This window comes from Siphateles boraxobius, unplaced genomic scaffold (genome assembly GCF_051911475.1).
Source record: "Siphateles boraxobius isolate OS27281-9 unplaced genomic scaffold, OSU_SipBor_1 25, whole genome shotgun sequence".
In the NCBI taxonomy this organism is placed as follows: Eukaryota; Metazoa; Chordata; class Actinopteri; order Cypriniformes; family Leuciscidae; genus Siphateles; species Siphateles boraxobius.
The window spans coordinates 13,085,935-13,374,292 of NW_027508866.1; the positions used below are offsets into that span (position 1 = coordinate 13,085,935).

At 40.0% G+C, this 288,358-nt stretch overlaps 3 protein-coding genes across 5 annotated transcripts; 2 read left to right on the forward strand and 1 right to left on the reverse strand.

Moving 5' to 3' along the window:
• Positions 1 to 2,709: 2,709 nt before the first annotated feature.
• On the forward strand, positions 2,710 to 29,117 carry pitpnab (phosphatidylinositol transfer protein, alpha b). Its single transcript, XM_077242737.1, has 12 exons — positions 2,710 to 2,885; positions 10,426 to 10,456; positions 17,223 to 17,368; positions 20,922 to 21,013; positions 22,485 to 22,492; positions 22,782 to 22,856; positions 22,956 to 23,039; positions 23,113 to 23,190; positions 23,323 to 23,433; positions 24,556 to 24,678; positions 25,299 to 25,383; positions 26,423 to 29,117. The coding sequence occupies exons 1-11, from the start codon at positions 2,869 to 2,871 to the stop codon at positions 25,344 to 25,346; spliced, it is 813 nt and encodes a 270-aa protein (XP_077098852.1). The 5' UTR covers positions 2,710 to 2,868; the 3' UTR covers positions 25,347 to 25,383; positions 26,423 to 29,117.
• A 1,408-nt stretch (positions 29,118 to 30,525) lies between these two features.
• inpp5kb (inositol polyphosphate-5-phosphatase Kb) lies at positions 30,526 to 47,493 on the forward strand. Of its 3 annotated transcripts, XM_077242000.1 has the most exons (14): positions 30,526 to 30,601; positions 31,794 to 31,848; positions 34,313 to 34,417; positions 35,116 to 35,224; positions 35,725 to 35,841; positions 36,392 to 36,567; positions 36,660 to 36,771; positions 37,259 to 37,368; positions 37,527 to 37,553; positions 38,563 to 38,770; positions 38,949 to 39,086; positions 45,060 to 45,143; positions 46,119 to 46,220; positions 46,308 to 47,475. In XM_077242000.1, the coding sequence occupies exons 2-14, from the start codon at positions 31,802 to 31,804 to the stop codon at positions 46,365 to 46,367; spliced, it is 1,395 nt and encodes a 464-aa protein (XP_077098115.1). In that variant the 5' UTR covers positions 30,526 to 30,601; positions 31,794 to 31,801; the 3' UTR covers positions 46,368 to 47,475. The 3 variants fall into 3 exon arrangements, with proteins under 3 accessions (XP_077098115.1, XP_077098113.1, XP_077098114.1); XM_077241998.1 differs by lacking the exons at positions 30,526 to 30,601; positions 31,794 to 31,848 and adding an exon at positions 32,845 to 33,522; XM_077241999.1 differs by lacking the exons at positions 30,526 to 30,601; positions 31,794 to 31,848; positions 37,527 to 37,553 and adding an exon at positions 32,846 to 33,522 and having other exon boundaries at positions 46,308 to 47,493.
• Positions 47,494 to 52,602: 5,109 nt separating this feature from the next.
• Positions 52,603 to 211,728, reverse strand: gbe1a (glucan (1,4-alpha-), branching enzyme 1a). Its single transcript, XM_077242774.1, has 16 exons — positions 211,553 to 211,728; positions 188,497 to 188,666; positions 176,590 to 176,705; positions 170,336 to 170,461; positions 168,282 to 168,417; positions 157,941 to 158,031; positions 154,605 to 154,814; positions 124,734 to 124,849; positions 123,999 to 124,126; positions 120,373 to 120,471; positions 104,367 to 104,477; positions 104,028 to 104,199; positions 92,926 to 93,110; positions 92,157 to 92,287; positions 77,871 to 77,988; positions 52,603 to 52,902 (listed from the first exon to the last, which is right to left on the reverse strand). Exons 1-16 carry the CDS (start codon positions 211,690 to 211,692, stop codon positions 52,840 to 52,842), a joined length of 2,112 nt encoding a protein of 703 aa, XP_077098889.1. The 5' UTR covers positions 211,693 to 211,728; the 3' UTR covers positions 52,603 to 52,839.
• Between the last annotated feature and the right edge of the window lie 76,630 nt (positions 211,729 to 288,358).

A 288,358-nucleotide genomic window follows, 5' to 3' on the forward strand; every position in this document is an offset into this window, starting at 1 on the left:
CCACAGCATGCCTGGACTTTGCTGCCGTACCATGGGTGCATCCTCCGTGAGAGATACAAGACCGGTATGTCGAGCAGGTGGCGCTCATCAGTAATCACGCCACTGGCCTCGTGCCGCTCTCTCACGGCCCTCAGCCTCGTCCTGCTCGCCACAATAGTATAATACATTTTATCGTAACGTACTATATATATTTAGCTAAGACATACCGAAAGGTTTAATTTGGTACCAAGAAAGATATGTCTGGGAGATACAAAAGTAGAGATACAATCTTATGCTTGAATATAAGCGCTTAGAGTTCAACTAACCCAACTCATAACTAGGCTAATATGAGGTGGGAAACATACATGCACACAGGAATATATCATATACATTTTTGGAATTACTTATAATATGAGTTAAATGGAAAGAGTGTTTGTGTATGTGTGTTGAAGTGTCTCTCAGAGGTCCATCTGTGCCACCTGGCCTTCTTGTCTGGCATGGGAGGGGAGTTGATTAAGATCTTTTTGAAGCTCACGAAGGAGTTTGGAAGAATTTTTTTTGTTTAACCTCTACCATGCCACTAAAGTGTCAATGGAGCAATTTGATCCAGACTCATTGGCGTAGTCCTGTGATTTACATGAATGAGTTTAGTAGGTTAAAAGCTTTCTGAAGCTTAGAATGAATAAGTCATCGTGATTTCGTCCAGACGCTACATTAAATTTAACATATTTAAGCATTGAAGGTTTGTGTAATATTCTGAGTTAGCATTTGACTGTTTTTATTTATTTTAAGCAATACTGAATCTGTTATTTGCAAATGAGATGACTAGTACCCCTCCTTGAACTGCCACCTCATAAACTCCCTTATGATAGACTTAAAAACGAGGACTGTGACGTCGCCCGGCATGGCGCAGCCGGGGCCCTACCCTGGAGCCAGGCCTGGGGTTGGGGCTTGTATGCGAGCGCCTGGTGGCCGGGCCTCCCCACATGGGCCTCAATCCATAGTCGGGATCACCTCCACGCACGGCTTGGGCTCTGGAACCACACTCCTTGAGAAAGGATGGACTCTTTACCACTCTGGAGTTGCCCATGGTGAGAGGCGGCGGGCTGGTGTGGGTGTGCTTATAGCCCCTCAGCTTAGGTCTCTCACTGTTGTTTGTGCCTACGGGCCGAACGGCAGTGCAGAGTACTCGGCCCTCTTGGAATACTCCGACTAGGGACTCAGTCGTTCTACTGGGGGACTTCAACGCCCACGTGGGCAGTGACACCTGGAGGGGCGTGATTGGGAGGAACGACCCCCTGATCTGAACTCGAGCGGTGTTCTGTTATTGGACTTCTGTGCTAGTAACAGCTTGTCCATAACGAACACCATGCTGTAAGGAACTAACTGAGTAATTAAATAACGTGTCTGGGTTAGACAGGTCAATTTAGCTCAAAAGGAATTATTAATTTATTCATAGGGAATCACTTAAACGAATCACTTAAACGGCTCGCAAATGACTTGTCCAGCGTTCATTTGAACTGGCGTTCCGGGCACATCGGGGCCCCGGGGAAGACCTAGGACACGCTGGAGGGATTATGTCTCCCGGCTGGCCTGGGAACACCTTGGTGTCCCCCCGGAAGAGCTGGAGGAAGTGTCTGGGGAGAGGGAAGTCTGGGCATCTCTGCTTAGACTGCTGCCCCCGCAGCCCGGCCCCAGATAAGCGGAAGAAGATGATGATGAGATGACGAGTAAAAGCCATATAAAAATTTCCATAAAAGCAAAATAAAACTACAACTATAATCTTATAGTTGTAGTTTGACTAGATAAAACCAAATAAAGAAACTAAATAACTAAATAAATAAAAAAGCACCTTGCAAACAAAAAGAAATAAAACAACCTTGCAGGGAACCAGAGAGAAAATAAATAAAATATTAATTAGCAAGTAGTAAAAACAAACAAACAGATTAGTGATAGTAAGTAATATAGATTTTTTTAGTGGGCTACAATGAGCAATTATTTAATGCAAATAATTTATTTGTATTATTTGAATACAATATTTTTCTCAAATCCTATAAATGAGTCTAAATTAATGAATAAATAAAATTACATAGCTGCCGTTATCCCTTTATCATCATATTTGGGCGTCCTTAAAGGGATAGAACACAAACAAACACTCTCAAAAAAACGGTCCCTAGAATAAAGGCATCAAAAGGTTTGCTGAAACTCTAAGTATGACATTAAACAAGAATGATGATCTGACTCCTAATTAAAATTATAAATCATTATCTTAAAATGCTCAATAAGGATTACTAGTCCACTGCAGAAAACAAATAGCCTACTCTGGATCAGGTTTTGAAAGATATAAATAAACAGTGTGAACGGGAGACATGTGCTTTGAGAAATGTTTCGGTGGATGGCAAATCAGAACTACATGAAAATAATCGGATGGTGGGATCTGTCTCCAGATGTGCTATAAATAGACTGCACCAGTTATCGTTACATAATTTGTGACAGATTGTAATTTGACTGGTATACAGACAGCTATGCGACCACCCATCACAAAAGCGACCACTTCAAAGTCAGACCATCAGTCAACGGTCGTCCCAGTTATAAAATAATAATAATAAAAAAAAAATAATATTTACATTGAAGCTGACCACGATTTACTCCCTCCTCTAGGACGACATCACTCCTATGTCACGGCATCAGGGGTTGTCGTTAACGCCCCCCTCGGCCTGATCAGGAAGTGAATCTTTGGGAAATAGAAAAACGGTCCCTAGAATGACATAGAAGCGGGTGAGGTGGGGTAGACCGAGACACAGGGACTAACGGAGGACTCGACACCGATTTGGATTCATCCAGGTGCAAAACGACGTAATCGCTGAAAGGCATAAAGCACCGGAGAAAATGCTCATAAAAGAATTGTAAGTGCAGCGTTATTTTTGATCTGATATGAGAGCATCCTCTGTCTGTTCATGCAGCGCAGGTACCAGAGGCCATGGCGACATTGTAAACTTGACTTTCTGACAGTTCACATTTAAAGCCATTGATGGTAATTATTTTTCAGGCATTTATTATACAAATGGTTTTGGTGATATTTATCATTTTACCTAGGCCTACAGTACACTTTATATGTGTTTAAAACGTGTCTGTGATGCTTTAGCTGGTGCAATTAAAACGTTTTCCCTCGATAATAATGATAATTAATCAATTAAACGTTTTTAAGAAGATTTTTGGAACAAATATCTAATCGAGTGAGTTTAATTGTTTCTTCATTGTGTTATTGATACGCTCGTGAAGGTGAAACGGACCGAATTGAGCACACCGCGTTCCGATATTAAATGGCGCCTGTGTATTTATACTAATACTTTCAGATATATCCCGTTCATTTATCACCATGTGGCAATGCGATAGGCCTATGCTATATTCACATTTTCAGAACAACTGAATCCGTTCACCTTGCGCATGTTTCATTGAACCGCTAACTAACTCCAACTTGATTACTGTTACTCCAAACCTCCCCCGTCATTCACCTTTGAAATATGAATAACCTTTACCTGCCCAAACAGAAGCCACCGTCAGAAAGGTCACTGAACCATATGAGGCTCTCTATTCATCTCAAAACTGTGCAGTGCGTATGATATCACATATTTTCCGATGTACCTGGTGAAGAAAAAAAAAAATCAACATGGTCTGTCTGTTGGTTTTAGATGGGTTTTGGTAGTGTGTGAATTGTTCAATAACTTTAAAATAATTTCTGTCAGTAATAAAAAAGGCTTTGTTTTGGCGCCCCTATCGTCAAATTATCGTAAAGACGATTTCAACAAACTAGCGATGTTGTTATTCATTTATGCGATGTAAAACGATGTAATAAAGTGTAAAACATGACAGTAATTTTGTTATGCCGATTTTTACATAGCGAGCGACCAGCTGTTGCTATGGTTACTCGCGCAAAGCTGAATTCTGTTCGCATGCGTTTACTGTAGCACATTCTGAGTAAACTTCTATGGTTACTGTGTAAACGCTGGGAGTTGTTGACCAGTTAACACAAGCAAACCCCTTTTTCCTCTCACCAGGGAATGCTACGTTTTAAAATTAATTGAAAAAGGAAATGGTTTTAAAGCAGACTAAACGCAGTGGACATCAGGTTTCTCCTAATGTTTGTCCTTCTGAAATACCTCTTTCTCTTAAATTCCACTGTCGAGGTGTTCTTTCGTGCCGGAACGCGCACACACACGTCTTCGGGATGACTCAGACACGACCTGAATCCCTACAACGCGACGCATGTAACAAGGACGCGACGCTGTATTATTATCATCTGTCATACATACACCGGCATCTCTCTGACGTCACTTTCAACCACGTCATGGAGGTTTTGAGAAATAGAGAGGGCTCCGTAGAGAACGAGATGTCCGTTCTATAAAAGAAAAAGCAGCATATGCAGCTTGGTTTAAAGAATCATGAAATATAGTTTATATTTTCATATTTTGGAACTAGCCTACCGCAATAACAACCAAATAATAACAATTGGCTCGTTTATTAGGAGGAGCCAGTTTTCTTGGCTCTAAAGTGGATGCTTGTACTGTACACCTCAGGTCCCTCAGGGTTTGCTGTCCATGGTACTTCATGCTTCCAATAATGCACTAAAAATAACTTTCAAAACTAAAAATACCCTCAGGTGAAGAATTAAACCACAGAAATTGGAATGTGGTTTGAGTTTCAGTTTTGATCAGTTGTATTTAATGCAGATTACTGTCATATTTAAAATTCAAGCTTCATTATTACACATGCACCTTTTATGACCTCATATTTGAGAGATTCATGGAATATTTGTTGTTTTAAATCAACAGTCGCGATAGTCTTGTTCTTTTTTATTGTGACATTTATCCAAATGAAACGTCTTTTCGTATGAGAAGTAAGGCAGGAGTTTTGATTATTGTCATTTGCTATTGCCGTGGTGTCATGTGAGTGACAGGTTGTCCCACCCTCATGCCAGTAAACACGTCATCGGAGAAGAGAAGAGATGTTGCCTAAAGAAGTTATTTTGATTAAAGATTATGTGGTCACATGGGCACATTTAAAAAAACAAATAAAGAATGATGTACACAGATAAATCATTTATAATAAATACATCAATATTCCATAAAAAAACAAGACTTGCTTATTTCATGGTGACTTAAAAAATAATTTGTCACACCACACTAAATTACACTAGTGAAGGTAAAAATGGTGATAAACTTAAAACAATTATAGGACATGAGATAACGTTATAAATGATCCATGGACATATTATACATCAGCTACCTACATTTAAGGATTTTTGTGCTTTTATTAGACATTAGTAGTTTGTGTAGGCTATGTGAGCTAAAACAGTGACCTCTTGTTCTGTGTGATCCACTTTGCCTCCAGGATCCAGACACAATGTCTGCTGGGTCTACTGATCTTATCTGCCATAAAATACTTTTTTAGTCACTCATGCCTTAACGTCATGGCAATTTTACAGATTATATGGGCGTTTCTATGATCACTTCTGGCCTCTGGAATTTTTGAAAATAAACTCTCTTAAAACACTTTTCACTATCGCACTATAGTTGAATTAGTCTCACTAACAACATCCAATATATACATTCATCACACTTAGCCTAACTCTGTCATCTCGACATTTTCTTTCCTGAAAATTTCTTACTAAAGGTCATTTTATAGCTTTTATGTACCCTAAATACACACAATTAAATAATATTTTTACACTTTTGACTTTATTCAACAAAATTAAAGCTTGACCTGAAATTATGTTTAATAAAAAATAAAATAATTGTTTTAATAAATGATTTTTTTCTGATGATCTTATTCACGCATCATGTCTTATTTCATTTCAAGTTCTTTATTGACACTGAAAACGGAAGAAACTTTACTAGTGGAAAAGTGGTTGGTTGTGGTAAATGATGCCATAACTGCGAGATAGTTGTAATTTGTGTAAAAATAATATTTTTCTCACAATAAATATCAAAAAGTTTTATGATAGTTTAACTTTAGATGATCAGTTTTAATTTAATTATTTAAGTTTAGATGATCATAGTTTTAATGCAATTATTCATATTTTCATAATGGATTTCCATGGTTTAAGAGTGAACATTTAAGACAAGTGTGACATAAAATGTATAAAACGCATTAGAAAAGTTCCAAAATATATTACGGAAAAAATTTACCTTCATAAAGGAAAAACATCATATATAAAATATCACATTATTATATCCTCATCTCTGGCTGAATGCAGTTTATTTGAGCTATATAGTAAAGTAGAGAAGCTGACCTTTTCTCTGAATATTGAATTTCAGAATCTATTTGTAAACTTGATTGTCTTGTTACTGAAACAATAAGTAAAGCCTGTCTTATACAGCGAAATGCAGCCATGCAGGCAAAGGCATTTATAATGCAGAAAGTAGCCAGGGTGTCATCGAGTACATGAGACACCGAATCCACCATGGTGACCGATAGTCCCTGTTCGGGACACAGGCAACGCTCCGGAGGGCAAGGTGACTCCTGCTATTAGCAGATGCTAACAGAAAACAGTAAAACACACCTGTGTGACCAAAGCGTTTGATAAATGCTGAGTTTATGAAGCATCTGATATATGGTCAGGACAAACTTCGCTCAAGTACAAAGGATTAGCCTATATAAAGAAAAATCAACCTGTTCATAATCAATATTTTTGACTTGTTTCCCAATAAAAATATCAAAATCATCAACCATATATTCTCATCAACGTATGAATTTCTAGCCAAAGATCTTGTTGTACATGTCACCATGAAATACAAATATTGTGATTTAAGTGATTTAACCGTGCAGAGTGTGCACATCATTATTAATTTTAATTCATGTGGCCTCATAATCTTTAATCAAAATAACTTCCCGTCCCTCTTGAGGCAACGTCTCTTCTCTTCTCTGATGAAGTGTTAACTGGCGCGAGGGCTGGACAACCTGTCACTCATATGACATCACAGCAATAGAGTGCTTCACATATGGTTTTTTAAGAAGTCTTTGTTAAGATCATGAATTGAGAAATCAAATTTTCCTTGATCTTTTGACATATAAGAGGTCATTGTACTGTAAAAATATCCTGTAAGTTTCAACTTACTCAGACCAAAAACAGCTTTTATCGAAACCAAGCCTAGAAAATTACTCGTTTCCATGTGAGTAGTGTGGGGAAAGACCGCATCTGCAGAACAAGATCAATGCCTACCTCTACATCATTGCCTCTTTAGCCCCACCCACCAACTCATGCATGTCATGTAGCTAGTACTGCCTTCACTTGCTATCGGAATTATCGTAAATACGAATTTCCTAGTTAAAAAATGGACATTTCAAGTCATGTTTACCACTGGGAAGCTCTGGGAAAATTTTGATACCCAAGTTCCCGAGTTGGGCGTTCCCTAAACTTTAAACATGGCGGAGGGGAGAACGATTGTCGCTGTGACTGGTTTTCTTTATTCGTTTTTTCCACAAAAGCTACTTCGCCTTGTCTTGTCGTTAAAGTAGTGTCAGTAAGACACTGTTCGTTTGTTCGCTTCATTTTACTGCAAATTCATTTTTATACAAGGCACAGTTCGACGCAGGCTTTTCAGAGAGAAAAGATGATGCAGTGCCAACTACATTGGATCCGACTGTAATGTCGCAACACACAAGTGTGAGTAACAGTGTTTTTACCATGTGTCACTATTGCTTTGGCTGATACAGGTCATTTGATATGTACTGAGTATTTAAACTGTAGCGCCACAGTCAACCTGTGAATAGTTTGATTTGCTGTTCTTCCCTTTGCTTCGGCATTTATGGGGTTAATGCAAATGACAGTGTAGGCATCTATCGTTTTTCACTTTATCAAAAAGGATAATAGTCTATAAGAACGACAGTGTGAAAAACAATTGTACATTCATTCATAATTCCATTTACACGAAACACTGTAAGTCATCTTTTGTCAATTATAAATGTGGTAACTCCAAGTACTTACTTTAATACACGGGTTTCTGTGCAGACACTCTTTACATCTATTCTAGCAGAAGCAGAGATGACACGGAGCTGTTGTGCTGTAAACTAACCTAAATGCATAGGGTATGTCAGGTTTTTATGATTCGATTTATGATTTAAATTTCATTTAGAGACATGATGACAAACATTATAACTTAGCTTACTAGTCAACTATCTAACATTTTACATAATGTTATATTAATATGCAAATGAAACACAAACAAACAGATCCAACTCTGAAATTGCAGTTTATTATTGAGTCAACAAGAATTTACAAACAATGCAAAATCTACGTTAATTCCAATGTTCTTTCACAGAACTCGGCCTGACATATAGCGGTCTTGCCTCTTGGATGCACACGCATCTGGTATTGTTTGTATACAAGAAACCTGTGTATATGCAAAACTGTTTCCCAGTCATAGCAGTGGGCGTTTACTTCCAAGTCTTGAATGTGGCACACCCATCAAAACAGAGTGTTCGAAAGAGAGGTTCAAAAACAGGATAAAAAAATAGCTTATTACTTCTAAATTAGGATGTTTTTTATGTAAAAATCTTGATAGCAATATAAGTGGATATCAGAGAATATTCTATTTTTTTTTAAAAATTGCAGTAACATGACACCTTTAAAGCGTAAGAACCAATTCATCCTGCAATCATAACTTTGCAAACTTTGATTCGAAGGTACAAGACTGTGTGCTTAACAGCTTTGGTGAGCGAAGGAACTACAATCCCATGAAGCATCGAGAATAGCATAATCAAATAAAAAATGATGGAGAAATATAAAACTATTCATTTAAAAATGTATATATATATATATATATATATATATATATATATATATATACACATATTTTAAGAAATATGTACAAACAAATATTTCATTTTTGAGAGCGTAGGGAGATTACATCATTCGTAGTGAATAATGGCGGAGCTTAAGACCTCTTTTGGCATGTTTTGCTTGTAGTGAGACTCTGGTAGAATTTTCTGTACAGAATCATGGGTAATATAGTTTGTCACCTCATATTCTGATGTTAAACATGATAATTTTAAAATAAGTTGAAATAAACAGAGCAGTTCCACTAGGGTCCTCACACCATTGGTGCTCGGGCCCTAATAATGCAGCCCGACGGCTTTAACAAAAGCATATATGCCTACTACCATTGATTAACAACCTTGTAGCTCACCGTTGGGTTGTCTTGAAAGGTTTATAGCTAGGTTATCGTTAAAAATCAATTTCCTTATGGAAAATTAATGGTGTTTTCATTTCAGCAACCCGACTGTTGCACCCTATAGCAAACCACAGCGATCCAACGATCCAGTAAATTTCCGATAGACTAAATCAAGTCCCTCCTACATTTTTCCCTTCTTGTTCAAAAAGCCGATCCATTCACATATGTGTCACAATAGAAAAAGACTATCACAAGTTCCGTTTCATGCCGACTTTAAAGGTAAACCTGGTCCTTGACCTCCTAACAAGCTCATGCTTCATGTCAGAGTATGCCTCATAAGTCTGATGTAGACAGTCCTGAGGTGTGTGCGTTCATGTCATAAGGCAAATAATGAGAGAGCTGTGCTGGAATGGAGCGCAGTAGTGGTATTGTCTTACTCCTGAGAAGTATTGATTATATATGCAAGCTGCACAAAGTTTGGTATGCTGCCAACTACCATCCAGAAACAGTACACAGATATTGGAGATTCTCTTAGGTTTGCTAATATGAACAGATTCATTTTGTATTATGATACGTTAGGCCACAATATATAACATTTGTTGAAGAGACAAAACATACATACATGTACATTTCTTGTCTATTACCACCCACTGCTACTTATACCAACAGCGGAAATAAGCCCAGTTAAAAAAATAGCCAAATATGGGGGAGAGCGTTGCTATAGTGTGACGATATTGTATATAGGTATCACTTCAAAGTCAATACCAAATTAAAACTAGTTAGCACATTATTTGTTATTGAAATGGTTTAATGACAATATGGTTATGGTTACACTTAAGATAGTTACATAAAAAATTGCTTTGAAACGAGGGTATATAACACAATTGAGATTTTTCTAAACACTGTTTTCTACTGTGCATTGAAAATTATTCTGATCTTTATTGGTGACCAAATCAACTAAATCGAGTCAAAATAGCAAATTATATATACAGTATATATACTGTATATATGTGTGTGTATATGTATAGGTAATATTTTTCACAATATCACTGTTTTTGCTGTTTTAAAAGCTTTCAAAAACATTAAAAGAAATCTTACCAACCCCAATATATATGGGGATGTTGCATATAGTAGTTCTATTTTAAGGAATTGTCAAAATAATGGCAGAATTAAAAACCGTCCTATAAATTTCTAGAAATGTTTTAGAAATGTAACCACATGATAAAGCAAACATGCTCATTATTGTTTAATTGTTTTTCTTTCTCTTTTGCAGTCGAGTGATCCTACCGATTTCTGTGGAGGAGGTAAGTGCAAATTTAGTGTGTGTGTGTGTGTGTGTTTTTGTGTAGCATGCTGTGAACGCTGGTAATGACACTGATCTCAAACATTGTTTTGGTATGTGTGTGCGGTATCAATCGCTGATTTGCATGTGTTGAGTTCGGATGACTCAGTCTTAGCTCGTTTTGACAGCAGAAGTCACGATGTAGTTTTGTGATGCTCTCCATGTGCACTAAGCCACAGATCACAGTCGTTCAGTCACTTATGAGTCATTTATCTCAGCAAGAGGATGAATCTTACTTGTCTCATGCTGTTCGATACCATACAGCCCGTGCAGAACCACTAATGCATCACTTCTCTTAGTGTGTGCCAGCATTAATAACTGTGCTTTTGGCCTAGTCAGCAATTCTCACACTTTGCTTCCTCTCTGTCTCTCATTCTTTCCTCTGCCCAATTCAGACTTAGCATTCCCTGTCTCCCAGTCTCCTCATTTCCCATGATCCTCTAGTGTGTCATTCTATTCAGTGATCTGGTCGTGAATATCTAATGAGTTACCTGATACCAACTCCTTTTGCCTCTCTCTCTCTCTCTCTCTCTCTCTCTCTCTCTCTCTCTCTCTCTCTCTCTCTCTCTCTCTCTCTCTCTCTCAGCTTTTCTCCTCGTCTAGCCTCATGCACATTTGTGATCTGTAAAAAAATAAAATTCAGATTTCACTTTTATGTTTGGGTTGGCAAAAGAAATGCCAACCGCCAAGAGTGGTGGAGGTTTGATGTCATGACCTGGAAGTCTAATTCACCGCAGGTTCTTTTAAGATTTTCATGTGGGGTTTTCTAGTATTTCTATTTATAAGTAAAATAAAGACGTCAAAGTCTAGTCAAATTATGTTTACCACAGGCTTAATTTTACACATAAAATCTATTATAAAACCACATAGGAAAATCTCGAAAGTACCAGCGGCAAATTAGTCTTCCTAGTTCTGATGTCATACCTGCACCACTCTATTATCAGTTATTTTGTACATAAAAGGTGCAGCATGTAATTTTTGCACCACAAATGGCACCAATGAAAATTGCAGTCTGCTTTAGTGCTGGGCGGTTACACCAAAAATTTATATCACGTTTTTTTTTCAAAATTATGCCGGTTTTCCGGTTTATGACGTTTTTTTTTCATGCATAATCAGGTGTTCAAAGCATTTTCTACTGGTTGAGAGATGAATTACTGGAGTAAATTGACTTAGAATGGTCTATTTTACTGTAATTAGTGAATATTGTAGAATAGAATTGAGCCCAGTATAACCTAAAATTGTTATTTCTTAACGTTCGAATAACGTTCTTATAACCAGGAAATAACGTTAATACAACGTTTATATAACAGGAGAATTGTACGTTCTAATGACGTTTGAATGATGTTCTTATAACCAAGCAAGAACGTTAATACAACGTTTTGAATAAAGTTCTTATAACCAAGAAATAACGTTAATACAACGTCTAAAAAACTGGACATTTTGAATGTCCCTAGAACCTTCTGAAATAACGTTAACGTTTTTATAACTTGATGGGAACGTTATGAAAACGTTCTTATAACCTAAAATTGTTAGCTGGGGAAGAGGAGAGATTCGCGATTGCACTGAACACGTTTTAAGTGCAGGATCCTCTGAGCGAGCCCAGAGAAAATAGACCTATTTTAACAAGAGCAGCGTGTATCTGAGAGTGCGGTACATTATATTCCGCGCGCGAGCAGAGAGATTCGCGCTCACGCATTATATTAATGTACTTTTGCGCTAGAACAATGCGCTGAGCATCCATCGTCCATGTAACGTAACAGAGCACTGCTGTTTGTTTACCCTCACTCGTTGCTGCTTAGAAGTGCAACATTGCAAAGGGTCCGTCTGAAACAGTGTCGCGCAGCGTAACGTTCGTTCCGAACGTTGTGTAATTAAATACACCGGTATAGCGGTTTATTCAAAATCAATATCGTGACGAAAATATTAACCGTTTTTCGGTTTGAACCGGTTTACCGCCCAACACTAGTCTGTTTGTCTGAATAATGGATGACGGGAGTGTGGATGATGGAGATCACTGTTTTGGCATGTTTTGCTAATATTACACACTGCACCTTTAAGATCCAGTCAGATGATTAATCAAAGCACCTCAACTGCTTTTAGACTACCTGACTCCAGCTGTTTATGTCTCTTTAAATCATTTCCTAGTAATCTACTGGTATCTTTGGACCTAAATGTGCAGGTGGGATCTGTCCTGGAGGAAAAAACCTTTCTCTGGGCTGGATTAAGCAAATTAAAGGGCTGCTTCAACCTTGTGAGGCCCCTCTTTTCATCTGCTCTGTTTTTTTTATACCTCAGCATATTCCTAAAAAAAAGTACTGTCAGCCAAGATCCATTTAGATTATAGTATAATTAGTTCTGTCACATAAAATATGTCTAGGACAAGACATTTTAATATAAGTCCTGTCAAGTCAGAGCCTCCTCCTAGCACCCAGTGGGAGTTTAAAAGGTTAAAAAAGACTTTTGCATTGCATTGATTTCATTAAGACGGTCACAGCACAATTAAATGGATGTTGAGCAGATTGGATTCAAATTGAGTTGAATGAACCGAAGGTGGGTGAACATATCTAGCTTCACTCTTTAATCATCATTTTAATTGATCAGTCTATTTTCAGTCAGAGTAATGACTGGTTATTGTTGAAATACGTAGCATAAAGGGATATCAGCTAAATATGACTGGCTGCTTAAGTGCCCCTTTCCTAGAAAATTATCCTTAAAGGGAAAGTTCACCCAAAGTTTTTTATTCTGTCATTAATTACTCACCCTCATATTATTCTGAATCCGTAAGACTTTTGTTCATCTTCAAAACACAACTGAATGAAATCGGATCTATTTCTGTCCCTCCGTTGACAGCTACGCAACTACCACTTTGATTCTTCCAAAAGTTCATAAAAATATAATAAAACTACTAATCCATGTGAATTAAGCAGTTTAGTCTAACTTTTCTGAAGAGACACGATCACTTTATATGATGAACAGATTGAATTTTAGGCTTTTATTCACATATAAACTTTGATCAGCGAACATAAACAGAAGCTCAACTGAACTTGCTTGACGCGCGAGAAAACAAACCTCATGTGGAAGCTCAAACGTGCAGCGTAACACATGAGATTGAACCTCATTGGTTCTAGCACATCAAGTGAACATGCTTGAGTTTTCGTTTACCACAACTGCTGTGCTCGTTGCTAAATGTTTATATGTGAATAAAAGCTTAAATTGAATGTGTTCTGCGTATAAAGCAGTCTCTTCAGAAAATTTTGACTAAACCGCTCAATTCATTTATGAACTTTTTAAACTGTCAAAGTGCTAGTTGTGTCGCTATCAATAGTGGAGGATAAATCACTCAGATTTCATTAAAAATCTTCATTTGAATTCCGAAGATAAAAGAAAGTCTTACGGGTTTGGAACGATTTGAGGGTGAGTAAATGATGACAGAATTAAAATGTTTGGCTGAACTGTCCCTTTAAGGATAGTCACTTAATTTATAAACGTTGATCCATAATTCATAGAGGTTTACTTTGTTCTTGCCCAAATGGATATGATCTTGCAAAGTATACATAGTTTGACTGTCACTTCAGTATTTGTAAATTCTGTATAAATTGTGAAATATACTATATAAATAATATAATATATATAAATAGTAAATATAAATAACTAGAAGAATAACAATGTGCAGTAAATGGTAAGCCTATTTACTCAATGTGTTTATTGTTAACCTATTTAACCAATGTGTAAACCTTGCAGATTTAAGTTAAAAATGCCCGCTCTTACATTAACAATATATCATAGATTGAGTAACTTACATTTTTGGACCAATATTGTCAGTGTATTTTAGATAGCCAATGTAACAGTCCAAAATGAAGTCAAAGCAGAAGCGTTGTGTTCCTCAGCAGCACACAGAGTTGTTTTGTCCCTCATAGAATCAATTTTAAAACAAATCAGTTGAGTGAATGATTCAGTGACTTATTTGCTTCTCTCCTAAATGAATCAGCATTTTGAACAAATTGTTTGACTGAACAATTAAAACTCATTAATAAAGACACTCACTTGTTGCCAACTTCTGGCACTACTAACTAAAATAAACAAATAATGTGACTAAAATTACAGTAACCATTTCTTTTATTTATTTCTCTTAAAATATGTTTATTTTTTATTTGTTATGGAGGATTGAAGACATCTAAATGAAAAATATTAGAGAAATAAAGATATTAGAGAATATAAAGTTTCTTAGATTGATTCCACATTTCACAAATCCACATTTCAAGAACAAAGAATCATAATATTATATTAATATGGCCTCTTGCTGCAAATTTAGACCAGAATCAAATTTAGATCATAAAATTAAGAATCACCAATGGTTATTGGTCTTTATGGTTGCGGATACAAATAAACGACAACGACTGGCACATTATTTTGAGCGTTGAGAGCAGCTCTTGTCAGATAAGCTCACATGAATAAAAGCCTTGATCCTTCATCTGCCTTCAGGATCCTTAAAGACATGTTTTATTTGGCGGATGTTGTTTAAAGCAAGAGGGCAAAGTACTATTCCTGGAGTCCATTCATTCATCAGGGAATGATGGATTAAGAAAGCTTACTTGCTTAAGGGGGCAGCTGGGCAGTTTATGCCCCCTTGTGACACTCCCTCATTTCCACTCTTTTTTCCTCTTCCTTGTTTAGAATCATACACACACAAACACCATAAGCTGTCTGTCAGTGTAGGCATGCTGGTGCATGAGACACCATCAGTGGACTATAATCAGGGCTTAACAAGACTTTCTTATAGTCTACACATGCTGTTCATTCAAAAAGATTACAGTTTTATGCAATGTCACTTTAAAAATAGATATATTGCACACAAATACGAAAAATAGCACATCCGCTGCAGAAGAGACCCTGTCGTGTGTGTGTGTTTGTGTGTGTGTGGTCTGCAGAGTGAGTGGGATGATAGTGTGTGATGTAGGTTGGATTTTCATAGAGTGCTGCAAAGTGACGCATACTGCTACTGGCCTCTGATTGGTTGAGAGGAGGAGAGGAGAGACGAAGTCTCTGATTGGCAGAGGAATGATGACACTGCATGTAGAATACCACACTCTACACAGGGAGCATGAAACCTATAAATCTATCTATCTATCTATCTATCTATCTATCTATCTATCTATCTATCTATCTATCTATCTATCTATCTATCTATCTATCTATCTATCTATCTATCTATCTATCTATCTATCTATCTATCTATCTATCTATCTATCTGTGTGTCTGTCTATCTATCATCTGTATGCCTGACTGTCTAAGGAGTGTCACCTCCTTCACCTCCCTCTCTTCTTTTCACCATTTCTCTCCTCTATCTTTCATTCTATAACTGGTATAGGCAGTCTGCTCTGTCTAGTCATTTTCTTTCTCCTGTTCTCTCTCACATATACACTTAGCCTATGTGTGATGGGCGGTGTGTTTAGGGATGAATACCCGCATTTAGACAGTCAGGCTGTTTCTAGGTAAGATTCTGGGTAAGATTCTGAAGGTGTTTTAGGCTGAATCTCTGCTGCTGGCTCAGCTCAGACTCTAAGTGGAGGCTGCGGACATTGAGCATGTGTGACAGGACACTAAATCTCTCAGTTTAACACATCTACCTCACAGTAGACCCATTATACTAAAAAATATAACCCTTTTTGAAGAGTGCGCATGTGTGAATGTGCTCTACCACGTAAGAACGAGCCTATTATTTAATCTGGAAATAGAGCAAAATAACTGAGAAAAATTTGAAATAGTCCTCAGATGCCCTGTCAGCAATTTATAGCAAAACATCTAGCATTTATTTGATCTTAACAGATTCATTAAAAGTAGTTATTACTCCACCACTTTTTCACTTTACTAAACCATAAAAATAGCATAATATGTTTGCATATATTGAGGAAACATGCTAAGTTTACATACTCATTTCTCTGAAAAACCCTTTTACAGCCAGTTATTTTACTTTGAAATTTGTCATTCTTACAGACTGCACCTTTAAGCAGCGAGTCACGTCGTTGTATGGGAAACGCACCCCTGATGAATTCAGTTCAGTGTAGGATTCAAACCGCTTACATGTATTTTTGAACTATTCATTAAGTCATTCGGAGTCATCCGTTCAGGATCTTATCAGACTACACTGGTCGTGCTGGATGGGTTCAACAAAAAGAACCAGTTCTTAAGAGTCATTTGTTCAGGAATTGGACTAAACTGTTCGCTCAGATTGTATGTTAGTTTTTTTGTTGTGCACAAGATGTTTCTTGCAGTTATTTTGCTGTATTTATATTGCATCACATTCAATGCAGACTGCAAACTTGCATTCCCTTATCATTCATCTGTCTCTGTGCTTATTTGCAAAGTCTTTTTGCAGTTTTTACTCGGTATGGTGCTGCATTGCATGTGTGTGTGTATGTGTGTTTATACTCTAACTATATTCTCTACAGGATTATATGTGATTAAGATATGAAAGAGGCCATTGTTCTTTGACCAATCTGTTTATTCAGCATAGATTAACAGAAGATGAGGGAAACACACACACAAAGAGAGAGAGAGAGAGAGAGAGAGAGAGAGAGAGAGAGAGAGAGAGAGAGAGAGAGAGAGAGAGAGAGAGAGAGAGAGAGAGAGAGAGAGACAGGTGAAACTAGGATTAATATACGACAGTGTTCAAATATAACTGAAATATAATTCAGATTGTGGAATGTATGTATTTCTTTGTCTTACAGTATCAGGTCGGGCAGCTGTACTCCGTTGCGGAGGCCAGTAAGAACGAGACAGGTGGAGGAGAGGGTGTGGAGGTGTTGAAGAACGAACCCTACGAGAAAGATGGCGAGAAGGGACAGTACACACACAAAATCTACCACCTGCAGAGGTACTCACACTTACACACACCCAGACACATAAATGTATTAATAAAATGTGCTAGATTACAGTTTTTCTCAGTCGCTTTGGTGCATTTCTTAGATCAAAAGTGCAATTCTTGATACTTCTTGTACACATTCCAAATCATCTAGTCACTTGTGCACATCATTAAAGCAATTTCTTATTCCTTTGAACAAATTGCAATTGCTTTTGTACATATTGCAATTGATAATGTACAAGTGTCAGCTTTTTTCCACATTTTCAATTGCTCATGTCATGTTGATCAAAACATAGTATATGGTTGTCTGTTGAATAATCTTACCCCTAAAAACATCTAAGCATTAGTTCCTTGCATAAGCCATTACATGCAAAATTGTTGAACTATTTGTCATAACTTTCAAGCATAGTTTTACACAATTCTATTAGACCTTTTGTAAAAAAAACGTGAATTGATGAATCGTGCAGGTGAAATTGACTCTCACTCATGAAGGAATGTAAAGTGTTAGTTCAACCAACAATCAACCAGTTGTCTAAATTGCTCAAAGGTGCATCTCATGAATACAGTAATCAATTGGCAAGCATATAGACGGACCACAACTTAGGGGTGTTTCCTGTGTTTCGTTCTAATTTAGTTTTTTTTTCCTTTGTGCCCCTTGTCTTTTTCCTACTGTAAATTATTTAGTTTTTTTCTTTCATAAAGTAGCACTAGTAAAAGATAGGGGGGTAGCGATTCCCTCATGTCACGATTCGATACATATCACGATACTGAACTCACGATACGATATTACTGTATTGCGATACTCCAAGACATTTGATAAAAAAATTAACAAAAAATGAACTGTTGATTAAAATGCTAATTTTGGTAATACATTGTGTGTGTGTAAATGAATAGTGCTGGAAATACAGGACGATAGAGACACCAGAATAGCAATATTCATGATTCTGGAGCTGAAAATACAGAATTATTTTAGATGAATATGCTTGAACTGACTAGATTTATTTAGTAAAATAATGTTGGACACTTTTACTGGTAACATCAGACATTTGGCATTATCAGGATCCACAAATATTCCTCCATTGCAGTATTATACATTATATTCAACATTATATATATATATATATATATATATATATATATATAGTATTTTACGTAATGTAGTACTGACACTACAACTCTTTTTGAATCTTTTTTATTTTGGGTGAACTACACACAATACAGATTGTCACGATCCACGATACATATTGTTGGATTTTTGTATTGCGATATATTGTGACATGATATATTGTTACATCCCTAGTACAGTAAAAGCTGTGAAAAACAAAATCCTGTCCATTCTTTTTCTATCAATAACCCACATACAGTAATATGTAAATAGTACTGTTGAAATTGATAATATGCCATAGAAGTGCAGCCTTGTGCAATTTCAATACAGTAACTGTCATCCAAACTGAAGCCTACTGTAAGTTTACATGAGGTAATACTGTCAAAGTACACAGTTACAATTGACAACATGCCTAAACATTTTGATGACCTTGTTCGTGAACACTGACTCAATGACTTATCATTCTGATGACACTGACATGATCATTGGCATGAATATTTACTTTTGAGAGATGTACTAAGGATTTTTAGTGACGGACTAGCTTTAGAAACATATCTATAATATATTGCAGTTTGTACAAATTGTTCTGAGAAATGCACTTATTATTTTGCACATGTTAGGGATGATGTGAAAAACGCACCAAAGCGACTGAGAAAAACTGTAATGTTAAAATAAAAAAATAATGCACTAAAAAATAGGTTCATCGTTTACACATCCTGGGATTGTTCCAATAAACCAGTATACTGTTACCGGTATGATCTTTCACAAGTTTAGCAAAATATCCTGGTTATTTTGTCATTTTTTGGGGTTAGGTTAGGTGCTCAACTTTACCTCCTAGGGTTGCCTAGTTTCACTAGAGAAATAGCCTAAAAACAAGCCCAAAATAATTAAACAGTTCTGGAAAAACAAGCCTAAAATAAGCAACCCTTGGTTTTGGGTTGTGGGACATGCACACATCACACAGTCTGCATAGGGACTCCCTTTAAAAGGGATTTTGTTCCAGTTTTCTATTATGTTCTGCCAAAAACATGGATCGCTTTTATTCTTTAAACCGTTTCTAGTCCCATTCAAAAACTTCCTTTTACTTTCCTGGTATGTAATTCAAAGACCAAATGACAGATCACAGCACCACTTGCATAAATGAACTGAACTAAAATGATGATTTCATTGTCCCCAAAACTCATGAGACACGTAAACTCCAGGCACTTTATTTTCCCTGGCTAAATAAGATGTAATTTACAAAAATAATATGTATGCATTGATGGCTATCAAGTCATTCCTTACTGTTGCATCAAAAGCAGCTTGTAATGGCATAAACATGCTGAATCATATTACTTCAGATGGCAAAATGGACTGGTAAAAAACAGTCCATTTGTGGGTTCAGTAAATTATGTTTTCACAACAAAGTTTGGGAGGACTTGTTTTTTTTACTGTATATAATATGCACATATTTTATACTATATCTGATTATAAATAAGTGTGACCTAATCTTTAAATGCATGCAGCTCTGGCACGAATAAGAGCACCTTCTCAGTGGAAAATAGCGCAGACTTACATACCTTTGTAATCACTTCGCTTGCTCAAACAATAAAGTAGTCATCAGGGCCGCTGCTGGCTAAATTGATTCCCTAAGCAGAATTGTATTGTTTATAGTTCTGATGTAAACATTGATCTCTAAAGTATCAAAATCACTTTATGAAAGTAACATGACTCTGAATGCAATGCAGAGCACATTACAATAATTTAAATTGTATGACATAAATTGGGTATAGGCTACATTAGTATCAAATCAGAGAGATACGTTGGTGGTGGTCAAATTAATATCAGCGTTAAACACGTTTAATTAATGTCACCCATTAACTTCAGTGGCCAAAAATATAAAGTTTCACATGTTTGTGGACATGCCTGAATGCACGGAATTCATCTTGGGCTTTTTTTCTTTTTCGCCTCTTTTGTCTCTTTCCGGTGTAAGGGGATTTTTTTTTTTTGGAGCAACAGATTTGGTGCCCTACGCAAACTGCATACTCTGCGTATAGGAAGCGGCGATACTTGTAGTCTTACATTTTGTCTTATGAGTGCCAACCATTAACAAGCCCAAATACGCAACTGTATTCTGGAAAGAAGCCCAAAAACACGCGACTGCCAAAATTTATAAGTGAATATAAGTATAAGTGAAAACAAACAAGCCCACAGTTGTTTATAAGCGGACTTGGCAACTCTGGACACTCCCCTTGTCTGTTATTGGTCAGAATAACAGATAGCCCCACCCCAAACACACACCATTGGTTGAGCCACTGTTGCTATATTGATCTGGTTAAATTCCTCAAACAAACAGAGCAATTGGTTGGAGAAAGTATTTGAACAAAAAAGAGACACATTTCACTTTAAATGTGGTATTTGTAAAAAAAAAAAAAATAAAAAAAAAAACTCTACATCTCATTTGCATTTTTGCTTTTTCAGTAAAGTCCCGTCGTTTGTACGAATGCTTGCACCAGCATCAGCGCTGAACATTCATGAGAAAGCTTGGAACGCCTACCCATACTGTCGCACAGGTAACACACTATACACACACACACACACACTCACACACACACACACACACACACACACACACACACACACACACACACACACACACACACACACACACACACACACACACACACACACACACACACACACACACACACACACACACACACACACACACACACACACACACACACACACACACACACAAGCCTACATTTCTTTTCATGTTCTCCTTGTTCCTCTTGCTTTCTTATTATTATGCCTTCCTATCTGTTCTCTCTGTTTCTCGGGCACTGAATAATTCACTGTTTGAGCTGAGAAGGAGTGGGGTTACAGCACAGGAAACTGAGATTATACTGACACATTCCCTTCACATCATTCTCACAGCCACATACATGGCAGACTCCTCATTTGCTGAAGTCTATTCATGAAGATATTTGTAAATCTTGTTGCAGTGCTGCAGTTCTGCTTTTGAATAAACTGTAAAGAGTTGATATGGCAAGTATTGAGTAGTAATACATTTTTTAATAATTTAATAGTATTTCAAATATTGAATAACAAAATTATTTGTCTGATATCTTTTTTTGGCCAGTTGTCCTCTAAATCTGTAAATTGTTAGAAAAAAAAACGTTTTCCAGCCAGCCATCTGTCAATGTCAAGGTGTCTACAGATACAGTAACATTTGTAGTGTGTCAGTAGTATTCAATTAAGCTCCAGCTTCTACATTTCCTTCACAGGAAAGGTTCAAACATCTGTTTCAGGAATCAATATGACATTTCAGAAATATTCACTGCAAAATTTGGCAACCTTAATACCTTGTAAGAATTGGAAATAATACAATAAAGTTGCAATGAAATTGTAGTAGTAAGGGATCTTTTCTTCCATGTTGTGATGTACATCTGAGTGTAAAGTTGAGGAAATCAAGTTCAAATTCAAGATAAAGACATTTTGATAAAGAAAATTTGATGTCAGAAATTTCTAAAAATGAAACATACATGGATGAAATGTTCGCAATAAGATCAATAACATGCATTTATAAGGTCAATTTACATTTAATGCAGACTTTTAGTATTTAGAATTGTCTATTCAAGCCTGCTTTCAAATATAGAATCACAAATAAAAAAAATAAAAAAATACCAAAACTGACATTTTCATCAAAAACAGTTTAAACTTTTTTTTTTTGCATTTAAATGTTATCAATTTCCAGCTGAGTTTAATTGAACAAAGATCATTAATGAGTTGATGTATTGTTTATCACTAATTTATTGATTTATTGTGACTGTGAAACCAACAAATTGATTATGAAAAATTATGGGACCAATCTTGAGCTTTGTTATGGATATTATTTGCAGTGTTTTGCTTCCAGGTTGAATTCATACGAGATTAAATAAAATTAGGAATGGTCTTAAATGAGACTTGCTGTTTTCTTGAACAGAAATGGTCTAATTTATATCATCTTTCTTTTCTAATGCCTATCCTGCATCACTTCAGTAATCACTGTAAGTATGCACTGTTCACAAGTATACACACACTTAAGACTTTTTCTAGTACAACCTGTCATATGACTAAACAAACATGTTAAACATGTAGATGTGTAGACTGAACAAACATGTTAAACATGTAGATGTATAGCACAAGCACATATAAACGCTCACTGTTTGAGTGAAAGACAAGACAGTAACTTGAGCTGCAGTGAAAGGAGAGAGGACTCACGTCAATGCAGTCACTCTAATGTCTGTTGATCAGTTATAGTTTTATCAGTTTGTTCATTGATTATCTCTGTCTTAGAATGAGTATATGAAAGAAAACTTCCTCATCAAGATCGAGACGTGGCACAAACCCGACATGGGACAGCAGGATAATGTAAGTATTGTAATGTATGATGTTTGTGTGAACGCCACAGTTTTGTGTAAAACCTGACACTCATGTTTTCTAACCTGATTGTTGCGTTCATCTGTATAGGTTCACGGTTTAGACCCAGACACCTGGAAGAAGGTAGATGTGGTGTACATAGACATAGCAGACCGGAGTCAGGTGGAGCCAAAGGTGAGCTTCACTTAGATAAAATAGTTACCTTCTCCAGTTACTTTCTAATATGATCAGTGTCATCTCTCTGTAGGACTATAAACCAGAAGAAGACCCCACTAAGTATAAGTCTGTAAAAACTGGAAGAGGGCCGCTTGGTCCGGATTGGAAGGTATCTATAAGCATCCTTAATGACTGTGTACTGGTATAAAATTTGTGTAAATGTGCATGCTTGATCTACGAGTGGGAAGCTTATTAATGGGAAATGTTGTACAAATGCTAAATGGATTTTGGATCTGTGTAGAAAGAACTACCTAAAAAGACAGACTGCCCACACATGTGTGCCTACAAACTGGTTACTGTCAAGTTCAAGTGGTGGGGCCTGCAAAACAAAGTGGAAAACTTTATTCAAAAGGTGAGTGCGTGAGACATCTACATTATGTGATTCATTAACATTAAATTAAAATGTTTAATATTTTCTTTAAATACTTATTTTGGCGCTCTCTTATATTCTTAAGAGTCTTTATATCTTTCATTTCTGTCATATAGGCTTTGTTCAGATAGGCAGAGTTTTTTTTGCTTTATCTTACTTCAAATTTATTTATATTTTAAGTCAAAAACCACACAAAATCTTATGTTTACCAACCTGATCCAAACCAAACCACACAAGCACTACAAATGAAAGTTTTTGGGATCAGTAAGATTTTTGAAATACTTTTATTCTGTAAGAATAGTTATTTAATTGATCGAAAGTGACAGTAAAGATATTTATAATTTGGCAAAATATTTCTAATTCAAATAAATGCTGTACGTTTGAACTTTCTATTCATTAAAAAATATTAAGCAGCATAACTGTTTTCAAGATTGATAATAATAAAATGTAAATGTTTCTTAAGCAGCAAATCATCATATTAGAATGATTTCTAAAGGATCATGTGACAATGAAGACTGGAGTAATGATGCTGAAAATTCAGCTTTGCATCACAGGAATAATTTACATTACTGTATATATGATTTTCGGCATCATTACTCCAGTCTTAAGTGTCACATGATCCCTCCTATATATATATATATATATATATAAAACAAAAAAAGTTATTTTAAACTATAATAATATTTTACAATATTACTGTTAACAGTTTTTTTTTATTTATTTTTTTATCAAATAATACTGAATACTGACCCCAAAGTTTTGAATGTTAATGTATGGGTTAAAATGTTATGGGTTTATGGGTTTTTTGGGCATTTCGGTAAGGATAGTAAAATTCAGAGAGAAAAAAGCCCACCCATTACTTAATTCTTTTCTCCACAATACCATCATGAAACAGTTACCACTTACTTATATACAAGCATGTTCTCCAATTCCTGATAAACTTTTTAACTTTTTAAAATTATTATTATGGAAGTAAAATCAGTTGTGATTGCCATTTAATGTTGACTTTAAATAGGCATTTCATGGCATCTTGTGGACTTCAGCTAGAACTACACAAAATTCACCTTCCAAAATGAACTTTGTACCTCTTTCTTCCTTCAACAGCAAGAGAAGCGATTGTTCACTAATTTCCACCGGCAGCTGTTCTGTTGGATTGATAAATGGATCGAGCTGAACATGGACGACATCCGCAGAATGGAGGAAGACACCAGGAGGCAACTGGATGAGGTCAGATGAGATGCCCTCCAGCAGAATTACATTTACACTGTCTTTGTCCACTATAAAATCATCCGTGATCTCTGTTGCTCAGTTTGAACTAGCCTTTATATGGTAATGATGACATTTTAGCCAGTTACCCTAATGCGCAAATTGCTCTGAGATATTTTTGTTGTAGAATTTAACAGAAGAGGACAGACAATTGAATTAATTTGTTGTGAGATTGAGTTTTTGTTTAGGTTCTGTTGTCACATTCGGCCCGCCACACATTTTCCCACAGTACAAAGACAATAACGTGTAACAAGGCAGATGAATAATTGAATGTAGGTCATAATGAGGTCTAGTCGCTGTGAACAAAAGGGGCAGCAGAATGAAGCAGGTCACAGTTGAGCGCTCTCAGGTGCCGTCCAGGGAATGAGTGACGTCATGTACTGGCGGCATCCCTAGTTTCTCACACTTTAAAGGACTATCCCAGAAATCAGTGTCTCCTCCTCGACTTCCACAAGCGTAAATCGATATGACAAATCATAAAGTCCTTCCTGAATGAAATCTTATGCCCCTTCCTCTTCTGCAAGGAGTAATTCACTTAGTAAGCGAGCAAACATGCATCTTTCTTCATTGCTGTCTTTCAGATGAGAGTGAAGGATCCAGTGAAAGGAATGGTGGCTCTTGAAGACTGAGGCTGCTCTGTGTTTCTGGATGCTGCTGTTCATAAAGGTAATTCACGATCTTTAGCGCCCCCTAACGTCATTTATCTAACACAGCAATTGAGAACTGAAAAATAATGTCATATTTCCTAGTTTATGGACTCAGTAAACTGATATGTTTGCGCTAATATACTATAATACTAACATTAATTATGTAGCAGTTTACATGGTATGTACAGTGTGCACATTTTGTGTATGCCTAGAATACTCCCACAGTGCATTGCACTTGAACTTTCATGCATTGTGATGCATGGACCGGATGTAATTACAGCCACAATCTCTATTTTGACTTATTGTTTGATTGAACAAAAATTAAAATAATTTTTAAAAAGCAAATGTAAGAAAAATGTAAAATGAATGTGTGTATTTTCAAGTTGATAACCGTATGCCGCTTACATGCATTGTGATAAAGGTCATGCTCTCATGTACAACAATGCAACATAGTACTGTTTGAAACAATAATGTTGGAATAATAATATCCCTTTTATTTCTGAACATTTATTTATGATATCTATATACGGTATATGTAAATTATTTTAAACTTACAGTTGTAAAGTTTGGGGTTGAGGTCTCTTATTGTCATTTATTTTATAAAAAAATATGGTAAATAATGTAATATTGTGAAATATTATTACTCTTAAAAATAACTGTTTTCTATTTTAGTATATTTTAAAGTGTCATTTATTCCTGTTATGCAAAGCTGAATTTTCAGCATCATTACTCTAGTCTTCAGTGTCACATGATCCTTCAGAAATCATTCTAATATGCTGATTTGATGCTCAAGAAACATTTATTATTATTATCAATGTTGAAAACAGTTGTTCTGTATAATGTTTTTTTTAAATCAATTTAATGCTTCCTTTTTGAGTAAAAGTATTAATTTCTTGAAATTACAGTTTAAAAGTATTGACTTTAAACGTTTAAACAGTAATACTGGACAGTATTTAGTAAATAGCATATCAGTAACATAACTGTGGTGTTTCACTTTTAAAGTAATTGAATTCTCTTGTTTTCTCTCTCTCTCTCTCCTGTCATTGAATCTCTCTCAGTTTAGGTGGAGACCAGCAGTATCTCTTCCCGCAATCAAATCAAAGAAACTTGTCTTTTTAATCGTAATCAGTCCTTCATCCAGCCCTATTCGGGGCCGTTTGTCCTGAGTATCCTCCATTTCCTCCTTTCAGTCTGACAATGGAGCACATTGACTAGTTAAATAAGCTATTACTTGTCTGGTTCAAAAGTCATGCCCACTTTATGAAGTCTACCTACTTTAAACTAATTACAGGGACGATCAGCAGTTTGTGGTTTATGATGTCAAATCATTATATTTAAATCTGGAGCTCAAAAGAATTGTGTTTTAAGATGAGTTTAATGTTAAACAGATGATATTTGTGTGTGCATATATATATATATATATATATATGTATATTCAGAATATCTATTGGCATTGGAGTTATTGTGACAGGTGTACAAACAGGGTTTTTAAGTGATTATTTTTTTTGCGGACCAAAACGTTTTTTTCTGTTTTGTTTTAATCAAGTAGTGAGTTGTTTTTGTTGCTCTGTTTTAATTTTATCCTACCCACTTTTAAATCTATTTACTAGCTGATCCAAGCTGTAAGTGTGTCTCTTTATAGTATAGTAGCCTACTGTAGTGTACAATCACAGTCCCTTCATCCTGACCCTTATTTGTAACATGCATTGTGGATTCGTCTTGACTGGCAGCTGCTTGGTCACGATAAAGCTTCAGACTGCAAGTACAGTTCATATGTTTACGCAAAACAAATGGTTTATTATAATCAGCTCAGCATTGCTACATCAAAAAGTATCACATTCTTGAAATAAGAAGTTAAAAGTATTGCTGTTTGTTTGTTAACCAGTCAATATTAATGGTTTTCTTTGTCCTCTCTTCTCATGCATAATTGCCTTGTGTGTGATAATGGGCTATTTTGCTCATTATTTTATTAATTAATTAATTAATTTTAATAAAAGAACAGGTGTACAGTAGGCGTAGCTCGCCCTCTCTCAGCTGTTTTTGATTGGTTTACAACATCGGGTTCCGCCCTCTTTAGTCAGTGTAACTCTCTACCGTATTGAAAAGGACTTGAAGAGGTAACGCTAAACCTTGACATCTTTCATAAAAGGTTTATTTATTGAAACCTTATTAATACTATTATAGAAAATGTTACTTTTTCCTGACTATTCTGTCACTACCAGAAGTGGTGCTCAAGGAGGATATTCATAAATGTGTTATTTATTTTCGTCTCACCTTTATTTTTTATTGAAGGATTGATTTTCTTACTTCCCCTTTTATAACTTATCACGAGGATAAAGAGCGTTTATCCATATTAGCAATAATACCTCCTTTCACAAAACCTTCCAATCAACATATAGCCTACATGATGTGAGATAGTGACTTTATGAGTGTATCCACCCCCTCAGAATGTCGCGTCCTAGGACTTTAATACAAATATACTCTCATTTCCATTTGCTCCTAGTTTTATTGATATGGAATTGGCTAAGGAAGTTGAAATGGGTTGCGTATGGGTTTTTAAATCAGTCTTTTCTTAGTAACGTAATGTGTGTATGGATGTATGTGCGTTTGAAGTTCTCAGTGTTTCTTGTTTTCGCGTGAGGGACGTCCAACATGTAACTAAAACAAAAGGTTTACACCCTTGTGTTTCTTTCAGCCAATGCTCAGGACCCATGATGAAAGATCGTCACACCTAAATTCACTCTGACAGAATAAAATTACACCCATAGAATTATGTTGAATTCTTAGGAAGTGAATGCAGGTAAACATTAACCGTCATAATACAACCATCGATACACCTGAACTGTGTTGGTCCTGAGTCTAATCAAAGTGATGTATGGATTTATGTATTGAATTGTATATACTATATAAATAAATGTAGATGAACACATCAAATATATAAAACTATAAATATAGTTCAGACTATCCTGCCAGGCTACAGACTTCCATCAACTCAACCAGAGCTAGCGGATTAGTAATGGCTAGATGTTATCTGGGTGACGTTGCTGTGTTCTCTTTTTTTAAGAGAAATTTGAATAAATTGTGGCATTTTATGCTGGTGTAGGGGATTATAAACTAGATTATAAGTGATTTGAACAATAATAACAGAATCTTCAGATAACCCCACCCATCACTGTTGCTGGCTCCACCCCTCACCTCTACTCTTTGGCAGGATGGTGTCTAAATATGTTTTCATTCATTGATTGTTGTTGTATTTTTGCTGTGAGCTGTAGAAATATCCCACTTTCAAATTACTTTCAAAGTTTACACTGTGAACGAAGCCACGTTTATGACCTTTGTGCTTGAGAAAAGGCCCTTTTTTGAGGGGTTTTGATTGCCATTCTTCTCTCAAGAGATTCGACTGAAACTTGATCAGTCCAAGTTGGTGTTTGAATGACAGGTGGCTTATAAAAGGGAACTATCCACATGAACTGTTCATCAACAGTTGTTACCATTTTGTGAGGCAGATTGTGATAAACGGGACTTTCTCATAGATATGTTATTGTTAGATCTCACAATTTGTTGTCGAAATTAAAACCCAATGATTCTAGAAATATAAAAGAAATACGAATTTGTTTTCTTTCACCTCACCTTGTCATGTTATTTGTTTTTATTTATTTATTTATTTTTCTGTGAATTTGTGCCTTTTGTCATCTTATCTTCCAATAAAACTATATTGGAGATGTGAAAAAATAAATAAACTTTTAAAAAGTAGTGTTTCACTGGTTTACATGTTTTTTAAGTTTTAAGAATACTTCTCAGATAATGTTTTTTTTTTTCAGCTGTTATCCTAGTGGTTAGTGCACGTTCTGAGTCGTGGTTGTTCATATAGGTGACATGAGTTTGAGTCTGGCTTGCAACATTTTCCAATCTTTCCCCCTTCATTTATTCTCCTCATGAAAATAAAACCAATTTCTTCATAATTTCCATAGTAAACATGTCTAGTTATTGTAACCTAACCCATTCAATGACCCCACTCAGGACAAACACATACATAAACAAGGATGGGGGTCACTGAAAACCCTCCCTTCATTCAGTGAAACTTCATTCAGCCTAATCAGGATTTAAACAGATGAAGCCAGATTAAACTAACCCCTGCTTATGAGGCCTTCAGAAATAGGAATGTGTTTGATTCAGACACTTGGATTGCATTTTCACAGTAGTTATATGTGACACGTTTAATTGTTTATTATGTACTGATTAATACTCTACATACCGATATTTGGATTGCATTTTCACAGTTACTATTATATGACATGTTTAATTGTTTAAGAACTGATTAATAGTACTCGATACCGGTAAAAAACAATAAGGTAAGTCGATTAGTTCAGCTTTGAGATAATCAAAGAAAGCAACCTCTGGTCCCTAAGAAGTCCTCATTTAGATCAGATTTGAAAGCTGACTCAATGGCTGTCATGTTTATGACAAATAAATCTTTATAGTCAAGATAATTCTTTCTTTACAGACAAAGAGAGTGTTTAAAACTCATGTATCCCTTACTTAAATCAATGTGGCTGTAACCGTATGGAGTCTAAAAGCAAGTTCATGAATTATTAAATGGTTTATTTTTTATGCTAATATTGCTGTAACTCTTTTAAAGGCCTTTGTGATGTATAACAACAACTCATGATATTAGACTAAAGGTGATGATACGCAGAGCAACTTTTTGAGCAATGTTGCTGGGCAATGTTGCCGTCAACGGGCAACCAGATGAGACACAGGGCCCACGACCGATCTAAATGATCCAGATAGAAATGTATTTCCCATTTTCAATGGGGAGCAACAAGCTGGGATAATAAAAATGGGATAATTTCCCAAGCAACAATCGCTCGGCAAGATTGCTCAGCATCATTGCTCAAAAAGTTCTGTTCATGCAGATAATAGAAAGGGCAAGTATTTTACATTTATGTTGTATAGTCAACAGAGAACCCTCTGTTTTCACCTAATCAAACGGATTGCGATATATAACGCATTGTTTAGACACAGTCGAGTCTTTCATAACTTAGCTAAACCTTTTAGGCTTTTATATGATGAAACAATAAGTAGCTACTGTGGCTTTAAGAGGTTTCTGTGAATTGGTGAGAAAGCGAAGGGGTGTAAACACAAATCCCAAACTCACGTTGTCCTATAGCACCTGTTAAGCACGGAATAGATCATTCAAGACAACTGCAGAATCTGCACAGCACCGAGGCTGAAAGGTATTTTTGATTTTGTTGTTGTTGTTTTTTCTGTGCGCGAGGATGACTGCGATTTTCTTTGGCTTATTTTTAGAGTAAGGCTACTTGGTAAGGACTTTGATTAATTTGGATTTCGTGACGTTATACTTTAGAGGACCTTAGTTTAGTTGTCGTATAGGCTAGCCTACCAAATATTTGAAGTTTATTCGATGTCTGTTTGAATCCTATATCCCACTTATTCATAGTGACAAGCTGTAGGCTATGACAAACAGCAAAATTCGTTGTTACAAAGAATAGATCAAATGGATCAAATAAACAAAAGGGAGAAATTAAATTAGTCTAAGAATTTGTTAAGCTTGACATGTTTTTTTTTGGTTTGTTTTTGAAAAACGACGTTCACGCCACAATAACCATTCAATTATTATTAATACTACCAACGTTACTACTACTAATAATAAAATAATTGTATTTTTAAATGCGCCTTTCATGACATTCAATGAATATAGTCAGATTATCAAGTTAGACAAAGAAAAAGCGCGAGTCAAACAAAAGTAGCTCAATGTCCTTAAAAGTATGTTTTCAGTGCTATCAAACAACATTTCAGTAATCACAAAAGTTATTATCCCACTGCCCACAACTAGTTAGGTAGGCTTAAGGCCACAGTGACAGCACAATAAATCGCGCACACAAGTCATTTTAGCTTGAGGTAACCATAGCAACAGTAGCTACAGCGCTTTCCGTTATGATCTGGATTACAAAAATATAAATGTCATTATTTGTCGCTTTATCATTGGTTTTCATATCACAAATATATGATCAACAGATTTTTGTTTTTTTGAAAAGCCGTTATGCTTGGACGCAACAAAAGACAATTTTCTCAATTCGATCAGCCCTTTTAAATTATTTTTTTTACTTTAAGAACCCACACAAATATAACAAAATCCGTTATTTTTATTTTATTTATAAAAACATAGTCATCATTGAAAATGTGTATTTATGAACTGCTTTTTTTTAAAATGGGGAATATGAGCATCACACTGATCCAATCAGTTAACCTCCAGATTTTTATTTCATCCTTTTAAAAAGCTTTTCAGCTTGAATAAGACAGGATTAACTCTTTTAGATTAGATTAATGTTTGAATTATGTATGCGTGTTTATATGTTGTTGTTTTTGTGTGTGTGTGTGTGTGTGTGTGTGTGTGTGTGTGCACAGATCTGATTATGAGCACACAAAATGTTGGATCCAGAGGTGGACATCAGGCTTTCAGGTAACACCGTCCTTGATCAATGAAATGAACCCCTCTTCACTTCAGAATAACAGAATGAGATGAACGAATTGAGGCAGAGAGACGGACAGGAAGTGAAAGGAGTTCAAAGTGTAAAGTTTGAGATTTAATGTCCATCATTACTGACTGTTTCTTCTTGCATGGAACCAAATTATGAATGTTGGTGTTTCGTTCAAATGTTTCACAACTTGTCACAAGACCAGTTGCTTTGTCCTTATGTGCCTACTCTCTCTCTCTCTCTCTCTCTCTCTCTCTCTCTCTCTCTCTCTCTCTCTCTCTCTCTCTCTCTCTCTCTCTCTCTCTCTCTCTCTCTCTCTCTCTCTCTCTCTCTCTCTCTCTCTCTCTCTCTGCTGAATGCTTCCTTGCCCCTAAGAATTTGCATGTGACTGGATTATAGCAACAAGGTGAAGAGATTATTATTGGTTTGTACTAATTTGGTGCTTAGTACAAATTCCCTGATTTAAACAGGGAAAAACATAAGGTCATCAGATGAGCACAAATTGGCAAAGATTTATGTTGCAACTGAATACTGACTTCATAGAGTCTAAGATAATCTTTTTCTAAACTAAAAAGATAACCACATTTTAAAAGCAGTGTGATAACTGTGTTTATCAGATAATATGGAATGCAATCTCTCACATTGTAGGGGAATTTGTTAATAGGCAAGAAGGTTCATTCAACTCCAAAAGAGTTCAAATTAAACTCCAAGGAAGTAAAATCTCACTCCAGAGTTGACTTAAAATTACAAGTTTGATACCAAAGTTTGTCTTTATGTTCTCACATTTTCAACCGTTGCCCAATATCTTTAGGAAAATTAGTTATCTCAGTTTTTTTCTTGTAGGGTCCAAGAAATATTCACAGCGTTGAGGCCAATACTTAAATAAACCGGATTAGCATCTGTCGACATTCACTTGCGTCGCTCAAGAATTGCAACAATACACACAGTGATTTGGAGATCAGGCCTGCTAGTGATCCTTGCATTTCGTATTCCTGGCCTCATTCACGTGGCTCTCCGCTGCTCCAGATTACAGTTCCTAATCCCAAACACTCTCCAAAACGCATGCTTTTACTCACACTCGTTGATTCAGGATGCATTGAGAACATTTAGCAAAAAGGGTTTCATTTACTGCAACCGCTACTTGATTTCTGAAGGATTTCTGAGGATTTCTGGGTGAAAAGGAGAATGATTTCAGAATGAGAACTGGTTCTGAGAAGAAATTGGAAATGTAAGCCTTGGAACTACAGAATGTGGATTCTGCATCAGCTAAACCTAAACCAGCTCTTGGATATATGGAGTTTCTTGGTCATCTAAAGCTAAGAAAAAACAACCAGTAGGATAGAGAATCAAATAATAAATCAACTCACTTCAGATGAACTCTTGGTTTGCATAAACCAGGCCTCAGACTATCAGTTGTATTGGAAGAATAGCAAAAAGATGTCGGACACATTTGACTTCCCACGTGTGCGCTCTGACAGTATGTCCTCCATGGCATCTCAGTCTACTTCAGCACGGCTGATGCTTCGCCAGCGGCTCGCTCAGTTGCTCACTTGCTTGGAGGATCTCAGCTCCGATGATGAGGCAAACGAGGAAGTGTCCCGTACGCTGGACGAAGCCTTTCACCTATGTGGGCGATACACCAACAGAGAGTCTTTCAGGTGTATTGAGTCATTGACTTTTAGAGTTCATATCTGAGAATGAGTTTTAGATAGACTTCTGTTGGAGGGATAGAAGGTGGATTTTGTCATTTGTAGGTTGTTTGCCAGCAATTTCTCTGAATGTTTATCTTATTTATTTGATCATTTTCCACAAGTTTTTCTCAGATATGCAACTCAGAGTTGATTTCATTCAGTAATTCATTCTTAGGCTGTGTGTAATTTCACTTTTATACATACATTAGCAAACTTATCTAAGCTTCCCTAAGCACCTCGATCCCTTGATTTTGACTGAGGGAGCGAGATACGTACACTTAAGGCAGATCCATTGACAACAATGCAACACGATTGTGACGTCACAGCAGCTCGTGCTTAAACTCTACACAACTCTAGTGTATGATATTGGAGTTATTTTGAAATTTAACCACATAATACTCTTGGCTACCTTAAGCTGATTGTTATAGTTTATTGTATTGATATAATTTTCACTTGTATAATTTTTTATATTTTTTCCAACAGGTCAAGCATACAGGCCTATAGAATGTTGCGTTCAAAAGGGGGAAAAAACCCTGTAAATAATAAATCAGCTCCATTGTGGATTCCAAGTGATCAAGGGTTTAGGCCAGGGCGTTCCATTTAAAGCCATTGTTCTGCCAGTAGTGGGCACTCGTGCAACGTAAGCAATGATGTACATCCCAGTGAACGAGACCGGGGGAAGTTAGCGAGGGAAGGGCATAAAAAAATCGGACCTAAACCCAGCACTTTTCAGTTTCTTTCTTTTTCTATTGTTCAGGCTGCACATGGTCACGTGGAATGTTAGCACAGCAGGGCCACCAGCTGATGTGAGGACATTACTGCAGCTTGACTCACAGCCGGCCACTGACCTCTATGTGATTGGGTGAGTTACTGGCATGTGAATCACATGGTCACATTTATAATAAAAAAAGGTTGTCAATTTTAAATGTTAACTAACTGATATATGCACTACCATTCAACAATGTGGGCTGGTAAGTCTCTTATGCTCACCAAGGCTGCATTTATTTGATATACAGTATAAACAGTAATAAAACATACAGTAAAAATAGTAATATTGTGAAATATTTGAGGTTTTAATAACTGTTTTCTATTTTAATATATTTTGAAATGTAATTTATTCCTGTGATGGCAGAGCTGAATTTTCAGCAGCCAGTACTCCAGTCTTAGTGTCACATGATACATATATGTCATATTTACATTCCATTCTATTTAATCACTAGGCAGATGCTTTTATCCAAAGCGATTTACAAATGAGGACAGCAAAATAAGCAATCAAGCCAACATTATGCAAGTGCTGTTACTAGTCAGTTAGTCTAGCACAGTACTCGTGATGTAACACACACACACACACACACACACACACACACACACACACACACACACACACACACACACACACACACACACACACACACACACACACACACACACACACACACACACACACACACACACGTATATGTATATGTGTATATATTACAGATTACAGTTTCTATGTAATCTATCACATCATATATACAGTGATGTGACATAATATAAGCAGATGTGTTTGTGTTTCAGTCTACAGGAAGTGAATGCCACTCCAGTGCGGTATGTCTCTGATCTCATTGCTGAGGATTCATGGAGCCTCCTCTTCATGGATACTTTGGCACCAATGGGATATATCAAGGTACAGCATAAAAAAATAACTGTGTGTGTGTCTTAGCATTGCAAGCTCAGTTTAGAGAGTGTGGAAGACAGAGAAGTGTTTGAGTGCCCTTACATATGTTTATATGCAGTTACAACTGTTACAATGACAGAAAGACAGAATCAGGATGATCCGTCTCCTCATTTAGCTTGTTAAGCTCCATTGTTCTCTGCAGGCCATGAACACACTAGAGGCATTGTTTCACGCTAGCATATTTGTGTAACTTAAGCACAGATTTGATGTGAGCCCACCCCATTCTGCCTTCAATGACTAATTAGCTCTGATTTTGAAAACTGAATTCCACTTCACCAAAAACACTTTATTTTCTTTCTGCAATGTATCAAGGACATCATTCTCTCCATTCTAAGCTTAAATAGGTTTCCTCGGTTTTGTGGAGGTCAAAGCCGTGTGTGACGTTTGTGTTGAGAAGTGCATTGAAGCTCTGACATATGAGAAGAGCTTTAACTTTTTGCTGTCCTCAGGTGACTTCAGTGAGGATGCAGGGTTTGCTGCTGATATTGTTTGCAAAGCAGGCCCATCTGCCTTTCATCAGAGACATCCAAAGTACATACACCCGCACTGGCCTGTTTGGATACTGGGTACAGTACAGCCTTTACATCCTGACATTTCACAGACACTTTCTGTCATACAATGATTTCCTATTGATTCCTATGATTTTTCTTAAAAACTGATATATCAAAAGTTTGAGGTCGGTAACAAATTTTTTTGTGTGTGTTTTTGAAAGAAGCTCTAATACTCACCATTTATTTGATCAAAAAATATTATGAAATATTATTACAAATTTCAAATTACTGTTTTATATTTGAATATATTTTAAAATATAATTTATTCCTGTGATGGCAAAGCTGAATTTTCAGCACAATTTCTCCAGCCTTCAGTGTCACATGATCCTTAAAATCATCCTTAAAAATCATTCTAATATACTGATTTGCTGCTCATGTAACATTTTTCTTCTTATTAACAATGTTTAAAACTGTTGAATTGTATGTATATATAATATATATTGCGTAAAAAAAAAATCACCTAAACCTATCCTTTTAAATGTATGAATATGCGAGTATGAACAGGGAGTATGTTGTAATAGGCTAATATATAGCTGGACTAATATAGTATTGTTGATTCTTGCAGGGAAATAAGGGTGGTGTTTCTGTGCGTTTCTCGTTTTACGGTCACATGCTGTGTTTTCTGAACTGTCATCTGGCGGCTCATATGAACTACGCCCTGCAACGCATGGATGAGTTTGAGTATATATTGGACACGCAAGATTTCGATATGTACAACACACCGAATGTGCTAGACCACAAGTCAGTGCTAACTTGGATTAAAGTTGCTCATGCATGTTCATGCATCCCAAAACACAACGTGGTACTCATATTGCTGTTGTTTCTTCTCCTAGGGTGGTCTTCTGGTTTGGAGATCTGAACTTCCGAATCGCTGACCATGGTATGCACTTTCTCCGTTCCTCGATCAACAATGGCCGTTTTAACCTGCTGTGGGATAGAGATCAGGTCAGGCAAACACAATCAAAGATAAATGCATGCAAATACACACTTTTCTGAAGTCCACTCTATACCAAAACCCAGTGAGCTGCCTACATAGACAGCATTTTAGGCACCATAGACTCACTCCAGATGTTAAATGTGGTCCTAAACAGTTTTGCATTTCATTCAATTGTTTTTATGTTAACATACACTACACAGAGGTGTTTGACTGTTGGATTTGCATAGCATCATGTCTTGCGTTGTGTTTTTTTCACTGCTCTGCCTCACGTTTTTAGACGCGAAAACATATTCTGTGTGAATTACAGAACTCATGGCTTTGAATTTGGCAGACAAAGTCAAGGGAAATGCTGGTTTTAAATAGGTGCTTAGTATCACGTCATTAGCTTAGCAACTTGCTAATGTCAAATTTTATTAAAAACAAGAGACAAGTGTTAGAAACTGGTAATTTAATATGCATTATTCTATTCTATTCTATACTATTCTATTGTCTTAGTTGACCATGATGAAGAAGAAAGAACCTATCCTTCAGGAGTTTGAAGAGGGACCATTGCGCTTTAAACCAACGTATAAATTTGACCGTTTCTCTGAGACTTACGATACAAGGTATCACTTACACACTACACATCATTAACATAAAACAAACACACTATTTTCAATGCATGACAGCAGAAACAGTGTCAGATCTCCATTTCATGAGATCTGATAAGCAAGTCTAATGTGTTTTCTTAGAAGAAAAACATGATCATTCTTTCTCCACACAGAGCACCGAAGACATGGTTTGGCTTTACGTAAGATTTGATAAGCAAAATTTTTGTTTTTTGCACGACCCCTATTTCTACCTTAACCTATAACCCAAAATCCCTCTCACATCACATCCCCGTAAAACACTGCACTTCTCTTACTCAACATTCAATCCTCACGTACTCTCCCCTCATGTTTCAGTAAGCATTTCATGTCCATGCAAATGTAATGTGATGGGTGTTTACTTTTTCAGCACAGATAATTCCCTCATTTAAGCTCTGAAATATGTTTGGAAATTTATGTTTTGCTGTGTCTGTAATGGAAGCAGAGGTAGTTTTTTTTTCAAGATTACTAGTCAAGGTGTGAAAGAAGTGAAATGTAGGAAATCATATACACCAACGACTCTATCGGTTCAATGTCCACCCAGCCCTTCCTACAGACTCATCTCATTTAACACATGACCACATATCCATGTCAGTGTGTCATTGGGCTTCTAAAAGCTTCCATCACTGTGTAGAACGCATGTTTCGCTCTGAAATGCTGGTGTTTGATGCATTTGCATGTTTCATATTGTAGAATTAGATCACAGCATATCAGTCACATGTCTGCATGTGCACAACTGCAGCACACTGCAAGGACACACTATATCCCAACTGTTCAACAATGACGATAATAAAAAATGTTTAAAAAACTTAGCATATTAGAATAATTTCTGAAGGATTGTGTGACACTTATAATTGAAGTAATGGCTGCTGATAATTCAGCTTTGCCATCACAGGAATAAAATAGTGTATATGTATATAAAATGTACATTTTAAAATATAAACAAGTATTTTAAATTCTAATAATATTTCAAAATATTACATTTATACTGGATTTTTGATAAAAATAAACTATAATAAAGTTAAGTTCTCCAAGACTACAAGCTCACTCTGCATTTACATTAATATTAGTTTTTTTTTAATAATAGTAGTATTTACATTCCCTCTCTCTCTCTCTCTCTCTCTCTCTCTCTCTCTCTCTTTTTTTTTTTTTTTTGCATGGGTCAATGATTAGTGGTAAAAAGCGGAAGCCTGCCTGGACGGATCGTATCTTGTGGAGGATAAAACCAAAAGCTGCAGAGACAGAGGATGAGAATAGTTCGACAACATCATCAGTTGACGATGATGAGTATCCTGTCAAGGTGATGCAGGACATGTACACCTCTGATGTCTCATACGGGGTCAGTGACCACAAACCCGTCATTGGGACCTTCAATCTAGAGGTATGATTTATGTATTTCCTGAATATTTAACCAATAAGATGACAATAGGCTTCACTGAATCAAATTGAAGTAAACAAGCTTATAGTAATCATTAATAATAATAATATTATCTAATTTTCAGTGCACATGACATTTAGTCCAAAAATATAATGTATCTCTTTTTGATCTCATCATGCAGATGAGGAAAAAGTTGGAGACGCCTCTAGTCACACTGACAGTGGACGGACACTGGAGTGCAGATGAAGATGCCACATTCACCTACACCATCCTGGAAAACTTTGAATCCTCAACCTGGGACTGGATCGGGCTGTACAAGGTGAGAGAGAGAGAGAGAGAGAGAGAGAGAGAGAGAGAGAGAGAGAGAGAGAGAGAGAGAGAGAGAGAGAGAGAGAGAGAGAGAGAGAGAGAGAGAATTTGAATTTGAATGCTCTTTATTACAAATCTACATAAAACAATTCACAAGGTATAAATTAAACAGAGAATAAACTTACAGTAAATGTGTAAAAAATAATTCATCTTCAATCATAGAACACAAAGCTCCTTTACTACACCATTTCAGTTCAAATGTAATAAGATCATCCATAGATTTATAAAAATTAAAATCAATCAACACTCTAGACTTTATAAGATTTGGAAACAACACAGTAACATTATGTCCAGGCCTCTGTTCAATCATGTTTTTTCTGCTTGAAAAGATAGCAAGTTTAGCTTGACCCAAAATAAAATTTACTAATTGGCAATCAATCCGTCTTTTCTGTACATATTTTGCACCCAAAACAAATATTTCCTTAGAAAAAGTTTCATTAAAAGCATCAAAAAGATTTCTTAATACACCAAATAAGGGCTTTAATCTACAGCACTCCATAAAAGCATGAAAAACAGTCTCTCTTTTAAAACAAAAAGGACATTCAGAGCTCACCTCAGGATTTAAAACAGAAATAAAAGCATTGACAGCTATTGCCCATGGAGAACTCTCCATTGTATATCACCTACTCTCTTTTGTAACGGTGGCTTATACAAGACTCTCCATTCAGGCTTAACATCATCATCCAACTTTAAAAAAGACCGCCATGGTGTATCCACTTTGTCATTTAAAACTTTCTTGTTAAAAACCCAAACACAAGCTTTGTACAAAACTTTCCCCGTAACTGAAAAGAAATCCAAGCACAAAGATTTTCCAGTTTTTAAAAACAAACCCATACACTCATCAAGTTTGGGAGACAGATATATAGTGGGAAAAGGATCTTCAGTATTTGGAGTCTCTACTCCTGTACAATAGTCTGTTAGTAATTGTCTCTCTTCCTTTGAAAGAGAAGACTGCTATTTCGCCATCAATTGAGCAACTATTCGAGTTGAAGAAATTCCCAGATGAGAAGCGGTTTCGTCAATGTTCGTGAAATTAGGTCCAACCACATTTAGCAAAAATCTTAAGGTGGTGATCCTAGCTTTGCAAAGGATATTATTTAGTCCAGGAAAACTGTGTCCAACAGCAGAAATATCCAAGCGTGCTCCATATACTATGGGTTCGTTTAACAACCAGAAGATTGACTTCATACATGGTGTCCTTTGTTGATTAAAAAGACTCCACACTTTAAAAATATTTCGATAAAAGATTGGCATATTGGAGGCATCCAGTTTTAGAGGGTCTAACAAGAAGAGAGATGTGTCCATCTGTAGGCCTCCCAGACTCCGTAAAATAGCACATGCAGTCACTCTCCAACCACAGTCACATGACCCCGAAAGAAACCTTTGTATAAATTGCAAACGGAAAGCTGCTGTTCTGCTTTGCAAGTTTATCAGCCCCTGTCCACCTTCTTCTTTAGACAAATATAAAATGCTCTTTGTAATCCAGTGTAATTTATGCCAGAAAAAATCCACCAGTAAGGCTTGAATTTCAATCAACATTTTCACAGGTGGATCTATACATGCAAGCTTATGCCAAAGAGAGGATGCAATTAAATTATTGATAATTAAAGTACGCCCTTTATAGGACATGTTCGGGGCCAGCCATCTCCATCTAGCTAATCGACCTTTAATTTTTTCAACAATCCCTTCCCAGTTTTTCTGTACTGTGTCCTCATCTCCTAAAAAAACTCCCAAGTATTTTAAACCTCCTTTACTCCAAAATAAACCATCAGGAAGGCTTAGTTCCTCTCCAGTCCACTTTCCACATATTAAAGCTTCACTTTTGTTCCAGTTTAATTTAGCAGAAGATAAAACTCTAAAATCTTCAAGTAATTTCTTTAAAATCTCTATATCTTTTTGACTATTGACTATTACAATCACATCATCAGCATAAGCGGATAAATGAATGTTACAGTTAAAACCAGGTATATTTACACCAGTCAAATTTACTCTTATCTGCTGCAATAACGGTTCAATGGCTAATGAGTAGAGCATTCCTGATAGCGAGCAACCTTGCCTAACACCTCTGCCAACCTTGAAAGGAGTGCATACGCCACCGTTCACTTTCAGCACACTCTCAACATCAGTATACAGTATCTTAATCATATCCACGTAATCTTGGCAGAAACCAAAAGCTGCTAATGATTTCCATAGGTAATTATGTTCAACTCTATCGAACGCTTTCTCTTGATCTAGAGAAAGCAACGCACAGTCTAAATTAAACAGCTTGGAGATTTCTAGAATATCCCGTACTAAAGAAATATTATCAAAAATGGACCTACCAGGTATGCAGTAGCTCTGGTCCGGATGAACAACTTGCTCCATTACATCTACCATTCTATTTGCCAAACTTTTTGAGAGCAGTTTGTAATCTGTGCAAAGCAGCGACACAGGGCGCCAGTTCTTAATCTCCGTCAGGTCTCCTTTTTTCGGGAGGAGTGTAAGAACTGCTCTACAGCAGCTCAACGGCAGCCGCCCTTCCGCCAAGCTTTCATTGAGCACCGCGAGCAAATCCTCCCCCAACACTGTCCAGAAAGACTTATAAAAGTCTACTGGAAGACCATCGATGCCAGGAGCCTTCCCGGACTCCATGCCCTGAAGGGCCTTGTACAACTCCTCTAGGCTCATGGCCTTACGGAGTTTCATATTGGCATCCTCAGACACCTGTGCCAGGTTTCCAAGAAAGACATTGTCAGTGTCAGGCTCTTCAACACATTCACAGCTGTAAAGCTTCTCATAAAAACAAACTGCTCTCTTTCTAATATCAATGGGATCGGATAATAACATACCAGATTCGGAGCGTAGTGTGTGAATTAATCTTTTCTGTCCATTCTTTTTTTCCAAGTTAAAGAAATATTTCGTTGGAGCATCCAATTGGTCAACATTCTGAAAACGGGACCGAACCAGAGCTCCTTGCACCTTAACTGCTAAAAGATCACCAAGTTGAGTTTTTTTCATTGTAAGAGCTTCCAAAACATCCCCCCCACCAGTTGATTCAGCTAACTCCTGTAATTTGACTATTGATGTCTCCAAGTTCTTCATAGATTTAGATAACTGTACAGTAATATTTCGAGTATGCTGTTGACAAAACTGTTTCACTTGAACTTTACCAAAATCCCACCACTGCCTCAATGACTGGAATGTATTCTTTGTAGCTCTAAATGTTTCCCAAAAAATTTTGAAATTTTCCTTAAATTTTTTATCATTTAGCAAAGAACTGTTAAAATGCCAATAAGCACTATTTTGTCTAATAGAGTTCAAAATAAAAGAACAACACACCATGCTATGGTCAGAAAAACTAACAGGGACAATAAAACATTTGCTAAAAATACCACATTGATGTTTAAAACCATAAAATCTATCCAACCTAGCAAAAGAAAATACATTGTCACGGGTATGAGACCAAGTATACTGTCTTAAATTACCATTAACATGTCTCCATATATCGCACAACTCATTTGTTTTAATTACTTGGATAAGTCTCTTCCGAGATGGCTCATGGGGCTCAATGTGATTCCTATCAATAGTTTGTTCAGTGCAATTAAAATCTCCTCCCAGAAACAAAAACTCTTCACTGTCACACTTTTGCAAGGTTAAATTGAGAGTATTTAAAAACAGCATTCTTTCAACTCCTGAGGTTGGGACATAAACACAAATAAAAACAAAGACATGATTTTCAAACAAAGCTCTAACCTTTAAGAGTCTACCTTTTATAATCTCTTCAACCTCATACGAAATAGGTTTGAAGTTTTTAGAAAATAAAACGGCAACTCCTCCACTGCTAGCAGTGTTGTGACTTAAAATAGAGATGCCATCCCATTCTCTTTCCCAATCTGCAGCATTCTTGGAATCACTGTGAGTTTCTTGAAGAAAAAAAATGTCTATTTTTTTCTGTATAGACATTTCATATAACATTACTCTTTTTTTCACATCTCTTGCTCCATTTACATTGACTGAGGCAACACTAATTTCACCCATAGAGAATAAATAACAAACCAGAAAAAACAAACCACTGATTATCATTAAATTAGCTTTTTCCACCACCATCATTGTCTATTTCAGTATTGAGTTTTCTCAACAGCTTCTTTAACCTGTAAATTTCCTTGTTGGCAAAAAAACCTTCAGCCATCAGACACCTTGTCTTCTCAATAAACTGTTTAAGGTCAGGAAAATAGCCTACTCGTTCACTCGTACCCCTCTTCTATTTTTCGTCGCTTTAAGAAACAGTTTTATATCTTCCACTTCATAATTGCGACTCACGCATTCACTCTGTGAAAGAGAGATACTACAGTCTGATTCACTGCCACTCTCTGTGTCTACCTGATCCTCACATTCACCTACATCTGTTCTTTTTACAGGTCTCAAGTCACAAGTAAGCCTATTATCACTCTTCCTTCTTTTTAACGGTACCTTAAACAATGTATGTTCTGCCTCAATGTCAATGCCATCATTCTCACATAACTGCTCAATCAAAGGCTGTCTTTCTCCCTCGCACTGTGGGATCATCTCAGACACCTTATCGTTACTCTCCGAACAAGTGACTATTCGATTTGTCACACTGAGTCCATCGTCAAAAGATCCAATGGACTCCGCATCAACTATTGTTTTGTTCAACGACCCTTTCTTTAAAATAGTCTCAGCATTACCCTGAATTATCGCTTGCGGCTCTGTTGCGATCGCCTCGGGTTCCGCTCGTTCTGCCGCGATAGCGTCTGGCTCTGTACTGTCAGTTTCAAAGGGTTGATCTGTCGCGTGTGGCGGGACAGTTACATCATTTATAATTTGCTCTGTTACTACGGTTTCCCTTTTATCAGGGCAATCACGAATCAAATGTCCCACTTTACTGCAACCAAAACATTTCATTTTCCCCGTTGTTGCAAACACAACATAGTCAAAGTCCTCGATTCGGAATTTAAACGTAAGGTCTAGTTCAGCGTCGTCTTTCACAATCATGTAAGCGAAACGCCTAAATGAAACTATATGTTTTAACAATGGAGATCCACTGCCAATCGGTATTTTCTTTATTGGAGACACTAATTTGCCATGACGGGAAAGAGATTGTGTTAGTAGTTGGTCACTAATAAACGGAGGAATATTAGACAATGTCACTTTTTTAGATGGCATTGATAAAGGGAGAACAGGTGTAAACAAACCATCAATAATGATCCCACGCTCAACTAACTCATTTGCTTTGTCTATATTATTTAAAAATATAACATTAGCATTGTTCATTTTTGAGGCTTACAAAATGCACTCATGGCCCACAAATTCACCTATTGCTAAACAACAATCCTCCACACTCACAGCAGCCGCCACCTTAACTGCATGACGCCGCGTGAGTGCGTTCAAAACTCGCGAATCCGGGACCGCCATATGCTTCCTCAAGGGCAGGTAGCACACGGCCCGGATTAGAACAACAAAAAACGACTAAACTAACTAAACAAAACAGAAACAAAGAAAAAAGAAAAAAGGAAAAGATAGAAAAATAGCTGAGGGTGAAAAACTAGTTTTAGGCACGGCAGCCACAAAATTACATTCACACTCAAACAACGCTCAAAACTCACCACACGCTCTCCACACTCACCCAGCAAACGCTCACGCATGCGCACGAGAGAGAGAGCGAGAGAGAGAGCGAGAGAGAGAGAGAGAGAGAGAGAGAGAGAGAGAGAGAGAGAGAGTGAGAGAGAGAGTGAGAGAGAGTGAGAGAGAGAGAGAGAAAGTGAGGGAGGGAAGGAGAGAGGGAGAGAGAGAGAGAGAGAGAGAGAGAGAGAGAGAGAGAGAGAAATAGGTTGATGGATAAACTAAAACACAGAAAAAGACAAAAAGGAGATCTGTATCATAAAGTGGGTCACCAACTAGAGGTGATTTATATCTTTGCATACAGATTGGCTTCAAAAGTGCCTCCGATTACTCCACCTTCGCCTGGGTCAAAGATGATGAAGTGGCTGCCAATGGTGAAGTTGTGACGGTATGGGAGACAAAGTTCTTGTAACACTTTGGAATACTGTTCCGTCATTAATGAATAACTACAGAAACAAGTGAGCAACACGCTATTAACATTCTAGTAACTACTATTAACTAACAAGAAACTTTGATTAATGAATTAGTAAGTAATAGCTCTCAATTGAATGTTGTATGTTTCATACCTCCCAGTGAACTACAATATACAGGTTCATAATTAAAATAAATAATGCATAACGTATCATTAATTTTAAAGTAAAGATCATGATAACCCACTAGTAATGACTCAAGTATTACCAAATCCTTTAGAAGGATGTACTAGTTATTTGGATCAGTATTCTTAAGTGAAAAGCATAACTGCTTAATATTGACTGAATACATTGTAAGCTTTAGCGTTTTTTGTAAGGTTTTAGATAGTAATAACTCAAGTGTTACCAAACCCATCAGAAGGAATTACTATCCAAAACCTTACAAAAAACTCAAAAGCTTACAATGACTTCAGTCATTACTAGAGAGTTATCATGTTTTTCACTTTAGAATACTGATGCAAATAATTAATGATTCCTTCTGAAGGAAACATGAGTCATGACCTTCACTTTAGAATTAATTATACATAATGCATTATTCACATTAATTATGAACCTGTATATAGTAGTTCTCTGGGAGGTATGAAAAACACAGTAGTTACTTAGCTAATAGTGAACTACAACATTCAACTGAGCGCTATTACTTACTAATTTGTTAATCAAAGTTACTAGAATGCTAATAACGCGTTACACATTTGTTCCTGTGTAGTTATTCATTAATGACGGAACAGTATTCATGAAAAGTGTAGCTGATGACTGTTTGTAAGTTATAAAATAATAACTGCTTACAAATTCCTAATGGATTTTTATTACTTTTACAGTCTAATTTAAATTTTTAAACCGTTGTTTAAAATGGCATGATGGGTCTAACATGAGTGTTGCATTTCCTTTTTAAGGTCCATATTAAAAATGAGCTCCCCCTGCTGGCAGGGGATTATGTTCTGGGCTATTACAGCACCAACATGCAAACCCTCATTGCCTTTAGTCCAACTTTCCAGGTTAGTTCCCGCAAACACACACACACATACCTCTGTGTTAACGTTATGCTATATCTCTTTACTCACCTGCTTTGTGTCTGGGTTCAGATTCTAGAGTCTAAACGAGCTGTAAAGGTTCCTGAGAACATCAACGGACATGAGAAATAACTGGAATATCTTCTAGTTCTAACCTGTGGGGCATATGTAAAAATTACAGCAGGAGATCTGATTTTGGATGATATGCTTTCTCCTTGTGTGAACAGATTCTGAAACAGCCCGATATGAGTGTCTTTGAAATTTCCCAAAACAAACATTTTTAACACCAGTTTAGTCACTGAACACACTGCTCTTTTCTTGTCTGTGTTTACCAATGGCTCTCCTCAAATGGCTGAATCTGTCGTATAAGCTCTTGTAAACACACACACTTATTGTACTCTTATAGTAATGAGAGTTCTGTACCTACTGTACCACTAGAGCTCAATAAAGTCAATTACATAGGCGAACATGGAATCCGTGCCTGCAAACTCATTAGAAAGCTCTTGATTTCTGCAGAATTGGACCACACAAAGATTGACACATTTGACATTACCCAAAATTATACCTTTTTTCTTTCTTTACTTCTGCAAATTTGAAACTAACAGGATTGTTGATCATAATTTCATATATTTCATGCCAAAATCAGCAGATAAATTGTGAAAGTCCTTAATATTATTTTTTACAGTACATTAAGTTCTACAAAATACAATTAATAATTTTGTATTATTGTATCATACATTAAATGCATGATGTTACATTAATTTCGCCCATTATATTTAAAAGTGATTTCAGAACCTTACATTAGTTTTATTGTACATTGGTGAAGTGTGCAGAACTTTATACAGTGTTTCATTGTATGTCTTACAGTGTGTGGCTGAATGACTGTGCCTGTATATGTTAGTGTGTGGATTTTCATTTTCACCATCCAACTGTTAAAATGCCATTATGTTTAAGCTCTGTCCCATGACTCGTATTAGTGCTAAATTTGTCTGTACGTGTCGTTTATGTGAGCAAGAGGCAGTTTAACTTCTTACTGTCTACATTTTTCCATTTGTGACTTGCCTGACTTATCTTTTACTTTAAATAGGCTATATAATCTGTCCTCTTAGTTCAGTTAGTGTAACTGACTATATTTATGGAACGAGGTTATTTGACCCTTTATGATTTGTTAAAAAGTATTATGTTTTTGTAATCAAGCAGTTGAACACAACAATGTTATTGGGATTGCAAGCAATTTCATTAAAATATCAAGGTCTGATTATCTTTCTGCCTCATAGACTAACACTGTAAATGCATATCTGTCTCAAAATTTTGAGGTAACTTGTTGCTAACCAGGAATATTCTTTTAAGGTCTACCACACTCTTTTGAGTCTTAATTACATAGCTCACATTAATCAACGGGACATGAAGGGTTATTTTGTGTCAGCCAACAAAATCGAATCTCAAGAGTGACAACCAAACAAACAATCTCTTCAATCTACACTGCCCATTCAAAAATATGTTTGGTAACAATTATTTTAATTGATGGAGTGTGTAGCTTTTCATTTTTTAAACAACCGTGTAGGAAGACACATCATGGCCATAGATGATGAAGCCAAGATTCATCGAGCTCAAATTGTGAAAGAATGTTAGGAAGGGAGCATGAAGAATCATTTTTACATCTCTGAGTCCAGACCTTAAATTAATTGAAAGTCCTTGGGATGTGCTGGAGTAGACTTTACAAAGTGCTTGACTCTTGCATTGCCAACACAAGATCTTGACCAAATATTGATCCACCTCTTAATGGAAATAACCCTAACCCAACATTTATTTGCATCAAGAGGTGCATCATTTTTTGGTCAAGATCTTGTATCACGGCAATAATGATCCAATCATAGACTCCTAAGAATTTGCCTATTTAAATCCAAACCACAACTTTTTTCGCTTTCTTTTTTCTTTTTTGGGCTGGGCAGTCAGACCTCACCATCAGTGTAATTTCCCCTATTTTGATGTATTTTTTGTAGTTCACTCTAGGGGGCGCCATTTACTTTTTGTATTTTTCATAACGCACTGTATTTGTGAAATTCACTTTCAAATTATATGCCATACGGACAGTATACACTAATACTCAAAAAATATTATATCAACCAGTTAGGCACAGTACTCAGAACTGGAAATATTGTGTGGTTTTACCTCCAGGAGCATTTTCGTGGATAATTACAGCAATAAATCAACTGCACCTGCACAGCTCTTTGAGGAAAGGGGGTCTTCAGCACGTCAGCGAGAGAACAAAGAAATATGTTCAAAATCTCACTGAAATCTCACTTGTACAGATAGCACACATATGTTGGCAAGATGTCTGTTAAGGAGCGCTTCATCTGGAAAGCTGATAACTTGAAACAGATAACCCTCTGTTGGTGAAAATAATTAATACATGATTTATCAGAAGCTATGTTGATCGTGGGTATTCCAGAAAGCAGGTTTTGCGACTTTACATAACTTAGAACAACAGGGCTGGACCCCCTCCTTCTTTTTTGCAGGAGGAGAGAGAAGTTGGGAACATTCGGATGTCATGTCGTACGCTTCTTCTTCCATTATGTGGACTGGGCGAACGGTTCCTAACCTCCGCGGCCACAAATGATTGCTTGCCCCATGGCCATCCAACCTTGGACATTGGCCAGTTTGTTGCCCGCTGAGAGCAGGTCTCATATTCCTAGCCCCCGTCTAGGATGGTCACGGTGATTTGCTTGCGTGGTAAACAGGTTAAACGCTTCATCCTCTTCATCCAAAGCAAGACATCCCCAAGTCGATGCATCAGAATGGTAACATGTTTTATGACATGCTCTCGATGTCGGACACATAACGGCAATTGATACGATCAGCCTTTGGTGGTGTTGAAAGTTTGGTGGTGTTTAAACTAATTGCGAGAGTTCCACAAGGGACTGAAAGAGACGGAGAGAAGGACTTCAAAGTCACTTATTTAACTCCTAAATGAATTAATGTTTGAATCGGTTCAGTGAATGATTCTAATGACTCACTCATTAAGGCAGTTAGGCTTCTTGTGTCATTCCACACAGTTTTTGCAAGGGTTTTAGCGTTACAATGAAAGATGGGTGATGCACATAAAAAAATGCCTTTATTTTTTAAGGAAAAGCTGAACAGATATTATAACAGAAAATGAAAACTAATAAACGGTATTGTGTTATAGCTGTGGTGTGAACTCTGCTATTTTTTAATTTTGAGAACAATTTTTATAACTAAATCTATATCTGTTACATGTGGGTTTTTGTTGTGTCTTGTATATAACATGATCCCTTGTTTGTCATGTGATCCTGCCATGTGTCTTGTCTTTTGTTTGTTGTTGCTCAGTGTCCACAGGTGTTCCTCGTCCATGTTTATTAGTCTCCCCAGGTGTTTCTCATTAACCACGCCCCCTTGTTATCTTGTTTAGCTTGGTTGTCTGTGTATTTAAACCCCTGTGTTTCAGTTGTTGGCTGTCGGTTGTTTGATGTGTGTTGTTCCCAGTTTCCTTGTTCCGTGTGCCTTATTCTGAGTTTACCCTGGATATTCTGTTGGTTGGATTATTAAAGTGCTTGCGATTGGATTCACTCTCTGCTTCATCCTTGCTGCAACGCAACAGAACAACCGACCGCCAACAACTGAAACACAGGGGTTTAAATACACAGACAAACAAGCTAAACAAGATAACAAGGGGGCGTGGTTAATGAGAAACACCTGGGGAGACTAATAAACATGGACGAGGAACACCTGTGGACACTGAGCAACAACAAACAAAAGACAAGACACATGGCAGGATCACATGACAAACAAGGGATCACGTGATATACAAGACACAACAAAAACCCACACGTAACAATATCGTTATCTTTATATTTACTTTCCTTGGTTTGAATGGGCCTTTATGCCCACACCCAGTTGTTTTTTAATGTTTATTTGACCACTCTGGCTTCTGTTTGTGGAAGCAATAAACTCCAAGGACAAGAATGTCTTAAATATTGATATACTGGCTTATAAAGTTTAAACGCTTGGGCTGAGAGCTCTGGCAAAATTAAAGTGCTGCAACAGATTAAACTGAAGCAATTTAATTAAATACATTAAGGGGAAATGTTAATTAGAGTAATTAGGTGGGCATTTTGTCTCCTGTTGTGTCAGAACAGCTGCTGAGACCTCACACTCACTGTTACGGTATTAGTTACAAGGGAATTCTTCCCTGGAGAGGACACTAGATTTCTGCGAGGCCCAGGAGATTCATATTCGCTACCACGTCCGACTGGCCCATGATGTCATCTGGTGCTATAAAACTTTTTAATGGCCCACTAAATCAGAATCGTGGATTGGAGGCATTTAAGGCTAAGTGAAGACAGGATAAGGTTATGGGGAGAAAGAGGAAAAGCAGGATGAATAGAGACATGAATAGAGACATAGAGAGAGAGAGAGAGAGAGAGAGATAACAGCACATTAAAATCTCTCTGTGCTTTTGTAATAGATACATCTCTAAAACATGGGTGTCCAATCCTGCTCCTGCGGGCCACTGTCCTGCAGAGTTCAGCTTCAAGGAGGCCCATGACACACTGGCTGCGTGGCGTGAGTGTGACGTTTCTGTTGCGTGGCGGCTGCGTCGCGTTTTCTGTGTCTTTGCACACCAGAAACGTGCCTGACGCGGCGCTGCTGACACGGATCACCCTTGTTCGACATATGGGAGAGAGTTGAGGAAGCCCTATACTTCGTGTTAAGCATAGGCCTACATAAAGGCTACTGATAAAGACACTGTCAGCAGTATTGACAGCAAAATAGACTACAGAATATTTCGTTCTGTATTGAAAGGTGCGATATTAGAAAATTGATAATTAGGCCTATATTTATATCTGAATTTGTCAAAACCTAGACTTTCAACCATCAAAATGTAATTTATTAATATGTATTCGTGTACAAAATAACATATAAACATCTTTTCCTATTCTATTTTGCCTGGAAACGCTTCCAACACGCTTGCGTGTCGCGTGAAAAATAGGCGTCGGTTCTATTTCTAGCATGCACGCGTTTTCCGCGCAGTTCAAGCCGCGCCTGAGACGCGCGTGTCACGCAGGCAGTCTGCAAGCTCTAACCTATTAACATGGGAGCCGAAATAAAAACGGACACACCACGCAGCTGAGACGCTTACACCACGCAGCCAGAATGTCATGGGCCTAAAGGCTGATTATACTTCTGCGTCGGACCTACGCCGGAGCCTCTACGCCGTAGACTACACTTTGGTTTTAATTTATACTTCTGCGTCGTTGTCCGCGTTGACGCACGCAGAGAGAGCATGTGAAACCCGAGGGAGCGGTTTGAGCAGACCAATCACAGCGCTTGCGTCCGCGTTGAATTGCTGCGTTGTTACATTTTTGGAGAGGTGCACTTCAGGGTACGCCGAAGGGTACGCTCGCTACGCACAGCCTACAGCCCAATTTATACTTCTGCGTCGGACATAGGCCGGACCCTCTACGCCGTAGACTACGCATTGGTTTTAATTTATACTTCTGCGTCGTTGTCCGCTTAGACGCACGCAGAGGGAGCATGTGAAACCCGAGGGAGCGGTTTGAGCAGACCAATCACAGCGCACGCGTCCGCGTAGAATTGACGCGTTGTTACATTTTTGGAGAGGTGCACGTCAGGGTACGCCGAAGGGTACGCGCGCTACGCACAGCCTATGGCGTAGCTACGGCGTAAGTTCGACCCAGAAGTATAAATTGGGCTTATGACGTAGCTACGGTGTAATTTCGACGCAGAAGTATAAATTGGGCTTAACCCCTAAAATCCACTGGATCCGTCTACGGCGCGGAACGTCAGCGTTGCAGATGCCGGAGCTAATCGCGGCCATTATAGTCAGTGCTCTTAAGTCCACCAGCTGCGGACGCAGCGCGTCTCAGAAGCGTCCCAGAAGCGTCGCTCCGCTCCGCAGAGAATAGGTAGCAGGTCTATTTTCGCCGCTTGCCGCATCAAGCAGCACAGAGTACATCGTACCGTGCAGGAAGTCAGACACAGGGGTCAAGGTCAAGGTCTTACTAGAAACTTACAAGCATGGTGTCTTGAGGAAAGTTGGAGCTCAACTCTGCAGTGAAACTCTAGAACCTCTAGATTAACCTAACGGGGTGTCTAAACTCTTTACAGTAATTACTCTAAAATTACAATAACCTTCAGATAATTTTTTTTCAGTTTTCTACAGTTTCAGTAAAAAAACAAACAAAACAACAAGATTATGGAAACCGATTAAATTAAACTTCTGTCACCATTTGGTCACCTTTATATGGTTCCAAATCCGACTAATTATTATTCTGTGGAACAAAAATGACAATGCAAAATGTCCATGAAATGTAATGAAATTGGATGGGGATCAGAGACAACAGACTTTCATTGCAAGGAGAAGAGCTGCTTGGACATTTCGTTACATAACTCCTTTTGTACTCCACGGAACAAAAGAAAGTCATACCGGAACTATACATTTAAATTGAGGGGTAAAACCATGGGCCAATAACAGTGTTTGCTAGTGAATATATGCAGATGTAGGGTTGCACAGGATTCTGGGATATGATGCAAGATCCAGCTGCATTCACTTGCACACTCCTCAATGTTTGAAATCAATGTCCTCATTTGCCAGAATCAAAGCAGTTCTGCAAGGAATGTAGATCTAGAAAGAAAAAGAAAAAAAATATTTATATACACAAACAAACATTAGCATACATCAACTACCTTCCAATGTGGTTGATTGAGACAAGATGTTTTCGGTTTATTTAGCGCTGGCTGACTGTGATCAGATCATCTGAGATGTTACAACCAGGTGGAAATGGGTGGTTTCAGGTTTCTGGCTGTATATGAAACCTAGTCTAGATTAAGACCAATAATAAACAAATCCATGTCTTAAAGTGTTGAGGATACTGGCTCCTCTGTTAAACAATTCACATGGCTATACCTACCAAGCTGAAAAAAAGGCAAAACAATATTTCTCCAGGGAGAAAAGATTGAAAGCAAGTTTTTGCACTGTTAAAAGGAGCTCTAATCTACTGTGTAAAAACAATTCTTTATGTAACCTGGGAGCACCTTGCAATACAGTTTTTATTAGTGAAATCACTGTTCTTTGACCTCACTTCATACAGCAGGATATGAGACTACAGGTCTGGGATCAGTCCAGCGGGATATGAGAAGTGATTGCGTCCGGGCGTCGACATACCGACAAGAACGACTTGTTTCTCTCAGAGGAAAAAGGAATATATAAAGCAGAGAATATCTAGTGAAAGTTCTCATGAATAAAACATTGTGTGTAGGGAGAGGAAACATAGTCATTGATGTAGGTCAGGTTCTGGTTGATTTCCACAGGGAGCAGACATGAGGTTTATTAACTGGGCCTGCACTCACCTGCTGGAACTGGACCTGAGCTCCCAGCGTGAGCGCCAAGAAGACGCTGCCGCGACTACAAACAGAAAATCACTGTTTTAACACCACAAGCTTCACTATGTTCCTATTTAAGCCTTCGGAAATGAGATGTCGGAGTCTGTGTGTGGTCCCGCTAGAGTGGTTTTTCTGTTGGGAGACTTTTCAGTGGGTTTTATTGTATAAGGAATAATAAGATTGAGCTTGTTGAGCATCATTGACAGGTTTTTAACCATTACAGGCCACGAGACCTCAGCCAGGTACCTTTCTCTATGTAATAACGTTTTTTTGTACAATATTTAATAAAACCTGTGACTATAAAAAATAAAAAAATATAAAAATATAATTAATAATTAAATAATAAAAGTTAGGTTCAACCAATAATGAATGAATAAATAAATAAATAAATAAATATTAACTTTAACAAATAATACAATTAAGAGTAATAAATAATTCAGAAATAGAACAATTCATATTAAATGAAAACATTATTAAATAATAAAAGTTAAGTTCAACCAATAATAAATAAATGTTAACCAATAATAAAAGAAACAATAACCAAAAATAAAATGTAGGTTCAACCAAAAGCAATACAAATCAATAATAATCCAATAATAAAAGTTCACTTCAACAAAAAGTTATAAATCAAGTTTAACTTCAGTGACTCATGAATCAATAGCTACTGCTGTGTCTTTTTCATAATGAAATCTGAAGTAAATCTCATAAGACATAGAGGGACAATTTTAGATGCCTCTTAATATAATCCATAGCAGCAGGCTTGTACAGTAATAGCCTATAGACCTAGGGTTTTCAACCCCTGGAAGTCCATTATGGCGCTGCTGGGGGTCCGTGAAGAATTTTTCATGAAATTTCTAACTATCTGAATGAGTACAGTAATTAATAATGTAGTGATGTTAGATATTGATCTAAATTAATGTTTTACTAAAGCAGGGGTCTTCAACCTTGATGGATGGAGATGGAGCTCGGCCAGGGACCCCCTATTGATGAGTGTTGAGTTTTAATCTCAGAATGCAGCCCTGCACATGCGCAGTCCTCCACTAGACCACTAGATGTCACTGCTGCAGTTTGGAAACAGGAAACAATATCTCAAAGGAATGGAAGCTGCAGGTAGCCTGAGCTGTCGTTCTGATGAACACCAAAATCGTACATACAGAATTTTGAATAAGGTGTACTATAATGTGATGGGGGGGGGGGGGGGGGGGGGGGGGGTAATCACTATCTATTACAATATTACATATTACAATAGATAGTAATCACTATCTAATGTAATATGCAAGATAATCTGACTAAGAAGTCTCTGTGTAATTGTGGGAAGGAGAATGAGTAAAAAAAAAAAAATATATATATATATAATTTTGTGTATATTAGGAGTTGATGTTAGCAGAACGCCTACATCTATACAGACACTGCATCCATATCTACTCCAAGAGGATAACTGAACTAATACTCACCCTTTAGAAAGCTTGAGGCATAAGAGAAATGTCTCTTTCTGGCCTGAGTTACGGACAGACCAGCAGGGTCTTTGAATTAATATTTTTGTCAGAGCACCGTCTGAGTTACACCGGCGTTAATATCTTGCTCAATTAAAATGCCTGCTGCGATTAGCCGAATCTCTTAAAAGGCACTTTGAGCCAAAACAGTATTAACAGGCTCATTGATTCCTGGCATAACCATCTTTCAGTCGGCTCATCAGCACCGGTAATCACGCAACTCAAGCCATTACAAACTACATGGCCGTCAGTGACCCCTGACCAGCCAGCTAATCCATCACTGACATTTAAAACAAAAATGCTATCTTCAGGTACAGCAGTCAAGGAGGAAGCAGGGCAAGAAAGGGAAATCTAAGCTGCAGACACCATGACTGCTCATTCTGGTGTGTTCTGTTGTCCTTAAACGTTCTCCCAAAAATTACAATTCTGTCATTACTACTCACCCTCATGTTATTCCAAACCTGCATGACTGTGGAAAACTAAAAGGAAACTTTTAGAATTGCTACAAGGACACAAAAGCATCATAGAAGTATCATAAAAGTGGTCCATACATACTGTGAACCATATTCCAAGTCATTTTGAAAAATTTCAAAGGCTTTCATAAGAGATGTAGCAATGTCAGAACTTTTTTTTTTAATGAATCCGTTGATTAAATTCTCAGAACTGGTGTGAATGATTCACAGCTTAGCCAGTAGTTATTTTGAGTCAGATCTAATCAATTTATTCAGATCACAAAACTGGCGAAGGATTTGTTTATGGATCAGACTAATTTGATTCTCATCTAGTTGCAAATCAATTCAAATGAACGCTGAATAACAACTAAAATATAATGCAATATAAAACAAATATGTACATATGTATATGAAAAAAGTCACATGGACTACTTTTATGGTGCATTTGCATCCTTTTCATTCGATTCAGTTGATTCATCAAAAACAGCAGTCTTCAGAATTTGTCTTTTTGTATTCTACAGAAGAAAAAAAGCCATATGGGATTAGAATGAAATAAGCGCGAGAAATGTCGACAGAATGTTTATTTTTGCTGCTTTTTATGTTCCTTTCTTCTCCCTGTAAGTGTAACAATTGAAGTCCAATGGAGGCAAGTGAGGTGAGAACCCAAACACAATTTACAAAAAGAACACAATCAAACATAAAACAAAAACATGGCAAGGCATGAAAACTCAAAGGCAAGAACATGAACATGAACATGGATATGGACATGGACTAGAAAACAAGACTACAGGAGCCTGGACATGGAACAATTACAGGGTTCGTACAGAATCTGTCAAATGAAATTCGAGGACTTTCACGGACTTTTCGGCACTTATCAAACAATATCTTTATTATTATTTTTATTTATTTAATTTTATTTTTTTACTCAAATTAAACGGTATCTGATGTTTCACTTCATAGAGGTCAATCCATTGACCAGCGCTGTCAGGCATGGAAATCCTCTTAACCATTGAAAGGATGTTGAAACTGAATTTTTTTCCATTATATATATTCCAATATATATGATTGACCTGAAGAATGAAAGTTTTATTATATACTTAATATCATGCTCATAGCCATGAGAAATAGCTCTATATCTCAGACGGGCTGCAGAGTTGATGTATCGTGAAGCAATTTTATGTTTTCAACAAAAACAACAAAACAAATCACAATATTTTGAATTAGGGATGCACCGATACCACTTTTTGCAGAACGAGATACCGATACCGTAACAGATCCCTGAATTTTCACTGCATTTGTAATTTTTAAATGTATTACTAGATAAACCAAGATAATTTAAATCATATTAGTTGGCTTAATTCGTTAATCAAATATATTTCTTTCAATTGTTACGGCCTCAGCCTTATGGGTGTTGCCTGTGTATTTTTGTGTGTATGTTTGTCTCGTCTTCTAATTGGTGTTTCTTTCTGAGTGTAGGCTCCTCCCCTGCGCACCTGTGATTCGTTGCTCTGATGGCTCGTGCTGAACATATAAGTGGAGTGTGCAGGAGGGTGAGACACGCAGCGGTGAACTCCGTGCGCGTCATGATGTCCAGCCGGCTGATCAACTCAAGCTGTGTTCTTTGTATTGTGCCACTACTTTGTTTTATTTGTTAGTGTTTGGTATGTCTATGTTGATGTTAGTGTAGAGAAAATGTGTTACATGCGGAGAGAGAGAACTTGAGAGACGTGAGTTTGTGCAGTCATTTGTTAGTCTGAAAATAAATGCTTTAAACTGCTCTTTGCCTTGCGTTTCCTTTTATGTTGCTGAACCCTTATGAAACGAGCATTTTTAACAACAGGGTTCGTAACAATAATTTCCATGCTTAATTAGGCCTGCCAAAATGCACTGTACTGTATGAGCTTCTGTTACTGTACATTCTAATACTCTATCATATTTTATCTTTTAATGAATAGCACAGCACATATTTAGACTAGAGCAGCTCCAGAAGGGTCAGTGCTGAGGATTGGGTCAGTGGTAGAAATGTTCAGACACCAGTGAAATATCAATTATTTAACCCAATTTTGATACTTCAACAAAAACTTCCTGCCTAATTAATGGGAATTTAAAACATTATTAAAGGTAAGCAGTCAGCAACAAAATACGAACGAATAATCAACTTACAAATAAATACAATAGAACAAAAAAAGGCTACAAATGAAATAAACAGTGTTTTTAGAGTTTTTCGGGTAGATCTACAGGTACAGAAATTTGAATAAAGTAATAAAATGTGAAAAAATTTCATATTCATTACTGGATAAATTTAATATAGATGGATCTTTTTGTAAAGTTGAAAAGGGTAGCCTATTTAGTCAAGAGCAGTGAGTAATTTATTTGTCCAGTGTTTAATTAACATTAAAACAGCAGTGGGTTTATTAAACTGCCCCTTTAAGACCGAACGCACGGACCTCATTTAAACAGTCACCTTGGCTGAGGCACACAATACTAATGACAAGACAAGGGACACCTGTGAACAATTAACAATAAATCAATTACAACATGACACAACAGACAAGAGGCTTGTTCGACTTGAACCGGCGCTGCACAGACCGATCGGTTGATGACATCAAAGTACCGCGAGAGCGATTAGAGAGCAGACGGCTCCTTATGCTTTTGAATCGCTCTCGCGGTACTTTGATGTCATCAACCGATCGGTCTGCGCAGCGCCGGTTCAAGTCGAACAAGCCTAAGGTAACACATGGCAGGATCACAAGACTAAAACCATGGGGATCACATGACAGACCAAATACAGGAACAAGAAACAAACACCCAAAACGTGACAATAAGTGATATTAACCTAGAAAAATAAACTTAATTCCTTGATTATTATAACTTGTGTAGAAAAGGCAGGAATTCTGCTTTATTTAATGGTTGATCTGATTATTAATTACTTTTTAAAGGATGGGAAGAATAGCATTTATAACTTTTTTTATTCACTTTCTAAAGCATTTCTTAACTACAAGATCAATGTATGTTTTATTAAAATCTTTGTTTGTGCCTGAGGCTAGAATACAGAGCGAGTCAACGTTAACTTTGGAAATGTTATAGAGAGATCACATCTATCTATCTATCTATCTATCTATCTATCTATCTATCTATCTATCTATCTATCTATCTATCTATCTATCTATCTATCTATCTATCTATCTATCTATCTATCTATCTATCTATCTATCATCTATCTATCTATCATCTATCTATCTATCTATAATATATATTTTAGCAGCAGTGTTTTAATTAGTTTAATTTAATTAATTTAATTGTTAGACAATTAGTACAGAAAACCACTCTCAGGGGAAAGGTCCAACCTTAAAAAAAAAAGAGGCGATGTTAGCTGAAAAGTAAAATCTGTCAAGACAAATGATCAAGACTTAACAGCCTGGTGAGGACAGAACAGCACACGAGCAACCAAAACACACACTGAAACCGAATACTTCCCTACTATATAGCATGTGAAAAACAGTATGTTAATGGAGTAGTATGTCCGAATACATAGTGTTTGAAAACAGTAGGCAAAAAGTCCCCGGATAACCTACTATTTCCGGCAAGATTCTGAAGTGCGCATTCGATGGATACTTTCCTATCCCATGAGGCCACAGAAGGGGATTTATGAATGGAGTTGAAGTGACGCAACTGACGCTGGTAGGTCACATGATAAAGACAACATGGTCGATGTAGTAAGTCCAGATTACATTTATAATACACACATTCATACTATATAGAACATACTTTTTTAACAGACGAGAAGTAAGTCCAAATTCAAATGTAGTACCTACTCAGATAGTACGCGATTTCAGACGCAACAAATAATGTTACTAAGCTATCTTTTTAGCAGGGATAACAGACAGAACGATACTAACAGCGAGGAAAATAAAAACAAGCATGTCTGGGCTTAATGGAAATTTAAAGGGGACAAGAGTAGTGGGTGTTTTAATGTGTTTCTTTAATCTTCAGTGTAGATTCATGTTTGAAAGATGGTGCTCACATTTGACCATTATACCATCAGACCTCATTTACAATCTACTTGTAAAATTGATTTTTTTCCTAATTTTATGAAAACCACCTCTTCAGCTGATAGTAACTAACTTTAGTGGTGTTTGGTAAGGTAAGCATGACTGTTAGATAAAAGTTAGGTTCTGGTAGACTGTTTCTCATGCTAATGGTTAAGCTACTGTTATGACAATGGTAACTATTAGAGCTATTACCACTGCATGGCAAGGCTCACTTTTGACGCTTTTCCACTGCATGGTATGGCTCAAGTACCACCTTTGTTGAGGTTCCAAGCGAGCCGTATCGATACTAAACTGTGACGTGTAAGCAATGCAGATCACTGTCTGGTCAGAGAGAATCGTCACTACCAGCGTCATTGGATTTGCGATGAAACACAAAACCCAAACAAACAAACTTCTTCGTCTTGCAATGAAAAACATACACGTGCCAAGAATCAAGAACACCATTCCATCAATATTATCCATTGCTCCTGTGTTGTGCATTTGTTTGTGTTGCATTTATGATGATGTCACAGCAGTAATGGCGGCACAACTATAATGATCAGTCTTTAATCCCACCCACTTTGAAGCGGTACTAAATTCCAGTGGAAAAGCTAATCGAGCCGAGCCGTACCATGCAGTGGACAAGCGGCATATTTTTCTAAAGGTTAGCCTAATAATACTCATGGTAGAGGTTAGTCAACTTTTTCCTCATACAAACATTTAGCTTAAACAGAAAACACTAATATTAAACAGTGTAGCAACAGAGACCAATCAGACACAATTATTTGGTATGGTTAACAGATAATCTTTAAAACTCACTCTGGGACCTGTGGCCCCATCCCCCTAGTGGGTGCAAGAGGGGCCTTTGGGTTACCATGGATACGATCAGATAAGTTGCTTTTATTGCTGTCAAGGAATGTGGCCACATGCGTAAGAGAGAGACAATGGGAAGACAGAAACAATCTTTAATACAGACTTTGATGCATTAATCATAGGCTAACTGATCTATAAGTGAACATGCATACCAGCAACTGTGTGAATGATTCACTGTCTTGTGTACTATTATGTATATACTATGGTATGCATTTTACCAACCAACGGTCAATGTAACCTCACCTGTATCATGTCTCCTACCTAATTAATCTTCATTTAATGACTCACACTTTGATTGGCATCACCTTCTCTTAGAATTCAGTGTGGATTTGTTATATCTATGTGAGCATTAATGAACAGAAAAAGGGTAATGCAGAGGTCTAACCTCTCTTAGGACAAAGACTCATAAATCTTGCCCACAGAGGAAACTCCCGCCAGAAAGTCCACCCTTCTCATTGGTAAAGCAAACTCGGAGGTGGGACTTTTTCTCAGGCTTTATTAGAGACAGTCCACAGTGACCTCACTCTCTTAGTTTTTCTCATCCGGCCGCAACACTGCTGCTGATACTGGGGAACCCCCCTTCACTGGGGCCCAAGGGCCCAGCAGGCCGTGAGCACCGTCGGCCATGCTTTCACGCTCCCAGAGGGAGTTAGACTGCCTTTTCTCCAATCCAGAAAACTGCAACCTTACCATCACTGAACGGGCAACGATCAACTCTTGTTTTGCTGGAACTCTGGGCTGCTTAATTCGGGTGGGTGTCTGAGACCCCCTCCCCCAAATGGCTCATGGCACCCACATGCTATGACCCTAGCCTGTCAGGCCTTGACTCAACCAGCCATGTGCTCATGGAGAGAGACCCATGCAAGTTCATCATCTTCATCCAACGGAGAAGAAAACGATTGCAACTTCAACATTTGACACTCACGGAACCGTCAACGACGTCAATTTTCAACAACTTCAAGAATTGTGTCCACTGCAAAGCCATGCAATGCAAGTATCAATTTAAGAAGGTGCTTTGAAAATGATAATATTTATGGTTCTTTTCATAGTTAAATGGATCTTTACCATAGTTCCATTTCCTACCTCCGGTTTCATTCTGTCACTTTCACCATCTATGTATGTATACATGTATGTATGTTTGTTTAGTTTAGTTATGTTCATGATTTAGTTAATAAAACTTGTGCACAACATGTATTTGGTTCGACTTCACTGCTTGCAAAAACAAAGTCTTTTATACGATTTTTGATCTTGTTAAATGCTCAAAGCGCTGTTCATGCTAAGAAATAATTATTCTTACATGGCCATGGAAGATACCCTTTTCTTAGAATAAATGAATAATCAAGAGTTTGTTGGACGAACTGATTAAGTGATTGTAATATTAAGTTAGCTACATCAAGTTAATACTATTAACTGACCCAAATATTCATAATTAATCATAACCAGTTATTATTGATTATTAATATTTCCCCTCTGAGCTGACTCGTTACAACAGGATTCATTTGTCCTGTACTGTTAAGTGTTTCAGACATGAATGATTTATAAGGTGTTTTTTTGTCTGGTTGACTACTTTGAGTACCAGAGCAACCACACAGCATAGACCTGGCCACAGTCTAACACTAAGACAGCAAGTTTTGAGATGTGAGGTATGCTAAGGGTTCTAGCAACACCCTAAAAACCATTTAGAACAACATAGTAAAACCCTAGCAACCAAGGGTTCCCTTTTGAAGGCTCGCACTGCGTCAAAATGACACTTTGGGTAATGCTCCAGCATAGCGCGCCTGAAGCATGAATGAAACCATTCCAATCCTGATTGGCGTTGCATCATGACGTAACGTGACGGCATACACGGAAGCTATTTGGTGTTGTTTGTCCTGTGGGAACTTGAATTGTTACCATAAGCATAGCTGAATGCGTGTGTCTTCTTGACCACGTTAAAGAAAGCCGATATGTATTATGAACGGCTCGTATCTCGCGTTGTCGAGGCAACGTGTGGATTACGAGACCAATATACATAAATAAATATTATCTGGCTTTGAGGAGTTAGATATTTTTATTCAGCCTATCATTCATACTGGGTTTCACTTGTCTGGTGTTTAAGGCTGCATTTAATTCTGATTAATTAAAATGGTGGAATATTATCTGACTTTGAGCTAAATATTTTAATTCAGCCTACAATTCAGACCATGATTCACTTGTCTGTTTATTATGGCTGCATTTAATTTTAATTAATTAAAATGATGGAATATCTGACTATGAGCTTAATATTTCACCCTTCAGACCATGTTTTACTTGTCTGGTTATTATGGTTGCATTTAATTCTGAGGAATTAAAAAAATATAATAAATAATTCCTGTCGCTATGCGCAGACCTCTGAAGTTTCCACTCCTCCAAGGAGCCCTCAGAAAATCGATGTTTGTATTCCGCAGTAAAGTGCGCTTCAGGACACATCGAGTTTCCAGCGAGTGCACGCTGCAGTGTCTGCCCCAAAGGCTTGAGGCCAGTCAGTGTTCGTAGCTGGGGGGTTGCGTCCAATTCTAGATCAATTCAGGTTCAAGAGGCTTACTATTTCCACCAAATCCAAGGATTGGTTTGTCACGATAGATCTGAAGGACACATACTTCCTGTAAGATGGAAGGATGGATATTTGGAATTTCCTGAGGTTCGCTTTCGGCGACGAAGCGTTCCAATATCGGGTTCTTCCGTTCGGTCTAGCTCTCTCCTCTCACACTTTGTGGGGTATCAAGAGGCAACACACTGTCGACTGTGGTTTTCTCTCATGCATCCAGCCCCGCTGGGGTTGGATGCCATGGTGCAGGCGGGGCTGAGGCGGCGCCTGTACGCATTTCCCCCGATCGCTCTGCTCCTGGGAGCTCTGGAGAGGGTCTGTCACGATGGGTCTGTCTACTCCTTGTAGCCCCATTGTGGCTGGCCCGAATATGGTTCTCAGGCATATCACTCCTAGAGGGCCCTTTATAGGATATCTCAGTCAGGAGGGGCCTGCTGTTGCAGGCAGAGGGTTCAATATTTCACCCTCAGCCAGAGTCATGGAAACTGTGGATCTGGCCCCTGAGGGGGCACAGTATAGAGAGGCTGACCTGTCAGCAGTAGTCGAGACCATACTCAGCTCTAGAGCTCTCTCCACGAGGAAACTGTACGACCTCAAATGGAATGTTTCACCATCTGGTGTAGAGAGTGTGAGGTGGACCTAACTGCCCGGTGGCTTCAGTGCTGGAGTGCTTCAGTGCTTCTCTGCTGGTTTTACCCCATCCACACTCAAAGTATATGTGGCTGCCATTACGGCTTTCCACACTCCTCTGGGGGATGGCCCTTTGGGAAGACATCAGCTGGTCATAAGTTTCCTCCCTGGGGCTTGGAGGATGAGACCTGCAACTCCCACATAGGACTTGGCAGTGATTCTCGAAGGGCTGGTCGAGGCCCCCTTTGAACCTCCAGAGTCGGCTGGAGTCAAGAACCTTTCCCTCAAGGTAGCTTTTTTATTAGGCATTACTTCTCTGAGGAGAGTAGGAGATCTTCAGATCCTTTCTATATCTTACGGGTGCCTAGAGTTTGCTGCAGGCGATATTAAGGCTATCTTGCATCCCAGGCCAGGCTGTGTGCCTAAAGTGCCATCTAATGTGGCACGGCCTACGGTTCTGCAGGCTTTTCATCCCCCATCTCACATGACGGCGGATGAAGAAAGACTTCATTTGCTCTGCCCTGTCAAAGCCCTTAAGATTTATGTCCAGAGCTCTTCTTCATGGCGGAAGTCAGACCAGTTGCTGGTGTGCTTCGGGTCCCCCAAGAAGGGGCTTCCTGCATCCAAACAGACCATCAGTAACTGGATCATTCAGGTAATCTCTGATTAAATGGCCTATCAAGTGCGCAGCTTGCCTTCACCTTTGGCCGTGAGGGCTCATTCAACCAGAGGCATGGCATCCTCTAGAGCCCTCCTCTCAGGGGCCACGGTTTAAGAAGTGTGTGATGCAGCAGGATGGGCCACCCCTCATACTTTTATCAGATTCTATAGCCTGGACATTCCTCCTACACTAGGCACTCTAGTGCTCTCGTCCTAAGTGTGCCTGTGCGCAGCTTCACATTGGGACAGACAGGTCTTGTTGTGGCATAGTGGGTACTCGTTCCCCAAAGTGTCGTATCGCCGCAGTGCGAGTTCCCTCGAAAGGGAACGTCTTGGGTTACAACTGTAACCTTTGTTCCCTGAGAAGGGAACGAGACACTGTGTCCCTTCGCCACGCCTTCCCCTGCCTGGGAGCTACTTGTTACGTCATGATGCAACGCCAATCAGGATTGGAATAGTTTCATTCATGCGTCAGACGAGCTATGCTGGGGGCATTCCCTAAAGTATCATATCGACGCAGTGTCTCGTTCCCTTCTCAGGGAACAAGGAATACAGTCGTAACCGGAGACGTTTGGTACACACACCCCTAAAACTCTAACTTGTTTTTAAGATGCAGGACTGCATGTTTAAAGGTCCCTATACTTCTTTTAATTACGACAGTGACTTACTCACCCCACAATGATTCGGGGTAGCCTGCAGTGACCTACGTTGACTGTGTGCAAATATGAACTTGCTCTTAATGCAAAACTGGAACTACAGAGAAAAAACTTTTCAAAACGTGCTCTTGCAAAGTAGAGGAACAAAGCTGTCAAATGACTACAAACCATCAGGCATTCCCTTCACGTTCAACGCTCGCATCACCCACAGTGAAGGTTTGTGGCTTGCAGTGCCTCTCTTTCAAAAGGTGAGCAATGCCTTTGGGTAGATTATATATTTAAAAAATCTGATCAACATTTTATAAGGGTATAAATCAGACAGAATGGGGAGGTCTGTTTTTCCCCTTGAGCATCCCAGTCTCATCCAAGAATCCTGAGCAGTTTTTTCTCTTTCTCTTCACCTTGTTCTGCTCAACGCTCGATATATATCTTACCCAAGAGTCGGTCCTCCTGCTAATGAAGGCCATTACCTCATGTGGATTGAGAGGTTACTAAGTCACCTGAACCATTAAAATGTGATGATCTGTAGAGCGATGTCCGATAGCAAGATGTCCTTCCAAAGGCTGTCACTCACTCAACCTGGTCACTGGGAGACAATGAATGTGGGTCAGAGGGAAGGTTACAAATTAGTATAAAAACTCCTACTGTTTTTCCCACCCTCCATCGCAGCCCCCTATCGTATTATCCATACAGTGTGGCTGAAGTGAAGTGGAGGATTCATATTGCTTGAGAGTGAAATGAAAGGGAGATTTTCGTTTCTTTGATCACAGAGCTTCACTCTTCTATATCTTTCCTCTGTTCTTTTCTTCAGGAATCGTCAGAAGAGCTGCATGGCCCATCATGAGCTGCAAGGTTCTCATCAAGAAAACATCTAAGACCTGTAATTATTCAATCCTGCTCATTAAGAAATCTTCTATTGCCTATTCTTTAGAGAGAGAGATGGAAAGAGAGAGAAGGAAAGAGGAACAATTGTTAAGAGTGCCCTGTGCTCTTCAAAAGTCATGCAAAGTGACAAAAAGTTAGGAATTAAACTGTTGAGCCTCTATTTTCTTTGCTCGGCAAACACACAATGCAAATAAGATGGAAATGAAATGGTTAATAATGAAGCGATTATTTTCAATTAGTCTCAGGCTCAAATGCCACGTCCAAAGTGGTCAAAATCCTTTGCCAATGGTATAAAATTGTTGAAAGATATACTGAATTTTGTTTGAGTTACAAACTAGACATCCACAAGCTATATTAGTTATATAAAACAATATATTATTATAATTTTTCTTTTTAGGTAATACAGTACTTTTTTTATTCTGAATGGCTAGAAATTCTGATCACAGTTAATTTGTCTCACACAGTGATTAACAGAGAAACTAAATGGCACTCTACGACAAAAAGGTTGCTGACCCCTGCAATAGAGGGTTAAATCTGAAAACAAGAAAAGGAAATATGTACAATGTGAGTGGAAGGCTAGCAAAATGGCTAATTCAGCACTGAATGTGTCCTAAAATTGTGAGCAACTACTTTGAAATGAAACAAGCTCACCTGCTATCAAGGCCAAATTGGAGGGGAGAAAAAATCTTTTTTCTGATCTGTCAAATTGGAGCTCTTTGGAACAAGCGCTGCTGTGTTTAAAGTAGTACTTGTTGTCCTAAAATGAAACTACAAGGGATAAAGGGAGTAATTCATGCAGAACGCCTGTGGAAGAGCTGTTCAGGGTAACGGGTGATGCTTCCAACAAGCAGGCCTGATCGAAACCAGCATGATGTTTATTTATGTCCGAGTGCTGAGGGTACCATGTGAAAGCCGCAATATCGGACAAACACCTAAGCCATCCAGCACGGCTTATCCTTTTAAAATGCAAAAACTGCAAACGTTAGATCATTTCTGAGAAAAAAAAAAATAGAATAAGTGAGATAGCAACAGAACAAGAGAGAGGTGAGGCAGAGAGAAGGGGGAAAATGGTGATTGACATGATGGGTCCCGTTAAAGTGAAATGGCGAGAAAAAACAAACTTTAAACTGACTTTGAAGCAACAGTCCTTTAAATAAATCATGTTGTGAGTCTCACAAAATGGAGGCTGCATCCGGCACCTGCGTCTCGTTTTAATAATTAATTTCCTGTCACAATCAAACATTCCTCTAAAGCGTGTGTGAGAGGGAAGGAGGGTGTTTATCTTTTTTATCCTGTCTTTAAAAACCAAACATTAAATGACAGAGAGAAAAAGACTAATACTTGCCAGATTTGCTCAATACTTTGCTTAGGACAGATAGCTTGCACTCAAAATGAACCGAAAGAAAAATTGACAAGTTTGGATTCTGTAATTTAAAGTAATAAAAGAGGAATTAAGATTGGCAGGGTATATTTAAATTCACTGGTTTAAAAAAAATGCCAAGGTTTCTTAGCAACAGAAATGTATCACAAGTATAAAGGTCAGTCTCTATAGTGGAGACAAGGGCCAGTAACACTAAAATTATTTTAAAAGCTGCCAAATAAGATAGACTGATTTCTATTCTGCACACGCTTAGTAGAGTTCTCTCTGTCTACCTGAAAAAATAATTGTGATTATTCCACTTTGTGAGAAATTTTACAAAAACCTGAAATTAAACCTGCATCTGTTTTATCTCAGCTCTGAGCATGGGCAACTGAACTTTTGTTTAGCTCCGCCACCCCTTGTATACAGTTCCTCACTCATACAAGCTTTACATAACATCTCATACCATAGCAATAAATGGGAGATTTCACTGCACAGTAAAAAGTTCAGTTAATATATTTTGTGCCAATCTCATTTAAATTGTAATCTATTGAGGACAGTTGTTAAGGTAGGATTTGTTTTTTAAAAAGAGGTTTAACAAAGGGTTAATTGTAACACTAGTGAAATAAAATACAGAATTGTTTTTAAAGGTGAAAACTGTTGAGTACTCTTAATAAATATTAACATAGCACTATCAACTTTAATTAAATTAACTGGTAACTCTTTATAATAAGTATACAGTAATAAAGTATTTACAAATTATTTGCAAAGTATATAGTTAATATATTGTAGTCTCTACATTGTTATTAATATACTGTATTAATAGGCTATATATATAAATGGTGAGTTCTTCATTCATTGTCACTGTAATTAACCAAATTATTATTGATTAATTAGCTCATACTTAAAGAGTTAGATAATGTTTTTAATGATTTATTAACTTATTAACTGTCAATAGTTCTCACTTTTGTTTAGGTCACAGAATGTATGTATGGGAAATGTGAAATGTAATTAGTTAAGTCCTTTAAAACAACCTTAATCAAAAATGAATTGCATTAGTATCAAGTGTTCTGTGATGGGTAGGTTTAAGGGTAGAGTTAGAGTAAGGGGATAGAATATACAGTTTGTACTTGTACAGTATAAAAACCATTACGCTTATGGAGAGTTTGCCAAACAACATATGCCAGTGTGTGTGTGTGTGTGTGTGTGTGTGTGTGTGTGTGTGTGTGTGTGTAATGTATTTTTGGTAACACTTTACAATAAGGTTCATTAGTTAATGTATTAAATTACATGAACTAACAATGAGCTTATTTGTTACAGTATTTATTTTTCTTTGTTAATGTTAGTTAATAAAAATACAGTTGTTCATGTTAGTTCACAGTGCATTAACTAATGTTAACAAATACAACCTTTGATTTTAATAACGTATTAGTAAATGTTGTAATTAATATTAACTAAGATTAATAAATGCTGAAGAAGTATTGTTCATTCTTAGTGCATGCTAACTAAGGTAGTTAACTAATGTTAACTAATTAACCTTATTGTAAAGTTTTACCGTATTTTTAAACACTTTAAGGTACACTGAATATGAATGCAATAAATATAATCTAAAGTGAGAACTATTTACTCCTAACCAATTAACAATTCCTTTACGAGCCAATTAAACAATAATAATTGTGTTAATTACAGTGACAATGAATAAAGATCTCACTGGCTATATCTATTAATGTATTAACATTTACTAACTATAAACTAATTGTTTGTTAATGATTTGTAAGTACTGTATACTTATAAAGTAACCAATTCAATATTATAATCTAATAATTTTTGTTAACATTATTTAATGCATTAGCTAACAATGAACAGTATATTTTATACAGCATTTACTAACTTTTGTTAATGTAAAAAAACAAAAAAACATGCTCATGTTAATGTTGTAACGGTCTCGTTCTGCTTTGGTTTAGTTTTCATTCTGTTCCCTGTTCTGCTTTGCCTGAGTTTAGTTTGCTAATTAGTGTCTATGGTTTCTGATTGGATTAGGTTCACCTTTTGTTCATTTAGTTATTAACTCATTACCTCGTGTATTTAAGCCCTTAGTTTCCCTTGTTTATTATTCAGACTCGTTTATGTTTGTGTGGTAATGTTATATAGGTTTGATTCCTGTATTCTCCAGAGTGTTTCCAAGTAAATATTTTCTTATTGAATTTCCTGCGTCGTGCAACTTACCTACTGTCCAGTTGTTCTGTCTAGACTAGAGCAAGAGGAGCTAAACTTCAAGGACCACACAAGGACATTTTTAGACCTGCCGTGCCTTACCAACTTCCCCGACCGCTGGCTGTATTTTTTTCCCATCAGCCTGAACGAACGCCTGGACCATGGTTGGTCCTCGGGGGAACTTTTGTGGAGCGGGAGCTGGTGAAAAATGGATTGTCTATGCTGCTGAAGAAGACGCCACCAGCCCCACTCCGGACCCAGAACCCAGCCATCCGCCTCACACACACTGCAATGAGCAAACCCCAGAGCCCACTGCAGACAGAGAGCCCAAGCCTGCTGCAATGCAAGAGCCAGAGATAAAGATGGATCCCACCATAGCCTCGTAGCTCGAGCCTAAGGAAGAGTCTGACCAGGTGAGTAAGCCGGCAACACCATGCATTCCAGTGGGCGTGCTTGTGGAGTTGAGGGCTGAAGGTGAGCTGCAGTTGGCCTCTTCAGGATACGATAAGGAATTGGAATAGGATATCTCCCTGTCTCCTGTCTCTCCACTGGTCCTGCCCAGCTCCAAGTCTCCTGTGTCTCCGCTGGTCCCGCCCAGCTCAAAGTCTCCTGTTTCTCCAGAGATCCTGCCAACCATCCCTCTCCCAACTCCTCTTCCAATGACAGCCAGTTCCTCTGCCCCGCCTCTGCTGTTTCCCCTCAGTTCCTTGTCTCCTTGTCTCCTTCTCTGACTCCACTCTACTGCGTGGATCTGCTTCGGATCTTCCGGTCTCCAGCTCCACTTTGTCAAGAGGATCCTCACCCTCCGCCTCCAGCTGTCGAGCCTGTCACTTCACCTCAGCTCATCAACCAGTTGGCTCCACCTTGGTTCCACCCCCCCTTGGCTCCACTTAGGACCACCTTTTTTACGGCTCCACCTGGCTTCCATGTCCCTCCAGCTTCGCCTTGGTCAGTCACCGCCCCGCCTGCGCCACGGACTTCCAGGCCTTGAGCTGTGCTTCATCCCTCCACTCAATGGCTGGCTGTCTAAGTGGTGGCCGCAAAATAATATAGAATTCACAGACAATTGGAAAAGTTTTTGGGGCAGACCTGACCTGTTGAAAAGAGATGGTATTCCTCCCTCCTGGGATGCTGCTGCTTTTCTCTCTAGTAATATTGTAGTAATATTGTACATAGTCTTAGAGGTCAAACATGACAGTCTAGGGCTCAGGTCAGGAAGCAGACAAACTGGCTAAACTGACCGTCTGCTAGCTGTCTCAAGTCACTGAGGTCAGATAAATCCCATCACATAGAGACTCTTTCACCTAGATATCATCACATAGAGACTGTGTCTGTTCCCCGAATTAGGAAATACAAAAAACTTCCAAACCCATCTAATGGTAAAAATGTAATTGATGTTCAACAAATTAAAAACAGAAATAATACAAATGAACAAACGATAAAGCTCGGGTTGCTGAATATTCGATCCCTTACTTCAAAGGCACTTATCGTTAATGATATGATAACAGACTATAACCTAGATGTGCTGTGTTTGACAGAAACATGGCTAAAACCAAACAATTACATTACATTAAATGAGTGCACCCCCCAAGATTACGGCTATAAATATGAACCTCGTATGAAAGGCAAAGGGGGAGGTGTTGCTGTAATTAATAGTAATATTTTCAGAATTACTAAGAAGTTTAGTCTAGTTTCAAATATAATTCATTTGAATTGTTGGTGCTAAATATAACAATATCTAGTGTAAATGATAAATCACATTTGAGATTTGTGCTGCCTACTGTATACAGGCCACCAAGGCGCCATACATCAAAGTTATCAAAGAATTTGCTGATTTTCTATCAGAGTTAGTACTGGCTGCAGATAAAGTCGTAATTGTTGGTGATTTTAATATAAATGTAGATAACGAAAAAGATGCATTTGGTGTCAGGACCTACTCATTGTCGCAATCATACTCTAGATATAATATTATCACATGGAATCAATGTTGATGCCGTTGAAATTATGCAGCAGCGTGATGACATCTCAGATCACCATCTAGTCTTGTGTAAACTTCATTTAGCCAAGGCAGCAAAGCCGACTCTGTGTTACAAATATGTTAGACCTATCACTTCTGCCACTAAAGATTGCTTTATAAATAATCTTCCTGATCAGTTTCATCATCTCAGCATCCCAGATGGCTTAGAAGAACTCTATAATGCGACAGAAACTAACTCTCTCTTTAACTCTCTCTTTTCCAGCACTGAAGACAAAGTTGCTCCTTCACGCTTAAAGAAGATTAAAGAAAATATTCCAACGCCATGGTACAACGAGCACACTCAGGCCATTAAGAGAGCAGCCAGAAAAGTAGAGCGAAACTGGAATAAAACAAAACAATAGGTATTTCGCATTTCATGGAAAGAGCACGATTGCATACAGAGAGGCCTTAAAAAACGCTAGATCTGCTAATTTTCTACCCTATTCGAAGAAAATAAACAAAACCCTAGGTATTTATTTGAAACTGTGGCTAAACTAATGGAAAATAAAGCTTCAAGCCCAGATGTTTCCAAGCAGCACAGCAGTAATGACTTTATGAACTTTTTTACTTACAAGATTGATAATATCAGAGAGAAAATTATAACTATGCAACCGTCTACTACAGTATCGCATCACACAGTGCAGTGTAGTTTCACTTACAAAAAATTTGATTCATTTATTGCTATAGGAGAGGGGGAATTTTATAAACTCGTTAAATCATCTAAATCGACAACATGTTAGACCCTATACCGACTAAACTATTGAAAGAGATGCTTCCAGAGGTCATAGATCCTCTTCTTAATATCATTAATTCATCTTTGTCATTAGGATACGTACCAAAAACTTTTAAGCTGGCTATGATTAAACCGCTTGTTAAAACACCCCAACTTGATCCAACAGAATTAGTCAATTACAGGCCGATCTCGAATCTACCTTTTCTGTCAAAGATACTGGAAAAGGCAGTATTTTCACAACTATGTTCCTTTTTCGCAAAGAAATGGTATCTGTGAGTATTTTCATTCAGGATTTAGACCGTATCATAGTACTTAGATAGCTCTCATTAGTCACAAATGATTTGCTCTTATCATCCGCTCGTGGTTGTATCTCTGGTTGTATCTCTCTATTAGTGCTACTCGATCTTAGTGCTGCATTTTACACTATCGACCACAACATTCTTTTAAATAGACTCGAAAATTATGTTGGCATTAGTGGAATTGCACTAGCATAGTTTAAATCATACTTATCTGACCGTTATCAGTTTGTAGCAGTAAATGAAGAGATGTCTTATCGGTCAAAAGTTTAGTATGGTGTACCACAAGGCTCAGTACTAGGACCGTTGCTGTTCACTCTGTACATGCTATCCTTAGGAGATATCATTAGAAAGCATGGCATTAGTTTTCACTGTTATGCTGATGATACTCATCTCTATATTTCTTCACGCCCGGACGAAATTTACCAATCCACAAAATTAACGGAATGCATAGCTGATATTACTCCTTAATTCTGAAAAAACAGAGATTCTAATTATTGGACAAAAAACTTCCTCACGATAAACCTAGAATACTGTCTAACACCTGATGGTTGCTCTGTCAAGCCCTCTTCGTCGGTTAGGAACCTGGGTGTGCTCTTTGATACCAATCTTTCATTTGAAAGTCACGTGTCTAGTATCTGTAAAACAGCATTTTTTTCATCTTAAAAATATATCTAAATTACGTCATATGCTCTCAATGAAAAATGCAGAACAATTGGTTCATGCGTTAATGACATCAAGGCTAGATTGTTGTAATGCTCTACTGGGTGGTTGCCCTGCACGTTTAATACATAAACTACAGCTGGTCCAAAATACAGCCGCTAGAGTTCTTACCAGAACCAGGAAGTATGACCATATTGGCCCGGTTCTGTCAACACTGCATTGGCTCCCTTTTAAACATCGTATACATTTTAAAATTTTGCTGATTACTTACAAAGGACTAAATGTTTTAGCATTATAGACCTTTTGCGATCTATTGCGATCTGATTCTGGCTAGTTGATAATACCTATAATATCAAAATCGATATCCGTAGAAATCCGGTAGATCCTTTTCCTATTTAGCACCAAAACTTTGGAACAATCTTCCTAACATTGTCTTGGAAGCAGGACACAGTCTGTCAGTTCAAATCTAGACTAAAAACACATCTCTTTGGCTTAGCATACACATAACACATTATAGACTTCTATAATTCAATGTTAGGCTGCATAGTTTAGATCAGCCGGAACCGGGAACACTTCCCATAAATCCTGATGTACTTTGTACATCATAAGAAGGATGGCGTCTACGCTAATTTTAGTCTCTCTGTTTATCCCGAGCTTTACCGCAGTCCGCCGGATCCAGGCCGTATCCGGATCTGATGAAGGACCTGTGCCTGGACACGACGACAACGCAGTCCTGTCAACTAGTCTCTCCCTTGTGAAGGCCTCCTTCCCTTTACCTCTGTACTGATAAAACGTTTTCGGGATAATTTCGATTCACGTGGCTACGCGGAAATGATAAAAAATTCTCAGAGCCACCAGGCACTGTTTTATGCAAATGAGCGGCCAGATCGTATTAAAGGTTTTCTGTTAGAATGGTATTGTGTTAACGGCCCCTAAGTTAATAGGAAGTTGCGACGGAAGTGAATCAATCAAAACTATAGCTGGACAATAACTTTATTCTAGAGCTGCTGTAAAGCCAGAAAAAATCTCTGTTACTTTAATTTCCTATTATCACTATAAAGCTGCTTTGAAACAGTCCATATTGTTAAAAGTGCTATTGACATAGCAACTTGACCCCTTCGGCTCTGCCTTCCCTCCGGCTTCTCATTTTTTGTACCAAACAAGGGAAGGTAAATTTTAAGCAGTTTGAAAGTTTTGAATGAAAATGTCACCAAGGGTGGTGATGGCACAGTGGATAAGACACATGCCTTTGGTGTGAGAGACCCGGGTTCGAATCCACTGTGAGACACCAATGTGTCCCTGAGCAAGACACTTAACCCCTAGTTGCTCCAGAGGCGTGCAACCTCTGAAATATAGCAATTGTAAGTCGCTTTGGATAAAAGCGTCAGCTAAATGTAAATTAAAATTAATTAAGAAAATGTAAAACATCTGAAGGTTACAATTGCTCATGGTCTCTCCTATCATCGATGAACAATGTTTTATTCATTCATTCATCTATACACGTTTTATCAGGATCTAAGATGGCTAAGAAAGTGTGATTACTATGAAAATGATGGTTTCACCATCCTCCTATTCATCTTTTTTATTCATCTGTATACCCTTAATAAGCAGCCTAGCCAGTGGACTATGAAAAGGAAGGCGAGGCAGACCGTAAAGGATAAATATGAGGAAGACGTTGAGAAACTAATAAGCTGAGTTTCCTTTCTATAGCAGAGAAAACAAATGATACATTTATCAGTCTATAAATAAGGGGCAGCCAAAGATCAATAGCAATATGAAACCAAGGGGGTGTGTTTACGGACCTGCCTCAAGAGAGAATGAGAGAGAAGGAAAGCTAAACAGAAAGCTTATACCATGAACAGAAAGTTACCCAGGCTTTCACAGGCTTACTGATTGGAGACGGCTCTTTCAACTGTTCGTTACAGGCCTACCTTATTCCCTGGCCCCAGCGCTCCATCAGAAAACAGCCTGGGGAAATGACTGAATGGGCAGTTACTGGCAGTGGAGAAAAGGGAGAGAAGGAGGGAAAGATAGAGACAGATTGAGAACTCTGAAAATAAATCAGGTACTGGGAACATTTTGAAGTTCAGCCTATAACCCCCAGGGTTCATCTCCATCTCCAGAGTTGTGTTTGGAGTCAACTGCTGTATCCAGGCAAGCACTGCACACTCAAATGGCTCCATACACAACTTTGGATCATTAAATCAGCAAAGAGTTTGTATAATGGAAATATAATGCACGTCATACTTTTACACTGTAAAAAGTTTAACACTGTATGAACAACCTTTATACTACTACATTACAACAGTTTTAAAAAGCACAAAAAACATAGTGCATAAGGAAACCTCACAATGTATAAAGATATATTGGAATGCACAAAGAAACTTTACAATATAAACAAACTTTTACCTTTGAACCTTCAAACTGCACTAAGAATATGTTTATACCGAACGTGACAAAGCGACCATTGCAAATCCATTTGTTTTTTGTGTCAAAATTAGTGTGGGGGCTTGCAGAACATTAGTAATAGAACAGGGCATCAGTTTACAGTAGGGAATTTGTTGTGTCTCCTTGCGCCGCATACAATGTTGACCGAATCACTAATTATAAATGGGTTGTATTTGCTTTTTGTTGCATCGCATTGCTCGTGTCTGGAATAGTAACAGTGTTACACTGCAAAATAAACATTTAGAGCTCTTCAAATAAATTTTACACTGCATGAAGTACTAAAAAAACTACACAGGAAGAACCTTTGTGTCACACAAAGAACCTTCACACTGCATAAAGACACTATACAATGGATGCAGAACCTTTAGGCCGGATGTCCAACAAAGCGTTTTTTCAAGTGGCTGGCGTGTTTTTTCAATTGTTTTCAATGGGAGCGCCACATTTTTAGAACGCCATGAGTGTAACGAGGCGCTGAGCGTTTTTTTTCCACACTGAAGCGTTGAGCGTCCAGGGTTTTTTACTGGTCGCCGAGAGTTGAAGAATGTTCAACATTGGGTAAAACGCAGCGCTCATCACAGTCACTTTTTACCCAGCCGTCCAATCACAGTGGAAGAGGGACGGGACAAATAACACACCGACCAACTGTCACAACATTCTTTCTGTACAACGACGTCAACCAGCAGAGCTAACGGAACAAAATGGATGAAAAATAAATGTTTTGTATGAAACAAATTATCTGTGAAATCAGTTTCAAGTAAACTGTGCTGTGGATATTCTGTATCATGGCAATGAATCGTCTCAACTGAAAAAACGCAGCGCTGCCAAAGCGCTCTCAAGCGCCCAGAGCTAGACGTTTTCAGCAGAGCGTCTAGCATTTTCAGCTGGCTAAAAACGCTTTGGTGGACACACGGACTTACACTGCATAAAAGGAAGTTAACACAGAATAAGGAACCTTTACACAGCATGGAGACAAAATATTACACAGCATGACATTCAGTTACTCTGCGCAAAGATCTCAAACTCTCCAAAACAACCTTAACATAGCAATAATTACATTTGCATAACATGAAGAACCTTCACACTCCATACAGACCCTATATACCTCAAACCAGAATCCATTTGGGCCGCTCTGCAAAAAAATCTTCAGCTGATTTATGGGAAGGGCAGCAGTGCTCACCTTCAGAGTTCAGACTATATAAAGTGGATTGTCATAAAATTCAACTAGCTGTAATGAGGCCAAAATGAGATCATGATTTATTCAATATCTTGCTCTTACCTTAAAGCTGTATTTTTCAATAAATGCCATACTGTCTGAAGATTACTATTGCATAATGAAATACTAGTGTGCTCACCACTTTAGAAGCACTGCTGTTTTGAGCTAGTTCAGGTAAAGTATTTTTATAGAGGTAACTGTAGCATTTCTCTAGGGTTTGAACCAAGGCTCTGTTTACCACATCTAGTGTACACAAGAGACAACAAGGATCCATTTTTAAACGGCAAGTATATAAAAAAAACAAGACTTTTATGTCTCATTGCTCATTCCACCACATGAGGAGGAGATAAAATGGAAACTTTAAAAGCCAAAATCTAAGATGAGCCTGGGTTCATTAAAAAAAACACTGTTCATGAGATCAGTTCATGAGAACAGTGTATTAAGTTAACAAACGTCTTCATAACCGGGTAGATCATAATTTAAGGTAGCAATCAATCTTGCTGACCATTTCAAATGCATGGATATTTAATTTATATAACTTCATTTCTACATCTGCCTCTATTTGCTTTGGGATTTTTTGGCTTTAGAGGATAAATGCATTGATCAACAACTGCACTTTGAATTATTTGTCTAGTATATATTTGCTTTGAGTTATGGGTTTAGGAGCATGGACACATTTGTTTGCATTTAGTTTTGTGGTTTAACAAGACTGTGGGTCTGAAATAACAAATTCCAGTGTTAGATTGCCACTCATTATAACAAACAAAATGAAGACTCCTCCTTGACCAATGGAGATGCAGAATAATTCCTGTCGCAAGTAATTTCATAAAGTGGTGGGGACAAAAATTGGCCATGGAAAAATATAGTGACGAAAATATGGTAAATGGCATCTATGGATTGAGTTAATTGTTAAAGGGCAAACTTGAAGTCATGGACCTTCCCAGATTGTTACTCACTACATTACACAACATTTTTGTTAAAGGTTTAAGAGTTGAAAGGTGTAGTTGAGATGAAACTCACCAGAAATGATTGGGCTCTGCCATTGAAAGACATGGGCTCTGTGAAGAACTCTGTGTCCTGCACAAGCCTCCCGTGACCCCCATATTGCAGCTCGTCCGAGTTCAATTTGATCTTATATCTGATAAAAAACATGATCAAGGAACTGTAAGGATACGCTCTTTGGTCTTGCGACATTTATCTCTCTCTTATTCTTTCCCCCTCTCTCGTCAAGAGTAGCTCAGGGACAGATGGTTGGTCGGATAATGATAAATGCATGAGATGTTATGGATGGTGGTTCTGTTGAGTAACAGTTCAAGAAGAGAGGGAAGCCACCAGACAAATGACACAAGACATGGATCTATATCTACATCTCTGAGGTGAGACACATGCACATTTGCTGTCGTGAGAGACCTCTAATCAATGAGACAATGCATAGAGAAAACAGAAGAATACACTGCATAATATATCATTATACAATTATAATAAAAATAGAAAACCAGCTTACTCAAATGATTTTTGAAGGATCATGTGACACTGAAGACTGAAATAATGGCTGCTGAAATTTCAGCTTTGCCATCAAAGGAATAAATTACATTTTTAAATATATTCAAATAGAAAACAGCTATTTAAACTGTATAATATTTCACAATATTACTTTTTACAGTACTTTTGATATCAATCATAAGTTAAAACAATCTGCCATATATGCATGTATTTAAAAAAATAAATAAAGCAACTTACTTTGCATATTTGTTACATTTATGACAATTAACATGAATGCTACATAAATGATACCAGAAGTATATTGGAAGTGTTACGCAGTAATTTTGATGATAAATACCAGGTTTTTATTCTAGGTTTTTATTTGTGACCTTATTTGTGTAATTGAATCGTCAGTGTCCCAACGTTTAGTGGATCAAGGACCCTGCTAGTGCCTGAATTCATGTATACCACATACTGATTCATGTAAGAGGGAATTGGCAGGGAGAGTTGAAGCGATGATTTTCAGTAAGTATATGTTATGTGTCACAAGGACATTTATAATTATATCTGAGTCTTTAGTCAAGAGTTTGTGTCTAAGGAACATATCTCACCCTTCTCTTCCCGTGGAGAACCTCAGGCAATCCTCTACGCCCCCCCAATAGCTAACGCAATCATTAGCTACAACATAATTTACCCCCTACTGGAGCCATGTTAGTGTGTGTGTGTGTGTGTGTGTGTGTGTGTGTGTGTTCACAGACAGACCAGTGAACAGGCTCCACATGGTGAAGAAAGAAGCCGGGGAGACCAAACTATTGCATTATGGGAAGGGGAAATCTAATTAAAATACTACAGGTTAGTGCATTCTTACTATCAAACATCCCAGATGTAAATCACATAAAGTGCAGTTAAGATACAGCATCGTGCAAATGAATTAACACTTAATCTAAGCGCAAACTGTTAACTTTTATGGAGAGAATAAATTTCAGCTAAACATATGTGCTGAAAATTAATGCATATCTGGGCAGAAAAGTCCTGAAGGGCAAAGTGGCAAAAATGAAGTGTTTTTTCTTACATTAATGGTATATATTTTATGCGGGTCTAACATTATAACAAAACATAAAATATTTTATTTTTTGCATAATTTCTGCATATATTTTCAATGCCTGGAAGGGCAACTCATAAAACATTTTTGGATTACAGTATTGGCCTACTGTGTCAATTTTTTTCTTTTCTTTTGGTCATAAGAAGCCCTGAAGATCAGGGTCAAAATAAGTAAATAAACAAAGAAAATAAATAAAATGAATGAAAACAATTGGCAGATGCTAAATGTATAACAATTAGCATGAATAAATGAATCTGAATTAGAATTCTGAGTCATTTGCTACTGAAAAATTATTTATGACATTTGACCGCTGCTGAAGAGGTGTAACATCTACAAACAATGGAAAATAACACCCGTTATGCAACAAAGAACGTTTTACGATGACTAAATGAATATATGTGCCTTCACAGACTTACAATACATTAACCGCTTTTAAATCAGACTGGTGAGTTTTATGGTGACGCTCGTAAAAGCTGCCAGCTGCTGTAGAGATTAGAGGAAGTCAAACACGTTTTTTAATTGTGAGCTGGATAAGAAGGGCAGGTGGCAAACTTTTTCTAATTAAACCAGGCAATCTCTACTTGCAAAAATTATGGATCTGATCCAGACCCGACTTTCTCACTCCCAAGAGGTTAATTCCACTCCTTCAACAAACACACAAACAAAAACCTCACGAAGGAGGGGGAGAAAAAGCATCAGGTTCAGGAATTGGCAAAGCACATCATTTTGGAGAGAGATTATATCCGCTGACTTGCCGTGATAGTTTTAAAATCGGCAATAAAAACGCTACGGCTCTGTGTAAAATTGGGGATTTGAGAGGGATTGTGGTTGAATCTAGTAAACAGACCACAATTCCGTGTGCGAGAGCAGAACCTCACCCTCCCAAGCAACCCTGCTGCTTGATTTTCAGAGAATTTCTGCATCTTTAGGGAGGTTGGAAGGAAAGCAATCTCTTTGCTGTTTTGATTTCAGTCTTTTTTCCTGCATGCTGTCATGCATTTCCAAACCCTCTCCTACTCGATCTGCTTTTTAGTTTCCCCCTGGTTGTTTGGAAAGGGTCTGCTTTCTCTCTGAGCTACACCCCACTAGCTCCGAACGGAGGACGATAGTTTCCACCAGGAATCCTCCACTGTCCACGGAGGGATTGAGCGACTCTCGGGGAAGGAATCGGGGCACCACACCACAGGAAGCACTCTGGAAATCAACACAGCCGTGGGCCATTATCCTAAACTCCTTGAACTGTAGAAAATCTAATATCCTAAATCTAAAATCTATATCCACATGACCTTCTCTCACTCTCTCTCTTTATCTGTTTGAAAGTTTTCTCCACCTCGACTGACTCTCTCATTTCAAACACAGCTTATCATTTCTCTCTCTAGCCAATTCACCCTTTTTTAAAGCTTCTAAATTCATTTTTTCCTATACTTTAATTCTGCCTTTAAATCACTGTCCAGGCTATTACAGATCACTTTAACAGCCCTGGAAGCTCTTGTTTCATAAGATTCATGTTTGCTTTCATCTCAGTGTAGTAAAACTGTTTAGTTACTTTCATTCTATGACTATGCAAATTGTCTCTGTACCAACCCTGTATTCACTGTGTGAATAAGATTAATGTTTGAATCTTATGATAGCTTCTACAGATTTAATCAATCACCAATAAATCAACATTAGATAATCCAATCAATCTCTCCCATTTTTTTAGTCCAATTTTTTTTATTTTTTTTTATCAAAAGGTTTAGAATGGTATACTAGTGCACTGCTACACACAGTGTACTGATTACTATTTGTTATACTTGTGAATGTGAATGATGTACGTTTCCATCTACTGTATATTACAGAGGCCCTAAGGGGGCATGGTGATGGAAAAAAATGAAATGGAAGGAAAAATTATTTTTCAATGCTTTAGCAATCCCTCACAAACTTTTGCGTTCTCTCGCAAAAGTATTGCGTTCCCCAGAGTAACTTTACATTTGCTTGGAAAACATTTGCATTCTCTAGTAAATGTTTTGCATTGAGCGTTGATGTGAATGTTTTTTGTTTGTTTGTTTGTTTACCATCATTTCCATTTAGGGGCTCCGTATTAAATTGCTGTCACATGACCATTTTTTTTTTAAATAATAAAAATAAATAAATGGTTACCTTGATGTTTAACTCATTGACCTATGAGCCAATTGCAAAATTGCAACTCTTTAAGCAATTTTTCACCAAATATGGGCAAAAAGCATATAACAACAGTATACACTCATAGCAAATGTCTCATAGCAAAAATAGAATATTTATAAAATATAAAAATATTATATATATACACTGTATATATATTTATATTCATATATTTATTTGAATCACCCATCATGCCAGAGTCACACAACATGGTCACTGCCTATACTGACTAAAATCTTTCCAAATATTGTAAATAAGTATTCCACTAAAGCAGGGGTGTCCAAACTCAGTCCTGTAGGGCCACTGTCCTACAGAGTTTAGCTCCAACCCCAATTAAACACACCTGAAACAGCTAATCAAGGTCTTGATTAGCTGTTGAAGGTCATTAGGCATGCTAAAAACTTACAAGCAGGTGTGTTGAGGCAAGTTGGAACTAAACTCTGCAGGACAGTGGCCCTCCAGGACCGAGTTTGGACACCCCTGCACTAAAGTATATTACAGTTCTCAAGATGTTAAGGAATAGAAAATTCATTCCAGCAATATACATATACTGCTCTGGAATTAAATGACCCAAAATTCATCCTCATAGCTTGCTGGGAAAGTCTCTCCAGGAAATTTAAAACCTGCTTGCATACTGAATTATAACACTGTTCTATAACACTTTCCCCCAAATAAAATATGAATACATATCAATATTTTTGATAACTAATGACTTCCTGGAAAAAAGACAATGCCAATGCTTGGGTCTCACAGCCAGGGTTCAATTTTGTGTAAATATATCTAAACTTTATAATAATTAGTCAAAAATTAGATGTAATAAGAGTAGTGTCCTGTGGTGGTGTGTGATTTCAAACACAGCCAGAGAATAAGATTAAGCCCAAGGCACTAAAAAGCAGAGATTACAGCATGTATTTGTCAAAGTAATTCATGCTTTTGTTTCGGTCAATGCAGTGGTTGTGCGAGCCCTACGAATATGTAAAATTACAACTGTAGCCTTTTACCTCAACTTTGTGCATTAGTCTTCATGAATAATGCAGAGAAAAGTTTCCCAAATGTGCACTAAGTCCTGCCATCCTGGATATACAGCTCTCTGAGTTGAAGATGGTCCTTTCACTCAGCACCCCAATTGATCTAAAGATAACTTGCCCCCGGACACATTTTAACTGGGGAAACCTTAAGCCTGCTGTAGACCTGACTGCACTCTCTACACTCTCTGTAGGGATTGAGTCTGGATGACTTATTTCCTTTTATGCTTCCCTGAGTGTGGTTGGACTTTGTAAATGCGACTTACTGTGCATGTAAACCCAATAGAAGAAAAACTGCAAAAAGTTATATTCCATAATATAAAAAAAATAATTAAAAAAAATTGTATGTCACCCGTGCAGTCAAAATGTGTTGGAATGTGCACGGGCTAATTACGAGCTACAGGCAGTTTGCACAATTCCAACTTTGTGAATATTCATAGCATATTCTCGATGGCATGAGTCTCAACCAATGAAATGTGATTTTCAAATGTGGATGTAAACAAAACGTCCTCGGGTTACGACTGTAACTGCGTCGAATGACACTTTGGGGGAACGCCCTTAGCGTAACGCATCTGAAGTGTGAATGAAACTAATCCAATCCTGATTGGTGTTGCGTCATGACGTAACATGTGACGGCATACACGTAAGCTACAAAAGCACGCCGGCACACAACAGAGTTAGCTTCTGCGATGCAGCAAGTCGCTCTCAGGCAAGGGAAGAAGTGGCGAAGGGACGCAGTTCTCGTTCCCTTTCTCAGGGAACAAGGGTTACAGTCGTAACCCGAGGACGTTCCCTTTTCGAGGGAACTCGAACTGCGTCGAATGACACTTTGGAGGAACGTGTACCCACTATGCCACAACGCGCCCTGCCTGTCCTAGTGTGAAGCTGCTCACAGGCACACCTAGGACGAGAGCGCCAGGTGTTGACGGAATGTCCAGGCTATAGAACCTAATAAAGGTATGAGGGGTGGCCCATCCAGCTGCACCGCAGACTTCCTGGATCGGGGCCCCCGTGGGAAGGGCTCTAGAGGACGCCATGCCTCTGGTCGAATGAGCCCTCACGGCAAAAGGTGAAGGCAAATTGCGCACCTGGTAGGCCGTGGATATTGCTTGGACAATCCAGTTGCTGATGGTCTGCTTGGAAGCGGGAAGCCCCTTCTTGGGTGACCCGAAACACAGCAGCAACCGGTACGACTTCCGCCACGATGAGGACTTCTGAATATATAATTTCTGCGCTCTGACAGGGCAGAGCCGATGAAGTCTCTCCTCATCCGCCGTCACGTGAGGAAGAGGATGAAAAGCCTGAAGAACCGTAGGCCGTGCCACATTAGATGGCACCTTAGGCAATTAGCCCGGCCTGTGATGTAATATGGCTTTAATGTCACCTGGAGCAAGCACCCATGTAGAGAGCGCCTGGAGATCTCCTACCCTCCTCAGAGAAGTAAAGGACAACAGAAAAACCACCTTCAGGGGAAAGGTTCCTGGCCTCAGCTGACTCCAGTGGTTCGAAGGGGGCCTCGGCCAACCCTTCGAGAACCACCGCAAGGTCCCATGTGGGAGCCCTGGCATGAGCCACAGGCCTCATCCTCCAAGCCCTACAGAGGAAATGTACGACCAACTGCTGTCTCCCCAGAGGCCCATCACCCAGAGGAGCGTGGAAAGCCGTAATGGCAGCCACGTACACCTTGAGTGTGGGCGGGGTAGGACCAGCTGAAAAGCAATCTTGGAGGAACTCCAGAATTGAAGCCACTGGGCAGTTAACTGGATCCACCTCACACTCTCTAAACCAATTGGTAAAGACATTCCACTTTAAGCCGTACAATTTCCTCGTGGAGGGAGCTCTAGAGCTGAGTATGGTCTCCACTACTCCAGCTGATAGGCCAGCCTCTAGGTACTGTGCCCCCTCAGGGGCCAGACCCACAGTTTCCATAACTCGGGCCGAGGGTGAAATATTGAGCCCTCTGCCTGTGTCAGCTGGTCCCTCCTGAGGGGAGGGCCGTCTAGGAGCGATATAATGTCTGAGAACCATACTCGGGGCGGCCACAACGGGGCTACCAGCAGTAGACTGATCCCGTCGCGATGGACCCTCTCTAGAACTCCCAGGAGCAGAGCGATCGGGGGAAATGCATACAAACGCAGCCTCGGCCACGTCTGCACCATGGCATCCAACCCCAGCGGGGCTGGATGAGAGAGGGAAAACCACAGTGGAAGGAATAGGTCCAATTCCACTGGGCCGAACCTCTGAGATATTGACTCCACCACCTGGGGGTGGAGTCTCCAATCCCCGGGCCTCAGCCCCTGTCTCGACAGGATGTCTGCTCCCTGATTTTGACTCTCTGGGATGTATGTTCCTCTTAGAGATAACAGTTTCCCCTGGGACCACAGGAGGATCTGATGCGCCAGTCTGCATAGAGGGCGAGACCTCAGACCCCCCTGATGGTTTATATAGGCCACTACCGACAAATTGTCTGACCTCACAAGGACATGATGACCCTTGAGGTCCAGCAGGAAGCTCCTCAGAGCTCGGAACACCGCCAACATCTCCAGACAGTTTATGTGCCAGGCGGAATGATGGTCCTGCCATATATAATTAATAAAACTAAAACTGAAACTAAATAAAATAAAAACTAAATAGAAATGTGTTTGCAAAATAAAAACTAAACTAAAACTAACAAAACCATTAATAAAACTAACTAAAACTAAACTGAAATTTAAAGCAAATTTGAAAAATATATTAAAATAAAAACTAATTTATAAAAGCAAAACTATAATAACCTTGATCCATACATTTGGTAAATGTGCGAGGGGAGAAAGCTAGGCCGAACGGAAGAACCCGATATTGGTATGCTTCGCCCCCGAAAGCGAACCTCAGGAACTTCCTGTGAGATGGAAGGATGGATATGTGGAAGTAATCTTCGGATTGAATTTGACTCATGATGATGGGAATAGTGAGCATCATGAGCCTGAATCTCCTCAGAAAACGATTCAAGTGCCTGAGATCTATTATTGGACGCAACCCCCATCCTTCTTGGGAACTATAAAGTAGCGGATGTAAAACCTGGACTCCCTGTCTAGTGGAGGAATACGCTCTATAGCCTCCTTTACCAGCAGGAAGTTTACTTCTTGTTCCAATACCCGACCTTGCACTGGGTCGACCACAGTCCAGAGCACCCCGTTGAACATTGGTGGCCGGAAACCGAACTGCAGCCTGTACCCCTTTTGAATGGTGCACAGGGCCCAGGGAGAAATATTCGTGAGATTTTTCCATGCATCAAAATATTTTACCAAAGGAACCAGGCTCTCTCGTTTCGTTCTCGACACCCTGAAGCGGAGGACTGAAAAAAAAAACGATTTTTTATGTGCAGAAGGAACACTGCATGGCCGCAGGCCTGTGGGGCAGACAGAGCAGCGTGCGTTCGCTGCTCATCATTTCAATTCCTCAGAATTAAATGCAGCCATAAACACTGTATAAGTGAAACACGGTCTGAATGGTAGGCTGAATTTAAATATCTAACTTCCTTAAAGTCAGATAAAATTTCATCATTTTAATTTCTTAAAATTACATGCAGCCATAATTACCAGACAATACTGTTTTGTGTTTACGGCTCAATCTACACGCTGCCTCGGCAAACGCGAGATTTGAGTCGTTACAATATATTTGGCTTTCATCCCTCAAGAAGAAAGTCAACAGGTGCGAGGCTGAAACATCCGACCACGCACGGATATACGCGTCGAGATATTTCTCAATGAACAGCTGCCAGCACCCAAACAGTATTATTTCACAGATCGCGTGTGTCCCTTTCATTGCAGACCCGTATTCTGCGCGCTGCCTCGGCAAACGCGAGATTCGAGTCGTTCACAATATATTTGGTTTTCATCTCTCGAGAAGAAAATCAACGGGCGCGAGGCTGAAACACCCGTAAACGCACGGCTGTGGGCGTTGAGATATTTCTCAATGAACACAGCCAGCACCCTCAGGAGCTGACTGTTCATGCCTCGCACACACACAGAATCTTTATTGCAAAGTAGACCCGTAATCTACGCGCTGCCTCGGCAAACGCGAGATCAGAGCCACTAGATTCTGTATTGCAATGTACGAACTTTAATCTACGCGCTGCCTCGACAACGCGAGATCAATTCACAGAATCTTAATTGCAGAGAGACCCGTAATCAACGCGCTGCCTCGGCAAACGCGAGACCCGAGCCACTATAGATTCTATATTGCAATTTCTTTTTTCTTGCAGACCTTTATTTAGGACAATTCTTATGGGACAAACAACACCAAATAGTACAGACAGTTTGACACAGAGCGCTTGCTGAAGCGCAAAAAGCTAACTCTGTTGTGTGCCGGAGTGCCTTTGTAGCTTTCGTGTATGCCGTCACGTTATGTCATGACGCAACACCAATCAGGATTGGATTAGTTTCATTCATACTTCAGATGCGTTACGCTAAGGGCGTTCCCCCAAAGTGTCATTCGACGCAGTTCGAGTTCCCTCGAAAGGGAACGATATTACTCGCACTGACTGACATATCCGATGCGTGTGCACAAAGACCGCACGTGATCCCGATATACACATATACACAGAATTACAGTATTTCAAAATACCTGTCTTGGTGAGAATTCACAGAAACATGATCTGATGTCTTAAATTAATATTTGGTTAACCTTTGGAGAAAAACATTTGATGTGTAACATTATATTAGATCCGTGCGGTACAGTAGTCTAAGTTCTCATTAACGTTAATCAAACAATTGTGGTATCATTTGGGGGAAAACTGTTAAATAAGTATTTTTTAAAAATATATTATATAAGTATTTACCAGGGATTTTAAGGTATGGTTGATAGGTGATTTTGTTTTGGAACCTTCAAAAAACTTAAACTGGATTTTTCTCACAATTGACTTTGCTGACTATCCATTTCAAACAGGTGTAGCTCATTCATTTTTAGTCTGATTCCAATAATTCATACGTCATTTTGAAGATTTTGTAATAGAGAATGTGAAAATACCAATACATCAATTATGAAAATTTGCTCATTGCGACTCATTTTGCCAGCACGGGTCACATTTAAATAATAACTATCTTCATTCAAACTGTCCTACGGGAAAATCACCATCCGTATAAACCCTGTATTGTGACTGTCCCTACCAGTCTAGCAGAAAGCATAGCTGTGATCACCTATCAGAAGCTGACTTGAGCCAGCCACGTTCTTATTGACCCGTTCGATTGGCCGAATGTCCCCTCTGGACTTCATGGCCCTGGAGACCGGAAGGATCGATATTCTCCCACGAGGAAAAATGATTGATCGTCCTCCAAGACCTCGTTCCTGCCTTCCCCAAAACAAAACACTCCAGCAGAGAAGAAATCTGGCATAATGATCAGGTTTAAGCGATTAGTAATGGCTCCAGCCGATCAGCAGCACAGCTATGGGAACGAGGCTACTAGACCTCCATATCAGGTGTGTGTGTCACTGTATTAAGCATGAGATATAATGGGGATGTGACTCACAGCATATTAAAGACAGATCAAGCTGCTGTCCTGGTGGGATTCACACTTCAACATCTACAGTATCAGCGCTGAGAGTCAGAGGCACAGGACAGGCTGTTGAGAGAAAGAGAATGGTAAAAATCTACTGGCAGGTCAAAAAAAGCACAACGCCACTTGAATATCAATGCCATTTTAAACTCTACATTTAGGCTTATGGCTTCAGGGTTGGAACGGATAAAACGGTTTTTGTCTCACAAAGCCCACATGGACTCTGGTTAAAGGCAATGTTTTAATGAGAAGAATACACGAGCAAACACAAAACGATTAGGTGTTCGGGGAGGTGCACATGGGCCATATTTACCGCTCTTTCCGCCGGTCGTGCACTTCTAACACGCTCGTCTCTCATCTTCAAAGCCCGACGGCTGGTGGCATGGAAAGAGGGCTCCCCCCTCATGTGCAAGACACAGAAAGGGCAGCGGCAGGGGCTGGAGGAAGCCTAAGTGGCCCTGGCTAAAGGGTGTCTTTGTTCCCCGCCAAGCGGGCTCGCTGCCTGGGCCATGATTAAATAGAGGCCCTGGTGGGAGGCCTTCAGCTGGTGGAGCTCATCTCCGGCTGCTCCCCGCAGCCCTTGTTCTCAGAAGAGGAGACCAGGGGGTATGAGCGGAGCTGTTGGGTGGGTGAGGGCCTCTGCTCTGGGTCTGCTGTAACGAAGGGCTGCTCGCTCGAGTCTGGAACTGCTGGAGTGTGCATTAGTGAAACGGTTCAAACTAGCCATTCAGCACGTGTTGCTCTGTGCTTGCAGAGGTGTTTATTACTTGACATTGAGTGCATTTATAATTGAGCTTGAAAGCAAGGGCAAGGTTGAGTTTGCAGAGATGACAAAGCCCCTGTACTGAAAAAAACAACAACCTTGTCTTCAGATATATATAATATCACATTTTTTCTAATGTTTTTAAAAAATAATTCTCATACTCACCAAGGCTGCATTTATTTGATTAAAAAAAAAAACAGTAAAACTGTTAAACAGTATCACAATTTAAAATAACTTTTTTTCTATTTTAATATATTTTAAAATGTAATTTATTCCTGTGATGGCAAAACCGCAGTCACCACAACCTACAGTGTCATATGATCCTTCAGAAATCATTATAATATGCTTGGCTACTAGGCATTACCATTATTAAAAAATTAATGGTTCAACTGATACAATTCCAAACTTTTCCATTTTGTAAGAAAAAGTCTAGTATTTCATCATGAATAAAACTGCAAACAGGTATTGCCATTTTCAAACGATCCCACTTGGCAACAAGCAACAATATTCTCTTCGTATTAGCAACCTTGAAATGCACACGTAATGTTTGTCTTTTGCCTGGCAAACTGTGCCTCCTAAGCAATTGTTGACTATCACAGACGAGTTGTATTCCTCTCCGCTTCCCTTGACTGCGAAAAGATTCAGACTACGAGCAAAAACACATTGAATGAAACATAAAAGTGGAAAGAGGTGCAGGGAAAGGTCTGGAGATATACTCCTACAGCGCATTATCGATCACATTCTCTGTCCCCGAAGCATCGAGACTGCAGAAAAGCCCTTGCAGAAACTCAAGCCTCCCCCAACATAGAGCTCTGTTCTTGGGGGCAAAATAAATAGATCCCACCCCATCACAGGCAGACTGCCATGGTCTGTTTGCCAGCACAATTTGCTGTTTTATTGATCTGATTTATAGGTGCATCCATTCCGATGGGCTCACACCTCACAAACAAGACCCTGATGTTTCCAGCGACTCACGCACAAGCACAGACTAATGACGAGAAGACATTGGGGCCCAAAAGTCTGAGCCCAAGTAAAAATGTTTATTTTGCATTTCCATTATATTTCATATTGTCAGCATAACAATTTGAGTGAAAACCTATTATTTTAATAATAATAAAAATAAAGCAAAAAAGGAAAAAACAAATACTATGTATAATACTAAATGTAAAACAATACATTGTATATTATTAATAATAATAATAATAGAAAAAGTTTTGTATTTTCCATAGTATTTGGCTTAGTATTTGTCATGTAGATGTCATGAAGATGTCTTCAGGCCAGGCCAACATGAGACGTGTGGGGCAGATTGGACATTGTATGCTTAAGTTACAACAACTTCCGGTTGCTAACATGTTTCTAGCATGTTTAGCACTCAATGGCATATAATAGTATGTTGCTAGCAGTGCATCACAGTGTTAAACACGTCACTTCCTGTTGCCAGTAGGTGGCGCTATTACTATAATTAAATATTTGCATATAGATGTGTTCAAGGCAGGACTCTTTTCAAGTTTTAACAAACATTGTGCCTTTAATTTAGCCGATTACTGTTTTAAGATAATTTTGTTACATGCTAAAAGCCCTTTCTAGCAAAAACCACAATGATACGATTTCATCTTTGTGTATTTAAACCAGGCTAAGGCCTTCTCTTCAGTGCATGTTTGTGATGGAGGGTATTTGTATTTTAGCAAATATTTGACCCTGGATGACAAAACCAGTCTTATGGGTCATTTTTTTAAAATTGAGATGTATACATCACATGGAAGCTGAATAAATAAGCTTTCCATTGATGTATGATTTGTTATGATAGGACACTATTTGGCCGAGATACAACTGTTTGAAAATATGAAATCTGAGGGTACAGAAAAGTCGAAACATTGAGAAAATCACCTTTAAAGTTGTCCATTTATGTTCGCGATTGTGCTGCATTCACTCACAAAAATAAATGTTTTATACATTTACGGTAGGAAATTTACAAAATATCTTCATGGAACATGATCTTTACTTAATATCCTAATGATTTTTGGTCATAAAACAAAAATTTATAATTTTGACCCATACAATGTATTGTTGGCTATTCCCACAAATATACCCGTGCTACTTAAGACTGATTTTGTGATCCAGGGTCACATATATGCGAGTAGGTGATGTTTTATGAGCCGTAGTTTCTCTCGTCATAGGGTGTCTCGTTCTCTCATCCTAATTGGAGTCTCCATACAAACACAAACTCCCATTGGTGCAACCTGAATGCCCCAACCCAGCATCACATACGCACACCCACGCACACACAAAGGCATGAACAGCTCGTTTTGTGTGATGAAAGTCACCTATAGCATCTCTGCAGCCAATTAAATGTGTTTTCAAGACTTGTCAGATTGTTTTCCCCTCCCCTTCCTCCCTAGCCTACAAGCTCGTCTTTAAACATCAATGGGAATGTGTCACAACCAATGGCAGATCGGCCTCTAAAGAGCCATGAAGCACACACACACACACACACACACACACACACACACACACACACACACACACACACACACACACACACACACACACACACACACACACACACACACACACACACACACACACACACACACACACACACACACACACACACACCTTTGTTTTTGTGATTTGTGAGGACATTCCATAGGCGTAATGGATTTTATGCTGGACAAACTGTATATTCTGTCCCCTTACACTGGCCCTATCCCTAAACCTACCCATCACAGGAGACATTCTGCATTTTTACATTTTTAATAAAACACTGCTTAGTATGTTTTTAAAGCCATTTGAAATATGAGGACTCAGGAAATGTCCTCATAAATCACGTTCAAGTTGTAATACCAGTGTAATACCCATGTCATTATACACACACACACACACACACGCACACGCACACACACACACACACACACACACACACACACACACACACACACACACACACACACACACACACACACACACACACACACACACACACACACACACACACACACACACACACACACACAGATCTTACATTGTAAATACACACTCTCATTATGCATATACAGTACTATATGTGGCTAATGCATTTCTAATAAGTGACCTAACCTCTCTCCCACTTGCTTTTTGTATATATCACAATTTGTATGCACACAAATATACACATATATATAATGTCACTCCCACATGCATATAAACACACTCCATTACTAAGATGTGCTAGTCTTCTGGAGCTCCCTGGTGAAAGGATACTTCCCAGCATGCTCCACTGCCACCCTGTAGTCAGTGTAGCTGTTGCAGGGATGGAAGTTGAAAATAAACAACAGGTTTGCGCGTTCAAATACGATCACCTTATCAGCTTGATTCAAAGTCGTGACTGCCGCCTGATAGAAGCAAAAACAAGAAGGAAGATTTTGTTGCTCAGATTTTGGTCCTAGATCATGAGTTCTCAGATGTTTTTTTCTAAAATTCCTTATGAGAAATAATTTAAAAACAAGTCAATTGTTAATGTGAGAACAGAGGTACTTTGCTGAAAAACTATCCTAAACCTGCAGAAACCTGGGTTGCTGCTCTTAGCTGGTCTGATTTGGTTTTTTTCAAGGGTTTGGGGCACTTGTCTGATGACCAAGCTAGGAAACCTGCACCTCTTTTTTTTTTAAAGACAATGTGAGTTTCTGATTGCATTGATGCATACATTTGACATAAAGCGTGAACCCCAGCGTAGGAAAGGGTTTTATACCGTTTAATACAGAGGAAATCGTATTTCTACTGTACAAGGTGTGTGTGTGTGTGAAATGGGCTTCCTGCTATGGAGAGTCATGCCTGGTTGGCTGTATTATGCAATTTCTTTATCATATTGGCCATGCATCTCATATCCCATTTAATATGGAAGATAAATAGCTCCCACAGTTTAACAGATGGCAAGGACAGATCTAGCAAGGAGATATAAACTGGGTTTCTTCTGTAGGTTAAAACTTGTGTGTGGCATGCACTTTTAGCAGTGTGTGTATGTGCATCTCACCTGACCGGCAGCCAGCCAGCCGTATTTGTCTTCTGTAAGATTCATGTCACGATCGAAAGCGTACAGTTGTCGGTATCGCAGATGCTCAATGTCCACAAGGTTGAACTGGCGACGGGCATAATAGTAGCTCTCGTTGTTTCCTTTCCTGGGAAAGTCGAGCCATTCTGGATGGCCGAACTCGTTACCTGGAGAAAGAAAAGTTTGAAAAATGAAGATTGTAAAAGTTGGTGAAAGCTTTTATCACAAACAAGAAAACATGCCCCGGAGTATTTTAAGGTAATTTAGCGTGTTATAAAAATATTAGATCTTACATCCTCTACAGGCCCATTTCACATGAGATTTTCTTACACTGCACTGTTTTTAACTTAATAAGATTTATTTTTAAATGCTTCTCCATGAACGTGTAGAAAATCAGCCTTTGGAAGATCTTCAAGGAAAACTCTAATTGTAAAAATAACCTTGTTTTTTGTCTAGGATTTTTTTTTTGATACAACAAATAACTGTCACAGTTATTTTCTGTTTAGTTTGATTTTCTTGAACTTTTAAGTTAGTTTCTCTCCAGTTTCTTGTTTCCTTTTTTATAGTTTTCAGCCACTTATCAGATACCATGGATATTCATATATCACAGGCAGTTCATTATTGAATTCATAACCATGTGTATTTATGTTCCTCATATGGCTTGTTTTCACCGAGTGGTAAAGGACAGTACAGTTCAGTACGATTCGGGACTGTAAACCCTGATACGGCTAGCGTTTTCACTGCCAACAGTACCCTTACTGGTGTATGTTGGAAAGTAGCGATCGATGTAATGCTCACGCAAAGAAGCAGAAAGCCTCACGGTAAACAACAATAGAGGACATCCAGTAGATCTTGTTCTTGCTTCTCGGCATGTGGCTGTTTGTCACAAGAAGAGACGGTATTGTTTCAACTGTATTAAAAAATGGCGCATCGTGTTGTCATTCCCCTTGTAGCACGTGCAAGTGACGATTCTCTGTCAACCAATCAATGTTTTGCAGTGAGTCTAGCTTCACCCTTTACTACCGGACTACTGTGCTAGGTACCCCAACGGAAGGGTCCCAAAAAAGTGGTACGGTACAGTTCGGAATTAGGGTGCCATTCACAACTTCCTGCAATGGAAACTGCAAAAATAGCGTACCGTACTGAACTGTATTTTACTATACAGCTCAATGGTAACGAGGAATTAGGTTTCTGTTTGGGCCAATACTATGATGGTAGTTGAACAAACTCAGGGTTACAGGATTAGTTTTGAGTTGACAAAACTAAACCAATCCAATCAGGCTTTGTTGGTACCATGACGCTGATCATCAACTTTCTCAATCAACTCAGGCTTTGATCCTGAGTTTAGGAGTTTAGGTGTGACATTAGTCGTGAACAGTCAAACACATGCTGTGGAACAGTGAAACTGTGATTCACTCCTTGTGAGAGAAGTAGCACGATTCATTTCTCTCTTCTGCAGAAAATTAAGAAAATTTAAAGATATTAAGAATTCAAACAAATTTACACAGCAAGAGGAAAAGAGCTGTCTATGAAATAGGACAATTAAAATAAAAAATCTGAATCTGTCACGGTTCTGTTCAGTTAGTTTGATTTTCATGGACTTTTAGTTTGTTTTTTCTCAGTCACATGTTCTCCTTTGTCTTAGTTTTCCATCAATCATTCGTTTCCATGGACACAGATTAATGCTTCTGTGGTTATTAGAATTAGAATGAATGGTTCTAATTAATTGATTGACACATACTTGGAAACTAGGGCAATATAGAATGAAAGGAACAAACACAATGAAAAAAAACATAATCCTGACAATTATAAATAAATACTAATTTAATAATAATAAAGCTAATATAATAATAAAAAACAATAATAACAATAATACTATTGTAAATAAACAAACTACTTATAGTATATACTATTGCTAACAATAACACATGTACAAAATAATTATAGTATATAGTACTATTTATATAATACTATACTATGATATCATTTAAATTATTTAAATTATGCTACTACAGATAATAATAATAATAATAATAATAATAATAATAATAATAATAATAATAATAATAATAATCGATTATTATTATTATTATTATTATAACAATAACATTATACACAGAATAAAACATTTAAATAAATAAATACATATATATTTTTAATCCAAAACTAACTATAGATTAATACTTAATCAAATACCAGTTTTACAGAGAAGGCTTAAACCTAGTCCCAGACTAAAACGCATGTTTTAACTGTTTTAACTGAAAGAAACTTGCACTGAAATATCTTAAAATATGTCAGTGTCATTGTTTTGTTTCAAGATGCACACCAGTAATGTTTTTTTTCTAAGGTACATTTATAAAAATTAAACTAAGGCCTAATCCTGGCTTAATCTAAGCCTTGTCTGTGAAACCAGGGGTCGGTTAAATAAACATAGCCATTATGTTAAAGCTACAATATGTAAGATTTTTGTAATAAATATCCAAAAACCGCTTGCACAGTGTGACATATTTCCTGCAGTTGTGTACTTACAATATCCCAAAAGTACACAAAGATTTTTAATTTCAGAGAAATTCCAATTTTAAATAATGACCCATCCCGGAAAAAATGACGCCTGTCAATGACGCAATATCCGCACTATCCTCGGTTTCTGCAATACCACATGGACAAATGCTGAAGAGGTGGTTATAGCTGTTGTGTACATCATGGATCACGATTACTCTTTGCCGAGTATTGAAACTCCAAAAAAACTTAAGTGTCGATATGGGGAGACATCCAGATTTTCTGACAACCGGAGGAATAAAACAAGGATAAATATCGGAATGGCGTTTTTGAGATGGAGAGAGCTTCGCGCCGAACTTGGGCTTGACAGAGACACTGCTCTCGCGTGTGTATTAATAGACAGGTAAGCAAATCTATGTATTTTTTTGTACAAGTAATGTAACACGTGTCAATAATAGCACTTATAAACAAAGTGAGATACATACATGACGTGACAGATCATAATGCACATGTTGATTCACCTCAAAAACTATCAAGTGATCGTTATGCTGATGAAATTTCACAGTTATATTGCTCTTTGTACTGCAATAATAGTACCGGTACCGGTAATGCTTTTTATCACTTGTGGTGACCAAGATTATGGCAGAGCAATTAAATACAATAGGCTGTGGGTTAAAAAATATTTAGCCATTACTTGCAAATACTGTGGGTTCGTTCAAATTTACTTTTAGTACGATTGTTTTGAACATGTAAAACAACACGGCATTAACCATAAACACATAAAACTGCGCAGCCTTAACCCACCAAATCATTTGACAAATAGCTGTAACAGGATAATATGACATTACATTTCGCGTTCATTGCATTTAATTCATTACGATGACATAAAATAGTGTGATAACACGTACAGGTAATACAAAACATAATAAATTACCTCATCTGTGATCATGATTCGTTAATTCAATATATCGCTGGATGGTGAGATTGACATCTCCCATCGTTTCACTATCCTTCATAGCGTCATCAAGATTTGCCTTTATTAGTGTTTGTAAACTGCGCACCCTTGCGGAGAAAAATCTTACATATTGTATCTTTAAGACAGTGTCTTAAGTTCTATACCCAATAGGAGTTAGTCAGGGGCAGTCAGTCTTACTTTTCGATATCAAAGTAGGCCAATCTACATTTTTATGTAACTGATTTAAAAAAGCTATGAACAGTCTTAAATAAAAACAAAATATTTGTCTAACTTGTAAACTAGTCTTAGAGGTTTATGCAACCGGCCACAGCAGGCCTATATTATGTAAAAAAATAAAGAATATCAATAAAAAAATAAAAGAAACCTGCAAAAAAAGGACATTGAGACATTAAAGAATCCAGGAAAAAGAAATACAAAGGGGTAAAGAAAGAAAGAGAGAGAGAGAATATATCAGAGCGATCAAATCCCTCAGCTTCCACTTGAACTTTACTTAACGTGCAAGGGGACCTTCTGCGGCAAATAATTCTGATACAGTCATATCATGTGTCAACTGGAGAGAGACAGATCATAGGCTAGCAGTGCAGAAAGTGGCAAACACTCGCACAAAGACCCGTGACAGTTCAGACTCCATAATTAAACGAAGAAAGTGAAGATGACGAGACACATTGTCTCTCTTACGGCTCCTGTCACCTCCGTTATGAGCTTTATCGTGCCGCCCCATGCACTGAATACAGACACACCGATAAGGGACGTCCACTGTTCTCCCCCTGCACATATACAGTGCTTTGCATAAGTGAACACACCCATGCAAAAGTTGACTAAAAAGAGGAATAAAAAAAATTCATCTTTTGGAAATCTTAATGCCTTAATTAAAAAAATGATGAAAAATCCAACCTTTAAGGACACCAATTTTCTTTGTGAATGAATAATGTATCGTAAATAAATAAATGTTCTTCCTTAAAATACAGGTTGTATAAGTCAGAACACCCCTATGTTAAATTCCCATAGAGGCAGGCAGATTTTTATTTTTAAAGGCCAGTTGTTTCATGGATCCAGGATACTATGCATCCTGATAAAGTTCCCTTGGCCTTCGGAATTAAAATATCCCCACATCATCACATTCCCTTCACCATACCTAGATCTTTGCATGGAGTACTTTCCATAAGATCATCTCTCAATGCAAATCAAACCAGCAATTAGGCTAACTGAAATAAAACCATGCCAATCTCTAGGTATGGTGAAGGGTAGCCTATGTAATGATGTGGGGTTATTTCAATTCCAAAGGCCAAGGCCAAGGTCAAAAATTCTGCAGTTGTATGCATGAGTTTTTTTGAGAGATATATGAAGCTCACTTCAAGCCACTGGTTGACTGACAGCTAAAAGGTGTCAGACCGTATCTTTCGAAGGTTAGATCAATATGGGAGCAATAACATAGCAACATACAAGGGGATTTCTTCAAGGCCAGGCGGACTGCTGTTGAGGTGCAGGTTAAAAGCTAAAAAAAATTCTTAAAGCCAGCAGCAAAGGCTACAATCCAGAGATTGAAACAGTTAAAGAAGCACAAGTAGAATTTTACATTTTCTGAAGAAAATGCCCATGCTAAACTCACCCATGCAACAGCCAGATACTGTATATGGTTGCTAGGGTGTTCTTCTGAGTAGTTTTGCTAAGTGTGTTTCTAGGCGGCTCTCAAGTAGTTTTAAGCATTGAACTGAGAATTCCTTTCAAATTTCAATTGGGCAAAAAACAGGATGCAGAATTGCAGTAAACATTGTAAGAATTCTAAGAAAATTTTAGGACATTTATATAAGTCATGTTTAACTAAAAAGCAAAGACTGTCAAGACAAAAAATGTACGTAGGTTTGACAATGTAATGTTGAAAAAACACAAAAAAAACATTGAAGTTCGAAGGTTTATGCTCTACTGATCAAAATTTGGGGTCAGTAAGATTTTTTTATTGTTTTTGTCTATTTTGCTATACAATTCTAGTCTATTCTAAAATACAGTACAACTGTGAAATATTATTCCAAATTGAAATAACCGTTATCTATTTGAATCTATTTTATTCATTCATATGATGGAAAAGCTGAATTGGTGCTCAAGAAACAGTTATTCTCATCAATTTGACATTATCAATGTTAAAAAAAATCTGCTTAATATTTGAGGAAACAGTGTTTTTTAAGGTTCCTTTGATGAATAGAATGTTCAAAAGAATGTATTTGAGATAAAAAAAATGTACAGAATTGATAGATTTTAATGATTGATACGATATATTTTTTTGTTAATGTAAACATCTTTACAGCTACTTTTGATCAATTTAACGCATCATTGATGATTAAGAAAATTAATTTATTAAAAAAAAATCTTACTGGCCTCAAACTTTTGAGCATGTAGGTCTTACGTCTCTGCAGAGCAAGTCTAAGGACTTTTTTGGCTGTTTAGTTGAATATCGATAATAATTGACCATTGAGACAAGACACAACATACTTCTCCTTAAAAATTCATACAATTTCAGGTATCATTCCTATCAATAGCTCAAATTGTGCAAAAAGTCCAAGTCCAAATCCTGTAAGAATGAGCAGCAGAAATAGTGTTTGCCTTAGCAAGCACCACTAAATATGCTAATTTTACCACTTTACAAATTGCTGATACATACAAGTCGTCACATTTTGCATTAATTTGTAAGAGTCACAAGAGTGCATTAAGACAACAGAACTGCAAGATCAAAAACATCAGGCCACGGTCATGTGGATTCCCCACTGAGACCTTCTGAATAGGAGAGAGTCAGATTTGTCAATTAAAGTAAGTATACCATTTTCATTTTTGATTAGGCAGTCTGGCCTTAAATAACCATATAAAAAGCGTGTACGCACACACACACACGTCCCTTTTAAGATTCCACTAAGCCAATAATCTGATCTGACGTGTAGTGATGTTTGAAGTCAAGTTTCTCTTTGGTTACTATAGCGTGAGGCCAAATATCCTGGTGAGCTGCAATGGGATTTAAATAGTTTGCATGAAAAGCCCTCCAAATGAACCCATAAATAAGAAATGGACTTCTTTTTAGCTCTCCATCTCTTTCATGTGTAACAAGCTGCAAGGTGAAGATTAGATGGTCTTTGAGTTCAGTGTCAATTTGAAGTCAAAGAGAGAAGCTCTTGTCTTCACTGTTAAAAATAATGTGACATGTATGCGGCCCCAGCGCGCCAGGACTAAAAGATGAGACTCAATTTGGTGTATGGTCTGAGAATAAAACAAACAAACAAACAAACAAACAAACAAACAAACAAACAACCGGACATGTAGAGCTCAAACAGTTCAATGTGTGTTCTGAGAATGACGGGCATTTTTCAATCCACGTAAGGAGAGGAATATTTATGGACTGTATGTGATAAATGAAGTGTGACTTCATGAGATATTGCATTTTCAGCCAGCTATAATTAACCTAATTCAAAGCTACCTGTTATGTTTGAATTACCTCTCTAAACAACAGGTAATTAATTGTACGCTTCTAACTTCCTTCACAGATCTAATTGGCACAGTAGGATTCTATGATCAGTCAAGTGTATCTGGAAACCAAATTCAGTTGAATATAAAAAGCACTTACATTTTATTTATCCCCCCCCAAAAAAGTGTGAGTCACACCAATTTCTAACTCCGAGTTGTTGTTTTTTTTCTTTTTCCAAATGTTAATTTCTTACAGGGGTTGTTTACAAGTGAGAAGTGAATACAGCTTTTCTTTCATTGCATCATCACGGGAAAAAAAGAGTCAAAAATAGTTAAGCAGTTTAGTTTGTGTCACTTCATACTTCAAAAGTGTCCCTTCTCAGAGCTGCCGTGAGACTCACACAATAGATCCTTTTCACACGCTCTCACGCCACACATCAATTTTCTCACGCAGAGAAAAATTGCGAAGCAAGAGGACACTGACACCGAGACAGACAAGATAGAGCAGGTTACTTTTGATATGAAACCAATTCTCATTTTATTACGAAATTCAAACAATAAATACCGTTTTTGCGCTTTTAAACGTGACGTGACAGATAGCTAGCGCCTGGCGGAACGTGAACCGATAATCTACCAATAGCCAGAAGATCAAGACTCTTTTGCATCACAAAGGCTATGACCTTGTGGTTTCTCTGTTAAGAATGCTAGGTAAGACCTCTGCCAACATAACACTCTAAACTTCTGTCTTAATAACCTGGAGCCAACTTTAGCTGGGTCTTTTTAAATATACAGTCTGTATGTCTGGCTGCTTTTGTTTAGTGTGCAATTTGCTTGCCGTCTGCCTCTTCCTGTCTTAATTAGGGGGATAGGAGTCTGTCTAATAGGAGGAATAACTTCCTCTCTATTTCAGTAGGAGCAAACTTTTACTTCACCACAAATCAAATAACACACACATACACTGGCTCTAAAATGTTTTCGGATACTTAAGCCAACCTTAAAATGCACATATGCCACTGCAGTGAATAACAAAATATCACATAAAGTGACATTTATTTTAAGGAAAGTCTGTCAAGCACACTTTTAAAGCCAAATATTTCACAAATCATGTTTCTTTGGACACTTTCTGGTCAATAGTTAATGTCCACTTCAGGTTGAGCTTCAAGTTCATGAGTAATGCAAATTGTTTTCAAGTTTAGTCACATTTACTTCAATGATACACAGAAATAAGAGCACCTAAATTGGGTTTCCCACAAGGTCTTTTATCAAGTCAAACTCTATGTTCTAACTACAAAAGTTCTTGCTTGTGAACCAGCAGGAACAGAACTTGATGTTTGTAAAACAAAAGGACAACTGCAAGAGCAGTCAAATTAACAAGAGATATCTGAAACGAACAAAAGAGGGGGAAAGCACGTTTTGTTCCCTGTTTCTGCGTTCTAAAACTATACTGTTCCATTGGAAAAGACTGAAGAGGTACTTGAAACAGTGAGTAAATAAATAAATACAGGCCCATGCTTCCCGCCCACAAATGAAACTCTTTCACTGCGTGAAAAAAATGGCACCCCTTTCAAATTCAATTAAAGCCTCTTCAGGCATATTGCCTTCCTGTGTGCTTCTCTGGCCTTGTCTGGCAGCCTCCGCACTGTCAAGCTAATGCTTCTCTGATCTCCTGCTGAAATTTCTATTAATCAGGACTGGTGTTTTCCTGCTTCTACTTCCACATACACCAATGACAGGATGATTCGTTCTTGTTTTTATTTAACCTCCTTTTAACTTGAAACTTTCTTTTTTCTTCTTCTTATTTCTCCCACGCTAACCCCGTTTAAATTGGTGGATTATTTGCTCTGCTGGCATGTTGGGAAAAAGAAATGAGCTGTTTAAGAGAGAAAATATTGTAGTGTTATTGTACTTCTGAAAACATACTTTATCAGGGCACCACGATCACCACCAGATCGCAATGTTCCTCCCACCCGCAGAATCCCAATTAAGCTCATGTATGCACATGTACAGCCTAAATAACAGCAACCTGCAATGATGGTTGTAATAACAAACAGCAGAGGCAGACAGGCATAACGATTTCTGATCAGTTCTCTAGTTCCTTGGAGAGGAGCCAAAGTCAGTGAGAGAGAACTACTAATCAGAGGAGGAACACTGCTAACATCAATGTCCAATAGCACAATGATCCGGAGAGAAAGAGGGCAGAGAGGAATGGACGTGCACCACAACCATCTCCATGAACCAATGGATGTTAATCTGCCACGCCTGAAGCAGCTTTCACGATTCAAACAGCGACCTCAGAAGCAGGCTGGAATATTTACAGAGCTGTGCTAGCGTGTCGGCTGGTGCAGGAGATGATGTAGCCGCAGCATGCTAATTAATAGTGTTAGTGGGGAGAGAGATCAATGTGTTTGTGTGGATGGATTTGAGCAAAACTGAGCATTGATTTGAGAAGGAGTGGAGTCTAGTCTTACACCTGCACCGCCAGGACAAACTCTGCTCAAGCTCTGTTTCACCAAGTGCTTCTTTACGCAGTTTACACTAGTTCATAATTCAATTACTAAAAATAAAATACAATGTTCTACTTTACGTCTACTCACTAGAACTGAGGGAAATCAGATTGGGAGTTACATTTTATTGGGGTAAATTATACAAAGCATTTAAATTTGATTTATTAAAGAAAAATGTGAATCACACCAATTTCTAACTCTGTTTTTTTTTTAATGTTACTGTCTTACAGGGGTTGTTTACAAGTGGGAAAAGAATATAGGTTTTCTTTCATTGCATCATCATGGAAAAAATTTCAACAATAGTTAAGCGGTTTAGTTTGCATGTATATACACAGTGATCACAGCATATATAACTATGAGCACACAAATTCCTGGGCCTTCCAAAAAGAGCAACATTTTGATGTTATGGACACAGTTTCCACTTAAAATGCAAGTATGTCCTCTTCCATGTTCACAAAATGTTGTTTTTTCTAGCTCTGACCTTTCTCTCACTTTTGAGTTAAGAGGAATTTTCGAGGATGAGGAGCTTTAGGCTTGACATGTCGGATTGATTCTTTTGCTTGAACAATTTGTTCTCGCTCAACACGGGCTAAACGACTGCCTCGCCATCGATCTGATGGCAATGCTGTTTGCGTCTGGCCTTGACTGTTTCAAGTGTCAGGCATATTTTCCTTTTTTTCTCTTTAAATGTGCTCTACCACTCGCCTTTGTGTGCAATTATACCGAAGTGCCTTTACCTACTATTTGCAGATGGAGAGATTCAAGATGGTGACCTTTGGACATATTACTGTTTTTAGTATTGTTGCACAGACATGGATGAGCAGACAAAGTGAAATTCTTTTATGTGTTTGATAGAAGAGGAGCGCGCTTGTAATGAAAGACATCTTTACTCATCTAGACAGCAATCTTTTACAGCCTCAGGCCCGGCACAACTGAGCGTAGTTTCTTTTCCTGTGTTGTGATGTGTGTACAGACGTACTTTGCATTGTTTGGGCCACTAGTCTGATAGCACCACCGACATGGTCTGTCTATGGTGGTCTTGTTGAGAAATATAATAATATTGTGCAACATTCCTCTGTATGTCTAAATATTAAAATCACTCCTGGTACTGTGAAAAGCACAACATGCCAGTGCCGCATACCTAAACAAACACTGAGACATGCAATGTTTGTTTTTACACTGGTTATAGTCAGGTAAACAACATAGCAGCATTATGTCACTGTTCATTTCTCAAGTCTGTGGAAACAAGCAGACATCTCGTGCCAGGCTCCAGTTCGCCTCCAAAAACTGGCCAAGAACTGGCTCTGGCTTCAGAACGTAACACATTCTGGTGGACAAGAGTATGAGATAGTATCTTATTTTTATAAAGTGATAATCACAGAAATGTATAAATATTAGTTTTTTATTTGAAATGCCAATTGCAACGACACCAGTATTTGGAACTAACCATTTGAAATCCATTCCGTAAAATTCTTATGAGGAAGATTAAAAAACATATGATCAGCTCAAATCCTTAGACTAACTCAATATGCCTAACCACTACAAAACTTGTTTAAGCCTGCCAAGAACGGCAACAAACCCACTTCCTCTTCCTCGGTGGAGGCATAATACAGCAAATCATCAAGTATCTAGCAAAACTGGTTTCCAAGGAGACTCACCGATAAAGTTGAGGTAGCCCTCCCCTCCAAGACTGTGAGTGAGGAGACGGATGAGTTTATGCAGCTGGATGCCGCGGTCTATAACGGGTGTCATGGCAATAAGAGCACTCATGTTGGTGTACATCTCTTTGTCCATCAGCCAAAACGCCAGTGACTTGTCCCCAACCAACGCCTAAAAACAAGCATAGAGATGTGAACATGTGCAACCTTGTATAATGCAAAGAAAACATTGTGTGGTGACTGACCAGTAAAACTGTTGATCATCATTGTCCATCTGGTGCAGCTGGTTGAGAAAGGAAGGTTCTGCTAAATCTTTTATAAAATGTACAAATGACTAACCTGGTCATGGCTCTCAGCATAAGTGACAGATGCCTCCCCTTTCCTTCTGTTGGTCAGAGTGTAGACAATGTTCCCTAAATCCCAGTCCTCATCCCAAACTTCCTTCAGGACCTTTGATAAAAAAATGAAGCAAACAAAAAGGGACAAAAAGTTCACTAACAAGTCCTGTCGGTTATTATTTTCTACAACTTCAACAATATTTGGATGTAAAGAACAAAATTAAGTACCACATAATTATGAACCCACACAGTTTGACCACGGCACTTGCGTGCAAAATCCTCTGCACTTGCATGAAAGGATGAAAGCTGAATCAGTTGGGGTAGGATACATGAGTCTTTGAATGGAAATTGACAGGTAGACCCCTCTGGTTGCTCGTTTTTTGTTACAGTGTCAAGTTGAGGTCAGAGCTGCATCTGCGAGTCAACTCGGGACAAACCTCAATGTAGCAATCTCAATAGCCTAAGTGTCCTCTACAGACCAGGTGTGGAATCCTTCATGTGTGAAATCCCAGATTGGTGCCCTGCATTCGGATGCCCATCCCCTGGCCTCTGTCTTTCCCATGTCCCGTGTTTTGGAACAGCCTTCTTGAAGCAGAATCTGTATTTAGTGGAAGACTGGCTCATTGACCACATTAATGGTCAGAGCTGGTGAATCCCATTGACTTTGCCAATACCGAGCATAGTTCTGTGTAGGTGATTTGGCGTGCTTTGCAGGAATGGGTCGATGGCTATGTTTGGACTCAGTGGAGCAGTATTCAGGTCATTGACTGGATCAGTGCTCTACGTTGTCCTCTAATGACTTATTTGAGAACGAGCTCACAATTCAAAAAAGTCGAACCCAAGGATGAAAGTTCTGTTCTCAAAAGGTGACCTACCAAACTGTTTCTACCTTGCAAATGCTCTGTGTTGATCGGACACAATTTGAGTGGCCAAGGGTCAACGAGCACAGCTGGATAGTAGAGTGAGTCTGGCACCCTGTGACAGAACACAAGATAAAAGTCTCTGTACTGCTCGAACTCTCTCTAACGAACACAAACACCTGCTTGCTGCGAGACACCTGTTTCTGATTATGAGTATTTACCTCTGGATGTTTTCCCCGCCGGTGAGCATATTCATTTGGCACATCATTTCATTTTATAAACATTTCAAAGCATACTGATAACTAGTCAGGAGGCTGGTGTTTGTTTAGAGTTTGTTTGAAAGTATAAGGTGAGGGGGTGAGGACAAACAGACAGAAAGAGAGAGAAGGTGATAGAAAAGGTTATTTCATAATGTTCCCTGGATTGACCTTGTGGAAAAAATACTGCTTAAACCAGCCTAAAGAGGTTAGGCAGGTTTGATATGCCAGCTTTAGAGGGGGTTTGGCCATTTCCCTGCTGGTCAGCCACTGGTCTCTTGGAAACCTGCTAGACCATCTGAAGATCAGCTTCCCTGCCTGGTCAAGCTGGTAAAGTTAGTATGTTTTTGGCTGGTTTTAAAGGGTTTTTAGAAACTTGTCAGTTGGTCACCCTGGGACATCACCTACAAAAAACAAAACAGACTAAACTAATAGGTTGGGAATCTGGTCTTCAGATGTTCTAGCTGCTCCCCCAGCCTGGTCATGCTAGTTAGTTAGGTAGATAGGTCTGTTCAGGGCCGGATTAAGAGTTCAGAGGACCCTGGGCACAATGTCTTGTAGGCCCCCCCTTAGGCAGGCGAAATTTATATTTTGTCCAAGGACATTTTAATATGGCATTTACAGTTTAACTGACTTAAAAGGAACCTTGTTGTACTATGCTGGAGTAAAGTTCATAAATGGTTGTTCTTTCCCATAGGAATTTTGTAAAACTATATGTTGGGTGGACCTCTGTGCCTCTAGGGGGGTTGGGGGGCATGCTCCCCCGCAAGAAAATTTTGTACATTTTAAGGTTAAATGCATCAATCTCGTGCTCTTTGAGAGATCAAAATTAAGAGATTCAACCCATGCACTGCTCGTTGAACAAAGAAAAAGCATTGATTTGTACCAGGAAAATAAAGAGGGCTCAAACATCTTTTTAGTTATGAGAGTCTCAGTCTACATTACATTATCAATGGTGTTTTAGAATGCCAAACAATTATAATAATAATGTAATAATGATTTATATAATTATTCCTATGACGTAAAATCCATATAGCCTATAAATGTACTATATAAGTGAAAATGAATATTTCAAAAGTATATTTTAGTCTACATTACACTATAATACAGGAAAATTAAAATACTTTTGTCCTAATTTCTTCACTTGCAAGAAATAAACCCTTGAGCTTTTATTTAGGAGAAAACACGAGATAACCATGCTGTTCAAAGAGCGCACTTTTCTTTAAATCACGCAGCACAAACAGGATGCCTATTCTTAAAGTCTTGTGCTGTTTTATAAAGGCACAAAGCCATATCATGGTTTCAATTTTTGTTCGTTGGCAAAATATAACGCTAGAGACCTTTATGTTAGGTAAGGTTATACATTTTACATCTCATATGTGTTGGGAAAAGGGAGAAGAGAGAGTTCGGCAAAAGGCGGATTCGAACTCGGGTCGAGCGCATCAAAAGCAGCTTTCTAGCACTTCACGCGCCCGCGTGCGCCACTGTAGTTATTCCGTGAAGGGCGTCTTTTTGCTAAAAAGACAGGCACTTAGTGCAAATATACGCTCCGTTATCTAAAATATTTGTTTTCTTCCCCTCGCTTGCGCCACAATTGCGCATGGCGAACTTGCAATGAATACATTTTATCAGACCGGCCCTCGCGGCCTCGAAACACTACCGCCCACCGGGGAAACTCCCGACTCTCCCGATTGCCACTCCGCCCCTGGTGCCCAGGGCCCCTTAGATGTTGTGGGCCCCTGGGCAAGTGCCCAGTTGCCCTAATGGTTAATCCGGCCCTGGGTCTGTTTAGCTGCTTTTAAAGGCCAATTCACACCGCACAGACAAACACCAACATACAAGTTGGCAGTTGGATTTAAAATTTTATGAAAAATAACTATCATGTTCACAGTGCCCCAACAGACACCAACAAACGCTAGAAAACCAGCCAAACCAGTAATATGTCAAAAATCATTCCTTACATTTTTGTATTACAGCAGTGCATGCTTCATAATAAAGGTCAAAACACCACAAATACAATTGAAATCATAAGTCATTATCACAAATAATCATCTATTAATGGCACCTACAGTATGTAACATCAGTAGGATGTTAGCGCAGCTGTGGAGGGAATTACCGTAGTGAGCAAAGAGACAGGAAGGAAGTGACTCTGACAGACCCATCTCTCTCCGCTCCTCTCCTGCTCACCATCATTAGAGCAGAAGGGTGACGGACAGATAAAGGAAACCTTTTAATAAGACTGCAACCTTTTAAGAGGGGCCACAATCGACAGAGCCCACGGGCGAGCTGGAACCAATCAATGCGTCTGTGCCCTGCCATATACTCTTTCTCCTAGCCTCCCACTCTCTATCTGTTCTATCTCTCTCCCGCTTTCTCATTCTGTCAGTGGAAGGGGAGACATCTTCCACCTACATTTTCACAACTGCCTCTCTGAAACTTCTCGGTTTAAACAGTACTTTTACTCCTTAATAGGACCGTTCCCCGCTCTCCCTGATGGGACTGACTCTCCCTCTGTCATTAGCAGCAATGCGATTTACAGATAGAGGATGAGGCCTGTGATGGGATCGGGCTCCTTTGAGGAGAGATGCATTGATGCTGTGGTGACATTTTAACAGTTGTTTTTTTCTTCTCATCTTTTCTTTTACATTTACATGCATTTTTTTTTTTAAGTTCTCACTGAGATTAAAAGAGTCTCCCACATCGTCTCTCGATGAACTTGAAAAAACTTTGGTAAATTGGTAAAAAACAAAACGCTTTGCTGTAGAGAAAACAGTCCTATACTTTTTCTCTTCATTTTTTAAAATCTCTTTATTTCCCTTCCTGTAGCTCTTTCTTTATAAGTTTATGATGGCTTGTATACTTTGCTGTTCCTAGTAAAAAAAAAGAAAGTTACTGCAATCTTTCATAAAATGTAATGGAATGTAATTTGCTCTGAAATTATTTTATTTTTTGCATGGGCTATTTGTTAATGTTAACCAAAAGCCAAATTACAAAAAGCCAAAAAAAATGTGTCTGTCTACATTCTGGTAATTTAAACAATCCAATTCCAAGACCTATCTTAAATTGTTTTCTTATTGAATATCAATATAAGTATTTGATAATGAGCTGTAAATCCTGACCACTGATCTTGATGTTCAAGAACGTCTACTCAAAGAAGAATCATATAAAACTAAAAAGCAGCATTAATCACAAGCTGGAGAGCGACAGCACATTCATTAATAGTTTTACTGCCTCGTTGCCCTTACCTTATATCATAAAGGGGCGGTGACCATGCTTGAAAAAAAAAAAAATTACTTATACTAGCATTCACTAGACTTTCAGATTTGTGTTAATTTTCAAACTGAATAACGCAATTGCAGAAAGTTGCCCATAATTATATATTTAATTACAACATTTGTTATGAGGTTATGGTTTATGATTTTGCTATTTTAACAAGCACGATAATTCATGCATGCATACGTGATGCAGTAGAGGACCGAGGGTAGTCCCATATAACAAAATGTTAAATAATATGCAAACACATTTGTTGAACATGTTCATAAACTTAACTAAAAACAAATATCTTCAATTTGTCTGTTATTAATGGATAAAGGAATAGTTCACTGAAATATAAAAACTATTTATCATTTAATGTACACACATATGACTTTCCTTTTCAGTCAGTCAAAACTGAACTGATGAATTGTTATCTCGCCTGAGAGCCCAATAACCTTAGAGTGTAAACTAAACATGCCAATGGACATTAGCTTGCGATATTTGCATTGCTAACCCCGCCTTGCAAAGCAGATATGAATGGTAGCGCGCTTGAATCACACATTCAATCCATCTGGGGGCTCGGGTCAACTGGGAAAAGAGTAACTCGTGAAGAGGATCTCTTTTCTCGGTATGGTGGTGGACTTAGTCAACCTGACAGCACGCCTCACGCAGGAACGTGCTGAACTGCCTGAACTCGATCAAGGGCAGGACGGCGGCCCCACCGAAACTTTTTTCATCTGCACGCGCAGTAACGACGCTCAGATTGCTTTATATGAGGCCGCTTCAGCAATGGGTTCAAGGCCGAGTCCCGAGATGGCGCCTAACCTTATAGCCCGTGGTCTGACCTTGCGTTTCTATGAGCAAGAGTTCCCCTAGAACAAGTGTCCAGGCATGCTGTTGTCTCCAGGGATGGAGTGCCACGTACAATGGGCATGCAGTCCCCAACTGCATTGGCACATCAACTGCCTCGAGTTGCCAGCGGTACAGCTTGCGCTGGGCTGCTTCAAGTCGCAGATGCGAGGCAAGCACGTACTGGCCCGAACGAACAGCACTGCGGCTGCTGCGTGCACCAATGAGGTCAACGCTCGCATCACATATCGCAACTCGCCCGCCATCTCCTCCTCTGGAGTCAGAAGCATCTGAGTTTGCTTTGTGACATTCATATTCCGGGCGTGCTCAATTGTGGAGCCGACGAGCTCTCCCGTCAACCTACACTTCCGGTAGAATGGAGACTATCCCCAGGTGGTTTCCCCCAGTGAGTCTACTCGCACAGACACTTTGCAAAGTTAGGATTTTCTAGTTGTGCCCTACTGGCCCAACCAGACCTGGTTCCTGGAACTCATGCTCCTCAGACAGCTCCTCCCTGGTGCATTCCTCTGAGGAAGGGGCACCCAATGGCACCCGAATCCAGATCTCTGGAGTCTCCACGTGTGGTTTCTGGATGGGACTTGGGTGATCTACCCCAGGCAGTGGTGGACACCATAACTTTAGCGAGAGCACCCTCTAAAAGGCACTTTTGCCTTGAAGTTGAACCTGTTCGTCGAGTGGTGCTTTTATCACTGAAAAGACCCCTGGAGATGCACGATCAGAGCTGTGCTTTCCTTCCTGCATTAAGGGCTGGAGCGAAGGCTGTCTCCCTCCACCCTGGAAGTATTTGTTGCCACTATTGCCGCACATTATGAGGCAGTAGATGGTAAATCTGTGGGAATGCATGATCTAATCATCAGGTTCCTAGACATCTGCAGACATCTAGGTGACACCCAACACGTTTGCAAGATTTTATAATTATTTGTGTAGAGCCAGCGACCTTCCGTGTACTCGCCACAAGAAGCCAGTAAACACCTGGGACACGCTCGGTGTCTCACTTGGTGCGCTATACCCCGCCTAAAGACTGGATACGTGAGCTTATCTGGCTCCTCAGGTGACTTCCCCAGCTGGTGAGCCCTATTGGAGTTCCTCCAGCACCCTCAGCAGTCAGACGTGGCAGAGACATCCGTCTCAGGTCCTCAGCTAAAAACTTGAATGTTTATAAACATTCAAGTTTAAAGCAGCACTAAGTAAGATTTGTTACCTTAAAATAATGTTTACAAAATCGTTTCAGTGGTTCATCAAATCGTGACATGGTGAAATGCACTTATACCACAGCTTTGCGCACCTTTACCTGATATATCCACGCTATGTAAGATTGCCAGATCGGGTCGTGTTTCTGTAGTTCTAATGAGACATAAGAAAACTGCTAATTTGACTTGCTTTGTGGCAAGCGTTACAATTGCTCGTTTGTGATATCGCAATACATCATACTTTCATAAAATCATGCATCGTACTCTACCTTGTCTGTGGCCATTGTTGATTCCAAAGCCGGTGCTGGATAAACAGAGAGCATGTGCGTGCGCGTGCGACAGTAGGCTGCGGTAGGCTAAACTAGTTACGACAGCGGTAATGGACAATTCCGCTTACAACCTGTAGGGCGACCACAGAGGAAAAGTCACTTGATTCTGCTTTAAAAACACTTACATTCATACCTGCTTTGTGGGACAGGGTGAGCTATGCAAATCTCGCGCACCAATGTCCATTGGCTCGTTTAGTTTATACTAGAAGGTGATTGGGCTCTCAGACGAGCTCCCAATTCGTCATTTCAGTTATGACTTAACGTCTCCTTTCCCTCCTTGAAGGAGGGTTACATACGTAACCGAGACGTTCTTTATTACATGGAACACATAGGTTAGAAAGTTAAAGCTGAAATTTTCCACACTCTTAAAATAAAGAGGGATTCCATTAGAGGGATTTTGCAGTGATGCCATAAAAGAACCATTTTTCTGGGTTACCTAAAGAACCTTTCAGTAAACAGTTCTTAAAATAATATTTTACTTTTTTCTTAATGTGAAGAACATTTTAATAATCTAAATAACTTTTTCCCACTGTAAAGAACCTTCTGTGCAGTGTAAAGTTTCCATGGATATTAAATGTTCTTCATGGAATCATACATTGCAATAACGTACCTTCACTCTTATGAGTGGATACAATGAAAGCGAATGGGGATTGTGTTCATCAAACTGTAAAAATGACACAAAAAAAGTACAATAAAAGTGGCCCAAGACTTCTAAATCCATTCGATAAATTTCTCTGAGGAACCGAGAGAGATTAAAGTTATTCACTTAAAATCTAGCTTGATAGCTGCTGTCCCCATTCACTTTCATTGTAAATGAGCAGCTTGCACATTTCACTTAATAGCTTCATGTGTGTTCCATGGAAGACAAAGTCATACACATTTTGAACAACATGAGAGTGAATAAATGTTTACAATTGTAATTTACAGATGAAAAATCTCATTAAATGTGGTGATAACATTATGAAGTGTGTTTTATGCGAGAGTCAAAGAGTTTGGCACAGACAATTTTCCTTTCCTTGTCAGAAGTTTGAATCACATATATTCAAAGTCAGCCGTGTTTATTTTTCTTCTTTTTGAAAAGATCAAATCAAAAGAATGGAACGGTTTCCTGTGGAGGGAGTGTATCAGGCCAGCGTGTTACATGCCCTGCCAGCACACTTACACTGCTTTACAAAGGCAATCTGTGAAGATCTTTCCGGTCAAAATATGCTGCAGTCTGCCTGTCTGCTGTCTTTGTTGTGTTGTGCTGTAGTTCACTGAATGTGACAAGAACTTTGGCTCACATTTCCTCTTAATATAAGCTACACACAAAAAAATTAAGAGGGAGGGAATAACTGACAGTTATATATATATATATATATATATATATATATATATATATATATAAATCCTTGTCCAGCAAGCGAACTTGTGGTAAAGCCAAAAAACTGGAAGACACCGATAAGCAACATGAAACGCAGAGTCATAAACTACTGAGGAACAGGAACAGAGAAAGACTCCAAATATACTGTAAAACAACAAAAGAAAAAGAGCAGAAGCAACTGATATCTCAAAGCAAAGTGGTTTCTCTTTCTGAAACCATTCGTCCTTTTTAACAAGACACTTTTATGTGATAAAAATTAAGTAAATTTGAGACAGGGTTAAATATGCTAATACAAGGAATGTAGAGGAGATGGAGACAGAAACCACAAACTGCTTTTGGAAACTCAAAGTTTCTCACTCTCACAGGCCTTCAAAATGCAAATACAGTCTTCAAATAAATATGCCACGCTGAACAGCAATGAGAGATGCGCAAAGCCAGTGCCTCTGAGCCACGGGATGTAAGGATAGGATTAGAAACACGAGTCCCGGTAGGATGGCTTTAACACAGAGATTCTTAGAAGATGTAGAGACAGCGGCAGTCTGAGAAGAGTCTTTTGTGAAGCAAGGATGAGATCTGACTGTAATCTGTCTTTACAATGGGTTTCTGCTCTCATTTATCAGTTCATTTGCTCTTTCAAAAGAATACGTAATTTTTTCTCATAATGTATGAACTACCCTGATGCTTCTTTCCAAGAGTGTGTACAATGCATGCATTTTTATCAGTTTATGCGTTTCCTGGGGTTGACCTTGCTGTTACTACTATAGATTATGTACTGTATGTATAAGCGAACGTTACCATTAGCAGATCATACTTGTATTTTAAATTAAAATTTGTAATGGCAGATTGAAATGCAGGAGCTGTTTATGAGGAGAAGAAGAGCATATAGAAAAATCAATAGATGATAAGCTGCTGTGTCATCTCAACAGGACCGTCAACTCCCAGAGGTCAAAAAGGTCAATGCACACACAGACTAAATAAGTCTCTAAACACCTTCAAATCCAATCAATATTTGGACTCTCTGACTTTCCTGAGATTTTTTTTTTTAGAAAACTTTTCTAGTTTAGAAAATCTTGACGTGAAAACTCCCTTGGACACACAAACAACATCAATTAGAAACTTAAATTAGGAGCCCAAATTGTTAATAAATAAGTAAACATTTAATTAAATGTTTTTATTTTATAACAATAATAGTTACATAATTAAATTATTTATTCATTTATTCATAGTTAATACATGTATTTTTATTCTGAAAATGTACATTTTAAGTTTTTATGAATAATTATTAATAAAGCAGATAATGTGTATTTATTCTAAAAAATACTGTCTAATAATTACTAGACTAGACTAATAGAAAAGACAATAAAAGTACAGTAGCCTATATGAAAACATTCATCATGATTATGAGCAATAAAAACTAAAGAAATGCAAATTATAAAGATGCGGATGAATGAATGAATAAATGAAAGAATGCTTGCTGGACTCAATCTTGTGTCCCAGTGAGAGCATCACATCTTTGATGCATCATACTGTCATGTCTCTGACAACACTGAATATGACTATGCCATTAAAGCCTATGAAATAAAAAATAATTGCTAAAGAGACAGTGAAGATAAGTGAAAGGGAGAGAGAAGAGAAAACCAAATGTGTTTTGAAGCACAAGCAAAGCGCTGACTGCCTCCCTGCTGTCATGTGCAGCTGTAATTCCTCAATTGTCCAGTAGAGGGAGAAATGAGTACAAACACTTCAAACAAAGCTTTAGGACAACTGTCTGTTAAGACTTCTCAAAAAACAGTCATGATTTATATATTAAGACCTGAGCATGAGCAAAGATGGCAGAGTTCAAATCTGGGGATCCTACAGTCACCAAGCAAGTGCCATTGAGATTAATGGGAATGTTAACGGGTAGTTTTCTCTCAGGATATGCCAGTCTGGTAGACTTAACCGTACTTCTGCTGCTAGTCGACACTGGAAATAATAGTTGTATATTATTTTATATATCTGGATTGGAAAACAAAATAATTTCTTTTGACCTAAGACTTGTCATGTCTTCATGTTCTCCTTGTGAGTCACGGTTAACTAGAGAATTGTCCACTCGGAACACAAGCAAGGTAAGAGAGTTTTTTATCATGTCAAACTGGCATATAACAATTAAGTTTGCCTAAAGGCTTGATATACTACCAGTATTGAGGGACAATAATATGCAATTTTATACTGGTTTAAAACATTATGAAATAAACTTACTTGACAACAACATATCCTTCATCAATATTCTAACTAACAGAATAATCATAACTTATAGTTGCCAGTACATGTAAAGGTTTTTATTTTATTTTTTATTTTGTCATCTGTTATGTGTACAGACATTCTGACTAAGTAAACTTTGTCAACCTATTCAACTAATCCGAACCCTAACACCAAATAGTCTAATATCAATCTACTACAGTCTACTAATACTCTAATGACTAGTAGTTAGTAGAATGTCTAAAGTGGACCATCGAAATAAAGTGTAACCTTAGTCACAAAATTTCTGTTTAAACGTTCTGGAAATTGTGGCGCACGTTGTGTCACACATCTCAATGCATCTCATGCAGTGGCTAATCAAAACTGAACTGGTACCGCTGGCACAACATTCTTCTCTCTCGTCGTACGTTTACAATAGTTCCCTAAAACTATTTAACAAAGCAAACAGGAAGTGCAACCGTAGACTTAATTACTACAAACACAGCTCCCCGCAACCACACACAATCAGTGCAGTTCAGTTCAGTCTGATGGGAAGAGAAAGTGAGTTATCTGCTTTAGTGATAATTTAAACCCATACCTCCCCTTTTCTCCATTTTTATCTCCCTCTCAGACCACAGGAGGAGAAATAAAAGTATATAGATACATAATTCATCCACCGGAAGCTAAAACTCCAATATGCTCTAACGAGGAAGCCAAAATCATAACAACTTCCCATCACAATTATGCTTGATGAGCTTTAATTGTTCCTCTTGAGAGCAGACAAGCACGAGGGTGGGGGTAATGGAAAAGTATTAGATAATTTGAGTTAATTTGCTTAAGCAAATTAATCAAATCAACAGCCACATGGAGCTCAGCACCAGGATATGAATTAAACAAATAAGGGTAGCGGAGTGCTTTTAGCCAGAGAGGCCAGAAAGATATTAATCTGTTTTCTAGTAGCACTGGTAATTACACACAATGGCTTTATTTGCCATCATGACCTCTTCCTCCCAGAGAACACAAGAGATTGCTCACACATAAATGTAGACTCGCACTTGTAAATAAACACGCATACATAAACACTCACAATTTCAAAAAAAAAAAGATCAAGCTCATAACGGACTAAAATCTTTGTGCAAAGACCCACATTAAGTGCTCATGTTAACTATATCCGTAATACAGACCATGCAATAAAGTCTGATAGTTTGTGCTGTATTGCGAATATAACCATGTTGGCCATAACAAGCAGTGGACGGCCTTACTGCTTAATGATTACTTCATATAAAAATAAACCACGTTATCTTTAAACGTTAGAATAAAAGAAGATTATACAATAAGACGTTATTCTGTGGGTGGTTAGGGTCTGCAGCCATTGTGATGAAGAGGTTAGTCATAGCTGGTACTAAATATTGTACATTGTAGCATAGCTGGAGGGCTGCACTGACCAATCAGAAGCTGGACAGGTACAGTTTCTGAATCTACTTTATGATTTTATAAAAAAAAATCCTCTTACAAATACAATGAAATCTAAAATAGCTTATGTAGACAATCTAAACTATTAAAAAACAATATTTATGTTAGAAACTAGGCCTGGTGGTTAGTGTACAGTCTCTGTGACACTGTGTGTTAGTGTTTATGTGAACACTCAAGTTAGTGTTTAGATGAACACTCAAGTTTGATTCTGACGAAAAAAAAAAAAAAAAAAAAAATTTCAACTCAACACAACATGAACAAAAAGCAAAACAAAACCTCAACAAAACAACACAGTCAGAGCAAAACTTCAACTCAACAAAACAGAAATGCATCATGAACAAAACATCACAAACAAAACAAAACCTCAACTCAAAACAAAACCTCAACTACCACAACAAGAACAAAACAATCCCCAACTCAACACAAAAACTGCACCATGAACAAAACACAAGTACAAAACAAATCATCAACTCAACACAACAAAATGCATCATAAACAAAAAACAACAACTTAACACAACAAGAACAAAACAAATCATCAACTCAACAACAAAATGCATCATGAACAAAACTTCAACTCAACACAAAAATGCAACAAAACATCAACTCAAAACAAAACAAAACCTCAACTTAACAAATTAACAAAATGCAACATTAACAAAACATAACTTGCTAATTCAGTAATTTAAAAATAAAATAAAATATTAAAGGCTTGTCTCATATTCCAATTGCATACCCCATAGACTAGACAAGACTAAAATAAAATAAAACAACTTAAAAAATTATAAAACACAAAACAAACCTTTAATGCAATACATTTTAAATAAAATATTAAAACATTAAAGTGAAATATTATTAAATATATACTCAATAGATACTATTTTCGAATAAAATATAAAATGGAAAACAGAATAAAACATACCATGATGCGGGGTATGTGGGAATGTGAGTTCAAGTGGTAATGCATACACAAACACTCATATGATGTGTGTCAGTTAAAGTTGACCTCTCCACCCAACCGGGAGCAGCAGACATTGCCTCTCACTACAGGCCACTAGAAACTCACTCACATTGTGATCTAATCTGCTCTTCAGTTAAACCTTCATTTCCATTTCTCTTCTTCAGGAAGTATGACTGAACTCCCGCTCTCCTCTCCACCCCATGAATCAAACTGCATCATTAATAAACCCATTGATTCCTCATATTAATGCATTCATCAGCGAATACAGTGAGAGAAAGAGAACAGCTGCTCTCTTTATGGAAATCTCTAAAGATTTCATTAGGTTTTGGGGAGGTTTCATTACGGACTGTGGCCCTCTTCTCCTCCTGTTTCCCTCCACTCCGTTCATCATCTGCATTATCGATTCGAAGCGGCGGACATTTTAATTTCACAAGCGAGCCACGCTCAGCCGACCTCCGTCACAGCGCAGCGCGCAGCTGAGAAGCCCTAACTCTGTTTGTGACAGAGAAGGGGAGGAAGAGAGAGACAGAAAGCAAGAAAGAGGAGGAATTCAGTAGTAAATCAGGAGAGAGTTTGCCCCTTTGAACACCTCATTGTGAAAAAGAGAGTTATGGCAAAGAGGGGTGAAGTGTGGACATGGATTTCTTTGTCTAAGAGGGTCACAGACATATGGGTTACTGCAGTTTGCCAAGGGATTAAAAGAAAAATGAAAATGAACATTTATTTACTCACCCCCATGTTGTTCCAAACCCGTATGACTTTAATCAAAAACTAACATAAAAGTATCATAAAACGGGTTGTTATGGTTGTAAGTTTACTAAAGCCATATGATAGTCTCTTATGCTCACCAAGGCTACATTTGTTTGATTAAAAATAGTTAATATAACAATATATTGCTACTTATTATAAAAATTCAGAATTCCTGTTGTCTATTTTAATATATTTTATGTGTTGCCTCATTACTCCAGTCTTCAGTGTCACATGATCCATCAGGAATCATTCTAATTCGTTCGGTTCACATGACGTCACTGTAGCTTTGCGCCGCCATCTTGACGACCGGTGGTCTCAGTAATGCCAGCAATATGATGTGCAGTTGGCTGCAACAACAGCAGAAAGAGGAACCCCGAACTGGTATTTTATTCTATACCAAAATAAAAGGATAGAAATGTCTCATATTGTATAAATGTCTAATATTGTATCATGTCTCATCTTTCTGTGCGCACATACCCGAGCCGAAACGTGCAGCCATAGACTCCTATACAGCACGCGAGTAATGAATTGAGCTCTGTTTCGTGTCCGAATGGACAAATACACACAGCATTATGTTTAAATGTCTGTTGTCATCCAGTCTCTTTGGTTGGTAGAGAGAGAGAGAGAGAGAGAGAGAGAGAGAGAGAGAGAGAGAGAGAGAGAGAGAGAGAGAGAGAGAGAGAGAGAGAGAGAGAGACGAGGAAAACAAAGCATGCAAATGGAAAATATCGCGGCCGGAAAAATTATCGAGGTCATTTTTTTATCGAGTTGTCATTTTTTAATTGATTTATTGACTATCGCGACAGGCCTAATCCAGATTAATTACAGCTAGCCGTGAGCCGTGGCTAACAGCTGGCAAGCTACCAACTGAGCCACTTAGCTAGCTAACAACTCGCTACCTAGTCAGAGCAAACTACCACCAAAATCATACATTTGGTTTTTTATATAATACCAACAGCGTCTGTACTCTTTGAAAGCCTTCAAACGATCCCCACTGTATGGGGAGGGGTTATGCACAAGGTAAATATATATATATATATCATGGAAGGCAAATTGGGGCAAGTCTGGGGCAGATGAAAAAGGACAAGAGAAAACTGGGGGTAACAAATAAGGATCGGAGCCTAAAATTAAAATTTTATCCATCTATCTCTGTCTTTGTCTCTCATTCAAATGGGCAGTTTGGGCGGCGCCGGGCAAGATTGGTCGTCAATATGGCGGCGTTCTATTTCTAGTGACGTAGGTGGCATCTATGAATATGCTGATTTCCTGCTCAAGAAACATTTCTTATTATTGTCAATGTTTAAAACAGTTGTGATGCTTAATATTTTTTAGGACAACGTTATTTTCATAGATTCTTTGATGAGTAGAAATTTTGAAAGAACGACATTTATTTATAATAATGTCACATATACATTTTACAATGTTTGTTCTTAATTATATTTAGATGTTTTTATTTAAATGAAAACATTAAGATTTTTTTAGCAGGATTTTAAGCATGATAAGGATCGTATTTGTGATCGTATTTGTGCCTTCTCATGCTCAAACATGTCAAGTCATAATTAACTACAAGACATACAAATCCTAGTGCCATTGTCCTTGACAAAATTTAGGGCAAAATGTTTTGACTTTGATTTGAGGATTGTCATTTGGGTTTAAGTGTCCCTTTAAGATTGTAAACAGGGATATGCTTGATATTCTGTGCTCAGCTAAAACGCAATACAATTTTCAAGTCTCTTTTTTTATATGATTGAATACGATTTGTTTCACTTGTTTTCAATTATTTTTCTGGGTTTCGTTCTGGTTTGGTGCCAAGCGTGAAAATTTTGACTTTCCTATGCAAGACTTACAAGTGATTAGAGTTTTGGAAGTCATGTTGAATAAGCCTGTAGAATTTGTATATGCAAGAAAGGGAAACAGAACAAGCGCAAACTCACAGAAACACTAAGGCTTTTTATAACTGAGAGATAGAGACTGGGATATCAATACACAAACCTTTTAATGACATTCAAAATTCTGCCAAAAGACGAATGAAAGATGGACAAAGTGGGACTGAAATAGAAGCCCGAAAAGAAATAAGAGGGGCTGCTATCTGTGCCAGATCTCAGATTACACCCTGAACTCACGAAGCAAACTCAATCAATACTCTTCCTTTTGTCATTTTAAAAAGGCACGGCCATGCAAAAACCTGGCTCGATTTAAAGCGGAAATGCCCACACTGATTCATGCGCAGAGTCGAGCCAGCGGGGGATTTTGGATGCGAGACAGCCGCTGCCGAAAGACTACAAATACGCAGCTTCATAAAGAGAGATGACCCCAAAACGGTGAACTGCAAACATCAAACAACATCATTTGCACAGAACCAAACACAAAGGAGCAACATCTGTGTGGAGAGAGAGAGAGAGAGAGAGAGAGAGAGAGAGAGAGAGAGAGAGAGAGAGAGAGAGAGAGAGAGAGAGAGAGAGAGAGAGAATGGAGCTCACCTGGATCCATTTGTCTGGCACGGCCATGGTCAGACGATAATCAAAGCCCAGTCCTCCCTCTTCAATGGACCTACACAGACCTGGCATCCCTGATACATCCTACACAAAAACCCATGAGGAAATGACGAGAGAGGAACTGTGAGAATATGCATTCCCTGCTGGAAAAATTCAGATTACGCTGTCTCTTGGAACATGATGCCTAGTTTTTATTTGATCCAAGCCGGTCATTAGTCAGTGCAATCTAACAATTATAGTAAGAGAGATTATAGTTGAAAATTCCAAACTTTCTTCTGGGGAACATAAAAACTGATTTAAAAAAAAACTGAGACCTTAAGTACCGTGAAAGCATCATAAAAGGGGTCCATACAAAGTGTACTTGTCCTGAGGTTTTGTGCGAAGAACAGACATAAAATTAAGTTGTTACATACTGAAAATCTTCTGCCAGCTTGATAATTGAATTAGTGAGTTAGTCGAAATCCATATCAGTCATATTTGTGATTGAATCATTCGGTTTTGTGAGCTGTATCAACCTGGTATATTGAAAAGATTTGACTCAAATTAACATTGCATTCACAAATTGGACATTGCTACTTCTCTATGATTTCCATTACACTAGAATAGATGTTAAAACTTCATGCTGATTTGTACTCAGCTTTCGCCAAGATAAGCACCAACTAAGACATAGCTTTACAGTAACCTATGCTTCTCCATCCATTTACGCTTCTTTCCATATGGTGATGTGAATCTCCTTCTGTCTGGTGTTAATAGCTGCAGTGTATTTGCGCATCAGCACACAGCGAGAATTGGTTTTAACACCTTTTCTTGGTGGTTGCTCGCCTGGACGGAGGAATATTGTCTTCTGTGTGTAATGTTTTGCTAGAACAGGTGGCAACTTATTGGTCATGTTACGCTTATCTTCCAATGCTGAAGCCAAACATCGCAGTACTTGGTCATGGCGCCAAGTAAACCGACCCTGGCTAAGAGCTACCTTACACCCTGTCAAAATGTGCCTTAATGTGGCAGGTGATGAACACAAAGGACAAGAGGGATCCTCTCCTACCCAGAGGTTTAGGTTCTGTGGTGATGGGAGAACATCATATGTTGACCTGATAAGGAAACTGATCCTACTCTCTTCCATTGACCAAAGGTCTTGTCAGCCCATCTTGCGTTGTTCCACACTCTCCCATCTCATCCACTCTCCCTGCTTGGCCTGGGAAATGGCCTTTATACACCTCATCCTCTCCTCCTGCTTTCGCACCTCGTGGACTACGAGCTTCCTCCTTTGAGCTGGGGCTGCCTTGTGCCATTTAGGAGGAGCTAAACTGAGCCCAAAACCCCCTCTTCCATGCTGTACCTGTCCCACGATATCACCAATTTGAAGGGCCGCCTTTGCCTCTTCCACAGATTTCTTTGCTGACCACTTTTTACCACTTTTTAACACAGGTGCTGCCTCCCTTACACATTTGTCGCGTGACTTTACTAAGGTAATTTCCAGTCTGACCTTGGCGCACTTAAACTCCTCGGTTAAAGCAGAGACTGGCAGCTGCAATATTCTTTTACAATAAAGTCCCACTCTGCTGAAGCAGCATGGAACTCCCAACCATTTCGTGATATATTAACTTATTAACGCTTCCAGCTTATCCACTGTTGTCAAAGAAACCCCGTACACAGTCAGTGGCCACAGCAACCTCGCTAGTAGACCAAACTGAAAGCACCAGAGTTTTAGTTTGCCTGGTAGAGTGCAGCTGTTTATGCTCTTCAACCCTTACACTGCTTGTCGTCTAACTTCTCCCACTCGAACTGTGTCCTTTAGATCCCCATCGTACCATCTCCCAAGACTCTTCACTGGCTTCTCAGAAACTGTTGGTATTGCCTCACCCATTAATGAAGAATGTTTTATCTACTACCTTGCCTTTAATTATCGAGATGCTCCTTGATTTAGAGTGCTTAAATTGCATCCGTGCCCATTCAATGTTATCGGTTAACTTACCCAATAACCGATTAGTGCAGGCTACCGTTGTAGTCATGGTTGTCATGTCATCCATATGCTCTGATTGGTGGTAGTCGAATCCCAGAAGCCAAGCGCTCTCCTCCTACTACCCATTTTGATGCCCTAATGATTACTTCCATTGCCATGGTAAAAGCCAGTGGAGAAATGGTGCATCATGCCATTATTCCAACCTCTAAGCATTGCCATGTAGTGCTGAATTCTGGAGTTGAGAAACTAAATTGCAAATCTCCAAAAGAGGCTTTCACTAAATTTGTTATCGACATCGGTACCCTGAAAAAATCAAATGCTGCCCAAAGAAGCTCATGTGGCACTGAACCATATGCATTAGCCAAATCCAGGAATGTCACATGGAGCTCCTTCCTCTCCTTTTTAGCTGATTGAATTTGTTGCCAGATAACATTGATGTGTTCTAAGCATCCTGAGAACCCTGGAATGCCCGCTTTTTGAACTGAAGTGTCAATGAAGCAATTTTTTAATATGTAGGTTGACAATCTCTGAGCAATAATGCTGAAGAAAATCTTACCTTCGACGTTTAATAGTCCTCCACCTGCTCGGCGCCATGCTCTAAGTACAACCTGCTTTTCCCATGCCACTTTTATCAATTTCCACAGAATTCGTAGAACTCCTGAAGCACTCTTGTACATGAGGCACTAAAGAACATGGCATGGGCAGCTAGGGTGGATGTCATGATTTTTAGTGGATAAACACTAAAGCTATATATATATACTATATATACACTAAAGCTATATATAGCTATATAGCTTATAACTAGCTAATGATCATCTTATACCAGTTTTGACAACTGTAAAATGGAATGTCTAGCAGAGATGAAGCCAAAGAGCATTCAAAAAAATTGAGACAAAAATTAAAAGAAAATTCATTTTTATTTAATTTAATTTAATTTTAGGATTAAGAAAATGTAGGGGTTGAAAATTACAATTTAGAATGCCATTCTTCCAAGTCGAAGGAGTCACTTTCTTAAGTGTCCATTGGTTGGACCATGAAGGATGTTCATTTTGAAGACCTTATGAACAAAACTAATGATTTTTTTTGCAGTGAGTTTTTTTGGATTGAGTAAATGTATGGAAAGAATATTGCCTGGTTTGCAGCAAACCATGAGACACAGATTCTGTCCGTCTTCAGGGATGCAGCTGTATACTTCCACTTCCCCATCATTCGTTCTGTACTTTTGATTAATCACATTGGCAGATGGGCAAATTAAAGCAATTTGAAAAACGCCCTCTTCTATTACAACCTGCCTATGGGTCATATGAGACTGTTGAAGAAGAGAGCGAGAGAGACTGTGGCACAGATCTATACGATAACTTCCCCTGAAAACCTCTTTTGTTCTTTTCTTGAATCTTTTGACCTTAATCACTTAATTATCACCCTGATCCATTAGCCACAGTGTTCAGATCCCATTTCTCAGGAGCTCAGGTTTAAATAAATTCATCGCCACAGAGCAGGTGAATAGAAAAGAATGAAATGAAATTTCCACTCTGGAGCGAGAAAAAAGGTAATGGGAGCTGTAATTGGTGGGAAAGAGGTACGAGCAGGAAAAATTATACCTCTTGTGAAAAAAAAGAAACGTACTGTTGTGCAGGTAGGCTCTCACCTCTGCTACAGTGATGCATTGTGGGTAGAGCATGTGCAAAATGTGATTGGCCAGCATCAGATAAACGACCGCGTTTTCATCCACATGCATTCCAAAGTACTCGCTGTAGTTACCAGAAAATGATGTGCCTGTATAAAAAAAAAAAAATTTGAGTGGAATATGGATTGATGACATCACAGACCTTTCATAATCATTTCACGTAATATGTAGAGTGGCCAAGGTCTCTCATTATTTATGATAATGGTATAAGAGGGCCTTTCAAATCTATTCATGCAGTTAGTACTTTTCATTCAGTTTTGGTGATTTAGAGACTTATTAATACAACAGTAATGACATCGCTGGCATAACTCTGCATCAAAGCTTTTACATTTCATTCAGATTAACTAATACAGAGACATACAGAGGCACAAAAAAAAAAAATATATGTACAATGCAAATGAAATAAGTCAACAAACTAATCAGTAAGTTGGTCGGTAAAAACTAAATGTCTTTAAAACAGGATAAATGAAAGCCCTGCTAGAGAACCAAGCAAAATTGCATAAGATATTAAGACTTGTTTTTAGAAATTAGGCAGTACCCGTAGTTTATTTTTCTTAGCCCCAAAACGTATCATTGGTTTAACTTAAAAAAGTAAGTTACCTAGACTGTCTTAATCAGTCTTTTGGTCTTGTAAAAACACAATGACTTTTTTCACACTGAATAATGATGCTTGTTTGCATGTGCAGAATAACTGACCGATGCCATGGTGGTGATAGAGCATTGAGGTCACGCCGTCAAACCTGAAGCCGTCAAAGTGATACTCCTCCATCCACCAGCGCAGGTTGGAGAGGAGGAACCGCACTACCTCCCAGCTATGGGAAAGAGAAAAATAAATTTTCTCTACAACATCAACATAATATCGACCCCTCTCTGATGAAATAAGAATCCAAAAATCAATCACCTAGAACACACTCCTCTGATGCATATAAATTCAAAGACAAAAAAAATCAGATCAAGCTGTTCACAAAGGACACATTCTTTTGTATCATCTATTCAATGATTCCGTCTTCTACCACACCAATGTTTTCAGATGATCTTCATTTGAGGGCTTTTCTCATAAAATATTTATATGTGCAATTAATTGTAATATTTGTGAACATTGATTGAACTTGATTGAATAATTGGCATTCTATGTAATACATTAATTACATTTTTAATTGATTGACAGCACTAAAACACACGTTTGAGTAATGGATTCATTCTCTGATTAAATAGTAGCTGTAACACAAGGTTGGTTGATTCAGCGCAGAAAGACAGATGGAGAGAGAAAGAGAGAAATAGGCAGCAGGAGCAGCAGGTTGGGTGGCTGGTGGTGGTGTGATTCCCCAAGGAGAACGATGAACAATGTGTGAATGAGGAAGACTGAAACAGTTCTTTCTGAGAAATATCACTCTGAGAACAACCTACTGCTCTCCATTTATTGCTCTCACATGCTTTCCTTCATCCTTTTCAAATGTATTTTTTATTTGTTCAAATAAAATAGTAGGACAAAAAAACTATGGAAGTCAATGGGGTCCATCAACTGTCTTTGTGTTCAGCAGAAGAAAGAAATACAGGTTTAAAACACCTTGAGGGTGAGTAAATGATGACAGAATCTTCATTTTTAAGTGAAATATTCCCTTAACTTTGACAGCCTTAAAAGTGCATTTTGTCAAATGTGTTTTCTCTCCATTTTTCTTCCGGTCCCCCATCACTCTGTTGCTGACACCTATGTGTCCCCAAAGCCCAATTTGAAAACTCCTGCCCGATAAAACACCCTAACAGCTGTGCAGAAACCCATTTAAAAACACTCCAAAATTTTGCACAGAGAGGAACTACTCAAATTTTCTTCGTACATAGAAACCCACTCAAAGATAAAGTAAACTGGATGTATTCCCCACATGATGCACACTGTGAAACCATCACAGTGTAAATAAGCCCCGATATCCCACTAACTTTTTGGATGAGGCCCCCACACAGTCTCTCATCCTCTCTCAATCCTTTATTCCTGCAATTAAATTGAGAACCGAGTTTTCAACTGTGGGCCTATGAAGCCATCTCAGAGTAAATCTAACTTTCTCGCCGTCCCCCGTCTCGTGTGCATTCAAACATGTGATTAGGTATAACAGCAGGGATTCAATTCTAACAACGTTATGCTTTTAATTCTTTGATTTTAACAGTGTCGTAAAAGCATTCAGACTCACCGCAGGAGCATTCAATTCATTAAAAAGCGATAAGAACCTCTAGCATACCATAGTGTTAACAAAAGTACTCGACACAACTGAGTTTCTTCACTACTTTTTTAAACCCGCTGCCACATTCACGTCACGTCCGCAAATAATATCTACAACCACAGCTATATATTCAAGCATGCACTGATGTATTCAGTCCATATGTATGTGCTTGAAGTCATAATCGTGTGCTTGCAAGCTTGTATGAATACATACGAGAGCATCCACTGAAGTATATAGCTGCAGGCCTTGGCAGGAGAGTCATCAGGGGTGGTTAAAATGGGGTTTGCCTTGGCTTTGTAGAAACCTTTGAGGAGTTCAGTCCAGACCTGTAAATTTCAGATCTATAACATTTGCATTGACCCAGGAGTCCAAAGGCTATGGTCCTAGAAAACTATAGCTCCTTCAGTCAAAAGTCAAACAATCCAGCAAATAAACAGTATCATCAATTTTAGATGAGAAAATCTGCAGGGGCTTTATCAAGGATGCTGCCTAGAGTAAAGATTCAGCAACATTTTGTAAAAACATGAACTTTTGTACACTGCACAGACATGAAGTTAAACTCATGTACTCAGCCCTTAAAAAAAAGACCCTGCAATCCTGACATAACCCAGTCAGTACTGTCAAATTTTAAAGGTCCACACCCGACCCAAACCAAAGTTGCTCCCACTTTTTGCATTTCAATCCTGTCCTATTTGTATGGAGTAGTCACAGAAACGCAACAATATTTTTCTGAAATATTTAATAAATACTATTTATATAATATTATATATGAACCAACCAATGAATGAACCAACCAACCAACCAACGAATGAACCAACCAACCAACCAACCAACCAACCAACGGTTTGAACCAACCAACCAAATAGCAGACCTCTAATTCACATAAAACTTACATGCATATAAACCTACAAACATGCACCAAAAACTAAAAACATATTTTTCCATGCATATTCGAATGAATGGTCATAAGATGAATTCAATCCCAGCAAATGCTCTCACTGTTGCCACATCCTCCCCTTTCACACACACGCACACGCTTTCACTGCAGAGATAGAGTCTTGCCGCACACTGATAAAAAGCCATGCATATTATCCCGATATGAAGCTTTCATAAACAGAGGCAGATTGCATTTGTGCATCTGTGGAATCTAACGGGAAGCTGCTCTGATATGATAAGGTTACAGAACCCACAGGTCTGCCTCCACCCTCACCATAAACAGATTAGGACCATCACATCAAACTGACAAGAACGAGAGAGAGAAAAGGTGGGAAGCACAATAAGATTCCCACAGAGGCCAAATGGAGATGAGTGATGAATGGTTGTGATAGTTGAAACCCCCACAATCCTTCAACTTCACAGTATTTTCAAACAAATCAGCCCTTTCAACCTCAAGCACTTCAGTAAAGTAGGGCATTGCTGATGTGTCATGACATCAAACCATTTAATAAGATTTTCTTATTGAACTCTGTGTGTATTTATGCTGTAGGACAGAGGTGAGAGTGCAGGGGCAGGCGCTGAGAGCCCATGAGGGTTAATAATTCAAGAGAGCAGAGCAGATGGGCCACTGACCAGGACTTATACTAGCAGACCAGACAAACATCATTTGCTTTGAATGTTCCCAAATAGTCAAATAATACATGGTTAAACACTTCATTCTGACAGTGAAACTATGAGAGCAGCCTCATTCTGCTCGTATGAATTTGACACACTTTGTAAGAGGAGGTTTCTCCACCGAAACGCTCCTCACAATAAATAACATCACACGAATGATATCTCTCTAAAGAAATGTGACGTAAACATGGATTTAGATGTTGTTACTAAACCTTCCTAAACCTTTCCATAACTGAACTTATCTGTAATTGCTAATCCATAATGATTGCAATGCCATTTATATTATACAATAGTGGTCGAATATTGAAGCTTGAGAACTTTCAAATGATATAAATTTTGTCAAAATTAGCATTTTAAAATGGTTAATTCCTGACTTGTAGTACACTTTCAAAAACGGATTAAAAGTGACTACATACATTTACACTGTAACCATTTTTTTAATTCAAATAAATGCTGTTCTTTTGAACTTTCAATTCATCAAAAAAATGATCACGGTTTCCACAACAGAACTGTTCCCTTTCGTAGTCACTCCGAGTTACGTCGGATGACGACGAATGGGGGTTTCGCCTAGAAAGCCAATCATCTTCGTGTATTACAAAACGAGCCAATGGCGATGAAATGCAATGGGTCTGCGGAATTTGCATAGCGTATCTCCGCCCCACCGCGTGGGTATAAAAGGAGGTTTGATGATCATGATCAGCAACATGCAGATATGTTTTTGCTTCGGAGCCAAGAGCTTCTCTTCACTCCACAAGTAAAATCCTGAGTTTTCTGTGACATCATCTTCTTCGAGACGAGCGAACTCTCCTGTGTTGGTGTGACGGTGGTACCCAGTGAGTTTCACATTGTCTGCGATCTGAGCAGTGATCTGCCAGTCTGTGTGCTTCTCCCTGGTCGCCTCAGCATCGCTGAGTTTTTCCTCTCTAAAAGAGCTGCACGTGGCACGTCTTTTTAAAGATGTCTCGCCCGTGTTCTTCTGGGTCCGGTCGATTCCTGTCGTCCTTTGATGGGCACAATCGCTGCTTTGCGTGTCTGGGCTTAGAGCACGCTAAAGCAGCGCTTGTGGATGACTCATGTTCCTTCTGTGGGAACATGGCCACCGCAACACTAAGGTCGAGACTCAATGATCTCATTCGAGAGAGAGTCCCCTCATCCACACCCCGATCTACACCCTCCACGAGAGGTGGTACTTCGGCTGGTGGACAGCGTGACTTGAGGGTGATGGTGTGGAACAATCCGACGATGCGTCCTCGGACCACGCCCCCCTCTACAGTGTTGCAACCCGCGAGCTCTGCGGTGATTCTACCGGGTCCATCTACTGATGCCCCGCGTGTTTCATTCGGCGCTCCAGAGGAGGACTCGATGTCGATCGCGGCATCACAAGGCGGGCAGGAGTCATCGGGAAGTGACGATGCGGCTGCGTTGCCTCCTTATGGAGTACCAGCGTTGCCCATATCAGATCCCGAGATGGAAGGCTCCCTTGACCTCCCGTGTAGGTTCGTCAGCTTTCTCCGCCTGACCCAGGGCTCTTGGATGAGCTGCGTGCCGCCACTGACCTTGCTCTCCGAGCGACGAAAGTGGCCTCATGCTCCCTGGGTCAGGTGATGGCCACCTCTGTGGTCCAGGAGCGTCACCTGTGGTTGAACCTGACCGACATGCGGGACGCTGAGCGCACTCGTCTGCTCGACGCCCCCATATCCCAGGCCGGCCTCTTCGGCGGAGCGGTTGAGGACTTTGCCCAGCAGTTCTCAACCGCACAGAAGCAGTCTGAGGCGATCAAACATATTCTGCCCTGACGGCCTGCTGCTGCCTCCACCCAGCCGTCGGTACAGACGCCTCAGCCTGCTCGCCGCCGAGGGCGCCCTCCGGTGGCTCCCTCCCCTCCTGCACGGCCCCAGCAGCAGCCTTCACCCGGGCCGCGTCGCGGAGGAGGCCGCAGGAAGGCGCCACAGCCCTCTCCAGCCCCGCGCCCCGCTAAACGCCAGGCTAAGCGGCGCTCCTGAGACGGGCTGCTCAGTGATGGTGTCATTTTTTCCCCAGGAGGTGGTTGCAGGCCCCCTTCTTTCCCCGGCGGAGGGCCGGGGGACAATCTTTTGTTCTCCCGCTGCTCACCCAAGGGTGGGCAGTACCCTATCATGGTTAAAGAAAGAACCGATACACCTATCACTAAGCACACAGAGCCGGTTGACAGTGCGCGACACCCCCGGGCCTCGCCGCTCTCATCCCTCTCTGTCACAGAGTTCTCGGACCGCAGTGTGCGCCGCCCCCGGGCCTCGCCACTCCCGTCCCCCTCTGTTCCAGAGGGCGCGGATGACAGTGTGTGCCGTCCCCGGGACCTCACCACTCTCATCCCCCTCTATCGCCAGACCCCTGGCAGAGCAGACCCCTGTGGAACGCTGGTCCTTCCCTGGTCTCCTCTGTCAGGACGCGGAGCTTGACCGCGCCCCCACCTCGGGCCGCTATGCCACACTCGCCTGGGCTGGTCACTCCGCTTCGCTGCCCCTCCGGGGGGACGCCTGTGGTTCGCATGACCCAGCTGGTTCAGTTTCTGGCAGCTTGGTTAGAGCTTCCCAGCCTGTCCCGCTGGGTCGCCCGAACTATCAGGCTCGGCTATGCAATTCAGTTCGCACAGTCTCCTCCCCGCTTCAGAGGAGTTCGCTTCACTATGGTCGGTAGCAATGCCACTATCATGAGAGCGGAGGTTGCAACCCTGCTGGCGAAGGGTGCAATCGAGACTGTCCCTCCAGCCGAGATGAAGTCAGGGTTTTACAGCCCCCACTTCATTGTCCCCAAGAAGACCGGTGGGTTACGGCCGATCCTGGATCTGCACGTCTTGAACCGCTCCCTTCACAGGCTGCCGTTCAAGATGCTCACGGCCAAACGCTTTTTCGAATGCGTGCGGCCACAGGATTGGTTTGCAGCGATAGACCTGAAGGACGCTTACTTTCATGTCTCCATCTTACCTCGACACAGACCGTTTATTCGGTTTGCTTTTGAGGGGCAGGCATACCAGTATGCGGTTCTCCCATTCGGGCTGGCTCTGTCTCCTCGCGTCTTTACGAAGGTCGTCGAGGCAGCCCTTGTTCCCCTGCGCGAACTCGGGGTTCGCATCCTGAATTATCTCGACGACTGGCTAATATTAGCTCACTCTCGAGATCAGGTTTGCGAACACAGAGACCTAGTGCTCCGGCACCTAGCCCGTCTGGGCCTTCGGGTCAACTGGGAAAAGAGCAAACTCTGCCCCGTGCAGAGTATCTCTTTTCTCGGGATGGAGATCGACTCGGTCGCTATGTCCGCACAGCTTACGAGCGAGCGCGTACACTCACTGCTGACTTGTCTTCAACAGTTCGATGGCAAGAGTGCGGTCCCACTGAAATTGTTTCAGAGGCTCCTGGGGCATATGGCATCTGCAGCCGCGGCAACGCCGCTCGGATTGCTTCATATGAGATCGCTTCAGCTGTGGCTTCGCGACCGAGTCCTGAGGTGGGCATGGCATCATGGCACGCTCCGAGTTCCAGTAACTCCGACCTGCCGTCAGACCTTCACCCCGTGGAAGAACCTCAGCTTTCTACGGGCCGGTGTTCCCCTAGAACGAGTTTTCTAGGCATGTTGTTGTTTCCACAGATGCCTCTTCCACGGGCTGGGGCGCCATCTGCAACGGACATGCTGCCGTGGGCTCCTGGACAGGACCCCAGCGCCTTCTGCATGTCAATTGCCTCGAGTTGCTGGCAGTACGCCTTGCCCTGCGCCGTTTCCGCACGTTGCTCATAGGTCAACACGTACTTGTCCGTTCAGACAATACCGCGACAGTAGCGTACATCAACCGTCAGGGTGGTCTACGCTCCCGCCGTATGTCGCAACTCGCACGCCACCTCCTCTTATGGAGTCAGAAGCACCTGAGGTCCCTTCGTGCTATCTACATTCCGGGAGTTCGGAACTTTGCAGCCGACGAGCTGTCACGGTTTCGACCCGTCCCCGGCGAATGGCGGCTCCATCCCCAGTCGGTCCAGCTGATCTGCGACCAGTTCGGGGACGCACAGATAGACCTGTTTGCCTCCCACGACTCATCCCATTGCGCCCTGTATTACTACCTGTCCGAGGGTAACCTCGGCACGGATGCACTGGCGCACAGCTGGCCGCGGGGCCTACGCAAATATGCGTTTCCCCCAGTGAGCCTTCTAGCACGGACCCTGTGCAAGATCAAGGAGGACGAGGAGCAGGTCATTCTGGTCGTGCCGTACTAGCCCGCCCAGACCTGGTTCTCCGAACTGATACTCCTCGCGACAGCACCTCCTTGGCCAATTCCTCTGAGGAAGGATCTCCTTTCTCAGAGACGGGGCACCCTCTGGCACCCTCGACCCGATCTTTGGAGACTCCACGTGTGGCTCATGGACGGGACGAGGCAGGTTTGAGTACCTTGCCACCTGCGGTGGTGGCTACCATCACTTCCGCTAGAGCATCGTCCACGAGACATGTCTATGCGTCGAAGTGGAACCTCTTCGTCAACTGGTGCTCTTCTCACCGAGAAGACCCCAGGAGATGCCCGATCACTGTCGTGCTTTCCTTCCTGCAAGATGGGCTGGAGCGAAGGCTGTCTCCCTCCACCCTGAAGGTGTATGTGGCCGCTATCACCGCGTATCACGAAGCAGTTGAAGGTAAGTCTCTGGGGAAGCACGACCTGATCGTCAGGTTCCTGAGAGGAGCGAGGAGACTGAATCCTCCTCGTCTTCCTCTCTTTCCCTCTTGGGACCTCTCTTTGGTGTTAAATGCCTTACAGAGGCCTCCCTTTGAGCCTCTGCAATCAGTTGAGCTTAAATTCCTGTCTATAAAGACAGCGCTCCTGGTTGCATTGGCCTCCATCAAGAGGGTAGGGGACCTGCACGCATTCTTCGTTGACGAAGCGTGCCTGGAATTTGGGCCCGGTCACTCTCAAGTGATCCTGAGACCCCGGCCTGGATATGTGCCCAAGGTTCCCACCACTCCCTTCCGGGACCAGGTGGTGAACCTGCAAGCGCCGCCCCTGGAGGAGGCAGACCCAGCTTTGGCACTGCTCTGTCCAGTACGCGCTCTCCGTGCCTACGTAGACAAACGCAGTGTTTCAGGACCTCAGACCAGCTCTTTTTCTGTTATGGTGGGAGACTGAAGGGAAAGGCTCTCTCAAAGCAGAGGTTGTCCCACTGGATAGTGGACGCCATTGCTTTGGCTTACCAACGGCAAGGCCGACCGTGCCCCCTTGGTGTGACAGCCCACTCCACCCGGAGTGTGGCTTCCTCTTGGGCTCTAGCACATGGCGCCTTGCTGGCAGACATCTGTAGAGCTGCAGGCTGGGCGACACCCAACACATTCGCCAGATTGTATAATCTCCGAGTGGAGCCTGTGTCCTCTCGTGTACTCGCTTCAGTCAGCTAGTACTGGACCCGCTCAGGTGTCTTCGCTTGCTCGCCATCCCACTCCACGGATTGGATACGCGCGATTATTCCTCAGGTGAGCCTTCCTCTCTGAAGCCCTGAGTTCCTCCAGCACTGTTGACGCTGGCGCCAGTGTCTATTGCCTGTACGTCGGCTAGGTGCCTCCGTGTGCATGGTTCCTCCCTGAGTAACCCCCACATGTGTATTTCCACTGTAAGCCTCCTTGAGCATGTGTCTTTCCCTTGGCAAGCCACCTTGCCACTCCTGGAGTTGAAAGTTGCCACCCCTCGGGCTGGTCACTCCAGCGTTCCTCCATATGAAGCCCTGTGGCCATATGTGTGTTCTTAAGTCCTCCCTACGGGTAGGCATGCTGTGGAATATCTCCTCTGAGATATGCTTCCCAGTGTACCTTGGTATTCCTGTGTTAAGTAGGACTCCTTCGTCCGTGCCAGCATCACGACAGGGGGCCAGACTTTCGCAGGGCACTGGAAGACAGCTGTGAAGGTGGCGTGATTTCACGGGGACCCCCATTCGTCGTCATCCGACGTAACTCGGAGTGACTACGAAAGGGAACGTCTCGGTTACGTATGTAACCCTCGTTCCCTACTCAGGGGGGTAGTCCCTACTACTCCCTACGTTACGTCTCCCTGCCACTTCCGCTGTACCGCTGGGAAGACGCCTGAGTTCAGTCTCGGCTCCTCAGCGAAGACATATCTGCATGTTGCTGGCGTCCTCCTTTTATACCCACGCGGTGGGGCGGAGATACGCTATGCAAATTCCGCAGACCCATGGCATTTCATCGCCATTGGCTCGTTTTGTAATACACGAAGATGATTGGCTTTCTAGGCGAAACCCCCATTCGTCGTCATCCGACGTAACGTCTCTGTATCCTACTCAGGGAACGAGGGTTACATACGTAACCGAGACGTTTTCAACATTGATAATAATAAGAAATGTTTCTTGAACAGCAAATGAGCACATTTGAATGATTTCTGAAGGATCATGTGACTGACGACTCAAGTAATGATGCTGAAAATTTAACTTCGCATCACAGTAAAATAAATACATTTGAAAATATTTAAAAATAAAAAACGTAGGGTTTATGCTGCCTTCACATGCAATCAGAATTAGCGTAAATACTAGTTTCCTAGTTGGAAAAAAATTGGACATGAACACCCCTTTAAGTCAAAATTTGAATGCGATTAAGCTCGAAATCACCACTTCGATATACAATACACAGGATAAAGCAGACTAGAAACAGGTTTGCATCTAAATCAGTAACCACAGTAAAAAAAGAAGAGCATGAAAATGGGGAACAAAGGAAAGAACAGGAAAACAAGGTGAAACACACTAAAATTCCATTGAAACAGAACATTACCCTGACACAGACATTCTTGTGCAAACAAACTCTCAGTCCCTTATTGATTAATGGTTTATTTTCATCCATTTTCCTTCCATTGTGTAAATCAAGTTATGATTAACAAAGTTTAAGTGCCTGAGCTTGACCTAACCATGGAAAGTCCTTCAAATGAAAACAAAATCATATTCATGAGAATGGAGTGAAACAAATAAACATTCAGATATTAACAAAGATTTTGATAAATGGCCCCTATACAATGTCACTGAGCAACATTTTTTGAAGTGAGACAGAAAGACCTCTTGTGTCGCAAGAGAGCCGATGGGTTAGTATAACAAAAAGTTGGTGAGTAAAAATGATCTCATCGTATTCAGATCCAAAATCTTTGTTGCTAGAAAAGTTTCTCTCAGCTCTTTGAGTGTTTATTCTTTGAGCGCTACACTGTTCTTTCAATCTTTCTGTTGATTCCCAAGGTTAAACGCTGGCAGGTTTGTTGAACTCGCATCTGCAGACAAGCCATAATTGTGTTCTTTATTATGGAGTCCAAATTAATAGTGCAACTCAACATGTTTATGGATTCTGTTCCTGAAGGTCCTGATTAATTAATGTTGGGTTTTCTTGTTTCTAAGTTTTGTATTTGTTTTCAAATACTTGCAAAGTATTAAACATTTGCTTGTGAGTTGTATGCCGTTACAGGATATTCTGAGCTGTACAATTTAAACAAACAACTTTTTGTTGTAAAAGCAAAAACATCAAACAATAAAACAACCATCAAAAGAAGCGAGTAAAATCTTCGAACCCAGTCTCTCTACAAACCGAATCAATCAAACCCCAAAAAATGAATGATGGGGCCTGGAGAAAAATGTTCATGTATCGGACAGACTGGGGATTTAATGTGTAGTGAAATATGTTCAAAATATCTGCTCTTTTGTCTTTATTTAAGTTCATACTTCAGAGTGTACAGTGTACGTGATGAGTTCTCAGTGAACCTCTCAGAAAATCCTTTTGCCGCCAGGCCAAAGAGACTGGTGCTGGAGATAGGAGAGTTGAGGAAGGCTGTTCTGTCCGCCTCCTTGATGTCCGTGAGGTTCAAAAAGAGGTGGCGCTCGAGCACGACAAGGTTAGCCGATGGCCTGGGCGGTCGTCTTTGTAGCACACAGCACTAGGTCTAGGGTGCTGCGCAGGTCACGGGATGTCTCAGGGTTCGGGCCAGACTCGTCCATTGGCTGGAGAAGTTTGGCCTGATACACTTGCAACACTGCCATGGTTTGCAAAGCCGATGCAGCCTAACCGGAAGTGGAGAAAGCGTGTACAGTGAAGGCTGAGATGTTTTGGCAGGGCTTAGAGGGGTGGACCTCCCTTGATCTCCAGCCAGCAGCGGTGGGTGGGCACAGATGGGCGGCGACAGTTTCCTTGAGCGGTGGCAACTTCTCGTATCCTTTTTCCGCTGCGCCATCAACAGAAGAGAGTGTGGCGGAAGTGGAAGAGCTTGTGCGAGCTGAGTATGGTGACTTTGCAAGCTCATCATGAACTTCAGGGAAGAAGGGCGCTGGTCTGTGGCGGGGGGCCTGCTGGCGCCCTGGCGTCCGATTTAGTCCTGGTCACATTAGCTGTAGTGTAGCACAAGGCTGTGAGAGGGTGGGGTCCACCGAGCCCAACCATTCCTCAGACGCAGCAATGGAGAGGCAGATCATCCGATCCGCCGAAGGAGACGAGCCCTGTCGCAATGGGTGGGGGCGCTGGTCTGCCTGAGTAAACAGGACCGGAGAAGATTGTGACGGAGAAAGCGAGACACCTGGGGATGTGGCCGGCGTGGGCTCGCTTAACTCCATGAGTTCGGGCTGCCGTTGGCTGCGGAGCTTCTTTTTCCGCAGCTGAAGTAGCGCCGGGAAAGGAAGAATAGGAAGAGCGGTGTCGCCATCTCGAAAGAGAGCTAACCGCAGCATCGAGATGGGAAGGCCCTCGCAGTGAGGAAAGACCGTGGCAGAGAGTGCAGCTTCCGCGTGGGCGGGTCCCAGTCATCTGGTGCACTCCGCGTGCCTGTCCTCCTCATGTAGATTAGCTCCGCACAAGGTGCATGAGGAACGAGGCATTTGAAACAACGCCTTGTTGGAAATTGCTCTTTTACAAAACGCTGAATGTCGCAGAGCGAGCACAAAAGCAGCAGTAAAGAATATATAGCGATGTCTTGCCGGATGGCCACAGGAGAGCAGCGACAGAAGAGGAGCGGCTTCCGGGTAAGTTGAAGGTGCTTGTCTGCTGTTTCAGGCTTGCTCTAGCTGATCTTGGCTGGTTTCTACGGCGAAAAACTTAGGTGAGGACTCAGAGACGTGAAGTGTCGCTGAAGTTGAGTAAATTTGATATATTGGCCGAAATGAGCGATCTTTATAGGCTTAGGCCACGCCCATTTAGGCGTGCTCTGACGTATTTGGGAGCCAAGTCAGTTGATTGGGTCGTGCGTCTGAGGCACTCGGCCATTGGATGTGCAGTTGCCGCAACACAGCCAATGAGCGATCTAGACGCTCTGCTGTGTTTGCTGTGAAGCTGCACTGCGTTTTAAATTATTGCTTCAATATTTTGAGGAAAAGGAGTTTCCCCACTGCTTATTTGCTACGCAATACAAATTGACCGTTCTCGAAAGGGAACTAAGTTTATCTGCTCCAAGAACTGGGCCGTTATTACCTCGCTAGTGAGAAATATCATGCACCTCTTAAGGTGTTAAACTAGTGTAAAGGTATAGCGGAGGATCTTTCCGAATTTTAGAGAAGACCCGCCCTCTCCAATTTTTTAAAAAATGCACATGCGCAACACTCTATTTGCTCCCAAGAGGGAACGCCTATTAAACGTGTGCACGAGAGAGCATGCAGAGCATGAGCATGAGAGAGAGCATCGATTGAGTGACCGAGGACTCAAGACATGAAATGCAATGGAGAAGTAGCTTGTTGCATTTGTGTAATAAATACTATGGTGAACACATTGTAATTATCGAAAATGAACACACAAGGTTTTAGAATATTTCAGCGTGATACCATTTACCATTTGGTCATAAGGCTACTTTAGACAAATTGAGATGTTTAACGTGTCTACGCTGTGCATGACCTGTGCAAGGGCTAGCATCGCTAATCATAGCTTACATTAACTTTTACTAGCAGTGATTTTAAATGGATTTATCCAAATAGCATGATAAACTTTACCTGTCTAGTAGAATCTTCGCGACTGCGGCATCAGTGGGAAGCCCAAGCTGTGCTTTTAGCGCACGCCAGCGTGTGAAATATTCACCCAAAATCACTCTGGTCTTGTTTTTATATTCTGCAGTCTTTCTCTTCTTATCATACACTTCGTATACATTTTTTCTCTTTCCACCCTCAGCCATTTTCAAAGGAATGGCTGAAACCGTAACTCATCACACATAATACACCTGAAAGTATGCATGCGCAGAAAGCGAAAACTACATAGGGACGAGCACGTACAACGGCCTAACGTAAACATATCACCAGAATGATTAACACTTAGGTGGACCAATAGTATAGGCTACCCACCCGGGAAAAGAAAATCCTCCGCTATACCTTTAATGATAAAATCGTCAGAGCAGTGCTGATGATACGTTTCTGACTGTGCAAGTGTGTGTCTGCTTTAGATGTGTGTGTGTGCGTTTGAGTGGGAGAGCGGGAGAAAGAGAGTATCTGCTTTCTGTAATTAAACGTAATTTTGTATTTGCAAAAAAAACATGGAAATAATTTGTCGGTTTTATCCTTTTGTTTACTGTTTATTTGCATAGTCAGTGTGTTTTTTGTTTTTGTTTTTTGCTGTTGTAGGCCTAGTCTGTAAAGACCTTTGAAATAACAGAAATCACTTGGTGAGGTGATATGGAACTGTAATGCAGTCAAGACCTGCCTGGAATTACTTTAGCCGTGCGTTTCCCTGAAAATAATTGCAACGTTAGAATGTTCAAACAATCAAATTCAAGCATTCAAGAGCCCCGTAGTAGGCTATAATACATACATGCATACATATATTCAATTTTCAATTGTGTGACAGAAGCTCCGCTTTTCCAGTAATACAGTGTATTTTAAATGCATTTAAATTTATGTAGATACATATTTAGTTAAATACTATGGTTTATTACTACTGTATTTTTGATAAATAAGTATTTTCTTGTTTAATTATCTCTTTTCGTTGTAAATTAACTTTCAAGTTTAATACTGTTCCATTAACTGAGATTCTCATTATTTTTGTGCCAGACTGCTAAATATTAACATAAAAACTTCAATGTAAGAAACATTTGGTAATTATCTTGTCTATCTGATTTTTTTTTTAACTTGATAGCTGAACTACTATAAATAATGAGTAGCTTGGCTAAGTAGTTTCAAATTAGCTTCCCCAACACTGCTGTCTTGTGCCTTGAGTTAAATTGCGGGCTGCACAACAAACACTTGCTGTAAGCCAAGAAAATCCTTCATCAGCAACATACACAAAATGCTTCAATCCAATTTCTTGAAAATAAAATGTCTGTCCTCGACTATTAGAAAAGGAAAACATGCTGTAAGCAGGCCGAAAGACGGGCGAGCTCAGAAAAGAGTGCGAGGAAACAGTTTATGCTGTATATGTGCAGTGACTAATGACCAGACTGATTTCAGAGAGAGAGAGAAAAACACACACTGGCAGCCCGTCTCCTCAACGCCTTTCTGCCAAACACTAAATGCAGGAAAGACTGAAGGCTGAATATGGGCTCATTATGTTTCGGTTTCAAAAAAAGATTCTTCTGCGCACAAACAACCCGACTTCTCTGCCATCTGTTGCTGTGGGAGACTGGAAGAGGCGCTCTCTCTCCCAGCAGAGTGAATGAAAGGCAAAACAGGCCGCTGATTAAAAACTGGCTGCGCTAACGTGGACAATCAATAGCAGGAAGACCGGTCAAGGTCAAAAGTGTCCTTATTTACAGATAGTGAACAGAGCAAGACGGACACAGCCAAAGATAATGTTTCTGAACAGAAATAATCTTAGTGAAATTAGTCAAAAATGTTTAGATTTTTTACATTTTGTTGACATTTTATGACAATTAAACTATTTAAATTAAAACATACTCTTGAAAGTTTCAAAATAAGCAATTTCACATTCAAATCCAGGATTTTCCAGGATTCTGTGATGAATAGAAACTAGCAGAAAGTTTTAGATGAATAGAATGTTAAAAAAACATCCTTACTGACCTTTATTGTACTTTATATAGTGTATATATGTATAAATGGTTTATTTAAACAACAACATAGAAATGCTTCTGTTTGCAGGTCTTAAAAATGACTTACCATAATACAATTTATGCAGTTGAATTCTGCAAATCATTTAACAAAAGTGAAAGAGTTATGGTGTGGTGAGCCTTGCACCCCTTACATTAGATTATTGACCAGGGCATAAAGGTGGCACAATAATTCAGCACTTTTCTTTGAGTCACACACACAAGCCCAGGGTCAGACCTGAAGGCTTAAAATAGCACCACAACTTTAAATGCAATTTGCAAATGAGGGCCGGGGTGAAAATTCTAGAAACGGCTTTAATAAGCTGTTCTGACTCATCTACATTTCATCTTTCGGTGCATTGATCTCTCGCCCTCCTGACCTGTTTTTCCCTGTTTATCCATCTATTCTCAAGCTCTTTGTAAATGTTTTGTTCACTCAGATGTAGGATGTGGGTGGTACGACCAAACTTTCATATCACGATAATGGTATATATTATAATGCAGTTATTTTCATATAGGAAATTAATGGGGGGAATTTGATTAATACATTAAATATCCATGCATGATTATCTACGAAATTATAAAAAAATAATAAAAAAATACGTAAGTTGATTATTTTTTAATTTATCTTATTTTTAACTTTATTGACACAAACTAATTGAAACATAAGCTGAATATTATTATTTTCATGTTAGGATCAATAACTGATAATGGTAGATATAGAAATTCTAAATAAATTAAAAATCACTAAAAGCAAAAATCATTTTAAATGCAATAAGAGAATTTAGGCAAGGCAAGGCAAGGCAAGTTTATTTATATAGCACATTTCATACACAATGGTAATTCAAAGTGCTTTACATAGAAGAAATTAAAATAATCAAAAGAAATCAGAATAATTAAAACAGTTTAGAATAAAAGATAAAATACAGAAATAATCAAATGAAATCAGAAAAATAAAAACATAAAATAAAATACAGTGCAAACAGTCGGACGAACAGTGGCATAATTTAGGCATAATTAACAATATAAAAAATGTTCCTTTTGATATTTGCTAAATATTACATCTAACAAAGTTACTTATAGTCCTACTGACTATAAGTAACTGCAACATATCAACTTATTCTAACCCTTACACTAATGATCGTTAGGAAACATGCAACATTACTTATAGTCAACAGAATGTGTTAAAGGGACCATCAAAATAAAGTGAAACTGATAATTGTTCCTTTATGAATGGTTTAGTACTGTCATTAATGTCTAAAAGCTTTTTTAGAACTTGAAACTCAACTATTATTCCAATAAAGCACTTTTGAATTCAGCTTAATTGAACTGAATCAAATTAAGCTGAACGGAACCCAATCAAATTAATTATAAAGTGCTAATCAAAAGAGAAACGCAAACCTGCCTTAGGAATCATAAAAAAACAAATCCTCATGAGTGTTGCTCTGAGCTTTGATATCCCACATGCCGTCTTATGATGACCCGCGGAGCATTAGGCAGCTCTCTATGAGTAAACCATACAATCCCTCTAATTAGTTGTGGATCTCAGGCTGGGCTGCGAGCCGTCGTTGATTGTTTTGGTGTCAATGTTGGCTGTGAGATTTGATAGGACTCAGTGGAGTGGCTCAATTAATCCGACTGTCAGCTCAGAGAGTAACCAATCAGCAACCAGACAACAATATAACACTTCAACAGGCCACTAACAAAGGAAAAAAGAAGACAGTGGATACAGAGAAGGGATTAAAGACACAAACACATGTCCACAAACTTGAAACTTGTCAGCCATCTTACACCAGGAGAAAGAATGGAAGAACATATTTCTGTAATAAAATGACCATTTATAAATGTTAGCCAATGTTTTGTGCAACAAAAAGTTTAGTTTTTCATTAACATTTGCCACTCAATCATAACCTTAAATTAATCAGGGGTGCATTTATTTGTGCAAAGACGTAACTTGCTTATTAAGTTGCAGTAGGGAGTTTTGAGAAAATGTTGACTTAAGGCTGATTTATACTTCTGCGTCGGACCTACGCCGGAGCCTCTACGCCGTAGCCTACGCTTTGGTTTTAATTTATACTTCTGCGTCGTTGTCCGCGTTGACGCACGCAGAGGGAGCATGTGAAACCCGAGGAAGCGGTTTGAGCAGACCAATCACAGCGCTTGCGTCCGCGTAGAATAGACGCGTTGTTAAATTTTTGGAGAGGTGCACGTCAGGGTACGCCGGAGGGTACGCGGCGCTACGCACAGCCTACGGCGTAAGTTCGACGCAGAAGTATAAATTAGGCTTAAGCCTCAAAATTTGAACAAGCGCAATTTACAGGTCCAACCCCCTTGCTGCGCTACAGCCCTCCCTCCACAGCTCCTCCCCCACAGCGGAGCCTGCCGTGAACGCTCAGGCTAGTAAGCAGGACCACCGATGACGGCGGATTATAAACAGTTATGGAACATTCACTATAAGGGACGAAACATCAACAATATGCTTTACATTGACTATGGCCTGCCCATACGTTGACTACAAACTTGGTCCTCAAATCATTATGTATTTTGCAATACATGTAACTTTATAACGTTGCACTCTTTCTATAAGTTATAAATAGCTAGTAAGATAACGTTAAAGGGTTAGTTCACTTTTAAAAAAACTTTTGCTGATAATTTACTCACCCTCATGTCATCCAAGATGTCCATGTCTTTTTTTTCTTCAGTCGAAAAGAAATGAAGGTTTTTGATGAAAACATTCCAGGCTTTTTCTCCATATAATGGACTTCAATAGGACACAAACGTTTCAAGGACCAAATGACAGTTTCAGTGCAGCTTCAAAGGGCTTTAAACGATCCCAGACGATGAATAAGGGTATTATCTAGCGAAACGATCGGTCATTTCAAAAATAAATACAAAACTTTAAGTTTTATAAGCACACATGCTCGCCTTGCTCTGTGATGCACGTTCGTAATCCTGTTCGAACTCGTTCATCAAAATGAACAAATCTTTTTTCGAGTCATTTCGTTCGTTGAATGAACGAAATAACTCGAAAAAAGATTTGTTCATTTGGATGAACGAGTTCGAACAGGAGAGTCAAGAACACGTTACGCGCTCGCGCTGTGCAAGAGAGGGGTTGATCAGCGCGTACACGAGCGTGATTGACACTGCTAAGACATTCCTCCTGGCTCTGATTGGTTGTTTCTGACCGGGAGCGGTGTATTTCTGCAAATCGCAATAGGACCACAGGGAGGAGCCAGAGGAGCTTGATTTTTTCCACAGATTATCTGTCTCATATTCTACTGTCAGGACATAATGACAGTTTTAACAAATATTTGTTTACAAAAGTGACCTACTGGAGCTTTAACCACTGTAGTATGATCCATCATTAAACTAACTATTTAGTCACGACTGTTTCCTAAAATGGTTGGTCCAAAAATATAGGACTGTTGTCAATGATGTTATGCACAGTCGGTGGAGTAATTATTTTAAGCTAATTAATCACAATTCATGTCAGATTATTATAGCTCATGTGCACGAACAATAGAAAGCCATCTTTAAAAAAAAAATCATGTTAACGCATTATGTAATTGGTATACACCTTACTTCTGTATAAATGTGGTTCATTTAGTAAGCCGTTTTTTCAATAAAGTAATTTTTGAGATGCTTCTGTAATGAACATGGCATTTGAGCACTATTTCACTCTTTTTTTACCTGTTGTTTTGATTTAATTTGACTTTTGATTCATCACAGGTTCCCTCTTATGTCATACAGTACTCCAGGGTTCCATTAATCATGTATGCATGTGCACTCTCTTCATAAATGGTGACGTTTATTGACACGCAAATGAAATGTATATTTTAATTGGAATTAAAATTATAGAATTTAACGCAAGTTAACTTGCCTTTTTTATTCAAGACCATGACCTATGTCCACATATGATCTATGTTGAAGTCCATGTGTGATACTATCAAGAAATTATGCTTCCAACCACAGGTTGAGAGCTGTCGTTTCAACCACACAACTGAAAACCCATTGAAACACATTGAAACGTTGAACAACGTGACCATTTGCTAACAATTGAACTTGCAACCATAGTTGGCAAACGATGCTTTGGGAAACACTTCCTATAGTAGGTCGTTTGTGCTACTGCATCTTTAAAGAGGATGTAAGCATTACCTTTGATCGGTTTTCACTTGTGGACTTGAGTGAATATTTAGGCACCTCATGAACTGATCGAAAAAATTAAAAAATTCTGATTCAAAAAAGCAAGAAAAGCCTTAAAATGCATCCTTAAATTCTGTGTGTGAGTCCGAGAGAGTGAAAAGGGCAGAGACGAAGCAGAAGAGATGAATCTCCTCTCAGCTTGTGTGTAAATCTCAGGCATCATGGTGGCCTCTTGCTCTACATCTCTCTCTAACCCTTAAAAAGTTCAATTTTCAGCCTGACTGGAAACACAAGCCCTGTCAGACAAGGCAATCTGTTCACCTGTTAAAGTACAAAGCACCTCCGAAATACGGCTTTATTTCTCACATCAATAATTGATTAAAGACAAAACCCTGGCATGCCACCCTTGATGAGAGATAAGGTCTGTCTCCTAAGTGGAGGTTTGCAGCACTAGTGCGGAGAGCAAGTAGGTGACAGAGCCGGCGCTTCCCTCCTGTGAGGCTCCCTGGGTGTTGACGACATTGAGTAAAAGCCCTCAGTGTGATAAGTGAAGCCCCTGTGGGGCAGAGCACAGTCGATGAGCTCCTACGGAGTCTTAGCTCACAGCCGGAACTGCTCTGTCATACTGCTAACACCTTCTGCCATCTCAGAGAATCAATAAGCTCCAGAGAAGAGTGACTCAGGAAATCAGTTACAAACCTACATCTAATGCTGCATTCAATTCCACTTACATATATTTTTAAGAAAATAAAACACGTGAATGAGGTCAAGTTTCCACATTTCATGATTATTAAATATGTTCGCGGTGTGTAAAATATGATACATGCTAATTATTGGTTGGCACTGTTTTTGAGGCTCAGACTACAGAACAAGTACATAGTTCTAAGCCAGAGATATCAACTATAGGAAAATCTCACATTCGACAAAACATAAACCAGCATTGCATGCATCCTTAATGGATAAATGGATAAATCCTCCCAGAATGCATCGGGACAAGCTGAGAGGAGAATATTTATCCAAGATGTTATTGAAAAAGGCAAATTACAAGTATACATTTTGTGAGTACTTAAGAGTGTCAATAGAAAATCAATTTAAATTTCACTGTCACCAAACATTCCTTGCTAGAAAAAAAGTCAATAGGGGAAAAAAGACAATCGCAACTTCCATTTCATGCTGACTTTAAATGAGAAAAATTGCGCAAACACTGGAAAAGGATGAAACATTCTATGTGATTGTGTCAAGCTATAATGGAATATACTAAACATATGCGTACAGCCGAATGCACATGCAAAGTGTTCAAGTCAAAACTGAAGTATACTTTGTGTTGGATTGATTAGACCAGCTGACTGCTGAACTAAATTAGCTAAATTCCAGTTTTGCCTGGTTTAAACCAATTAAGACCAGCAGTATTTGTGTGTGATTGTATGTTTTGCGCTTGTTACCCTGGCGTTTAACAACATGCATTGCTTAGTGTGATCGACGTTTACGCAGTTTTTGCATTGCCCACAAAAAGAACCTCAACTAAATAACACAATACACACATATGCTAACAAACATTTCACCTGCATATGTCTGCATTTATATTAACACATTTGCTGTGCATTATTTTCTGGGGCCGGTGCCAGATGCAAGTCCTAGCATAAAAAGCTCTCACAGTGCACTCACAGTGCACAGCTAAGGATTTGACTGAATCAGAAAGCTAGCGTACAAGCAGTTCTCGTTCTCAGTAGAAAGTGCTCATCTTGCAGTGGATCTCAGCTTTATTAAAAACTTCTTTGATGGGCAGTGTGTTAGTAGACAACAGACCAGAAAAAAGCCCACACTGCGTGATTCTGACGGATCTTATGAGCTGTCTCTTCCAAACTTCCTCTAACCCCCCGCCAGTTTCCCTGGCCCCAAACAACACTTCACAGGCGGAGGCAGACCCTTTGGGATTCAATTAGAACCAGTTAAGTGAGATGTGCTGGACTGCAACAGCATGTCTAATGGTTTGAACTCTAAAACATCAAAATATCTTCCAATTAGATTTCATGAATACAGCAAAAATGCACTGGAGCAAATTAGAGACAGCACACAAATGTAAATACTCAAACAGAGCAAGCTTGAGGTACTTGAGCCACAGCTGGAAAACATATTTATGAGACAGCACTACTGGATTCAAACCACCAACACTCCTTAAAATCTCATAAATATTAACACTTGAAAGTTAAAATATCCACATAAACATTTAAAATTCGGTTTGGTCTGCTGAGTAAGGGTGTAAATGCAGTAAAGCCTGGGGAGGATTTAAACCAAGATTAAAGCTGAGAATCTATCCTCCCACCCTTGTGTTTACTCAGCTGAAAGATGAATGATTACAAGCCATCTAGTTCATCTCACAGGGGCTGAGCAGCACTTTTAGTGCTGTGTAATAATAGATGGACCCAGCAGTGGTATAACTTACTGGTTAAAGAGCTGGGCTAGAAACCAAAAGTTTATTACAACCTTTTGGGTTAAAATCTGGCAACATATGACATCCATTTACAATAAACAATAAAAAAATGCATCATTATTGTTTATGAAATATAAATTTATTATTATTATTAAAAAAATATTTTTAAATGTACAGTACAATAACTGCATATGTGTACAGTTGGCTAATAATACATAATGTGTGGTCACAGGGCCATTTACAATAATAAAAAAACAAAATTGTCAAAATTGTCATTATTTTAATTAATAATCAATTATGCCACCTAAAAGTATATAATTAAGTATTTAAGTATATACAATAAGTATATTACTATAATAACAAACAATTATTATTATTATTAATATTATTAGAATATTTTTATAATAATTTTGCCACCAAAATTATATTAATATTATAACTAATAATAATAATTGTTGTTGTTATAAATCCCCACCAAAAAGCATAACACAGTACATTACATGTATATTATGCGTAAAATTGGCCAGTACTACAAAAAGAGTGGTCACTTTATCTCTATTTAATGGCTTTGAACATGGCTCCTCAAATCAAAAATTAGAGGCTAAAATATAGGCCTGAAATATAAATCTCTCTCTTTTCCGCTGTCCACCTGACACGAACACGAAAACACGAACTCCCTGATGCGCGCAAATTAGACTGAATACATACAGTCAATCTCCCAATACCCATCTCTGGACTGTGTAGTTGTGGCTCTGCTCTCTGTTTGCACTTCGAATATTGAGAGAGTACTGTAACGTCTTATGGACAACAGACAAGGGAGCCTCCGTTTCTCAATTTATAATCGGAACACAAGAACAACTAGAGACAAACGCACCAGCCTCGTTTCTCTCTACCTGGCCTTTTCAAAAACTCACCGCATTAACCTTATAACTGCCAGTGCAAAATAAAACAGCAATTTCACAACAAATATAAAGAGTGTGCGCTAACTTTGATTATGGTTGCACTTGCACTTATTGTTTGCACTTGTTATTTATACTGTTTTTATTTCTATGTTCAATTTTTGTAAACGAGTTCAATTAAGAGGTCACACCCAGCCTCAATCAGAAGTTCTGAACGCTCATAAATGTACAGTAAGGTCTGAAGAGACTCACATAGGAGAAAAGCCAGTCAGTAAAAACCTTTTACAGTGCTTGTATATTGTTTTCTTTCAATGCATTTGATAAGTCATACTCATAAAGTAGACCTGAAATAACATGCATTAGAAGATTATTATTTAAAACATTTCAAAATGCACCTGCAGACTGATTTTCCAGTCATGAATTTTGTCATTGAGGATTTCTGAATAATTGTGCAAAAATCTTGTCTCGTTCTTGTGAATCTAATCTCGTGTCTCGTCTCGTGAGATAAGTTTCTCGTCACACCCCTACAAATTTGTAATTAAATAGACCATCCCATGCAAATACGTAGCTTAAACTGTTTAGCTATTGTAAGGATAAAATGTATGTTCTGGTCTCAGTCCTATACAATATTTCTTTGACTCATCCCAGATTGTAAGTGTATCATAAATCCACTGCCAAGTACACTGTTTGAACTAATGTGCTTTTGTTAGCTAACACTCATGCAGAGCCCCGGCCTCCAGGGTCCCATGCGGACCACTATAAGTCTGTTCTGTTTCTTTGAGTTGAGTAAGCCTGCTATGCTCAGTCAGCTGTTTTTGACTTTGTAGCTAAACTTTTAATGGGGCCGGTGAGTGTATATGTTTTGATTTACTTACGCTGCTTATTTTCCTTTCACGAACATGCTGACCTCTCATTGTCCTTCTTTGGATTTACAAAAGCACTTCAAGACATCATCATTGAAAGTCCATCTTTTGGGCTGTAATATTAATAAAGTTCATCAAACTAATAGAATGATGGGGCTAAGTATACTTCGGCCGTCTGTGTTCCGCAACAGTCTGAGGACTGGCCGTGTGATGTCATTTTCGTCATTAGGAGGGTCAGCGGACATCAGCGCACACTGTCCGTGTGCAGCCCAATTTTTGTGTCCATGCAGATGGTGCGCGTACAGCATGCACAAGGTGAATGTTGAGACAGAAGAATCCAATAGGTGGTAATATGCAGTTGTGATGTACATATTGTGCAGTAATCGAAGAATAATACGGGAAGACGCTGTTCCAAGAACTGTAAACAAATAAGCATATCATTCTCCATCGTTTCTGTTTTGCTTCTTCTAAACGTTGCATGAAATCTATCCTTCCAAGCAAATGGCCTATAAATGACACTACTTGGTGCTGCCCTCTGACGTCTTGCAGAGAGTATAGAAAACAAATGTACTGTGCATGTGTCAAACTCATCCATCCACTCTCATCCATGGTTGACTATACTTTGAAAGCTGTCTGAGACAGAGCGGAACACAGAAAATGAAGTATACCCGGGCCTTTAGTCCAGATTGTGCACTTGATTATGTCTGAAACCAGGGGTTCACTGGCCACTAGCCAGGTGATGTTTTTCATTGGGAGCCAGTTGAATAGTTTATATCAGGGGTGCCCAATCCTGTTCCTGGAGATCCATCTACCGGCAGAATTAAGATCCAACCTTGTCCGAAATTAGCAAGTGTTCCTGAAGATCTTAATTAGCTGCTTTAGTTGTGTTTGATCAGGGTAGGAGCTCTGAGAGGTATCTCCAGAAACAGGATTGGGCAACCGTGGTTTATATAGTCATATAGAATAGATTGAATACTACAGTTAAAAATAAACAAATAAATAAACAACAATGATTGCTGTATACACTGTAGTTAAAGATGCATGGACAAAGTATAATCTCAAATCACAAAGTAGACATTTCTAAAACTAGCTTGTTGTCCCCCATGCTACAGTTGTGGATTTACATTTGTGTTTTAGGCCTGTAATAAGATGGGGAAAAATATGTAAAAAAAATATGTGGGAAAATATGTAAGGAATAATTGGCCACGGACCACTGAATTATTGAAAATGAATGCACACCTTGAGGTGGTACAGTGGCCACGATAAAAAAAAACACCTTAGAACATCTGTCAGGCCATTAGAATGAAGTATTCAACAGTGAAGTGATAAAATAACCTTAGAGATATGTATATGGCTTCTAGCATGCACGACGATGAAGCAGGGAGAATTCTGAGAATATAAATCTTTATTCAACTGAACAAAACACGCAGGAGATCACAGGAGCAAATATACAATACTGTGCAAAAGTCTTAGGCATGTTAGTATTTTCATTAAAAATGGTTTTAAGCCAGTTATATATATATATATATATATATTTTGCTGTCAGTAGGAAATATCTGTTTACATTTCCGAACATTCCTTTTGCAATAAATTGTAATAATCCAGTGAGATTTTTGTAAGCACAAGGAGTCTGACAACATATGCTCCACAAGGAGATCTGATCTCACCATCAAGTCCATCTGAGATTACATGAAGAAATAGAAAAAACTGAGACAGACTAAATCCAGAAGAACTGTGGCAATGTCTACAAGACACTTGAAGACCTAGTTACAAATCTACCTGAAAAACTATGCACAGTACTGTAAGTAATGAAAACCAGACTTGGTGTCAAAAAGAACCAACAAGGAGCAATTGAAACATTGGGCTTAAATACACAGGGCAAACAAAAGAAACTTAATATGAGACAGGTGGCAATAATGAGTAACCATCAACACAATTATCAACAAAAGCAGCCAAGGAGACAGAGAGAGAGAACACAAGAACAAAGAAACAACTAAACCATAATCCTTACATATTGAAGAACAAGTGTTTTAGGAATAACCTTCATTCGGTTGAAATTGAAATTCAACGCCCTCACAAGTCAGTGTTTTGTTTGAAACTGTGAGCTCTAATTCACGTTTAAAGTTTAATGTTTAGCATTTAGTTTTGACTGCATTTATTTATTTATGAGCTCATCTATACCTCATTTTAAAAGGAATTTACATTTTTAATTTCCTTAAAAAGTTAGTTGTTCAAGTGTCTACTCCAAGATTAGCATGGGTGCTCCATTAGATTAAGGCTATTAAAATTTCATCAATACAAGACTTTTCGCCAGTGTGCCCTGCGGCATTCTTTCTGATCTTAAAAATTAAATAAAAAAAGAAATGCAACAGCCAAACCTTTTGTATATCAAACCTAATGAGCTCTATTTCTATTTGAGCGTTTGCGCACACACACAAGCGACGCAAAATGGCTATGTGCGAGCTGTCTATGGCACTTAGATATTAGCTGCGCTGTCATACGTTGCGTTTCGTTTGGCTCTGTTAGCTTTGTCTTAAGATGTTTGATTTTTTCAGTTCTCTGTACTTGTGTTTCAAATTCAGAAAGGCATCGCTTGCACCTACCTAATGACGACTGCCTGCTGCCTACGCATGAAAGGATTGAAAAGGTTTATCCCTTTTTAATTTTCATGGGATGAAACACACTAAATTCAAAGGATACGACTAATTCACTTAGATAAAAAAACAATTCCTTCAGTCACTGTTCCGCGCGGTCTGACTCAAGGCTGTTTTGACTGACTGCAAAAGACACAGATACCATCTTTACGGCCATCATGAAGGGTGTCAATGGATAAAAACAGAACTCATCAAACATGTAATTAGACTGCAAACAACTCCAGACACAGTGTTAATTACAGAGTGAAGTCTACTGCAGGACAGCTGCTTACACACACTGACGGCCAGCCAGTACTAACAAAGCTGTCGGCTGAGATGAAATAAACAAGTGCGTATTACAGCATCTGTTGCAGAAGAGAAGGTTTACTCTTTCAGTCTTCAGGCTTTGTTTTTAACATCTTTTCATGTCTTTTATAGGGATACAATGGTGTTGTTTCAAGAGTAGAAGGGAACACATTGTACTTTTACCAAGAATTTGGTAAAAAGTTGAGTTTGCATCACATTGCCAGATTTGCCACATTTCTGCAAAGACCATGTTCTGCAAAAAAAAAACAAAAAAAAAAAAACAAAAAAAACAACAACATAAAACATAAATAATTACTAGTCAGTTTACCAAATCCACTTTCACACATGAAGCCAGTAAAATAGCAGTATTACTTTTCCAGTAAATGGTCGACATCCACTTTTGCACCAAAAGTTGTTGAAAAAATTTAATCTAATGCTACAGTTGAAAGAATATATTAAGTACTAGATGAAGTACTAAAATGACTAAAACTGAAATTAAAACAAATTAAAGCTAAATATATTTAAAAACAAAAACTAAATCACAACGACAAAAGCTATAACAAAATTAATAAAACTAAATCTGAAAATACAAAATTAAAAAACAAACTTAAAATATAAATATATACTAAAATAGTAAATGATACTAAAATGCTGATGATTATTATTATTAATATTTTATGATTTCTGCTAAAACCAATACAAAGTTGAATATATTTATCAAGTCTAAAGCTCACTGGAATTTGTTCTAGATTTTTGGACATGGCATGCTTTGGATGCCTGCGTATGGAAACTTTCTTTAATAAAAACCTTCATACAAAACATTTTGCGTTTGGTTTCGGACACAGAGTGTATCAGATCAGGGGACGTCACGGCCGTTTACGGACCCACAGAAGTGAGGCATGCATCTTCTGATTGGATTTTCATGGAAATGAGGGTGAGAGGGTCATCCTTCGGGCTATTTCCGATGGGCCGTGTCAAATCCACAAGGATAGTCGAAGTAGATGGAGTCGACACAGTTATCATTTACAATCACCTTCAAAAGACGCAAACACCCGGGGAGAACAATGCTCAGCACTTCAAAACAAAACAAAACAAAACAACTTTTGCAGAAGCATTAGACACTTCATTCTCAAGCACTCGGAATTTATGCATGATGAAGAGATGCAAAGGAAACAGAGAGAGGAGATTGTTAGAGAGAATTGACAGAGGTAAGAGGAGGAGGAGACAGGCTCATTTACACCACAGAGACGCCAACAATTGCAGCAGGCCACAGATGAAAGACTTTAAAGAAGAATCAATATATTACTGCCACTCTACCAATCCTTCATCAGTATCAAATATAATTGGGTCTGAACAAACATTGAAAGAAAAAAACAACAACAACAACAACAACATCAAAGCCTTCAAACAACAGTCCACAAAATAACAGATTAACAAATAAAACAGAATAAATAAATAAATTATTCATAATATCAAGCTTTGAAACTGTACCATCTATTGTCCTTTTATTCCATCACTAAATGGTCCTGAATATATCTATAAACAAACACGCACACTCAGATCAAGTTGCGAGGTAAGCTACGAAAATAAGTCAAATATCATCAAATTAAATTGAAACGTTCAAAAACACTTTGCCTTTTCAACAGAATAATTAAACTGGATAAATGAAGAAAGTCAAAATTAGCTGTGATACAAGTTAATTAAAAGCAGGATTAGAATAGACAGGCTGTTGTTTTTGAGTTTCTTTCAAGAAATGCCAAGAAACCATTGATTAGTTTATCTGAATAAATAGTCTGCACATTGTTATTATATTATATATACTTATATATATAATTATATATAATATATACTTAAGTTTCAGAGTATAATGGCATTAGATGATTTGAAAACCATCTGTGTTATTTCAAGTTTAATTCAACAGTACTGTGAGAATGAGAGATGAGCAGTTTTAACGCTCTTGTTCTTTTATTATAGGCCCTATGCCTTTTCTTTATGCTTTGTGGCATGCAGTTTCCAAGGTTTCATGATATTTTCTCTCCTTGAGCACAATAATAAATCCCAGGCTTAGTATTTGATGGCTGAGAGTACTAGCAAGAAATTACACAGGAAAAATTATGTTATTGGAAGTAAAAAAATAAATAATAATAAATAGGTAGGATTACATACATAAAAACATTTGGGAAACCATATAACAAAGAAGTCAAAGACTAAACACAAAATTAATTATTCAACTAAAATATTTTTCAATTGAAATGTAGAACTTGACTTGATTTTAAATCAGTAGCTTAAGCTCAGTGTTGTTGTAAACTAAAGCTAAAATTAAAAATATTAAAAACTGGGCGGTTCTTTGCCTACAAGTTGTGCAAACGTCATCTAATGCATAATTTGCATAATAATGCATAATCTTACATAATTTAAGTTCTTCCTTATATAGTGCAATTTATAGTTAATTGATCTGTTAAAATGCTGTCCCTCTAATTGAGATCCTCACTATAAGGCTTTTGTAGCAGATACATCTAAAATAATATAAATAAATATATAGAATATATTCATAAAATGTATATTATTAAAATATGAGTACAACATAAATTGTAATTTAAACATAGTAGCTTGATTGTATTAATTTGAATTATGAATCGTTTGTACCTTTACAATCTACAGTATCAAAGTAACTTTGCCTTACAATATCCTGAAATATTCTGTCTCTCAAATACCATTAAACATTCTTTCAGTCATGATAAAGAGCAATGTGCTCAACTTGAACAATGACCAGTATCTATTTCATTTTGGTAGAACTGATATTCCATCCCATACCAAGCTATGTAAAAACATTAGAATACACCCAGAGGCGAAAAACAGAGAAGCAAAGGGAACAAAAGGCATACGGCCAGAATCAATAACCAAGATATGACCAAAAATCAATGTTCATTCGCAGAGGTAACTGCCAGACAGGACTATCATTTTGGTGGGTGAGGCATGACTCTTCAGATTCAAACAACAATGATGTGAAATCCCATTACAGAAGATGGCAACGGAGGGCAGCACTGAGACCTCTAATGGATCAGCGCTGAGAGGTGGCGTAAAGAAAGCCTGTCATCTCTGAGATGAGGAGAGGGGAGAAGAAAGACGAGGGATGGGGGACGGGGAGAAATTTCTTAAGGTTCTTATTGTGAGAGGAGACACAGATTGTAGAATTACCAAAAAGAGCTTCTGCAAACCGTGTACCGCATGTGAGGCGTGCCACACTTGCTTAATAATCAACGGAAGGTCATAAGTCAACGGCTGTGATGGTACAAGGAAACACCAGAGTTCCTCTTATACGTCTAAAGATGCCATTAAGATCCATTTGTTTCATTACATGTGAATGCTTCTGGAAAACTCAAGGGCTGTTTGATACTAACTGAACAGGAGAAGACTTGGGAATGTGAGCAGAATATATTCAGCATGCATATTTCTTAGCATTGGTTCACCTGGAGTAATTGAAGAGTCGACTGCCCCAGAGTGAGTGGTTCCCTCTGGAGCCTCCGTGAAAGAAGCAGGAGTCGGTCCCGTCAAAGTAGTTCAGCCCATCTTCTGTGTTGCTGGAGGCGTGACTGTGGACCACGTCCAGGAGAACCGTGATGCCCATGGAGTGTGCGGTATCAACCAGATGCTTCAGATCATCAGGAATGCCAAAGCGGCTGTAGGAAAGGACAATATAATGCGTGGTTTGTAGAGTGAATTGGTTAGATGTTTGATAGGTTGATGTTATGAGGCGGTGTAAGCTAGTTGATAAATAGCTTATATGGTAAGCAAAAGGTTAAAAGCTCATATGGGTCAAACCAGAATTATCAAAATCATGTCCTTGAGCAAAACACTCAGTTTACCCGAGTAGTTAAGTATCTAGTTTACTCCCCAGGACTGTCCATGCAACTATACGTTGCTTGAAATAAAAAGATCAACTGAAAACATAATTAGCAGCTAATTATAAAATTATACTATCCACATGCTATGGCATTCAACTTGGATGGCAAATCTTAGAAATAATATAACTGGAGAGGAGATGCATTTCAGCATTAAGGACTATCCCAATGGGCACTCGGGACAGTTGTCACAATTGCTGGGTCGCCACGAAAGCCTGTGATGTGGACCGGACCCAACATGAGGAAATGATGCTGAGGCAGAATGAATCTCTCCTTGACCTTTATTTTGTAGTTGCACAACTTTTTTGAGTGACTGTATCATGCTTTTTATTTAGAGTTTTCTTTGACTGGGCTTTTGCATTTGGGCTACTGTATTTTTACAGTATGCAAGTGTTGAATATACAGACATTCAATACCATACAATATTCAAAACTTGCAGTGCATACAGTAATCAATTTATTCAACTTACTTCTGTAAATTAAGATTACTATACTTTTTAATGTAATTGCAAAATTTGTTTACTGTGTTTACAATATACTTTTAGCCTGTAATTGCATGCTTTGGATGCTGTGTTCTCAATTTTTTGATGTAGAATCTAATGATTTGTAGTGCTCATATTTTGCCTGGCTGTGTACATGATCTGAAAGCATTATTTGATTTTGAGGACAGATACAATAGTTTTGACGCAATTGTTTGATTCTACCAGAAGATTCAGATGTTCTCTGAAAATACTTTGAAGATTTGGTTTGTATTTAAGGTTTTGAGAAAGTGGGTGATGGTTTTGAGAAATGTACTTTAGCAATTCAGAAAAACTTACTATGAGGAATGATTACTTCAAAATGTAGATCTGTATGCAGGTGTGAGGTACTTTATCTAAATGTAATATATACAGCTCTCTCGCTTTTGCTAACATGCCAGCAATTACCCCTCCACATGGTCATACATTGCTGTTAAGAGGAATCAAATCAAAACCAGAATCATTCCATTTCCATTTTCAAGAATTAAGGTGGCAAAGGCCAGGGGTTTAGAGAGCAATCATTAGTGTTCCCATTCGGCTCAATGGCAATAAGCCCTGGTAGTACCTTTACTAAGGTTAGTTTCATATATAGATCTTATGTAGCCCCGCCCCTTTTCAGCGCTGCGCTTGTTGTCTTTTGTCTTCCAGTCTGTATTTTCACAGCGATTTTGCGTATTTATGAATGAACGGCTCGTTCTAAAAACTTCCTGGTCTACTGACATTTGTTAAGACATCTGCTTTAAACATTACAATCCTCGTGATAACTTTAATTAAAAAAAACATATGTTTCAATGTCGGCATCTTCTGGGGCTACTGCTAAAGCTAACCAATTCACAGCTAAATAAAGTAAATCTACAAGATAAAAAGTGTGTGGATTCGGATCCAAGGGTAAAGTCACAAAACAAATTCTCACTCTAAACTCCCAGCATGTCCAGCTCTATATCTACTCCATTGGGTTAAAAGATATCAGGGCAAAGAACAAGTAAAGTGAGAAGAGAGCTAATGATATTCCGAGTCACCTCCCTCGCCCGCTCTCTCCACCCAGCAGAAAGAGGAATAGGTCTTAAATGTGCATGAGTGATCAATCATGAGTGAAATTACTCTGTATACATTGCACTTTATCTGGACTGGTCCACCAGTGCCGGCTGCCTCAGCCAGCCAAAGCCAAATAAAGATTCCCAATGACTCTGTCATATCTTATTAGGTTGAGGGAGTTGCTCACTCCCCACATTCAAAGATGCAATTTTCTTTCATGAGAGTTTATTTATTTTGGAGAACCAATTCTGTTTTTTACTATTGTTATTTATAAGGGCTTTCTTCTATTTGGGGATTAGCGGCAAATGTGTTTACAGTAAGATTACTGCCCTTGACAAAGGACCTCATCCTGATTTAAAGACTGAAATTACTGCTGCACAGGCTGAGAGACAACGCCACCAAAACCTGAGCTCTAAAGGAAAATGAAAAGTATTTAGATACTGTCACATGCTCAGTCTCCCAGGCCTTGTAGATATAACATTAATAAATAAAATGTGACCAGGGCAGAGCATGCTAATGTATTTTGGTGAAGGAGAAGTGCATGTTCTTGGCACATCCGGAACAACCAGATCTGAAGTCCCGAGGTGAAAACAATTTCCTTCGGGACGTATGTGTTAACCTTCATTCTTAAAAATACAATCCATAACTGCCCCAGCAACTTTGAGGCTATTAGTCGTCCGACAGCTTCAAGAGGGAATTGTAAATGTATCCTGTACAGTTATTCTACCTTGCATCATTTTGATCATGTTCTGGCATCAAGTGACAGAAGAATTTGCACCCATTTACGACTATTAGTGTCGACGACAAACGATATTTCTCCTCCTTTTGAAGAGTTGACAAGCCTATTTATGATATTATCCATAGCATAGGTCAGAACAAATCAATGAACCATCAGTTAAGATGCGTGCTATATGGTGACAGTACACATTTTTTTTTTAAACACATGCTTTGGTATGGTGGTCTTTACTCGTGACCTAAACAATTTTAGTAGCACCTTAACACAAATAATGCATTGTTTAGATAACGGTGGATTTGAACATACAACCTTTTAGTTACCAGACCATTTGGCAGAAACATAATAAATGCACTATATTTCAAGTATACTTAAGGATATACATCCAAACTACTTAACATTTTCAGCACAGATGACTATATAAAAAAAAAAAAAAACATTCTGGTTCTGGAATAATCCTGTAGCTCAAACATTTCAGCAATCTTACTAGCAACCCCAATTTCATGCATGGGTTTGATATCCAGGAAATGCATGACCCGAAAAAATATATATATACCTTGACTGCAATGTAACTCACTTTGGATAAAAGTGTCTGCCTAATGTATAAATGTAAACGTACCTGGAAGCTGCAAAGAAGTTAGTGACCTGATAGCCAAAACTTGCATAGTAGGCATGTTCCATGATCGCCATGAGCTGGACACAGTTGTATCCTGAGATGAAAACACAGGGGAAAAAGTAGAGAAAAGAAAAGAAAAAACATTTTAATTCAGTGTAAACCTAAGTTGTTATCTTAACAATATGAATTGATTTTAAGTGCTGTGATGTCCTGGAAAATGTAAGTGAATTAAAACATAATTAAAAATTAGTGAAACCAAAGCATAGGTTTAAATGTCACCTTCAGCATAATCCAAATCTTTAATGGCAAAATGACAGCATGATAAATTACAATTAAGCTGATATTTTTCATGAAAAAAATATGAGAACAGTGTTACACTTTCTGTGAATAATAAGCTTGTAATAAAAATTATAATCGCTAGATTTTGATAAAGAACTTCAAAGAAGTTTTAAACTTCCAGTGGTTTCAGGTAGAGTTCTCCTTAAGGATCTGATTCCCAGTCTGTCTCTCCATCCCAGATTCCTGGAGCTCAGAATCACTGCTGAGAAGCTCCTGTAAACTACAACCAGTAACAACCAAATCAGTGGAAAACTAATGAGTTGTTGTTCTGTCATTCCTCATAAATGTGTGTTGACTATAGTGCAATTAGTCGTACACAGAAAACTAAAGACAATAGGTAATAGAAAAGTTATTCTTTTGACATTTTTAGAAGTCGTTTTATGAAAACAATACCGCAAGGACAATTTCCAGGATCCAATAACATCAAATCACACTGCTATGAGTCCAGGGAAACTTCAACTTGTTAGAGGAGGAGTAATAAGTATGACTAAAGCATTCGTCATAGCTGAGAATCATGTAAATAGATTTAAATCCTATGCAGGTGCTTTGAGCGCCGTCTGTGATCTTCTAACTGAACATTTCCACAGTGTTTGAAACTTGAGTGCATCACCAAAATATAATATAATATTTAATATTTCATGATGTATGTTTTGAGGTTGGCAGCCTACATATTGTTTTTTAAGAAATTAATGCTTTTATTCTGCAAGAACATGTTAAATTGACCAGGAGTAAAGACTTTTAGGGTTACAAAAGATTTCTATTTCAAATAAATGCGGTTCTTTTGAACTTTCTATTCATCAAAGAACCCTGAAAAAATATACATTACAATTTCCACAAAAATATTTAGCAGCACAACTGTTTTCAACGTTGATAATAATGAAAAAAAAAAATTGAACAGCAAATCAACATATGATTTCTGAAGGATCATGTGACACTGAAGACTGGAGTAATACTGCTGAAAATTATGCATTGCCATCACAGGAACCAATACAATTTTAGAATATATAAAAATAGAAAACAGATATTTGAAATTGTAACAATATTTTATAATATTACTGTTTTACTGTATTTATGATCAAATAAATGTAGCCTGGGTGAGCATGAGGGGCTTTGGTGAGCATGAAAAACATAAAATAAAATTGTACCAACCCCAGACTTTTGAAGAGTAGAGTATTAATATAGTTGACACAAAATATACATTTACATAGTGTGATCTATTAATTTAAAAATACAAGTAATCATAATGAACACAATTTTTGGGAAAGAGATGTGTTGTCAATTGTGTATCTTGCAGTGGTTATGACTGTACCTCAGTCATCTGAGAGACTAACCATGGTTTTCTCTCTCCCAGTATAGTGGTACTTAAGTTAGACTTGCTGCCTTCTGCATCTGTGATTTTTGTGTTTAGCTCCTTTTGTTTGTCAATCAACTTTTTCGCTGCACTTTTTCATGTGAATGTTGATTAAAATCTCAGAACAAAAGGATGCTTTGTGCCCTGCTCGTCTGACTCAATCCTCCTCCGTCACATAATCTGTTATCAATGGATTCAAACTTCAGACCTGTCAAGCAACATTTTATCATGCAGTACACAAAAAAAAAAAAAAAAAAAAAAAATCCTGATATCTCAAGGGCAGGCCATACTTAATCTATAATAATATAGCAACCTTCTTTTTTTTCAAATAGAAATTTTCCTTTCAGTGCATTTCTTTATAGATTCTCTGTCATTTTATTAGAGGAATAGATTCTCAAATTCAGATTTTAAAGGATTATGATTATTGTGCTTGTGACATTAAACTTTTATATCAGAAGTCCATTTCAAAATGTATTCATTTACAACTAGAACCATTCCTTCAATATATTCATTTTGAAGGGGAAAAATAAGACATGAAAGATTTTAAGGGTGAAATAAGGGCACCATCAATTCTAAAACTAGTGCCAAACTTCTCTTCCATTAGGAGCCAAAGTGCAGCTTTGCTTTTGTTGCCTTTTGGAGGGTTGAGGAGCACATTAACTGAGGCACAGAACCCTGGGGAGAGCGCCGATCATGAGAGAGAGCAGTCAAAGGCTGCACAATGACTCACTATTTTAACACCCATTTAAGGCGTGAAAAATAATTTTACGCTAACTAACTCTCTGTTTACAAACAGATTTGCTCCTGGCAAAGGTTAACGCTTCAGCCCTCGAGAAAACAAATAACAGAAGGTAATGTTTTATGGATCAGACCAATGCAATGAACACTAATGTTTAAGGTACCTTCTGTAATCCCCACAGCTAAACAAAAAAAACTCACTTGGAACCTTCTGACAAAGTAATTGTAGGGTTGCTTCCTCTCAGGCTTCCATGTCGAAAGCTCTGTAAGGAAACAATCATGGGAAACGGCTCTCTGTGCAGTGATGGAGTCACTCGAGGCGGCAGCTGTTCTCACATCTGCTAACTAAACTTAACAGTTCCGCTTGCGACAGTTACCATGATATTCCATGTGGAACTGCTTGTCGTACGTACTCTTTTGCTACATTTGTGTCGCTATATACTATATGCACGGTCATATTGGTTGCATCTTAAGCTATTTTCTTAGCACTGCACTCTTTAGGTTTTCTTAAAGGATGCAAGGAAGGCAGAGTAATCGTAAAACAAATTTGACAAAATATGAGATCAAAATGGTGTGTAAATGTATGGCGCAATGAAATGAGTATCCATAATTTAAAAAAAAAATGTTTAGTTTAAAATGCATGTGCCAAGTTCTTAGAAATAAATTATCTGTATTCAAGTTGGTTTCATTTGATTTTAAAACCATTTACAAGAAAAGATAAAACTGAATGATGGCTGTAGCACATGGCATTTAGGGCTGCACGATATTGGAAAAAAACTGACATTGCGATATTTCGTTTTTAGGTTATATATTGCGATATCAAAAAACTATTTCACCAGATGATTTGAATAGCTCTATTTGTAAAGAATTAATCATTCTATGGAGATTGGGGTAGTTTTGTGGGATGCTGCATCTGCATAGAAAATAATAAACAAATTACAATTATAGATAAATACAAAGATACAAAAATTAAATAAGTAGTGCTTTACATTTTTCAGGTTAATTTAACTGTATTCAGGTACAGACATTGAATAAACAAATGTAAAATAACACTGCATAGTCTTCACTGTATACATTAAATATATTTAACTTAAAACTGCATTCCGTAACTTTTTTGGGTTAAAATTATCCAAAATATTTGTTTGAGCAAGAACATTTTTCTAGCATTAAATGTATTTACGCAATGCTGATGTTGTTAACATTAACAATTTGAGAACTAAGTATAATATGCACGGTTTCACGTAATATTATAAGCGATCATTAGATTTAATCAGCGCGATTTACTACATTGCTTTTTTCCCCTTAGTTGATCAGAACAAAAGTGAATGTTACTTACTTGTTCAGATGACATTTTCTGGTGAAAATTCTTATGTTGGTCATACTTCCAAAAAGTAGAATCTGTGATAACGACAACCCACGTGAAGTTGATAATTCCGCGAATAACTGCAATTGCAGATTTCGAACAGAGATGGCGACAAAGAGGAAAAACTACGGACTGCAGCTTTAATTAACACAATTTGTCTTTGTTAAAGCCTCAAGAGTGAGTTTCTCTTTCTCTTTAGTTGTTTGATTAACATTGGTGGTGACAAACAGCTGTGGGTATATTAGGCTGCTGTCACTTTAAGACACATGCCCGGATCCAATATAATGATTCGCATCCGTTTTCAATTGTTTGCAACACATAACCGACTGTGTTTACGATGATACTCGCTGAGACAGGTATTTTGACTTAATTTTGCATGCACGTGTCTGTTCAAGCTCAAAGGAAGAGAAAGAGACCTGATCCGATCAACTACATGTCACGGTAGACGCATTCTCTGTTCCTTCTCGTCTCGTGTTTATGTTGTGGTATGAATGCACGTGTGTAGTGGGCGTGAGTGTATGACATCACCTGATCCACTTCAGCTGATCTCCATTCACTTCACCAGCTGCAATCAATCTCACCACTCTACTTATACTTACCGCTGTTCTATCATCCTTGTCAGATCGTTGTTTGATGTCGTTCGTGTTGGTGTTCCGGTGTCCAGTTCCTGCCTTGTGTTTCCTGTTCCTCGTCTTCGTCGCTGGGTTTCGTCTGCTGTCTCACCGTCACCGCACCTCTTCACTTCATCACGGATCCTGACCACCGAAGTCCCTGTGTCACCTTTTTCACATCTGCCTGTACTGCTTAAATCATCATTAAATCCTGTTTACTTGCTATTGCTTCCCGTCGTTCATCTCACTTCATGACAGAACGATCTGACCAGGAAAGGGAAGCAGCGAGTGCCACGCAGAGATCAATGGAGCAGTTTATTCAGTTTATATTCATAGCATCAGGAGAATGGATTCTCACCAGAGAGAGATCGGCGACACGGGCCGCGCAGTACAGGCTTTGGTGACGCAGGTGTCCGAGCTCACCCAGCAGATCCAACGCCTACAGGGTCCCACTGCGCCGCACACACCGGCCGTTCCTCCCACACCACCAGAGCGACCCTCCCAGTCAGAGCCCCGTCTTCCGGTTCCAGAACATTATGCCGGTGAGCCAGCCTTCTGCAGAGCGTTTTTGACCAGTTGCACAATGCATTTCGCTTTGCAGCCTCGCACGTTCGACACGGAACAGGCAAAAGTGGCGTTCATCCTCACCTTACTGACTGGGAAGGCGGCGCTTTGGGGAACGGCGGTGTGGGAGAATCAACACCCATGCTGCGCCTCGTTCCAGACCCTCGCCGCCGAGATGAGGAATGTATTCGACAGGGCTGTCTCGGGAAGAGAGGCAGCCAGAAGACTGGTGGAGCTGCAGCAGGAAGAGAGATCGGTCTCCGACTATTCAATAGAGTTTCGGACCCTGGCGGCGGAGTGTGGCTGGAACGAGGAGGCGCAGTGGGATATGTTCCTGCATGGGCTGGCTGACCACGTCCAGAGGGAGATCTACGCCCTGGATCTACCCACCACTCTCAACGGGTTGGTCGACTTGGCTCTGCGGGTGGACGCTCGACTGTCTAGGGTCGAGCGCCGAGTCCCGTCCACCCGTACCTTCGCAGGGGCCGACCCTCCACGATCCAGCGGCAGGGACGTGGTCAGCCCCGTCTACGATCCCGAGCCCATGCAGGTGGGTCGAGCTCGGCTTTCCCGGGAGGAGAGGGAGAGGCGGAGATCCCAGGGCCTTTGCCTGTATTGTGGAGGAGCGGGACATTACGCATACAACTGCCCGGTAAAAGGCCAAGCCCTATAGTAAGATTGAGGCTACTATCGGGTGGGATCTCCGCTAGGAAGACCTCATCATCGATTACATCTACCTCCACACTCCTTCCGGTAAGACTTAGGTGGTCAGTCCAACAGCACGGCTGCCATGCACTTCTGGACTCTGGGGCTGAAGGTAATTTTATGGACCACACTTTTGCACAGAAGATTCAGATTCCCCTCAGACCCCTCACTCACAGAATTGCAGTTCACGCACTCAACGGACAAGAACTCCCCACCATTTCCCTTTGCACTGAAGACATTACCCTCACCACTTCCGGCAATCATTCTGAGACTATTTCATTCTACATCATGGACTCACCTCTTGCACCCGTCGTACTCGGACATCCCTGGCTCATCCGTCACAACCCCCGTGTGGACTGGCACCATAGATCAGTACTGGAGTGGAGCAAGGAATGTCATAAGTCTTGTCTCGTGTCTGCCTGTTCGTCTGTGCCTGTTTCTGTGTTTCAGGAGGAAGCAGGGGATTTGTCTAACGTGCCTGCGGAGTACCTGGACCTGAAGGAGGTGTTCAGTAAGTCTCGTGCTGCTTCTCTCCCTCCGCATCGTCCCTATGACTGTGCTATAGACTTATTGCCAGGTAAGTCTCCGCCGAAAGGCAAGTTATATTCACTTTCTATTCCAGAAAGGAAGGCTATGGAGAAATATATTTCTGATTCTCTAGCAACCAAGTTCATTCGCCCTTCCTCTTCTCCAGCAGGGGCGGGATTCTTTTTTGTGGGGAAGAAGGATGGTTCTCTGCGACCTTGCATTGATTACCGAGGGCTGAATAACATCACGGTAAAGAATACTTATCCTTTGCCGTTGATGTCTTCAGCCTTCGAGAGATTGCAGGGAGCATCCATCTTCACAAAGATGTACGGATTTACGTAACGCTTATCATTTGGTTCGCATTAGGGAGGGGGATGAATGGAAAACTGCGTTTAACACCCCCAGGGGGCACTTTGAATATTTGGTCATGCCTTTCGGGCTGTCCAACTCCCCGGCAGTTTTCCAGGCACTGGTCAATGACGTGTTGCGAGATATGATCGATCAGTTCATATATGTCTACCTGGATGACATATTGATTTTTTCTTCTTCTCTCCAGGAACACGTGCAACACGTCAGACGAGTGCTTCAGAGGTTGCTAGAAAATGGGCTTTTTGTCAAGGCGGAGAAATGCGATTTTCATGCACAGTCGGTCCCTTTTCTAGGGTACATCGTCTCGTCTGAGGGAGTGCGGATGGACCCTGAGAAAATCAAGGCTGTGGTAGATTGGCCAAGCCCAGATTCCCGCAAGGCCCTGCAGAGGTTTCTGGGATTCGCCAATTCCTACCGGCGTTTTATTCAAAATTTCAGCCAACTAGTCGCACCTCTGACTGCCTTGACCTCCCCCAGAACAACGTTCAGGTGGTCAGACACAGCCGAAGCTGTGTTCTCCAAACTGAAAGGCCGCTTTGTTTCAGCCCCCATCCTTGTCGCCCCTAATTCATCACGTCAGTTCGTGGTGGAGGTCGACGCATCAGAGGTGGGAGTAGGCGCAGTATTGTCCCAACGCTCTTCCACAGACGACAAGATGCATCCCTGCACGTTTTTGTCTCATCGTTTATCTCCAGCCGAACGCAATTACGACATTGGTAACAGAGAGTTGTTGGCAGTTAAGTTAGCGTTGGAGGAATGGTGCCACTGGTTAGAAGGGTCGGGGGTACCTTTTATTGTCTGGACGGTCACAAGAACCTAGAATACATCAGAACCGCCAAAAGATTGAACTCCAGGCAGGCTCGGTGGGCATTGTTTTTCGGTCGTTTCGATTTTTCTCTTTCATACCGTCCGGGTTCCAAGAACATCAAACCCGATTCATTATCCCGCATATTTGATTTTTCCGAACGCCCGTCTACTCCCAAGTGCATATTGCCCGAAACTTTATTCGTTTCCACACTCACATGGGAGGTCGAATCGAGGGTCAAGAAGCCCTTAGAAGGGGTAACGCCTCCGTCCGGTTGTCCACCGAATCGCTTGATTGTGCCGGAGGGATTACGGTCCGACGTTATCCAGTGGGGTCATAACTCCAACGTGGCTTGCCATCCAGGAGTTAATCGCACTAGTTTTTTAGTCAAGCAACGATTCTGGTGGCCACTTATGGCTCGCGACATTCATGATTTTGTCTTGGCTTGCTCGGTTTGTGCCACTGGTAAGACTTCCAATCGACCCCCAGACGGGTTACTTCAGCCGCTGTCGAGACCCTCGAGACCCTGGTCCCACATCACGCTAGATTTTATCACCGCCCTCCCGCCCTCTCAGGGTAACACAGTCGTTTTGACCGCAGTGGACCGATTCTCGAAGGCAGCCCATTTTGTTCCCTTACCCAAATTACCCTCAGCTAAGGAGACAGCGGTTACGGTCGTAGATCACGTTTTTCGTTTACATGGCCTTCCGATTGACGTGGTTTCCGACAGGGGACCCCAGTTCGTGTCCAAATTTTGGCGAGAGTTTTGCAAATTACTAGGGGCGACTGTTAGTCTGTCCTCAGGGTTTCATCCCCAGAGCAATGGTCAGACCGAGAGAGCCAACCAGGATTTGGAGAGAGTGTTGCGATGTTTGGTTTCCAAGAATCCTTCCTCTTGGAGTCAACAACTCTCTATGGTGGAGTACGCCCACAACACGTTGCCAGTGTCGGCTACGGGCCTATCTCCGTTTGAGTGTAGCGTAGGTTACCAGCCACCAATTTTTCCCAGTCTGGAATCCAAGGTCGCGGTCCCCTCCGCTCACGCCTTTGTTCAGAGGTGTCACCGCACCTGGACTAGAGCCCGTGAGACTCTACTCCAGGTGGGGGCGCGCACTAAGGCTAAGGCTGTTTCATTCTCATATTAATCCGCCAATCCCGGTTCCTCCCCCACCGCGACTCGTAGATGGGGAGACCACGTATTCGGTTAATCGTATACTGAACTCTAGGCGGAGAGGACGCGGATTTCAGTACTTGGAGGACTGGGAGGGTTACGGTCCGGAGGAGAGAAGTTGGGTCCCTGCTAGAGACATACTGGATCACTCCCTCATCGATGATTACAATCGACAGGGTAAGGAGTCTGGGAACGCCAGGAGGCGTTCTTAGGAGGAGGGGTACTGTCACGGTAGACGCATTCTCTGTTCCTTCTCGTCTCGTGTTTATGTTGTGGTATGAATGCACGTGTGTAGTGGGCGTGAGTGTATGACATCACCTGATCCACTTCAGCTGATCTCCATTCACTTCACCAGCTGCAATCAATCTCACCACTCTACTTATACTTACCGCTGTTCTATCATCCTTGTCAGATCGTTGTTTGATATCGTTCGTGTTGGTGTTCCGGTGTCCAGTTCCTGCCTTGTGTTTCCTGTTCCTCGTCATCGTCGCTGGGTTTCGTCTGCTGTCTCACCGTCACCGCACCTCTTCACTTCATCACGGATCCTAACCACCGAAGTCCCTGTGTCACCTTTTTCACATCTGCCTGTACTGCTTAAATCATCATTAAATCCTGTTTACTTGCTATTGCTTCCCGTCGTTCATCTCACTTCATGACACTACAATCCCTATACTTGACATTGCACATTTTGCGATGAGACAATCGTGGATGCACACATCGGAATAAGGATGCTAAAACCACATATTGTGCAGCCCTTGTGAAGTAGAAAATTAAATCAAATAGAAAATCAAGTATTTTTCTTATACATTCAGAATACAAGTGAGTGTACAGTTCATCATTTTCAATAATGTTTTTACATTTTATTTACAAATTATTATTTCATAAATATGCTTTTGGGAAGTTGCACCACATGACATTTTACATCCTGAAATAACCTTGCCTTGTTATAAAATGGTTAACTTATTACATATGTTAGAAGTCTTATTAACCTTAACATAGGCACTGTTTACACCAAATATTAAGATGTGTTTTGGTCAATAGTCCAGAGCTATAGTCATGTTGGATCATGTGCCTTTGATTTGGTGGACACACTTTTTCAAATATATTAATGAGTAGTAAAGCATTTTTTCATAATAATAATAATAACAATAATAATAATAATAATAATAATAATAATAATAATAATAATAATAATAATATATATACAAACTACTTTTAATAAGGATTTTAATAAGAATTTAAGCTTTTGTTCTTTATTACAATATAAGGACGGTTATATATATTTAGAAATTAAAAACATGATTATAAGTGGTGTATTCAAGTTTTTGTATGCATGAATTGCATTTTTAATTAATAATTTAATAATAATACAAATAATAATAATAACTTAATAATTGTAAGTTGAATAAGTTTTATTGCTGGTCATGCCACTGACCCTCATGTTTCTGAAGTAACACTGTCCAACAGCTTTTAGTTATATTCCTTTGCTGCCAGCTAGTGTAGTGATAAAAAAAGAATAAGATAAACACAACCATGCTATATAACAGAATCTAAACATGCTCGTTTTGTCAGCTAACTGTACTTCTTTCAAATCGGTTGTTGTAAAACCTCACTCGTTCATATGAATTCTTTGATCAACAGTAAGTTTTTTTTTTTTAAAGACCAAAGGATCCATTTCTTCTGGCCCGCCAGCTCAGGGTTAGCGGTTGGCCCTCAGAGAGGGGTGTGTTCCACTCTACTTGGCTTGTATCATTTTGACGTTTGTGTTTTGGCAGTGTTTCTGTAGATTTCATCACTCACCAAGATCCTTAATGCGAGGAAGCACATCTCGGGTGAAGTTTTTGTACGAGGCAATCTTTTCCTCAGGCGAACCGATGCCCACATGGGCCTCGTAGATACGAAGACTGCTGGGCCGCGGGGGTCTGGGGTGCTGGAACTGTGAGAACAGTGAGAAAAAAGAAAAACAGTGATAAAAAAGAAAGGTTAGAGCGAGAGGAAGGGTCCAGATATCAATCCACCATTCTTCAATGAGCTTTGATGAGAGATTTTGCTAGAAGGTTCTGCTGAGCATAAGGGCTACCTCAAAGATCCTGATGCAACACAACATAACACAACACAACACAAATATTTGACTTGATTGAATGCTTGCAAGTTCTCAGTCTAAACCTAAAGTTTGGAGCTTGAAAGTGTGGAAAATGCAACCTAGAGCAAACAATTTCTGTAATTGCTATTAAATTTTTGATTTCCACAACAATAATAATGTAATGTAATATAATACAATATAATAAATACTTTTGATTAATATATAATATAAAATTACATCTTTGAATAATCTTAATTTGTATATATGCGTGTATTGTATATACCTTATATGCGATTAATCCGATTAATTTATCCCTATTATTTAATATTTTAACTTTTTTTAAAAAAGTTTATATAAAAAAAATATATTGTAGTTTTGAATGCAATATAATTTAAATATAATATTGGTTTTACTATGGCAGTCTTTCAGTTTTATTGCGAGAGGTAACAGAAGCAATTACTTACAAAGACACATAGAAGTGAAATGCAAGAAAGTAAGATAAACCAATTGTACCTCACTGAAAATGGTGCCATTTCCAGAAAGCAGAAAAGCTATATTTTCCTGCCTTTAATCATGAAGCAACCGCTATAACTGTCAGATGACATTGTGTCACCAATTCATCTCCTCTAAAAAACTTGATTATGTGCATGATGGCATTGACCACAGTCTCTGTATGAATGTCTGATGCCATGAATAGATATCAAAGGAAAGTCTGTCTCATTGTCATAGTGGAAGAACCGCCCAATATCAAAGACGTTTGCAAATGGTTCTTCAGTGAAACGAAGACATCAAGAGGGCGAAAGCAATTGTTGAGTAGCCTCCGATTAAATTGGCTGTTTAATGTGGCGGGCCACTTAAGAGGAGGCGGTTTTGAGTGTCATTACTAACACGGAAGAGGGGTCGGCATAAGAGCGGGGTGCTTCAGAGATGCTAATGGCTACCGATGATAAATGGTTGAGAGCCACAGGAAGGCCACATGCTCGCCTGAACAACATCACGGTCCTGCAAACATTCCCTCCCGGTTTGACTTTTCTTCTAAACTACCTCCACCCTAAAAACAAACAAAATAATTCTTCCACCATGGGCTCTTTTGGCCTAGTATTCTTTCAGAAAAACACTACTTGATTTGTCCACCATGAAAAGTAACAATTCACAATAAATAATCAGTATTTTAAGAAAATGGAAAGAAAAATCCTTTCTTAGAGAAAAAGGAGTAAGTGTGGTGAAACGGGTTACTCTTGGTTTTTGGAAGCAGCTATCAGTTGATGATGACCGGTGTGATGTATGATTCTCCACTGAACCTCTGCAGGGTAAAACCTGACTCTAATAGGTTAAACCATGCCAGAGTCCATAACTCAACCCCTCTTCCCAGACAGCCTAAAGCATCTGTCCAAATCCGTAACACCAGAAACCTCTGAGAGCGTGTGCTTGTGTGTGATGAACAAAGAGGTAAATAAAAAAGCATGTCTTACTTGGCAAAATCATGGGGGACTGGGTTCAATTTGACCCCTACAATAATGTATACAGCCTTTCCAAAACACATCTGTGTTTCAAAACTTTGCATGCACAATCATGACCCTACATTAGATTTTTCTTTAAAGAAATATATAGTTTAACCAAATTTTTGAAAATTGCATTGAAAATCCAATGCGGTCCACATTGACCCCAACAAAATAGGAGGGTGATAAAGTGTCTTAAAAAAATTGCTCAGAATAATTATATTGTGTATATTCTACTATATTTTTACATAAAATCTAGGGTATACACTCACCTGGTATGGTTGTGGAGGGTCCCAGTGGGTCCAGTCATATGTGACTGAGTCCAGCATTTTTGTGACATATTTGGCCCAAGGAGAGATCCGAAACAGATATTCACCTGTTTTAGTCAGGACCACAAGCTACAGAGAGAAATGACAAATTTGACACCTTGAAATAAATTGTATTCTTCAAGGTTAATTTTCAATGCAAAATACAGGCTTATAAATCAACATAAAATAGATATGTTTTTATTACACAACTTTTTAAGTTTAGGTTTAGTACAACATTTTATTTTGAAAGAAATTACTACTTTTATTCAGCAAGCATGCATTGAATTAAACAAAAGTGGAAGTAAAAAGTCTAAAGACATTTATAATGAAAAATAAAAAATAATATTTCAAAAAAATGCTGTTCTTTTGAACTTTCTATTAATCAAATATAAAAAATAAAAAACTTGGTTTCCACCAAAATATTAAGCAACTGTTTTCATCATTTATAAAAATAATAAATGTTTCTTGAGCACTAAATCAGCATTATGATTTCTGAAGGATCATGTGACACTGAAGACTGGAGTAATGATGATGCAAATTTAGCTTTTCCATTACAGGATTGAATCACATTTTTAAATATATTAAAATAGAAAATGGTTCATTATAATATTATTTCACAATCTTACATATTTTTAATATATTGTTTATTAAAAAAAATATATTTTTAAATGCAGCCTTGATGAACATTAAAGACGTCTTTCAAAAAACATAAAAAAAGTAAAAAAAACTCCTACCAACACCAAACCTTTGAACGGTAATGTATACACACATACACACACTTGTTTGTAAAAAAAAAAATGCTGTATATTATGTAAAACACATTTTCCAGGCAATTCAATCTGGTGTTCCTGTGTGTTGCTAGTTTCCTGCCATGGTTTAAAAGCATAATTTATTACAAAGAAGAAATTGAGGGCTTTTCATCCACATCCTAAAAACAGCTCTAACTGTGCATTTTATTAATAATATGACAAAATGAAGATTCGCTATACCACCTCTTTTCATAAGCCTGATTCGCACAAGCACACACGTGGTTTAAGAGGATTCTCCATCACAAAAAACTTTGGTTTCACTTTACTTTGATGGTCCCTTTAACACATTCTGTTGACTATAAGTAACGTTGCACCTACATATCTACTAACTCTCAGTAGAGTGTTAGTAGAGTATTAATAGACTGGTAGGGTAGGGTTAGAATAAGTTGACATGTAGTTGCAAAGTTATATGTAGAATGTCTGTTGGAGGTTCATCACAATAAAGAGTTAGCAGATATTTAAGCAGACAGTCTACTGATACTCTAATGAGAGTTAGTTGACATGTAGTTGCAAAGTTACTTATAGTCAACAGAATGTTCAAAAGGGTCCATCAAAATAAAGTGTTACCAAAACGTTCTGCATTTTTAGAATTCTGAACAAAAACACAGTTTAGTATGTTATTTTTAAACCCAGTTGGTTTACGTGGACACAGAAAGTGTCCCCACAAACCATGTTTATGTTGTAGTACCCACACACACACACACACACACACACACACACACACACACACACACACACACACACACACACACACACACACACACACACACACACACACACACACACACACACACACACACACACACACACACACACACAGGTGTTTGTTGATGAGAGCTGACAGAGAAGAAGAGATGAGCAGAAGAAAACAAAGCACTTTAAGAAGTCCATCATTGCTTTCAATCTCTCAGGGGGGCAGCTTGGATATTGTCACAGATCGATAGCCGCTCTGGAGAGACATTGGGGCGGGACGGAACATCCTTAAACCGCTCTGATCGGCTCTGCACAGACTATTACCAAGCTAAGAACACACCGTTGCTTTACTGAAATAGCACTGAGACTGTGAAAGAGTGACAGAGTAAGATAGAGAAAGAGAGACAACTTGGAGAGTGGCTTAGGGAGTGAAGAAGAAAATGTCAAAAAGGGAGTCTTAGATAATGGCAAAGGTAATCTAAAATGTACAATTAAATATATAATATTTGTCTATAAATCCAAACCTGAGAAATACAGCTAAACCAGAATACAAATATTCTGACCAATAATGTAATTTTTTGCCAATTTAAAAACTTAATAGAAAAAAATATTGACTTGAAAACACTACCTACACGTGAAACAATATCTACAAATGAGAAAAGCCACTGTAACCATGGAAACATGATAGTCTCCTCAGTAGTGAGGTTTTGCAGGCTGCAGAGACTAGCTATGTCAGTAATTACTCTCTAGAATGAGTTAATTTGGGATGTCTTATCTTGTAGTGTAAATAAGTAGTGTTTTTAGCATTAAAATAGGTTACATTCGAAAAACTATCTTCAGAATGTTTTTGCGATGAGTAGCTCATTAATTTCCTCATGAGTACACACCCTTCTGAAAAACAACAGTATAAACTGGTGGTCAACAACTGGTCTCCTAGCTTGGCAAAGCTAAAAACAGCTAAAAACCCAGCCTACTAGGGTTGGATACCAACGAGACCAGAATAAACTATCTTGTCCAGGTTGGGAGACCAGCTAGACCAGATAAAACCAGCTAAGACCAGCAAACCACTTAAGGCTGTTTTTTTATTATTAAAACCAAATTATTCAAATCAAATGGAACTGGTTTAGTTTGGAACAAATAATTTTCTGAAAATTAAGGTTAATACACTGTACTTCTGGAGCCAAGGTTGCTGAAAAAAAATGTTAACTTTGAGTTTTATACAGAGTGAATGTATTTGTGTTGGCGCCATGTAATTACAGAAGCTGTGTCTGGCAGGTACATTTCTCAGCCGTATAGAGCGGGCCAGACAGGACCATTTATGGATTAGCATGAGTTTAATTTAGAGTGAACGAACAATCTCGTTTGCATTTAGAGCAAGAGTAAAGTTCATCCAGGCACTTTTCATCTTCAACACGGCATCAGACCTTTAATTACATTTCATTCCTATCAGAGCGTCCTCCCTCTGATCTGATCCAGCCTCACATCTCACATGACAATCAATAAGTAAAGGACCTGAAGTGTTAATAGGGCTCCTGGGTAAACATCTGGAAATTTCGGTTCGTAAACGGAGAGATATGGAGGTTTAAGTTGGTTAGGTTTCACCCACTTCATGCAAGCACATACATACACGCACACACACATACGCACACACAAATCCTTTCCCACTCACTTTCGACAAGAAGAAACCCCTAGAAAACTCTCCTTTCTCCTCACTTCCTTCAGACTCCAGTTAACAGTGTTTTGATTTCCCTCGAGACGACGACTATACCCCTGAACCAGCTGTCTGGAGTCACTGAGGTATCTCTCAACAAACAGAAGCACAACAAAAAGAATGTACCCACATAGAGAATTAAACATGGTCTAGCAGGAGAGCTTGCTTAGAGATCTCAGAGCCACCCGGGGATCTGTATTGATCACCTTCGGCTGCTAAAAGTCTTTGAGCATCTAGTGTTCCCGGTGTTTTTAAAATGCAATATCACAACACAGGGAACTGAAATATTCATGCTTGAATAAATGAGATTCGGTCTTGTTGGTGCCGGCGAAAAAAAAAAAGCTGAGTTGATTTTAACTAACGCTTACAACAGGTTTCAAATTCATTTGGCACGCAGCAGAAAGGCTGTGTGTGGGAAATGCATTAGGCAACATTGATTAAGGGGACGATGAAAGGGAATCTCATGAAACATTGAGAGTGCATGCTTGAATCTGGAACGTGTGCATGATGTGTGTAAAATAGCACTGGGAAACCCTGGCCTCTCTTTTACCAAATGCTTAGAGTTTCACACTAAATCAGGTCTACTGATAAAACACTTGTGCACTGATTGTCATTGAAATGCTAAAATTAATTAATGAGTAATATCAGTCTTTTTTCGTATTTTGAATTCTATAAATGAGGTTGAAGGCTGAATAATTATCTATACTGATGAGCCAAAACATTATGCCCGGTCACAGGTGGTTATTGCATAATTAAAAGAATAAAAAACATTTCTTAAAGTCCCCATGTAGTCAATCATTTGATCCCTTATCACTCATCTTTGATCACCAAAATTACATATTTAATAAAAATAATTACATATTTAATATTTAAATACAATTTTCATGTCTTAAAATAGGTTGAATGAACTCTACACCCTTGCCTCATTTAGTTTACGTGGTTCTATGAATATGCAAATTAGCCCTGCCTCTACTCACTCACGCCAGCTCAGAGATCCACTCATTGACGATCATGCGTTGACGTGATTGGTTAGAAGGTAGTTTGTGACACCAGAAACACCAACGATTTCAAACAGCATTTTTGAGACTGTCTTTGGTTTACTGCAGTTTTAAAGGACAATTTCGTCTAAAAATGAACCTAGGGCTAAATAACACATGGGTACCGAGTCAACCATTCTCTGGGATGTGTTTTCATGATAATCGAATATACCCAGTTTTAACGTTAGTTTTAGTTTAACCACAGATTAGCTCATAACGCTAGTGTATGGGGCATCGAATAAGTAAAAATAAAAATCACTAGATAATACCACTAACAAGGCTCACTAATGTAGCACGGTGTTCGTGGTTCGACTGGTCGAGACTGTTTTCCAAAGATGGCTTCTGCTTGTATACGTGAAGTGTACTGTCTTTATAAAGTACCTTCTTATTAAAGGTGCTCTAAGCGATGTCGGGTGACATCACTTCTTGTTGACGTTTAAAGAATTGTCAAACAAAACGAAGGCTAGCTAGACCCTCTCTCCTCCTTATCTGCGCACTAACCCCCCAAACCCCACCCCCAAACCCTTCTTATCGGTTATTGGCTGGAACAGTTTGTTATGTTTCGTGGTGCGGGTAAGCCCAGTTTGTTTTTGTTGCCGTTTGTGGAGCCTGGGGTGTCTGCAGAGACCGCGTTTTTTTACAGTGTGTTCAGGGGACAGGCAGCTAGCGGATAGTGAGGAGATGTTTGTTGTATGTAACAAAAAATGTTTTGACCAAAAAAACGCTTGACATGGCTTTGAACACCTTTAAACTGTCTGTACACTTACAAAGTTCTCAATGCTTTGGTTTGCAGGTAGAGACCCTAATTATGCTACCGTCTTAGTTTGGGGCTATTTTGAGCCTTGTTAGTGGTATTATCTAGCGATTTTTATTTTTACTTATTCGATGACCCATACAATAGCGTTATAAGCTAATCTGTGGATAAAATAAAACTGACGTTAAAACTGGGTACATTCGATTATCATGAAAACGCATCCCAGAGAACGGTCGACTCGGTACCTATGTGTTATTTAGCCCTAGGCTCAATAGGTTGGACGAAATTGTCCTTTAAAGAGAAAATACTCAGCAATGGTGTTGACTGGTAACTTTTGAATTTACACATGGTTTGCCTTAAAGCATATTAAAAACATCACATAGAGATATAAGCAATATTAAAAACTTGATTTTCACCACAGGTGATGATGGAAATCCAAATGTAAAAATGAATTTAAAAAATAAATATCAAAGATTAACCATATCACATATCATACAATAACAGATATGGTACTGTTACAGTACAGTATATTGTGCATCCCTAACGAGACTTACTAATGTTGTAGCTATGAAAACAACTGTCTTCAAAACACACCCAGGTACAAACGACTAGAAGTGAAAAATGAACTGTAGTTGATCTGAGCTCAGCTGAAGCACAACTAATGTGATCGGATCAACCTCCGGTGTCCGGCAGAGTCATGGTGCTTCAAAACCCATAACGTGGCACTGCGGCAAACTGTGCTGGACATGTGTACCCCGCCAACTTTGGCAAGTGGGAACTTGTTGGGCACTCAATGTCCCCATCTGCTACCTCTTCCCATCAACCCCAGATTAACCCTGAGAGCCAAGTCAAGCAGCTTTGCCCCACAAATGCCACCCGAACCTGCCAATGACCATCTACAAGAATACAAAGAGCCAAGATCCTTGCTTTAGCAGAGCGGCTAATCCTTGCTTTAGCAGAGCGGCTAACAGCTCCTAATCGGGCTGAAGAGACACACAGCCTCTCACTAATCCTAATGTTACCTCACAAGATGCACAACTGTAGCCCACAGAATATATTTTAGATTCTAGAATTTGACCCTCCAGCATCTGACCATCACAACTTTTCAAATCACACGAGATGCACCTTAGATGTTCATGTAGATATAAATTGTTTCATATAATACAATTATAACAAGCAGGATGTAATATAACATGAAGTGATGTGTTTGGTACCTTGAGTTTGGTCAGGTGCTTGATGGCAGGAGATTTGTCCACTTTCGGAGAGAGGTATAGTTCCCATTTGCCAAACTCTTTCTGCGTGAAAGGGTGAGAATCTTTTTCCCAGGAGTCTGAAGGAAAACATATTTACACAGGGCTCTTGTTAAGTGCCTTCTTTTGTAGAATCCTTTCATACAGGTGTTATAAAGAGCTCTTGATATGGTTGACTAGTCCACCTTTACTCTGTTCTTGAAATCCATAGCTCCTCAAAGTGATTATTGGCCTTTTTGTGATTGGTCTTACATGTTTCTTTATTGATACAAACTTTACCAGGAAGTATCTGGACAAGTAACTTGAACTTGGACTCTTAGATATTGTGCACTTTTCTTAATTTTTGCATTTTCAGTAACCTTAACCCTATATTGCTAAAAATATTAGTAATATAGCTAGCCTACTATACTGCAATGAAATATTAGCTAAGAATTGCAATTTCAAAACACTGCTTCATGAAGCTTCGAAGCCTTTACGAATCTTTTGTTCCGAATAAATGGTTCGGAGCGTGTATCAAACTTCCAGAGTCACATGATTTCAGTAAACAAGGCTTCATTACATCATAACTGTTTCGAAACACTTCGAAATTTTAATGGTTCACCGCTGTTTGCGATGATCTCTGTCAACCCATGAATCATGAGGAGTCACTGAGAACCAATGAACAAGTGTCTGTGGGTTTTACCTGATCTCTGATCAGTTTTATACATTTGTAGACATTTTAATTAGACATTAGCATAATTAAAATGAGGTAGTTAATAGTCTTATTGGCCTGTTTAGCTGAGCCATTCATAGGACAAACAAAACAAACCCTGACAATTGATAAAAGAACAAGTTTACACAAGATAATCTTATTAGATGATTAGATAATTGCATTTGAAAGATTTTACTTTGAGTAAAAAAATCGCAATAGATTGTAAAAGGTGTTTTTATGCATGTTTGGCCTGGGTTTTTGTTGCATTTACACTGTTCTGACCACTATGGATCACCGTGGAGATGGGTGTCGGATTGTTTCGAAGCCTCGGCACAATATGGCACATTTGATTCAACTGTTTCAGTGTTTCACGAAGCCTCGATCTGCCCACCACTAATATTAGCTTGGAATTGCTAAAAAGGCAAACCTTGACCTCGTGAGGAACACCACTCCAAACAGGGGAATCCATTTCAAATTGAATATATCACATGATTGAAATGTCACATGATACAGCCAAGACTTACAAAATAGTAGTCAAATAAAAGTTCAGACAGCGCCTGCACTTGTACAAAGGAAATATTAAATATTACAATTGTTCACAGACATGTGAATGTTGTCATGTAATATGTACAAGTTTTTGAGTTTATTGATGAATTTGGAACCGCATACTAGCTAGCAAACTACTCTTACTACTTTTACCATAGCTTTCTATAGTAAAAGTAGTATAATAGTATGCAATTCGGCATCTGTGTTTGGTCCATGTCCATCTAAGTAAGGCCACCAGTTACCAAAATGTTTGCTGGCTTTTCTTCTTTTTTTTCTTCTTCAAATTTAGCAAATGCTAGTCCAAACTAAATACTTGTGTTAATAGCATATTATACAATCAACGTAAGAATACATTTTCAGTGCTTTCACTGATTATTACATTTCAATGCAGGATTACAGATTCAGTGAAAACTGGCTAAGAATCTGGAGGCACAGTATATTTACATGCCCTTTAAAAGCAACTCCATTCATCCATGGCTTCAACAGCTGAAATGTGGAGGCAGAGACTAGTGAAAATGCAGAGCGCTGTACAGCAGCTGACTTTACCATCTCCTTCAGACTGTTCATTCAGTTTCTGGGAAAAAAGCCACACAAGACTGTGTGACCCCTCTCAAAGCACAGAAAAGAGACACTGATTTGTTGTGGATAATTTCTGTCGTTCTGCCCTGTACGCCTCTGTGTATCTCTTTTCACATTACATACTCTAATGGAGAGCAGAAAGAGAATATAAATAAATATATCAATAAAGGATCAGCGCCAGTGCAATATGCCTACCCACCTGCAGCCCCCCGACGCAGATCAAGACCGGCTAGCTCCCCCAGACCCAAATTTCTCTCTCTTTTTTCTTTCAAACCCCGCATTCCCACTGTGAAATTGAAACCATATAATATGAGCCATGTCAAAACGCAATCTCATGCCAAATTGGAAGTTGGGATTTCCTATGACACCGCCTCTGGGTCTCAGAGAGAGATAATTACAAAAAGGCAGAGGGATAAATAGAAAAGGGAAGGATGTGATAAAGGTGGGGGATGGTCAGGGAGGAAAGGGGCCGCTGGTCATACGGTTATAAGTAGTGTCACAGAGAGAGGGTAGACAACATTTTGCTGCGATCTAGAATTGTAGTAAACAACTTCTTTCCCCAGAGGGAACGATGTGACCTTTTCACCCGACTGTATGGATTCACTAACTCCAAGAAAGGTGTGTATGTATCCATAACACTCACACACACACACACTTCATGTACTCACTGATGGAGTACATCTGAACTATGCGTTTGCATTTTAAAGCAGTTCTCTTAGTTTACATATGTATTTACTGGCAAAAAGTACCATGATATGTGTACCACATTGTACTATTATATTATAATGTATTATTCATAATCATACTATCCCATGGTTTTATTTGAAGTACCACGGTAAGTGTCATCTAAGCACACACACACACACACACACACACGCACGCACGCACGCACACACATAAAATGGTTCATCCACAGACTTTTTTTAAGGAAAGAGTGTGTAAATATGAATATGTTATATATATATATATATATATATATATATATATATATATATATATATATGTATATATATATATATATATATATATATATATATATATATGTATATATGTATATATATATGTATATATGTGTATATATATATATATATATATATATATATATATATATATATATATACAGTATATATATATATATATATATATATATATATATATATATATATATATATATATATTCTTGCAACTGCGAAACATAATTGAGGAAACAATACAGGGAAATAAAGCTGCAAGATCTAAAGCTGCATTTATGATATATAAAGTCCTAATTATGACAAATAAAAATCAACAGATAAAGTCGCAGTTGTAAAGAAAAAAAGTTGTGACCGTGATGTAAAGCCACATTTATGATAAATTATTAAAATATACATTTTTAATTATTGTACAAAATACAACCACAATTTTGAGATCTAAAGCCACAACTGTAAAATAAAATTTGAAATTTAAAATAGAATAAAACAAAGCTGAATTTATACAAAATAAAGTGGAATTATCAGAAGAATGAGATAAATTCAGTTATGAGAAATAAAATCTGATTTGTGAGATAAAGTCAGAATTAAGTAGTATGACCAATAAGTTGCCGCCTGTTCTAGCAAAACATTACAAGCAGAAGACAATAATCCTCCGCCCAGGCGAGCAACCACCAAGAAAAGGTGCTAACACCAATTCTCGCCCAGGACAACTGGAAGCTGCTAGGGACTGGAAGATGCTGGCTGATCTTGATCAACGGCTTATTTTTCCACCTGAGATTGCCACCACTAACCTACGACCAGATATTGTTTTGTGGTCTGGATCAGCACGCATTGTGCAACTGATAGAGTTAGCAGTGCCATGGGAGGATGCGGTAGATGAGGCATATGAGAGGAAGAAACTGCGGTATGCTCATCTGGCCACTGAAGCAGAACAGCGAGGATGGAGAGTCCAGGTTTATCCAGTGGAAGTGGGTTGTCGAGGTTTTGTGGCACACTCTACAACCCAGTTCCTCAGAGACGTCGGATTCAGTGGTCAAGAGTTGCGTCGCACTGTAAAGAACTTATCTGAAGCAGCAGAAAGGAGCAGCAACTGGCTGTGGTTGAGACGGAAAGATTCTAGCTGGCTGAGTACAGGCCGCCATGCTACGGTTTCGTAGAATTCTTGAAAACTTGAAGGGTGTTGGTTTATTTGTATAGGTTGTATAGTATTTACAGTCATTACGTTCCTGTGTATATTGCGTGAATGACGGGATGTTGGGCAGATATTGTGTTTTGCGGTAGGTGGTATGCCATACGGAACCGTTGCCACTGAAACTGCATATTAACGCACCAGTGGGGCTCGACAGCCTTAGTCAAACGGGTTGGCGCGTATGGTTGGTTGCGGAGAGATTGTGAGATTGTGGTTAGGTCTCAGCAGCACTGTTGGTTTATTTGTAGAGGTTGTATAGTATTTACAGTCATTACGTTCCTGTGTATATTGCGTGAATGACGGGATGTTGGGCAGATATTGTGTTTTGCGGTAGGTGGTATGCCATACGGAACCGTTGCCACTGAAACTGCATATTAACGCACCAGTGGGGCTCGACAGCCTTAGTCAAACGGGTTGGCGCGTATGGTTGGTTGCGGAGAGATTGTGAGATTGTGGTTAGGTCTCAGCAGCACTGTTGGTTTATTTGTAGAGGTTGTATAGTATTTACAGTCATTACGTTCCTCTGTATATTGCGTGAATGACGGGTGGTTGGGCAGATATTGTGATTTGCGGTAGGTGGTATGCCATACGGAACCGTTGCCACTGAAACTGCATATTAACGCACCAGTGGGGCTCGACAGCCTTAGTCAAACGGGTTGGCGCGTATGGTTGGGTTGCGGAGAGATTGTGAGATTGTGGTTAGGTCTCAGCAGCACTGTTGGTTTATTTGTAGAGGTTGTATAGTATTTACAGTCATTACGTTCCTGTGTATATTGCGTGAATGACGGGTGGTTGGGCAGATATTGTGTTTTGTGGTAGGTGGTATGCCATACGGAACCGTTGCCACTGAAACTGCATATTAACGCACCAGTGGGGCTCGACAGCCTTAGTCAAACGGGTTGGCGTGTATGGTTGGGTTGCGGAGAGATTGTGGTTAGGTCTCAGCAGCAAGAGGGAAGTAGAGGTAAGCTGGGCTGAGTTGAGTGGGGGACGGAGGGGGGTGACTCTGGGACGCCAGAGTCACTGTCGAGCCCTCTTGAGGTGTCGTGGGCTAGTCGACGAAACACTGAGGACGGAAGGTGCCCACTTGAAGACCCTAGAGATGTTCCCTACTCCGCTCAATCCAGAGGGTTGTTATGGGGGGACCGCACTGTGGTTGCAGCCGTTGTGTCAATAGTGCAAATACACTATTAACACCAGACAGAAGGAGATTCACGTCACCAGATGGAAAGAAGTGTAAATGGATGGAGAAGCATAGGTTACTGTAAAGCTACGTCTTAGTTGGTGCTTATCTTGGCGAAAGCCGAGTACAAATCAACATGAAGTTTTAACATCTACTCTCGTGTAATGGAAATCACACTTTATTTCGGCAGTCCATTTTAGACATTCTAACTGTAAGTAAATTTGCAACTACGTCAATTATCATTAATTTGCAAGTGTTTGCAGATATTACGCAGACAGTCTAATGAGAGTCAGTTGACATGTAGTTGCAAAGTTACTTATATCTAAATAAAGTGTTACCCAGAATAATCTTTTTTTTTAATTGTTATATTTCAGTGATGGAATCCAGCATTCATGCTCAGCTCACTGCAAATAAATATGACCATAACCAAAAGTAGTTGAAACATAATACATGGTCAATTCTCATTAACCATCTACACAGTCCTTTCTAAATTAAAACGGAAAAATATCTCAATCACAAAGTCCTTGTCTGACCAAAGGACGGCTGAACTATTGATTAGGTGCTAAAATGAGTCAATAACACAAGCTTAATGAGGAAGCTGCTGAGATACAAAGACAACACTATGAAAAGAACCATGAACCAGCTAATCATTCACTCCTTATCATCAATTATCATTTTAAAAGGTGCTTCAGGCTTTGAATCAATTTTCTCTTCAAGGCAATGTAAGCAGTGTATTAAGAGAAGGCTTTGAGGGAGGATCTCCGTCAATATGCATCATGTCTTCCAGCTATAATCGATAATTGCTGAAACGCCATAAGTGGAGCTCCAGGAATAAGCTTCATGTTTGTGAGCACATGCACATGAAGTATAGATATGTGAAGCAAAATCAAGTATAGAACCAAGAGTTGGGAGTTTTTAAAGGTCATACTCTAAGGACACGGTTTCCCCTTAACAGCCCGCGGATCACAACACAACTCTCAATTAGAAGAAGTCTGAAGCTGGCCAGAGGCAATAAGACATCTGCTGCATTTTTCTAGTTGCACTCTCATTCCCTGAGGACTTCCGATTAAGCACAGAGACGAGCAGTTTTGGGAGAGAAGAGTAAAAAGAGGGCATTGGGACGTGGCCCACTGGTGTTTGGACTATTGAGAGTCAGATCAAACACTGAGTAGGATAGTTAGCAATCACTAAGCAGATAGACACCATTTTAACTATTTTGTGTTGTAAATCCTTTACCTAATTTGGCCTTCCCAGTCAAAAATTATTGGCCTTTTATATTGCTTGAAAATCTCTCATTATGCTATATTATCAACAAATATTGGATTCAATCTTTTTGCCAACTTGATTTATTTTAATTAACACAGGTTTTGCATTTATTTTTGGAAGGGATTGATCATTGGCCTAATTGATCTGAGCTTATGCACTTCATTGTTTCAGTGAAAAGATGTTACTCCAATAAGGTGCATTAACTCAAATCTTTGTAGATGAAAAGATTGATTGACGAATGATTCATTCAGACTGGTTGTGTGAATCACTTGTGACAAGCATACCAATATGCAAGTGATTATTCAGCTAGTCAGTTAGCTGAACTTAAAAAATAGTTTGATTTGTGAATTCGGACCAGTTTTGTCCACCAAGTATAACAAACTGAAATAATTTCAAAGTCCCTGGAAAGGCAATTTTAAATATAAATTCTAAACACATTATAAATGTTAGAAATGTATTGCTAAAACATATTACAAAGACGTTGAACTGTGAAGTTCTGCATTGTGGAGTTAGACCGTTTAACAGTTTTTCACCATTACTATTTTCCGGATTTTTTGGGCAGGTCTAAAACGGGGCTCGATGATGCACTGGAGCCCCTGAGCTCCTGGACAGGCCCCTACTTGATGACGCACTGGATCGAGCCACAGTCACAGAGGCTGGCCACTCCCCTAACAATAATTAGAATTAGAGCACATTCACATCAGTTTGCTGCTCAATCGCAAGTTACTGTCAGTATTATTAGTTACTAAAGCCTACAGTTTGCTAGCTAGCTATGCGTTCGTCCCGGAAATGCGTATTACCTGGATGCGATCATGTAAAAAACAGATCGGTGTCCTTATTTACATTTCCGAAAAACGATCACATCAAGAAGAGGTGGATTCATTTTTTAAAGAGCCACTTTGATGGAGAGCTGAGGATCACCGCAAACACCTGCCTCTGTAGTGATCATTTTAAACGGGATAGTTTTATAAACTTTCGTCGGAGACAAGTGGGATTCACTGATAATCCGCTGTTACAGGTGAATGGGGCCGAAACAACTATCTCCCGCCTCGGCCTTCATCCTCCTGTCACGCCAACAACTGGTGAGTGCTTCCCGCGAGTGGGCGTGGTTTCAGCGCAGCCAGCGGACACGCCCCCAGTGTTTGAGAGCAGAGACTACTGCTCATGTTTTCAAGATTTTGATAGCTTATTTTATGTACTTGCCTGCTTTTTTTATCATTCAAATTTGGTTGGGTGGCTAATAACACATTTTTCTGTGGTGTGACAAACTCAGAACACATAATTCATTTTGACTTTACAGAAACTTTAAGTCATTATCTATAAATCTATCAGTGAGTTGAACTTGAGTTGAATCAGTCCACTTAGTGAATGAGTCCATCAGACTGGTTTTGTGATTTAGATGTTGCAGACAGCCATTATTAAATTAAATTATTATTATATAAAGTCATTATTCACTCTGTTAGTTAAACTTGTAAAAGTTGTACAAGTTGCGAGTCATTCAGGCCGTTTTGTGAAACAGATCAACCAATTCAATGATTGTATCAAACATCGCTGCTTCCTTCATCAACATGCATGATTTTTATTTTTATTTTAATTGGGTTTGGAACAAAATGTGGGTGAATAAATACAATATATACAATACAAATATGTGTCATTCTGTTTTATGTGTGTGAGCAGATGCAATGAAAGCTTTATTTTTTATGAAAGACATTGTCACACCTTTCTGTCAGCCAAAGGTGAGAAGGTCAGAGGGAAGGACCAGACAGGAGAGCAGACACAGAGCAGCTTTCAAACAGGAACTTTAAGATCTCTTCCTGACAACATGAACTGACACAAAGTGGTCCCTTTCCTATTGGCCAACTCTTCTCAGGGACTACAGGCTGACTCCACTGACAGAATATGTGATCCGTGAGCTCAGAACAGGTATCAGATGTTCCCTCTCCTGCATTTGACAGCTAAGAGCTTCACTCTGAGATACAAGGACAGCATCGGGTCAAAACAGACGGAGGCTTAGCGGGAAGAAAAAAAAGAATAAAAAACAACTTCAACTCAAAGTTTCTAACAACAACTACCTTCTCAGAGGTAGAAACTGAGCTCTGAGGCAGAGCACGAAGGATTCGTTGAGAAGCTTCACTTGTGAGAAAACAGAGACACAAGTGCAAGGTGAAGGAAACACAAACGATAAAGAAAGGCGCTCTCAGCAAAAGAAGGAGAATAAAATATTAAATGGTGAAAAGCGAGATTCCCTCCAAAATACTAGCAGTGCTCCCAAAGCGTAGGATTTATGTTGTGTGTTTGCGGTTTGTAGAAGCCGAGCCAAATAGGAGTTATTACCGAACACTAAAAACTAAATCCAAAAGCATTTAATTTATAAAAGGTACTTTCATAAAACTCATACAGTGGTTAAAAAACAAACTGAAACAATGAACTACAACAATAAATACAAGGGCGTAGGTTTAGGGGGGGACGCTGGGTACTAGTCCCAATCAGTATTTTGAGATGACAAATTTGTCCCCACCAATATTTAGCAAGCTCCTTTGAACTGGTAGTTTGATATTTGCGCTGCTATTTGGATCGATTCCAACGGCCAGGACGACAACAGTACAAGATACGCCGTAATTTGATTGGCGGCGGGTTATCTGACGGGCAGGCTACACGCGCGGGCCGGGACTACTTTTTGTGCTTGCACTCACTGGCAGCGAGCGGGTGGTGTGTGCGTGTGTGCGCGCGTGACGACGCCGATGGTAAGTTACCAGGGTTGTCTCTGCCTGCCATATACAAAGGCCAGAGTAAAACATTTTAATATTCCGTTTTTTGCCCCTTTTTGTACTTTGTAGATCAGTTATGTCACCCAAGAAGAAGAAAGGGGACATACGAAGCTTTTTCATAAAGCAGAGTGTAAGTAGGCAAAAATAACTAGCCACACAAATAACTAGCAGTAGCAGTGACTGACCAGGCTTTCAAATGCAGATTCTACTGTGGAAAATAGTATTAACTAGTGATCCTGGTTACCCAGGATATTGTTACAGTTAAACCTAGCTTCTGCAATCTTTCAAGATTAGGAGCATTAATTAGGGGTGTGCAGCACGGATAGACTCATAGAAGTCGTGCTATCATGATAGAATGCTACGTTAGCAAGTCACTGAATGTTAATTAGCCTACCTCAACTTAGAATCTTGCAGTCATAAACAATGGATCATCTGAGACATTTTTCGTTTCTACATTCTGTTTATGTAATGTATTTGTGAGTGTAGCCTCCTTGCTAGAGACATGTGCTGGAAAAACATGTTGGCAATGTTAAAAAGGCGAAAGTTAACACTGTTGGTTATTCAAATATAATGAATCATTACTTGATTGATAATATCCAAATGGATGGATGTCCCCACCAAAGCTGAGACCAAACCTACGCCCATGAATAAATATAATCAAAGAATCTGACGAAACACAAAAGACTCAAACAAAACTTAACTAAAACTGAAGTAAAATAACAATAGAGGAATCCTAATCATTAAGTAAATTGCATGGCTTGACCTGAAATGTGTCCAGAAAAATAGGATTTACCTTTAACTATGAAAAGAATCCCTACATTTGTACATTTGAAAATAGTATTACCCACAACAACAACAATAACAAAATGAAATAGTGGTATAATACCACAAAATCTACAATCTAATTCAACTACTAACTGCATTCCTCTTTGTTAAACTTAATCTTTCTCCTTCAATCTATTCACTGATGTTTTTATCATATAATTTTTTTGTCCCTCTTCCTACACATTCTGCCATTCCTTCTCTCTGACCATTATTCAAGTAGCACTGAAGCAGAAAGCTTTGAACATAATACATCAGAGTTTCTTCATGCATGTTTCATGCCTAATGCACATATGACCAACCATCTGGATATGAAGATGGGAAAGACTCTAAGAGGGAAATTCACTAAATGATTTGTGCCCACAGTATTGTTTATGTCAGTGGTTTTCAATCCTGGTCCCTAGGGACCAACAACCACTCTGCACATTTTGTATGTTTCTCTTATCTGACACATTCAGTTCAGTTCATAGAGCTCTCACCTATGAGCTGATGATCTAAATCAGGTGTGTTAAATAAATTGGTGGGTCCCTGGGACCAGGATTGAGAAAACCACTGGTTTATGTACACATGCTGTCTGCTTATCCAACAATGAGCCTCATTTACGCGTTAGCTCTGAAAAGAATGACAATGATGTCTAAGAATACACAATATATTAGTACCATACTGGTTACTGGCCAATATTAGAGAACTTTTTAATAATATTGGTCAAATACGATATACCATTCAAAAGTTTGGGGTCAGTAAGATATATTTTTTAAAATAAATAAATACATTTATTTAGCAAGGCTGCATCAAATTGATCAAAAGTGACAGTAAAATACATTTCTAATGTTACAAAAGGCTTATATTCCAAAGAATCCAGAAAAAAAGTATCACAGTTTCCATAAAAATATTAAGCATCAACACTGATAATGATAAGAAACGTTTCTTGAGCATCAAAACAACATATAGGAATGATTTCTGAAGGATCATGTGACACTGAAGACTGGATTAATGCTGAAAATTTAGTTTTGCCATCCCAGGAAAAAATTACATTTTAAAATATAATAAATTAGAAGACGGTTATTTTCAATTGAAATAATGTTTCACAATATTCCTGTTTTTACTGTATCTTTTATCAAATAAATGCAGCTTTCATGAGCATAAGGGACTTCCTTCAAAAACATTACAAAATCTTACTGGCCTCAATTTAACATAAAATTAGCTTCTGAGTGTCCTCGTGAACCTTTCATTGGCAAAGTTAACAAAGAATTATGCATAGTTTGTGTACGATAGAGGACTTTCTTTTCTTTGTGTAAATGAAGCTTGGATGAAGTTTGTCAAATTGGTCAATCAATCGATCTCAGACACGCTATCCCACCAGGACATCAGTTACATTTTCAGACACAATGCTGACGTTTGACAGTCAAGACATTGCAAACTGTGTTCCTGTTACTTCAAGATTAGAAGGAAATTTAGCCTTATCTTGAACCCTGCCTCTAACAGACACCAAATCCGCTTTTAATGGAGTAAAACTTAACAGAACATCAGTCCAACTCCCTCTTCCTCTCTGTCTCTTGACGTCTCCAAAAGAACAATACTGTCAGACTACATGTAAACAATCCAGACAAGCACACAATTGGCAGCGCACATCATTACGGCTTAATACATCACTCAATGCAAGCCCCGCAGATTTCTCGTCTTGTAAACGCGAAGAGCATTTCAAGCATTAGCGGCCTAAAATTAAAGCCTGTTTCCTTGGCAACAAATAAACCGCTTGTAGGCTACTTTGCTTCGTAGATCTATCCATTAAAAAGGGTTTGCGTCTGAATGTGACAGGCAGGGTCTCCGCATTACAGGATTGTGGTGTTGCTTACTGAAATCCCCAGTTAGGAAGACGGCCTCCGCTCCCGGGGCCCATTCCCTAAGGACCAGACCGTTGTCGGATCGCCGCTGAATTCCGAAGTACTGGTAGCTCAGTGTGAAGCGATCAAAGGTCCCTTCCGCCTCTTCCAGCTGTGCCATATGCTCTGCAAACCGCTTGTATCTGAAGACACAACAGAAAGAACAGGCATACTGTAGACAAAGACATTATGGTCTCAAGCATTTCTCACCCTTCCATGAACTAGCGTGCTGCAACTTCAGACAATTGTACTTCTTAGTTCACATAGGAGATCACTCAAATTCAGCTTTCTCTGTCAGCTTTGCATCACAGAGAAAACTTTTATTTTAAAGTTATTTTGCACAGAATTTCCAGCTAATGAGTCACAGGAGCAGAGACTGACTGACACACAAGTGCTAACACACACAGTGATTAAAAAAAGAGTTTGTAGCCTTTAGAAAGGGTTTTCAAAGGAGTTTCTTGTGCTCCCTTAATCTTGTGGCTTTCCCTGTAAATATGTGATAAAATTGATATGCATCTCAGACAAACTCGGGTGTTATTTAGGAAGGCTGGGTACTGACACAAATGTCATGATTCTGGGTTAAGAGAATGTATTTGAACGAAAAAAAAAAATACCTGTACTTCTCCTTTAAAGAGCGCCAAAATTGTATTTATTGTTCAAACTTCATATTAAATTGATAGAATTTGAAAGCTAAAACCTTTTTTATATCTAACACAGCACAAAACTTATTGCAATTTATTAAATGGCAGGTGTGCTACAAAAAGTTTTATTCATGCATCAGCTGAAAACAGCATAAACTATAAGATCAATTAATAGGATTTAAGAATCAAAGTGTTAATTGTGTACACTGTAAAAAAAAAATCAGTTGACTTAACTTAAAAATGTGAGGAAACCCGTTGCCTTAAAATTATTATAGGGGTGGTTGATTATAATTTCACTTTTCTAACTTTAGTTAGTGTGAAATGTTGCTGTTTGAGCATAAACAACATCTGCAACGTTACAATGCTCAAAGTTCAAAACAAAGGAAGATATTTGCTTTTAAAGAAATTGTTTTTCAAGGACTACAACAAACGGCTGGTAGGGACTACACAACATTCTACCCGGGCAACTGACATCACTAACCCTTAAATTTACATAAACCCGTCCCCGGGAACATGCAGTCCATGTTGAGAAGAGGAAGAGTTGTTGTAGTAGAGGCACATCTGCATCCGTCTTTTAACATGCAATACAGTAAGTAACACAAATGCAAATAGCATGTCACTCTGTCACTCTTACAACAGTTCCCACATGAGCGATTTTATGAATTATCATGACAGAATATCATCAGAAACATAAATTCAGCAAGTAACCATTCAGAATCATCCTGTTGCATTCTACGTTTCACTTCTTCTTGAGTCTCTCAATCATTGTCCAACTCCAGTTTAAACATAAAAGGCAGAACAGTTTGTGACATTTAGTGCTTGTCTGCGTGAAGCTGCTAACACACACAAGCTCTTGAAGCTCCGCCCTCTGTGCCGGGAGCAGCAGCTCATTTGCATTTAAAGGGACACACAAAATGACGCATTTTTACTGACCCTCAAATAGGGACAACTTTAACATGCAGTAAATATGATCTGTGGGGTATTTTGAGCTAAAACGTCACATCAACCCATTCACACTAGATGCGTCTCTATAGCACGCATGTGTTTATGTGTTTATCGTGCAATGTATACGCCAAAATGAGTTTGTACGTGCATATGATACGCATGGGTAGGTTTAGGGTAGGTTTAGTAGTGGTAGGGTACGTGCATATGATGCGCATGGGTAGGATTAGTCGTGTGGGGTGCGTGTGTATTACACGCAATAAATGGCGTATCAAATGCACACAAAAAACTGCATATCATATGCACGTAAAAACTCATTTTCGCGTATAAATTACAAGATAATACACAATGCGTGCTATAGAGAAGCATTTACGTGAGAACAGGCTGGTCACATGCACACTCTGGGGACATCAGACACTTATTTTATATATTGTAAAAAGGGGCAATAAACCACCCCTTTAAGTAAACAAACTTCATGCGTAATTGAAAAAAACTAAATAAATAAAGTTATGTTGAATTGTCAAGTTCACGTAGGCTAACTGAAAAATGTAAGTTATGTGCATTTGACTTCCAATTTTTTTCAATTATGTATTACGTTTATGTACTTAATTAAAAGCCAACGGGTTTCCTCACTTTTTAAGTTAAGTCAACTGATCACTTTTTACACTGTATTATGTGAAGGAAAGCTGTGGGAACAAAAACAACGCAGCACAAGGGCTGAATTAATTTGTGCCTATAATAATTTAATCTTAATATATTTTAATGCATTGAATTGCTATCGAATCACGACTCATTCAACTCTTAGCATTGTAAATTGTTTTTTGACAAAACAAATGATTAAAAAATCCCCGATTCAAAAATCCATGTTTCAAGGATTTATAACTGATGCATCGAGAAAACGTATGAATCGTTAGACCGCTAGAGAATAGATTAAAATCGACAAATCTATATTTTTTTAACCTAGTCTTATTATTTTGGGATGACAGACCAGGGGCCTCATTTATATAACTGTGCTTAGGATCCTTACTAAAAGTGTACGTGCGCCAGAAAGCTAAAAATGGCGTACGCAAACAAATATTCAGACTTATAAAACCGTGCGTACGCCGGAATCTGCGCAGAATTCACTTTATAAATCCCAGTTAGCGGAAGATTGTGCGCACATGCGTCTCCTCCCCGAAACAACCATATATGGAGCTTACAACGCCTAGTTTTACTATGCATATCCTCATCTGCATATCATTTGCATATGATTAATCATCCACGTGATAACATGTTTAACGGTACAAGACATTAGGAAAATATGAAATGCGGCTGTGCTGTCACATTAGTTACATTAATAAAAACTAGTAGCCTATCCTTGCCTTGTTTTTGAATAAATAAATCAAATAGTATAGAATACATTTCGGAGAAAGTTTTTCTTAATCTTTTCCACTGGCCAAAGAGTATTTTTAATTGATTTATGTTTTTAATGGAAACAGATAGACCTTGTTGTGCATTATTTGCACGAAACCATTTTCTCAGACAATCTGCTATTATCACAATAAGCAATTATCTCTTTAGCTATAACATTAAAACACAGCATGCAAGAGGAAAAGTGTTTGAAAGCATTGCATCCACAACAAATATTTATATTTATTGAATATGAAAAATGTTGTAACTTCTCAGTAATGATTTCATGTAATTTAAGTGTTTAACTACATGAATCAATGGCATATTTAATCTAAATATTTACAACAGAAGTAAAACAAAGTTTAAATCATTGTTTTATTTATTTAAACTGTTATTGTGAACATGAACTGTATTTATGATTAGGACTTATAATGAAGATTTACGGTTTTAGATGCATTATGCTATGCGTAAGTTTCACTAAACAGCCAAACGCGCTCGCTGGCGCGGACATTTAAGAAGGAATGGATGTTTGCTTCATGTGATAGGCTTGGTTTGTGAAATTATATTTGTATTATCTTTCTGTATATGTATCATTTTCTTTAGATTTTCTGTCTAAAAGTGACCAAAAAGACATTTAACTCCAGCTCACCATCGGTGTCGCCAAACTGCTCCATCTCCAAAACGTTCGTAGGCATGGGTCAGAGTTTGCGTGCAGGTGCGCAAATTTTCCCGTCAAGTTTGTTTTTATAAATCACAACTTGTGGGTCGTAAGTGGCGTACGACTCTTTCAGGGCCTGTTTTGTGCGTACGCAATGGTTATAAATGAGGCCCCAGAAAGTGAATCAAATTTAGAGTTTGTGGACATGTGTTCTTAATGTTGAATTTATGAATCCTCAATTAATCAAATCTCAGACTTATTTGTTCAAATGTATTTTAATGTCTGTTTGAAAAGTGTGAAATACTGAAGAAAAAGAAAAACAAAGCATCAGCTGATGAAATCTCATTTGTCGCTTGACATTTTCAAGTATTTTATTTTTAGCACAACACTGTTCGTGTCTGCTTGTTCAACTGGAAAATGAGCAGAGATCTGTGTCTTTCTCTGTGCTGTTAATTGCCGTTTCTACCAGATAGACTCTAATAACGCTTAATGGCACACTGGTCTCTGGTTAAGTGGCTTAATGCACATTCTTATTTTGAACAACTGAACGATATTTTTTTATGTGAATACCCCACTTAATGCTGTTACATACAAATTCAGAATTAAATCTCAAATGATGAAATGTGAAGTTACCTAGTTTAGAAAAGAATTTTGTTTTAGGGAAGTCAAAAGAGCAATACCGATAGCAATAGCTGACCCAAACAGCGCACATCTGTAACTGCATCAAAAACGTGTCATAATTAATGTGAGACAGTACTACTTTAGCAGACAATCACAAACAAGATATTTTTTTCTCAGAGAAGCTTTGTCTCCCTAAAAACCATGGCATATCATAACAGGTATTTGCATAGTATTACACAGGGGAATGTTTGCCTGTTAAAAATGTGGACTAAGACTAAATCCACTTTTAAAGTGCAAAATAATCACAGCTATGTCAAATAATCACAATCAGGAAGTTAATAATCTAACACCTAAGTATAGCGAGACACTATGTGTAGTAAAGACAAAAAAGGTCAACTATTCTACATATTCCCTTTGTTTGCCATTTGCCATGCTTGCCCATCCATTTTAGATGGCGTATAACTGAGGTAAAAGAGTGTGAGACCTCTGAGCTTGAGCTGGAGTTTAGATGTAAAGAGTGTTGGGCCCAGCTGGGACTTCTGTGTGCATATTCATGGCAGTGTTAGGAATAATTACCAATGGGAATCGCTCATTTGGGTTCCTCTGGGATTTTAAAGTGCTCATTAAAACTTGAGGAGCAACAGGGTGATCGGTGCCGTCAAGTGGCCTCTCAAATACTGCTCTTAATCATTTAGAGAGAGCGAGCAAGAGACATGGGGAAAGAAAGAACAGACAGACCGACAAAAGGAAAAACAGACAGAATCTCTTCCTGACGATTCCCAGATAAACATAAACAACCAAACCGCTCGACCGATTACCGGTTTGACAGTTAACAGCCACAGACACAGATGTACAGTCACAACCTGCCAGGTGAATGAGCAAATCTAATCGCCAAGCTTTCCTGGACTGTGACAATCGAAAAACCTGACGTTTATGGACTGCTTTTATGGAATAGCTGACAAAAGAAGCAGAATTAATATCACACAAAGCTGCAGAAAGGAAGAAGAAAGCTTTGAAAGTGGTTATTTCAAGGCCTTAAGACCGAGTTAGTTCTGATGGGACGCACACTGAGATCCATGAGGCTTTTTTTTAGACGTCTGTCAGTCCAGCTGGATGTACAAAATGGAAAATATGACCCCCGTAGAGCAGCCGGAGCAACTTAATCACCCCCTGAACAAATCCTTTCAGCTGGTCATCACTTACTCAGTCCGGTGGTCAAACGGACTCAAGCTCTCAGAGAATCGGTGCTCAGCTCGGCCCTGCTGGAGGCGCAGAGGAGATGGAGGGGACGTGAGAAACTCTGCAGCCTGCCATTGCGGATATAATAACAAGCTTTCTACCGTTCAGTAATAACAATGATTCAAGGCAGCCAGGAGCAACAAAAAAGTGGTGAATGCTGCTCCGGTCAGTTTTAAAAGAGGCTACACTTGACCACTCGATCCTATGCTCTTGAAAGCACGTTTTGGAGAACGGCCACGCTCATTGAACGGGGACGCCTCGGAGGGTGAGCGTGCGGAGCTTGAGAGAGATTGTTAGAGGAGCGAGGGTGCTCACGCATGTCTCATCTTCTACACTAACAGCCCCGGGGTGAGCTGACTCATCATGACACAGCGCTTTTTCGCACAGATAGCTCACTTACACGTGGATGAAAACACACAGCAGCAAACACCTCATTTCTGCCCCTGGCGTCCCTGCGTGACCATAAAAAATCACAGAGGGTCTTTCACAGCTTTAGAGGCTCTCTTGTGTACACCCAGAGGCGTCAAAACCCAAACTCAAAAGCGTAGTTTAACTTTGGAGTGGAACGAGGTAAACAGGGAATCAAGAGAAACAGGAAGTGCTGATGGTTTAATATCTGCAGTGTGAGATGGTAAGCTAAGCAGTATAAGACGTAATATATGCTAAATATTGGTTGTTTCTTTAACTCAGGGCACTTTGTAGTGCCCTACGATTTGTTAATGTTTTGAATCTCTTATCCTCACTAATGCTGCATTTATTTGATAAAAAAAATACAGTAAAAAAAAACATTAATATTGTCAAATATTATTAAAATTTAAAAAGTTCTCTATTTGAGGGTATTTTCAATTGTAATTTATTCCTGTGATGGCAAAGCTTAATTTTCAGCATCATTACTCCAGTCTTCAGTGTCACGTGATCTGTCAGAAATCATACAAATATGTTGATTTGGTGTTAAAAAAATATTTCTTATCATTATCATTGTTGACAGTTGACATTGTGGAAACTGTTCCAAACAGGATTCTTTGAGTATAAAGTTTAAAAGAACAGCATTTATTTGATATAAATGTATTTTGTAATATGGAGGGGCGTTACTTCGTCACGAAGTGCGGCGATCGGAACCCGGAGGCCATTCTGCCCCTAGCTGTACACGTGAAAGCGTGGGAAGCGATCCCAGGGATATAAGAATGGGTGCTGAGCACAATAAGACAGGGCTATTCACCACAGTTCGCTCGCCGTCCCCCGCGCTTTCGAGCACGCACGCGACGAAACTGAATACGGAAGTAGCACATCTACTCCGCGCAGAAATAGCGAAACTGTTGTGCAAAGGGGCCATAGAACCGGCTGTAAAAGCCTGACTCGCTCAGAGAAGGAGGTACCGATTATATGGCCCCTTTGCATTCTGATATCTCTGGAATCGCTTCCCATGCTTTTACATGTACATCTAGGGGCAGAATGGCCTCCGGGTTCCGATCGCCGCACTTTGTGGGCTTGGGAAACTTTAACCGGAGAAATGGGTGCGGCGCGCGCGCCCTCGGTGCTTGAATACGGTGGCTGGCTGTTTCATACGTGACGTCCCAATTGCTTTGAATGGGGAACGTTTTGTGAACAGGGAACAGACTTAATGGACTCGCAACAATCTCCATAGAACATGAACTGGCACAGAGAATCGAAATAGAGGATGCAGTTAAGACCTTTGCTGCGATGAAGGCCCGCCGTGCGCGCTTCTGAAGCGTAAGTTAAGCTTTATTTGCTATTTAGTCGTTATTTAAGATGCTGAACCTGCTGATGATATAATGTGCTTGCGGTCATTTTATTTGTGTGTTTTACGCACATAAGAAAGTGGTGTAAAGAGATTTGCAACAGTGATTTGAGGAAGTGAAATGTGATTATTTGGAAAAGTCCTGTCATGACTGCTTAAAGAAAAATGCCAGCAGGCATTTGCCTCCTGCATAAAGTTTAATATTGTTGACATTTTGGGCACACGCGCGTTGCGCACTATTTGCATTATATGTAGGCCTATGGCTTATTGGTCTTTGTGTGTTGTTGCTGGTTTTGTGTTATATGTATATGGCATATTGGTTTTTGTGTGTTGTTGCTGGTATACGTTGCAAATAGAGGGGCGGCACAATTGTTTTTCGCCTAGAGCGGCAGAAGTGCACGCGCCGGCCCTGGTAATATCATAAATCTTTAATGCAAAATAAAAGTATTAATTTCTTTTAAAAAATAAAATCTTCCTGATCCCAAACTTTTGAACAGTTGTGTATTTTTTTGTGTGGCTACTTTTCAAATTCTTAAATGTAAAGATTTTATTGTTTTACAATTTGGCCCAGACTTGCAATCAAAATGTGAAATTGCATTGTAAAAATGAATTATCATATGTCTAAATTTTGTTTTATAAAATCCAAACAAAGAGTGAAATAACCATACTACAACATAATTATATTATGTTATATTAGAGATTAAAGAAGGTTTAGTGTCATTCAGTCATGAAGTAGTAATGTCCAAGTAATGTCCAAGTAATGTCCAAATGTCCAAGAGGGATTAAACAGCCACCAATCAGGATGTAACCGCAGGAAGCGGATGAAACAAAACCATACGCCAAGTTATTATCTTATGACCAAATGCTATATTCTTCAGTCATGCATGCAGTGGAACGAAATGTCTTTTCACTATGTATGGAGCGCAATTTACAAACGAACTAGCCTACTTCATTGTAAATAACCTGCAAACTATATACTAAGAAGACAAAAAAACAAATAAATATACCAAAAGACAGTGGGGATTGGAGTGGAAACTTTTTTTATATATATTTTATCAAATTATGCAAAAAGTGGGAAAATATTATTTAATTGTGTACATTTAGGGTACATAATGCTAGCTAGGCCAAATTAGGCCAAGACAATTTTATCACTGAAAATATTCGAAATGTCATTTCTACAACAGAATGAAACAAACAAGATACCAAAAGTTGAAGAAGCACCCTATTATGAATGAGAAAGCTAGAGACAGAGAGGCCGAGAAACTTCTCGCTGACCTTCTGCTGACACAAACCACATCTTAACCGTTAATTTAACCAATTAAAGAAGAAGGATGAGGACACAAAGCCTGTTTTTGTCTTCTGGATTTGCCATCAGGGACTAAGCCTTTGCCTGACTCAGCCAGTCTAGGATATTGACTGTTTCTTTTTTTTTCTTAAGATGAGGACACACCTTGGAACTAAAACTCTTACTGAAGCTGTGGTTTAGTGGTTAGCACTTGCTTCAAGCGCATCAATCAGGGGTGTTCATGTGGGAGATGCAGATTCATTTCTTTTTGTAAATAAATAAGCCGAACAATCAAGTACAAAGCTATAAAGTTAGCATGACAATTTATTAAGATGGAGGAAAACCTGATTTTCTTATTATGGGCCAGTCCATAAGAAGTCAGCCTCTTTCTTCTCATACATTTTTGTTTCTTTAAAAACAATGTGCTAAAAATGAAACTAAACTGAAATAATGCAATGCAATAAAATAAAGAACCAAGTATCTTCATGAAGTGACTTCTATGACTTTAACAGAATCAAAGTACAATCAGCCCTTCAAATGTCCAAGAGGGATTAAACAGCCACCAATCAGGATGTAACCGCAGGAAGCGGATGAAACAAAACCATACGCCAAGTTATTATCTTATGACCAAATGCTATATTCTTCAGCACAGGGTGGAATGGCCCAGGTGAATCTTTACCTGGGGCTTCTTAGAGGCAACAGCAAAGACAAAGGGAAAACAAGCTCATGAATAATAATGGTACAGTGCAGAGCTCAGCATCCATGACTTGATTATTGGTGCGAAGCGGCATAGTGCAAATGCCCGCGTAGCACTGGAGGGCTGCTGGCTTCCTACAGTGTCTATTCTTGACCAGTGTTGTGCACCCTTTAACAAGGAACTCAAGTCCAAAAATTGCTCTGGGTTCCTCCAATAATATCAAATGCCTCCATCTTCCCTCACCCATGAACTCATCACAATGGCTTTGCAAAAGCTCTGCGACTGATCAACGCAAAAAAAGTTTAGTTGCAAAGAAAATCCATCTCATGTCCTTCATAATGACTTTGTTCTTTCTTATTCGTCTTTGGAATACAAAATATACATTTTTAATAATGTACCACTCTTTCCATGCAATTGCAATGAATGGGAACTGCTGAAGGGTGATTTTGCACTACAGCTTAAGTTCCCACTGTAGACGAGATTAATAATAAGTGAGTCAACGATCTTAAAAGTCACTCCGCAACAGCAGGTATTCATGTAATAATCTTGAAGACAAGGCGACCTCATAAATTCATAAGCTCACTATTTTCCTTGTATTGCTTCAGCACCACACGACTCCAACTTTCACCTGTAGCAAAACAGCATTAATCAACCCCCTATGATCAACAAAAACTTGAAATGTTTACAAGTACAGTAATTGGATGTTTATGTACAAAGGTCCTTTACTGCATATTGCACTAAATGTAAGGCAAGGATGTGGCATGATGCATTGTTAACATGTACTGTATGGAAGCCCATTGCAACTTTATGTGTCACAATGCGATTTTTGTGATATATTACAAATGTGACTTTTTTCTTATATTACTACTTAAATTTCAGTGTGATTTATGGAAGGTGGTTTCTTCCACAGAATAAAAAATAAAAAAGGTAAGTGCACAATTGCGAGTTTACATCAAGCAATTCTGAGAAATAAAGTCAGAATTGCAACATGTAAACTCACAATTGTGAGATAAAAAGTCGCAATTATCCTTTAAAACGTTTTATTCTGTGATGGTAACAAGCTTCCAAATTGACTTAATATCTCGCAAATAGTTACAATTGTTTTTTGTGGTTGTTTTTTTGTGATTGTAATTGTGACTTTTAAATCTCACAACATGTTTATCTTGTAATGTGGTTGCAATTGCTTTTGTTTGTTTCTTGTAATTATGACTTTTAAATTTCAAATCTTGCAGTGCAACATTGTTTCAATATTTAAATTGCGCAACGGTTTCAAATCTCATTCATATTATATATTACAGAACTGAATAAATCTACCATCATTAAAACGAATATCACACAAAACAAGGTTTGTGGGATCATTATTTATGTAAAATACACATAATTATTTATACTCTACTGTAATTCGTGTGGACTGCCCTGGACCTGTTAGGCCCTAGAATCACCCCTATGAACCTCCCTGTAAATACAACATGATTAACACACAAACCTCTCGTTTTAATCAATCTTTCAGAACATTTGAAATATAGAGGCTGTAAAATGACAAAGAAAAAGCTCAGATAAACAACCACCTGCATTTCACAGATGTGTTTCAATGGAGGGAAAAACGTGTGTGTGGTTTGACAGTGCTTGACAACACTGCTACCTGTGCCTACTAACCAAGCACGGCTCATAAATATCACAGACAGAGACCACCTCATAACCAAGTCCCTGCGTGGACCCACAACGTTTTGAAGTTTAATGAAAAAAAGTTGTACTGTACATGCGTACAGAAGTTCAGGAAGAAACTCGTTTATGCATTCCTCTCGAGTGCCACCAGCACCAGGCTTAATTGGTGTATGCCATTTTATTCAAATCTTATACTCTAAATAACATTACTTTTGCTTTTTGTTTCCCACTTCATATAAGCTTTGCATTTATCCAGTCCCCTGTGTGCACCATTCTGAATAGAAATGAACCTTATCAAAAATAATATTCAGAGGAAGGGAATATTAAGAAGGCAAGAATAAATGAGGCAGCAAAAAAACAAAAAAAAACAAAAAACAGAGTGGTGCTCTGTTGGCATGAGGCAAAGGTGGTACGACATGTTTACTTATGAGAGGAAATAGAAAAAACAACACAATTACCAGGTTGGCCCCTAACAAATTAAATTCTGGACCAATTTTGTATTGAGGGTCAGGGGTGGATTTGGCTAACTCACAAACGAAATGTAAACTTTGATTGTACATACAGGTATAAGGATGCTACATATCAGAGGCCGCCACATTATCTTTTAACCCTCTCTACTTTATGTACAGTGAACAAATGATAGACAGGCACTTTAAAAGTGCCAATAGCATCATCTCTGACCCCTGAGAGAAAAGAGGCCATTATCGGTGATGAAGGCAATCAATCAAACTGATTAATTCCTAAAGCAATAAATACGACATTGCACGAAGGGCTGAAAGAGAGAGATATCAGGATGTAATGACTCTCACTAGGGTAGAAGTGTCATCAGCAGCACCTGGTCCTCAGCAGTTACAAAAACCAGAAAAAAAAACCTCTTAACCTTAAAAGCTTCCATCTTAGAAGGGAAGTGGCTACGAGGGAGGGTAAAATCTAACCAATGGTGCTGTCAGTCCATCAGACAGTAAGTGTTAGGGAAAGTTAATTTTAAAAAGTAATGTGTTACAATATTGTGTTCCTCCCTAAAAAGTAACTAAATGCTACTTTTACTCACCTGAGCTGGACTTAATAATTTTTTTTTCAAAGTCTTTTTTTGGCAAATTTAAAAGCCCTTTCACACCAATAGTGAAATGGAGAAACCTCAGGTTGAAGGAAATGTACAGTAGAGGGTCCAGCTCACACACCTTTCAGCTGTGCTGCCATTCTGGATTAGAGAACAATAGGATGTAGGCGAAGAATGTTCAACAATCCTACTTCAAAAAAAAAAAAAAAAATGCTCAAATGTGGTTCTCTAAAGTAATTTTTGCTTATTATGGTTGAATTGGATCATCAAAGTCATCAGCAAAGACATTGGTTAATAAAGTGAGATTAAATTCATAAAGTATATTTCTGCAATTTAACGTTTTGCACTATTCTGAATTTGCATTTCACTGTTTTTATTCATTTTGAGGAACAATGAATCTGTTTGTGTGCAAGTAAGATGAGTGCTTGCATGCTCACATTCAGTCTATATAGAACTGCTCTAACCATCATGTTAACACAGTGCACACAGCACCTCTGCACCTTATTCTTGATTTCTCTAAACACGGGCACATCAGAGGTGTTAATCTATAAGGAAAACAAAGTACCTTGCGATACTTATTTGAAAAAGTAACTCAGACATTTTGTTTCAAATTTAAAAGTAATGTGTTACTTTTACTTACTAGATACTTGGGAAAAGTAATCTGATTAAATAAATACATAACTCTAACCAAACGCTGATTGGTTCTTTCAATGACGCGGCACCAGCCAATCAGAAGTACCTCCAAATCCAAGTAACCATATACAGTATATAGTACCCTAGCCTGCGACCGGCACGCTGCACGAAATGAAAGCTTCTGTTGTCGCTCCTCCTCCCCAGCGCCACCTGTAGAGATCTGCCAAGGGGTTTACAATTTATTGAAGCAGCCTTTCCTTTGTTTGTTATTTTTGACTAAGCTGAAAAAATTGTATTTGCTCAGCAGCAACTGGGTAGCAGATCTCGTCCACCAAAATCAAGCATATTTCATGCCCCATGCCAATAAATGCTGGTTGAAATTTATCTCGAAGAGTTGTCATGACAGAACTCAAATTACTTGTAATGTTATAACCTCAATACAGTTTCCATCAGTTACATTGGGTTTTATGTTTTTAACATAGATTGATTAGTGGATATAATTTAATGTAATATATTTATTTCATATTATTATTACTATTAATTGTCAGCATTCTTCCTCCTGTTGTTTGTCTCTGGGCCTCTAGAGGTCACCTGTGTTCCCTTCTGCCTCCCTTCTTTGGTTCCTTTTCATACCACACTGATTGATCTGGTCCAAATCAGTTGATGAAACGAACCAAAATGCAGTCACGTGACAAAATCCACATCACTCGTTGGCCAGATGTGTCTTGAACGTATTTCCATAACTGCACTTCCATTGGTCAGAATTAACGTGCAGGGAAATTCCAACGGAACTCCCGGAAGTAAACAAAGAGGAGGAAAATCTGGCAGACCACACGCTGCTTTTTACTATGGAGAGCTGTTTGCTAAACAAAGCGAAGATTTCGCTGTTTGTTTTAGAGCGAGCTTTTGTAGATTGACCTGTAGGAGGCAATCTAATCTAATGCCGTTTGACTTTGGCTTAAAAGTAGCAACGAAGAACCTGTTTGGTGCAGATTTAATCTACCTGGGTTGTTATCAAGTGTACTGCTGATGATGTTCCCTGAGTAAATAAACTATCTTGAACGGATCTGTCTCTAGCAAGTTGGGGGCGGGGCGGTGTCAGGGGCGGTGTCAGGGGCGGTGTCAGGGGCGGTGGCAGGGGCGGTGGCAGGGGCGGTGTTTACAATTTATTGCAGCAGCCTTTCCTTTGTTTGTTATTTTTGACTAAGCTGAACAAATTGTATTTGCTCAGCAGCAACAGGGTAGCAGATCTCGTCCACCAAAATCAAGCATATTTCATGCCCCATGCCAATAAATGCTGGTTGAAATTTATCTTGAAGAGTTGTCATGACAGAACTCAAATTACTTGTAATGTTATAACCTCAATACAGTTTCCATCAGTTACATTGGGTTTTATGTTTTTAACATAGATTGATTAGTGGATATAACTTAATGTAATATATTTATTTCATATTATTATTACTATTAAATGTCAGCATTCTTCCTCCTGTTGTTTGTCTCTGGGCCTCTAGAGGTCACCTGTGTTCCCTTCTGCCTCCCTTCTTTGGTTATTTTTCACACCACACTGATTGATCTGGTCCAAATCAGTTGATGAAACGAACCAAAATGCAGTCACGTGACGAAATCCACATCACTCGTTGGCCAGATGTGTCTTGAACGTATTTCCATAACTGCACTTCCATTGGTCAGAATTAACGTGCAGGGAAATTCCAACGGAACTCCCGGAAGTAAACAAAGAGGAGGAAAATCTGGCAGACCACACGCTGCTTTTTACTATGGAGAGCTGTTTGCTAAACAAAGCGAAGATTTCGCTGTTTGTTTTAGAGCGAGCTTTTGTAGATTGACCTGTAGGAGGCAATATAATCTAATGCCGTTTGACTTTGGCTTGAAAGTAGCAACGAAGAACCTGTTTGGTGCAGATTTAATCTACCTGGGTTGTTATCAAGTGTACTGCTGATGATGTTCCCTGAGTAAATAAACTATCTTGAACGGATCTGTCTCTAGCAAGTTGGGGGCGGGGGCGGTGTCAGGGGCGGTGTCAGGGGCGGTGGCAGGGGCGGTGTCAGGGGCAGGGGCGGGGCGGGGGCGGTGTCAGGGGCAGGGGCAGTATTAGAATGCTGTCTGCAGATATTAAGCAGACAATATACTAATACTCTAATGATATTTAGCGGACATGTAGCTCCAAAGATACTTATACTTAATGTCTAAAGTGGACTATTGAAATAAAGTTTGGAATATTGAAATACCTGTTTGGCTCCTCTCGTGGAGTTATTTTATTTCTCTCCTGTGATTGTTTTCATTATCACTACTGTTAGTAAAACAGAACTTTTGTTGGATTTCTTTTAACTTCCTTTTTTTTTTTTTTTTTTATAAATCTACTTTCCCTGGATTCTTGACACCACACCTGAGACCTGAGTTTGAGCCTGGATTGTGACAATTAATGGTTTAAATTATAATTTTTACTTGATTATTCTGTGTCACACATACAGAAAGCATGGTCAGGATCCTTAACAGTCAGTACTGCATAACCCAGGCTCAGAGCCTTTTCATTCAAACAAGTGCAGATGTATGTGATATGACTGGCAATGTCATACTGGAATTTGACATTTTTAATATTTTGCTGTGTGTTTGCTGTGGTTGTCAGTGTATGCATATCCTGTTATAGAGCAGCATTGTTTGCTCTCCATTTCAACGGTTAGTTTATTTATCACAAAATAAAATGCATACAAAAACATCCCTGCAACTGATGAACATCCACTGACATACAGCTGCAATTAAAACAACAACAACAACAACAACAACAACAACCTGGGATTTAAACACAGGGCTTCTTGCACTCAAAAACTAACTTCTTATTTACCAAGTCATTATTATATATATGTATAGTGTATACATTAAAATAAACTATTTTGCATTTTTGTAAACTATTTTTGTATATAGCAAAAGTTTATTTGACATTTAGTTCTTCTTTTACATTGACTTTAGTTGTCCATATTCACAATCAGATAACCCCATTTAATGCATTACGTTTTGTCCACAAAACCTTTCCTATAGGCATAAAGCTGCAAGAAAAAGTGAAATTTTAAGTGGGGATATGGATAATTCGACTGCAAAATGCATTTGCATATTTCACACAAGCATTTTTTTTTAAAGAAAGTTCACTGTCAAACCCCGTCATGAACTGAAAGCCCCTGTGACAATATTCTGCTGACAATGCCTGACTTAATTTCCCCTTTCTGTCTCCCAGCTACACAAAAACCACCTCATGGAAGTCTCAGGTACGCGTGCGCCCATGCCTGCACGAATGTGTGCATGAGTGTCTGTCTGAGAGGCTCTAGACATTAAAGTGAATTTTAACAAGGTACGACGACTGGCTGGTGGTATAGGGGAAACCTGCCAAGCTCAGATGCTGTCTCTCTGTGTGCCATCTCACCTGTTTTCACAAGCTCCGGCCAATTAGCTGCTTTCTCTTTCTACTGGACTAGCTGACAGTACCATATTTTCACCGCAAGTTCTATATGAACATTAATAATCAAAAAAGTCTGGAATCCATTACTGTCACAGTAAAGCAACTTTCGCTCACTGTGTGGCAAATGCTAGTACGTCAATCCTAAATTATTATGGAAGTGAGCGGAGACACTGAGATGGTGTCATGGGGATTCTAAGGTGAGGTGTAGTCCAGGTGAACCAAAGTTAGTCAATTTCACAACACTTTGGCTTTTATAAGCATTATAAAGGAAGGATTAACATGAACATTTAAGTTAAGTAATATATCAGCAAAATAGACATTGTGGTTTTGGAATCAGTAGCCTACATTATGACAACATTTACATTTAGGATTAATTAACGATTTCATTGATTGTAATATTTTAAATAACTGACATCTGGAATGTCTACTAGGCAGCGTTTATATAGATAAAAACAGCACAGAAATGGAAGTTGTCTTTTTTCCCCGTTATTTTGATGTACATCCGAGTGCAACGGCTTTTCAAACAAGAAAAAAATTAAACAAGGAATTGATTTTACCCATCGGGAATTGATTGCATCATTGTGGTTCACTTTCGCAGTGGGAAAACTCTTTTTCTCGAGAACATTGAAGCCATTTTTTTAAAACGCAGTGCAGCTGCACAGCGAGCACAGAGCAGAGCATCTAACTCTCTCATTGGTTGTGCTGCAGCAACTGCGCAAACCTATGGCGAGGTGGCTCAGACCAGAATCTGCCAGAATGGGCGTGGCTTATGCCTATATAAGCAGACCATTTTGCCATAGAATCAGATTTAATCTCCTTCAGTGAACACCTTCGCTGATCTCCGAGCCTTCGCTGTTGACGACCCCCTGTATCGCCGTTAACCTGCGGCTATCCAGCGAGAGAAGCCTTTATATCCTTTTTCCGCTACTTCTGTGTGTTCGCCATCACGACACTCTAGAAGCTGAAAGAACAAATTTTCTATGGCGTTGTTGCAAATGCCGCGTTCCGGATACACTTCAGGCAGAGCTTTTCTGCATGAAACTGTCGGACACAGCGAGTGCGCCCCGTGCCTAGGACTCGCCCACACAGAGACTCCATCCAACAATGGCGACTGCTCGCACTGCGAGTGCCTACCCATCTCCATCCTGCGCTCGCGGCTAGCTCTAATTTTGGACTCCGACCCCACCCCTCACAGTCCCGCGCTTCCTTCACTCCAAGAGCTACGATGGAAGAAGCGACGGGGCCAAAGGATGCCTTAACTGAGCAAGCCCACGCGGCCCAGTCCCCGCGTGCCTTACTCTCTCCTCGCGAGACCCCCTCACCGGTGCTGTTCTCGCAAACAGATCTATGCCCTTCCTCTCAAGCGGCAGAATTCATTTCCCTTGGCGCATCTGAGGGAGAAGACTGTCTTGGCTCGAAAGTTGACCCCAACCCTCAATCCCAAGCCCGCGGAGACGGCATTAGAGTGAGTGGGGACGCTGAACTTTTTTGCGTCCTCACTAAAGTTGTCAAAGGCCTCGACATTGAGATGTTCTAACTGTGTAAGTGGGCCTACAAACAAACGCTGTTTTAACAAATAAAGAACAAGAAGAGCACTTTTCTATCAACCCTCCCTATAATTGCAGTCAATGGGCCCGCTGTAAGGCACGCACCGCTGCAGAAAAACACTCTTTTTACAGCAGCTCAAACAGAGCGAGGACTGAGTGTTTTCCTAACAGCTCCCCTTACAGTTTGGCGGCTGGAAATGTTCAAAAATCAGACACCAGGCTGGTTACAAAGCATGTGCCACTGATAACAAAAGCTGCCTTTATAGCAAACCCAAACACAATTGAAAAGAATATTTTTCTAGCTCTCAAAGTTTGGGCAGTTGGGTCCCTGTCACACGGCGGCCCACCCCCAGATTTCATTCAACCCCTAGCCACACGGGCCGAGGCCTGGCAGGCCATCCCCGGGGTATCAGACTGGGTAATCAAAACAATAAAGTGAGGCTACTCGCTCAAGTTCGCTTGCAGACCCCCGCGCTTTCGTGCAGTAGTGTAGACATCCGTGGGAAGCAATGTAGCTCACGTCCTACGCACCGAAGTGGCAAACCTATAAATTAAAGGAGCTGTCGAGACAGTTCCCCCATCATTAAGCGAGTCAGACTTTTACAGTCGCTACTTCCTCGTTCTGAAGAAGGACGGCAGCCTCAGACCAATTCTAGATCTCAGACATCTGAACAAGGCCTTTATGAAACGGCCATTCAGAATGCTTACAACCAAACAAATCCTTGCGCAAATTCGCCCAGGGGATTGGTTATTCTCAGTGGATCTGAAGGATGCTTACTTTCATATCCAAATAGCCCACCACCACAGGCCATTCTTAAAATTTGCCTTCGAGGGGTGGGCTAATCTATATACCTGGGTTGGGGGTCACTGTGCGAGGGCAGGCCAATCTCTGGCCTCTGGTCGAGCCCGGAGAAGTGCCTACATATAAACTGCCTCGAAATGAGAGCTGTCCATATAGCCCTGAAAACCTTCCTCCCAGATCTCGCGGGACACCACGTCCTGGTCCGCACGGACAACATGTCAGTGGTGTCCTATATAAATCGCCAGGGCGGCCTCCGATCGGCCAGCCGGGATGATATGGCCAGACTCCTGCTCCTCTGGGCACATGCCAACCTACGCTCGAGAAGGGTGCTGCACGTACCGGGCATTCTGAACAAGGGCGTGTATATGTTATCCAGAGACGATGTCCCCCCAGGGGAATGGTCTCTCCACCCTCAGACAGTTCACATGATCTGGAGCACCTTCAGCAAGGCAGAGGTTGACCTCTTCACCTCAGAAGACAATGCTCACTGCCCAATATTCTTTATGAAGAAAAGGGATGCGCTGGCCCACAACTGGCCCAGCCGGCTCCTTTATGCAAAGCAAACAAGCATGTCGATCGTTATTTTTGCAGAAAATTGATCGATGGAAAGAACTTAACAATTATATTGACATGTTTGCTAACGAAATAAACCAATTAAAAGACATTTGTGTGGGGTGGCTTTTGTGTTCATGGTTAAGTGCTATTCTAATTTGCATTCCCGCTGAAGTGTTCTAGCACAAAAATCTTGCCTATAAATAGTGTTTTACTCGCCTTCTTATCAAATTCAAATGATCAACCTCTCCTCTATTTTGCTTGGGAACTAATGTGGTCAGAACCATAGTTTACAGGACTGCGTTCTCTGGAATCCTCTCAAATGAGGCACTTCTACATTCTGATTGGTTGCCGCCGAACCGCATCATAGCTCATCACCGCGTCATTACTCATTACTTCAATGCCACATAAATATTAGAGCTCATTCCACTAGTGGCACAGCCTCCTCATTGGCTTCGTCCAGTGGTGTAGCAATCGAAGACATCTGTGCGGCGGCAGGCTGGTCCTTACCGTCCACGTTTGTGGGATTCTATAATCTAGAGGTCCCTACTCTGCAAGCACGGGTACTTTCTATCTAAAAGCCTCTGCAACATTATACCTTAATAAAGGGCCCGACCTTGTTGGTCCTACGGTGAATTGTGACTTTCAATCTTTACTGTTAACCTCGGGCTAAATAGACCCAGGTAATGGTTCAGGGCGCTAGCTAATAGCACAGCGTTTTAAAATGGGTTCCCACTACGTATAGCTACGCAATACGAAGTGAACATTTTCGAAAGGGAACGTATTCAGTTACTAACGTAAGCTTGGTTCCCTGAGAGTAGGGAACAAGTATTGTGCAACCTGTCGTGCTATTACGCTTGGCTCAGGTGCTGTCGATTTAACTTGATTCTATGACGAAATGATCTGCTTATATAGGCATAAGCCACGCCCATTCTGGCGGGTTCTGATGCGCACTGGGCGCGAAGCGACCCGATTGGTTTGCACCTCAGCTGCCTCGCCATAGGTTCGTGCAGTTGCTGCAGCACAGCCAATGAGCAATAGAGACGCTCTGCTCTGTGCTCGCTATGCAGCTGAACTGCGTTTTAAAATAATGGCTTCAATATTCTCAAGAAAAGGAGTTTTCCCCCTGCGTATAGCTACTCAATACTCGCTCCCTACTCTCAGGGAACCAAGGTTACGTTAGTAACCAAGTGTGTTTGTTATTGCTGCGATTTCATGAGAGTGAGGTTTTCCTGCCAATAAACACATCATCAGAAAACATATATGTCACTCCCTGTGGGAAGCGAAAATATTTTTTGATTAAAGATAATATCACATGAATAAAAAAATAATAATGATGTGCACAGAAAAAATAATTTATAATACATACTGCAATATTCAATCCAAAATAACTGTCAATTGTTATTTCACTGTCGGAAATTTTCCATAATGTATGAGACAACGCTTCCCCACCATTGACGGAATTTTCCGGCTTTCCATGTTTTCACTGTTATCCCGAAGGGGGCACTATTATGCGTTTTCTGAAAGAGCACTGAATCTCTGGATCAAAACAGACAAAAAAGAAACCGAAAAAAGCCATCTTGGTAATCTGCACTCTAACCATCGAATCCGGTGCTCATGGCTACCTGTAAGAGCCGCAATACAGCGAGGAACAGTTGCGGTTGATTGAGGAACATGAGGTGGCCGGAGCTGCTGCGCAGCAGAGGAGCAGATGTGTGCCTATGGACATAGATAGAGATTCCTATTGCTGTCGTGAATTTCAGCGATGCCATTTTCTTCTGGAAGAAATCGCTGAATCTGCTGAGGAAACGGCACCGCCAGCATGTGTAACAGAGCACCCTAGCTTTTATCCACATATGGATCTATCTATCTATTTATTAGTTTCAAGTCAACTAGTAGCCTATTTTGTATCATTTCTTCCGATACTGCCCTCTGTAACTGGTAGGCGTGGCATGGGAGTGGCCTCGTAGGGCAGCAAAGCAAGTGCATTCTGGGAGTTGATGTCTTTCATCCACATGAGCCAAAAAATACATTTTCTGGCTTTTCTCAGTCAAACAGGCACCAACTTCTAAAATAATTTCACATTTCTACTACATAAATGACCTAATTTAAATACACATTCATCTTTCCAGTGGTGAAATATCCCTTTAAAAGCAGAGGCTCTGTTCTTTCTTTTGATATATTGCATGTTCAGATATTCATACAACAAAATATTCACGTGAGAGTCACACAGCTTTCTGATTTGACTAGCAGAGCTACACACACGTGTATGAAACGTTGCAAAGACTGTATGTATAGGCAATTCAAGTTTATTTATATAGCGCATTTCATACACAATGGTAATTCAAAGTGCTTTAAATAGAAGAAATTAAAATAATCAAAAGAAATCAGAATAATTAAAACAGTTAAGAATAAAATATAAAATACAGAATAATGAAAACTGTTTAGAATAAAAATAAAATAAAATACAGTACGAGCAGTCGGACGAACAGTGGTACAGTGCTCATTGAGTAAATGCACAGCTAAACAGATGTGTTTTGAGTCTGGATTGGAATGTGACTACTGTAGAAGCACATCTGATCTCTTCTGGAAGCTGGTTCCAGCTGCGGCTGGCATAGTAGCTAAAAGCGGACTCGCCATGCTTAGAGTGAACCCTTGGTATTTCTAGCTGATGTGATCCTAATGATCTGAGTGATCTGTTGGGTTTATATTCAGTGAGCATGTCTGCAATGTATTGAGGTCCTAGGCCATTGAGTGATTTATATACCAGTAATAATACTTTAAAATCAATCCTAAATGTAACTGGCAGCCAGTGTAAAGACCTGAGGACTGGTGTGGTGTGTTCATATTATCTGGTTCTTCTCAGAATCCTAGCAGCAGCATTCTGTATAGGCTGCAACTGTCTTATAGTCTTTTTGGGAGGGCCAGTGAGGAGTCCATTACAATAATCCCTGCTGGTGATGAAAGCATGCACAAGTTTCTCTAAGTCTTCACTGGAAACAAAGCATCTAATTTTTGCAATATTTTTCAGGTGATAGTATGCTGATTTAATTATTGCTTTGACATAACTACTGAACTTAAGGTCTGACTCTAGAGTCACACCAAGATTCCTAACTTGATTTTTAGTTTTTTGACACCTAGACTGAAGGTATGCGTTCACCTTGAGAACTTCATCTTTGTTTCCAAACGCAATGACTTCAGTTTTGTCTTTGTTTAACTGAAGAAAGTTTTGGCGCATCCAATTGTTTACTTCATCAATGCATTGGAACAGGGAGTTAATGGGGCTGTAATTGTTAGGCGATAGGGCTAAATAGATCTGCTTGTCGTCTGCATAGCTATGGTAAGCGATTTGGTTATTTCTCATTATTTGGCTCATTGGCATGTACAGGTTGAATAGGAGTGGCGCAAGAATTGAGCCTTGAGGGACTCCGCATGTCATGGATGTCCACTCAGACTTATGATCTCCAATACTCACATAATAACCTCTCCCTCCTAAGTATGACCTGAACCATTTTAGGACTATCCCAGAAAGCCCGACCCAGTTTTCCAGCCTGTCAAGAAGTATGTTGTGATTGACAGTGTCAAATGCAGCACTGAGGTCGAGTAGTACCAGCACTGATAATTTGCTTGTATCAGTATTTAAGCGAATATCGTTTATTATCTTTATAAGCGCTGTCTCTGTGCTGTGATGCGTTCTGAACCAGATTGAAAATTGTCAAAGTATCCATTCGAGCTTAAGAATTTGTTCAGCTGATTCAAGACAACTTTTTCAATGATCTTGCCCATGAAAGGAAGATTTGAGATCGGTCTATAGTTGTTTAATATGGTCTCATCCAGATTGCTCTTTTTCAGGAGGGGCTTGACAACTGCAGTTTTTAGGGAGTTCGGAAAACTCCCAGAGGGAAAGTGAGGCATTTACCACTTCTAGGAGATCTGCTTCTAAACAGTTAAACACACTTTTGAAGAAAGATGTATAGAAAGGCACTTTGATTATAGTTTTGATGGAATAAATCCATAAAACGACCAATAAAAATAAGTAACTAGGTTGAATTTATTAAAAGTTTGTTTACCTTCTCCGCAGCTCTCCCTCATAGTGTCGTATATACGGATCCGCCTGTACAAATGCATCAAGGTTTGGTAAAGTCTCATAAATTATTAAATCTGACATTGCTGTCACACTCTCAGTTTTAATAGAGTCATATACTGGCATCTCTTGCTCAAGGATGTCTCGTAGTCCAAACTTAAGGGAGGTGGGAGCTTCTCTGTGGGCTTTGCAAACTTATGATGACCAATACACCTTGGCCTGTTGCCCAGTCCAGTCAGCGCTCAGAGCAGAACAGGCCCTCTTTTGTATAAAACACATTTCTTCACTGGCAGCAAACGTGACCTTTTCTCTCAGAGTTCGTGCAGTCATAAATACTTTTTTTCTGACTTGATTGCTACAGAGAAATCTGTTAGTTGTTCAGAAATATTTCACCTTTTTTTCTTCTTTTGTTAGTGTTAGAATTTAAAGTTGACTTGCCAATTTTGACTTTGCTTTTCTGGATGTCACATAATGTGTTTCTGTCCAGAGATTGTAAAATTGAGGGGGAAAAACTAGAACAAAAAATTGTCAGGAATAAATTACATTTTAAAAATATATTAAAATAGCTTATCACATTCTATCCTTCTGTCTCCCCTAAATGTGATAAGTGCAAAGCTGTCGTGGGTACCCTACCACATCTTTTTTGGTTCTGTGCTCAAATTCATAGTTTTTGGCTAAAAATATTCAATTTTTTCCCCAGGGTCTATAATGGTGTTTTACTTCCTGACCCTATGATAACGATTCTTGGTTGGTCAGACTCACTGGAGTCTCTCAATCCTAAGGTACAATTACCTGTTCGATATGGTATGACTGTAGCTAAGAACGTTATCCTGCTTTTGTGGAAGAAAAATATTACGCCCCTCTTTTCTGACTGGCTATCCGGACCCACTTACTTTACATCTGGAAATAAATGGATACACCATTTCTGGGAATTCTGCAAAATTCGACAAAATGTGGGAACCAGTTTTTACTTTTTTGTCAAGCTAGAAGGACTAATGATTTATTTATTATTTATTTCATATGTGTAACATTCACTTTTTTTTTATTATTGTGATTACACTTTGTAGGAGATGTTGGCCTTGTATATTGTCATTCTCCCTTTTTTATTTTTATTTTACATATTGCACAGATTTCTGTTATATGAAGGTCTCTTTGTCTGTTTTTGTCTGTTTTTGATGTTTGAAAAACCATAATAAAAATAATATTCAGAAAATATATCAAAATAGAAAACAGTTATTTTAAATTTTAATAATTTCACTATAGTACTGGTTTTTTTTGTGTGTGTGTGTGTGTGTGAGCATAAGAGACTTATTTTAAAAACATAAAAAATCTTACCAATCCCAAACTTTTGAAAGGCAATGCATATGTAATCAATAAGGTACTCGAGGCTAATGTATCATGAATAAGTCACGGCTGAAGGGCGTTATTAAAGCAACACTAAGTACGATTTTTTACCTTAAAATAATGTTTCCAAAATCGTTTCAGTGGTTCATCAAGTTGTGACATGGTGAAATGCACTTATGCCACAGCTTTGCGGTCCTTCATCTGGTATATCCACGCTATGTAAGATTACCAGATGGGGTCGCGTTTCTGTAGTTCTAATGAGACATAAGCAAACTACTAATTTGACTTGCTTTACGGCAAGCGTTACAATTGTTCGTTTGTGATGTCGATTCCTTCCGCTGGAAAAAAATAGTCAGTGAACAGCAACAGAAGTTACATTATTTCGCCATTTCGGCAAGGAAGAGCAGGAAACCACCTTAACTGTTAAAAGGACAAGATATCGCAGCGGACATTCAAACTGATTTTTTATTACGAATATAGGAATGACCTGAAGGAAAATGTTATATCTACTCTAAATGCAGGCACAGTTGTGTATTCGATCTCTTACAATACTCCATAAGCTTCAATAAACAATATCAATGAGAATATGCTTTTGGTTGCTAATAGTGATACATAGAACCGTTTGAGCTTCCATAAGAACCAATGAGGTTCATTCTCATGTTACGCGGCACATTTGAGCTTCCTCAAGACAATATGTTCTCGTGCGTAAAGCAGGTTAGGTTGTTGAGCTTCTGTTTATGTTTGGTGATCAATGTTTATATGTGAATAAAAGCCTAAAATCAGTCTGTTTATCATATAAAGCAAACAAGTCTCTTCAGAAAATTTTGACTAAACCGCAATTACAATAGATTAGTTTTACGTTCTCTTTATGAACTTGTTGAAGCATTAAAGTGTCAGTTGCATAGTTGTCTCTGGAGGGACAGAAAGCTCTCAGATTTCATCCAAAAGATTGTCATTTGTGTTCAGAAGATGAACAAAGGCTTATGGGGAACAACATGAGGGTGAGTAGGTAATGACAGAATTTTCATTTTCAGGTGAACTATGCCTTAACTTTATAGGGAGCACCAATGTAGAGTTTCTAATACTTATATATTTCAAATGATAAGCCATATTTGATGTCGATGGATGAAAGGTAAACGTTTGGATTTACTGCCCGACATATAGAGGGTTCCTTTTCGAGGGAACTCGAACTGCGTCGAATGACACTTTGGGGGGAACGCCCCTCAGCGTAGCACACCTGAAGTATGAATGAAACTAAGCCAATCTCTAATTGGTGTTACGTCATGACGTAATGTGTGACGGCATACAAGTGGAAGCTATATAGGATGCCGGCACACATGAGATGTCAGCTTTCTGTTCTTCAGCAAGCGCTCTCTGTTGTACGTCTTATTTGGTGTTGTCTGTCAGTTTCACAAGCATATATATACAGTATATTATATCTATCATGGCGAGTGCGAGTTTCAGACGTTCTGTGCATCCCTGCCCTCGCTATATTACTGGTTCGGGACACACATCGTTTGTGTGTGCATTGTTTGGGAGTGCAGCACACGCAGGCAGCTCTCGAGGGGGCTGCTTGCGAGGATTGCGAAGCTTTGTCGATCCATGTGCTGCGCTCCCGCCTGGCCATTTTTAATGAGGATGGCCAGGCTCGTGAGCCCCGTGGTGCGGGACCCGCGTCCGCCGAGGCGTTGCGGCGACGCTCTTCATGGGGCTCACAGATGGATCTGACAGGGGATCCTGAGACTGCTGAGCCACATTTTCAGGATTCCTCTGCCAGTAGGCTATATGCCCAGCTACACTACTTCCTGAACTTCAGCCAGCTCCTTTGTTTCCTGTCTTCCATTATTGGACAAACTGATTAATCAAGGTGTGCCTGACCTCAGTAACAATAATCAGACACACCTGGGTTAATCAGTTTGTTCAATAATGGCAGACAGGAAACAATGGAGCTGGCTGAAGTTCAGGAAGTAGTGCAGCTGGGCATAAAGCCAATTCCGAGGTTCTCCCGCCTCACGGCTTCTTCCGAGCGAGTGGAGAACCCAATGTTCGAGCTGTCTGCTTCCGAGGATATAGACATGCTCAGTAATCAAAAGCGGGGATTTTGGAGATGACTCGCCACCCCATGTCCCCGCATATGAGGAGCTGGTGGAGGTTGTTTCTCGTGCAGTGGCCAAATTAAATCTTAGTTGGCCACATGAAAGGCAGGAAGCGCCAGTGAAAAGCAAGTTGGACGAGTTCTTCCTGCAGCACAGAGAACAGCTTCGTCAACGGGGTTTGCCGTTCTTCCCTGATTTACTCACTGATTTACAAACTCCCTGAGAGTTGTGTAAATCTTGGAACAGACCACACACTTCTCGCGTGTCCAACCCCCCAATATTAAATTATAGTAACATCATGGGGCGCGAGAGAACGGCAATGGGATGATGCCTTCGGTGGAACAACCTTTGGCCACTTATTTATCTCATGAGTCGGCATCATCCCTAAAAACCCCAGTGCTGCCCACTAAGCCCTGCAGAGATACATATTCCTTAGTGGGCAGGGCTTATATGGCTGCGGGTCGGGCTGGTGCGAGTCTGCATACCATGGCAGGTCTCCAAGCGTACCAGGCCGACCTTCTAAAAGATATAGATGAGGGCGAGGGTCCAACTCCCGATGATATCGCGGAGTTGAGGAAGGCTGCAGATCTGTCTCTCCGAGTCACCAAAGAAACGGCCGTTCCATGGCGGCAATGGTGGTCTCGGAGAGACATTTATGATTGAACTTATCAGGCATCAAGGAGAAAGACAGGGCTTTCCTCCTTGATGCCCTAATTTCGCCTTCTTGCCTGTTCGGCGACGCCGTCAACACCGTCGTCGACAGGTTTCAGGAGGCGAAAAAGCAGTCTGCAGCCTTCAGACAATACTTTCCACGCAGCTCAAAACCGAATAAGCCTGCCCCTAATGGGCAGCCGCAGCCATCATCCAGCTCCTCAGCCAACAGACAGGCACAAAAAGAGAGTACCGCTTCTAGAGCACCTCCTCAAGGAGCTTGGGGGCATAGACGGCACTCTCAGGCGAAGCCTCAGCCTAAACAGGGCGACCTGGGGCCCTCCTGCAGGCTAAGAAGGCTTACTCAAAGTGGTCCTAGCCAGTCTAGGTTCTCTCCGGGTGGCCCCACCCATGGTGGAGCGATTGAGGTCGCCTCCTCTGCTGAGCCCGCAGGAAATCGATGTTGCTTTCGGCCGTCGAGCACATTTCTGGACACATCGGTTTCCAGCTAATGCACGCTGCACTGTCCGCCCCACAGGCTTGCGGCCAGGCAGCAATCGCTTCCGCCCATCGAGAATCGTTTTCGGTCGAACCCTGCCGGAGATCTGCTTCAGGGGGTCGAGAACGAATCCCGATTGGTACCCGAAGCCAGGCTTGAGAGCTATTCAAAAGGGGTACAGGCTGCAGTTCGGTTACGCCCACCAAGGTTCAACGGGGTGGTCTGGACTGCAGTCGACCCAGTGCAGGGTCGGGTATTGGAACAGGAAGTAAACTCCCTGCTGGTAAAGGAGGCTATAGAACCTATTCCTCCACCGGACAAGGAGTCCGGGTTTTACAGCCGCTACTTTATAGTTCCCAAAAATGATGGAGGGGTTGCGTCCAATAATAGATCTCAGACACTTGAATCGTTCTCTGAGGAGATTCAGGTTCAAGATGCTTCAAGATGATGGGAATCATCGTGAGTCAAATTCAATCCGAGGATTGGTTTGTCACGATAGATCTAAAGGACGCATACTTACACATATCCATCCTTCCATCTCACAGGAAGTTCCTGAGGTTCGCTTTCGGGGGCGAAGGGTACCAATATTGGGTTCTTCCGTTCGGCCTAGCTCTCTCCCCACGCACATTTACCAAATGTATGGATGCATCTCTGGCGCGGCTGAGGCTCCAGGGCATCAGGGTACTCAATTATATCGACGACTGGCTGATTCTGGCCCAGTCACAAGAGCTGGTGGTTCGGCATGGAGATGTCGTCCTCGCCCACATTCAAAGCCTGGGGATGAAACTCAACGCGAAAAAGAGCATGTTGACACCAGCCCAGAGAACCACGTTCCTGGGAGTGGTGTGGGACTCGGTCACGATGCGGGCACGATTGTCTCATGCACGAATCGAGTCCATTCTAGCCACAGTGTCCAGGATAAAGCTAGGCCAAGCCATTACTCTGAAACATTTTCAAAGAGTGTTCGGGCTCATGGCAGCAGTGTCCAACATTATTCCATTTGGCCCTCCAGTGGTGGTTGAAAACAAGGGGTTCTCCCCGAGGGGGAACCCGTTCTGCATGATCAGGGTTACGCGCAGATGCCTTCGTTCCCCATCTATATGGAAAAAAGCTTGGTTTCTTTCCCAAGGTCCAGTGTTGGGAGGCCATGTCGCCAGAAAACCGTTTCGACAGACGCCTCTCTCACGGGCTGGGGCGGTTATGGACGGCCGCTTTACGACAGGCCTATTGCAGGACCATCATTCCTCCTGGCACATAAACTGCCTGGAGATGTTGGCGGTGTTCCGAGCTCTGAGGAGCTTCCTGCCGGACCTCAAAGGTCATTATGTCCTTGTGAGGTCAGACAATATGTTGGGAGTGGCCTATATAAACCATCAGGGGGGTCTGAGGTCTCGCCCTCTATGCAGACTGGTGCATCAGATCCTCCTGTGGTCCCAGGGGAAATTGTTATCTCTAAGAGCAACATACATCCCAGGGAGTCAAAATCAGGGAGCAGACATCCTGTCGAGACAGGGGCTGAGGCCCGGGGAATGGAGACTCCACCCCGAGGTGGTGCAGTCAATATCTCAGAGGTTCGGCCCAGTGGAAGTTGACCTATTTGCGTCTAGAGATGACCCACTGCCCACTGTGGTTTTCCCTCACTCATCCAGCCCCAATTGGTGTAGAGAGCGTGAGGTGGATCCGGTTAACTTCCCAAGTGGCTTCAGTTCTGGAGTTCCTCCAAGATCGCTTTTCAGCTGGTCTTACCCTTTCCACACTCAAGGTGTACGTGGCTGCTATTGCGGCTTTCCACGCTCCTCTGGGTGATGGACCTCTGGGGAGACAGCAGTTGGTCGTACGTTTCCTCCGTGGGGTTTGGAGGATGAGACTTCCAAGGGTTCCCACCAGGGTTCGTACCAGAGTTCCCACACGGGACCAGGCAGTGGTTCTCGAAGGGCTGGCCGAGGCCCCCTTCGAACCACTGGAGTTGGCTGAGGCCAAGAACCTTTCCCTGAAGGTGTTTTTTCTGTTGGCCATTACTTCTCTGAGGAGGGTAGGAGATGTCCAGGCGCTTTCTATATCTAACAGGTGTCTGGAGTTTGCTCCAGGCGACATTAAAACCATCGTACATCCCAGGCCGGGCTATTTGCCTAAGGTGCCATCTAATGCGGCACGGCCTACGGTTCTGCAGGCTTTTCATCCTCCACCTAATGTGACGGCGTATGAGGAGAGACTTAATTTGCTCTGCCCTGTCAGAGCTCTAAAAATGTACATTCAGATGTCCTCTTCATGTCGGAAATCAGACCAGTTGCTGGTGTGCTTTGGGTCGCCCAAGAAGGGTCTTCCCGCCTCCAAACAGACCATCAGCAACTGGATTGTCCATGCTATTTCCTTGGCCTACCAGGTATGCAATCTGCCTTCACATTTGGCCGTGAGGGCTCATTCAACCAGAGGCATGGCGTCCTCTAGAGCCCTCCTCTCGGGGGCCCCAATCCAGGAGGACTGCGATGCAGCAGGATGGGTCACCCCCCACACCTTTATTTGGTTTTACAGTCTGGACATCCCGTCTACATCTGGCACTCTTGTGCTCTCGTCCTAAGTGTGCCTGTGAGCAGCTTCACACTAGGAAAGGCAGGGCGCATTGTGGCATAGTGGGTACTCGTTCCCCCAAAGTGTCATTCGACACAGTTCGAGTAACCTCGAAAGGGTACGTCCTCGGGTTACGACTGTAACCCTTGTTCCCTGAGAAAGGGAATGAGATCTGCGTCCCTTCGCCACACCTTCCCCTGCCGGCGTCCTTTATAGCTTCCGCTTTTATGCCGTCACACAATACGTCATGACTCAACACCAATCAGAGATTGGCTTAGTTTCATTCATACTTCAGAGGTGCTACGCTGAGGGGCGTTCCCCCCAAAGTGTCATTCGACGCAGTTCTCGCAGTTCTCAGGGAACAAGGGTTACAGTCGTAACCCGAGGACGTTTTTACTACACGTCATTAATCCGGAAGTCGGCCATTTTGGAGGCACTGAACGTAAACAATGCTACTGAACTGAACAGACTTGCATATTTGTCTGATTATTGCTGCTGAAAAATGGTCATGTTTTGGTCTGTACTAAACGGTCGCACTGGGAAAAAAACATTTCGAGTTCTATAGACTGCCAAAAGTTAAAGAGAAGAGTGCAAAAATAGATGAAAGAAGCTGTTTGTGGTTGAGAGAGGCACAGCATTAGCCACATGTGTAAATGGAGCGTTGTCTATGGCTAAAATGTTGACGTAAAGTAGTTAACTATGGCTACATTCACACTGTCAGTCCAAATCCGATTATCTTTGTATCGGATTGGAATCTGATCTAAAATGATGTCCACACTGTGTATCGCAACTGTTCAGAGCCAATTTGTGTGTTCATGCAGCTCTTTGGCAATATGGCAATGACGTTGCGTTGATGGAGGGGTTTGCATTTGCAATAGAGATGTCTTGAGCCTGCTGCAGAACTGTAGGAGGCTGGTATGCACAGCTTTTTTTCCATGCTCTTATCTGCGCCGGTTTCAAAATAGGTTTCAAAAATAATAATTTTCTGCTTGTCCGGCACTTTGCAACAGCACAGCCTTGTTTCGGCAGCGACTTTCAGCATGCTCCCTATAACATCGTCTGACATTTACATTTTACGTGGCGTGAGAAAGTCACATAGTATGCAAAATCCAATCAGAGCATTCAGACTGAACCGGATTTCTTGATTATGTGATTTGAATAGGATTTCAAACCACATATGGATGTAGCTTGAAACAGATTTCATGTGCTTTTTTTGGACTGACAATCTGAACGAAACTTATGTCGGCATAAGAAATAGAGGGAAGAATAGTGGTTCGGGCTAGAGAAGCTAGCTCGTTCGGATCTTTACCAGATATTAACTTTAGTTCGTCAAAATCCCGCGCTCTTTATTGCTTACTAAGTTCTTCTCTATATGATTTTGCAGCTTTTCCGTAGTTTGGACATCATAAATTAGTGTAACAATGTGTTCAGTAGTAAATAAACAGTGAAATCCATGCTGTTGTTTACATCCGAGTATCTCCAATATGGCCACGCATCCGGGTAACTGACCAAATCTTGACGTAGGTGCAAACCCTCTATTGTAATTACCAGAGGGACCCAGTGCTAACGATCTGTCCCTCACAGACTGCCTGACTTCGCCACTTCCTGTGTACTTTTTAACTAATAAAATTTTGGTCGACTAAGCCTCAATCTTCTTGTCGACTATTAGGAGGCAGCCCAAAATATTACACAAAAATCCACCGTTTAAAATGGCACGTTGGGGGCAAGTTTAACCGACTTATAAGAGCTCATTAACACAGAACTCTGAATATTATTAACGACATTTAAACAAACTAAATTACCCAATCCAGCATTACACGTCATCCTCTGATATTTACAAAAATCATGATTTAAGTTGTTGTTTACAGAGATAATGTGGAAATGATGTCACTGAAACATAAAACTCAATATATTATTTTAAAACAAAAATGCACAGTTTTCCAATACTCTTATTGGATATAAATAGCAATATGTGCACAGAGACACAATTTTTTTTTTACAATCAAACACCTACTACAAGGTACAAATACAGAGAAAATATGATATGGCTTTTAACTTTCTGTCTTTGTCACACACTAGACATTCTTAGGTGAGATAAAACTTGAGTCTGCTGAAGTGTAATGCTAGAAATAAATGCACAGAGGTGTGTATGGCCAACTCGACCACAAACTGGATTTGAGCTTATGAGATCATAAAGCCTGGGGTCATAGGTCATCCCACTGTTTATTCAGCCCACACAGGGAATAATGGCAGCATCTGGATGAAAACCGCTTCAGGAACATAAAGATCTATCTGAGGCCGCTCCTTCGCTCTCTTTGGCCCTTAAATGAGTAAAAAAAGGAGGTGCTGTGAAATGTCTATCCCAGGCTCCTTAGATCTACATTCTTACCTTTATTGTGTGCAATACCTTCGCCTAGAGGAGCCTAGGTATTTCCTGACTGCTTTTCTGAGACTGGGAAAGAAGAGTGAGTTACGATGTTATGAAGAATATGCACACAAAGCATCTCTCTCTTGGCCATTTCTTGCTTTTTCTCTCGGCGGTATAGTTTTCCCTGGTGAAATGCAGCGAGAGGACAAGACGGCAGCGCAAATTCCCTGGGTAGGGTTGCAGAGGCTACATAAAAAGGCCTTAGATCTGGTAGCGGGGTTGTTATGGGCTGTGAATCGGAATCAAAAGGCCATTTTAGAGCTGTCACATGACCCCTGGGGCCATGTTTGCCGCATCGCATTGAAGACATTTCCTTCCAGCATCTTCCCTAGAGACTAGTCAAACAAGACCTCACCCAGACAGACTGAAACCTTTAGACATGGAGGACGAGAGATACAGGCAAACAAGCTGAGCTTAAGTGATAGTTTAGTTTAAAATAAAAGAAATCTTAAAATGACTTCCTCTTGAAGTCTTTTGATGTGTGGACTAGTAATAGAGTAGTTCTCAGATCTCAACATTCTGCTGCTGTAATGGACCCCATTTTTGTAATCACTACATTAAGTAGCTCAATGGTGCATTTACATGTCAGGATTTGCATACACATGGTTAGATTTACATACATAACTGTGGCTATGTGGTCGAGGGTCTCTTATTCCTCACATCAGGTTCTGACAAGGTCTTTAAAGGTCTTTTAGGTTTACATAGCAATGTTAATGTAGATTTGTGGGGGAAGGGAATGACACGTTTTTTTAATAAACACTGAGCATATAGTGTTTGTTTAGCTGTCGGCATAGATATGCATGTTATCTAGATACAATTCTGGTCCCGTGCCACAGAAAATAGACCACTGAGCCATGGTACTGTAACACCAAACTATTATCAATATGTCCTGCACTAAACTAAAGGTAAACAATATCTGTGATAGACCTTTATTGTTCATTCTAATTTGCATAATAGGGTGCAGAATAATTTTATAATAAAATATTTATTTTTAAACACATACTCACACACAATCATTCTATATAGATCAGTGACACACACACACACACACACACACACACACACACACACACACACACACACACACACACACACACACACACACACACACACACACACACACACACACACACACACATATTACTATATATATATATATATATATATATATATATATATATATATATATTCGTATTGCAACCAAATATTTAATTAATTTTAAATTGTAGCCTATTATAGTATGTAGATGTCAGTGAAACTTTTTGGAATAAAAGTGTATCAAGTCTTCAGTTAGATATTCAGTATCAGACAAAGTGTGGGTGTGTGATCTGGATATCAGTTTATAAATATGGATTTCAGCTCTTCTGGAGAACATGCCACTGTTGCATCAGTGCTGTTGTTCACTCCTTTGTGATGAATTCAATATCAGCAGTGGCTCAGGCTAAAGGCGGTCAAATCCCTCCTGATCCACAAACGCACACAATAATCACTTGTTGGTTTATCCACCAGGGGGAGTGTTCCATTCATTTTCACTCTCAAGCTAACTTTTTACCACCTTTACTGCATTATTTATTTGTTTACCTTTATATATATTTTTTACAATAATCATAAAATATGATCAAACTTGTTTTATTTATTTCTAGCCTGAAGCTGTCTTTGCCCTGGTTCCAAGCTACCACATCAGAGCATCATACTACAGAGACCAGGGCTGCCCAATCCTGTTCCTGGAGATCCAACCCTGATCAAACACATCTGTGTAATTATCAAGTGTTCCTAAAGATCTTAATTAGCCCCTTCAGTTGTATTTGATCAGGGTATCAGGGTTGACAGACAGATATATAGATGAAAAGACAGACAGAGATAGATAGATAGATAGATAGATAGATAGATAGATAGATAGATAGATAGATAGATAGATAGATAGATAGATAGATAGATAGATAGAAGTATGAAATCACATACTCGGACTGTAAGAAATGACAGGAGTTTATTGTTTATCTATGGAGGTGTGTATTTGTCCTCACTGTTTCTTCACTGTCACAGTCTGCTAGTATTATGTGTGTTTGCAGTTGTAAATATAAAATGTGATAGATATATAGCTTAATAAAAATGCAGAAAGGAATCGAGAGAAAGATTAAGCAGGATTGTGTGTGGCTTTGAATCAGTCCTGTGACAAAATCGATCCAAATCATCAGTGTCTCAGATTCGCCACCTTTAAGTTAAACAAGACTTTACTTTCTTTTCTGACTTAATTTTTCTTCTGTTTGATTTTGTGAATTGTGTGCAAATTTGAAAATCACTTTCAGGGGAACTTAAGTTTTTGGTTGGATTATTAAATTATACATTTTGGGCTCTGTTTGTGTTGCGCACTTTCTTTGTGCTTTTATGCAAATTAGCATGTGTTTTTAGCACGATGCACTGTGTTTTCTGACACCTTTCTATCAGAACCAGCATTAACTTCTTGAGCAATTTGAACTAGCTCGTCTGTTGGATTGGACCACAAATGGGCCAGCCTTCGCTCCCCACCTGCATCAATGAGCCTGTCGCCGGTTCACCACTGTTCCTTCCTTGGACCACTTTTGATAGATACTGACCACTGCAGACCGGGAACACCTCATAGTTTTGGAGATGCTCTGACCCAGTCGTCTAGCCATCACAATTTGCCCCTTGTCAAACTCGCTCAAATCCTTGCACTTGCCCATTTTTCCTGCTTCTAACGCATCAACTGTTCCCTTGCTGCTTAATATATCCCACCCACTAACAGGTGACGTGATGAAGAGATAATCGGATAATCATAATTTACTTGTAGAAATTCACTACACACAATTTCTTTGCATCTCGATCAATAATGGTTGTCTGTTTGTGTGAGTAATCTGGACATGTTTGTCAGGTTTCTTGTCCAACACGAGACTTGGAATGAAACAGACAGGATGTGGATGATCTGGGCATATTGATTGATTTCGACCCTGCTCATGACACATCCCACCCACCGTACTTCAGTCGCAGTCACGAGCGCACTGAGTCACTGATCTGATGCTTTCCAGAAGACCAACAGAACGGTCGATCGCCATTTCTGAGTGTGTGTGTGTGTGTGTTTGTGTATGTTCTTAAGGGGACGGTCATGAGCTTATTGTGATTAAATCTTGTGATTTTTACAGTCAAATCTGAAATAATTTGGCTAAAACCACTCTGTGTATTGCTGGCGTCTTGCTTATTATCTGTACAAGTTGTGTACTATTAGCATCCCCAACAATTGCAATCCAGTTTTCCCGAAACACTCTGCCATTGGTCAGACAATCATATAGTCCTGCCTTAATCTCATGGCTTAGGTTGCTTTGTTGCAGGCTTGTGCACAATTCAGAATTGAATTGAGAATGACTACTAAATTCCAATTCAATTCTTGAATTTGAATTGAATTTGAATTGATGTCAAAAACAAGATCTAGAATTACAATTCGAATTTGAATTAAAGGAAGCAGAATTGCAATTCAAAACAAATTCTAAGAAATTCATATAGATATTTTAAGTGAAGTGTTTAACAATGAAGGTTTGCAGTATATGTCAGATATGATTGCATTACATATTCTATAAATTATATTAGTTTGAACTACTTGTACAGATTACATTAACAGGAAATATTTTCCCCCAGCAATGAATGTTAAAAGCTCTAGTCACAGAACAAATAATTAAGTTTGATTTATTGTAATTGTAATTTTGTGGAACATGATAGAATATGACTCAGAACATGATAGAACATGACTCCCAGAATTACTTAAGTAAATCTTTAGAAAAAAGAAAAAAACAATTTTAGGTGGACATTTGTTTATGTATATATGTATATTAGAACAAAATGTATGCAGGGTTGAGGAGTGAGTTAACTGTAATGAAATTATGTTATTGAATTTCAAAATGAATGTAATTGTATTTAGTTGTATTACTGAGGTAAAATGTGTAATTTAATTAGTTACTAATCATATTAAAACAAAATTGATTTACATTGATAAAGTAATCCAAATAAAATAATCCAAACCACATTTATAATGGGTAACTTAATTATAACAGTAAGCAATTACATTTCCAAAGTAACCTTCCTAACACTGACTGTATGTGAGATTCAACATATTCTTTCTGTTGTGTGAGTAGGGTGACCACACGTCACGCTTTGTGTTGTACCGCACAGCATTTTCACCCCTTGTCCCACACGTCGCATATTTAGAAAATGTTCCGCATTTTTATCAGTCTTTTTGTTTTTAATGATCATATTAAGAAAATGTGCATGCGTTCTTTTGCCTTTTTAAGAAAGCATTTTATTTATTCTTTTTGCGCCGTAGTTTTTCACCTATATATTTAACAGCGCTTCGTCAGAAGTACAAATACAACAGCCGTTTTAAAAATCATATCCAATGGTTGAAAAGAAAGGAGTAAACACGGTCACTAGTAGGTTGTCAATCAAAATGTTGAGCGGTGCCGTTGATTCGTTCCATGTGTTCCCTGTCAGAAAACAAATGGATAACTCGGTAAATTAAAATTTTGATTTAACAGAATTTATCAACTTATTGCCTGCTGTAGTTGTTTTAATTCACATCCTTTCTAAAAATATGAAAGTGTTTGGTGTAATATATTCTTAATATATAAGGCTGTCAATAAACTAATTTCATGTTGTTTTATATTTTATTTGTTCATTATTTATTTAGTTGGATTTTAGTTGGACTTAGTCAGAACTGTTTCAAAAATAGTGATCTGCATGATGCCTGCTGCCTTGCTCAGTGATGTTGAATTTAAATGGCAAGTAAAATAAAGACGTGTTATGTTACATTGTGATGTAATTGTGTTGTCTGGAAGGGACTAAATATAAAAGTATTTTTATCAGCTGAAATGCAGAATACAAATGTTTTTATTAAGTTAAATGGACATTATATAACAGTTTCAGGTTATGTTTTAGTGTTGGTAACATGTAACACATCGTCCCACATTTGGTTTGTTTGATGCAGACCCTATGTGCGACTGTGTAGAATTTCTTTGAATTGCCATGAATTTAATTCCACTTCCTGTCATTCCAATTCAAATTCAAATTCAACTTCCTGTGGGGCGGAGTCAATTCAAATTCCAATTCATGAATTGAATGCAGGCCAATTCTGAATTTTGCACAAGCCTGCTATGTTGGGATGCTACAATTGGTCAACCTTCAACCGTTGGTCAAGCTTAGCTGGTTTGCATGGTCTAGTTAGCCCCTGCCTGTATGGCGTAACTAGTTACTGTATTTCTGGACAGTTAAAATGAGCTTTTTATGAATAAAATAAAAATGCTAAACCTCTGCAAGCAGCAATTTCACTTTAATTATACTTTTTTTTTAAATACCATTTGTACATATTAATTTTAAAATATTTTTTCTTGTTTTCTCTACCTTTACTGCCTCGCTCACTCTCTTTTTCCATGTGCACACACATGCACATGTACGCACACTTCTGCTTTTCAAAGCTGTTCCTGCACAGTGGTAAAAGGAGTGCTTGGTGGGTTGAGACTCAGGCAGCATGTTCTTGTAAACAGAACATGAATGTTGAACTGTGATGGGAGTAGGCTTGCTTTATTGGCATGACTCCTGGGTCTCTAGCATCTCTTTGCATGCTGGTTTAATGGGCTTGGGCTTGAACAGACTCATAAGTGAGCAAAAGACTCATACAGTAGCGCAAAAGAATGCAGATAAAGTGAGTTTATATGTGAATAAATATGCAAGTGAAAAAAAGGAAAATTAGAGTGAATTCACATGCAATTATTGGATAATTGGTTATGAGTCATGTACAGAATGGCATTGCATGTATGCATATATTCTGTCGGTTAATTTCGGGTTTGACAGAAGCCAAATAACATTTCCCAGATATAACTGCTAATGCTAAGCTTTGCAATAATACAGTCAGGTTGAAAGGTCAAAATATGCAGGTGTGTTCATCTCAAGTAGGCAGTTTAATTAATATCTGATAGAATTAGAAATTTAATAAAAAACACTTAAAAGGATCCAAAAACACTTTTAATTGGGTACAACAAGGAACCTATGCAGCTTGTGGTGTTCATAGAGCTTTTTTTTTCATGATTATTTCTTTGTTGTCTTTTTTTTATTGAAGCGTACAGAGAACAGACAAAGCCTCACAGCTTTCAGCTTTGAGTAGACATGCATTAGTATTGAGTCATCAGGCGAAGTGGAGCTGTGACACGGATGAGATGAGCAATGCATAGTGGAAAATGTTTTTAAAAGCCACCGGGCAGAAGTCTGAAGGCCTTTGCATTTCATCTACTCTTTCTAACAAAAATGCAAAGCAAGAAGATCATAGATGCAGGCACATAATAAATTACAAATATCCTTATTAAATGAACATAAACACCAAGGGAAAAAAGTACAAACCAATGTGAAAGGAGGATACTCAAGCCTCAAATTATGCAGCTTATTTAGGAGCAGTATGATATTACTTTTCTGTGCAATTAGATGGGGGAGGGGTGATATGTCCATCTAGCAATATTAATATCTATCTAGAAATATTAATAGCACACAATTCAACTTTAAATATACATGTTGTTAATAATCTTGAAATATGTCGAAACAAAACTGTAAAAGTGGGGTCTTATTAATTTTGTTATACCTGCATACATTCTAATAGGAACATGCAGAATTATGATGCCCTCTTCTTCACCTACTTTGTGTTCAATCACTAGTCTGAAGGACAGTTATATAAATATTGAAAGATTTATTTCACACTCTCTAGCACTCTGAAACAATTTGTACGTTTGGCATTAGAAATGGTTGCTTACCTGACCATCGTGTTCAGAGTTTTCTGCTGTGGTACATTTTAAAAACATATGCCATTAGCTCTATTTTACTTGAATCAAAGATAATTTAAATCAGAAGTAAAAAAAAAAAAAAAGACCTTGAGGGGGAAAGAACGGTAAAGGCTGGGCTCTTTCAGGTCTCTGATCTCTGTAAACATTTTCTAAGAATAATTTAAATTAACTTCCAGCTTAAGAGGAGTTATTTGAGTCTATTTATCTATGCATTTTTGTTTCAAACGACTTACATTTATGCATTAGGCAGCTATCCAAAGTTAAAGTATATTCCTATGCACTACTAAGCTACCTGTTATCAGTATGCATTGGTAATCAAATCCATGACCTTGGCTTTCCAGCACTGAAGCATTGTCCATACCAGTTTAGGACACATTTGTGTTGTAATTTTAAATGTCTTTTTTAAATTTCATTTTTGAATCAGAATTGGGCATGCAACCTTTAGAAGACCCTCACCTGACTGTGATGCAATTAACACAGCCTCCATGTGAACTTAATTCATGAGGTGTTTAATGGATGTTTCAGATGGTTGGGATTACATAGATTAAAGCTACATTATAGTGAGGACAGATAAGCAGTGCGATGCTTTTAATGCATTAACATTAAAACATTAATGGCCTCATTAAAACAAGATGTTTCTTGTAACGTAAATAGTAAAGTTGATAATATCTGTTCTGTGTACTTTATATATTAGAATAATATATTATTAATATATATATGAGACTAAAATTATGATTTTTTTTTGTTTTCTCAGAAGGTCAGCTTACTAAATTGCTTCGCAGATACAACTTATGTTTTACAAATTGTAATTGCTTTGAGTGATTCTTTAATGTAAATGTAAAAAAAAAAAAGATGGTGGTGGGCTGATATACACTGTGTATAGTAATTTTTACATATAAGTATATTTGGGGGTGTTTGGCATGGTAATGGATATGAAAATGTTGATATGTTTGGTCTTGGTGGAATTATTATTATTATTATTATTTATTATTATCCTTTATTTTTCCTGGAAGGTCCCATTGAGATTAAAATCAATCTCTTCTTCCAGTGAGTCCTGGCCAAAACGGCCGTATATGGCCATAGAATCTGTATAAAATGCAATGCAGCATGATAAACACCATCCAGCCTTTTCAATAAATATGAAGAAGCATGCATATAAACATCATGATAATCTAAAATGGGTAAAAAAGTACTCTATATAATTCTCTTTCTAGTTACAAAAGGACCCCCCCCCCCCCCCCCCCCCCCAATCTTGGTTTAAGTCCTTTCACCAAGAAATCAAAATGAACATCAAAGGCTAACTTCTCATCAAGCCATATTCCTAAATATGTGTAAGTTGGCACTCTTTCTATATGCAGGTCATCAATAGTCAGAACAGGCGGGACAGTGGTCATAGAACTGCTGCGTGTAAAAATAATATACTTAGTTTTATTTACATTTAAAACTAATTTCAGTTTTAGCAAAGTAAGCTGAATAGTTTTAAAAGAATCCTTAAGATTTTCAATAGCTTGAGATAGAGAGGATGCAGTGGAATAAATAATTGTATCACTCATACTTGTTTTTCTAAATTAAGTACTTGGATTATATGTATTGTGTGTTTGTTTCTATGTGTACCATACATATCCTTACTAAAATGAATAAAAATTAATTCCTGATCTGGGAGTCTCATCCACCATGCATGCTAATCCAAATACTTAATTTAGAAAAACAAGTATGAGTGTTAACAGATCGGTATATGTAAGATGTCATTAGTCACACAAACTCTCATAATTTACTCCATTATAAAGACTTCTGAAGAAACAATGTACAAAATCCCTAGCCATTTATTTTAATTGACATTGTCATGTGCTTATTTAGAAAAAAACAAATATATATATTTTAAGAGCTCTATACAAACCTGAGATTCTGTGTTGTTTGCCATTAGTGACTAGTGTGCATTCAATTTCTCACATGATTTTCACAAAATCACTTCAGTTTTAAAGTAGGTGGCGGAGTGGCCTTTAAAACAAATAATTAGCTCGCCACCTATAATCATGGTGTCTTGCGGAAGTGAGGTTGTACTGACAGAAACACCACACATCCAGAGAAAAAAATTCAAGAAAAGCAATTAAGAGTCTTTTATTATGCTTGAGCTTTCACAGAGCTGAACTATAGATCACATTGACCTTTATCAAAGTGTATGGTGTATATTTTACATGACATGGTTTTAACTTCATTTTCAGGCAGTTATCATACAGTTCCACTATGAAGTGAAATTACAAAGGGGTTGATTTGCTGCTTGCGTGTCACAGACAAGCGAAGTTCTTAGATGAATATGAGATTACCTCAGATTCTTTCAAGTGTTCAGTTCCAGGCATACGGAGAAATGGATGTTTTTAGACTACCCTTGAAACCTACACTGAAACATTCTAAGAAGGAGTTCTTGGTGACCTGGATCGATCTTGTTTTTATATCTTTAGAGTTTACTTCCTAAATAGGCTTACTGGATCATTATTACTGCTAGAATCGTTGATCCTGAAGAACTAGTAGCACAGCACTGATGTGTCAGTAGTTATCTGTTTGCTGATGTAAAGCTTTGTGATTATTCTCAGTTTTCTTCACCTATATATACATGTTTCATGAGTACACACAGTCAAAGTTACTTTAAGGCAAGTCAGTTCAATTTGTGGTTGTTTTAGTTATCCCTCCGGGCAGCTATTTCCATGCAGGCAACACACTCACAAGTACAGCTCTTCTCGTCCTAAATGGAGAATAATTACATCAGGATTAAACGAATGACCATTGATTTATCTTGACATCAGAAACCACACAAAGTGCAGTTAGATGTACTACTGTAGCAGTGACCCTGTCCAAAGACCGACAGGAGTCCAAGTTCCCTTCTTCAGTCCAAAGATAGATAAAGGGACTTTCAGCCTGACAGGGCGAAGTTCTTTTCCAGATGCTTAGATCTGAGAGGTGATAGACAAAGCCAACACTCCGATTCAAAGATTCTGAAGATCATCTTAAATATTTATTAACCCCTTTTACCTTCCTGACATTTATATGGACATCAAAGAAGTCAGTCTCCAAGCACAAACAGCGGAATAGGATCGCCACTGATCTACCAGTGAATTTCACTCAGGGCAGTCTGTCTGACTGATTAAATGAATTCAATATCTTTGAATTTTTCAATGGCCACAGTGATTGTCACTCTTTGTAGGGTTCTTGTAGACAATGCAGGATGAAATTTGTCATTTCAGATTTACAGATCTCTTGAAACATGCGTTCTTTGTCAGTTATGTTCAAATGGAAGGATGGAAAGAGTGCTGTGTAATATAGGACATCAGGGATAGCTGAAAGCTTACCTTTGGAGATGCAAAGGTCTTGTAGATGGCCCAGTGTACGTTCTCTTTTTGACAAGATGCAATAAATTCCAAGAGAGCCGTGGTTTGCAGATGAAGTGAAGTTCACTAGGGCGGGAACAATATCTTTTCTCAGCACTGGCACTGCTAGATGAAAATGTTTCAGGAACTTTTCAGGAGCAAATAACCTCAAACTCATTGCATAACCCTTGAAAATGTTTCTAAAGGACAACAATACTTTTTAATACTATCAGAGGGCAGAGTTACAACTACCTCCGAAATTCCTATGGAGTACCAGGTTATATCCAACAAATGATGAACCGGATGAGTAATTTTCATTAGATGACTGGAGTTGTATTGATTTCTTTCTCTGTTGTTTGTTCACAAAGACTACTGCAATTGAGCAGCTTTATGTTGAGATGTTTTCTGCCTCATATGCCCTTACCTCTCCATACCTTGCTCTCTATCCTTCTCAGTATGTGAAGCAATGTGAAGTTTAAATCTTCTCTACAGCGCCCTCTTTTGTCATGCTGTGACATTAAACAGAGTCAAACTAGTCTCTGAATTTAGTTTAAAATGACTTGTATGATGATGAGTGTTAATTGGTTAGCTCTGGGACCGCAAAATGTTCGACACGGATTTGAGAGCTCAAATTCACCTTGTGAAGGCCTGAGAGTAACCAAGCAACTAAATTGAATAAATATCTCATTCATTCCAAAGTTAAACTTGTTGAACTTTTTTTTTCCCCTACTGAAGGCCCTACTTCTCAGCAGGAGGTGGCTATGAGGTCTGCTGCCCACAGAGTTGTGCTGAGAGGGCCCTTTTGCCCAGAGCGCTTTGTATTCATAGGTCAAAGGTTGCCATCATTAAAAGTGCCATCACAGAGTTTTGATCTCCTGCGGTCCCCTTTGCCTCGGCTCCTTAATTGAGATTTTTGTCCTCGTTATCCACCCAAGCTGGGCCCTAATGTCTATACGTACATGTCTCTCAGATTCAACGAACTACCGCTAATGAATGCACACTGCGAAATTGGATACATTTTGTCAAATTTGGTGGTCACTTTCCTTTGATACCCCAAACGCTTTGGCTCCAAAGACAAAGTTTGAATGAAGAAAGTTCTAGAAACTTCAGAGCTCTAGAGGGCCAGGGCTGAAATTAACTTTTCTGTCAGTAGTCTCAGAGCTGTAACTACTATAGTCATAGATTCGTCCTCCAAAATGTTCAGAGAAGTGGCCGATCAATATGAGGTTTTCCATCTTAAAAGGATAGTTCCCTTAATTTTTTTTTCATGTATTTACTGTAATGTCATTTCAAACCAGTATGAATTATTTTTTTATTTTTTTCCATACAATGATAGTCAAGGGGGTCCAATGTTTGCTTTTGTAAGACTGGAAGAACTGGAAGAGAGGGCAACTCTTTGGGAAAACAAAATAAATTAACAATTAATTATTAGATTAGAAATTAACAAACGGCATTCTGCCCCAAAAAGGTGTAAATTCTGAATGCATATTCTCATTATTAGCAAACAGGGGCGTCATGCAAGCCAAAATTCTGGGGGGGGGCACAATCTGAGACGTTGCAATTGTTTTCTAACGGGTGATATGGATCATGTTAAGAGGAGTCAGGGGGTTTCTCCCCCTGAAAATTTTTAAATTCTGGCTGCTAAACATACCATTTCAATGCAGTTTGGGAGGGACAGAAATACCTTAACGGAGCTCGCAGCAACCCTCCTCTATCTGAGGACTAAGTTAAAGTATCTATTTTGTAAGTTTATGTAAAAGACAGGTTGATGAAAGAACTGTAAGCTCAAATTCAAAAGCTTTTGAAGTCTACTTCATTAAAGCATGTTTACACACACACTTACTGTACACTTAGGCCTACTACACATGATATCAAAAACAGTACCATTGCAGTTTTTATGTTATGATTTTAAATTGGTATGTGACCTAAGAACGATCTTACATTAAAGGTACATAAAGGTGCTGAGGTCTGGCTTTGTGGTGCTCTAAAATGAAGTTATTTTAATATTAATATGTGATGAAGGACTTTGAAAGAAGTTTGACAGATTTCGGTGCTGAGTAAGGTTAACACTACCCCGTTTATTTGAAAATGGTTAATATTTGACAGAAATGTAAAAAAGTAATCAAAACAAATGTAATAGGGGAGAGCGGGGCACAACCTAACACATTTTGGTTTTGGCTCAATTATTAAAAAAATAATTAAGTTAGATTCATCTTTCTTTTTACACAAGCAACATAGACATCTCTGCTACAAATGAACACTTAAAGTTTTTTTCTAGGACCTACCATTTTCGTACAGTTGCACTGAAAGTGACAGAAGTCTAAATGTTACAACTTACCTCATATGCGGGGTTAATTGTAACAGACAGAGGGGTTAGTTGTAACACTTGTGTGAAACACACATCATTCAGTACTATTGTATCTGTATAGTTTGATATTGTTTGTGCATCTGTATAGATAGATATCCATACATCCATCCCTAATCCAATCATCATTCTGTTGGATCAATATCATGGATAGAGATAAAGGAAAGGGCTGCACAGTTTTGCAATAAATAAATAAATAAATAAAATCATCAAATATTGTAATTGCAATTGAATTACATTTGTGTGTGGCAGCTGCATGTACAATTATTATTATTAATAATAATAACAGTAAAAATAATAAAAACGAGCTTAAAATAAAAATTTAAATGGTTTATTGCATTAAAAACAGGCTAAACAAGTGATCAATGCATAGTAAACTAAAAAAATTAATAATTCCAACATTGTTTGTGATAGTCCAACAAAGTTAAATATATAAATAAATACTCAAACCTGAAACGTTGTGTGGCTCCCGTTTTCATTTGATTATCATTGTACACTTGGCGGCTTAGTTGTAACACTGTGCTACAACTAACCCTGCTGTGTAAAAAATATTTTAAGCTTAGCTTACAGTTGCTAGGAGTTGCTGACATGTTTCAAAACGGTGCTATGTTTTAGCCAACAAGACAGTGATTAATGTCAGATAAAGTTAGATTTGGTGACGTACACACCACACTCAGAAACCGAAAAAAACCTATGATGAAAAAATTTACTTGCATGGTGTCAAAACACTCTTTGTCCAGTATCTTCACGAAATCTTATCAAAACTCTCCACAAATTCGCGGGAGAGCGTCTTCTGGCAGCAGGAGAAAAAGAGCGGAAACACAACCTGCTTGATCCTGACTAACTATGTAAAAGGTCCGCGTTACATGTAACCCCGCATTAGGTTGTGCCCCGCGCTCCCCTATGTAACATTACTTTAGTAAAATCATTGAAATACTGTAGTTACACTGCTCATTATTATATTATTTTAAATAATGAACTTGTAAAGAGTGATTTATGAGCTAACAGAAAAGCTAGTAACTTGTACATTTAACCTATGGCTTATTGGCTTTGTATGGCAGGCATTAACGTTAGCCAACTAGTTTACGGTTAGACTAGGCTAGCTATCGATAAAGCTACACTGACACAACTTAAATTAATGCTCTGAATTCGCAGCTAATATCAAATCCATAACTTTTTGATCAAGTTAAAATTTCCAGGTTAACCACAAATAATCCCACTACCTTTTAATATCATCCGATAACTAATTCAATGCCGATTTGTTGCTTTGCCCACTTACCACTTCAAGACCATCTGTAAAACATTGCCAGCTCAACGTGCGAGACGAGTGAGTTGCTTGAACATTCACTGCAAAGATTCTAGAGCGATACGCGCGTAGCGATCTAGATTTGATATACACAGACACCATATTAGGAAAAAGGGGCGGGCTGATGCTGACCAATTTATTACACATCCAGAAGAATACATTTGAGTCGTTATAGGCTCTGGTATTATGGAGCATAATAGGAATAAAGAATAAAGTAGGAAAAATCTGAGGGGGCACGTGCCCCCTCACTTTGAATGGGCATGACGCCACTGTTAGCAAATGTTTCCATGTGAAAGAAGTTTCTGTCTATATAAAAAAATGCAACAAGATGCCCAGGGTGATTCTGTAACTCAGATCAGCCCATAATTTAGAAGGATTTCAAAGACTTTACAGCATTATGTATTTTTCAAAATGTCAGGTTTTCTTTTACTCTTTATCTCCGAACATTTGATGTTATTGTATTGATTATCTTTGAACTGATTATGACATTTGCATGATCATTTACCTGACATAATACATTGTTACCATTGATTTTACTCCGACTAACTCTGAAATTGTTTTCCCAAGTAGATTAAACGGATTCGTATGTTACCACAAGTTTTGGGTCAGATTAGTGACGACTAATATTTGGCTCTAATTCAAGTGTACGTGGTTTGCAAAGACAAGAAGTGAATTTCTGTTTGCAATTGTAATTTCAATTGTATGCAACCCCGGGGGCTATACCAAAGTATATTTGATTGTGTAAGCGTGAATGTGACCAATCTCCGGTATGTAGCAATTACCTCTGTTTGGTGACCAAAACTGACAGACTTGTGATCGTGAGACTTAATAGGTAACCAGTGTAGAGATGATAAAATTGGTGTTATTTGATAATATTTTCTTGACCTACTACCTAGTACATTTTGCACTAACTGTAGCTTGTTTATTAAGGATGCAGGACAGCCAGCTAATAAAGCATTACAGTAATCTAGTCTCGAGGTCATGAATGCATGAACTAACTTTTCTGCATCAGAAACAGATAGCATGTTACGTAGCTTAGCAATGTTTCTAAGGTGGAAAAAGGCTGTTCTTGTAACATATGAAATATGATTTTCGAAAGACAAGTTGCGGTCTAGTATAACACCCAGGTCTTTTACTGTAGTGGATAAAGTAACAGGACACCCTTCTAAATTAAAGTTGTATTGTACAAGGTTTTGTGGGTAGTTTTTTGGATCAATAAGTAATACCTCCGTTTTATCTCAATTTAATAGCAGGAAATTACACGTCATCCAGAATTTTATATCTTTGAGACACTCTGTCAATTTAGATGAGTTGGTGTTTTCATCTGGTCGTGATGAAATATATAATTGAGTGTCATCAGCATAACAGTGGAAATTAATTCCATGTTTTCTTATAATATTACCAAGTGGCAGCATATATTGAGAATAGCAGAGGCCCTAACACCGATCCTTGGGGCACTCCATAGTCTACTGACGTTATCTTCGATTTTTCCCCATTTAAACAGACAAAATGATAACGGTCTGATAAGTACGATCTAAACCAGCTTAATGCCTGTCCCTGAACACCAGTGTAGTTTTGTTGTCGATCCAAGAGTATTTTATGATCTATAGTGTCGAACGCAGCGCTAAGATCGAGTAGAACTAGTATTGAGATGCAGCCTTGGTCAGAAGCTAAAATAAATCATTTTTAATTTTAACTAGCACAGTTTCTGTGCTATGATGCGGTCTGAATCCTGACTGAACTTTTTCATAGATATAATTTTCTTGCAAGAAAGAGCACAATTGAGTGGACACAACTTTTTCTAGTATTTTAGACATAAATGGAAGATTTGAAATGGGTCTGTAATTTGCTAGGTTATTTGGATCTAATTGTGGTTTCTTAATGAGAGGTTGTATTACTGCCAGTTTGAATATTCTTGGAACATGACCTAAAGATAAAGAGGAGTTAATAATATTGAGAAGAGGCTCTTCCACTACAGGTAAAACTTCTTTCAGTAATTTAGTGGGTATTGGATCTAATAAATCTAATGAACATGTTGTTGGTTTAGATACAATGATAAGTTTATCTAGCTCTTCCTGTCCTATAATTGTAAAGCGATGTAGTTGTTCTTGAGGGGCGATAATTGAGGCTGAATCATAAGACACCATAAAAGATTGTACATCTACAATTGTGTTTCTGATGCTTTCTATTTTCTCATTGAAGAAATTCATAAAATCATTACTACTATACTGAAATGGAATATTTTGCTCTGGTGATGTCTGTTTATTTGTTAGTCTAGCTACGGTGTTGAATAAAAACCTTGGATTATTTTGGTTATTTTCTATCAGTTTGCGGAGATGCTCAGCCCTGGCTGCTTTTAGAGCCTTTTTATAACGTGACATACTGTCTTTCCACGCGATTCTAAAGACCTCTAAATTAGTTTGTTTCCATTTACGCTCTAAGTTACGAGTTTCTCTCTTGATAACATGCGTAGCACTGTTGTACCATGGTGCTTTAGTTTTCTCTCTAACCTTTTTTAATCTAATTGGTGCAACAATTTATAGTGTACTAGAGAAAATGGTGCTCAAACTGCTAGTCATTTCCTCTAGTTCATCTGTTTGTTTGGGTTCACTGAGCAGCTGAGATAGATCAGGTAAGCTATTTGAGAATCTATCTATAGTGGTTGGAAGGATTGTTCTGCCTGGTCGATAACGTGGCGCAACATGACAAATTTCAGCAGTACGTATTATGCAAGTTATCATGTAATGATCAGTGACATCATCACTTTGTGGTACAATATCTATATCGGTTGGATTGGTTGGATTGGATATGATATAACTAAATCTAGTGTATGATTTAGACGATGAGTGGGACAACAGACGTTTTGCTTGAACCCAAAGGAGTTTAATAAATCTGTAAACGCAGCCCCTAACGCATCATTTGTGTTATCTACGTGTATGTTAAAATATCCAACAATTATTGCTTTATTGACATTGACCAATAGATCTGAGAGAAAGTCTGCAAACTCTTTTAGGAAATCAGCATAGGGCCCTGTAGGTCTATACAGTAGCCAAGGCTAGAGATAATAGGGATTTCTTTCTTACATCTAAGAGCGTAACATTTAGCACAAGTACTTCAAACGAATTAAACCTGTGACCTGTTTTCTGAGTACCTTTTAGAATAACTCTTTAGATTGTTGAAACACCGCCGCCATGACCGATCAGACGGGGCTCATGCTTATAACAGTAACCTGGTGGAGTAGACTCATTAGACCGATATAATCATTTGGTTTAAGCCAGGTTTCAGTAAGGCAAAATACATCGAAACTATTATCTGTGACCATTTCATTTACAATATCCGCCTTAGGTGTGAGCGAGAAGACCTAGCTTTAGAAATTGTTTTTGTTCACTGATATTGAGATGTTCTGGTTTAATTACAATAAGATTTTTCCTAGATCCTACAGTAGATTTGTTGTTTGGCCTCACTAAACGAGGAATGGACACAGTTTCTATATAATGTTCTACACTACTTATATCAATTAAGTTGGGACAGCAAAGACTGTGATTTGGAGTTTGACTTACTAGTCATATGGTGTGTAACGACTTGGAGATGTTGTCTGACAGAACAGCCGCTCCGATTCTGCTGGGGTCAAGTCAAGTCAAGTCAAGTCATCCTCATTTATATAGCGCTTTTAACAATGTAGATTGTTTCAAAGCAGCTTTACAGAGATAAACATATAATTTAAGGTAACAGAGATTGGTTTGGTTTTATAGTGGTTCTTGAAAAATGTTTTTTTCCAGCTGAAGTTAGTTTTGATTGATTCACTTCCGTCTAAATGATCATTTGTTATTAAATTAGGGGCCGCTAAGACGACACCGTTCTCTCTAAACAGACTTTAAACGTGAACCTGTGATAGACGCTGATGGCGTTCACATGCGCATTACGAATTGATTCTATAGTTATGTGCGTTTGAATATATGTGCGCAGGTTTGTAATTCCTTACAAACCATGCCTAAACAAACTACTTGTCTTGTCTATAAATTTTGATGCAGAATTTTATTTTATCTTATCACTTTGGGTAGGTAAGCGAACCGGAAAATTCCACAACGCTTTATCTGTAGAGTGGTATAGGGATCCTTCATAGGGAGAGGCTTGTTGGCACTTCAGCACTGCATTGTCATCAGGTCCAGGCGAAAGTCCTTCGTCAGATCTGGTAACGGCCTGGATCCGGCAGGCTGCGGGAAAACCTCAGGATAAACAAAGACACTACAATTAGCGTAGATGTCATTCTTCTTATGATGTAATGAGTACATCAGGATTTAAGGGAAGTGTTCCCAGTTCCAGCTGACCTAATCTAAGCAGCCTAATATTGAATTATAGAAGTCTATAGAGTGTTATGTGAATGCTAGGTCAAAGAGATGTGTTTTGAGTCTAGCTTTGAAGTGACAGACTGTGTCTGCTTCCCGGACAATGTTAGGAAGATTGTTCCAAAGTTTTGGTGCTAAATAGAAAAAGGATCTACCGCCAGCAGTCGATTTAAATATTTTAGGTATTATCAACTGGCCGGAGTTTTGAGATCGCTATAGACGTGAAGGACTATAATGCGTTAAGAGCTCTCTCAAGTACTGGGGAGCTAAACCATTTAGTGCTTTGTAAGTAATCAGCAATATTTTAAAATTTATACAATGTTTAATAGGGAGCCAATGCAGTGTTGACAGAACTGGGCTAATATGGTCGTACTTCCTGGTTCTGGTAAGAACTCTAGCGGCTGCGTTTTGAACTAGCTGTTTGTTTATTAAGCGTGCAGGGCAACCACCCAGTAGAGCATTACAATAATCTAGCCAGGTTGTCATGGACCATGCGCATAACTAGTTGTTCCGCATTTGTCAATGAGAGCATATGACGTAATTTAGATATATTTTTAAGATGGAAAAATGCGGTTTTACAGACACTAGACACGTGACTTTCAAATGAAAGATTGGTATCAAAGAGCACACCCAGGTTCCTAACTGACGACGAAGACTTAACAGAGCAGCCATCAAGTGTTAGACTGTATTCTAGGTTATTACGTGTGGAAGTTTTTTTGTCCAATAATTAAAATCTCTGTTTTTTCAGAATTTAGTAGTAGGAAATTACTAGTCATACAATTTTTGATATCAACTATGCATTCCGATAATTTTGTGAATTGGTGAGTTTCGTTAGGTTTGGAAGAAATATAGAGCTGAGTATCATCAGCATAACAGTGAAAGCTAATTGCATGTTTCCTAATGATATCTCCTGAAGGTAGCATGTACAGAGTGAACAGCAGCGGTCCTAGTACTGAGCCTTGTGGTACGCCATACTGAACTTGTGATCGATAAGACATCTCTTCATTTACTGCTACAAACTGATAGTGGTCAGATAAAGACAAAGACGAATTAATGATGTTAAGAAGAGGATCTATGACTTCTGGAAGCATCTCTTTCAGTAGTTTAGTCGGTATAGGGTCTAACATACATGTTGTCGATTTAGATGAATTAACGAGTTTGCAAAATTCTTCCTCTCCTATGGCAACAAATGAATCAAATTTTACCTCAGGGAGACTATAATGCACTCCCTGATGTGATGCTGTAGTAGACGGTTGCATAGTTATAATTTTGTCCCTAATATTATCAATCTTATAAGTGAAGAAGTACATAAAGTCATTACTGCTGTGTTTCTTGGAAACTTCTGTGCTTGAAGCTTTCTTTTTCGTTAATGTAGCCACTTTTTCAAATAAATACCTTGGATTGTTTATTTTCTTTTAATAGGGTTGAAAAATAAGCAGATTTAGCAGCTTTTAAAGCCTCTCTGTAAGCAATCGAGCTCTCCTTCCATGAAATCCGAAATACCTCTAGTTTTGTTTCCTTCCAGTTGTGCTCCATTTTTCTGTCTGCTCTCTTAAGGGCCCGAGTGTGCTCGTTGTACCACGGCGTTGGACTATTTTCTTTAATCTTCTTTAAGCGCAGCGGTGCAACTGTGTCTAAAGTGCTGGAAAGGAGAGAGTTAAAAGTTTCTGTTGCAATATCAAGTTCTTCTAAGCTATCTGGGATGCTGAGACGATGAAACTGATTAGGAAGATTATTGATAAAGCAATCTTTAGTGTCAGAAGTGATAGGTCTAACATACTTGTAACACGGAGTTGGCTTTGCAGCCTTGGCTAAATGTTATTTACATGAGACTAGATAATGATCTGAGATGTCGTCGCTCTGCTGCAGAATTTCAACAGCATCAACATTGATTCCATGTGATAATATTAGATCTAGAGTATGATTACGACAATGAGTAGGTCCTGACACGTGTTGCCTAACTCCAATAGAGTTATGAATGTCTTTAAATGCCAATCCCATTGCATCTTTTCCATTATCTACATGTATATTAAAATCACCAACAATTAGGACTTTATCTGCAGTCAATACTAATTCTGATAGAAAGTCAGCAAATTCTTTGATAAAATCTTTATGGTGCCCTGGTGGCCTGTATACAGTTGCCAGCAGAATTCTCAAACTTAATTTATCGTTTACATTATATATATGTTTACATTAAGCACCAACACTTCAAAAGAAGTATATTTAAAACAAGATTTTTTAGTGGTTTTGAAAATATTACTATAAATTACAGCAACACCTCCCCCTTTGCCTTTCAGGCGAGGTTCATGTTTATAACAGTGATCATGGGGGGTAGACTCATTTAAAGTAATGTAATCGTCTGGTTTTAGCCAGGTTTCTGTCATACACAGCACATCTAGGTTATAATCTGAAATCATATCATTAACTATGAGCGCTTTTGAAGTAAGGGATTGAATATTCAGCAACCCAAGCTTTATCGTTTGCTCATCTGTATTATATCTATTTTTTATTTGTTGAATATCAATTACATTTTTAACCTTAGATTGGTTTGGACGTTTTTTGGATTTCCAAATTCGGGGAACAGACACAGTCTCTATATGATGATATCTAGGTGAAAGAGGCTCTATGTGATGGGATTTATCTGACCTTGGTGACGCGAGGCCGCTAGCAGACGGTCGGTTTAGCCAGTTTGTCTGATTCCTGACCTGAGCCCCAGATTGTCATGTTTTGTCTCTAAGACTATGAGCCAAATTACTAGAGAGAAGAGCAGCACCATCCCAGGAGGGATGAATAGCATCTCTTTTCAACAGGTCAGGTTTGCCCCAAAAACTTTTCCAATTGTCTATGAATTCTATATTATTTTGCGGACACCACTTAGACAGCCAGCCATTGAGTGATGACAATCTGCTAACTATCTCATCACTCCTTCAAACAGGAAGGGGGCCAGAGCAAATTACAGTGCCTGACATCGTACTTGCGAGTTCAAACACCTCTTTAATATTAATTTAGGTGATCTTCGACTGGCGAACATCATTAGTGCCGACGTGAATAACAATCTTAGAGAATTTATGATTAGCATTAGCCAGCACTTTTAAATTTGCTTTGATGTCAGGCGCCCTGGCTCCCGGCAAACATGTGACTATGTTGGCTGGTGTCCCTATTTTCACGTTCCGTGTAATAGAATCGCCAATTACCAGGGCACAATCAACAGAATTCTCAGTGGGTGTTTCACTGAGTGGGGCAAATCGATTTGTTGTGGTAATCGGAACGGAAGAGTGGTTTTTTGATCCGCGACTAGAGCGATCCCTCACTGTCACCCATCTGCCTGCCTGCACAGGCAATAATTCAGCCGGAACGGAATCATGTAAAGAGTTCACTATGCTAGGCGCATCCAAAATAGAATCTAAAGCTCTAGCACACTTACTATCCTCAATTAAAGTTTGGATGCGTGTTTCTAATTCTGAAATCTTCTCCGTCAGCCTGACTGTTTCCTTGCATTTATCACATATAAACCCTATATTGCCGACGGGGAAGGCTATGCTAAACATGTAACATGAAGTGCAGGTGACAATAACAGGACAAGACATTACTCACCGTGTTTGTTGACTGATTCTTACTCACCTGGGCTTTTTATGAACTCAGAGGCGCGGGCGCGCGAGAGAAAAACAAATAAATAACTGAGCGCATGGGTGGCGCGTTAACAGGCTAGCGAGTAACTAGCGTGTTGTGCTAACAATAACGGAAGCTAGCGATGTCAGGTTAATCTGAGATGTTGTCTAAGCTGTATTTAGTTGTATAAACAACTAGAAATGGTAGTAAATGATGGTTCAAAACAGAAAGAAATACAAAGCTAATACAAGGCTTAGACGGAGTTTACAGCCTCGAAGCAAACAAAACACAGCAGGCAGCTAGGCAGACAGGAGCAATCGATCAGGAACAGCAATCGATCAGCCAGGGTGCAGGCGCTCAGCACGGTAGAGCATAGGTCGCTCCCAGAAAAGATTCCAATTATTTACAAAGAGCCGTTTCTTTTCATTACACAATGACATTAACCATTAATTTAGTGCAAATAATCTACTGAACCTTTCCTGTCCTTGTCGGTACGTGGGAAGCAGTCCAGACACGATGATCGCTGCTTCAGCCGATGTGCTGCGTACCGTCTCGATCAGGCTCCTGTAGTCCCTCTTCAGAACCTCCGTCTGCCGCAGCCTGATGTCGTTCACTCCCGCGTGCAGCACAACAGCTCCGATGGGCTCGTCACCGTTCAGGATCTCGGGAACATGTGCAGCGACATCTAGAACACGAGCACCAGGAAAGCAGTGAGTGCGCACCTTACCCTTACCCGAGGTAGCACGGACATGACGGACGATGGAACTGCCGATGATCACGGCGTCGTCGCGTTCCGACTCGCGAAGAGGGGAGAAGCGGTTCCGGGTGAAGATCTCGTAGACCGGGAGAGGCGGAGAGGTTCTTGGTCTGGTCCTGGCTAGTGTCTTCCGCTGAGGGATCCCCCAGGGTCCATGGTGTTGTATCGGTGCCGGAGTGAATGAAGCCAGGGATGATCGTGTCCTAGGTGCTTGCGTCCTGTGCAGAGAAGCACGCGGAGTAGACGAGGTCGGAGACGCGCGCCGACACGCGCCGATGCTCACTGACTTGTGAGCATCGGCGCGTGATGTTTCAAGCGCTGATCGCCGATCTCGCAGCTCGGCTTGCCTCTCTAGCAGACCACGGATCTGCTTCTCCATGGACTCCAGCTCCAACAGCACCGAATGCAGCTCGAATGTGTCCTCACCTGCACTCAGAGTTAACGTTAGAAACACATCCGATATATTTGCCATTATAACAGATGAACAGTAAATTAGTAGTGATACTACCAATATCACTACTAATTTAGGACTGAAATCCTGGATATAACCCGTATCCTTTCAGTGAAACGGGTGTAAATGAGACGATCAATCGGCGAGAGGCCACGCGTGCGATGCTAGCGGGCTAAAGGCTAGTAGCGGAGATTCGGAAAGTTGGATCTAAGTAGCGAAATCAAAGCAATCCGATTGTTTTTTATAAGGAAAAGTATCGAAGATAAGTTCACATGCTATAAAAATAGAAAGTGCTTGTTTATAAATGAGTGGTAAAGAAGAAAATCAAGGATTTATGAATCAATTCGACGGAGCTCCAAACACAAACACAAACCGCACGCGCATGCGCAGGATGTATTTAATGTCTATATATGATATAAAAGATATAAAATGTAGTCAGATAAAAGCTTAAATGGAATTAAATTACTTTGCCACACGGAAAGACAGTAACGCACTGACACCTTCACTCGTGCTATCGTAAACCTCCATTGGGCCGATTTAGACGGGCTTACACTTTGTACAGAAAAAAAGAAAGACGTTTTTTAGAATATTTTCTTTTGTATTGCACAGAAGAAAAAAAAAGATGTTTTGGAATGACATGAGGGCAAGTCAAGGATTACATTATATATACACAACTGTCACTTTAAATTCTTAAATTTGGGCTTTGCAATCCTATATATTTGATTACATTCATGATACTTAAACAGGTAACAAATCAATGGTTATAGTTATAATAAATGATGATTATTATTATTATTATTATTATTATTATTATTATTATTATTATTATTATCTTACATTCAGTCTGTGATTGTGTAAGACAAAAATGTAACTCTTGCCAAAATTACCCTATTCAGACTCAAATGCCACAATACAACATAATGGCTGTGCGTGTATGGATATTTGAATTCTCGATTTTAGTTCATGCTTGAAAGTATCAATTATAAGGAGATGAAAAGAAACGTTGTTGATGGACTTGGAATATTTCAGACCCCCATTGATTCACTGTAATATAGCTATATTGGGTAAAATAATGGATGTAATTATCCAAGCGCAATTGAAAATCATTTTTATCTTGCATTTATGTAAATAATTAATTAAGATTTAACACTAGCAATTATTTTCTCTTCCATATAGCATTTGCCTGTTCTGTATGGACTATCATTGTAATGACACTGACAAAACTTGTCTCTAGGGCTTTAAGAGATTCATTTTAAAAGCTTTAACCTGTATTATTCAGTTACCTGGCCTTTTTTCTTCGAAAATCTTGCATTTTTGTGTTTGTCTATAATCACATTTAACCTTTTAAATGGTTACTCTGAAATATTAAAGCACAATGTTCTGTTTTTAACAGTCTATACACAGAATACATTTATAAAAGTGTTTTTCCTGTGGTGTTCTGGTTGAGATTGTGATATGTGGAAAGTGGGAATGTGTGCATAAAACACACACGCACGCACGCACGCACGCACACAAACTGTAATTTGCCAAAATGTAAACACTTTCATCATGCACCACTAAAACTCATTTTCAACTCTCTTCAGATAAATCTATTAATATGTATTTTCTCTTGTTTAAAACATATATGACTGACTTTCTTCTATGGAAGATCATGAGCAAGCAGAATCAGGGACGTGCAGTCAGGGTAGGCAGGGTAGGCAGTGCCTCACCAAAGGAAATGTTGACATTACATTTATTAATTCCAAGAGCTTTATTAATTCACCACATTATTAATTGCATTTATTTTATTCCAAATATTAATTTTTGTAACACAGTTTTTCAGGAATACACATATAATATACTCCTTTTGCCATTGTTTGCTCCTAAAAATCATTGTTTCATGCAGAAAATTCAAGGCCATGGCCATTGAGGCAGAGGTTAGCAGTGCCTCTTTGGTCCATAGAACGTAGTTTACGTAGATTTGCGCATGCGCAGTCAGTTCTCGTGCTGTCTTGAATTATCAACATTGAGGCAGAGACCGAGCGTGCTTCATGTCACGTGATCCACTCGCTCTCACTCACTCCGCGCTTCAAGCTACTTAGCATCTAGCGGCGCCTAGCGTTGGAAGCGTCCTATGAAGAAAAAGAGCTGTGGTCGCTAACGGGAAAGTCCATGCGTCTATCCCTCTGGACAAAGATGTCAATTACTTTGTTGTAAAAGTCCTCTTTGTTGGGTGTATTTCTCAATTTCACGAGTCTCTCCTTTTCAATGGAAATAAGAGCCAGGAGGAAAGTCTGTTCTGCTCCATTTAGTCAGAGGCGCCCGCGCCATTGGATGTGCAGTTGCCGCAGCACAGCCTATGAGCGAGCCATACGCTCACTGTGCTAACGTTAGCTGTGCAGCTGCAAATGCGTTTTATAGGCTTCAGTAAATCGAGGAAAAGGAGTTTCGTCTACAAATAAAAGTAAGCACCCCCCTTTAAAACGTAAATTATTCATTTATTATTTTTAAAACCCTTATATTGGCTTGTGTTTGTTGTAGGATGGTGGGCTAACAGTTATAGACCTGCTGTGCGCTGACACCAAAATGTTCTCTCTTCCATACCCTGGTGCGCCGTCACCTCTGCCATATTTGTACTGTAGGTCTATCTGTGCGATTATGGTGTATTTCGTAAGGGTTAAAATGCTGTTTTGTAGTCCTCTTTTTTAATCCTAGTGCGCCGCAGTTTGTAGGAGCGAATTTAAGCTGTTTTTGTACTGTAAAGCTGTACTGCTGACACAATGTTTTCTGACTGTAGCCTATTCAAATCCTGGTGCGCCGTCACCAGTGTGACCAGACCAATAGTGTGTATGTGGCTGTCTGTGCGCGTTTGCGCATTTTGAAGGAATGACTAGGCTGCTTGTCGGTTCGCTGACAACGCGCCGCCTCCCTCTCTCACTGTGTCCTGCACAAAACATTTGTTTGTTGTATAAGTCATAAGATAGATGTGTCCATTCATTTGATTATTAGATTTGATTGTGCATTAGCCTCACATATGACTGACTTTGCTGTATGCAGGCAGCGATGTGATGATGCCTGATATGAACTTGGGTTGCTACATTAACTGAATGAATATATGAACATATATGCCACATTGATAGGTCACAGCCTACCCATGACAAGATTTCACCGCACGTTACTGAGCAGAATGTACCTTTTCTTTCTTTAAAAAAAGAAGTAATTAAACTAATTAAACTGAAGTTTCCGAAGACTTTTTGACATGCAAGATAAAAATTGCTCTTGCAACGTTTCCCTCACTGCAGTTTGTAGACAAGAGCAAGTAGTTTAGCTTCCACCAATAGCTGATGCCAATAAATTACTCTTATTCATGATAAAGTCTGACAGTTGGTCCCTTTCAAGGGAACTCGAGCTGCGTTGAGACGCGGTGGGAAGGCTCTGCGGGATTGCGTCGTGAAGCACGTGTATAATCAGTCCAATGGAAGAGCGAAGACGACATAGGCGGGTGACGTCATAGACCAGGAAGCTATAAAGCACACCAGAAAACAGACCGCGGCAGCTTCTGTGCCTTCAGCAAGCGATCTGTGTATTCTGTCCTTGTCATATTTATTGTTTTCTGTCAAATTGCAATATATATATATATATATATATATATATATATATATATATATATATATTATGGCAAAAGAGAGCAAGCAGCTTTGTGTTGTTACCTGCCCACGTTATATCACGGGTGGGGACACACACATCAGCTTTTTGTTACTATTTGGGAGTGGAGCATGCCACAGTCAGTTCTCGAGTGGGCTGACTGTGAGCATTGCGAGAAGCTGTCCGTGTGGACGCTCCGCTCCCGCTGGGCGTTCTTCGAGGAGGACGGTTCGGTTTGCGCTCCCCGCGCGGGTCCCGCGGTTGCCGAGGTTCGGCGGTGACTCGCATTTTGGGACGGATCTGACAGCGGGGGTTGGTACGGGCTCCGCCCTATCTCAGCTTTCAACTGTCAGATCCAGTGCTGGCGATTTCCAGTTCCGAGGAATTGGTATCGTTGGTGTTTTGTTTAGAAAAAAGAGAACAAAACAAATAAAGATATTAAGAAAAAGGCAGATGTTTGAGTTTTCAATAAATAAATAAATAAGTCAGCTCATAACTCTGTTGAATAAAGAGGAGCTTTACAAGGAGGTTTATCTAGTGCTGTTGCTAGTTAAATTTTTACTGGCCAGCTGAACATTATGAGAGTGAAAATAAAAAGAGTTTATTAGATGAAATATATCTAAAAACAGAAAAACTCTGTATCTCAGCCTCCTCGTCGGGGACTGCTGTTTTTCCCTATCTCCACACTGAGGTGTAGAGATCGTGGAATAATCCGGTTTCTATTTTATGTATTAAGTATCATGGTATGACAGTGCCTCGGGTTAAAGAGACGCTTGCGAGCTTTCTCTCTCCCGAGTCGGCGTCATCGCTTTTAACCCTGACGCTACCCACCAGCCATCTTAAATAAATAAATTTTATTAGGCAGCGCTGGTGGGTAAAGTATAAGGACATGGATGAATGTGAGGATGTCAGCACTGATGCTATTCGAGAATTGCGTCGTGCAAAAACAGATAAACTATACTGGGGAGGGACGGTTTCGAGACTCTCTGAGGAGCGTCGCAGCACGGCCAGTTCGGTTGTTTTCCTGCTGGTGGCCACGGAGTGATATATATATATTTTTTTTTTTCTGATTTAAAAATAAAGAAAAATAAGATAAATTATGTCTGTTCTTCTGGACGCTCCGCTTTCAAACAAACTAAGGTTAAAACTAAGAGGTTTCTTCCTCACCAAACTAATGTTCCCGAGACTGCTGGGCGGGAGCAGTCTCGGTCTACTAAGGTCCTCGCAGCACAGAGTGCAAAACGAGCATCACCATTTGGGCTCCTCCAAAATCGAGGGGGACCTGGGTGGCGGTAGCAGTCTAGCTAGTTAGAGATATGCAAGATCCGAGGACTGTTTTATCTCTAAAATAGCTTGGACAAAGAGGAAGCCCTGACGCCGAGGCTATCAGGCTTCTAAGGGTGGTCCCCTCCGGGGTAGGGATGGTTTTGAGAAATCGTTTCTCCTCGGCGCCCTCTGGGGTGCGACTCTCTGAGGAGGGTCACAGCGCTGCCAGTTCGGTTTTCCTGCCGGTTCGCCGTTCAGGGCACCAAGGTGTCAGTGTCCCCAAACAATGCTCCGAGGGGGGTCGTAGAGCAGTCAGTTCGGTTTCCCTGCCGGTTCGCCATTTCAGGGTGCCGAGGTGCCTGCTTTTTCCAATGATCCTCCGAGTAGGGTCATAGGAACTAAGCTATTTAGAGGTAGGCAAGATCTGAGGGTTATCGTCATCTCTAATAAAGCTTAGACAGGAAGTCCTGTCGCAAAAAACGAGTCTATCAGGCTTCTGAGGGCTCCTCCGGGGCAGAGACGGTTTTGAGAAATTGTTTCTCCTCGGCGCCCTCTGGGGTGCGACTCTCTGAGGAGGATCGCAGCGCTGCCAGTTCGGTTGTTCTATGCCGGTTCGCCGTTCAGGGCACCGAGGTGTCAGCGTCCCCATACGATCCTCTGAGGAGGGTCGTAGAACGGTCAGTTCAGTTGTTCTCTGCCGGTTCGCCGTTTCAGGGCACCGTAGTGACTGTTCAACCAAATCCAGAGGCCAGTCTTGAGAGACTGGTTCCCCTACTAGAATTTCTGGCAGCGTGGAAACTACTGCCACATATTTCTCAGTGGGTCCTGCACACTATATGAAAGGGTTCAGAATTCGGTTCTTGTCCGCCCAGATTTCTAGGGGTCCTCCCCACTGTGGTGGACCCCGAGCGGGCTTTGGTTATGGAGCAGGAAGTACTGACACTGCTGCAAAAGGAGCTGTAGAAGGGGTTCCTCCTCCCGGCAGACAGTCAGGGTTTTACAGCCATTACTTCATTGTTCCAAAGGAGGATGAGGGGTTGCGTCCTAGTATAGATCTGCGTCAATTAAGTCAAGTCAAGTCAAGTCAAATATATTTATATAGCGCTTTTCACAATACAGATTGTATCAAAGCTGCTTCACAGTATCAATCAAAACAACTTAATGTTTGTTTATTACTGGAAAAAAGACATCCAAGTTTGGTAGAGCTGATCAATGGTATGATTGGTTAATTAATTTGAATATCCCCAACTGAGCAAGCCAAAGGCAACAGTGGCAAGGAACCGAAAAACTCCATCCAGTGACCTAATGGTGTCCTAACACCCCATCAGGTGACCCAATGGAGAAAAAAAACCTTGGGAGAACCCAGGCTCAGTCGGGGGCCAGTTCTCCTCTGGCGTTTATGAACTAGAGGCCGAATTTACAGTAACTGTAAGATAAAAAATTTATATGAATGCCTGGCTAAATAGATGCGTCTTCAGTCTAGTTTTAAACTGGGAGAGCGAGTCTGAGCAACGAACAATATCAGGAAGGCTATTCCAGAGCTTCGGAGCTAAATGTGAAAATGCTCTGCCTCCTTTGGTGGATCTGGATATCCTAGGAATGACCAGAAACCTCGAATCTAGTGATCTTAAAGAGCGCGATGGATTGTAGGGCGATAGAAGATCCGTTAAATAGACTGGAGCTAAACCATTTAGAGCTTTATAAGTCAAAAGCAATACCTTGTAATTAATACGGAACTTTATAGGTAACCAATGAAGTGATGATAAAATCGGTGTTATATGATCATATTTTCTTAATCTAGTAAGAACTCTAGCGGCTGCATTTTGGACTAACTGTAGCTTGTTTATTGAGGATGCAGGACAACCAGCTAATAAAGCATTACAGTAATCTAGTCTCGAGGTCATGAATGCATGAACTAACTTTTCTGCATCAGAGACTGATAGCATATTACGTAGCTTAGCAATGTTTCTAAGGTGGAAAAAGGCTGTTTTTGTAACATATGAAATATGCTTTTCAAAAGACAGGTTGCAGTCTAATGTAACACCCAGGTCTTTTACTGTAGCGGATAGAGTAACAGGGCATCCTACTATGTTAAAGTCGTGCTGTGAAAGGTTTTGTGGACGGTTTTTAGAACCGATAAGTATTACCTCTGTCTTGTCTGGATTTAATAAAAGAAAATTATGCGTCATCCAATCTTTTATATCTTTAACACAATCTGTCAATTTGGATAATTTAGCGTATTCATCTGGCCGTGAGGAAATATATATTTGAGTGTCATCAGCATAACAATGGAAACTAATTCCATGTTTCCTTAGAATATTACCAAGTGGCAGCATATATATTGAGAATAATAAAGGGCCTAACACAGATCCCTGCGGCACTCCATAGTTTGCCGAAGTTATAATCGATTTTTCTCCATTTAAGTAGACGAAATGGTAGCGGTCAGATAAGTATGACCTGAACCAGCTTAATGCTTGTCCTTGAACACCAGTGTAATTTTGTAGTCGATCTAAGAGTATTGTGTGATCTATAGTATCGAACGCAGCACTAAGATCAAGTAAAACTAGTACTGAGATACAGCCTTGGTCCGAAGCTAAAAGTAAATCATTTGTGATTCTAACAAGCGCAGTTTCAGTGCTATGATGTGGCCTGAATCCAGACTGAAACTTTTCATAGATGTCGTTTTCTTGCAAGAAAGAGCCGAGTTGAGCGGACACAACTTTTTCTAATATTTTTGACATAAATGGAAGATTCGAAATGGGTCTGTAATTTGCTAGGTTATTTGGATCTAATTGTGGTTTCTTAATAAGAGGTTTTATAACTGCCAGCTTGAACGTTCTTGGAACATGACCTAAAGATAAAGATGAGTTAATAATATTGAGAAGAGGCTCTTCCACTACAGGTAACACTTCTTTCAGTAGTTCAGTTGGTATAGGATCTAATAAACATGTTGTTGTTTTAGATGAAGTGATAAGTTTATTTAACTCTTTTTGTTCTATGGTTGTAAAGCATTGTAATTGTTCTTGCGGGGTGATAATTGCGGCCGAATTATAAGGCGCGAGCAAAGATCGAACGTTTACGATTTTGATTCTGATGCTTTCAATTTTCTCGGTGAAGAAGTTCATGAAATCATTACTACTAAACTGTAACGAGGTATTTTGTTCAGACGACGTCTGTTTATTTGTTAGTCTAGCCACGGTATTAAATAAAAACCTTGGATTATTTCGGTTGTTTTCTATTAATTTGCTGAGGTGCTCAGCCCTGGCCGTTTTAAGTGCCTTTTTATAAAGTGACATACTGTCTTTCCACGCGATTCTAAAGACCTCTAAATTAGTTTTTTTCCATTTACGCTCTAAATTACGGGTTTCTCTCTTTAAAACATACGTAGTATTATTGTACCATGGTGCTATACTTTTTTCTCTGACCTTTTTTAATCTAATGGGTGCAACAATATCCAATGTTCTAGAGAGAATGTTGCTCATAGTGCTAGTTAGTTCGTCTAATTCATCTGTTTGTTTGGGTTCAGGCAGCAGCTGAGACAGATCAGATAAGCTATTTGAGAAATGATCTATGGTGGATGGACGAATTGTTCTACCTGGTCGATAACGTGGCGCAGCATGACATATTACAGCAGTGCGTAATATGCAAGTTACCAAGTAGTGGTCAGTGACATCATCACTTTGTGGAATGATATCTATATCGGTTGGATCGGTTCCATATGATATAATTAAATCGAGTGTATGATTAAGACGATGAGTTGGTCCGGTGACGTTTTGCTTGACCCCGAAGGAGTTTAATAAATCTGTAAACGCAGCCCCTAACGCATCATTTAAATTATCTACGTGTATGTTAAAATCTCCAACAATTAATGCTTTATCGACGTTGACCAAAAGATCTGATAGAAAGTCAGCAAACTCTTTTAGGAAATTGGCGTAAGGCCCTGGAGGTCTATATACGGTAGCCAATGCTAGAGATAATAGGGATTTTTTTCTTACATCTAAGAGCGTAACATTTAGCACAAGCACTTCAAACGAATTAAACCTATGACGAGTTTTCTGAGTAACATTAAGGATATCTCTGTAGATTGTTGCAACACCGCCGCCACGACCGATCAGACGGGGCTCATGCTTATAACAGTATCCTGGCGGAGTAGACTCATTTAGACCGAAATAATCATTTGGTTTAAGCCAGGTTTCAGTAAGGCACAGAACATCGAAATTATTATCTGTGACCATTTCATTTACAATAACCGCCTTAGGTGTGAGCGATCTAATGTTTAGAAGACCTAGCTTTAGAAATTGTTTTTGTTCACTAATAGCGAGATTTTTTGTTTTAATAACAATTAGATTTTTTCTAGATCCTGCAGTAGATTTATTATTTGATCTTAGTAAACGAGGAATAGACACAGTTTCTATGCAATGTTCTACACTAGTATTAATATCAATTAAATTGGTGCAGTAGAGACTGTGATTTGGATTTTTGGTTACTAGTCAAATGGTATTTAACATCTTGGAGATGTTATCCGACAGAAGATCTGCCCCGATTCTACTTGGGTGTAAGCCATCAGCGCGGAAGAGCCTTGGTCGCTCCCAAAACAGATTCCAATTATTTACAAAAATCAATTTCTGCTCATTGCACCATGACAATAACCATTCATTTAGCGCGAATAATCTACTGAACTTTTCATGCCCTCGTCGGTACGTAGGAAGCGGTCCAGACACAATAATCGATGTTTCAGGCGATGTGCTGCGTACCGTATCGATAAGGCTCCTGAAGTCTTTCTTCAGAACCTCCGTCTGTCGCAGCCTAGTGTCGTTAGCTCCCGCATGCAGCACAACAGCTCCGACGCGCTCGTCACCGTTCAAGATCTCAGTTACCCGCGCAGTGATATCGAGAACACGAGCACCAGGAAAGCAGTGACTGTGCACCTTACTTTTACCTAACGTAGCGTGGACGTGTCGGACGGTGGAATCGCCGATGATCACAGCATCGCGTTCCGTTTCGCGAAGAGGGGAGAAGCGGGAGAATTAAACAGCAGGTTTTAGAATTTAAGTTCAAAGTATGCTTACGCTAAATATGATTGTGTCACAGACTCAGTCCGAGGACTGGTTTATCACAATAGACTTAAAGGATGCTTGCTTATCTATCCGTCCTCATCACAGGAGGTTCTTGAGGTTTGCTTTCAGGGGCGAAGCATACCAGTATCGGGTTCTTCCATTCGGCCTAGGTTATCACCCCGAACCTTTACAATATGCGTGGATGCAGCTCTGGCTCCTCTGAGATTCCAGGGCATTCGCGTTTTAAATTATATCTACGATTGGTTGATTTTAGCTCAGTCCGAGCTTTTGGCAGTTCAACATCGAGATGTCGTTCTGTCCCACATAAGGAGGTTGGGGTTGCGGCTCAACACCAAAAAGTGTACTCCTCCCAGCTCAGAGGACCACTTTTCTAGGTGTAATATGGGATTCGACAACATGCAAGCACGTCTGTCTCCTGCACGTATTTCTGCGATTCTGAGCCGTAAAGAATGTAAACTAGGTCAGTCATTCACTGCAAAACAGTCTCTGAGACTGTTGGGGCTCATGGTAGTTGCGTCCAACGTAGTTACTTTTGGCCTTCTGTACATGAGCCCCCTGCAGTGGTGGCTCGGGACCAAGGGGTTTTCTCCGAGGGGAAATCCGTTTTTGCATGATCAAGGTCACGCGGCTTTGCCTTCGTGCCTCGGTCATGTGGAAGAAACCTTGGTTCCTCGCCCAGGGCCCAGTGCTGGGGGCTTCTTGTCGACGCGTAACGCTATCGACGGATGCTTACCTCACAGGATGGGGGGGCGGTCATGAGTGGCCGCTCGGTGAAAGGTCTTTGCAGTAGTGGCTCAGGACCAAGGGGTTTTCTCCGAGGGGAAATCCATTTTCGCATGATCAAGGTCACGCGGCTATGCCTTTGTGCCTCGTTCATGTGGAAGAACCTTGGTTCCTCACCCAGGCCCCAGTGTTGGGGGCTTCTTGTCGACGCATAATGCTTTCGACGGATGCTTCCCTCACAAGTTGTGGGCAATCATGAGTGGTCGCTCGGCAAAGGGTCCGGACAACACACTGATGGTCTCGTATATCAGAGCAGATATCCTGTTGAGGCAGGGGCTGTGGCCCGGGGAATTGAGACTTCACCCCGAGGTGGTGGAGCTTCTTAGGGAGAACTTCGGTCAACTCAAGTCGACCTTTCGCATCGTTTGTACAATGCCATTGCCCTTTGTGGTTCTCCCTCACGCATCCAGCTCCGCTTGGACTGGACGTGATGTATTAGGTGTGGTTGACACTACACCTGTATGCATTCCCGATATCTTTGCTCCTGGGAGCTCTGGAGTTATGGATACTGTGGGCTCTGCCTCTGAGGGGGCCCAGCTCATAGATTCAGGTTTCTCGACCGAGGTAGTAGAGACCATACTCCAGTCCAGAGCTCCCTCCACGAGAAGACTAAATATGCATTGACATGGAAACTGTTCTCTGCCTGGTGCAGAGAACGCCTTCTGAATCTTGTTTCTGCAATGAATGTTTCTTTTCTGGGTTATCTCTGAGGAGAGATCCTTAATTTCGTCTTCTCCGTAGTACATGAGGCTGAGGCCTGCACGCTCTTGGATTTGCAGCTGGTTTGGTGGTAGTATTTCTTCACCCCAGGTTGGGTTGTATTTTTTAGTTCCCTACTAAATGTGCGGGTCATTTTTGCTCCAGGCCTTCTGTCCTCCACCTTTAATACCCCAGATCAGGAAAAACTTAATCTGTTATGCCCTGTCCGGGCTTTGGATGCTTATGTCCACAGAGCTGCTCAGTGGCGTATATCAGAACAATTATTTGTCTGCTTCGGGTAACTTAGGCCCCGTCCACACTACTGCGTTTTCGTTTAAAAACGGAGAATTAAAACGAAAACGATCTCCGTCCACACCAGCGTTTTAGCTGCGTATTAGAATTGATCTCCGTCCACATTAAAACGACGGAAAACTCGGATCACGTGACCATTCTCCAACACTGTGCATGCGCGTGCCGGTGTAAACAGGAAACGGATGGACTATTCCTCAGATTTGATGAGGAAGCAAGGAACGTTAGCTACCTCTGCAAAGATTAGAAAATGTCGAAGACCAGAGATTTCTTTTCATGGACCGACGACGAGGTGGAACTTTTACTTAAAGTTACAATGGAATACAAAACAGCCATGGTGGCAGAAAACACAGACTGGGAGTCGTCGCAAACCAAATACGGCGACATATTGGAAAGGTACCGGGAGCATTATCCATCGCCAGAGGAAGCCACAACGATGGGAAAGGTGTACCCCCACAATAAGGACGAAATCACTAAAGGTATGTATAGTAGGCAAAACTTTAACTTTAACGCATAACGCTCAATTTGACGTGGTTTAAGTTAGCCTGGATGTGTTTTAACAGGCCTAGCCTGGGGGGGACGGGACGCTAGTTATATTAGGAGCTAACCTTAAACTGTTTCGTGTTCACAGGGCAATTGACTACAAAACTCAAGGCAGTACGGATCAGCTACAGGCGAGCTGTAGATGCTGGTCGTCGAAGTGGCCATGGGCGAGTAGTTTTGCTCTATTTTGAGCTCTGTGAGTCGATTTGGGGAGGCTCTCCTGCAACGCATGTGATTCAGGGGGGTAACGAGACCGGCAACGTGGCGGCGGAGGCCACGGAGGAGTTCTCCAGCCCAACTGGTTCTGGGTCATCTGCTGACCAGTTTCAAGAGAGTGCTGTGTCTCCCGAGATGACGGAGAATCGACGCCAGAGACTCACCGCTACCCTGTGTGGCCACAGGAGAGAACGATTGAAGAGAAAACTCTCCGCAAATTCCGTTGCACAGGAAGACCTGGACATAAAGAGACAGCTCCTTAACAGACTTCAGGCAACAGACAACGAATTTGTGCAGACAATGGGCCGGTGGTCATCTACAATGGACCGTCTGAACTCAAATATTGAACTGCTTGTACAGCATATTGTGGGTTCAGGTAGGCTTACCCCTCAGTATATGCCTCCACAGTCACCACACACCATTCATGATAACCCATATAACTATGGACATATGCCAATAAGAAGGCTACTCCAGGAATACAATTCCCCAGGACATAGCCACCACAGCAGTCCACCTGCAAAGCACAGAGACTACACACATTTGTAAATGTGGTTTTAGTACAGCCTACTTAAAAGGCAGTGCTCTTGTAGTTTTATAATTGCATGGTGTGTTTATAATTAATAATTTATTTGCACAGTAAAGATTGTTTTAATAAAGACAATAAAAACTTATTCATTGTGTATTTGCTGTCTTTTTCATCTATCTATATCTCTAGGTTAGGTATATAGATATATTTACAGAGATATTTAGATGCAAGTATACACACCAGAGTACAAACTCACATACTCAGTTTTAGAGTCAAAAATTGTACTTTTTATTCAATCACATCTTTTTACAGGTAACATTTAATAATAAACATATGCACATTTTAAAAAAACACATGGCAGTCAGAGCAAAAGGCAAAGGAATACTTTCACTGTACTGGGAAACCAGTTTTTTTTATAAACGTTAAAAAAATAAACGTTTTAGTTAAGGGTCAAGAAATGTCGTCAACACACGTCTCACTCGTTTTCCTTCATTTTCGTTGTTATCTGCTCTCACATTACAATCTCTCATGTGTGGCTGGAAATCCCTGTCATACTGGTGAGCAGCATTTATGCACTGCTCGTTTACAGGTTCATTGTTCATTTCACAATAATTGTGCAGAACAAAGCAAGCATATATCACATAAGGAAGGTTCTGCATGTTTATGTCCATCGGCCTTCTCAAAGCCGCAAACCGTGCCTTCAAACGTCCGAATGAACATTCGATCACCATGCGAGCCTTGCAAAGAGATAGGCCATAATACTGCTCCTGTGGAGTAACTCCGCCATTTGGGTACTCCTTCATGAGGTACGGCATAAGGGGATAAGCTGGATCCCCCAGAAGGAACACGGGGACAGCTTCTTCACCTTCCACTAACTCTCTAGGGCAGGAGGGTATTGTCCCATCTTTTAGGTCAGCACAGAGTTTCGAGTTAGCAAATATGTGCGCGTCGTGCACACTCCCCGGCCATTTTACAACAACATCCATGAAACGATACTGGTGGTCACACAAAGCTTGTACATTCAAAGAATGTTTTCCCTTTCTGTTTATGTAGTCTGTTGAGTTGGCCAAGGGTTGTTTGATTTCGATGTGTGTACAGTCAATTTCCCCCAGGCACTGTGGCATCCCGTGTGTCCGATAGAAGTTCACAACAAGATCCTTCACCTCGGCCTCTGTGCTCGGTGTTTTAATGTAGTCTGGCCCCATGAAAATGACGATGGCCTTACAGACCTGTCGGATGATTACTGAAACAACTTGTCGGGATAGTCCAAATGCATTTGCGGTTTTCCGAAGTCTCCCTTCGTCACTCAGGTAATACAACGTGCACGCTACCTTTGTTAATACATCCACGGGGATCCTCATTTTTGTTGTTGCTCCTTCCACGTGCGGACGTAGTCTTTCGCTGAGGTTGATAAGTGCCGCTCTGGACATCCGAAAGTTTTCGCACCATTCCTCAGGGACCACAACTTGATTTTTAAAATTATCCCACCATGCGCTGGTTCTTCCCGGCTTAACCCAAAACCGACGCTCCATGTACGGTTGATACCGCCGCTGCACACGGGAATTGTCATAGATCGCTCGAATAATAGTTTGCCTCCGGCGCATGTAGGCAGTTATAGCATTGTAAAATGCAGAATTTGCTTGCACAACAGCTGCTAACAAAGACATCAAAGTCAGTAACGCTTGTAATTCGTTATCCATGTTGCACTCACTAACATCAGCTACGTAGTCCAGGATGTTTTTGTTTGTTTTCTTCCGGTGACGGGACATGTGATGGGTGGCTGACGAATCAGGGAAGGATACGTCATGGGTGATGACACCCAATCATAGAGCCGAGCGTGACCTTCTATGTCATCGTTTCTAAACTCCTCCGTTTTGTCCCGTCTACACTAAAACGCCCTCCGGAGATTCAAAACGAAAAACGGAGCTGCAGCGTTTCTAAACTTCTCTGTTTTGGGTCTTCGTTTTTCCCGTTTTAGTGTGGACGGGAGGTGCAAACGTAGCAAAAGGTCTCCGTTTTTAAACGAAAACGCAGTAGTGTAGATGGGGCCTTAAGATAGGCTGCCCTGCATCTAAACAGATAATGAGCAAGTGGGTAGTTGAGGCTATCTCACCTGCTAATGAAGCGGCCGGACAGCCTTCACCTATGGCTGTTCAGGCCCATTCTACAAGGAGTATGGTTGCCTCTAGGCTTTAATTTCGGGGGTTTCCCTTCAGGACATTTGTAATGCGGCAGGCTGGTCCTCACCACATACATGTGTCAGATTTTATGACCTAGACCTCTCCACTCCCGGGGCTAGGCTGCTTGCTTCTTAGTGTGCGCAAGGACTTCACACAAAACGGGCATTTCTCATTAAGGCGTAGTGGGTATAGGGTTCCCACCGTGTCTCAACGCAGCTCGAGTTCCCTTGAAAGGGAACGTCTCAGGTTACGTATGTAACCCTGGTTCCCTGAGAGGGAACGAGACGCTGCGTTCTCCTGCCATACTTCCTGCATGCCCTGATCGACTTGCTTCAGGCTTTTTCAGAAGCTGTAGCGGTCTGTTTTCTGGTGTGCTTTATAGCTTCCTGGTCTATGACGTCACCCGCCTATGACGTCTCGCTCTTCCATTGGACTGATTATACACGTGCTTCACGACACAATCTCGCAGAGCGTTCCCACCGCGTCTCAACGCAGAGTCTCGTTCCCTCTCAGGGAACCAGGGTTACATGTAACCCGAGACGTTAACTAGCATACATTAAGATGAGGTAAAGCAAAAGCAGAGCTAATGAACATATAACCATAGCCATAAAGTTATGACCGATCAAAATTTAGTTAGGTGGTAATCAGACTTACTTTTCGGTATCAAATTAGACCAATCTACGTTTTTTTATGTAACAGACTATTATGAACAGTTTTAAAGAAAAAAAAATGGATAACTAACTTGTAAGAAAAGTCTTAGTGGTTTATGCAACCGGCTCCTGCTTTTATTTTAGGCAATGAAGGCTTGTTTAAATCAGTAGATAACATTCTGTTTTTAAATGTAGATTTAATAATAATAATAATAATAACAATAATTCTTTACATTTATATAGTGCTTTTTTCGGTACTCAAAGCGCTTTACATGGAAGGGGGAATCTCCTCAACCACCACCATTTAAGTTTCAACTCTTTTTTGAATGCTGTGCTTCGTTTTTTTAAAGAACTACACTGCCTGTCTTGAATATGTATGATTGACTAAACATTCTATATAATTAGTCCACTGCGAATACATTTAAAATGTAAATTATCTTGAGAGAGAAATGTTTTTACCACTCACACCCTGTTCATTTTTCTTAATTAAGCTTTTAAATTGCATTTGTTATTTTAATGCACCAGTTTGCCAGAACTACAGGCTGATGTAACACACATTATTATTAATAGTTATTAACAACCACAACTGTGTGTGGTAATGTCAGTGCAGTAAAAGTGCTCATTAGCATGATATGTCTGTTAGGGTCACTGACTGTAACCCTGATCAGAAGGAGAGACAGTTAGCCGAAATCAGAATTTATGTTTTTTCCTCCCACTTAAACTTTCAGGTTCAGTTGTTTATTAATAACCCTTGTACTTTTTTAATTAAACAGTCCTGGATATTTTGCGCATTATGCAGAATTTTAAACCACTAAAATTACTAGACCACTAAAACATTATGTATTGGAAATGGTAGCTTTCTTTACCACCCTAGGACAATCAAAAATGCATAGTTTTGGAAAGAGAACAAAATTCATAGTCATATACAGTATGTGCTGCTAAGTAAACACTGCCTGTCACAATCTTCAACTTTTTCAATTCCACCACTCAAACAAAGAGAAGTTTTATCTTCACATGGAAAGCAAAGACCCTATTCGGAGAGTATCATTTCTGTGAGGACAGTGAAATCTTCCTGCAAACTCGACTAGTTCAGCTTGAGACGAAAATGATCAGGCATTACAAAAGTGTATAAAACACACAAGAAAGAGGGTGTTATTTAAATGACAGGTACTGATCAACAATCTACCAATTTCATTAAAAGGATAGTTCCCCCCCAAAATAAATATTCTGCCATCATTTCCTCTCCCTGTTCCAAACCTATATAAAAAAAAAATCTTAGTGAGATAGAAAGTCATATGAGTTCTACCAGAAAGACTCGGGAGATATGATGATGTAACAAAGCATACATTTATTGACAGCCCAGCAAGCAATTATTTATAAAGTTCTTTTTGTCGTAGGCCCCGTCCGTAGTTCATGATCCGAGGGTAGCGGATCTGCATTTCCTGCCTGAAGATAAAGGCAGGGGCGCAGCAGAACCCCCCGGGAGTTATTGACAGGACCATCCTGGTGGTGGTGGGGAGGATGGAGGTAGTTGTTGCAACAGCATCTGCGAACTCAAATGTGTGTAAGTACCAATCTTTTATACAGCGAGTATAAGGACGTGATTGGATAGATGTGAAGGTAATAAGTGACGTAATAATTAAGTCTTCCTGGCAGAACTTATGCTAAAGCTTTCATTTTTAACAACATAAGCGTGAGTAAATGAGCATTTTCATTTTGTGGATAATTATCTCTTTAAGATTGCGGTATACTGTCACGTTATATCAGAGTTCCTCTCTCTGGATAAGCACAATGGCATTTGGCTTCAGCCATCTAGTGCAAATGTCAGAATTCCTAATCAAGAAGTCTCTAATTGATTTGTGTTTGCAGACCCCTTTGTGGCACCTGTTGTAAAGGGCAGAGAAAGGAAAGGAGAAGTCGGTGGCCTTTAGCACACAGGGCAAGACCAGCGTCCGCTCACAAATTCAGAAGCACTGAGCTTTCCATGAATACAATGCACTTTGGTTTCCTGTTCCTTTTTTAAGCATTATATGAACAAATCCCATGATTTTGGTTGTGAGAACTGTTAGATATAATGTATTCGACAAAATGTATCCTATAGAGTATAGCGACTGTACTATTAATTACTAATATTTACTCAAAGTATTCAAAATAAAATAATACAATGCTATTTTCAGGAGTATGTTAGTTCTCTTACGAGAGGTTCTCTCGTATTGCGTAAGTATAGCTTGCGCTACGGGAAAGATTAATCTTTTCGAGATATTGAAGCCAGTCAACGCAGTGCCGCAGCTAGCAGACCTTGAGCAGGCTGTCTAGGGTGCTCATAGGCTGCCCTGCGGGAATTGCTGCCGCCTACCACTGAGCCCGACGTAACGTCACGTCCAATGAAGGGCGCTCGCGCCTTTACCGCGTCGAAGCCCGCCAGAATGGGCGTGGCTTAGCGTATATAAGCAGGCTCGGAGGCTGAATTCTCTGATTTTCCTATCTTCAGCGAGCTCTTCGCATCGCTGGATCTAGAAAAGCCGCCGCCGCCGTCGAAACAGCGACAAGCCAGCTAAGGACAGTGCCTGAGGAAGCTGGCTATCTTCGCCACCTTCAGCCTTCCGTGCCATCTACGCTATCCGGCGACGTATCCTTTCTATTCTATCTAAAAGAGCACGAGACTTCTTTTTCAAGATGCCTCGCTCCACTTGTGGCTCGTGCAGAGCCCCTCTCAGCGTTGGAGACCGCCACGTTATCTGCGCTCTCTGCCTGGGACCGGACCACGCTGCTCTTGCCCTCTCTACCGGAGGATGTGAGAGAGCTTCCGATGTCGACCCTGCGGGCTCGACTCGAAGCTTGCAAAACTGAAGCTGTCACTCCGCCCTTTGTGACCTCCGCAGCCTGCGGCCGCTGCGACACGCTCACCAGAGTCCCTCCCTCGAACCTCGCCTTCTCCGCCGCGCCTTCACCGACGCGCAGCCACCGGCTACGGCCCGCTCTGCCCCCGCGTCTGACGATGAGGCGGAAGGACCCGCCGCTATGGACAGCTGTTCTATCCTGGCTTCTGATAGTGAGGGATGGTCGAGTTCTCAGCACTCCGCCGCCTCCTCGACCCAGGAATCCGGCAGGGCCCGCACCGGAGTGGACGCTGAGTTGATGCGCCTTCTCTCACAGGCCGTTGACCGCCTCGGGCTTGAGTGGTCGCCGCCCAAGGAGCCCGCGCACAACAGACTCGCCCGCTGCCAGGCCTTCACCCTTCCTCCCAGAGCTGCACTCTGAGCTTTCGAAATCGTTGAACGCTCCATTCTCCGCGAGGCTCCAATCCTCTATCTCCGCGTCGCTCTCCCAAGTGGACGGCGCCGCAGAGAAGGGATACAGCTCGATCCCCAGGGTTGAGGAAGCGATTGCTGCACACCTTTCCCCCTCCCCTCCGAGAGATGGCGCTCAAAGCCTGCTTTGCCGTCTAAAGCCTGCAGGACTACATCCTCTCTTGTCGGTCGCACATGCGCCGCCGCCGGACAAGCAGCTTCCGCCCTGCACTCCATGGCTGTCCTACAGATCCTACAAGCCGATCTCCTCCGTGAATGGGACGAGAAAGGCCCGGATCCAACTGCCGTAACGGACCTGAGAAGCGCGACGGATCTTTCCCTTCGTGCTTCCAAGGCTGCTGCCCAAGCCCTAGGACGGTGCATGGCCTCGCTGACTGTCACAGAAAGACACTTATGGTTAATGCTGGCTGACATGAGAGAGTCTGAGCGGGCTGCCTTCCTCGACGCTCTTCTCTCCCACTCTGGTCTCTTTGGCCCTGCAGTGAACGGAATCGTCGACCGTTTTTCTGAAGTTCAGAAAACCTCTCAGGCTATGAATCTGTTCCTGCCCCGTTTAGCTAGCTCCGCTGCAGGTCACCCACGTGACCGGCCGCCTGCACGAGCCACTACACAGCGCCCAGTTCAGCCGAGACAGTCCAGCCAATCTTCACAGCGACAGGGCGGCCGCCCCAGATCGCGCTCAGCTAACCGCAGCAGACCGCACCCCCCACGTGGGCCGAGGCCAAAGATCACACTGAAACCTGAGCAAGCGAAGTCCTTCTAGCAACAGTGAGAGAGAAAAGACGGTTGGGTCTCGCCGCGGCCGGACCACCGTCAAAGCTTTTTGACCTGTCAGTCCCCTTAACACAGGCTACTGCAGTGAGTTATTTAGCAGCCAACGAGTCGGTAACACAACCCGCTCGCCTGCACAAAACCGCAGTTTTTACGGCGAACCAGAGAAATCTCAGAAAGAGCATAATTTCTGGTTATCCGGCTCACGCCGACGTTGTTTTAAGTGTAGAAAAAGTGCCCACACCACAGTGCTCACCCCTACACACAAACACAGCACTCCCCGTGTCACCCGCAGAGCCCACTCTCATAATGCTGGCAAATGCCGCTCATGTCCGTGCCCACATCTGCTATCTGCGCTTCACAAAGTGCAGACTCATATCAATCAGGTTGTGGATGTAAGTCTCGTGCCCGCTCGCAAGCGCTCACACTTACTAACAAGCAGTTCGCCCACGACGTTAGACGCGCGTCACAAAGTGCAGCCTCATACCGGTCAAGCTATGAATGCAAGTCCCGTGCCCGCTCACGAGCGCCCATGCTTACTAACATACACGCCGCCCACGGCGTCGCTCGCGCATCACAATTTGATTGTAAAGCGCTCCCCATTCACAGCTATCGGGACGCTATGCATCAATCAGCCTGCTATTGCTGTCAGCGAGCCGCCCCATTCAAGCACAGAGAGCCCGCGCGCCGCACTGATTCGATAGGCAGGAACGAGCTCATCATCCGCTTCCTCAGAGGATGAATCCCCTGCGCCCCCCTTCAGTTCCTATGTGGGATCTTTCTTTGGTCCTCGAGGCCCTGAAAGCATACCCCTTTGAACCTTTAGACTCTGCGGATCTAAAATGCTTATCACTTAAAACCGTTTTTCTGATCGCTCTGTCGTCAGTCAAACGTGTGGGGGACTTACACGCGCTGTCCGTTAGCGCCGCGTGTCTCGAGTTTGGCCCAAATGACTCAAAAGTCATCCTCAAACCTACACATGGCTATGTTCCTAAAGTGATTGGCACACCGTTCAGAGCACAGGTCATTTCGCTATCGGCTCTGTCAGCATCCGATGGCGAGAGTGATGTTAATCTCCTCTGCCCAGTCAGGGCGCTGAGAGTTTACATTAAGCGCTCCACCCCTTTCAGGCGCGCCGAGCAGCTTTTCGTTTCGTTTGGTGGGCGCACCAAAGGTCTCGCCGCCTCGAAACACAGTCTATCCAGATGGATAATAGATGCGATTGCTGCTGCTCATACAGCAAAAGGTCTGCAATCCCCCTTGGGCGTTAGGGCTCATTCCACCAGAGGCGTAGCCTCTACGTGGGCATGGTCCAGTGGAATTTCTATCCATGACATATGAGTGGCGGCGGGCTGGGCCTCCTCGTCCACCTTTGTCAGATTCTACAATCTGGAAGTTCCCGCCCTAGAGGGGGGACTACTATCAGTCTAAGTGAGAGGTCAGTTCTGCCCAGGTACTATCAGGCGCAAACTACTCTCATGTGACTAGCTCTTCTGGTTGAGCTGCACTGTATCAGGTTATGTGCTATATGCTTATACATTGACTCTGTATTCCCTGTGAGTGCTTTTACTTCGCTTATATTACATGTGCTTATCACCGCTGATCTGGGATCCCCGTATCTTTCTGGGACTCATAAGTGGATGATGGCGCGCACGGCGTTGACAAGGGGTCCCCGTAGTGTAAGCTATACTTACGCAATACGAGAGAACCTCTCGTAAGAGAACATACTCGGTCACCTAACGTAACCTCGGTTCTCTCTAGAAGAGGGAACGAGTATTGCGTAACCTGCCATGTTTGCGCCACGAGAGTTTTTTCGCTTCAGTCGATGACAACCAGAGAATTCAGCCTCCGAGCCTGCTTATATACGCTAAGCCACGCCTATTTTGGCGGGCTTCGACGCTGTGAAGGCGCGAGCGCCCTTCATTGGACGTGACGTTACGTCGGGCTCAGTGGTAGGCTGCAGCAGTTCCCGCAGGGCAGCCTATGAGCACGCTAGACAACCTGCTCAAGGTCTGCTAGCTGCGGCACTGCGTTGACAATGGATAAAAAAATTAAGGATAATTTTTTGGCTTCAATATCTCGAAAAGATTAATTGTTCCCGTAGCGTAAGCTATACTTACGCAATACTCGTTCCCTCTTCTAGAGAGAACCGAGGTTACGTTAGGTAACCGAGTACGTTTCATTGAGTTTTAGAGGTGTTTCCTCATCTAAAAACTGAAAACTTTTTATGAGTTTTGGCCATTAATTTACGCAACAATACATTTTGAGGGCCTGAAAATGCAAACTTTTGCAAACAGGTTTCAAGGTGCAAGTTCTTGAAAACAACACCGTAAACTTAAGCTGCACGCAGATTTAACGTTAACGCTAATTTAAACTGTCTGTAAACAAACTCAGACTTTTTAAATAATGTTACCCATGCAGGTAAGTTACACTAAACGTTAGTTTCTGTTAGCAAAACAAAAGACACATAGACTGAGTTTTAACTCAATACAAACAACAGACACCAACAGGGCAGGTGTCTGTAACTTAGGAAAACAACGTATTTTGTCTTTTTTGTTTGTTTCCAACAGATATTCTATCAAAGCTTGTGACAACCATAGACTGTACAAAACAACACGTCAGCCTCAATTTGTTTACAAACAATAATTTCAGATTATGCTGGCTCCATAATGTAAGATAAAATGTGTTTATTTATGGGTGGCGAATTTGAGATCGGACCTAACAATGTAGGGACTGCAGCATCTTTGAGGAGTAGTTTCTTTGAAAAACATTGAACTGTACCTGATTGATGAAGTAGTCTCTTGTGAAATGTGCAGAACAGACGGTTAAGGCCGAAATAAATTGCTGTGGTATTTCAGAATAAATAAACATTAGCCACTGGTCTCTTATATGTTGTTGCCAGTGCAATGATGTAGTTTCCTTACATCCATCGACTGAACAGCGTTTTCTCGACATGTGTCCATGTTGTTGTTGCTCAACAAAGATGTTGTCTGGTGTTGGGCAAAAGGAGGGCGGACGGTGGGCAGTACTGGGCGTGGAGACTGAAGGCCGTGACAGGGTTGTTCTGACATCACATTTTTACGGAAGTCACAACGGCTCGTGAAAAGGCACAGCTTTATGCAGGCTATATGCATTTGTCTGTGGATGGACTGTTTTGAAACTTTTATGGTAGTTACATAGCCCCTAGACCTCTGTTATCATGAAAAAACCCCAGGAAATTTCAGTTTTGACAATATGGGCCCTTTAATGTGTGGTTTATCTCCTGTGTACTCTTAGCGATCTCCAGTGTTTATTATTAAAGACTATTTAAAGTATTCCTTCTTCGAGCGTGTTGCTTAATGCTTACCACACTATGTGTGACAGCTATATTTTTTTACTAAATCTATTGAACTGAGAGTTTGTAAAAACTATTTTTATTATCAATTTTAATAATCAATTACCAAATTTAATCATCAACAATGGCCAATTACAATATTAAGCTGTGTCTTTGCATGCAGCCCTTCTACCACATGATTTTGCCCCATTACAAAACACGTAACATTTCTTAAAATTATGAAATTCTTTGACTTTTTAATATAGATTTAATGTTTATACATCCTATTTGGTTTTGCAAATATATAGTATTTCAGGCCTTATTTTGTACCCATGGAAAGTGCCAATTCCCAACAAAACCTAGATTGAATTTAATTGTAGCCTATAGTTTGCTTTAAAGAACAGTCATTATAATCCATTATTCATTACTGTATGGCACAGCAGCGTAAGACCAAGCATGTGACTGTGTTTAAGATATTATTATATTGTGCGGGGATGCAGATTAAGCAGATTAACACTAACTTTAATAGACACAGCAAATAAGCGTGCAGTGTTCTGCATAAAGTTGAAGCTTGAATTAGAGTTAAATTGCTACCATATGTATAGCTATCTGAATAATAATGTGGTTAAATGGCACAGACATCGCGTTTTTCAGTATACTGGAATTTTAAAGCCAACGTAATACATGAATATTTGTAACAGTTGTAATGCATTTGCCAAGCATGCATATTATTTGCATTTTAGAGTTATGTTTCTGGCCTACGTGGAAATTTCCTACAGTGTTCACCAGACATGTTGTTAGAAGTCTGGCTTGCTGGACTGTTTTGAAAATATCCATGTTTAAAATAAGAAGTTCATCGTCTAGAGTATCTCTGTGTAACAGTTTTATATTTAACAGTTTTTCTACAGATCAAAATCAAATATTTACTCTGTTAAACGAGCAAATATTTTTTGCCAAAATGGTGATTTTCATCACTGCCTTCATTTCATCATCCCTACCCTGTTTTTTAATATTGCACAGCCAGTCATATTTAATGAGACAAAATAACCAGTAGTCTTCCTCTCTACCCTCAATGTTTATTTATTTGTCTGGCTTTGTGAATTATTAATTGCTCTATGGAGGTTCTGCTTTGAAGTTTGGTAAGTTTTTCATAGTCATTAAGTAAGTGTTGCTCCTGCTAGTCACAGAACTTTACAGAGGCTGCTATATCTATATTTTGCAGAGCAAAAACAGACTCCAAGTAACAAAACAACAACCAATTTAAGATTGAGAAACATCTCAGGTTACGTATGTAGCCCTTGTTCCCTGAAGGGGATATGAGATGCTGCGTCGAGACGCTGTGGGAACGCCCCTGCGTGAAGTACGTGTATAATCAGTCCAATGGAAACACGAGACGTCATAGGCGGGTGATGTCATCGACCAGGAAACTATAAAGCACACCTGAAAACAGGCCGCGCTAACTTCTGAAAAGCCGAAACATGGCAGGGCGACGCAGCGTCTCGTTCCCTCTTCAGGGAACCAGGGTTACATACGTAACCTGAGACCTTCCCTTTCAAGGGAACTTGAGCTGCGTCGAGACGCTGTGGGAACACTATACCCACGATGCCATAATAACGAATGCCTGTTCTGTGTGAAGTCATTGCGCACACTAAGAAGCAAGCACCCTAGACCCCGGAGTGGAGCCTAGATCCAAGTCATAAAATCTAACAAATGTATGCGGTGAGGACCAGCCTGCCGCATCACAGATGTCATGGAGGGAAACCCCCGATAATAAAGCCTTTGAGGCCGCCATACTCCTGGTAGAATGGGTCCGAATAGCCAAAGGTGAAGGCTGACCAGCCGCTTCTTAAGCAAGTTAGATAGCCTCGACTACCCACTTGCTCATCCTCTGCTTAGATGCAGGGTAACCTTTTCTAGTGGCCCCGAAACAGACAAATAGTTTATCCGATTTACGCCACAGTGCAGCTCTGTGTGAGTAAGCATCCAAAGCCCGAAGAGGGTACAGCAGATTAAATTTTTCCTGATCTGGTGTATTAAAAGGTGGAGGCCTGTAGCACTATTGGGCCCGCAACATTAGTAGGGACTTTAGGAATATAACCCGGCCTAGGGTGAAGACAGGCTTTCACCCTACCAGGTGCAAAATTTAGGCACACACGAACAACCGACAAGGCTTGCAAATCTCCAATTCTCTTGATAGAAGAAATAGCAATGAGAAATAAAGTTTTTATTGAAAGGAACTTTACTGAAATCTCTTCAATAGGCTCGAAGGGAGCCAAAGCAAGGCCTTCCAATATAATGGCCAAATCCCTCTAGTGGGCAGTGCAGGCCTCAGCCTCAGGGTGCCACGAAGAAAACGAGTAATGAGAGGATCTCTCCCCAGTGATGCACCACCCAGAGGAGTGTGGTAAGCAGATATAGCAGCCACATACACCTTCAAGGTGTAACGTTCTTGCAGATAATTGAGTACTGTACCAACAGGGCAGATAATGGGATTCAGTTAGCGTTCTCCGCACCAAGCAGAGAACAGTTTCCATTTCAGTGCATACAGTTTCCTCGTGGGGGGAGCTATGTATTGAAGTATGGTCTCCACGACCTCGTCGAGAGACCTGATTCTATGAAGTGGGCCCCCTCAGGGGCCAAGCTCAAAGTCTCCACAACTCCGGGCGAGGGTGATTAAATCGTGCCTCCTGCTTGGGACAGCAGATCCCTCTTGGTCAGAATCTCCATCAGGGGCCGTCTAGAAGGGACACCAGGTCTGAGAACCAAACTCGGGCCGGCCAGTACAGGGCTACTAATGACAGATGGGCCCCTTCCCGGCGAACCCTGTCCAGAGCTCCCGGAAGCTTAGATATCAGAGAAAAAGCGTACAGGTATAGCTTGGCCATACCTGAACCATTGTATCCAGCCCCAGAGGAGCTGGTTGCGTGAGAGAAAACCACATGAGACAATGAGTTGTATCTGATGATGCGAAAAGGTCGACTTGAGCTAGACCGAACCTCTCCTAAAGTAGCTTCACCACCTCGGGGTGAATCCTCCATTCCCTGGGCCTCAGCCCCTGCGTCAACAGGATATCCGCTCCCTGATTTAGATGGCCCGGAATATATACTGCTCTGAGAGACAGTAATTTCCCTTTGGCCCATAGCAGGATCTGATGAGCCAGCTTGTTTAGGTGAAGTGAACTTAGACCCCCCTGATGGATGATATGAAAGACCACCAATGTGTTGTCTGTGCGGACAAGCACATGATGGCCCCTCAGGTCTGGCAGGAAGTGCTTGAAAGCATAATTTCTAGCCGATTTATGTGCCAAGAAAGAAGATGGTCCTGCCATAGACCTTTCGCTGAGTGACCACTCATGATCGCCTGCCAACCTGTGAGGGAAGTATCCGTCGATAGCGTTACGTGTCAACAAGAAGCCCCCAGCCTTGGGCGAGGAACCAAGGTTTCTTCTACATGATTAAGGCATGTAGGCATCGCCTCGTGACCTTGATCATGCGGAATGGATTTTCCCTCTGAGAAAACCCCTTTTGTCCTGAGCCACCACTGCAAGGTTCTCATGTACAGAAGGCCAAAGTTGTTACGTTGGATACAGCTGTCATGAGACCCAACAGTCTCTGAAAATGTTAAACAGTGAGTAACTGCCCTAGTTTTTCCCCATTTATGGCTGAGAGAATCAAAGTAATAAGTGCCGGTGACAATTGTGTCCGCATCTTTGTCGAATCCCATACCACACCTAGAAAAGTGGTCCTCTGAGACGGGAAGAGCACACTCTTCTTGGCGTTGCGCCTCAACCCAAGCATCTTTATGTGGGACTGAATGACATCTCGATGCTAAACTGCCATCTGCTCGGACTGAGCCGAAATCAACCAATCATCGATGTAATTCAACATGTGGATGCTCTGGAGTCTCAGAGGAGCCAGAGCGGCATCCACGCATTATGTAAAAGTAAGGGGTGATAAACCTAAGCCGAACGGAAAACCCAATATTGGAACCACCACCATGGGGAGGACCCCTAGCAATATGGCTGACGAGAACCGAACTGAATTCTGTAACCCTTTTCTATTGTATGGAGGACCCTGGCTGACACCTCGGTGTGCTGAAGCGGAGAACTGGCAGGGAACATCTGAACTGGCAGCACTGCGACCCTCCTCAGAGAGTAGCCCCCCAGAGGGCCCCCGAGGAGACAAGGATTCTCGAACCTGTCTCTCCCCGGAGGGGACTACCCTCAGAAGTCTGATAGCCTCGGGGTCAGGACTGCTTCTTTGTCGAGGCCTTGCCAGATCTTTCCTGCCTCTAACCAGCTTTGACAGTGACCGCCACCCAGGCCCCCCCGATTGTGGGGGAGTCTGAGTGGCAACGCATTTTTTCTGATGCACTCAGTACTGCGAGGAGCTTGCATACGGCTGAGACTGCTCCCACCCAGCAGTCTCGGGGACATTAGATTGGCGAGGAAGAATCTTCTTGAATGCCGCTGATTGCTTCCTTCTTCACCTCCTGAAATCTATCGATGACAGTGTTTACAGCGTCGCTGAATAGACTTGAAGGCGAAAGCGGCACGTCCAAAAGAACAGAACCTTCATATCAGATAAATTTAGCCATAAATGACGCTCCGTGGCCAACAGGCCTACCATAGACCGGCCTATTGATTTGGCCATCTCCTTGGAGGCCCGGAGAGACAAATCTTTTGCGCGACGCAATTCTCGGATTGCGTCATCCCTGACTTCCTCACAATCATCCATGTCCCTAGGCAGATCAGACTGGTATGCTTGCAAAATGGACATGGTATGCAAGCTTGCCGCAGCCTGACCTGCTACCGAATACGCTTTACCCACCAGCGCTGAAGTGGCATTTAATGGCTTGGTGGGTAACGCCGGGGCTTTTAATGATGACACTGACTCGGGAGAGAGATGGCTTGCGAGACATCGTCACATAACCATAATCTTTAATACCCATAACATTACTATAATTAGATGTTTGAGGATTAAAAACACGATAAGAACCTGGTTTCTTCCATGACTTCGACACCTCTGTGCAGAGATCGGGAAAAAATGGCAAACCCCAACGAGGAGGCTGTGATCTAGATAAATATCTAGGTAAATATCTTTCATCCAGTAAACTTTTCTTACATTCCTCTTGTTCTTCGGCTGGCCAGTCAATATTTAATTTGGCAATAGCGCGCGTCACAACCTGCATAAGCTCCTCATCAACAGAGGCATGAGACGGCGGACTCTCATAATCCCCTGCATCAATGCTGACGACATCCAATTCCTTAGAACTGGATAATCGCAGCATTGGTGCCTCATCCCCAGGATAAGAAACGACTCGGTTACTAACGTAACCTCGGTTCCCTGAGAGGAGGGAACGAGTATTGCGTAAGTAGCTTACGCTATGGGAAAACTCCTTTTCTCGAGAATATTGAAGTCTTTATGTAAAACGCATTGCAGCTGCACAGCTGACAGCAATGAACGAAGGAAGCTCGGTCATTGGCTATGCTGCGGCAACTTGCTCGAACCAATGACGGGGCGACTCTGAATGCGCGACCAATGAGCGCGCCCGCGCGCGTCAGAGCCCGCCAAGATGGGCGTGGCCAAGAGCTATTTATTAGGCGCCCCGTCATGAGAGTTCTTTAGGTTAAAACGACTGAAGCGAACTAACCAAGCACAAGCACGGCAGCTTACGCAATACTCGTTCCCTCCTCTCAGGGAACCGAGGTTACGTTAGTAACCGAGTCGTTCCCTTTCGAGAGGTCTCTCCTATTGCGTAAGTAGCTTACGCTATGGGAACACCATGCAAAGCGCCGTGCGTGCTGAACTTCGCCTTATGATTGCCAGAGGCAGGTGCCTGAGCTGAAAAGCAAAGTTATCATCCAACTAGCCGGCAGAGGCGAGCTTTATATGTGGGAAAAATACAGAGCGGCTAGAAGGCGCTCAGTGTGACACAAGCACATACATAATCTAGATACGAACTCGTAGTTCAACTAGTATCATGCTGATAGTACATTGGAATGCAATGTTGGGACCTGTAGGTTGTAGAACCTGATAAATGTGGACGGTGAGGCCCAGCCTGCCGCCGCACAAATATCCTCGATCGGTATCCCGCTCGACCATGCCCAGGAAGAAGCCAAACTCCTGATGGAGTGTGCTTTGACTCCACAGGGGCATTGAAGTCCCTTAGCTTCATAAGCCAGCGCTATAGCCTCAACTATCCAGTGAGAGATTCTCTGCTTTGAAACGGCGGAACCTTTTGTACGGCCGCCAAAGCATACCAACAGTTGTTCTGTCTGTCTGAATAGGGCAGAACGCTCCAAATACACTCTGAGAGCCCTAACGGGGCAGAGTAGATTAGCGTCGTGTTCGTCTGCTGGAGACGATAGCGCAGTTAGGGAGATAACCTGTGCTCTGAAGGGAGTGGTGAGCACTTTAGGAATATACCCATGTTTCGGTCTAAGGACGACCCTGCAGTCGTTAGGTCCGAATTCTAGGCAGGCAGCGCTTGTCGAAAGCGCGTGCAGGTCGCCCACTCTCTTGACCGAGGCGAGTGCCAGCAAGAGCGCAGTCTTGAGCGAGAGCAGTTTAAGGTGCACGGTTCGGAGTGGTTCGAACGAGGGCCCTTTAAGAGCGTCTAGGACAGTAGCTAGGTCCCAGATCATCACTGAGGGGGGGCGTGAAGGGTTCATCCTCCTAGCGCCCCTTAGGAAATGAATAATTAGGTCGTTTCTTCCCAATTGACGTTCCATAACAGGGTTGTGTGACGCTGTGATGGCCGCCACATATACTTTGAGCGTGGAGGGGGTGTGGCCCGCCTCCAGAAGCCCTTGTAGAAAAGCGAGTATGTTCGTAATCTCGCATGTCTCAGGGTTCAGGCCCTTGGCATTACACCAGTCACTGAACACTTTCCATTTCTGGGCATATAAGCGTCTCGTGGAGGGCGCCCGCGCCTCAGCGATGGTTTTTAGCGCTCCGCTCGTGAGGTTCCTGGGAACCCGTTGAGGGGCCATGCATGAAGGGCCCACAGATCGGGGCGGGGATGAAATATCATCCCGCTGGCCTGACTGAGGAGGTCTGGCCTCAGTGGAATCGGCCGTGGTGCAGATTCCATTTGCATCAGATCTGGAAACCATGTTTGGTTCTTCCAGAGTGGGGCTATCAGAAGCACTGCGTTTTTCTCCTCTCTGACCTGACTGATGACCTGTGGCAGCATCGCGATCGGGGGAAAGGTATATAAGGGGCGGCTCGGCCAGCTCTGGGCGAGCGCGTCCGTGCTCTTCGTGAAGAAAAGAGAGCAGTGCGCGTTCTCCTTGGAGGCGAAGAGGTCGATCTCCGCTTTGCCAAAGGTTTTCCATAACCATTGAATCGTCAGCGGGTTGAGAGCCCATCCTCCTGGGAGAATCTTGTCTCTGGATAGCATGTCTGCCCCCTGGTTCAGGGCGCCTGGCACATGCGCTGCTCTCAGCGAGCGCAAGTTGTGCTGGGACCATAAAATGAGTCTCCTGGCCATTGAATGCATGGAGCTTGACCTGAGTCCACTCTGGCGATTTATGTACGACACTACCGTCATGTTGTCCGTTCGGACCAGGACGTGTTCGTTTTTTAGATGTGGAAGCAGGGCTCTGAGAGCCAAAGCGACCGCTTTCATCTCCAGACAGTTTATGTGTAGGCGCTTCTCCGGGTTTGACCAAAAGCCGGAGACAGGCCTGCCCTCGTAAAGGGCCCCCCAACCTATTTTGGAGGCATCTGTCGTTATCATCTTTCTCCTTGCGTTCACACCCAGACTCACGCCTAACTGGTACCAGTCGGCGGCTTTCCAGTGCGTCAGGGCTTTTATACAGCCGTGGTTCGCTCTGATTAAAAAGTGGCCCGAACGCCACACGTGAGTAGGGACGCGGCTCTTGAGCCAGCGTTGGAGAGGGCGCATATGCAACAATCCTAGCTGGAGTACGGCCGATGCTGAGGCCATGAGACCGAGCATCCTCTGAAACCGCTTGACGGGGGCGCGCGTGCCCGCCCTGAATGATGTTGCAAGGCGCCGGATGGTGAGCGCGCGCTCTGATGAGAGACGCACTGTCATTTGCATCGAGTCTAGAACTATTCCCAGGAAAGAAATCATCTGGCTGGGAGATAGTATGCTTTTTGCAAAATTGATTCTTAGACCCAGGCATTCTAAATGGCTGATAATCCAAGATCTGTGTGTTATTAACTGACTCTCTGATTATGCTAGGACCAGCCAATCGTCGAGATAATTCAGTATTCGCACTCCCCTTCGTCTCAAGGGGGAAAGTGCTGCGTCCATACATTTCGTGAATGTACGGGGAGCCAGGGACAGGCCAAACGGAAGTACTGTGTACTGGTAAGACTGTCCCTCGAAAGCGAATCTCAGAAACGGCCTGTGATGAGGCGCTATTGGAATGTGAAAGTAAGCATCTTTCAGATCCACTGAGAGAAACCAATCTCCTAGGCGTACCTGCGCGAGGATATGCTTGGTTTGTTAACATTCTGAACGAGCGAATCATTAGTGCTTTGTTCAGGTGTCTGAGATCTAGGATGGGGCGGAGACCACCATCCTTTTTCGGGACGAGAAAATAGCGGCTGTAAAAACCTGCCTCGCTCATAGAGGGGGGAACAGTTTCCACAGCGCCCTTTTCTATTAGTTTGCGCACCTCGGTGCGTAGAACCTGTGAACACTCCTTTCTCACTTTCGTCTCGACCACAGTCGTAAAACGTGGTGGTCTGCGAGCGAACTGGAGCGAGTATCCGTGCTTTACAATATTCAATACCCATTTCGGCATATCTGGAATGTTTTCCCATGCCGCTGCGTGTACAGATATGGGCTGAATACAGGCTAGGGGTGGGCCGCTGTGACGTAGAGACCCGGCCAGCGAATCGCCTGAGCTCGTAGCTCTCAGAGGCGCGGGCGCGCGCTGAGCAGCTGAGTGAATGGGCGCGTGTGTGCTTACAACAGCGCGCGCTATGTCTGTAAAACTCGCAGCCTGAGCTGGGGTTGTGTTTGACACTGTAAGGACAGTGTTTATAAGTGGGGGTGCATAAACAGTGGTAGGCACATGCGTCACTTTTATAATGTTTCCCGCTTTTACTGGGGATGAATTCATAACTGTGTGAACAGTGCTTGTGTGTAGTGGTGCGTACATGACCGTAGGCAGGTGATCTACATTCATGGGGCCCGCAGCCTGAGCTGGGAATGAATTTGGCACTGTTTTGACAGTATCTGGGAATGCACACTTTGTGGACATGTGAACCCTTAGTGACACAGGCAGAAAAAGACTATTTTTGTGTTTTCTGTGCGTCGCCGTAAAAACAGCGTTTGTTTGCAGGTGAGCGAGCTCTGTGAGTGGCCCATTGACTGCTGTATGGACATTTCCAGCCGCCTGTAAGGGGACTGGGTAATGTTTGAGCTTTTGCAGAGAGAGTGGTCCGGCTTTTGCGAGACACGCACTCTCTCTTCTCATTCCTGTGGCTAGGACGGCTTTCGAGGCTCAGGGTTCAGCACAATCTTGGGCCGAGGACCCCGTCGCTCAGGAGGTGGCTTGCGGTTGTGGGAGCGCGAGCGGCGTCGAGCGTCAGCATGAGGCGCGGGCTGAGAGGCGGTGGGAGCTGTTCTAGCCCGCTGCGGCTGTGGCGGTCTCTGTCTGCTCTGCGATGAGCTGGAGCGCTTGGGCTGGAAATGGCGCATAGCTTGTGAAGCGTTCTGGGCCTCAGTGAAGCGTTCGGCGAAACCTTTAACCGCCGGTCCAAACAGCCCGCTGGTGGAGATAGGCGCGTCGAGAAACGGCGCCTTATCCGCGTCCTTCATCTCCGTCAGAGTCAGCCACAGATGGCGCTCGAGAACAGTCAAATTAGCCATGGCGCGGCCAATAGACTGGGCGGTGGCCTTCGTGGCTCGCAGAGCTATATCAGTTGCGCTGCGTAGGTCCTTAAAGGCTTCGGGTTCGGGGCCAGACTCGTCCATAGAGCGGAGAAGCTTAGCTTGGAACACTTGAAGTACCGCCATTGAGTGAAGCGCTGATGCAGCTTGGCCGGTGGCGGCGTAGGCGCGACCGGCGAGAGCAGAAGTAGTGCGGCAGGGCTTCGAGGGGTGGGAAGCTTTGGCTTTCCATCCGATGGTGGAGGGCGGGCAGAGATGATTGGCCACGGCCTCCTCGAGGGGCGGCGTTCTGCTAGAGGGGTGTGGGTCCGGCTGGGTGAACTGAACCGGCGGTGGGGAAGGTAAGAGCGGCGGTGAAGCACGCGGAGACTGGCTCGGCGTGACGTCACTGAGCTCCGGTTCAGGAAGCCTCTGTGAGCGGCGCTTTTTCTTAGTGCGCGGCTCAAACAGAGGGGTGGCGGCGATGGGCTCGCTCACGGCGAAAGCGGCGAGGCGAGCCCGCAGTGCGGAGAGACCCAGGTCATCACATTCCGGGCATCCGCCCTTGGTCAAAGCAGCTTCTGCGTGGTCCCGGCCCAGGCAGCGAGCGCAGATGATGTGACGATCCCCGTCCGGGAGAAGGTCTCTGCACGACGCGCAGGAAGGCATTTGAAACAACGCCTCAGAAAATTGCTCTTTTACAAGTGTCGCGGGGCGAACAGATGTAAAGATACTTGCGTGTGTGGCAAGCCGGATGGCTCAGTAGGATGGCGTTCGAAGGCGGCTGAAGGTGCCGACGTCCTCGTAGCAATCCTGCTGGTATGCTTTTCGACGGCGGCGAAGGCTTCAATAATCCGGAGGATCCAGCGAAGAAGGTGTTCGTCATTGGTTCGAGCAAGTTGCCGCAGCACAGCCAATGACCGAGCTTCCTTCGTTCATTGCTGTCAGCTGTGCAGCTGCAATGCGTTTTACATAAAGACTTCAATATTCTCGAGAAAAGGAGTTTTCCCATAGCGTAAGCTACTTACGCAACAGGAGAGACCTCTCGAAAGGGAACCGTAGCGCGCGCTTCTCCCTGGAAAAAGGCACTGGATCTGGCAGGTGAAGGCTGAGATAGGGCTGGGCCCGTCTCAAACCCCACTGTTAGATCCATTTGCGAACCCCAAGATTAGCGTCACCGCTGTGCCTCAGCAGCAGTGGTACCCGCACCCTGGGGAGCACGCACCGAACTGTCCTCAATAACAATAAATTAATAGACAGGGACAGTATACAGAGAGCGCTTCCTGAAGGCACAGAAGCTAGCGCGGTCTGTTTTCAGGTGTGCTTTATAGTTTCCTGGTCGATGATGTCACTCGCCTATGACGTCTCGTCTTTCCATTTGGACTGATTATACACGTGCTTCACGACGCAATCACGCAGGGGCGTTCCCACAGCATCTCTACACAGCTTGAGTTCCCTTGAAAGTGTAAGCCCGGCTCAATCGGCAACAATGCGTTTTACCGATCAGCGGGTGAAAGTCTTTAACCTGTTAACCGTTTGCCAGAGCGCCGGCGCACTGAAGCGTTTTTTTGTTTAAATAGTTCAAAGTTACTATCAGATTTAAAGTTATTACCTTGACAAACTATACATCATTAAAAAGATAAAAGACTCAAGTTTCAGTATTTGACCACTATTGTATTCTAAGAAACTTATAGTGACAGTTATGTCTTAATTTGTGTCAGGAGTTGATACCTTTAATATGAATTATGAGCGTCAGCCGGTCTCATTCAGAAAAAAAAACTCCTGTGAGGTCGTCATGACAGCGCTTGATAAAACAACGTCTCTCAGGGCTTTTAGCTCAAAAATGTGCAGATTTGGAGAAATATTGACTTGCGTTATAAAGTAAGTTTTGAGAACAAACATGGTTTTAATCTCATAAATTGTCGTGTATTGATGGTGTGCTAAGCTAACATGTTACCTAGCCCTCAGTTGCACCTGCCACCTAGCTGTTATTTTTATAATTTTTTCTAAATAGGAATGCTTACCAAAATGTTTATTTTTTTCAAGAAGGACATTTGATACAGTTTCAAATGTGAAGTGAGAATTTTGAAAAAAGAAATTGAAATAGGGATTGAATAGCCAGTCGTTAGTAATTATAATGAAGAAACACATATTTAGAGCCATAACCAGGCTGGAGAGGTGTGAATGTGTGCAGGGGAGACTGAGACTGAATGGGGCTCGTTTGCACCACAAAACAATAGAGACAATAGACTGAATAGATGCTTAGAACATGACAATAAACATCAGTTTGCATTTTAGAGTCTAATCAAAATAAAGTCATATGACATGATCTTGAAAAACATTTAACTAAACACAGAGTTTTAGACTTGCCATCTTCAGATTTTAAATATAATATGGTCGACATGTGGCTTTAGCTGCAGTGCATTCATAGATTGATACAATGCCAACTTCAATATTATTTTTATGAAGATATTTCATAAAAAATTTAATTTATAATAACTTTACAAAACTTTGAAGCTATTTATAACTATTTTTTCATTATGAGAATAATTAATTCTACATTTACAATAAACTGCCAGGTGTCAGCTTTCAAATTAGATCATACTTGTGGTTTTAGTACAAAGGGTTTATGAACTGTATCTGTTTTAGTTTGGGTATGCCATTTCTGGGGATTTTTCAAAAGTTGGGTTGCAGCTTAACAGGTTAAGCATTACTGTATTTCCGCGTGGCAAAGTAATTTGATTAAATTATATACATTTTCTCATACGTATTAACTCGTTATTTCATCTGACTTGTAAGGAACTCAGCTTTTTGGAAATATTAATAATCAATAATATCTTTTTATTATTAATTATAAATATTTGGGTCAGTTAATTGGATTAACTTGATGTGGCTGAATTAATATTACAATCAATTAATCAGTTCTTCCAACGAACTCTTTTGATTATTAATTTATTCTAAGAAAAGGGTATCTTCCATGGCCACAGAAGAATAATTATTTCTTCGCCTGTACAGTACTTTGAGCCAGTAGCAAAAACCGTGATCGTAAAGTGACTTGTATTGCAAACAAAACAGAACCACATATATATTATGTACAAGTTTTATTAACTAAATATAGATATTTATATGAATATAAATAAACTAAACAACATACACACATGAATACATAAATAGGTTAGTGATAGGATGAAATTGGAAACCGGAAGAGGGTCTATGAGAAGAACCATCAGAATTTCATTTTCACATTTCATTGAATTGAATAGTTGCATTTGTAATGGGAACAATTCTTGAAGTTGTTGAAAATTGAAGTCGTTGATGGTTCCGGCAGTGTCAAGTGGAAGTTGGTTGAGTGTTCTCTTTCTCCAGGAACGAATGACTGGTTTGTTCAAGGCCTGGGACTCTGTTGAGGCCACGCCGAGCACCCAGGAGAAGTGAGGAAGTCGGAAGGATGGGTGATTGGAGTCGTTGTTGGTTGGAGTCTTTGTTCCAAAACTCTTGAGATTGTCCTTGGTTCTTTGTGAGAGAGTCATCTCTCTCCTGCCTGAGCCCATATCTGGTTGGAATCGAGGCCTGCTGGGCCCTGGGGCCCCCGTGGAGGGGGAGGGGGTTCCCCAGAATCACCAGAACAGTGTTGCGGCTGGATGAAAGAACTAAGAGAGGGAGGTCACATGTGGACTGTCTCTAATAAGGCCTGGAAAAGATCCTCCCCTAAGGGTTGAACACAACCAATCAGAAAGGTGACATGTCTGAGAGGGAAAGTGGCTCTTAGTTGATTTACGGATCTTTGTCCCTAGCATGATTAACCTTCATTAATTCTCAGATAGCTATAACACATCCACACTGCATTCTAGAAGAAGGTGATGTACATCAAAGTGTGAGTCATTAAATGAGGATTAATTAGGTAGGAGGCATGATACAGGTGAGGTTACATTGATCGTTAGTTGGTTGTATACCAGGATACATACCATAATATATACCTAATAGTACACGAGACAGTAAACCATTTACACTGTTTCTTTCACAGTTTTATGCATGTTCATTTATAGATCAGTTAGTCTATGATTAATGCAGCAAAGTCTGTTTTAAAGAGGGTTTCTGTTTCATAGTCTCTCTCTTGAGTATGTGACCACATTCCTCGGAGGTCGTAAAATCTCCTTATCATGCCCTGTAACATGACACTGTTTCTGCCCTTGTGTTTGTTCATTTGGGCTGTGTGAGGAGTTTCATAAACCTTTGTATATAATGAATAATTAGTATGTGTCTGATTGGTCCATACCCTACAGACTCCATAAATGAAAAAGGTTTTAATGATATCTGTGCATCATTAAATGTGAGCGAATGTTTGATTTTTTTTTAACTCTTTACTAAAAACAATGTCAGAGCCAGTTAGAATAAAATCAAATGTTTACAATTTATTATGTCAGGTAAAGGTATCATGCCAATTGCATAATCAGTTCAAAGATAATAGAAACAAACATCAAATGCTCTGCAATAAAGAGAGAAGATGCAATACCTTGACATTAAAAAATACATTATTTGAAGTGTTTTGCTTACACATTTCGCATCACAGGCTGGTCTGGGTTACCAGAATTGCACCGAGCCTCCTGGTGCATTTCATTATATAGACAGACCTTTTTATCACATGGAAACATTTGCTAACAATGAGAATTTGCATTCAGAGGTTACACCTTTGAGAGCAGGAGGCCATTTGCCTGGAAGACACACCCTCCTCTGTGTGTGAATTATCTCTAAACTCTTAAATACCTTATTAACTTTTGGTTTACTTCTTTGGGAATGAGACCTTTGTACCAGTCACACTGAGACATTTCAAATAATACTAAACATGTCAGACTGTATGATAATTATTCACATTGAACTATATAGATTCTTGGGTGAATTTCAGGTGATCTCAGCATGATAGAAAGAGGGTACGGGGAAATGAGGGTTCAAGGGCAAAATATATAGATTAGGATTGCTTGGGTGAGACTTGCATCTCAAATGATGGCGCCAGTTTCACAAGAGAGAGTTCAAATGTTTATTTCAAGAAAGGTCCTTTGTCTCATCAGGGAGTGGTCATTCCTCAAGTAGACTGCCTGGCATTTATCTAATTTCTCAAGTCTTACAAAATGGAACTGAGATTTGAGATGACAACCAATTAGTTAAATTCACCCTGCATCCCTAATTAGTTATTATTTGGCTTCTGGAATATTTGGTTCTGATTTGGCGTCATCCACTAGCCTGAATTCACTGTCCATTTATTTCGATTTATATTATAAAGTATAGATTTTATTAATTTATTAAAATTTTTGATAGCATCTGTCTGTACTACAATTGATGAAGACATTTTCAAATAGCAGATTGTATTATGTTTTTTTTTACAAATAACTTTTATCATGGTGCATTTTGGGAATATTGCCTGCTTGCTGCATTGGGGCCTTTATTGGTTGAGCAGAGGCTGATATCAGTTGACATGAAAAGCTCTTATCTCTTTTTATTGTGTTATGACATTGTGTTATTGGCTCTGGATGGAGAGGCTTTGTGACCGCGTACTATATGAAACCTGAACCTGTTCGCAGACGTGCAAGTGAGACCTGCTTTGCTTTCTCCAGGTGATCGCTTGAGTCTTTCCTTCTTTGTACGCTTTTGCCCAGTAATCAGTTTTACAAATTGCATTCACTGAGTACATGAGATTTGCAGCTTCTTCGTGAAGTCGAAACCTCAGAGCAGCAGAAATAATCCCCATTTCTGAGGGAGGGAATAAGCTCCGTTTTCTGAACACCTGCTGCAGCCTTTTGGTTTTTTAAATACTTCTCAGGAGATGTGGGGAGAAGACAAACTATTAGATGTTAATATAAAGGCACCCATAAACTTTCTAATTGGATTACTTTGTATATTAGTACAGACATCAGGTGCATCACCAAGGGAGCCAAGATAAACTGTGTAATTTTTCTGTGTGAAAATTTCATTCTAAAATGTGGAAGTCTGACATGCACAAAAAAAATAAACCTTTTTCGGCACAACCTTAAACTGAAGGACAGGAGGGTTTTTCTCACCTAAGTCTAAAAATAAAGTCTGCTCTATTGCCAACATCTCTTGTGTGAAATGTACAGTAGCCGTTACACTGCCGATCATATCACTAGCTGCCCACACATCACATCTGTTAGAGTGAACCTAGTGCAGTGCTCACTTGAAAAAATGTTATAAGAGAAATATATCCTTCTTCAGCTCTTCCATCACAGTACTGAATGTCTTCTGTAAACCCACGGAGTGTGGAGGCGTTTGCTGCACTTTACTGAGAGACAGAGACCAGCAATGAGATAAGTTGAAATTAAGAGCGTTGGTTTTCACATGCTGTTTTAAAGTGTAATCTCAGCAGATGAGGACACAGAGATGGATCAAACTTATGCTATAGCTCACAGCGGCAGTGCTCTAATAGGAGCCTCACAGATGTGAGAGATGGTGTTAGTGGACTGTGAAATGTACTGAAGTGCATCTGACTCACTTATTCTTTAGTATCAGTTTATATCATTTCAGAGAAATGAAATTTCTCCTGATCATATCATCAATTATAGTTTAAAGGCAAAGTATCATGTTTTCTAAGTTACTCATTTGTCTACCCCTGCTTAATGTGCAGAGAAAAATCGTATCCATCCGTCCGTCCGTCCGTCTATCTATCTACATTCAGAAATCCACAGAAAAACATAACGTGGGGTTATTGATCCTTGTGCCAGGGCCGGTGGGGAAAAGCTCCATAAGGTGGAAGGTGGCGTTGAGGGCATGGAGAGGGCGAGAGAGAAAGAGAGAGCGGGGTGCCCTCACAGCCATATGGGCCCCGCCACCACCGGACCCGACCTGCGGCCGTCCTCGGGACGGATGGCCAGCCAAAGAGAGGAACCATCTGTGCTCAATGCCCTCCATGCCGGAGGGTCATCATCTCAAACTGAGTGTATGGAAACGCCAAGACTTTCTCACTCTCAGTCTCCCTCACTATCATTGCCTCTGTTAACCCTCCATTATGGCAATGACACAAACTTTCAGCTGAACTATACAGTCCTTGAAATAGTCTGAATGGGAAGTGGTGTCAGAATCAGATCACTGAATACGCTGATAATTTAACAATGCCATCGATGGACGTGGAGAGCTTCCTCTATATAACCTCCCTTTGTGGGGAGTCCATGCTGATTCAGTTACAACAGCATCAAAGTCACCAGTCTCAAGTTCGTTATCACAGAACCGTGTGCCCTGTTCTCTTTCACAGATGGTGTGATGCCAAGCCATCCCTTGGGCCTCTTATTGTGCATCTTCCAATGCGGTTCCGAACATGCAGTGTCCTATAAAGGTCTCTGAGATGAAGCCGCTGAGCAGCGTCTGCAAAATCCAAAACTGTTTTACATGCTGAGTGCAAGCGGCCGGGTCTACAAAAGTGTCACAGAGGAAAGGACACAAGCGGAAAGGAAATGAAACAACATGACTCATCTAAAGGGCTTATAACGGCATAAACAGTCTGTATCATCTGTGAGATTAAATGTAGTCTTGTAATTTAAAGGAACATTTGTGTAGCTACTAGTAATTTAAAGAAACAAACACAGATTTGCATGCACAGTTAAGGCTGTTTTCACATTTTGTTCAATTGCATGGTCAATTCTGTGGCACGATTTGGTCATCTTTATGAGTATATTCTAATACAGATCTTTTAAATCTGCAAGCAAGTCTGTGAAAAAGTTGTTTGAAACAACATTACAATACATTTTTTATTTAATTTAATAAAATAATAATATTAAAACATACCAGATTTAATATTACTATTTCAATCATGACAATTTTACCCTTTTAACAGCCATAGTTTTGTTTCTCTTCAGGTTCATGCATAAGATGGTGGATAGAAAAATTATAGGGTAAAAATATTTTACAGCCATTATTTTACAATTGTATAATATACATATATATATATATATATATATATATATATATATATATATATATATATATATATATATATATAATTTAGTTATTTATTTATTTTCCCCACAATGTAAATGGGTTCAAGAGAATGCAGATTTGTTTGTACATCACAAATAGCTAATGTAAAAAAAAAAAAAAGATCTAACCTGTACATAAAACAAAGATTATTGGAGTAAGTTTTACAAGAAAGTACTATTTTAGTCTTTACTTCAAAATTTCACATTTCATTTGCTATGCTATTTGCCGTTTCTTTGTCATAATTGTAAAAATTAGGTAGCACTTTAGTTTAGGGTCCAATTCTCATTAACTAGTTGCTTATTAGCATGCTAGGATATTGGCTGTTAATTAGTGCTTATAAATGTGGCAGGATAAGTGATTTTGCCCTCCTATTGGCCCTGGTTAAGTCTGGGTTTGGCAGACCAATGAGGTTCACAAAATATGTTGGTGATAAATTATATACTGTTTGAGATTTAGCCTAGCCATATTAATTTACCCTGCAGATAAGTCAGTGCCACATTTAGTGGGCAATGAGCATGACTGCATGAAATGATTGGCATATCAAAGGAGAAATCATTTCTATATAGGCTGATTTAGACAATATTTTTCTGCATGTCATGCAGGACTCTGTAATTTTACATCATTCATTTATGCTTCTTCGTTTTTCCATTAGGATCAGTGAATAAACACAAACCTGGATTTTAACGCAACTGATGATAATTCACAAAAAAATCACTGTATTTCAGTAAAACATCTGAAAAAACCCAAAAGTGGTTTATTCTATATACAATAATAGGCTACCAAATAGTATACACGCACTGGCCATTGGGTTTTGTGCGAACAATGGGAATAAACCGTGCAGTTCTGAAATGTGAATATATATATACATTTTTTTTAATTTATTTTTTACTAAAACATGTTATGTCGATCTATAGCAAATATTATCATTTATGTGCTCAGGAGCGTATTTAAGCAATAGGCCTAAATGTTCAAATCACTTCTCTGCTTGGTATTTTATTTAGGCTATTTTATTATATTAATTGCACAGATTTACAGCAGTGTTTTTTTTTTTATTGTTATGCAGCTAGCCTATATCTGAGAGTTAATATTTGAAACCATTTTTATCTCGTAGCCTACATGCAGATTAAAACATGAACACGCAATGCGGGGGTGGATGAATAAATAATTGGATTTTTAATATAGGCTACCTGATGTCACAGTCACAGCTAGACAGTCGTACATGTTAACTGGTTGACACTTATTAGAAAACATGAATCTTTAAAAACTATAACATAGGGCTTTACAGAACTAATGAATAGGCCCTCATATTTTATTTACAGGTAAACAACAAGGAAACATGAGTTTACCATTGAACATGTTATTTGTACTTTGTACCAAATAATGCAAGCTCTGGACAACAAATCTCGTTAAAAAAATTACAACAAAAACCAGTCGTGCTTTAGAATTAAAAATCAGCTGCTTATATTCTTACAGTGCATCATTTGCATAAAACCCCGAGTTTGTGCTGATCCACCGATCCTGATAGAAATATGAAGAATCCAAGTGAATGACGCGCAGGTGTACATGTGCCGTCACCAAGCACTCGTTTTTAAACAATAACTTCATCTATTCTGTGTCTTAAGTACAATAAAACATTAGCCAATAGATCTTAACTAAAATTACCATAGTAAACCGATAATAAGATACTATTAAAGCTAGCATTTAATATTTCTTTAATACGGCCAAATCATTCACAAAATCGTACATAAAGGAATGCGCATGCTCAGACCTTCTTATTCTTCTTTTTTTAGTTTATTGGAGATTGCATTGTTCATTTGTTGCATACCTCCACCTACTGTACAGGAATGTGTTGCAGTAAATTTTTGGCTATCCAATCAAAAGGGGCCAAAATGCTCAGACCTGAATCGTCTACACCAATAAGATTGCGGTATTATAAAGCAATTAAATTGGGAGTGGGCGGAGCGACATGTGTTGCCCCGCCCAAATGTGTCGCCCCGCCCCATCGTCTACACTGCAATCTGGGGTACTTGGGTAAGTCTGGGTTCTTCCCTTCCTGGCATTTTTTGTGGGGGGGCTGCGCGCGTACGCATCGATATTTACTACCAGCCATATGCTGGGTCTCCAACATTGACAGTGCTCTGTTGGACCGATTTGAGCAGCGGTGTTCCATGAGGGAGAGAGAGTGCGAGAGGTATGGGTGAGTGAGAGAGAGGTATGGCTGAGTGATAAAGAGAGAGGGATGAGCGAGAGGTAGTGCAGCGCGAATGCGCTATGGCGCTCTGCAATCAAACACGATTTTAAATAGGCTTAGTAAAAAAATTAATTAAAAACAATCAAAAATCAATGTGTGCCTACTAGTTTTATTTTCCTTTGTTTACAAGTATAGTTCAGTTTGTTTCTATTTGTTTGTGCTGGGTTGTTTTCAATACCTTTTTTTGTGATTTTGGTTTCTTTTACTAACAGTGGGTTTATTTTGTGGTTAATTAATTATGTTTTGTGTTTTTCTTTGTGGTTATTTTTTTCTGTTGATGTTTTTTTATCTAATTTGCAGCTTTACCATATTACTAAGCTGTCTTTTTTCCCTTTTCTTGGTAATGAATTTTATTCTAAAGTGTTTATTCCCCATTCATCCCATGTCCTGTTATTCTGGTGCCACTCAGGCACTTATTATCTGCCTTTGCTGCAGAGGGTGCCACCAGGCCTGAGTGCTATCGCCGCCATAACATTGTGTCTGTAAACTTAACTTTGGTTCTCTCTTTTTCACTATTTAGTGTAATTTTCTTTTTTTTTCTTTTTTTTTTTGTTAACGTGTGTATCACTTTCTTCAGGAGCCAGTGAGGACTCGGTGTGGAACAAGGGAGGCTAGCTACTTCATTCGGTAGTGTGTGCTTCACCGTGTGCTGTGTGCTCACAACTTTCTTATGGTGTGGGCGCGTGGTGTCTGATTTGTTGTGACTTCAGGTGGGTTCAAGTTGCAGCCGGCCTGCCTTGTTCCCACTACGCCTGGCCCTAGAGAATTATTTTTGTCATGTTGGGAGATTCCTGAGAGTGAGAGAAATTTATTGGTGCTGTTGAT

Coding starts and splice junctions, on each gene's coding strand:
- pitpnab (XM_077242737.1), top strand. Junction 23,040..23,112: donor GGAGTCAGGTGGAGCCAAAG/GTGAGCTTCACT, acceptor ATCTCTCTGTAG/GACTATAAACCAGAAGAAGA. Junction 23,191..23,322: donor CGCTTGGTCCGGATTGGAAG/GTATCTATAAGC, acceptor GGATCTGTGTAG/AAAGAACTACCTAAAAAGAC.
- inpp5kb (XM_077241998.1), top strand. CDS start 33,302: ATGTCGGACACATTTGACTTCCCACGTGTGCGCTCTGACAGTATGTCC. Junction 35,225..35,724: donor CACCAATGGGATATATCAAG/GTACAGCATAAA, acceptor TGCTGTCCTCAG/GTGACTTCAGTGAGGATGCA. Junction 37,554..38,562: donor AAGACATGGTTTGGCTTTAC/GTAAGATTTGAT, acceptor GTCAATGATTAG/TGGTAAAAAGCGGAAGCCTG.
- gbe1a (XM_077242774.1), bottom strand. CDS start 211,692: ATGCCAGTATATGACTCTATTAAAACTGAGAGTGTGACAGCAATGTCA. Junction 154,815..157,940: donor AACTTCTTTGCAGCTTCCAG/GTACGTTTACAT, acceptor CCTTTCCTACAG/CCGCTTTGGCATTCCTGATG. Junction 93,111..104,027: donor GGGCTACCTCAACTTTATCG/GTGAGTCTCCTT, acceptor TTCTTTCTCCAG/GTAACGAGTTCGGCCATCCA.